This window comes from Camellia sinensis, chromosome 11, assembly GCF_055761805.1.
Source record: "Camellia sinensis isolate YWXY chromosome 11, ASM5576180v1, whole genome shotgun sequence".
NCBI classification, from domain to species: Eukaryota; Viridiplantae; Streptophyta; class Magnoliopsida; order Ericales; family Theaceae; genus Camellia; species Camellia sinensis.
This window is the reverse complement of record NC_138971.1, coordinates 80,445,710-80,734,067: the sequence shown is the minus strand read 5'-3', so window position 1 is coordinate 80,734,067 and position 288,358 is coordinate 80,445,710. Positions and strand designations below refer to the sequence as shown.

General features: G+C 40.8%; 5 protein-coding genes across 5 annotated transcripts; 1 reads left to right on the top strand and 4 right to left on the bottom strand.

The window, feature by feature from the left end:
* Positions 1 to 32,680: 32,680 nt before the first annotated feature.
* On the bottom strand, positions 32,681 to 33,333 carry LOC114266354 (uncharacterized). The gene is made up of 2 exons (XM_028207235.2): positions 32,998 to 33,333; positions 32,681 to 32,914 (listed from the first exon to the last, which is right to left on the bottom strand). The coding sequence occupies exons 1-2, from the start codon at positions 33,331 to 33,333 to the stop codon at positions 32,681 to 32,683; spliced, it is 570 nt and encodes a 189-aa protein (XP_028063036.2).
* Positions 33,334 to 64,119: 30,786 nt separating this feature from the next.
* LOC145802440 (uncharacterized) lies at positions 64,120 to 65,862 on the bottom strand. Its single transcript, XM_082895154.1, has 3 exons — positions 65,684 to 65,862; positions 64,625 to 65,029; positions 64,120 to 64,513 (listed from the first exon to the last, which is right to left on the bottom strand). Exons 1-3 carry the CDS (start codon positions 65,860 to 65,862, stop codon positions 64,120 to 64,122), a joined length of 978 nt encoding a protein of 325 aa, XP_082751280.1.
* Positions 65,863 to 81,357: 15,495 nt separating this feature from the next.
* Positions 81,358 to 218,648, bottom strand: LOC145802438 (uncharacterized). Its single transcript, XM_082895153.1, has 5 exons — positions 218,449 to 218,648; positions 82,981 to 83,864; positions 82,358 to 82,883; positions 82,206 to 82,276; positions 81,358 to 82,076 (listed from the first exon to the last, which is right to left on the bottom strand). The coding sequence occupies exons 1-5, from the start codon at positions 218,646 to 218,648 to the stop codon at positions 81,358 to 81,360; spliced, it is 2,400 nt and encodes a 799-aa protein (XP_082751279.1).
* Positions 218,649 to 254,768: 36,120 nt separating this feature from the next.
* Positions 254,769 to 255,809, top strand: LOC145802437 (uncharacterized). Its single transcript, XM_082895152.1, has one exon. The coding sequence runs from the start codon at positions 254,769 to 254,771 to the stop codon at positions 255,807 to 255,809; it is 1,041 nt and encodes a 346-aa protein (XP_082751278.1).
* A 9,453-nt stretch (positions 255,810 to 265,262) lies between these two features.
* On the bottom strand, positions 265,263 to 266,303 carry LOC145802436 (uncharacterized). The gene has a single exon (XM_082895151.1). It carries the CDS (start codon positions 266,301 to 266,303, stop codon positions 265,263 to 265,265), a length of 1,041 nt encoding a protein of 346 aa, XP_082751277.1.
* Between the last annotated feature and the right edge of the window lie 22,055 nt (positions 266,304 to 288,358).

Genomic DNA, 288,358 nt, shown 5'->3' with positions numbered 1-288,358 from the left:
TTTTTGGACTTCATTTTTTTATATTAAAGCTATGTAAAGATGTATGCCATTCCAGTTAACTTATGCACTGCTCTTATGGACTAATTAGATTGGTGTATATTGCTTCCGCACATGTTAACCCCATATGTAATACTATGATTGTGTGTGAATTTGAAAGTTGGCCTTCGGTAATCTCGGATTACTGGCCATCACGGCACCATCCTACTAGGGGCGGAATGGGGTCGTGACAGCCTACTTACGGCAGGTGGCACCGGAGGATTGACCTGGAACCAATTCACTAAGGTTTTCAATGACAAGTACTTTCCAGCTACCTATCGGTATGAAAAAGAGATAGAGTTCCTTCGGCTAGAGCAAGTAGATTTAACTATAGCTCAGTATGAAGCTAAGTTCATTTCTTTATCTTGTTTTCCCCTTCGTTTGTGGATGATGAGGAGGTCAAATGTCGTCGTTTTACAGATGCGTTGGACTTGGACATCAAATCTCGTATCCGAGTATTGGGAATAACTAACTATTCGACCTTAGTTGATAAAGCCTTAACAGCTGAGAAAGATGTCATAGAAATGAAGTTAGCTGAACAACCGAATAAGCGCCACCTTAGTTCATCCTATCATGAGAACAGATCTAATAGACCGTCAAAGAGAGGTTGTCATGGTTATGGTTCAGTCAAGGGCTCTAGTGCATATCAAAAAAATAGAGAGCATCCCACCCCAACCCAAAGCATTTCTAATTAGCGTCATGGACAGTCTAGTGGGACATCATCTCAGTTTACTCGAAGTGTTTGCAAGCAATGTGGACGGGCACATACAGGTGTTTGTCATGCTGGTACTGACTTGTGTTTTCGTTATGGCCAGAAGGGTCATTTGGTGAAAGATTGGACAGTTCCAAAAATGACTAATTTGGGAGATACACGAGCTTGCTTCAATTGCGGACAACCCGGACATTTAGCTAGAGATTGCGCACAAACCACTTCATCTGCTAGTACTGGAGTTAGTAGTAATAAAATTTCAAGTGCCGGCCGAGGGGGAGGCCAAGTAAGAGGTCATGTTGGGACTAGGTTTGGCAAGCAGAATAAAGGGGGTGTTCAAACCGATAGACAAACCTCGCAGGGGAGAGTTTTTGCTTTGGCTCAGCGGGATGCTCATGCTAATCTGGAGGTGGTGACAGGTATTATTTATGTGTTCAGTAGGGAAGCACATGTACTTATTGATCCGGGTTCTACGCATTGTTTTGTATCTCTATCATTTTCTTTACATGCTGATAAACCTATTGAACCTCTAGGCTATTGTTTATCCATTATTACTCCTATTGCGGATTGTGTTATAATTGAGGAGGTATATCGTGGTTGCGTATTACAGTTGGCAGACAGGGAGATGGTAGCGGATTTATTGCCGTTAGAGATGCTTGATTTTGATTTGATTTTGGGAATGGATTGGTTAGCTTCTTACCATGCTTTTGTGGATTGTCATAGGAAAGCGGTAGTATTTTCCAATTTTGGGGAACCTGAATTTAGATTTTGTAGAGATCGATGTGCGTCCCCATCTTATGTTATTTCTCCTATTACCGCTAGAAAAATGCTTAAGAAGGGGTGCCAAGGATACTTAGACTATGTGGTTGACCCCGAATTGAGTGGTCCAACACTGGAGGATATAACAATTGTGTGTGACTTCGTAGATTTTTTTCCCGATGAACTACCTGGATTACCCCCAGATCGAGAAATTGAGTTTGCTATTGACTTAATTCCTAGAATTGCCCCAATTTCTAGTGCACCTTCCGTATGGCCCTAGCGGAACTTAAGGAGCTTAAGATGCAATTGCAAGAGTTATTGGATAAAGGCTTCATTAGGCCAAGTGTCTCTCCTTGGGGATCACCTGTGTTATTTGTGAAGAAAAAAGATGGCACCATGAGATTGTGCATTGACTACCAGCAGTTGAATAAGGTCACGGTGCGTAATAAATATCCTTTGCCTCGTAGAGATGATTTGTTTGATCAACTTTAGGGAGCATTTGTGTTCTCCAAAATCGATCTCAGATCAGGGTATCACCAACTTAAGATTAAGGAAGAAAACATACCAAAAATTGCTTTTCGAACTCGCTACGGCCATTATGAATTTCTTGTTATGCCTTTTGGTCTAACTAATGTCTCGCCGCATTTATGGACCTTTTGAATAGAGTGTTTTAACCATACTGTAGACACCCCATTTTTGACCATCCTCAAGACTTGGATGTCACCGTTTGAACACTCGGTGATCATCCATGTTTGTGTTCGCCTTGAGTTCCCGGAGGTCTCGGCCACGTGCCCTGCCTCAGGATCTCTCGACTAGACTATTTTGTGTTTTGTTTTCCACCAAACACTTGTGTTTTGCCTTTGAGGGGCAGGGAATGGCTTGTTGGCCATTCCCACACATCACCGGCCATGGCTTGAGGCCACCGGCTAGGTTTTGTTGCCATCGGCCAAATATTTGGTCGGTCGGCACTCTGGATGGTCGGTCGGCCATCTATTTTGGTCAAATTACATTTTTGGCTGGCCGACCACTGTGCATCTGCTTTTGGCAGATATTTTGTGCCAGCTGTGATAGCTGGCACCCACTTTGCTCCCCTCCATACACGTGTATGGAGGGATCTCCCTCTTGACTAGCTTACTTGAGAAGCTTTGCAACAGTGAGCTCTATAAGAGGGTGCCTCTTCTCCCTCCATTAGGGTTACACAAAAAAAATACAGAGGGAGCTCTGAGTTAGGGTTAGTTCATAGTTGTAGCTATTATATCTCTATATCTCTCTCTCTTTTGCCTTAAGGTGTTTTAGTCTTACTATTGCACACAAACACATAGAGTTGCACCTTCTCTTGGTTTCTGAGGGGCCAGAGAGCTGTTCTTGGTGTTCTTGAGTGGATTCAAGCTTGAAGAACCAACTGGAACATTGTTTGTGAAGAGGGTCATCAAGGGTAAGAACTTCACCCTTTGTTTCCCATTTTAACCAATCTTGCAACTATTTTTAGACTTTGTATATAACTAATAATATTTTTGATTTTGAGTGTTTAACATAGTTGTTTCAGGTTCCTTTGTCGTTTGGGGGTGTTTGACCCCTCTTAGGCCTTTTTTGGCCCTATTTTTGTGCTATTTTGGTGAGCTCCGTGACCACTTTGTTTGGGCCTCCTCACCACTAAAATCTTGAGGAATTTCAGTGGTGAGGATGGTGCCTTAAGGTCCTAAGAAGGAGAGGGCCACCGCCCCTCATTGTTGTCCTTGAAAAGGGCCATTTTTGCCTCATGTGTGAGCATCTTGTTTAAGTGTATGATGGCCATGCCTTAGCTATTTTTGTGTTTATATTGCCATGTATTACCTCTGTTTTTGCTTGGTTTAGACACACCATGCTTGCCTTGCATACATGTCTTGTAATGCCATATTTTTGCCTTAACATGCTTTTGGTTTTAACCCTTGTTCTAGCATGATTTCGGCCTAGCTATGTGAAGCTTTTATGCTTGTTTTAGTATGCTAAGGGACTTTTTTTTGTCATTTGAGTCATCCATGCTTTGCTTTGTATAGCTACCATGCAAACTCTCTTGTATGCCTTGAGCAGTGACCCTTCTAGCATGCCATCCTTGCATCATTTCAATGGTTTGGCACTACTTATAGCATCATTCCAGTCCTCATGGTATGCTTGTATGCTTGCATTTGATGTCCCTTTAATGCTTTACAAGGTTGTCATCTTACGCTCCATGTGTGGCCTCTCTTGTATGCTTGAATGCTTAGACCACTTAGATGCCATCTAGGTGTGTCCTTAGCTTTGTTTAGGTCTGCCTTGGACCTGTTTTAAGTCCTTTTAGCCTTGTGAGGCTTGTTTGACTTAGCCATGGTTTAAGCCCTCTTAGGCTTTCCTTGAATCTTGGACCGTTGTTGCATGTTTAGCTTGTCTCGTTTACTTGGTTTGGCATCTTTATAACATGATTTTCAGAGCGTTCTATGCATGCTATGTGTCCATGTTTATCTTCTTTTAAGTGTGCTTAAAAGTTGTCTCTTTGATGCTTAAGTGTTGGTCCATTTGCATGCATGCTTGTATGTGCATTTGGCCCTATCCTCGTAGCTTTTGGCCACTGTTTTGGGCCTAGTCTAGAGCTGCCTAAATTAGTCTAAGTCCACTCTTTACATGTTGTTACATGTCTTACACTCCGCATGCTTTGATTGCATCATATCTTGCATGTCCATTAGCCTTGCATGTTGTGGCATACCTAGCCTATCACATGCTTGTTTGCATGCTTGAACATCCACATTACACCTTGCATACTTATCATTAGCCTGATTGTCACATGCCTAGTATGCTTGTTTGCATTGCCATGTTGCATACTTAGTTCGCATGTCTAGGTTGCATTGCATTGGCATGCATGCCTTGCCTCTCGATCAAGTGATAGAGGTTGGGGCCTCATTTGTTTGTTTTTGCATTTCATTTGATATCAAAATGCACACTTGGTTACTTGGGCCATCACGTATCGAAATGCGCGATTGGTGGTCCGGGAATCAAGGACCATACCCCTTTGAGTCATGAACATGATAAGGGATGTGTTGGTGCACACATTTGCTTGAAATGCATTGCCATGCCTTGTTTTTCCCTCTACTGCCGTCAAAATAGGTTCCGTAGGAAGATTTGGCCAGTCGGCTAGATGGAGTGCCGATCGACCAAATATATTTGGCCGAGAGCTCAACCAATGGTCGATGACCATCTGGACATGGTCGGTTGTGTTTCCACTTGGTCGGTGGTGATCCACAGTGTCCATGGAGCACACCTTGGAACTTGTGCAATTTTCAAAGGAGCAGAGCAGGGAAAACAGAGGCAGCATGTGCATGGCGACGGATTTCCGAGCACGCATGCATCGGACCCTCTTCCCGAGGCTGTTTATTGCTTTCTACTAGTAAAGTGATATGTAATAATTAATTAGTTTGTAGGTTAGTTAATTTGTATATTCTTTTGGTCCCTCCGAGCGAGGGCAAATTTGTAATAAGTGTGGGTGCGTGTGTACATGTCTTCCAATCCCCACTTCTTTCTCCCTTTTACTTACCTACTTTTGATGGTTAGTATTAAGGCATATTTACTTTAGCATACCTTACGCTATGCATGCGTGCATCATTCATCAGTATTGCATGCACCGGGCTCTGCGCGTCATGCTAATTGCATAAGTATTTCAAATCTAACTTGAATACATGCCATCTGTCACATTTCACATGCCATCCATAGATTAGCCGAGCCTATTCTAGTGACATTCTGTATGCGATCCATTAGCCATTTTAACATGAACTAGGATCATGCATGATTACTAGCTAGTTCATTGTGTTGGCACGGAGTACGATGTAAGTATTTATGCTTTAGCATCTCGCATGAGTGTGAATGTTAACATGACAGCATGCTTACCATGCGGCTATATGCTTACTTGATATTACTGCCTGAATGCCTGTGGGTGAAGGTTGGATTGCTTGAGTTGGAACAACTCATTGAAATCCGTGTTTTAGCCCACTCATGACTAGCAAATTTCCAACCATTTTCCAAACAAACGGATATGCAATGCTCTGTTCCAAATTAGGCGATGTAGTGTATACTTGTTTTGCTGCGCGCATCACATTGTAATTCTAGGCTAATTAACCAGAATAAGAATGCATAACGTTTTCAAAATTAGATATCATGGTTAGTAGAGGCCGATCTTCGGATCAGGCGAGAGGGGGTGCTCATAGCTAACCTTCCCCGATTGTACCCAAGTTCCCGAGCCGAGGCAACTTTTGTGATGATGGACACGTGGCCTTAGGCCAACGACTCAGGGTTTTCTAAATTCCCCCATAAAAAATATTAAGGTGGCGACTCTGTATCTGGCAAAGCAGTCCATGTTTGGCACTTCTTTACAAAAATCTGTTTCCCAAAACGATTTGCCGAATTTGGACTCTTTCGTGATTTATCAATCTCGCATTGCACATTGTGAGATCAGATTAAGAACCGACACAAATCGAGTCCGAACTGTAGCCTGAGGCCCAAGGGCGCGTCTACACATACCTTGACCAATTTGTGATTGTATTTATTGATGACATACTTGTTTATTCCAAGAGTCAAGAAGATCATCGACAACACTTACGGGTGGTATTGCAGACTTTACGACAAAGGAAGTTGTATGCGAAGTTTAGCAAAGGTGAGTTTTGGTTAGATCGTGTCGTATTTTTGGGGCATATGATTTCGGGTGAAGGTATTTTTGTGGATCCAAAGAAAATAGAGGCTGTGGTGAACTGGGATCGTCCTACTAACGTGACCGAGGTGAGGAGCTTTTTAGGGTTAGCAGGCTACTATCATAGATTTGTAGAGGAGTTATCATTGATTGCGGCACCATTAACACATTTGACCCGTAAGAATACCAAATTTGAGTGGACGGAGAATTGTGAAAAGAGTTTTCAAGAATTAAAGAAGCGATTAACTTCTGCGCCAGTGCTTACTATTCCATTAAGTGGTGAAGGATTTATTGTTTACAGTGACGCCTCTCATCAAGGGCTCGGTTGTGTGTTGATGCAACATGGAAAGGTAGTGGCCTATGCATCTAGACAATTGAAGAACCATGAACGCAATTATCCCACCCATGATTTAGAGCTCGCAACAGTTGTTTTTGCTTTAAAGTTGTGGAGACATTACTTATATGGGGAAAAATGTGAGATATATACCGATCATAAGAGTTTGAAATATTTATTCACACAAAGGGATTTAAATTTGAGACAAAGGAGATGGGTTGAACTGATTAAGGACTATGACTGCACCATTAATTATCATCCAGGAAAAGCTAATTTGGTGGCCGATGCTCTTAGCCGGAAATTTTAAGGGAGATTAACTCACATTCAGGGCATTCAATTTAGTCTCTTTCATGAAATAAAATCCATCGGAGTTGATCTAGCAGTTGGGAAGTTAGGATCCTTGTTAGCTACAATTAAAGTGAGACCTTTATTGGTGGATCGCATTCGAGAAGCCGAAGGGAAAGACTCAAGTTTGGAGAAGACACGAGCTCGAGTGAAAGATGGTACTCTGTTAGACTTTATTATTAAAGAAGATGGTGTGTTGATGTTTAAAAATCAATTATGTGTTCCAAATGAGCCCGAGATAAAAAGGGAGATATTAGATAAGGCCCATAATTCACCTTATGCAATGCATCCTGGGAGTACAAAAATGTATCAAAATTTAAGAGAAAGTTATTGGTGGCCAAATATAAAGAGAGAGATAGCAGAATTTGTGTCAAGGTGTTTGGTATGTCAGCAGATTAAAACAGAGCATCAACGCCCAGCTGGTTTACTTCAACCTCTTTCTATACCTGAATGGAAATGGGAGCATATGGCCATGGATTTTGTTTAGGGCCTGCCTCACACACAGAAGGGGCATGACTCTATTTGGGTTGTTGTAGATAGGTTGACCAAATCTGCACACTTTTTGGCTACTAAGAAAAACTTTTCACTTGATCGATTAGCAAAAATTTATGTGGATGAAATTGTGAGATTGCATGGAGTGCCGGTAACTATTGTTTCAGACAGAGACTCACACTTCATATCCCACTTTTGCCCTAGTCTTTAAAATGCCTTGGGTACTAAATTTAGATTCAGTACAGCCTTTCACCCCCAAACCGACGGGCAATCTGAGAGGACAATCCAAACTTTAGAAGACATGTTAAGAGCATGTGTCCTAGATTTTCGAGGTAGTTGGGATGAACACTTGACCTTAATTGAATTTGCATATAATAATAGTTATCAATCAAGTATTAGAATGGCTCCCTATGAAGCTTTATATGGGTGAAGATGTAGAACTCCAGTATGTTGGGATGAGGTTGGAGAGAGAAAATTGTTAGGGCCAAAGATTGTTCAAATTACTACCGATAAAGTGCATATTATTCGAGAAAGGTTGAAGGCGGCTCAAAGTAGACAAAAGTGCTATGCAAATAATCGGAGGAGGGATTTGGAATTTCAAGTGTGAGATCATGTATTTTTACGAATCTAGCCATGGAAGGGAGTGATGCGATTTGGTAAGAAAGGCAAACAAAGTCCAAGGTATATTGGGCCATTTGAGATACTAGAGCGCATCGGCAAGACTGCTTGTCGTTTGGCCTTACCACCTAGTCTGTCTCGCATTCACAATGTGTTTTATGTATCCACGTTGAAGAAGTACATGCTTGACCCATCACACGTGTTAGATTTCCAACCAATCCAACTCAAGGATGATTTGTCTTATGAAGAGGAAGCCATAGAGATTGTGGACATGAAGGATCAAGTACTACGTTCCAAGACTATACCACTAGTAAAGGTATTGTGGAAAAATCATGCTTTGGAGGAAGCTACTTGGAAGCGGGAGGATGATATGAAAATTCGATATCCACATCTTTTTCAAGGTATGAACTAGACTAAACAAATAAATAAATTTCGTGGACGAAATTTCCTTTAGGGGGGTAGAATTATAATATTCCCAACAATCATCTAGAGCCAAACACACTCCTATGTCAAACTCCATTTAGGATATCTATACCCAACTCCAAACTTGATAGTAGGTGTGACCAAACACCCCATTTCAACACAAAAAAAAAAAAAAAAAAAAAAGTGCAGATTCTTTTGTTTTTGTTTACATCGTTGTCTTCATGCTTTCCTCTCTAACTTCTCTCTCATTTTCCTTTACTTTCTTGGTGGCCAAACACCACACCCTTGCTCCACCCTTACACCACCACCTTAACCCACCATCTCCACCACCGCCGGCCACCTTATCTTGCAGGAAAAAGGGTCCGGTCGGCCACTCCTTAAATCCATCCAAAAATAGCACAATAGAAGTACCAACTCTAGATTTTTCTTAATCTTTTCAAGAATCAAAGCATGGAGTTTATTTTCTTGATGGATTAGAGGCTTGTAATTGGTAAGAATCTTTCTCTAAAAGTTTAGTTTACGGTTTTACATATTTTGAGTTAGAGATGATGAAATTTTTGTATTTTAGATCTATTATGATTTGGGGTTTGATTGTTGAATTTTATATTCTCAATTAGTTTCTATGAATGTTTTACATGTTGAAAAATGATCAATTTGATGGTTGTTTTGGGGATTAAGATTTTGGGTTAATCTAGGGTTTGAATGTGATGTAAAAATTGGGGATTTTGGTGTTAGGAAATTTATATGTTAAAATTGATTTGATAAATGGTGGATTGGGTATCTCTATGTTCTATTTATGAATTTTATAAATGATTGAAGAGATTTTACTTAAGTTGTTGAGTTTATAAAAAATGTTGAATTTTGACTTTTGTAGTTAATTGATGGTGGTATTATGCATATAAATTGATTGGATATTTAAAAAGTTACTAACTCAAAGATGTACAAAGGATGGGTGTTGTGGAGATTGGATAAGTTATTTGTTTGGGTGACTTGAAGTTGGAGGAGTTCTTTAGCTTGTCTTTCCTTAGCATAATTTATTTAGGATCATTTTTGTAGATGTTGTAATTTTCATTGAAAGCTTTTTTCCTAATTTTAGGTCCTATTTATTAATTGTTAGGATTGGAGGAAGGCGTCTCTACACCTCTTCGGAATTAATTTGTAGAGTCTCAATCTACGCTATTGCTATTTTTGGAGGTGAGTATACTTACCATGGAAATTACCTTACCTCTATCTTTATTACAAAGTTTGAAGATAATTTTGAATTAAAGTGAATGATACATTTCATCATGATATATGTATAAAAAGAAAAATCTATGAATCTATAAATCTATTGAGGCCAATGGTTGAGTTTAAATAAATATATTATTTCATTTGCATAATGAAGCACTAATTTTTTTATGAGAATTTATTTAAGTTAAGTCCTTCAAATTTTATGATGATGATGATTGCATGGCAATGAAACGTTGTAGAAGGGTATTTTTTGTTTTGATCATATAACCAAATATAGCCTTTGGAGCCACAAGGGCCAAAATGCTTTGGGGTCCTGGGGACCGAAATGTTTTAGGGACCATAAGGGTCATTGTATATATAAGGGGTCCCGGGAACTGAAACATTGAAATGAGAATTGAAGTGCTACGTTGACATGAGTTATGTTCCTATGTTTATGTCTTGGGTAACGGTACCGTCACCACCTAAGTCGCGAGGTAACGCGACCCTAAGGCTATGTATTGGTTCGTATGATGGACATGAAATCTTAACATATTGAAAAGTTATATTTTTGTTTACTTTCATTATTTTTATTTTTATTTTGTATAAATTTCAGTCCAATTAAGCTCTTATGTTTATTATCTTTATTTTGAACCCAATTGGAAGGAGCAAGTTTTATAGCTCCATGGTATTGGTATACTCATTGGGCTTTAGCTCATTCTTTTAAATAAATTTTTTTTTCATATTCATAGACTTTTGTGTGGCTCGCCTCAACTTGGAAGACTAGAATTTTTTTGAAGGATCAAAGGTGGGCATCTTGTAGTTGAGGTTTTGCTTAGGGTCATTCTAGGATGTAAGTTTACCATTTTTTTTTTTATATGAAGGAGGTTGATTGTAAATAATTGCTTATGAAGTTGGATGTATTGATGGATTCGTGAATAGTATGTATTATTTTTGGGGAGGAAATGCTTGGGAACTATCTTGTGGCATGATAATACTTTTTGTCTTTGAATAGATCACCTCATATATGTTGGGCAATTGAAAGGTCTTATGCACTTTTGGTGATGTGGTGATGTGATGTAAGAATTATACAGGAATTGTGGTGTAAAGGTGCTATAGCGTTTGAGGTGCACCCTCTTGGCAGGGTTTTGCCTTGCTAAGATTGGGTCGTTACCTTTCATTTTCACCCTAATTTTCGTTCTTTTTCTGACTTTCTCTTCTACCACTCAAGAAGAAACTTTCTCTCTAACTCTCTCCGTCCTTCTCCAACCTTCACTCTTTTGTTCTAGGAACTAATTAGGTTAGGCAACTATTCATTTCAATAGGTTAAGCGGCCAAGTTTAACTAAAACTAATCTTTCTTAGCCTCCAAGAAGGAGAATATATGGAGTAATTGTAGCATAACGACATTACTTTTACTTAAGCAACTCATTTAATGTTTTCTATATCACCTAAGTGTTCAATTCTAATGTCCAAAAGGTTGAATTTGAATTCCCTCTAATTTTCGTCCTAGTTTCCTTTCTTTTCACTGACTTTCTCTTCTAGTTCCCAGAAAGAAAGTTTCCCTCTAACACTATCCGTCCTTTTCCAACCTTCTCCCTTTTTTCTTTCAGGAACTAATTAGGTTAGGCAACAAACAGTTTCATTAGCGTAAGTGGCTAAGTTTAACTCAAACTAATCTTGCTAAGCCTCCAACAAAGAGATTTTACTTAGTAATTGCACCATAACGATATTAGTTTAACTTAAGCATCTCATCAAAAGTTTTCTAAATCATCTAAGTGTTCAATTCTAAAGTCCAACCAGATGAATTTGAATTCCAATTAATTTTGATCCTAATTCCCTTTCGTTTCTCAAATGTTCTCTTCTACCACTCCAGATGAAAGTTTTTCTCTAACTCTCTCCATCCTTCTCCAACCTTCTCTCTTTTGTTCTAGGAACTAATTAGCATAGGAAACTATTAGTATCATTTGCTTAAGTGGCCAAGTTTAGCTTAAACTAACCTTTCCAAGCCTCCAAGAGAGAGAATATACGAAGTAATGGTAGCTTACCGATATTACTTTTACTTAAGCAACTCATTTAATGTTTTCTAAATTACCTAAGTGCTCAATTCTCAAGTCCAAAAAGTTGAATTTCAATTCACATTAATTTTTATCCTATTTCCCCCTCTTTTGCCAAACTTACTCTTCCACCACAAAGGAAGAAAGATTTTCCCTAACTCTCTCCCTTCTTGTAGAACCTTCTCTTCTTTATTGTAGGAACTAATTAGCTTAGGAAACTGTGGAGAAGTGGTTTGGAAATACTCTTCAGATCCTGGGAGACGCTAGTGATCCTCAGCTAGTCACCTAAAAAGACACAGGACAAGTCAGTTCAGACACTCAGGATAGCTAGTTTACTAAGTTAAGTGAAGTGATTCTTACATACCTTTCTAAATCTGTGGTTCTTGTATTTATACTTGCTTTTGGGCCACGGGGCCTAAGCCTACTTTTATCCCATTCCCCTTTTATTTATTCGGAGCTACTGATCTCCGGCTATTCGGCCTTCCTAACGTATTCGGCATCCTAGTCACGCAATATAGAGCCGAATAATATCTAATTTATGGGGTACGCACCTTCTGACTCTTCTATTTATTCGGCTCCCACAATTGCCCCCCAAGCACTTTACCAATGATAGTTGGCTGGGGTGCTTGGTTCCGAATTTCGAAAAATCAGTGCGAAAATTCGGCGGTTGGCCTCATCCTCATACGGATATGTAAGCGCACCCCTTTCGGTTGTCGTGTCGACTTCCCGCCCCCTCGTACGTGTCTACTTATTGCGATTTAAAATTTTGACGTCCTTTCGAGTATGTATTTTATGATGCTCGTCATTGGATTACCTTTTGAATCGTCCCTGCAACTCTCTTCTCCGATATCCTCTTCGTCCTTTGTAAGTTATCTCCTTCCTTGCTTCGAAGACTCTTTCTGGTTTATTCCTTCCTTGGCATATTCTTATAAACTGTAGGGTATGGTAAAACATTTAAAAGGCCTTCTCTCATCAGATCGAATTGCTGGCTTTAAACGCCATTTGTCCATTCCTGATGATGTCCGTCCGTCGTTTGTGGCAGACAACACTCTTGATATAGAGAGGGAGGACAAAACCACGATTGCCTTTCCTCTTTCGTCAATCGCAGAGGGTGGAGTCCGTTTTCCTCTTCACCCGTTTCTTAGGGCTGTGCTTCGCCATTGGGGTTTAATCCCTTCCCAATTCAATGTGAATTCCTTTAGAATTATAATGGGGGTTATAGCGCTCAACCGTCGCCTTCGAATTAACCTTGGCATTCTAGCCATCCGGCATTGCTATGCCTTGGCTAAGTCTTCTGATCGGTACGGGCGTTTCTTCCTTAAGGCCAAGGATATCAACCATCAACTAATTACTATGCTTTCCAGTTCTGGGAAACGAGTTGATGATGTTATGGCCGTTGTCCAGGGTAACTGGGAATTTGGCGAAGGGGAGGATCACGTCAACCCTATTCCTAGACGGAGGGGCAAGCCAGGTGGCCGATTGCCTTCTCGCTTTTATTATTTGTTCATTTTTGTTGTAAAGCCTCTTCTTTGAAATGTTACGGCTTGGCTTGTGCAAGGAACGATTTGAAAAAAGTCCTGTCTTCGACTGACGACGCCGTTCTTTCAGATATCAAAGTCGCGCTCAAGTATTTCAGCCGTCGAAGTCTTTAGAAACAAGGGAGGGCGGCCCACATTCTGCTTCGTTACGAGCCGACATATACGACCTTCTCGGGGGCAGAAAATATCCCGGTTCCGGATGGTGAAGATTCTCTTATCGCTCTTATTTTGTCCGACTTCAAAAACTTGAGGCAGGTTGGTTTTGAACGGTCTGATTCGGAGCGAGATGTCGCTAATGTTACCGAATCAGATTAGTACGAAACCGAGTCTGACGAGGTATTGAATTCGGCCGATCCTCCATCCACTTCGGGCCGAGGGGATCTTTCACTTGACGGTGTTTTTCACGGCTTAGAGGATCTTCCCGCTGCAGGCCTTGAAGACATGGCCGGGTTAAGCCTGACAAAACTTGCCTGGAAGGCGAATGTAGAAAAGTTGACTGCACGGCGAAGAGAGAGGCCCTTCCGTCTGAAGTACCACCCGCCACCGAATCTCCACTGTCCCTGCCTGTTAGCGAATCAGAGTCCTTGCGCGTTATTGAGGTGGAGACGGCAAAAAATTGGAATGCCGAATCTACTTTGATCGTGCAGGCCGGCAAAGAAGTTAAGGAAGAGGCAGAGAAATGCCCTTCCGAGTTCGAGGTCGGCTCAGAAGAACAAGGCGGCAAACATCCTCGATTAGAGGGATCGAATGTGATCGTTCCTTTTGTCATTCAGCCGATGATAAAAAACATGTCGGTTTCTTCTGATGCTTCGGCGCTTAAAGATCTAGAAGTCGCATTCAGCTTGGCTACGTTCGTGTCGTTGCCGTCTGACAGGGAGGCTTTCCAGGTGGAACCAGATCTGAATGCGACAACACTAGCCGCCCAATCGGCACTTTTGGTACATATTCGAACTTTGCTTCACTTAAATCAAATACTGTTAAAGTTATGGTTTTAAATTTTTGTTTTGCAGACCGTCGGAAGGATAGCCGATATGGGCTGTCGCCATCACGATGCCGTTAAACAGATTGGTCGTTTACGAAAGAAAGTTGAGGGCCAGAGTAGAAGGGCCGAGGTCGAAGCTTTGAGGGCGAACAAGGAAGCCTCAAGGGCCGAGGCCGAGGTGGAGAGGGCTCGTAGCACAGATCAATTGAGATCAGATGCCGAGAAGGAGGCGGACGCGAGCGAAGATGCGCTCAAATTAGCCTAGAAGACGGTCTCCAAACTGGAGGCTGAGTTAGCTGAAATGAAGGCGGCGAAGGAAACAGCCGACTTGGAGGCTTCCAAAGTATTCGAGGCCGGAAAACATGCTGGACTCACCGAGTGTTTGGACCAACTCCCCCAGTTTGAAAATCGGGGATTCAAACATGGCTGGCACAAACCCCTTGCTGCTGCTAAAGTTTCATTGATTATGCCAATACCATATGAGCAAGTGGATGTTAAGCCATTGGAGTCTGATTCCGATGACTGATCTGGGTGACTAACAAAGTTTTTAGGATGTCGAATGTATTTTTACTGTTTTTAATTTGGTATTTTTCATGTGTTGCTACAGTCATAGTTTTTTGCAAGGCATTTTCATGCTGGTTTGTAGCTTTTTGTTTAGTAATTTGCGTATATAAAATTTCATGAGTTGTGCTCAACTTGCTAAGGAAAATGTTGTTCATGAATGATATTGCTTTCGGTTATGGTTAAATCGGCTGCTTAGCTTAGGTATTTGGCCGACCAGATTAGTAAGTCTGCCCTTGCCTTAGCCAGGGCGCGAGCTTGGAAAGCCGAATGGGCCTAACTCGTGGCCTGGCTGAGGCACAGATTGATCGACGCTTGCGCTTGAAAACATGGCAGACCAGATTAGCAAATCTGCCCTTGCCTTAGCCAGGGCGCGAGCTTGCAAAGCCGAATGGGCCTAACTCCTGGGCTGGACAATTGTCATCCGTCTTTTGACGTTTGGGATTACTGACGTTGCCTCGGGAGAGCTGCATACATTGAAGGATAAATGGGGCGGGTGCACGCCAGAGGCCCTACTTATTTCCATTCAGGCAACTTCAAAGGGACAAAGATTGGCTGAAATAGATGCCGCAATGAGTCACAGTAGCGAGCCTATGCGTACGGGAAGAAGAACGTCCAAGGATCAGGAAACACAGCAGCCCCTTAGTTGTCGAAGCAGATCGCCTCGATAGGACAGGCAACAACGGGGAAATTCTCCGCGCCCGCGACCGAGAATCGAGCCCGATGCGACGCCACGACCGTTGAGTTTTGCAGTTTTTGTGAGGAATAGACCAATGACGGAGGCGGATTCTATCGTTAAAGACCCAGGTGTGGCAGTCGAGTTCGCTCGACAGATCTTCTCGCCGGAAGTCCAACAATCGATGGTCGGACGTCAAGATTTCGAAGTATTTCGAGACGGCATACATGGGGCCGTGAAAGGACTATATACTGCTTATGAAGTCGGCATGCGTCTGCGGGAAGCGTGACGTGAGAGTGAGAAAAAGGACGAAAGGAATCGCAGTCTGGAGATTCGCGCGAAAAAGGCTGAGCGTGAGCATCTGGAGCTGAAGAATGTTCAAACGAGCGTGTCAGTGGCGGCCGGTCAATCTAAATTGGTCATTGAGGAGAGAGTGACCCAACGGACCTCAGGTTATGAAAAGGGGTTTCAGGACGGCTTGAAGGTCGGGATAGAGAAGACCAAACGAGACCTTGCCGAGGAGGTCTGCCGATGTGAAAATCGTGGATTCAAGCACGGCTGGATCAAGGCCCTTCAAACCGAGAAATCTCTCGAAGCCGTGGGCATTGTTTCGGCTTCGCCCCTGTATCATTGTCACTACTTACCCTATTCTGATTTCGAAATTGAGAAGAGCGACGATGTGGGTGCCGAATAAATAGACTTTGGAACGCGAGAACAGACTTTACGCCAAACAAATAGAATTTCTTTTATTTTCAACATTCGTATTTGGTCTTGAAATGTTATGTGCTTAATTAAACGCATTATTTCAACTTACTGGCAAGTTTTGTGTTGTGTGGTGCAAATGTTTAAACATGTATTGACCGACTCGAATTAAGAACAATTCTCAGTCAATATTTATTCGGCCAGTGAAGTGGTCCGAATGCATCTCTCACAAAGGCTCCGAATTCAGAGTCTTAATCAGCCTTAAGAGGCTTAATCGGCCCTAAGATGTCATTCGCCAAAGGGGCTCCAAATCCAGAGACTTTATTTTGGCCAATCGTGATATCTACGAAGGGCACTCCGAATCCGGAGACTTAATCGGCCCTAAGGTGTCATGCACCAAAACGGGCTCCGAATCTGGAGACTTTAATTTGGCCAAACGTGATATCAACGAAGGGCGTTCCGAATCGGGAATCTTAATCGGCCCGAAGGTGTCATTCGCCAAAAGGGGCTCCGAATCCGGAGACTTTATTTTGCCCAATCGTGATATCCACGAATGGCGCTCCGAATCGGGAGTCTTAATCGGCCCTAAGGTGTCATGCACCAAAAGGGGGCTCTGAATCTGGAGACTTTAATTTGGCCAATCGTGATATCCACGAAGGGCGCTCCGAATCCGGGGACTTCATCAGCCCTAAGGTGTCATGCACCAAAAGGGGCTCTGAATCCGGAGACTTTATTTTGGTCAATCGTGATATCAACGAAGGCGCTCCGAATTCGGAGTCTTAATCGGCCCTAAGGTTTCATGCACCGAAAGGGGGCTCCGAATCCGGAGACTTTATTTTGGCCAATCGTGATATCCAAGAAGGGCGGTCCGAATCCGGAGTCTTAATCGGCCCTAAGGTGTCATGCACCAAAAGGGGGATCCGAATCCGGAGACTTTAATTTGGCCAATCGTGATATCCACGAAGGCCCTAAGGTGTCATGCACCAAAGGGGGCTCCGAATCCGGAGACTTTAATTTGGCCAACCGTGATATCCACGAAGGGCAGTCCGAATCCGGAGACTTAATCGGCCCTGAGGTGTCATGCACCAAAGGGGGCTCCGAATCTAGAGACTTTAATTTGGCCAATCATAATATCCACAAAGGGCGCTCCAAATCCGAAGACTTAATCGGCCCTAAGGTGTCATGCACCAAAAGGGGCTCTGAATCCGGAGACTTTAATTTGGCCAATCGTGATATCCACGAAGGGCGCTCCGAATCCAGAGTCTTAATCGGCCCTAAGGTGTCATGCACCAAAAAGGGGGCTCCGAATCCGGAGACTTTATTTTGGCCTTAGAAGGTTTAATCGGTCCTTAAAGGCTTGGGAGCGAGCTTGAGAAAATGAGAAGCTTTGTATTGCAACGGTGGAATATGTACAAGTATCAAGCCCATAAGTCGGGTCAGTGATTGAATTTACGTAAATGTGTTGAATTCCAAGGTTGTGGTAGGCTTCTTCCTGACATGTCTGAGAGCCGGTATGCCCCTGTTCCTGTGATGGATTCTATCCGATAGGGGCTGTCCCAGTTTGGACCCAATTTTCCATCGGCCAGTGTCCGGTCAGCTGGAAGTACCTTTTTAGGGCCAACTCTCCTGGCGTGTATTGGCACAACTGAACTCGCCGATTATACGACTTGGTGAGCTACTGTTGATACCGTGCCATGGATGCCAGGGCGCGGTCTCTTCGTTCTTCGATTAGAATCAGATCCAGGGCAAGCATCATGTCGTTTCGGCCCGTATCAAAAACTTGCGATTTCAGAGTTGGGAGGCCGATTTCCAGGGGTAAGATTGCCTGGGTTCCAAAGCATAGAGCAAATGGCATTTCTCCAGTGGATCTCCTCGGCGTAGTACGATGAGCGCACAATACACTCAGCAATTCTTCGACCCATTTGCCTTTAGCTTTTTCTAGCCTCTTTTTGATGCCGTCCAAGATGGATTTGTTAGAGGCTTCGGCTTGACCATTGCTTTGGGGGTAGGCTGGTGTAGAGAAGTAAGGCCGAATGCCATATTTGCTGCATAACTCTCGATATACGCCACAATTGAACTGGGTGCCATTGTCTGAGATGAGAGCTCACAGAATGGCGAATCGTGTTATGATGTTTCTCCATACAAAGTGTTTAATGTCGGCATCTCGTATATGTGTTAAAGCCTCCGCTTCGACCCATTTTGTGAAGTAATCTGTCGCGACGATTAAGAATCGCTTGTTCCCTAGGGCCCTCGGCAATGTTCCTACGATATCAAGTGCCCACTGAGCAAGCGGCCAGGGGCTGGTGATAGAGTTCAACCCTTCGGCAGGCAGATGGGTTAATGGGGAGAACTTTTGGCACTGTTCGTATTTTTTTACATAACTCTCCGCGTCAGCTCTCATTGTCGGCCAATAATACCCCTGTGTTATAGCTAGATGGGCCAGGGAGCCTCCGCCAGAATGGGCACCACAACTGCCCTCATGTATCTCTGTCAAAAGCTCCTCCACTTTGTCGAGGTGCACGCATTCCAAATATGGACTAGAGAGGGACTTTTTATAAAGCCCTCATTACGGATCCAGATAGTATCGCAGGGCTTTATTTCGCAGCTTGTGTGCTTCTTTTTTGTCCTTTGGGAGTTGTTCAGAAGAGAGGAATGCAGCAATAGGGTCCATCCAGCTTGGTGCAGATTCTATAACGTTGACATGGATTTCCTTCGAAGGGCCAATACTCGGCTCCGGGATGAAACCTACTTCGATGGTCCATTTGATCTCAGAATTGATGGCGGAGGCTAGGCACACCAAGGCATCCGCGTGTGTGTTCTGGTCGCGTGTTATTTGGTTCAGTTCGTGATGGTCAAATTTTGCCAGCAACGAATTGGCCGTTTTCATGTAGGCCACCATACGGTCGTTTCTTGCCGCGTACTCCCCCTTTAGCTGACTGATTACCAATTTTGAATCACAAAACACAAGCAAACGCCGAGCGCAGAGAGGGTGCGCATTCCGCAGACCGGATAGAAGGGCTTCGTATTCGGCTTCGTTATTTGATGCTTCGAAGCCAAGCTTGACAGCCTGCTCAATTACTGCGCCGTCTGGAGACATGATTACAACTCCAGCGCCGCTGCCCCTTTGGTCAGACGATCCATCACAGCATAATTGCCAAATATCCCCAACATAAATTCTTCAGTTAGGCTTTGGTCGAACTTCAGCCATTGGTCGAACTTTGTCAGGTTTGAGGTTGGCAAGCTCGCCGGTGAATTCGGCAACAAAGTCGGCCAACACCTGCCCCTTGATTGCGATTTTAGGTAAAAACTGAATGTCGTATTGGCCGAGTTCAAGAGCCCATTTTGAAGCATGTTCTGATGCTTCTGCACTCCGTAGTACTAATCGGTGGAGATAATCTGTTAGCACCCCAATGCTATGTCCCTGGAAGTACTGCATCAGTTTTCTTGCCGCCATGACTAGGGCTAAGATGAGTTTTTCCAGCAGAAGGTAGCGTGTTTCGGTGTCAACCATTGCCTTGCTCACATAATACACTGGTCGTTGCTCCCCATCCTCCTCTTTTAACAGTACGACGCTGACGACCCTATCAGAAATTGCCAGATATAGAATGAGCGGGTCACCAACAGCGGGTTTTGTCAAGAGAGGTACTGAGCAGAGGTAGGTCTTGAGTCTGCTGAAAGTTGTTTTGCATTCGGCGGACCATTCAAAAGCCTTACCCTGCTGTAGTGTTTGAAAGAATTGTCGGCAGCAATCTGTAGGCTGGCTGATGAACCTGTTGAGTGCAGCAGCCATCCCCATCAAATTTTGGACTTCATTTACTGAACGGGGGGAGCCGAGTTCCAAGATTACTGTGACTTGCCTCGGGTTGGCTTCGATTCTCGGTGAATGACGATGTAACCTAGGAATGTGCCAGAGCCGATTCCGAACGCACACTTGGAAGCGTTCAGTTTCATTCTGTATTTGCGTAAGATGCTGAATGTCTTTTCTAGATCGGCTATGTGATTCTGTTCTTCTTTGGACTTGACCACCATATTTTTGATGTATACTTTCATAGTGTGGCCGAGTTACTCTTTGAACATGGCGGTGACCAGTCTTTGGTAGGTTGCCCCTGCATTCTTCAGCCCAAAAGGCATAACTTTGTTGCAGTAGGTTCCTCTTGGGGTGAGGAATGCAGTTTTGTCCTGGTCATCTGGATGCATGGCGACTTGATGGTAGCCTCTGTAAGCATCGAGAAAGCTCATGCGTTGATGGCGTGCCGTCGTATCAACAAGCTGGTCGATTCTGGGTAGAGGAAAACAGTCTTTGGGGCAAGCTTTGTTCAGATCCGTGAAATCGACGAACACTCACCAAGTCCCACTTTTCTTCTTCACCATCACTGTATTGGAGACCCACGTAGGGTAAGTGACTTCTCTAATTGCCCCGGCGTCAAGCAGTCTGTCTACCTCCTCAACAACGGCGGCAATGTGCTCCGCGGCTGACCGTCGGCCTTTCTGAATGATCGGCTTACATTTTGGATCAACATTCAGATGGTCCTGTGAAACTGATGGGTCTATTCCTGGCATTTCATACAGAGTCCACGCAAAGACGTCGAGGTTGTTGAGTAAGAAAGAGATCAGCTGCTGCCTGTCGGCCAGATTCAGAGAAGCGCCGATCATGAAGAACTTTTCTGGGCTTTCGTCGATGTCAACTCGGTCTAAACCTTCCGTGGCCTTCTCATTTGGATGCCGCCCAACGTCATCAAGGATCTCCCAATTCGGCAGCTCAATGGAGTTTACTTGCAGTTCCTTTGGCATTTTGGCGGCAAGGAGATAACATGCTTGTGTCGATTTCTGAGAGCCGCGAATTTGCTCAATGTCGTGTTCTGTTGGGAAACGTAGCAGTTGATGATAGGTGCTTGGGACGGCTTGCAAGGTATGCAACCACGATCGCCCCATGATGAGATTGTACGGCGATGGCAACCTGACGACCAAGAATTCCACATGCACTGTTCTGGAACCTGCTCGAACGGGTAAGTTGATCTTTCCCAATGGGTACTCTGGATTGGCAGTGAAGCCGAATAGTGGGTAAGGAGCCAGAGTCAGGTCTGACTCGTTGAATCTGAGTTTGATGAAGGTTTTATAATACATAACCTCTGAAGTACTGCCCTAGTCGATAAGAATGCGTTCGACGGTGAACCGGTTTACGCGTAGCTCAACAACCAATGGATCGATGTGAGAGAGTGTTAAGCCGATCAAATCAGAGTTGTCAAAGGTGATACTTGGTGTTTCTCAGAGCCGCTTTGCTGGCGTGAGTTGCTGTTAGGGGCCAGGGTGTGATTGGATCGCATGCACGGCTGGGGCTGCTAGCAGGCTGTATATCATGTGGACAGTGTCAAGTGGAAATGCATCCTTCGTAAGGGCAGGTGTTTTGATCGCACTCCTCCGGATGCATTGTTGGAGACGTTCGTCCTTTGCCAACTTCTCAAGATGATCTGTTGAGGCATAGCAGCCGCCATTTTCTTGCTGTCGGGCTCAAGATCGTCGATCATCTGCTCTCGGGGGTCGCTCAGAAGCCTGGCGCACTGTTTGTTTGGATTTTGCCATTTCCGAGGCCAGATTACGATGAAGTCGTTCGTTCTCAGCGATGATGTTGTCGAACCTCTGTTTGGTTTGCATAACTTATGCCATCGTCGCTTGTGTGGTCTTTTGCGTTGGGTTTGAAGATGAGCAGAGGTCCAAGGCAAGTCTACCTGCAATGGTTTTTAGTCGAAGCGAGTTTGCTGGAGTGAGGTCATCTCTCTGCGTGGTCTCGTCAGTGGCTATCAGAGGATCTTCAGTCACGCCTGCCATGGATGTATTTGAGTATTCCCACAGATGGCACCAATTGTGGAGAAGTGGTTTGGAAATACTCTTCAGATCCTGGAAGACCCTAGTGATCCTCAGCTAGTCACCTGAAAAGATACAAATACTCCGGTCGGGGGTGCCGGAATTAGCACTCCAACGGACAAGTCATTTCAGACACTCAGGATAGCTTGTTTACTAAGTTAAGTGAAGTGATTCTTACATACCTTTCTAAATCTGTGGTACTTGTATTTATACTTGTTTTTTGGGCCTCGGGGCCTGAGCCTACTTTCATCCCATTCCCCTTTTATTTATTCGGAGCTACTGATCTCCGGCTATTTGGCCTTCCTAATGTATTCGGCATCCTAGTCACGCAATATGGAGACGAATAATATCTGATTTCTAGGGTACGCACCTTCTGACTCTTCTATTTATTTGGCCCCCACAGAAACTGTTAGTTTCATTGGCTTAAGAGGCCAGGTTTCACTCAAACTAATCTTTTTTAGCCTTAAATAAAGAGAATTTACGGAATAATCGTAGCTTAACGATACTATTTTAATCTAAGCAACCCATTTCGTGTTTTCTAAATCACCTATGTGTTCAATTCTCAACTTCAAAAGGATGAATTTGAATTCCCTGTAAGTTTCATCCTATTTACCTTTCCTTTCTCTAACCATGTCTTCTAGTTCTTAGGAAGACAGTTTCTTTCTAACTCTCTCTGTCCATCTCTCTCTTTTTTCTTGGAACTAATTAGCTTAGGCAACGAATAGTTTCATTAGCTTAAATGTCCAAGTTTAACTCAAACTAATCTTGCTTATCCTCCAAAAAAGAGATTTTTTTCAGTAATTGTACAATGACCATATTAGTTTAACTTAAGCATCTCATTTAAAGTTTTCTAAATCACCTAAGTGTTCAATTCTCAAGTCCAAGAGGATGACTTTGAATTCCCTTTCATTTTCATCCTAATTTTCGTTCTTTTTTCTAACTTTCTCTTCTACCACTCAAGAAGAAACTTTCTCTCTAACTCTCTCCGTCCTTCTCTAACCTTCTCTCTTTTGTTCTAGCAACCAACTAGCTTAGGCAACTATTCGTTTCAATAGCTTAAGTGGCCAAGTTTAACTCAAACTAATCTTTCTTAGCCTCCAAGAAAGAGAACATATGGTGTAATTGTAGCTTAACAATATTACTTTTACTCAAGCAACTCATTTCATGTTTTCTATATCACCTAAGTCTTCAATTCTAATGTCCAAAAGGTTGAATTTGAATTCCCTATAATATTCATCATATTTTCCTTTCTTTTCTCTAACTTTCTCTTCATGTTCCCAGGAAGAAAGTTCCCCTCCGACACTCTCCGTTCTTTTCCATCCTTCTCCCTATTTTTTTTTTCTAGGAACTAATTAGCTTAGGCAACAAACTATTTCATTATTGTAAGTGGCCAAGTTTAACTCAAACTAATCTTGCTAAGCCTCCAAGAAAGACATTTTACTTAGTAATTGTACCATAACGATATTAGTTTAACTTAAGCATCTCATTGAAAGTTTTCAAAATCATCCAAGTGTTCAATTCTAAAGTCCAATAGGATGAATTTGAATTCCATTTAATTTTCATCCTACTTCCCTTTCGTTTTTCTAACGTTCTCTTCTACCACTCCAGACGAAAGTTTTTCTTTAAGTCTCTCCGTCCTTCTCCAACCTTCTCTCTTTTGTTCTAGGAACTAATTAGCATAGGCAACTATTAGTATCATTTGCTTAAGTGGCCAAGTTTAGCTCAAACTAATCTTTCCAAGCCTCCAAGAAAGAGAATATACGGAGTAATGGTAGCTTACCGATATTACTTTTACTTAAGAAACTCATTTAATGTTTTATAAATTACCTAAGTGCTTAATTCTCAAGTCCAAAAATTTGAATTTGAATTCGCATTAATTTTCATCATATTTCCCCCTCTTTTGCCAAACTTAATCGTCCACCAGAAAGGAAGAAAGATTTTCTCTAACTCTCTCCGTCCTTGTAGAACCTTCTCTCCTTCATTGTATGAACTAATTAGCTTAGGCAACTATTACTTTCATTAGCTTAAGAGGCTAGGTTTCACTCAAACTAATCTTTCTTAGCCTCCAATAAAGAGAATTTATGGAATAATCGTAGCTTAATGATAATAGTTTAACCTTAGCAACCGATTCCTTGTTTTCTAAATCACCTGAGTGTTCAATTCTCAATTCCAAATGGATGAATTGGAATTCCCTGTAAGTTTCATCCTATTTACCATTCCTTTGTCCAACTATCTCTTCTAGTTCTCAGGAAGACAGTTTCTTTCTAACTCTCTCCGCTCTTCTCTCTTTTTTGCTACGAACTAATTAGTTTAGGCAACGAACAGTTTTCTTAGCTTAAGTGTCAAAATTTAACTCAAACAAATCTTGCTTATCTTCCAAAAACGAGATTTTACTTAGTAATTGTACAATAACCATTTTACTTTAACTTAAGCATCTCATTTAAAGTTTTCTAAATCACCTAAGTGTTCAATTCTCAAGTCCAAGAGGATGAATTTGAATTCCCTTTCATTTGCATCCTAATTTCCATTCTCTTTTCTAACTTTCTCTTCTACCACTCAAGAAGAAAGTTTCTCTCTAACTCTCTCCGTCCTTCTCCAACCTTCACTCTTTTGTTCTAGGAACTAATTAGCCTAGGCAACTATTTGTTTCAATAGGTTAAGCGGCCAAGTTTAACTGAAACTAATCTTTCTTAGCCACCAAGAAGGAGAATATATGGAGTAATTGTAGCTTAACGATATTGCTTTTACTTAAGCCACTCATTCAATGTTTTCTATATCACCTAAGTGTTCAATTCTATTGTCCAAAAGGTTGAATTTGAAATCCCTTTAATTTTCATCCTATTTTCCTTTCTTTTCTCTAACTTTCTCTTCTAGTTCCCAGGAAAAAGTTTCCCTCTAACACTCTCTATCCTTTTCCATCCTTCTCCCTTTTTTCTTTTAGGAACTAATTAGCTTAGGCAACAAACAGTTTCATTAGCATAAGTGGCCAAGTTTAACTCAAACTATCTTGCTTAGCCTCCAAAAAGAGATTTTACTTAGTAATTGTACCATAACGATATTAGTTTAACTTAAGCATCTCTGTTAAAGTTTTCTAAATCATCTAAGTGTTCAATTCTCAAGTCCAACAGGATGAATTTGAATTTCATTTAATTTTCATCCTAATTCCGTTTCGTTTCCCTAACTTTCTCGTCTACCGCTCAAGATGAAAGTTTTTCAGTAACTCTCTCCGTCCTTCTCCAACCTTCTCTCTTTTGTTCAAGGAACTAATTAGCATAGGCAACTATTACTATCATTTGCTTAAGTGGCCAAGTTTAGGTCAAACTAATCTTTCTTAGCCTCCAAGAAAGAAAATATACGGAGTAATGGCAGCTTAACGATATTACTTTTAGTTAAGCAACTCATTTAATGTTTTCCAAATTACCAAGTGCTCAATTCTCAAGTCCAAAAAGTTGAATTTGAATTCGCATTAATTTTCATCCTATTTCCGTTTCTTTTGCCAAACTTTCTCTTCCACCACCAAGGAACAAAGATTTTCTCTAAGTCTCTCCGTCCATGTAGAACCTTCTCTCCTTTATTGTAGGAACTAATTAGCTTAGGCAACTATTAGTTTCATTGGCTTAAGAGGCCAGGTCAATAAAGAGAATTTACGGAATAATCATACCTTAACGATACTAGTTTAACCTAATCAACCCATTTCATGTTTTCCAAATCACATAAGTGTTCAATTCTCAATTCCAAAAGGATGAATTTGAATTCCCTGTAAGTTTCATCTCATTTACCTTTCGTTTCTCTAACTATCTCTTCTAGTTCTCAAGAAGATAGTCTCTCTAACTCTCTCCGTCCTTCTTTCTTTTTTTCTAGGAACTAATTAGCTTAGGCAACGAACAGTTTCATTAGCTTAAGTGGCCAAGTTTAACTGAAATTAATCTTGCTTATCCTCCAAAAAAGGGATTTTTTTTTTGGGTGAGTAAAAAATAAAAAAAAATTAAAAAAAATTAAAAGAAAAGAAAAGAAAAAGGGATTTTACTTTGTAATTGTACAATAACCATATTAGTTTAACTTTAGCATCTCATTTAAAGTTTTCTAAATCACCTAAGTGTTCAATTCTCACGTCTAAGAAGATGAATTTGAATTCCCTTTGATTTTCATCCTAATTTCCGTTCTTTTTACTAACTTTCTCTTCTACCACTCAAGAAGAAAGTTTCTCTCTAACTCTCTCCGTCCTTCTCCAACATTCTCTTTTTTGTTCTAGGAACTAATTAGCTTCATTTCAATTGCTTAAGTGGCCAAGTTTAACTCAAACTAATCTTTCTTAGCCTCCAAGAAAGAGAATATATGGAGTAATTGTAGCTTAACAATATTGCTTTTACTTAAGCAACTCATTTAATGTTTTCTAAATGACCTAAGGGTTCAATTCTGATATCCAAAAGGTTGAATTTGAATTCCCTATAATTTTCATCCTATTTTCCTTTCTTTTCTCTAACTTTCTCTTCTAGTTCCCAGGAAGAAAGTTTCCCTCCAACACTCTCCGTCATTTTCCATCCTTCCCCCTTTTCTTTTTTTTCTAGGAACTAATTAGCTTAGGCAACAAACAGTTTCATTAGCATATGTGGCCAAGTTTAACTCAAACTAATCTTGCTTAGCCTCCAAGAAAGAGATTTTATTTAGTAATTGTACCATAACGATATTAGTTTAAACTGAATCTGTCACGCCCCAAACCCGTCCCTAGAAGTTTGGGCATGACCACTTCAAAAACAGACACTTAACCTGTTATATATATATATATATATATATGGGGCCTGAACGGAAGCACTAAATATCAAAATTTGACAATGGAAACAAACTCCATCAAGCTACTACTATCATGCCAGGATCACAAACTTTTAACAGAAAAATAAAATCTAAAACCTACACCTGAACATCGGTTATATAGATACATATATACAGACCCAGCCCTATCATTGGGTATATACAAAAACATGAAAGCTCTATACATCAATCTTAGATAGACATTCAAAAAGCAAGCCAACATCTTATCAGTTTAACAAAATCAATGGTTGTGTATAGTGCCTGGACACACGAAGGTTGACAAAAGAAAGTGGCGTCATGGCTAGAACTGACCACCTGATTGGTGACCTACAGAAACAAACAAAACAGAGAGTGAGCCGGGCTCAGTGAATAGTAATACATAAATAAAACGATGCTTAACTTGAAACATAACACATAGCAATGCATATAAAGATGTAAAGTTCACATAGTTAGTCTGATTCTGTGCTAAGTACAAAACGGCTTTAGGTTCAATCTTGCAACATAAACATGGTGGTTATAAGCCCTTGAAACATGGTGGCACAAGGCCCTTGAAGCATGTGGCATTAAAGCCCTTGAAACATGTGGGATAAAAGCCCTTGAAGCATCTGGCATGAAAGCCCTTGAAGCATATGGCATAAAAGCCCTTGAAACATGTGGCATGAAAGCCCTTGAAACATATGGCATAAAAGCCCTTGAACATAGTTTGGTGTTAAGCCCTTGAACATAGTTTGGCATTAAGCCCTTGAAACATGCATGTATGAACCCAAGAGGTGTCTCACACGGATTCTAGAGGTGACTCACATTGTAGCAGTTAGGTCCGTGTAGCACTTTGTTTCATTTCATAACAACTTATATAGATGGCCATAAGCCTCATAACTTTCATGGAATGGCTTTCAGCCTCATAATTTTCACATATGTATGGACTCAAGAGGTGGCTCATACAGATTCTAGAGGTAACTCGCACTGCAGCACTTAATTCCGTATAGCACTTTGCTCCATAGCAAAAATTAGTAGGTTTTCCAGCCCAAACCGTACATATCATGTCATCTTATAAACGGAATCAAATCATACATATTTTTTTTATACTTAAATCATAAGCAGAAATCAAAAGTCATATTCGTAACATACTTGAATTTGTAACATACATGAACTTGTACCATGCGTAAACTTATAACATACTTGAACTTGTACCATACTTAAACTTAGAACATACGTAAACTTGTAACATACCTATACTAGTAACATGCTTAAATCTGTAACATACATAAACTTGTAACGTACATAAACTTGTAACTTAATTACTTAAACCACGGTATTATTACCCCCGAGTAAGGGCCGTGTGTTACCGATGTCATGAATACTTTACATTTACTGTCAACTATTCATTAAGTCAAAACGTAACATATCAGAACATAGAGCATGCTTAGCAAGGACAGAACAGTTTACATTCTAACGTGGGTTACATAATGATGTTAAACCTTTGTTTTCATATCATAGATTCTAAACGACCTCGAGTCCATACGTAACACAACAAAATAATCTTGGACTCATATAGGTATCATTATTAATGGATGAACATAAGCTCCATTTGTTCTTAAGAAGTACATAATACACTGCTAAATAACAGAGGTTTAATACTTGTTATTGACAGAACAAAAGGGTTCCAAAGTCATACCGACGTACGTAAATCTTTCCATATTCATAGAAATTCATATTGATTTCCACTTGTCATAAACGTTGATAACACTTACAAAGAACAAAGTGTTAGTGACAATAATTATCAACGATAAATAAGATGTACATTTTTGTACTACTACTCACAGCGTTCAGGTGCTTGATCTGCCCCTGTAGCTGACCCTACACAATTCACGTAATTCAAACATAATTCATCATAGTACAACACCATTCAATTCACTATGAGTCAACACAACATAATCCAACAAAGTCAATATCACTTAGTTCATCAACACCATTTGTAATTTAACATAATTCAAAATAAATCCTTGAATTCCATTTCAACATTCCAAAACCGAGTTCATATCATCCATATCATTAATAGATTATTTCCTCAATTTTCCCTTCACATTACAGCATGAATTACAATGTTCATAACATAGTTCATTCGCAAATTTTAAACATAATTTTCATACATTTCCAAATTCCAATTAAACTTGAACACATATAATTCAATACCTCAATTTCATTACTCTACTTTCAATTTGGGCCAATTCATTGGTTATCATCATTAATCAACCTAGGGTTTCAAGAAAATATTGAAATTTCAAGAAAAATTCAAACTTATTAACCCATTACTTTTTATTCCAGTTTTCCCAATAATTATACATCTAGGATTCGCCATCCATCATTTTAACCCACCAATTTAACTTCCAACATCTCCAATTCTAAACCCCCAATTCTCATAATAAACACTACACTAGATGTTCAAAAAAAAATTCGGGTTTTACATTTATATACTCCAAAGTATCACAAATCTATCTATCAATGAAAGCATGAAGGAGAACTAGGACCCTACCTCAAGAAACAAGCAAAGGGACGAAGCTTTAATGAGAATCCTTCGCAAATCCAAGTTCCAATCGGTTAAAAATGTTGATCCTTTCTTGTTCTCCATCCTTGATGCAAGAACCATGGTGGATTGTTGATCAAAGTAGAGGAAATCAAGGTTTTGGGGGCTAGGGTTTCGGACCTAGAAGGAGAGAAAGGACGAAGGAGATGAAAAATGCCAAGAATGATCCAGAAATGCGATTTAAACTTGCTCAATTCGGGTCCCCCACTCGAGCGTCGATTCCCACGCTCGAGCGTACCTGCTTTCAGCACAGATTCCAAAACTTTGAACAGGCGTAACTCTCTCATCCGGACTCCGTTTTAGGTAATTCTTGTGGTCAAATTGAAGCCCAGGAGATAAGCTTCCCAATGGTTCTAACCTCACATCGAAATTCAAAGTGTGAAAAAAGAAAAAGGCAAATGAATGACGGCTGATCGTAGATTAACTATCCGAATTATATTCGTTGGTCCACTCTTACTTTACCATCATACCACCACCTCAAACAATACCCCAAAATAAGGTAAGAAAAATCCAAATACACTATTAAGAATGTCAAAAATGAGCCCACGCTCGAGCGGAGGGAAAAAAAATTTAAAGCCGATACAATAAAGGTCGCCATAACTCAGCAGATAATTCTTTAATTCCGATAGATATAGTTGAATTAAAATACATTAACCCCTAATTAAATAAGGATGACTTTTGGGGTCATTAAAGAAGCATCTCATTTAAAGTTTTCTATCAGTTTTATTGGCTTAAGGGGCCTGGTTTCACTCAAACTAATCTTTCTTAGCCTCCAAGAAAGAGAATTTACGGAATAATCGTTGTTTAACGATTCTAGTTTAACCTAAGCAACCCATTTCATGTTTTCTAAATCACCTATGTGTTCAATTTTCAATTCCAAAAGGATGAATTTGAATTCCCTGTAAGTTTTATCCTATTCACCTTTCTTTTCTCTATCTCTTTTGGTTCTCAGGAGGATAGTTTCTCTCTGACTCTCTCCGTCCTTCTCTCTTTTTTTCTAGGAAGTAATTAGCTTAGGCAACAAACAGTTTCATTAGCTTAAGTGGCCAAGTTTAACTCAAATTTTTTTTTTTGGGTGAATAAGAAATAAAATCAAAGAAAAGATTTACCAGAATACAAGGGGCATACCCCAGGCCGTACCTCATAAAAAAAAAGAGGCAAAAGCCTCGGCCAAAAAATAACCGAAACCCAGCCCACAACAACAAAAGCTAAAACAACACAAAACTAACAAAATAGACAGATCAGTCCTAAAACTTCATCACTGACTGATAGAAACTAAGGCGAACCAAGTCAGAGATTGTACAAAAACCATGTCCTGCAAAGGATAGGGGTCTGGTACAGCATGATCACACAACAGCTAAAAACTATGTCCTGCATTTTGCACACAGCAACACAGATTGTACAAAAACCATGTCCTTCATTTTGCACACAGCAACACTTTATAGCTATTGGAAGAGTAGCATAACAGATTCAGCAGATCTCTTTTCCCCGAGGTCATATCCAGCAGCACCATTAAAATAAAGAGAAAATAAGACCAAACCAAGAACTTCCTACACAACTCGTAGGAGTAGGCGCCTTTACCATTAACTAGGAGAGTAAAACCATCAAAGAGTTTTATATACAAACAAAAATTAAGACAACTGATAAAAACACACATATAGCTTGACAAGGCGCTGGAAGCAGCCATCCCCAAGGTACATGTCCAAACAGTTTGATGCCTTCTAGAAGGGCGCAAAATGCAGCCACCGCCACTCCACCATACCATGATCAGATATACCTACCCAATATAGAGTAATAGATGAGTGTCGGGACTGTATAGACAATCATAGAGAAGCAAAAAAGCATACACTCAATTTGGGACCTCCCATCACTCAACCCACATTTTAAGAAATCTTTCCACTCAATCTAGTGTCTCACTTCACTTGACCCACTACTCACATCCTCACACAGAACCCACAGAGAGAATGAGTACGTGATAGCTTCCTTAACCTGCATAAAAAAATATATAATATATAATAATGATTAGAACTTCATATATGTGCAATCTCACTTCCCTCAACCCACATTTGATATACAGAATATCTAGGCTCACATCACTCAACCCACCACAAGACCGATCCGAACTTGCTAATGGATAGGAAACCATCATTGAATGGAATTGATTAGTTCACATGCCAACCTGCAAAAGAACACCCAGATTAAATAAACACTCACTTTCTGCTTACCCTCACTCAACCCTCAATATGGGTGATCTCACACCACTCAAACTCCTTCCAGCAACATACAGCTGAGATAGCTTCATGATCTTAGGTGGAAGATTCCATTGCCTTAGAAACCAGCTATCACCTGCAAATTTTGTCACATTTTCCCTAGAAAGAACTCTGCCTCTAACCATTTGGATAATAGAGTTAGTAACAATCTCTTCAAGTTTGGATACCTTACGAAAGATTCTACTATTTCTCTCCTTCCAAATATGGTACGCAGTGCAAAGGGAGGACAATTTCATGATTACAGATTGCAAGGTTTCGCCTTTTAGTGTCTTGGTAGCATAATCAACAGTCTCCACCCAAGACAAATTAGGACAGCTAGTGTTACACTTAGTCTGGACAGCAGCCCAAATCCTAGAAGAATAAGCACACCTAAAAAAGAGATGGGTGTGGTTCTACTCAGGAGCTTGACAGAAATGGCAACTAGGATTAGGAACAAGACCAAACATTTGTAATCTATCACCAGTATTCAGCCTCTCATTAATGGCCAACCACACAACAAAACTAACCCTAGGAATTAATGGAGGTCCCCAGATCAGTTTAGACCAAGGAACCTTGGGACCCTTATGCCTCCAATAGTCCCAAGTAGAATGAATAGAGAACACACCATCAGCATTCAAGCTCTAGAAGGGAGTATCCAGAGAGTTGGAGGGATTGAGGGTAGGAGGAGTAGAGGAAATCCATTCATTTATTTCCCAAGTATTAGGGATCGGCCACTTCCAAGAGCCATTAGAAATAATGGAACTGACTTTGGAACTATCAGGAAAGTTAGTATCATACAAGATCCTCTGCCCATACCTATGCCAAAGAGAGCCAAGAGGGTGCCAGTTATCAAACCAAAGAAACACATTTTCCCCATTACCAATTTTGAATTTGATAAGAGGGAAAATTAAATTCCTAAGAGATAGAAGTTTCCTCCAAACCCAAGCAGGATCACTAGGCATTTTAGTACCCCAGAAACTCTTACCTTTGAGCAAGTAAGACTTAACTCATTGACACCACATAGAACACTCCCCACCGGAAAACAGAAACTAGACATGTTTGGCTATAGCAGCCTTGTTCCAAACCTCAATATCCTTAAAGCCAAGACCACCTTCATTCTTATGTTTACATATATTCTTCCAAGCAATCTTAGCACTATGCTTCTTCAACTCAGTCCCAGACCACAGAAAAGATCTAAGAAGACTTTCAATGTCACGAATAACCTTCTTAGGAAGAATAAAAAGCGAGGACCAATAGGCTTGCATCGAAAAAAGAGTTGAGCTCTACCATCATAAGATAGAAGTTTATTAGTCCAACTTTTAATCCTATTAGTTATTCTATCAATCAGAATTTGGCAATCAGATGCCTTAAGCTTAGTTGTGATCAAAGGCACACCTAGATGCTTCGCAGGGAGTGAGCCCTCAGTAAAATTAGCAATATGAAGAATGGCTTCTTTAACCTCCATACTACAACCCGAGAAGGAAATGTTACTCTTGCTAGGACTAGGTGTGAGGCCCGACAAACTCCTAAACTCCTCCAAACCCTGCATAATGAGGATGATAGTATGAGGATCCCCTTTACTGAAGATCATCAGATCATCAGCAAAGCACAGATTGACGATTTTGGTTTTCTCACATCTCCAATGAAACTTGAACAAAGGGCTACTAGCCTTTTCAGCCAGAATTCTGGCTAAGATCTCCATAGCCAACACAAACAAGTAGGGGGACATAAGATCCCCCTACCTAAGCCCTCTAGCCCCTTTGAAGTACCTACAAAGGCTGCCATCAATAAAGATGGAGAAAGAATGACTAGTCACACAAGCCTTTATCCAAGTTATCATACAAGGAGGAAAAGCCATCGCAGTGAGAATATCAAGAATAAATTCCCACCTCACATTATCATAAGCTTTCATAATGTCAACTTTCATAACATACTTCGGGGTTTTAGAATTCCTATGACAGCCTCTCAAAATCTCTTGGGATAAAAAGATATTGTCAGAGATTCTTCTGCCTTGGACAAAGGCAGATTACACTGGGTCTATAAGATCAGGGAGCACCATCTTAACTCTGTTAGCCATGATCTTAGCAATGCATTTATAAATGGTGTTACAACATGAGTGGGTCTGTAATCACCAACTTTCATGGGATTAGGAATTTTAGGAATAAGGGCTATGATGGTACTATTGATTTCCGTAAAAAGCTTACCAAAATCAATAAACGATTTTATTGCTAGGGTAACCTCCTTACCAACAATATCCCACGAACTTTTGAAGAACCCAGCAGAGTAACCATCAGGACTAGGAGCTTTATTAGCCTTGAGAGACCAAAAAACCTCCTTAATTTCAGCATCAGAAACGGGCCTAACAAGATTGGCTGATTGGGATATAGAAACTTTAGTTTTCACCAAAGAATGTATCCTCTCAAGGCCATTATACTGATCCTTGAAGGGGGAGCCAAACAAGTTAGTATAAAACTGAACAAAAGTGTTATGAATGTCAGCACTTTCAGTGGATCTAATACCATCCCCCAGATCAACACTTAAAATTTTCCCCCTATTGATATTGCTTTTCACTAACCTAAAGAAAAAACTACTATTTTTGTCCCAAAGACCTAACCATTGAACTCTGGATTTTTGAAGAGCAAGGCACTCTTACACTTCGCTAAGGTCAAGGTATTTTTTAAATTCCTTTCTCTCCTGAACTTGAAGCTCTAAATTCACAGGATCCCTATCCAACTTGAACTAGACAAGATCCAAACTACCCTTGGAAGGTTGGACACGAATTGAGATATCACTAAAATCCTTCTTGTTCAAAATTTTGAGACTAGACTTCAGCTGTCTTAGTTTCTAACACACCTTAAACATAGGGGCACCTCTGATATACTGATCCCAAGTGTTAGACACAGTACTGAGAAATTCAGGATGTTGGGACCAGAAATCAAAGCATTTGAAAGGTTTTTTAAAGGAACTCTTAGTGACACTGATATTGACCATAGCAGGAGAGTGGTCAGATATACCAGATGGGAGAAAAGATACAGTTGACTCAGGAAATTTGTCAAGCCAGGACTCACTGACAAGAACTCTATCAATTTTAGTGGCTATATAGGCCCCATCAACCCTTTTATTAGCCCAAGTGAATTGGCAGCCCCCATAAGATAAATCGGCCAACTCAGAAGCATTAACATAGGTGTTAAATTCCTCTTGGTCACTAGTCCACCCTGAAGATCCCCCAACTTTTTCCTGCGGATATCTGATAGCATTAAAGTCACCCAAAAAGATGCATGGAGATTTGGATTTAGTACGGGAGATGTGATACATAGTTTCAAAAATATTCTTCCTCAAAATGTGCTTATTTTCAGCGTAAACAAAAGTTGCAAAAAATTCCTCATTAGCAGCCAAATCATTGATTTTATAAAAAATATGCTGATTGGACATAGAAATCATTTGGACAGCACAAAATTCATTATTCCAGCACACCCAAACCCTACCAGGTTCAGTTGGTTGTAAATTAGATAAAATAGACCAATTGCCAAAACATTGAGCACATATTTTACTCTCATTAATCAGTTTTATTTTGGTCTCCAAAACACCAATGACATGAATATTTTAATTTAGTACCAAATTTTTAATTTCCTTATGTTTAGATGGATCATTCAATCCTCTAACATTCCAAGCAGCAATTTTAACAGTCATTGGGAAACAAAAATAATAAGACAAACCCACAACCAACTAAAACTAGCAGTTACCTCTTCTTTTTCCTCTGGCTACTGCTTTCTTTGCCAGAGGATTTGATCTTTGTTGTCTGGGTAGCCTGATGAGGGGGCACAACCGGTTTGGATATCTCTTTTTTGGTGGTGGTATCACTAGTCACTGCCTCAAGAAACTCTACAGCCTGAAGAATTACCAGTTTTGTAATCTCCAGGACACTTTCTTGGAATCTATCCACTCCACTACTTTCGGAGCTCTGTTCTTCCACAGATGAGCAATTTTCAGCCAATGTCTCATGAATCTCCACAGGTTGGACTGTTGTTGGTATTGTCATTCGGTTTGGTTCGGGTACTTCCACAGCTTCTGGAATAACCTCTAGCTCAGGTTCCCCTACCTTCCTTTTCCCCTTTGCTTTAATGGTTGTCCATCATTCTTCATGATCGGAAACATTTTCCTCAGTTGTCTTTTGAAGAGAGACTAATTGGGCAACTTGCTTTGGCACACACTTATCAGTGTTATGTCCAAAAATTTGACAATGTTGGCATATAGATGGCAAACCCTGATATTCAACTCTAATTAGCACAGCTTCATCCTCACATCTTATTTGGAAGTAAGATGGAAATTTTGAAGTCGCCTCAATTTCAACACAAAACCTTGCAAATGCCACCCTACTGCCCCTAGCCGTGAGCTGGTCCATGAAAAGGGGGTTCCCTATTACACTAGCAACGCGACTTAGACCATCCGGATCCCAATACTCCAGCGGAATATTAAAGAATTTCACCCAGAATGGAATTTTTGTAGATTTTTCCTTGGCTAACTTCATCATTCTTTTCCATTGTTTCAGAATGAGAAGATACCCTCCTATGTACCACGGGCCTCTTTCAAGGACTTCTCTACAACTGTCAGGGGTATCAAAGATGAGGAACATGAAGCCATCTCCATTTGTAAGTACTTCCTTCAGACCTTTAGTTTTCCACACCCCAAAAGCACTATTTCGTAGATAATTATAACCTACTCCCTTATCAACAAAATATCCAACAAGACATGTATCCCATTTCTCCAAAGGGTCCGATCTAGTCGGCATCTTTACCACAATACTATCATCAACAGCAGTTGGAGGAGCATACCTTAGCTTGATATTGGATCGTGTGGACGCAGCCGTTACGTTGGCCCACGATCTCTGCTGATTAGGCCCTTGGCCTACGTCCTAACTGGATCTGCTCCCTCCAACACCTCCACCACCTCCTCTCTCCCCACGATAGCTACCACCACCCCTACCTGGTCCTTCTTGAGGAAAGGGGCTAGGACCAATGAATGTCTCCTGAACTTCAGTATTGGTACCAAGAACTGGATCACACTGATCGGATCGATTCTTGTTTTCCCCTCTATTTCGTGCTACCTCAAGGCTATCTGGAAGATTTAGAAAACTGTTGTTCTCATCCTCCACGATTTCGGACCATCTAGGGTTAATAGCCTGTCCAATCGGGGTCGATGGTTCTTGACAACTACCAGTAACCTCCAATGGACCAGATACGGGAAGCATAGGGGCTTTCGGCTCCTCCAACCGTTGTACAGAACTCTTGATATTTTCATCACTAGGAACAAGAGACGACAATTTTTCCCTAATGTCAAATGCTATAACACTCTCATCCACAGTTCGGCTCTCGTTAACCCTAACTGAGATTTCTTGGTGTCGATCGCCTAAACTGGACGGCTGATCAATCTGTGGTTCCAAAAGTCGATCTACCTCTTGAACTACAACTTCACATTGAAGGACTTGTGGGATTTCAGAAGGCTCCATCAAATTCTCACTCAAGATTGCAAAGTTGTTGTTTACAAACCCTAATTTTTCACTTGTCACTAAGAAGCCTAATCTACCCTCGTCATTACCCAAAACCAACTTATTAACTCTGGACATTGTATTCAATGAGATGTTGAAACCCTAGAAACAAAAGTTTCTAGAGACATGCATGAGCTTCTCACACTAACCCATGACCTCGATTTGGTTATGCTAGTTTAACTCAAATTAATCTTGCTTATTCTTCAAAAAAGAGATTTTACTTATTAATTGTGCAATAACCATATTAGTTTAACTTAAGCATCTCATTTAAAGTTTTCTAATTGACCTAAGTGTTCAATTCTCAAGTCCAAGAGGATGAATTTGAATTCTCTTTCATTTTCATCCTAATTTCCGTTCTTTTTTCTAACTTTCTCTTCCACCACTCACGAAGAAAGCTTTTCTCTAACTCTCTCCATCCTTCTCCAACCTTCTCTCTTTTGTTCTAGGAACTACTTAGCATAGGCAACTATTAGTATCATTTGCTTAAGTTTCCATGTTTAGTCCAAACTAATCTCTCTTAGCCTCCAAGAAAGGGAATATACGGAGTAATGTTAGCTAAATGATATTACTTTTACTTAAGCCACTCATTTAATGTTTTCTAAATTACCTAAGTGCTCAATTCTCAAGTCCAAAAAGTTGAATTTGAATTCTCATTAATTTTCATCATATTTCCCTTTCTTTTGCCAAACTTTCTTTTCTACCACCAAGGAAAAAAGATTTTCTCTAACTCTCTCCGTCCTTGTAGAACCTTCTCTCCTTTATTGTAAGAACTAATTAGCTTGGGCAACTATTAGTTTCATTGGCTTAAGAGGCTAGGTTTCACTCAAACTAATCTTTCTTAGCCTCCAGGAAAGTGAATTTACAAAGTAATTACTGAGTTAATTATTCAGTAAATTCCAAGTAAATTCTCTGTAAATTATTAAGTATATTCCTAGTAAACTCTCAGTAAATTACTCAGTAACGTACTCAGCAAATCCTCAGTAAAGTACTTAGTAAACTCCTAGTAAATTCTCAGTAATTTTGTAAGTAAATTCTCAGTAAATTCCAAGTAAATTTTTCATAAATTCTCAGTAAATTACACAATAAATTCCAAGTAAATTCTCAGTAAATAATTTTGTAAATAATTCATTAAATTACTTAGTAAGTTTCTACTAAATTCTCAGTAAATTACTCAATAAATTTCAAAGTAAATTCTCAGTAAATTCGTAGTAAACTCTCAATAAATTACTCAGTAAATTCTCAGTATAATCCCTGCAAATTACTTTGTATATTACTCAATAAATTCTCAATACATTAACTAGTAAATTACTCATTAAATTCCCAGTAAATTCTCAGTAAATTACTGAGCAAATTACTTAGTAAATTCTCAGTACATTACGCAGTAAATTACTTTATAGATTTCTAGTAAATTCTCAGAACATTACTCAATAAATTGCTCAGTAAATTCTCAGCAAATTACTCTGTAAATTCCCAGTAAATTACTTAGTAAATTACAGGTAAACTCTTAGTAAATTACTCAGTAAACTCTTAGTAAATTACTCTGTAAATTCCCAGTGCATTCTTAATAAATTACTCAGTAAATTCTCATTAAATTACTCAGTAAATTCTCTTTAAATTACCCAGTAAAATCTCTATAAATTCTTAGTAAATTACTCTGTAAATTCCCAGTAAATTATTCAGTAAATTCTCAGTAAATTACCCAGTAAATTCTCAGTAAATTCCCCGTAAATTCCTCTGTAAATTCTCCGTAAATTACGTAAATTCTCCATAAATTACTCCCTAAATTCTCAGTAAATTCCCAGTAAATCCTTAGTAAATTACTCAGTAAATTCTTAGTAAATTCCTAGTAAATTCTTATTATATTACTCAACAAATTCTCATTAAATTACTTAGTAAATTCCCAATAAATTCTCTGTAAATTACTCTATAAATTCACAATAAATTTTCAGTAATTTACTAAGTAAATAGCTCAGTGAATTCTCAATACATTACTTAGTGAATTCCCTGTAAATGCTTAGTAAATTCTCAGTAAATTACTCAGTAAATTCCTAGTAAATTCTCCATAAAAAAAGTCAAAATAGTTGCCAAAAAAAAAAGAGTAAAAAAAGTTGCAAAAAAAAATAGAATAAATAAAAATTTAAAAATATATGATTTAAGTTTGACACTTTGGTGGTGTAACGTAATCACATTGATGTTGTTATTAATTGTATTTAATTTTATAATTACTTTTTGAAAAATAATATCTTTGATTAATTTTCTAAGCACTCATTTGGCATTTAAGTTTTTCGGACTATCAAGTTAAAACAGTTCCCAAAAAAAAAAAAAAAAAAAAAAGAGTAAAAAAAGTTGCAAAAAAATAGAATAAATAAAAATTAAAAAATGTATGATTTAAGTTTGACACTTGTGTGGTGTAACGTAATCGCATTGATGTTGTTATTAATTGTATTTAATTTTATAATTATTTTTTGAAAAATAATATCTTTGATTCATTTTCTAAGCACTCATTTGGCATTTAAGTTTTTTGGACTGCCAAGTTAAAACAGTTGCCAAAAAAAAAAACACTAAAAAAAATTGCAAAAAAATAGAATAAATAAAAATTTAAAAATATATGATTTAAGTTTGACACTTGTGTGTAACGTAATCACATTGATGTTGTTATTAATTGTATTTAATTTTATAATTACTTTTTGAAAAATAATATCTTTGATTCATTTTCTAAGAACTCATTTGGCATTTAAGTTGTTGGGACTATCAAGTTAAAACAGTTGCCCAAAAAAAAAAAAAAACAAACAAAAAAACAAAAAGACTAAAAAAAGCTGCAAAAAAATAGAGTAAATAAAAATTTAAAAATATATGATTTAAGTTTGACACTTGTGTGGTGTAAAATGCCCAAGTAGGGTCAAAGGCTTGAATGCTAGCTAGACAAGTCCTATATGGACGTATTTATACTTTTGTAAAAATGGGTATAAATCCTATATGTGGAGGAGATACATAATCTCATCATTATTTTGTATGGGAGCAGCATGCTCAAATGTTTTGATTATCTTTCTACTGGTAAAGTCAAAAGTTCTTATCTTATAGATAGTATCTGGTTTGACTTTTGGGATAGCCCATTTATCTAGGGCTTCCCTAACATCCTGGTAGGCAACTAACTCTGCTGCTTTTGATGTAGAAGCTACTGTATTAGCTACTGTAGTGATAGGTTCCTTTGTAGGTGCAGTACTCATATGGATGTATTGGGACCATATATGTATAATTTAATTAAAATATAATTATAATACAAACAATAATAAACTTGGCTTTGATATCAGTATCCAATGCACCCTTTGAGATGGTAGATGTCTTGATTGAAAAGCATCTCTAATGGGAGCCATAGAAACCAGTCTATCCCATGGTCCAGTATATTTTAACATATATCCAAACCTCAGCATAACACTTATTGATCCTAATCTATCAAAAGTTTTAGAGCTTAGGATTCTTTTTCATGGATATAAGTATCTTCCAGGAACATCACCTTTTACAGTTATCTCTCGAATTCTTTTAAAGGTTTTAACCACCTTGAATCCTTACATCAAGGAGCAGAGTGAATTAGGACATACAGTTCTAATTGATACTAATCTTTTCAGTAGCCAGGTTGTTGTTCCAAGAATGATACCTTGGCAAAACATAACCTTTCCAGAAAAATAGCATATTCCTAATCTTGTTCCGGTCAGACCCATTGTCTGACAATCTATAAATGATGTTATACAGACGCAAGGAGGTAATGTATATCTCACCTTCAATAGGCCAAGCAGGCCATTGTCCAGAAGCATGTCTAGTGCTAGCTTTAGAACTGTTTGATCTTATAGAGTAGATCTACCTGAGTCTTCAAGATAGTCAACTTCAGAACCTATAGAATCAATGTTACAAGGAATGTCTTCCGGACCTCCTAGTGAGAGTAATCTTGACAATACTACAGACCTCGTAGTGTAAGTAGTCCAATTTTCAAAAAACCAAATACCACATGGTGTGTATGAATCCAGAAGGCCTTATAGCCCTACAGCCAGCGATATGAATTTTGAAGTCTAAGGAATTTGTAGTGTGTCATACGGAATATGTTGGACATTTTTTTTTGGTTTGTTTACAGGTCCCCTTTTCTTTTGGGTTGGATATGCATGGTTGCTGTCCGTTTTTCTTTGGATTTCTTGTATAGTTTTAGGTAGGGCCTGGCTCATGCCCCTTGCATTCTTGTGTTAGTTTTTTGTTTTTATTTTATGACTTATTTACCCCCCCCCCCCACAAAAAAAAAAGAAGCCTAATGGATTTTACACCAAAAAGTGAAAATCATGAAATCCTAAACCTGGATTTTTACCAAATTAAATACCAGGAGTTTAGGACATGGTATTTTAAGATTCATAGTCCTACCCAACTTCTCCAGCTTAAACAACAGTATTACTGTAGACACCCCATTTTTTACCACCATTAAGACTTGGGCACCACTGATTGCTTACTTGGTGATGAAAGCTGTGTAGTGCAAAGGTTTGATTTCTTCGGCAAGAGGAGCTTCAAATCCCAACCTTACACCCCATTTCTGGACCAAAACTATTTTTTGACCAAAATGATTTTAGACCTTAAAACCCTCTCTTTCAAAATATTTTTGAAAAAAAAACAAGTTTCTACGATGTTCCGGGGCTCGCATTTCATTAAAAATTGTACTTTTCGGTAAACTGAGGAAGGACAAAGTGGAAATAAATGAAAGAGAGGTGAACTCTTTGAAAAGTCTTTCAAAACACCTTGTTTACAAGTTTGAAGTTGAAGAAAATAAGAGTGGAGGGAAGAAACCTAGTTGGGAAAGAAGTTGGGCATGAACCGTTAAGAGATAATCAGGCAGCCTTCACTAAATCAGGCCTATCCTTTTGTATACTTCGAATTAAGCTATAAGGCTACCACCATTGGAAAGAGGACTTCTGGGGCTTCATTTTACACTCAAGAATCTCCTAAACCCTAGTCTGGATGAGGGAGATGTGGCTAGTTGGAGTTAGGCATCCATTCGTTTAAGCCAAAATTGAGCAGTCTTCACAAAAATGAGCATATCTTTCCTCACACTTAGAATTTTGATGTGAGGCTACCACCATTGGAAATAAGACTTTTGGGGCTTCAGTTTAGACTCAAGAATGACTTACAAAGGAGTCCGAAGAAAGGTGATATGCCCATTTGAAGTCGGGCCCAAAAAGTAGATTTTTTGTCCAGCCACTGAATGAGGCTTGCCGGCCATGTTCTGGCCATGTGCCGGCCATTGATGGTCCTTGCCGGCCACAAATGAACCTTTCCAGCCATCAATGATGCCTTACCGGCCATTGGTGTTAAAAATCAATTTTTGTGCAGATATTTCCCCTCCAGCTGTTCCACACTGCTCCAGCTATTTCTGAATTGATATTTTCGACCTGAGCTCTTATATTTCTGTATATAGAGGGGCTTCTCTATTGTTTTGAATGTTGATGAAATTTTGGGAGCCTCTCTCTCTACAATCCTCCCCCTCTAGATTTCTCTCTCCCTTGAACTTTTGTGCATACAAGTAGAGAGACACTTCTCCTTTGCCTATAGATCCTTGACCAAAGTTGGTTATCTTTGAGCTGAGGTTCTAGGAGGTCTTCTTGGAGCTGTTGAAAGTGATTTTGCTTGGTTTTGTCGCCTAAAATTGTGTTGTGCTTCAAGAGGTACAAGACTCACCTATTAAACTTGTTTTGCGTAACTTGTTTTACCACCTTTTTGTACTATTTTTGGTCTGGCTTTCAACTACAAAAACCTCTATTTTTATGACCTAAAAATGGTGGTTTGAAGTTACTTTGTGCTGAGGGGTATTCCACCCTTCTTGTCTCTTTGTTTGTTAAGATTTTGTGCCATTTCTTATCACTTTTAAACCAACCTTTTTGGGCTTTTAATCACTGATTTTCAGAGGTATTTTAGTGGTAAAAACCTTGTTTTGAAGTCCAAAATTGGAGGGGTTAGCCTCCCTTCCTTGTATTTTGCTTTCATGCCTAGTTAGCTTCGTGTGTTAGCATGTTTTTCTTGCTTAATTTAGCTTAAGACCAGCTTGTTTTTACCTCTGTTTTGACTTGTTTAGTTGAGGCTTGTATTGCATAGTTGTAGGGTTAATTCCTTCAGTAGCTTGGTGTTTTCATGCTTTAATCACCATTGTTTTAAGTTCGAAGCATGTTTTAGTGTTGTTTTGCACTCCATTTCAGGACGGAAATCTCTGCAACCTCCCTCAATTCTTCAGTTTTTTATTTGCTTTTGAGAGTTGTTTCAAACTTGGGGTCTCTTAAGCTTAAAATTGAGGTTATGCTTAATGGTTTAATCCTCTTTGAGGATTCATTACCAGCGTCATGATCTCTCTCATGCCTTAGATTACCCCCTGGTTGACACTTCTTTCACTTTAGAAGACACTCATTTTTGGACTTAATCGATTAAAGAATGAATCGGTAATGTAAAATGAGTAAACAAGAATTAGACAAGCAAAAGAGGCAAGATAATCATCTTTTGTGTTACATTATTGGACATTTCATACTCAAAAGTGATGAAATGTGCCATTTCCCTTGGTCTCCATCACCCTTGATCATGCATGATAGGGCGGTGGTCATTTGAGTCATATTTGTGCATTTATCGAAATTGTACAATTTGGATCTTTGGCCATCATGCAATGAAATTACTTGATTGGTGGTTTTGGATCCAAGTGTGCCACTCCTTTGAGGTTTTGAGATGATAAGGACGGGTACAGTACAAACATACCCTTGGAAAAACCTTCATTTTGCTCTGTTTCTGTTTTGTTGCAGTATGGTGATCCAGAGCATCGGTGGCCGGCATGGCCCCATCCATGGCCGGCAAGGCTTCATTTCTAGTCGGTAGAGGGTCAGCAGCTGCCATCTATCGCCGGCATGCCACTGATGCAATCCTCAGCAGAGATTTGGTAAGTTTTAAGCAGAAAGATTCTGAAGTGTGCTCAACCCTGCAAACAGAGCCTCTCGAGAGCATAATGAAGGGATTTTCAAGGCGAAAACCGAGTGCATGCATATTCCACTTCCCGAGGCGGAGCAGTGGCAACGTAGTTTAATATGTTAATTGCTTAGTTAATTTGCCTTGGTGTTGTAATTTAATTAATTAGTTTGCTAATTAGTTAAGTGTTGCAATAATTAGTAATTGGTTTGCTAGTTATTCATTTGGTTTGTAATAATTAGTCTAATTAGTTTAATTAGCTTAGCTCTTATTCATTTAGACCCTCCTTCGCGAGGGTATAATGTTATAACAAGTGTGCAAGCGTGTGTGTATGTCTTCCAACCCCACGTCTTTCTCCTTTTTATTTAATCTCTTCTGATGGTTAGATTAGGGACATTTTCAATTAGCATATCTTACGCTTGCATCCATTCATTCGTCTTGCATGCACCGAGGCTCAGCGCATCATTCAAGCTGCATTACAATTTCAATACTTCTTTGAATACGTGTTTCAAAGCATGCTATCAAAGTGTTGCAAATACCATGATTAGGTAGCCGAGCCAATTTAGTTGCATTATCGCATGCATTGCATTAGTCATTTAACATAGTTAGGATCATGCATCTTTCTAACTAGTTTTTGTTTTGGCATGGAGTACTCTGTAAGTTTTATGCTTTAGCGTACATTCATGAGTGTGGTTGCCATATTGCCATGTTTCGCATGCTTGCCATGAGGCTGTGTGCTTACTTGCTAAACTGCTTGAATGCCTGTGGATGAAGGCTTGTTGTTTGAATTGGAATAGTTCAACGAATGTAAGTTTTAAGCCCACTTTGTTGTGGCAAATCATGTTTTAAGTCCACTTGGTGGCAAATCCGCATCTTTAAGCCCACTTGAGGGTGGCAAACACAAACCGTTCTCACAAAGCAAACATGACTTGAAATGTTCCAGTTCTTGCGACTTAGTCTACACTTGCTTGTGTGTGTCGCATAGTAAATCTAGTTTATAACTGGAATAAGAACACATAATCTTTATAAAAACCCATATCATGATTAGTAGAGGCCGATCTTTGATCGGGCGAGCAAGGGGTGCTTGTTTCAGGATCTTCCCTTCTCGTATCTAAGTTCCCGAGCCGAGGCGACTTTGGTGATGATGGACACGTGGCCTTTGGCACGAGTCAGGGTTTCCTAAATTTTTCCAAAAATAAAATATTTAGGTGGTGACTCTGTATCAGGCAAAGTAGTCCAATTTTGGCATTATTTGATTTAAAATCAATTTTCCAAAAAGATTTGTCGGATTTGGACTCTTTGGTGATTATCAGTTTCATATTCCACTTGTGAGACTAGATTCAGAACCAGAGGTAGAGTCCGAACTGTGAGGCCTTCTTTTCAAAGCCTTTTCGAAAGGCGGGGCGTAGAAAAAAGCGAGTCCACAGTTTCTGGTGACTCTGCTGGGGATTTAGAGAACTTGACTCAAACTTATGATATGTTATTTTATCTACACTTATGTGTTTCTTTGCATTTGCATTTGCATTGGTGCGCTCAAGTTGCAGTGTTTGCCATATGCTATTAATGAACGGTTTTGCCGGAGGCTTGCTTGGAAAAGCTTGCCAAAAGGTTGACCGGTTGCGGGCTCTGCCACGATGGGAACACAACCCTTGGATCTAGACTACCGCTGTACCGTTTGATCCTCTTTTCACTTCTCGGTGTTAGGTGTGAGAGGTATATTAGGTGGTTTTGCTGAGGTACCGTTTTTGACCAATCGGCCTAGTTGCATATCGGAAGCCATAGAGACTGTTCTAAACTAAGACAGGTTGCTCACCCGAATGCAGGGATTGTATGAAACCGCTTGTTTTGTGTAGTGAATCCCTAGCTCCTGGCGAAACTAGGACAGGGTAACCCTACCCTATCATAGGGGTGTTTTGGCTCTCTTTAACTGGTATGTGCTTTGCAGTGAAACTGTACAGGGTTGTGCATACCAGTTGCCAAGTTGGTATCTGTTTTGGGGCAGAATTCAGTAGAGAGCACAATCATTCAGCTGTGATCACATCCATTCTAGTGAAATTGGGCTGAGATGCTGTTTGTTTTCTCTTTTGCAAGGTAGCCTTCTAACCATAGCTTCAGAAGGCTCCAATATCCCCCAGGTACTCTGGACTTGTGTCGATAGACTTTGTCAGGTCAGAGACTGAGTTCAAAGGCAACCAATGTTTCCTTCGCCGGTGGCAAGACAAAGAAGGGCCAGACAGGGCTCATTGGTTCTATTGATTCGATAGTCACCAGTTTTAAACTCAACAGACCCGTGATGGCACAGAGTCCGGAAGAAGTTGTGGCCATAGTAGCGGCATTAAACCAGGGAATCACCATGTAGCATGAGACCAATGCTGAAATAGAACGCCCATTTGGGGCACCCACCAGATATCCAGTCTCGGGACCCCAGCCGAACTTTGACCCACTTCCGCCAGTTGAAGATTCGTATGGTCCGGATCCCCGAGAAGGGTTGGCTCAAGCTTAAGTTTTCAAACCCCTAGTGCAGCCTAATGGGAGGCTTTATCCCCTTGATACTAATGATCTCGATCTGACCTCGGTGAAAATTACGAACCTTGATAAGCAATTCAAAAGGGCACAGGGCCTTAGCTCCATTCCTGACATTGAGGATGGGTACACCAAGGCTGCCGTAAGGCTCCCAAACAGATTCAAAATGCCACACATTGACCGTTTCGACGGGTCTAGAGATCCTATGGTACATATCCGACTTTTCTTGGATGTCCTGAAACCGATGAGTGTAACTAAGCTTCAAAAAATCTCTCTGTATAGAAGAACCCCGTCGGGTATAGTAGCCACTTGGTACACCAAGTTGGAGGATATAGTGAAGCAGAACTAGGAAGAGTTGGCTGAGGCCTTTGTCAATCAGTACTCTTACAATACCCAACTTGAAATAACCACTCAGGAGCTCGAAGCAGCCCACCAGAATCCTAAAGAGCCTTTTGTGGAATGTGTTGCAAGGTGGAGAGCAAAGGCAGCACCGATGATAGATCGACCTTCTGAAAGGGACCAAGTGTGGTTAGTGGTGCAAAACCTTGAGCCTGATATGTTGGAAAAGTTAATAGTGGCTCCACTGTTCACTTTCAAAAGTTTGCATAAATTGGGGGCTCAGATTGAGAGTGCGTTCAACAAAGGGATTATTCCCAGAACAAGTGAATTGATAAGGAGGGTGATTTTTGGGAGTACCAATCCTAGTGGTAGAACTATTCCCAAACCCACTGAAATCAATACAGTCGCCACAGCCGACCCTTTTACCAAATCAAGCCTACAAACTGCCAGCCCAATCCGAGCTCAAGGCAGAACTTTAACCCTCCCTATATGAGCCTAACTAGCGCACTAAAAGTCATGATGGAAAGAGGGTATCTCAAACCCCTTGAGCCTTAACCTCTGCCCGACTCACTCCCTGCTAGACATAACGCCACCAAATACTGTGTGTATTATTAGCAGTGCGGTCATGGCACCGATCGTTGCTACCGCCTTCGTCATGAGGTCTAGAATCTTATTGACAACCAGACGATAGCTCCACTCTAGACCGCAATGACCAAGTACCTCATCCACACCTCAATCTAATCCATACACTGCCATCTACCTACAACCCGAGCATATACATCACCCCGACCCATTTACCCAAGCCCGAGCTGTTCATTTCAAAAAGCACGGACTTTGGCATGATTGATGCACTCGGACCCCAATCATCTCAAACCCATGAACCCACTACATCTAAGCTGATGAGCATTATTGAAGATTTGCAAAAAAACTGCGGCAAATTTAGCCTTTGGAATTTTGGCTTCATCATCGACCACATCACATGCGAGAAATTTCATGCCAAAAGGCTCCCCAATCTTGGGGTGAGCTATAATTGAAAAGGGCCAACCTAAAGGTATCTCAGGTTTGGGTGGTGGCATGTCAGTAACAACTGGGCTCCGCTCTGATGTAGCGACCCAATCCCTTGGCAAAATGGAGGCAAGTTGTAAGAACAAGGTAGGGGCAGGCATTGGTCCCTTTGAACATCTTCAGTGGGCTGTTGAGGCTTTGAAGGCTGAAGGACTGAGCAAATAGCAAGTGCTCGCAGTTGTTGCAAAGATTGTGGGTGACACTTTTTCCACTTAGGATGAGAGCATTTTGAATCAAGGGGCAAGCTGGGAAAAGAGATGTCGTACCAGAAATGCTCCTTTCAGCTCCAATCCTACACTCGGAAGAGATCATAAAACCCAGTCAGCACCTGCCAACCCCTTTGCTAGCATTTGCAACACAACTCCACAAACCTCAAGCCATCAAGCCCGAGGCCAAAGGGTCTTCACCCCTCTTTACATGTCCTTATCCAAAGCCATGGGCATGTTGATCAAAAAGGGTCATCTCAAGTCCCTAGAGCCTCGACTTTCCGGCCAAGCACAATACTGCCACATATTGTGCCTTCCATCAACAAATTAGCCATGACACTAACAGCTGTTTTCGTCTTTGCCATGAAATATAAGATCAGATCGATAAAGAGGTCATCGTTGCACCAGGTCCTGCAAAAGTCGACCGGTACTAGATCGATAAACTTGGGGGATAATATAATTATGTGATCGGGGGATGAACCACCTGCTGATGGCGCTCATTTTACTCCAGATGTGGTAGATGGGACGCACTATTTTGAACAATTTGAAAATGTTGTTTATTGTACTTTCTGACTTGGGTATTGAGTCTGTCTTGTTATATTGAGTCAGTCCTGCTGTGTTAGAGTCGGGTGATTTCGGGGGTATTACCTCGACATGGTTATCTTGTTTCGTGTTTGTCTTTTACACTCTTTCTTTTGCATATGTTTCTGCCTTTGAGCTAGTTGTACCAGAAGATCTGAATGAAACAGTAGTGCATTTTCACTTACTTTTCTGTGCCTTTAAGTCATTGCATTGACCTAAGTTTTTCAAAGCTTTTCTAACACTGCGATGAAAACAAAGAGGAAGGAATTCCTTAGGATTTGCAAAAATTTGATCAATTGAGAGAGAGAGGCATGCGCTTATGAGATCATGTTCATTAATGTGAGTACTGAGAAGGATCCTGGCTTAATCCAGATTGGTTCTACATTGTCTTCGACACGAGTGACTAGTGGCTTTATTAAAAGATTTCAAAAAATATTTTGCGTGGTTCTGCGAAGACATGCTTGGAATTGATCTTGAGATTGTACAACATAGGATCACTCTCGGCCTCGAGACTCAACTCCTTTGCTTTTAAACCTTGAACTTTGATTCAGAATGTTCAACAATCAATCAGAACATAAGGCTTGTATGGTTGGATCAGAAACAACCCTTGAACTAGGGGAAAGAAGGTCAAATGTCGTCAAAGGAAGCGTGCAAAGCTGGATCAGAAGTAGCCCTTGAACTAGGGGCAAAAATGTTAGATATGCTCGAAGATTCAAAGATGAGTCATTTCGCAAACCAATGAAGATTGGCAAGAAATCCAAATACAAGAAATGGAGAGAAGAAATTATTGCGGAAGGACAATCAAGTTCCTATCCACAACACTAGGGGCAAATGCAGACCCGATTGGATGGACTCCTACATCATCAGCGAACAATAGTCGTTCTCCTAGATTCAGATGGCTTCGAGATCTCAAAATCGATCAACATGGACAAGTTAAACTTTTCTATCCTTGAGAGGCTCGCTGGGCCAAAAACCCGGAAGGGCGACCCAGACAAAAGTTAGAGTAGAGAAAAGAAAAAGAACAAAAATGAAAAAAATGAAAACAAAGAAAAGAAGAAAAGAAAAGAAAAATAAAAAGAAATGAAATGAAAAGAAAAGAAAAAAAAAGAGCTCGCAAGGTCGAAAACCTGAAAGGACGGCTGTGGCAAAAGTCAGAGCGCAAAAGGAAAGTGTTAACACCCGAGTGAACCTCGACCCAAAACTACGTACGGCCTGATTCCCATCTTTGAGATACGTAGGCAACTTCTTCCTGAAGTTCTACCCCAATCATTTTTGGCTTGCTTGTCTCATCCATGTTGATTGGCTGATCCTTGTTCAACTCGACTATCTTATCCATGTGCAAATTGGCTTGTCTTCATTCAAATTCGATTGTTCTATTCCGTTGGAAGATTCAGCTGCAAGACAATTCAAGTTTAGATCTGAAGTTACGTATCTCAGGAGTTAATTCCTCGTTGGTCGGGTAGTGGCCATTTGCGAACCGTTTTGAGGATTTTTAATGAAGTTGGCTAATTTTTTTGAAAATATTCTATTTTTCCAAAACTGGACCATATCTTGGACCAAAAAAAAAGGAAAATTTTCAGTGCTCACAACCTGACTGGCATGATTTCAAATCAGAAAATTGAACAAGTATGTTAATATGACCCTCAAGTTGGTCAAAATTGTTTTAACAGAAAGCAAAAACAAAAATGGTCAAAATATTGAACTAGGGGCACAGTTGAGTCAGGTTTTTGTCTTTTGCCCGTTATCAATGTACTCGCCAGAATGGGCACAATTGAAGCTAATAGTAGAGGGCCGAAAGCTTTCTCATCGTCCAAACTGTGAGGCATCAAGTCAAGTGCGAAGCACGAACTAGAAATGGAGCTGGATATTTGACCCCCTTATCTAGGCAGGTTTGACCGTGCTCAAGTTGTCATCTGACCATAATAGGGATGTAGAAAGCGCAATGTCTGAGACCAATCAATTGTATGCTTGGCCGGTGGGACATGTTGTAATTCATCTCGCTCAAGCTAAGCCAAGGGCATCATCAATCGATGTCAACCGATGTCAGTTACAGTGCTACGCATCCACTCGCACCACAACCCCCTCTATGGGAAAGCTCACTAGCTGTGAGCGAAAGAAGGAGAATCTAGCAGAATACCTGGGGCAAGAGCCAACAACTTCCTATTTATCCATCAACCTCCTGTTTATCCATCAACCACCTAGGGGAGGGATAACAAAAATAAGAGAGATTAAAGAATAGAGAGATGTGCGTTAAGAGGAAAAGTGAGAAAAGGGCTTTTCAGAGAAAAAGAGATTGAGTGCCAAAGTGATGTGAGAATCACAAATAAGAAAGGGTGGGAAACAATACCAGAGAACCAAGCTCCTCGTAAACTGAGAAGTCTCTCGCCATTGGAACACATTCAAGTGTTGTGTTGGTTATTTTTGTTTGTCTCGATTCTTGTTTTGAGTTGTTTCGAGTGTCAATAGATGTGTTTAGGTTTTTTTTTTACTTTATTTTCCTTTGTTGAGTCGTGGTGTACTGTAGTCGGTCGTAGGTTCAATACTCGGTTAAGAACTCATGTCTAAATTTCAAAAATAAATCGTTTTGTGCTCAGAGTGCTGTGCCATTCTCAACATTTCTACAAAACAAGATTCTTTCTTTCATAAACTGCAGGGTTCAACCCAGGTGATGTGAGAACAATAGAACAAGGACCTATCTGAAGCTACATGGGTTTCAGACTACAAAGAAAAAAGAAATGAAGGAAAATTTGGAGCATTTGAATTTGTTTCACCTTCAATCATTTCTGAGATTGCATTCCGGATGTACCTCCTCAGGCCTTGTCAATGCTCCGAAGTATGAGTGTACCTCTACCTCAAGCTCAAGATAAAGCCTGCTTCAAGCCAGAATGGCAATCAAAGTGCTATCTCTGAATATCATTCCCTGCCAGAGGCATCTTCGCTGCGTTTGCAATGAGTTCCTAGGAGACCAATTGCGACAGTGGAAACTAGAGTTCGAATGGCGATGCCCAGAACACAAAGGTTTGGAATTTTCGAGACTAAAGTCTGGTTTAAATACCCAGGGGTGTATCCTCGACTTGAAATCTATATGGCAACCCCATAGGTTGAGATAGCATGTGTGCGCCTCAATTCTGGATACTGAACCAACCTAGTCTGTCACCCCATTGGAGAATAGGGAAAATTGTGAATATGATCAAGAAGAAAAGTAGCATCCGTGGCTTGTACATGAAGAGGTTACCCCTTGTCAACATTTGAGGACCTTTGAACTGAGAATTGAAGGTAAGAGTTCGAAGAACAGAAGGGGGAGATCCCCGTCAGACTAGAGCGGTTCATTGCCACTTACCCCATAAGGTGTTTTTTAAAGCGCCGCTTTGTTTGTTTATTGCATTCCCTAACATCATGCACTACATTGCTTGTAACATGTATCATATCATCGCACTTATTACATTTATTTGCATCTTGTGTTATATTGTATCATTTATCCTTTCACGCTGAGCAGCGTTTAGGATCATTGTCCCCTGGGACTTATCTCAGGATGCATGGAACGCGCCCCTGAGTGGTTGTTTTTGAACCTCTTCTCACGATTTTAGCATGGTTAGAGTGCTCCTTTCCTCACACGATTCCAGCGTGTTTATAATTTATCTCAGGACACGTGGAACGCGCCCCTGAGTGGTTTTCTCAGGACCTCTTCTCACGATTTCAGCATGGTTAGAGTGTCCCTTTCCTCACACGATTTCAGTGTGTTTGGCGTTTATCTCAGGTTGCGTGGAACGCACTCCTAACGGTTTTTCTTTGAACCTCTTCTCATGATTTCAGCGTGGTTAGAGTGTTCTTTTCCTTACACAATTTCAACGTGATTGGAATTTATCTCAGGTTACGTGGAACGCGCCCTTGAGTGGTTGTTTTCGAACCACTTCAGCGTGGTTAGAATGTTCTTTTCCTCACACGATTTCAACGTGTTTAGAATTTATCTCAGGTTGCATGGAATGCGCTCCTAATTGGTTTGTTTTCGGACCTCTTCTCACGATTTCAGCGTGGTTAGAGTGTTCCTTTCCTCACACGATTTCAGCGTGTTTGGAATTTATCTCAGGTTGAGTGGAATGCGCTCTTGATTGGTTTGTTTTTGGACCTCTTCTCACGATTTCAGCGTGGTTAGAGTGCTCCTTTCCTCACACGATTTCAGCGGGTGTGGAATTTATCTCAAGACGCGTGGAGCACACGCGCCCCTGATTGGTTTTCTTTGGACCTCTTCTCATGATTTCAGTGCGGTTTGAGTGTTCCCTTCCTCACACGATTTCAGCGTGTTTGGGATTTGTTCTTCCTCCTCTCATGATTCCAGCGTGGTTGGAGTATGTCATCCTTTGCATTTACTGCATTATCTATTTTATCGCTTGCAACTTATCCATGTTAAGCTTAGTTTGGCATGTGCCCATACTTTTCACGTTGAAACATAGCTCTGCATGTGTACACGCCTATTCCACTAAGAGAATTGTGGTTTGAGGGTTTTGGCACCTTTCCTGTGTTAGACGTGGTCTAGTTTGTGTCCATGACTTTTCTAGGTAAGATGTGGTTTGGCCGCGCGCCCTATTCACTACATCCATTGCATCCACTGCATTGTATTTTGTTTTGTTGCATTTAACATTTAGGATCACGATCTTTCCTCAACAGATCATTCCTCACTAATATCATCCCACCCAATTACTTGTATTCTTTCTATGACACACATAGTTCTGCATGTGCACAGGCCTATTCCACTAAGAGAATTGTGGTTAGAGCACTCTGGCACCTTTTCTGTGTTAAACGTAGTTTGATGTTGCATCTCCATCCCTTTATGATATTTATGTGGTTTTGCACTGCTTATGGTTTGATTATCTCATTTGAACTGCATATCATTTGCATTGTTTCATTATATTGTGTATCATTTGCATTCTGCCCCTGAACTAGGCTAGTTTTTTTCTTGTAAAGAGATATGTAGGCAACCCTCGGGTTCAACCAACTGCATTTGCATTTTGTTTGTTTGCCCAAGTCTTACGACCTTGTCAAAATGGGTCGTCTTTGGGCTTCGACATTCACTCACTTCATTTCATGAATTCTGAGTTCTGTCAAAGAGGGGCAACTGTAGACACCTCATTTTTGACCGCGCTTAAGACTTTGGCGCCACTGATTGCTTACTTGGTAGTGAACGTTGTGCAGTGCAAAGGTTTGATTTCTTCGGCAAAAGGAGCTTCAAATCCCAACCTTACACCCCATTTTTGGACCAAAACTATTTTTTGACCAAAATGATTTTAGACCTTAAAACCCTCTCTTTCAAAACATTTTTGAAAAAAACAAGTTTCTACGATGTTTTGAGGCTCGTATTTCATTAAAAATTTCACTTTTCGATAAACCGAGCAAGGACAAAGTGGAAATACATGAAAGAGAGATGAAATCATTGAAAAATATTTCAAAACATCTTGTTTAGAGGTTTGGAGTTGAAGAAAATAAGAGTGGAGGGAAGAAACCTAGTTGGGGAAGAAGTTGGGCCTGAACTGTTAAAACATAATCAGGCATCCTTCACTAAATCAGGCCTATCCTTTTGTATACTTGGAATTAAGTTATGAGGCCACCACCATTGGAAAGAGGACTTCAAGGGCTTCATTTTACACTCAAGAATCTCCTAAATCCGAGTCCGAATGAGGGAGATATGGCTGGTTGGAGTTAGGCATCTATCCGTTTAAGCCAAAATTGAGCAGTCTTCACAAAAATGCGCATATCTTTTTGCACACTTGGTATTTTGATTTGAGGCTGCCACCATTTGAAATAAGACTTTTGGGGCTTCAGTTTAGACTCAAGAATGACCTGCAAAGGAGTCCGGATAAAGGAGATATGCCCATTTGAAGTCGGGCCCAAAAAGCAGATTTTTTGTCCAACCATTGAATGAGACTTGCCAGCCATGTGCGCATTGATGGTCCTTTCCGGCCACAAATGAACCTTGTTGGCCATCAATGATGCTTGCCAGCCATTGGTGTTAAAAGTCAGTTTTTGTGCAGATATTTCCCCTCCAGCTGTTCCATACTGCTCCAACTATTTCTGAATTGATATTTTCGACCTGAGCTCTTATATTTCTATATATAGAAGACCTTCTCTACTGTTTTCAAGGTTGAAGAAATTTTGGGAGCCTCTCTTTACAATCCTCTCTGTCTAGATTTCTCTCTCTCTCTTGAACTTTTGTGCGTACAAGTAGAGATACACTTCTCTTTTGCCTATAGATCCTTGACAAAAGTTGGTTATCTTTGAGCTGAGGTTCTAGGAGGTCTTCTTGGAGTTGTTGAAAGTGATTTTCCTTGGTTTTGTTGCCTAAAATTGTGTTGTGCTTCAAGAGGTATAAGACTCACCTTTTAAACTTGTTTTGCATAACTTGTTTTACCATCATTTTGTATTGTTTTTGGCCTAATTTTCAACTACAAAAACCTCTATTTTTATGACCTAAAAATGGTGGTTTGAGGTTACTTTGTGTTAAGGGGTGGTCCACTCTTCTTGTCTCTTTGTTTGTTAAGCTTTTGTGCCATTTCTTATGACTTTAAACCAACTTTTTTGGGCCTTTTAATCACTGATTTTCAGAGATATTTTAGTGGTAGAAACCTTGTTTTGAAGTCCAAAATTGGAGGGGTTAGCCTCCCCTCCTTGTATCTTGCTTGCATACCTAGTTAGCTTGATGTGTTAGTATGTTTTTCTAGCTTAATTTAGCTTAAGTCTATCATGTTTTTGCCCTCGTTTTAACCTGTTTTGGCTCTGTTTTTGGGCTGGTTAATTTAGTTTGGGCTTGTATTGCATAGTTGTACGGTTAATTCCTTCACTAGCTTGGTGTTTTCGTTCTTTAATAACCATTGTTTTAAGTTCAAAGCATGTTTTAGTATTGTTTTGCACTCCATTTTAGCACTGAAATCTCTGCAACCTCCCTCAATTATTCACTCTTTTATTTGCTTTTGAGAGTTGTTTCAAACTTGGGGTCTTTTAAGCTTAAAATGGAGGTTATGCTTAATGGTTTAATCCACTTTGAGGGTTCATTACCAATGGCATGACCTCTCTCATGCCTTAAATTACCCCTTGGTTGAGACTTCTTTCACTTTAGAAGACACTCACTTTTGGACTTAATCGATTAAAGAATGAATCGGTAATGTAAAATGAGTAAAGAAGAATTAGACAAGTGCCTCCAAGAAAGAGATTTTACTAAGTAATTGTTTCTTAACGATATTAGTTTAACTCAAGCATCTCATTTAAGGTTTTGTAAATTACCTATGTATTTAATTTTCAAGTCCAAAAGGATGACTTTGAATTCCCTTTAATTTTTATCCTATTTCCCATTCTTTTCTCTAACTTTTTCTTCTACCACTGAAGAAGTAAATTTTTCCCTAACTCTCTCTGTCCTTCTCCAACCTTCTCTCTTTTTGTTCTACGAGCTAATTAGCTTAGGCAACTATTAGTTTCATTTGTTTAAGAGGCCAAGTTTCATCCAAACTAATCTTGTTTAGCCTCCAAGAAAGAGAATTTACGGAGTAGTTTTTTTTTTTTTTGGTGAATAAGAAATAAATAAAACAAAGGATTTATAGAATTAGAAGGGGCATGCCCCAGGTCGTAACATAGATACAAAAGAAAAAGCCTCAGCAAGACAGTACCGAAGCTCAGTCCACAACACCAACCAAAGAGAAAACAAAACATAAAACAATTAACAATCCAACCCAAAAGCTAGAACGCTGACTAAAAGAAACAGAATATAGAACCTAGCCAGTGAATTGTACAAAAACCATGTCCTGCAATGGATAGGGGTCTTGTACAACATGAATAACCAGTAGCCAAAAGTGGGCATCAATCTATAGAGAGCACCGAGGAGCACTGGAAGTGACCAAAAGAGTAACATAACAGCTTCAACAAGTCTTTTTTATTCGAAGTCAAATTCAGCAACACAGTTAAAGTAAGAAGAAAACAAGCCCAAACAAAAGCCCTCCTACACAACCCGTAGGAGTAGGCGCCTTTACCATTAACATTAAGAGACAAAAACTAAAAATAACTTTGTACAAACAAGAATTAAGACAACTGATTAACACTCTCATGTAGCTAGACAAGGCACTGAAAGCAGCCATCACCAAGGTACATGTCCAAACTGTTTGTTGCCTCTTGGAAGGGCGCATCATGCAGCCACCACCACTTCACCGGACCATGAGGAAGTATACATGTCCAATATATAGTAACAGATAAGTACCGAGACTTTATAGATAATCATAGAGAAGTAGAAAAAGCAGACACACTATTTGGGACCTCCCATCACTGAACCCACAATTTTAGAACTCTCTCCACTCCATATAATATCTCCCAACACTTGGCCCACAACTCGCATGCACTCTTAGAATCCACAAAGGGACTATGTACATGATAGCTTCCTTAACGTGCATAAAAAATATATAATATATAATGATTGTTAGAACATCATGTATGTACAACCTCTCCTCACTCAACCCACATTTGATAAAATGAATATCTTGGCTCAAATCACTCAACCCTCCATAAGGCTTGTCCATTCTTGGTTATAAATAGGGAACCATCATTAAATGTATAAATGAGAATACTTCATTCAAATGCCCACCTGCAAAAGAACACCCAAATTAGATAATCCCTCACTATATGCTTACCCTCACTCAACCCTCAATATAGGTGATCTCACACCACTCAATCTCCTACTAGCGTCATTAGCATGGGACAGCTTCACGATTTTAGGTGGAAGGTTCCATTGCATCAAAAACTAGCTATCACCTGCAGATGTAGTCAAATTTTCCATAGAAAGAATTCTGCCTCTAACCGTTTGGACAATAGAGTTAGTAAGAATCTCTTCGGGTTTGAACACCTTACTAAAAATTCTACTATTTCTCTCCATCCAAATATGGTAGACAGTGCAAAGAAAGGACAGTTTCATAATTACGGATTGTAATGTTTTACCCTTGGTGGATTTAGTAATAAAATCAACAGTCTCCAACCAAGACATATCAGGTCAGCTAGTACTGCACTTAGTCTAGATAGCAGCCCAAATCCTAGAAGAATAAGCACACCTAAAAAGGAGGTAGGAGTGGTTCTCCTCAAGAACATGACAGAAGGGCAACTAGGATTAGGGACAAGGCCAAACATCTATAATCTATCACCAGTGTTCAGCCTCTCATTAATAGCCAGCCACACAACAAAGCTAACCCTAGGAATTAAAGGAATCCGCCAGATAAGTTTGGACCAAAAGACTTTGGGGCCCTTATCCCTCCAATAGTCCCAAGTAGAATGGATGGCGAACATACCATCAGCAGTCAAGCTCTAGAAGGGGGTATCCAGAGAATCTTTGGAGGGCTTAACGGAAGGGGGGGTGGAAGAAATCCACTCCTTTATCTCCCATGAATTAGAGATAGGCCACTTCCAAGAATCATTGGAAACAATGGAACTGACTTTGGTAATATCAGGTAGGTTCGTATCATAGAAGATCCTCTGCCCATACCCATGCCATAGCGAACCTAGAGGGTGCCAGTTATCAAACCAAAGAAACAAATTTTCCCCATTACCAATTTTGAATTTGATAAGAGGGAAAACTAAGTGCCTAAGAGGCATAAGTTTCCTCCAAACCCATGAAGGATCACTAGGCATTTTTATACCCCAAAAACTCTTACCTTTGAGCAAGTAGGACTTGACCCATTGGCACCACATAGAACACTCCCCACCAGAGAACCGAAACTAGACATGTTTGGTTGTAGCAGCCTTGTTCCAAACCTCCATATCCTTAAAGCCAAGCCCTCCTTCATTCTTATATTTGCAAATTTTCTTCCAAACAATCTTAGCACTATGCTTCTTCAATTCAACCAGAGACCAAAGACAGGATCTAAGAAGGCTCTCAATATCACGAACAACCCTTTTAGGGAGAACAAAAATGAAGGACCAATAAACTTCCATCGAAAATAGAATGGTCTGGATGAGTTTTTTTTACGGTAAGTCATAAAATAAAGACAATGAAATTTATAAGTTTACAAGGGGCATACCCCAGGCACGCCCTACAACAAATAAAAACAATTACCTAACCAACATAACCACCACTGCATGTGTTGGGCTCTACCCGTATACGACAAAAGTTTATTAGTCCAGCTTTTAATCCTCTTAGTTATCCTATTTATCAGAATTTGGCAATCAGTGCCTTTAAGCTTAGTTGTGATCAAAGGCACCCCCAGATATTTCACAGGGAGGGTACCCTCAGTAAAGTTGGCAATATGAAGAATGTTCTCTTTAAGCTCCTTACTACACCCCGAGAAATAGATGTTACTCTTGCTAGGGCTAGGTGTTAGGCCCGACAAACTCCTAAATTCCTACAAACCCTGCATAATGAGGCTGACAGTACCAGGATCCCCTTTACTAAAGATCATCAAGTCATCAGCAAAGCACAAATTGACGATTTTGGTTTTCTCACATCTCCAATGAAGCTTGAACATAGGGCTACTAGCTTTTTTAGCAAGAATTCTAGCTAAAATCTCCATAGACAACACAAATAAATAGGAGGGCATAGGATCCCCCTACCGAAGCCCTCTAGCCCCTTTAAAGTACCCGTGAAGGCTACCATTAATACAAATAGAGAACGAGGGACTAGTCATACAAGCCTTTATCCAATTTATCATACAAGGAGGAAAGGCCATCGCAGTGAGAATATCTAGAATAAAATCCCACCTCACATTGTCATAAGCTTTCATGATGTCCACTTTCATGGCACACTTAGGGGTTTTAGAACTCCTATGATAGCCTCTTATAATCTCTTGGGACAGAAAGATGTTGTCCGAGATTCTTCTACCTTGGACAAAGGCAAACTGCACAGGGTCAATAAGATCAGGGAGCACCATCTTAACTCTGTTAGCTATGATCTTGGCAATGCACTTGTAGATGGTGCTACAACAGGAGATGGGTCTGTAATCACCAACTTGCATAGTGTAGACGTCCCCGAACGTCCCAAGAAAATCCTGTTTTGTCCATTGGGCTTACTACAGTTTGGACTCAAATGTCACGGTTCTTAATCTGATCTCGCAAAGTGCAATGCGAGATTGATAAATCACCAAAGAGTCCAAATCCGACAAATCGTTTTGAAAAATTGATTCTTAGAAAGAAGTGTCAAACATGGACTACTTTTCCAGATACAGAGTCACCCCCTAAATATTTTATTTTTGGGGGATTTAGGAAACCCTGACTCGTACCTAAGGCCATGTGTCCGTCGTCACCAAAGTTGCCTCGGCTCGGGATCTTGGGTATGATTAGGGAAGGTCATGTAATGAGCACCCCCGCTCGCCCGATCAAAGATCGGCCACTACTAAACATGATATCGAGTTTTTGAAAACACATGCGTTCTTATTCCAGTTTATTAGCCTAGAATTGCTACGTGATGCGCACAACATACAAGTATAGACTGGATCGTCTAAGTTGGAACGAAACATCTCATGTTTATTTTTGAAAGCGGTTTGCTACTCGCAAGTAGGCTAAAATACGGATTTTGCCACCCTCAAGTGGGCTTAGAAAACATGGTGTTTTGCCACTCTCAATTGGGCTTAAAACTCGCAATCAATGAATTCTTCCAATTCAAGTAATCCAACCTTCACCCACAGGCATTCAGGCAGGTATATCACATAAGCAGTTAGGCTCATGGCAAGCATCCTATCATGGCAATCACTCACACACAGTCAGGGATGCTAAAGCATAAACACTCACCGAGTACTCCAAGCCAAAACAGAAACTAGTTAGTAATCAATGCATGATCTTAGTTCATGTTAAGATGGCTAATGCAACACATGCAAAATGCAACTAAGATAGGCTCGACTATTCTAAAATGGCATATGAGATGTTACAGATAACATGTATTCAACTTGGAATTGAAATACAATGCAGTTAGTATGATGCGCCGAGCCCGGTGCATGCAAGACAGATGAGTGGGTGCAATCATGTGAGCATAAGGATGCTAATTGAAACATGCCCTAAAACTCACCATCATAAGCTAGTAAATAAAAGGGAGAAAGACGTGGGGTTGGAAGACATACATCACACACACGCACACTTATTACAACAGTTGGCCCTCTTGACGGAGGGTCCGAATAAATAATACAACACCAACTAGCTAATCTAAGCTAATCTAATTAAGCTAGTTATTACACAACCAAAAATGAATAATAAACTATAGCTAATTATTACACAACTCTAATTAATTAACAAACTAACTAAATAAGCAATTATACTAGCATGCAAACTACATGAATGTGGACTGCCTTAGCTCTGCCTTGAATGATAAAGGATGCATGCATGCTCGAGTCGCCTTGTCGGGAAATCCATCGCGATGCCCGACTTGCCTTTGTTTGCAATTGATTTCAAAAATTTGCACAAAGCTCCAAAGAGATAAAACTCCACCCCGGGAAACTATGGGAAGGCTGCCAAATAGCTTATAGGCATGGGAGACCAACTACCGACCACCTTTTATGGTGGAAACCAAAGAAGGTAGTCGGCCTGCTAGAAAACCTGGTCGGCCGACTAGTTTCTTCTCCTGGATTCTGTTTTTCTGCAACAAAGGGAAAGGGAAGGGCACGGCAAAGTATTTTTAACATATGTGTGCACGACTACTCTCCCCCATCATTGCATAAGCTCTAGGGAGTGTAGTCCTCGATCCTTGGGCCACCAATCATGCATCCCGATGCATGATGGCCGAGGAGTCGAATTGCACGACTCAATGTGAAATGAATGCACATACAAGCACCTAAAGCCAACAACTCCGTCATGGGTAATCAAGAGTGTCGGCGACCGAGAATCGAGGCACGTTTCGTCATTTTGAGTACGAAACGTCCCTTGTTTCACGTGTTCGGACTAACTCCTATTTCGAACACAATACAACAAACAATGGCATGCACAATGCGACTCTAAGCATGCAACAACATGCAAAGGATGACATAATAGCAAGCACAATGCCAATATAAAATGCAACATGGACAACCTAACAAGGCTAATGGCGTGCACAATGCACAATGCTAATGTTCACATACTCAATGCAAGACAACATACGCAACAATATGGCAAGATGCAATTAGCATACACGATGCGAATATCAAATAGCATACTCAATGCGACGAACTACATGGCATGCACAATGCTATGAACTACAATGGCATACTCGATGCAAAATGGACTCAAACCAAAATGAGTGGGCCTCGGCCACACTCAAATCAATGGCCAAAACTCAATAAAACCTAGGCACAAAGAGCATGAAATGCACATTCCACTCATGGCTCGAAAGTAAAGCATAAAGGCACAACTCTTAAGCGCGATTAGAGAGTGACATGCACGAGAGTATGACACGCTACATGCTCTGAAATGGAGTATTAAATGATGCCCAAATCAATCAAACAATACAAATGAGGCATGCTAGAAAGCCTAGAGCATAGGGCTAGTCAAGAGCGATACACAAGGAGCATACAATACCAAGCTTAGACCACTAAACCAGCTCTGGACAGAGCTTAATCATGCCAAACTAAGAGTCAAGAACATGCTGAAATGGAGCTCATGAGCTTAGGCAAACATGCATACATGATGGCTAACTCTTAAGGCTCAAAGCATAAGCCTTCCAATGCATGGAACAAGTGACAAATGTGAGTGCATGTCCATGGAATATGCACTGAAATCATGGTAGAAATGATGCTAAATCATGCCAAAAGCCCAAGTAACGCATGCTAGTGGACCCGATGTACAAAGCTAGTAAGCTAGATTGAACCATGACCATACACAACAATGCATGCATGACCCAAAAAACCTCAAATAGAGCTAAGGCAGCCCAAAATATGAACACCATGCTAAATAGAGCATGCAAGAGGGTAGATGACCCCCAACACCAAAAGAGCATTAGACAAACATGAAAATAACTTAAATATGAACCTTTTTTCAGTTGACAACAAGGCTCAAATAAGCATCCAAATGAGGCTAAGAGGAGGATCAAAATAATGCTTCAAAGAGGGAAAAATGATTACCCTTGAAGCTCAGCAAAACCAGCGCACTTTGGGACCAAAAACCAACTCCTTAACCTCTGAAAACAACCTCCAAGGACCTCAAATCAATGGTGAAAGTTTATGGTTATGAGGTGTAAAGTAAAAGGGCCAAGAACAATACACTTTTGGAGCTAAAATGTAGAGACATAGAGTGAGATATATTTTTCGCCTTAAAGAGAAGTCTCAACCAGTGCCAAGGAAGAGGAGGGCCTCTCTTATAGAGATACAAGGCCAAAGCTTCTTCAAGAAGCTAAAAACTAAGGCTCAAGCAAACACACACGTGTATGGAGGATACAGTCTGTGCCTTCCAGCTGGCACAGCTGGCACACACTCAAACAAACAAAACAGGAGGGAGCTGGCCGACCAGACAGGGTGGTCGGTCGACTACTTTCCCTGGTCGGCCGACCAGGGTAAGTGGTCTCCCAAAACAAAGGGTGGTTGGTGGCCCCAATTGGTGGTCTCCACTTTGAAAGCAAGCTAGTGGTTAGGTGGAAGACTAGTAAATATGGCCCAAAGATGAAGGAGACCAGTTTCCTGACAAGAAAACTGGCTGGCGGGGAGAAAGTGGTCTCCAAGGTGAAAAGTTGGTCTCCCACCCTTGCACCACCTCCCAAACAAGGAAAGCAAGGTTCATGCCAAAAATGAACCAACACAAATGCAAAACGAGATTTCGAGGGGCAAAGCGCACAGCCGGGTGCCCCGAAAACTAGCTGTTGAGCCCGAAAAGTGGCGTACGACCACAAAAGTGGTCTCCTAGACCACAGTGTCCCTCTAGATAGAGGAAACAAGGTGTGCTCCAAAAACTGGGGTAAACCGAGAATGTTAGGCGGTCCCGAGCCGAGGCGCACGACCGACGGCTCTGAAAATCGGAAGCAAGTCTCCAAACGGGAATAGTGGCCTATGATCACGAAAAGTAGCCTGTCTCCCTCCCTTCGGGAAGAGAAAACAAGACGTGGTCCGCAGACCGAGTCAAAGCACAAAAAGTTCCGAGGCTTGGAGGCAAGGCTCTCAGCCAAACTCCGAAACTTCAGAACGAGCACAACATGCGCAATCACCGAGCACTCAATCGATGAAGTCTGAGTCTTAAGGTCAGTCAAAAATGGGTTGTCTACACATAGGATTAGGAATTTTGGGAATAAGGGCTATGATGGTACTATTGATCTTAGTAAGAAGCTTACTAGAATCAAAGAATGATTTAATAGCTAAAGTGACCTCCTTCCCAACAATATCCCAAGAGCTTTTGAAAAACCCAGCAAAGTAACATCAGGACCGGGAGCTTTATTGTCCTTAAGAAACCAAAAAACCTCCTTGATTTCAGCATCAGAAATAGGTCTAGCAAGCATGACCAATTGAGATGTAGAAACTTTAGTTTTCACCAAAGATTGTATCCTCTCAAAGCCATTATACTGATCCATGAAGGGGGAACCAAACAAATTGGTATAAAATTGAACAAAGGTGTTATGAATATCAGTACTGTCAGTAGATCTTGTACCATCCCCCAAATCAACACTCAGAATCTTTCCTCTATTGATATTACCTTTCACATACCTAAAGAAGAAACTACTATTTCTATCCCCAAGACCTAGCCATTGAACTCTGGATTTTTGAAGAGCAAGGCACTCTTCCACTTTGCTAAGCTCGAGGTATTTTTAAAATTCCTCTCTCTCTTCAACTTGAAGCACTAGATTCACAGGATCCTTATCCAACTTTAGTTGGACAAAATCCAAACTAGCCTTGGAAGCTTGGACACGAGTGGAGATATCACTAAAATCCTTCTTACTCAAGAGTTTAAGCCTAACCTTAAGCTGTCTCAGCTTTTGACAAACCCTAAACATAGGGACACCTCTGATGTACTGATCCCAGGTATTAGACACAGCATTGAGGAACTCAGGATGTTGGGACCAAAAATCAAAGTATTTGAAAGGTTTTTTAAAGGAACACCTAGTGACACTGATATTGATCACAGTAGGAGAATGGTCAGAAATACCAGAAGGAAGAAATGAGCCAGTAGACTCAGGAAATTGATCAAGCCAGGACTCATTAACAAGCAGTCTATCAATTTTAGTGGCAATATAAACCCCATCACCCCTTTTGTTAGCCCAAGTGAATTGGCTGCCCCCATAGGATAAATTAGGCAATTCAGATGCATTAACATAGGTGTTAAATTCCTCATGATCATTAGTCTAGTTAGAAGATCCCCAACTTTTTCTTGCTGATATCTGATAGCATTAAAGTCACCTAAGAAAATACATGGAAATTTGGATTTGGTTCGGGAGATGTGATACGTAGTTTCAAAAAGAATTTTCCTCAAAGTGTGCTTATTTTCAGCATAAACAAAAGTTGCAAAAAAATCTTCATTAGTGGCCAAATCATTGATCTTACAAAAAATATGTTGACTGGACATAGAAATCATTTGGACATCACAAAAATCATTATTCCAGCACACCCAGACTCTCCCAGTTACAGTTGGTTGTGAATTAGAGAGAATAGGCCAATTACCAAAACATTGAGCACAAATTTTACTCTCACTAATCTGTTTTATTTTTGTCTCCAAAACCCCAATGACATGAATATTTTCTTTAAGCACTAAATTTTAATTTCCTTATGTTTAGATGGATCATTCAATCCTCTAACATTCCATGAAGCAATTTTAACAGTCATTGGGAAACAAAAAGAATAATGAGACAAAACCCACAACTAACTAAAACTAACAGTTTCCTCTTCTTTTTCCTCTAGTTGCTGCTTCCCTTGCCAGAGGATTTGTACCTTGTTGGCTGGCTTGCCTGATGTGAGGGTGCATCAGGTTTGGATAGCTCTTTTGTAGAAGTGGTATCATTAACCACTGCCTCCAGCAGTTCAACAGCATTAGGAATTACCAATTTTGTAATCTCCAAGACACTTTCTTGGAATCTATCCACTCTACTTTCGGAGCTCTGTTCTTCCATAGATGTGCTTTTTCCAGCCGATGTCTCCTAAGTCTCCAGAGATTGAACTATGGTTGAATTTGGCACTGGGTTTGGTTCAGGTACCTCCACAGATTCTCGAATAGCCTCTAGATCAGGTTCACCCACCTTCCTCTTCCCTTTGGCTTTAATGGTTGTCCATTCTTCTTCATGTTCGAAAGCATTGTCCTCGGATGTCTTTTGAAGGGAAATCAGTTGGGCCACTTGTTTGGACACACACTTATCAGTGTTATGCCCAAATATTTGACAATGTTTGCAAATTGAGGAGAGACCCTGATATTCAACTCTGACTAACACAGCGTCTTCCTCACATCTTATTTGGAAATGCGAAGGCAGCTTTGAAGTGGCCTCAATCTCCACACAAACTCTAGCAAATGCCACCCTACTATCCCTAGCCGTGAGCTAATCCATGAAAAGTGGGTTCCCTATTGCACTAGCAATTCAACTTAGACCATTAGGGTCCCAATACTCCAAAGGAATGTTGAAGAATTTCACCTAGACTTGGAATCTTAGTAGATTTTTCCTTGGCTAGCTTCATCATTCTCTTCCATTGTTTCAGAATGAGAAGATAACCACCTATGTACCACGGGCCTCCTTCGAGGACTTCTCTGCAACTGCCAGGGGTATCAAATATGAAAAACATGAAGCCATCTCCATTTGTAAGCACTTCCTTAAGACCATTAGCCTTCCACAACCCAAAAGCACTATTCCGTAGATAATTATAGCCAACAAGACATGAATCCCATTTCTCCAAGGGATCAGATCTAGTGGGCATTTCTACCACAATACTATCATCAACAGTCGTTGGAGGGACATACTTGAGTTTGATGTTGGACCGAGTAGATGCAACAGTTATATTGGCCCACGATCGTTGCTGGTTAGGCACATGGCCAACATCCTCACTAGATATTACTTTTACGGAGTAGTTGTAACTTAACGATATTGCTTTTACTTAAGCAACTTATTTAATGTTTTTCTAAATCACCTAAGTTGTCAATTCTCAAGTTCAAAATGATGAATTTGAATTCGCATTAGTTTTCATCCTATTTCCCTTTATTTTCTCTGACTTTCTCTTTTAGTTATGAGGAAGAAAGTTTCTGTCTAACTATCTTAGTCCTTCTCCATCCTTCTCTCTTTTATTCTAAGAACTAATTAGCTTAGGCAACTAACAGTTTCATTAGCTTAAGTGGCCAATTTGAAATCAAACTAATCTTCTTTGGTCTCCAAGAAAGAGATTTTACTTAGTAATTGTTCCTTCATGATATTAGTTTAACTTAAGCATCTAATTTAAGGTTTTCTAAATCACCTATGTGTTTAATTCTCAAGTCCAAAAGGTTGAATTTGAATTCCCTTTAATTTTTTATCCTATTTCCCAATCTTTTCTGTAACTTTCTCTTCTAGCAGTCAAGAAGAAAGTATTTCTCTAACTTTCTCTATCCTTCTCCAACCTTCTCTCTTTTGTTCTAGGAACTAATTAGCTTAGGCAACTATTAGTTTCATTAGATTAAGTACGTTTAACTCAAAACAATCTTTCCTAGTCTCTAAGGAAGAGAATTTACGGAGCAATTGTAGTATAACGATATTACTTTCACTTAAGCTACTCATTTAATGTTTTCTAAATCACCAAAGTGCTCAATTCTCAAGTAAAAAAAGGTAAATTTGAATTCACATTAATTTTCATCCCATTTACCTTTCTTTTCTCTAACTTTCTCTTTTACCACTCAGGGAGAAAGATTCTCTCGAACCATCTCCGTTCTTCTAGAACCTTCACTCTTTTTTTTTTCTAGGAACTAATTTGCTTTTTTTTGGGGGGTGAATAAGACATAAATACAACAGGAAAATAAACAAGATTACAAGGGGCAAACCCCAGGCCCTATCAAGAAACTATATAAGGAAACCAAAAAGCAAAGCAAGGAAAACAAACAAAGGGACAAGCCCCAGGACCAACCACAGCTAAACACGGACAAAAAAAAAATAAAAAAGGAAAAGAACAAACCAAAACAAATGTAGAATGTTCATAACCTATTTTAATAAAATAGGAAATGAATAAAAGCAAGATAGACAGAAAGGCCATCAAAAATAAACCAATACAGTAGCCAGAAACCTGCAATCTGGAAACCCTTAGTCAAAATCAGCATATTCTGAGGCAGCAAAGTCTTGAAATAGAACCCAAAAAGTCACATACCCATGCTCCATATGCTTCCTCACGAAATTAGTCTGAACCAGCACAAAGATTCTAGCTAAAAAGTAATAACCATAATCCCTAGTACATCCCACTAGGGTAGGCAAAATAACTATGTATATATAGTAATTACATATAGGAAACGTAAGAAAGACAGCTTTTGAACATTTTGATAAACCCAGAAGGCGCATGTTGCAGTCATTCTTCTAGACCAGATAACCACACATGTCAGCAAAAATTTCACCAACGACACCAACAATTCGGAAAAGCAATCCCTAGTAGAACACTATTGACATGCTGCTCCTAGACAATGTAAAAAGTCCTGCCAAGAGAACACAGAGATAACAATACCCAATTTTAGTGTTAAGACATAAAACCGAAGAGAAAGGGTGATGCACACATTGTTTGAGCTCACATCACTCAACCCATAATATAAGACCTCACCATACTCGGGAATTGCTTCCTTAACCTGCACATAGAAATTTACTATATATATACTGATTAGCACAAAAAGCATATAGGTACTAGTTTCACTCAACCCACAAGACCAACGCATAAAAGATATGTTGGTAATTTTGTAGCTCACCACACTCAACCCACAAATAGAATAAAGCTTCATGGGTGCACACCTACACAAGCAGTAGCTAATTAGGTAAACACACAATTTCTGCTCACTATCACTCAACTCATTCATATAGAAACTTACATCACTCAGCAGCCCTCCCATTTCAATGAAAATGGGGCTTCATTATGTAGTTGGGAAGGTTCCACTGAGAAAGCAACCAGTTATCACCTGTAGCATTCGAGATGTTGCTAACAAACAGCAATCTACCCCTCACCATGAGCATAATAGATTTGTTAATCACCTCTACAGGTTTACATTCCTTGCTAAAAATTCTATTGTTTCTCTCAATCCACACATGGTACACAGTATAGAGAAAAGAAAGTCTAGTAATGATTGATTTAAGAGATTTACCTTTACTCTCTTTGGTTGACATGTGCAAGATTCTCAGGCCAAGGCATATCATTCCATTGAATATGACATTTACATTGCATAGCATGCCAAATTCTATGGGTGAAGGTACAGCCAGAGAAGAGGTGAGAGTGACTTTCATTCGGATCTAAACAGAAAGGGAAGGTTGTACAAGAAGAGATGCCAAACAGATGGAGTCTGTCACTAGTATTCAACCTACCAAAGATAGCCAACCAAACAATGAAACTAACTTTGGGAATAGTGTAAGGCCCCCAGACCGGTTTGTACCAAGGGACAATGTTTAGCTTATACCTCCACAAATCCCACACAGATTTGACAGAGAAATCCCCATCAGAATTAAGAGTCCAAACCACTTTATCCATTACCAATGGATTAGGTTGACAACTGTTGGGATAAGATACAGGATCCCTAAGCTCCCAAGAATTAGGAAAAGGCCAATTCCATGAACTCCCTTCAATAATTTGACTGACTTTAGTTTCGCTATTTAAACCAGAATCATACAAAATTCTATCACCATATCTAACCCACAATGAACCCAAAGGGTGCCAATTATCATGCCAAAGGAAAGTATTTTGACCATTACCAATTCTATGACAAATAGAATGGTAAATAACAGGCCTAAGAGAGAGGATTTTCCTCCAAACCCAGGAAGGGTCACTAGGGGTTTTGACTTTCCAAAAACACTTCCGCTTAAGAATATAGGATTTAACCCATTGACACCACATAGAATTGGCCCCTCCAGAGAAAAGGAACCACACATGTTTGGCTATGGCAGCCTTATTCCAAACCTCAAGAGATTTGAAACCAAGACCACCCTCCTTCTTAGGAGTGCAAACTTTGTCCCAAGCAATTTTAGCACAGTGCTTCCTAAGGTCAACACCAGACCAAAGAAAGGCTCTAAGAAGACTCTCAATCTCCTTAATAACCTTCTTAGGCAAAATAAACAATGACGACCAATAAACTTGCATAGAAAATAAAATGGTTTGGATCAGTTATGTGATACCCCTATCCCGAAATATTCTAATTGGTCCTTAATTTGAGTATGATTATGTGTTTACCATGATTTTGTGTGCCATTATGTGATTTTGAAGTTTTATCTGTTCACCGTAGGAATATCTGTTTGAATAATTAGCTTTGGAAACTTAATTGAGGGCCTTATCGGCCACAGAACCCGAAATTGATTACGCCATTGTGATTGGCATAATTTTTAGAGCCTACGGTGAAATTTAATTGAAAGACTGATTCAGGCCAGATTAAATTGATTAATTAAAGAATTGGTGCTCCAATATGTGATATTAACTTAATGGGGCTTAGTGGGGTTATATGGGACCCTTATGCATTCAACTCCCTCCTTTTATTACATTTTTGGGGCTGATTAAACTCTCTAGAGGAGGAGAGACCCGAACTAGAGAGAGAGAGGGGAGGAAATCAATGTTTTGCTCTTAAATCTTGGAAGTCTTGAAAGCAACTCTAGACTTGACCATAAATTGGAAGAATTGAGCCTCTAGGTAAGCATTGATTCTTGAATCCATGAGTTAATGTGTAATCTTGTGTGTTCAAGAGTTGTGGTGATCAATTGCATGATTTGAGCTGGTTTTATTGAAATGGAGGCTTGATATGTGCATGCATGTAGAGAATTCCTATGGAATCACAAAATCTAGCATGTAATTTGCGTAATTGTGAAAGATTGGTAGTGTAATCCCACATGCAAGCATGTCTTTGTTGAATCTTATAGCAATGAGCACTAATTGCATTATTTGAAATGAATGTGAAGTCAAAATGGGCATGCATGTACAAAACATGGGGGTATAAGTCTTGAATGTTTGAATTTGAGCATGTTGGTGATGGGTTTGAGATATTTTGGGACATGCATGTAGATAAATCATGAAATTGAGCTTCCTGATGTTGTAATCTTGTATTAGTAGCATGTTAGCATGTGTAAATGTGTAATTTGGGCCATAACATGCATGAATTGTTGGTTGCAAGTCGAAATGAAGCTCAGGAACACAGTTCTAGGTTTTCCAGAATTTTGAGGTCCGCTCGAGCGGGGAACCTGACGCTCGAGCGAGAAATGCGGGCTCCCAGTACCTTTTTGCAGACTTGATGTCCGCTCGAGCGGGGTAATTAACGCTCGAGCGTGGGAGCTGTTTTAACAGGACTTCCGCTCGAGCGCCCTATTTAACGCTCGAGCGTATTTTTCATGCAACCAGAACTTTTGCAGGCCTTAAGGGTCCGCTCGAGCGGGTAAGTTGACGCTCGAGCGGGGACCTTGTTCTCTGAAATTTCGTTCATGCATTCTGTGTTCTGTTTTCCGTTCTCTTTCACTTGTAAGCACTCTTAGGCATATGTTAAGCATTATAAATGAGCAAATGAAATGTGAATTAAGCCTAAAGAGAGATATGTGAATTAAAGAACGAATTGAACTGTTAGTGACCCTTTGTGCTCATGAAATGTGTAGGGTCAAGTTCCAGGGCAAATCCACAAGCCGATCACTGTGAGTAATATCAATACTTGAAAGCTTATCAATGTCCAATTGTGTATTCCCTTATAAGCTTTATGAGTTGCTAATTGGGATTATGGACAAAGGTCTGACATGAATGAATAACTGGACCAAAGGTCGTTTTGATATAAATGAATGGGCCAAAGGCCGTTTTGATACAAATGAATGGGCCAAAGGCCGTTTTGATACAAATGAATGGGCCAAAGGCCGTTTTGATACAAATGAATGGGCCAAAGGCCGTTTTGATATAAATGAATGGGCCAAAGGCCGTTTTGATATAAATGAATGGGCCGAAGGCCGTTTTGACACAGATGAATGGGCCAAAGGCCGTTTTGACATGAATGAATGGGCTGAAGGCCGTTTTGACATGAATGAATGGGCCAAAGGCCGTTTTGACGTAGATGGAAATCAGAATGTGCCAAAGGCCAATATGTTTAGAACTACAGTCACTTGATCTGAACCTTGTATAAATGTACATATGTTAAGTAGGAATATGAATTGGGCCCAAGGCCGTTTGGAGTATATCGTTCTACATATTGTTTATATGACTTTTGTATTTGATATTATTCACTAGGCTATCGCTCACGCTCATTCATGTGTTTGTAGGTGAGCCAAGAGAAGTTCAAACCCAGCCCCAGTGAAGTCTGCTAGGAAAAATCCAAGTTTTTGGGGAAGTCAGCCTTGCGTCTCACTCTAGAGACCTATCCTTGCCTCTTTGCCATGTATTTTATATTTGGTCTTGTCGGCAAGGACTTTATGTATATCTGTATATAGTCTGTCATAGGTTGACTCGTTTTGGATGATCCTGTCTGTATTGAATTTTGTGAAACTGTACTTTTGATGTGGGTTATTAACGTATCTGAGTATGGTCTGTTGATGTGCATATAAGCACAGCTCTATGGGCAAAGTTTTCATTTTTGCTTCCGTTTGGCCCCTTTACTCTGACAAGTCATCTTATTTCGGTCTGAGGTCGTAGGTAATCACAGGATTACTGGCCGGTCATGTCCTTAACCCATAGGGGCGGGTTCGGGTCGTGACAGAGTGGTATCAGAGCACGAGTTAATAACTCACACACTTGTCCAAAAGAGCAATAAGCGTCTAGATAAGATCTAGGTTGCATTATAAATATGAGTTTGGAAGCATTGATTATATGCTTAAATGTTTTGTTAGGAATAATTATATGTGTAAGTTGTGAACTACTTGCATTGCAAATTATCTGGAAATGTGTGCTTCTTAGTGTATGCATACTCGTGTATCTTTTGTGTAAAATATAATGCAAGTTTAATCAGATGGTGAGAACCAGAGGTGATGAGTTAGAGGAATCTTCTACTGCCAGACTGGACAGAATGGAAAGACTGATCCAAGAAATGGCAGAAGCTTTGAGGCAGCAACAGGAGTGGCAACAACAGTGGCAGCAACCACACCCGTCACCTCCACCTCCGGCACCACCTGTGCCAGATCATCAGAATGATGACCGGATTATAGCTCTCACTAAGGAATTCAAGAAAATGAAACCACCACAATTTCACGGGGGATTAGATCCGTTGAAAGCCGAAGCGTGGGTCCTCGGCATTGAGAAATTATTCGAAGTGTTCCCCTGTTCAGAGACTCAGAAAGTGCTTCTAGCCACTTTTATGCTAGAAGATGAAGCGAGAAGATGGTGGATGTTGATGAGAGAGAACCACAAAGATGTTGATTGGGTGAAATTTTTAGAAATCTTCTATGACAAGTACTTCCCGCAATGTGTCTGGCATAGGAAAGTGGCGGAGTTCATGGAACTCAAGCAAGACAGCATGACTGTAGCGGAGTATGAGGCCAAATTCACTGAGTTGGCCAGGTTTTCCCCACACGTGATTGACACTGATTATAAGAAGGCAAGACATTTTGAAGGTGGGCTCCGCAATGACATCCTAGAGAGGGTGAATGTCCTGAAATTGGAAACCTACATTGGGGTGCTTGACAGAGCCATCATATCAGAGGCTAATATAGCCAGACAAGCTAAGCCAGTAACAGAATGGAAAGGCAACAAAAGACAAGGCTTCTTTTCGAGGAAGAAATTTTCGAAAAAGCAAAATACGGGCTCCTCAAATACTTCGAGTTCTTCCCGAGACACAGCTCCCATGTGCAATAATTGTGGCAAAAGGCACCATGGAGTCTGTTACCGTGCATCAGGAGCCTGTTTTAAATGTGGAAAGCAAGGGCACATAGCCCGAGAATGTAATCAGAACAGTGGGAAACTTGCAGCTAGTTCAACTGCATCAGCTCCAAAGCCGGGAAATACTTTGAGATCTGTTGCTACTAGGGACACAGTGAGACAGGGGAGAGTCTTTGCACTCATTCCGGGCGATACACGGAATGCCAATGCCGTTGTTTCAGGTACTATTTCAATATGTAAACAAGATGCCTTTGTATTAATTGATTCTGGATCAACGCACTCATTTGTGACATATACGTTTGCATCTAGACTGAATAGACCCCTAGAGCTATTGCCATATTTGTTGTGTGTGTCTGCTCCATCGGGGGAATCTATGTTATGTGATTATATATATCGATTTTGTGACATGCATATTGAGGATGCTACCCTATATGTAGATTTGTTACCTTTGAACTTTAGACATTTCGATGTAATTTTGGGCATGGATTGGTTGACCAAGTATTGTGCCACCATAGACTGCATGACGAAAAGGGTTGTATTTAACTTACCGGAACGGAAAGAGATTGTGTTTGTGGGTAATGGGGTAGTGCCTCCACCATATTTGATATCCGCAATGAAAGCGTGTAAACTAATTAGGAAAGGGTGCCAGGGTTATTTGTGCTATGTGTTGTCTGAACAATCTGAGAATGTTGAATTGAATAATATTCCTATTGTTAGAGAATTTCCGGATGTGTTTCCAAATGAATTACCAGGGGAATTGGTATCGAGTTTACCATTGAAACTATGCCAGGCACCCAGCCTATTTCTAAGGCTCCCTACAGAATGGCTACTGCTGAAATGAAAGAATTAAAGGAACAGTTGCAAGACCTTCTTGATAAAGGGTTTATCCGGCCTAGCACTTCGCCTTGGGGTGCACCAGTGTTATTTGTAAAGAAAAAGGATGGTACCTTGCGCCTGTGCATTGATTACCGGGAGTTGAACATGGTAACGATAAAGAACAAATATCCCTTACCCCGTATTGACGACTTATTTGACCAGTTGCAGGGATCCCAAGTGTTTTCTAAGATCGATTTGAGATCCGGGTATCATCAGCTGAAAGTTAAGGCAGAGGATGTCGAGAAAACCGCATTCAGAACGAGGTATGGTAATTTTGAGTTTCTTGTTATGCCGTTTGGAGTGACTAATGCTCCGGCAGCATTTATGGACTTAATGAACAGAATTTTTAAAACCTACCTTGATGAGTTTGTTGTAGTCTTCATCGATGATATTTTGATATACTCTAAAGATAGACTTGAACATGAACATCATTTGAAGACTGTTTTACAAATACTTCGGGAAAGAAAACTATTTGCTAAATTAAAGAAATGTGAGTTTTGGTTGGATGAGGTTATTTTCTTAGGGCACGTGATCAATAAGAAAGGAATTTCAATGGACCCGCAGAAGATAGAGGCAATTGTGAATTGGCCTACACCGACCAATGTGACAGAAGTTCGCAGTTTCATGGGCTTAGCTGGGTACTACAGGAGGTTTGTGAAGGACTTTTCGAAATTAGCAGTACCTCTTACCCAATTGACACGTAAAGGACAACCATTTGAGTGGAATAGTGAAAGAGAATCAGCCTTTCAGGAATTGAAGACAAGATTGACCACTACACCAATTTTGACACTACCTTCAAGTACGGAAAATTTTGTAATTTTCAATGATGCATCTTATAAGGGTTTGGGTTGTGTGTTAATGCAGAACGGAAAGGTTATTGCTTACGCCTCTCGACAGTTCAGGCCACACGAGAAGAACTATCCAACGCACGACCTAGAACTGGCCGCAGTTGTTTTTGCCTTGAAAATTTGGCGGCATTATCTGTATGGAGCAAAATGTGAAGTTTACACGGATCATAAGAGCCTGAAATACTTCTTCACGCAGAAAGAGTTGAATATGCGTCAAAGAAGATGGCTAGAACTGATAAAGGACTACGATCTAGAGATTCAGTATCATCCCGGGAAAGCTAATACAGTGGCGGATGCCTTTAGCAGAAAATCAACAGGGAGTATGGCTTGGTTGCTTACTGAACAAAGGGAGATTTTGCAAGACTTTGAAAAGTCTGAAATTGAAGTGGTAGTGTGTGAACAGGGCGGATTGATAGCCGCTATTACAGCCGAGCCGGCAATTGTTGATGAGATCAAGCAAAAACAGAAAGAGGATGAGTTCCTCAAAAAGGTGATTAACGAATTTGAAGCAAGCCCGAAAGCAGAATTCAGTATTGAGAACGAAATGTTGAGATTTCGGAACCGAATATGTGTCCCAGACATTCCGGAACTAAAGAAGAGGATTTTGGATGAAGCCCACAGATCCGTATTTGTTATGCATCCGGGTAACAATAAAATGTATCGGGATTTGAAACAAACCTATTGGTGGCCTAAAATGAAGAAAGAAATTGCAGAATATGTGTCCAAGTGCCTACCGTGTCAGCAAGTTAAGGCTGAACATCAGAAACCAGGCGGTCTACTTCAACCTCTCCCTATTCCTGAATGGAAGTGGGAACATGTGACTATGGATTTCGTTGTTGGCCTACCTCGGACTTCCCGAGGTATGGATTCTGTTCGGGTTGTAGTTGATAGACTGACAAAATCTGCACATTTTCTGCCTGTCAAAACTACATTTACTGCTTACAGGTTGGCTACTATTTATGTTGATGAAATTGTCCGTTTACACGGAGTTCCAGTGTCCATTGTGTCGGATAGGGATCCGAAATTTGTATCTAGATTGTGGAAGAGTTTGCAGGAAGCTATGGGAACAGAACTAAGGTTCAGCACTGCATTCCACCCACAGACAGATGGGCAGTCAGAACGAACGATACAGACTTTGGAAGATATGCTTCGCATGTGTGCTTTGGATTTTCAGGGGAGTTGGGAAGATTACTTGCCACTTGTAGAATTTGCTTATAATAATAGCTTCCACTCCAGCATCGGTATGGCACCGTATGAGGCTTTGTATGGTAGGAGGTGTAGATCACCTATTTGTTGGACAGAGGTCGGGGACAGAGCTTTGCTTGGGCCTGAAATTGTACAAGACACCTCTGAAAAGATCAAAACTGTTCGGCAAAGACTCAAACCAACTCAAGACCGACAGAAGAATTATGCAGACGTTCGGAGAAGACTTCTTGAGTATGAGGTCAGCGACCATGTGTTCATCCGTGTTTCTCCGATGAAAGGCCAAGTCAGGTTTGGGAAAAAGGGCAAGCTGTCGCCCCGTTACATTGGGCCGTTTCAGATTTTGGAAAGGCTTGGTCCAGTTGCCTACAGAGTTGCTTTGCCACCGGGATTCGAGCAAATCCATAGTGTGTTTCATGTGTCGATGTTGAGGGGTTACCTCCGAGACCCGTTACATGTGATTGATTATCACCGGGTTGCTATTGATGAAAATATGGAATATGCTGAATGGCCGGAAAGAATTGTTGACCGACAAGTGAAAGAATTGAGAAACAAATCCATTCGAATGGTGAAAGTGGAATGGAAAGAACACTATGGGACAGATGCTACATGGGAAAAAGAGGAGGAAATGCGTCTACGCTATCCACATTTGTTTCCCGACGAAGGTAAATTAAGTTTGGAGGACAAAACTTCCTAAAGGGGGGAAGACTGTGATACCCCTATCCCGAAATATTCTAATTGTCCTTAATTTGAGTATGATTATGTGTTTACCATGATTTTGTGTGCCATTATGTGATTTTGAAGTTTTATCTGTTCACCGTAGGAATATCTGTTTGAATAATTAGCTTTGGAAACTTAATTGAGGGCCTTATCGGCCACAGAACCCGAAATTGATTACGCCATTGTGATTTGCATAATTTTTAGAGCCTACGGTGAAATTTAATTGAAAGACTGATTCGGGCCAGATTAAATTGATTAATTAACGAATTGGTGCTCCAATATGTGATATTAACTTAATGGGGCTTAGTGGGGTTATATGGGACCCTTACGCATTCAACTCCCTCCTTTTATTACATTTTTGGGGCTGATTAAACTCTCTAGAGGAGGAGAGACCCGAACTAGAGAGAGAGAGAGGGGAGGAAATTAAAGTTTTGCTCTTAAATCTTGGAAGTCTTGAAAGCAACTCTAGACTTGACCATAAATTGGAAGAATTGAGCCTCTAGGTAAGCATTGATTCTTGAATCCATGAGTTAATGTGTAATCTTGTGTGTTGAAGAGTTGTGGTGATCAATTGCATGATTTGAGCTGGTTTTATTGAAATGGAGGCTTGATATGTGCATGCATGTAGAGAATTCCTATGGAATCACAAAATCTAGCATGTAATTTGCGTAATTGTGAAAGATTGGTAGTGTAATCCTACATGCAAGCATGTCTTTGTTGAATCTTATAGCAATGAGCACTAATTGCATTATTTGAAATGAATGTGAAGTCAAAATGGGCATGCATGTACAAAACATGGGGGTATAAGTCTTGAATGTTTGAATTTGAGCATGTTGGTGATGGGTTTGAGATATTTTGGGACATGCATGTAGATAAATCATGAAATTGAGCTTCCTGATGTTGTAATCTTGTATTAGTAGCATGTCAGCATGTGTAAATGTGTAATTTGGGCCATAACATGCATGAATTGTTGGTTGAAAGTCGAAATGAAGCTCAGGAACACAGTTCTGGGTTTTCCAGAATTTTGAGGTCCGCTCGAGCGGGGAACCTGACGCTCGAGCGAGAAATGCGGGCTCCCAGTACCTTTTTGCAGACTTGATGTCCGCTCGAGCGGGGTAATTAACGCTCGAGCGTGGGAGCTGTTTTAACAGGACTTGCGCTCGAGCGCCCTATTTAACGCTCGAGCGTATTTTTCATGCAACCAGAACTTTTACAGGCCTTAAGGGTCCGCTCGAGCGGGTAAGTTGACGCTCGAGCGGGGACCCTGTTCTCTGAAATTTCGTTCATGCATTCTGTGTTCTGTTTTCCGTTCTCTTTCACTTGTAAGCACTCTTAGGCATATGTTAAGCATTGTAAATGAGCAAATGAAATGTGAATTAAGCCTAAAGAGAGATATGTGAATTAAAGAACGGATTGAACTGTTAGTGACCCTTTGTGCTCATGAAATGTGTAGGGTCAAGTTCCAGGGCAAATCCACAAGCCGATCACTGTGAGTAATATCAATACTTGAAAGCTTATTAATGTCCAATTGTGTATTCCCTTATAAGCTTTATGAGTTGCTAATTGGGATTATGGACAAAGGTCTGACATGAATGAATAACTGGACCAAAGGTCGTTTTGATATAAATGAATGGGCCAAAGGCCGTTTTGATACAAATGAATGGGCCAAAGGCCATTTTGATACAAATGAATGGGCCAAAGGCCGTTTTGATACAAATGAATGGGCCAAAGGCCGTTTTGATACAAATGAATGGGCCAAAGGCCGTTTTGATATAAATGAATGGGCCGAAGGCCGTTTTGACACAGATGAACGGGCCAAAGGCCGTTTTGACATGAATGAATGGGCCGAAGTCCGTTTTAACATGAATGAATGGGCCAAAGGCCGTTTTGACGTAGATGGAAATCAGAATGGGCCAAAGGCCAATATGTTTAGAACTACAGTCACTTGATCTGAACCTTGTATAAATGTACATATGTTAAGTAGGAATAGGAATTGGGCCCAAGGCCGTTTGGAGTATATCGTTCTACATATTGTTTATATGACTTTTGTATTTGATATTATTCACTGGGCTATCGCTCACGCTCATTCATGTGTTTGTAGGTGAGCCAAGGGAAGTTCAAACCCAGCCCCAGTGAAGTCTGCTAGGAAAAATCCATGTTTTTGGGGAAGTCAGCCTTGCGTCTCACTCTTGAGACCTATCCTTGCCTCTTTGCCATGTATTTTATGTTTGGTCTTGTCGGCAAGGACTTTATGTATATCTGTATATAGTCTGTCATAGGTTGACTCGTTTTGGATGATCCTATCTGTATTGAATTTTGTGAAACTGTACTTTTGATGTGGGTTATTAACGTATCTGAGTATGGTCTGTTGATGTGCATATAAGCACGGCTCTATGGGCAAAGTTTTAATTTTTGCTTCCCTTTGGCCCCTTTACTCTGACAAGTCATCTTATTTCGGTCTGAGGCCGTAGGTAATCACAGGATTACTGGCCAGTCATGTCCTTAACCCATAGGGGCGGGTTCGGGTCGTGACAACTTAGGTCCTACCAGCATAAGAATGAAGTTTATTGGTCCAAGTACTAATCCTTTTAGTGATCCTATCAACAAGTTGCTTGCAATCAGTAGCTTTCAACTTAGTTGTGATAAGAGGGACACCAAGGTATTTGACCGGAAAATTCCCCTCAGAGAAAGATGCAATTTGAAGAATGTCATCCCTTAATTTCTTATTACAACCAGAGAAAAAACATTGCTTTTACTAGGATTAGGGGTGAGGCCAGATAGTGATCTGAACTCCTCTAAACCATCCATAATAATTTGCACAGTGTTAACATCCCCTTTACTAAAAATCATCAGATCATCAGCGAAACAAAGATTAACAATCTTGGTTTTCTCACATCTCCAATGGAATTTAAAAAGAGGATGTTTAGACTTTTCATCTAGAATCCTAGCAAGGACTTCCATAGCCGAAACAAAAAGGTAAGGGGACATAGGGTCACCCTACCTAAGACCTCTAGTCCCTTTGAAATAGCCATGAAGACTTCCATTGACACAAATGGAGAAAGAAGGGCTAGTCATACAGGCTTTAATCCAGGAGATCATGTTATAGGGAAAACCCATAGCAGTGAGGATATCAATAATGAATTCCCATCTAACAGTATCATGCGCTTTCATAATGTCAACTTTCATGGCACACTTTGGAACATTTGAATTTTTATGATAACCTCTCATAATCTCTTGAGACAAAAAGATGTTGTTAAAGATTCTCCTCCCATGCACAAAAGCAGATTGAACAGGGTCAACAAGATCAGGGAGGATGATTTTAATTCTGTTAGCCCTAATCTTAGCAATGCACTTATAGATAGTATTACAACAAGAAATGGGTCTATAATTCCCCACTTTAACCAGATTAGGAACCTTGGGAATAAGAGCAATGGTAGTATTCTTAACTTCAGTAAGAAGCTTCCCAGACTCAAAAAAGGATCTAATGGCCTAGGTAACTTCTTTACCAACAATACTCCAAGCACTCTTAAAGAAACTAGCTGAAAAGCCGTCAGGGCCAGGGGCCTTGTTAGCTTTTAAAGACCAAAAAACATCATTGATCTCTTGATCAGATACAGGTCTGGCAAGTTGAAAAGCTTGATCATTAGAGACTTTAGAACAAATAAGGGAATTGATTCTATCAAGCCCTCTATACTGATCCTGAGACGGAATGCCAAAAAGCTTCGAGAAATATTTGATAAAAGCATCATGTATATTTTCGAGATTAGTTGATAAACTACTATCCTCCATCTCCCCTTTAAGAATCTTACCCCTGTTAATGTTACCTTTGACAGACCTAAAGAAAAAACTGCTGTTACGGTCACCTAGACCAAGCCATTAGACCCTAGACTTTTGGTGAGCTAAACTTTCCTCAACAGCATTGAGATCCACATACTTTTTGTGAAGATTTCTTTCAAGATTTTAAAGAGATTGAATACTAGGGTCCTTATCCAATTTCCATTAGATGGTATCCAAATCAGCTTTGGTTACCAAGACTCTAGTGGAAATATCACTAAACTCCTTTGTATTCAAAGTTTTAAGAATAGGTTTCAGACTCCGAAGTTTTTGGCAAACTCTGTACATAGGAACACCATGGATGTTCTGACTCCAGTCCTGGGCAACTTTAGGAAGGAATTCCTCATGTTTAGCCCAAAAATCAAAAAAATTTAAAGGCTTTTTAAAAGAGGGGGCCTTAACAGAAACACTGACAACAACAGGAGAATGGTCAGAAATCCCAGATGGTAGAAACATAGCAGTGGAGGCAGGGAAATGGTCAAGCCAAGATTCATTGACCAAAACTCTGTCAATTTTTGTGGCTATGTAGTCACCCCTAGTTCTCTCATTAGCCCAAGTGAACTGACAACCACCATATGATAAATCAACATGTTCAGCATTAAGGATATAAGAATTGAACATCTCTTTATCATTATTCATGTTCAATGTCCCCCCAAACTTCTTAAAACTATATCTGATGGCATTGAAGTCCCCTAGAAAAATAAGGGGGGTAGCTGAGTTAAGGAGAGAAAGCCTCAGCATAAAGTCAAAAATGTCTTTTCTCAGAGCATGGCTATTCTCAGCATAGACAAAACACATATTGAAAACCTTGGCTTGAGCTCTGTCAGTAACCTCACAGAAGATAAACTGATCAGAGGAATTAACCAAATTTACAGAACAAAAATCTGGATCCCAAAAAACAAAAATCCTACCAGTTTTATTTGGTTGAGAGTTTGTTAAAAAAGACCAATTACTCATGCAAGATGAGAAAACTTAATTTTCATTAAGAGCTTTTATTTTAGTCTCCAAAATACCCATGACTTTAATGTCCTCTTTCACCAAAAATTTGCTCATTTCTTTTTGTCTAGAGGGGTCATTGAAGCGCCTAATATTCCATGCAACAATTTTAAAAGACATTGGGAAACAAAAGAAAAAAACTCTCAACCCAAAAAGAACTAGGAGTTACCTGGTTTTCTTCCTCTCGCCTTTACCCTTGCCAGAGGATTTTCTGGTGGTGGAACTTGCAGGAAGAGTGCCAGGAGTGTCTGGTGTGCTCTCCACAGAAGTAGACAAATTCTTCACTTTCTCCAAAATTTCTGAGTTCCCAGGGAGGGCTAGCATTGCAATATCTAGAAGCACATTCTGGATATTTGCTAGACCATCTGAGTTGGGGGGCATGGTTTTTCCCGAGCTAACAGCAACTACACCTGAAGCATTTTGAGTGCCCGCACTTGTTCCAGTGTTCCTGAGCTCAAATTTGTTAGACTTTGCTGAGACCTGAACATTATTCACATCCTCTAAAACTTGGACATCCCCATTCGAGGCATCTCTAGCCACTCCCCTTACCATATCTTCCTCTCTTGATTCTGGTACACCCATTTCTTCCTCTATAGGGTCTGCGTCTCCCACTTTCCTTTTTCCTTTTGCTTTTACAGTGCTCCACCCAGGGTCTGGATTGTTCTCAGTTTCTTTCTGGAGGTTGACCAACTTAGCTACTTGGGTAGTAACAGATTTAGTTGTGTCATGACCAAAAACAGAACAGCGCTCACACTTTACTGGGAGACCCTGATACTCCACTTTAATAATCACTTGTTCTTCCCCCATAGTAGATTGGAAAAGAAGGAGGTTGTTTAGCTCTAGCATCCAACTCCACACCGATTCTAGCAAATGAGACTCTAGTCACCTTATCAGTAAGATGATCCATGAATAATGGGACGCCCACTGCACTTGCAATCCTACTTAATCCATCACTATCCCAGTATTCCATCGGGACATTGAAAAATTTTACCCAAACAGGCACCTTTTGGATTTTGTCTTTGGTTAACCTCATCATCCGAGTCCATTTCTTGAGAAATAAATGGAATCCCCCAATGTACCATGGTCCCCCTTCAAGGACCTCACGACAACAGGTAGGGCTTTCGAAGATGAAGAAAATGAAACCCTCCCCATTTGCAAGAACTTCCTTAAGGCCTTTGTTCTTCCATAAGCTGAAGGCACTATTCCTCATGTAGTTGAACGGGACGCCCTTATCAATAAAGTACCCAACTAAACATGCATCCCATTTTTCCAGCGGGTTCGGCCTAGGCGGGAGGATAACACTAACAAAGTCATCATTTATTTTGGGAGGGACATACCTTAAAGGAATACATGAACGATTTGTAGTTGCAGCAACCTCAGCCCAAGTCTTCTTTGGTTCAGCAACCCTATCATGGCTTCTGCCTCCTCCTTGACCCCTACCTCCTCTACCACCTCTGGTATTGTTCCCCCCTCCTCGGTTAGGAGATACATCACAATCACCCACTCCAAAGTTTTCTGAATCACTGTCTGAGTTCTGGCCTTCAAGATTGAGAGATGGGTCCGATTGAAGGGTTTCTACATCATGCTTCTTCCCATCGGCCCTAATTTTTGAAACATCCAGGCTGTCAGGGATGTTCCTAAACAATAGCTCTTCAGTCACCACAACTACGGTCCATCTAGGGTTAGGAAGAGATATTGTAACAAGCCAGCGTGGGACCTCGCTACAGTTCGGACTCTCGATTTGTGTGTCGCGGTTCTTAATCTTGAACCAAAGAGTCCAAATCCGGCAAATCGTTTTGAGAAACAAATTGTCACGCCTCAAACCCGCCCCTAGAAGTTTGGGCATGACCACCACAGAAACGGACACTTAACCTGTTTTATATCTATATATATATGGGGCCTAAACGGAAGCACTAAATATCATTGAGCTACTACTATCATGCCAGGATCACAACTTTTAACAAACAAATAAAATCTAAAACATACACCTAAACATCAGTTATATACTTACATATATACAGACCCAGCCCTATCATTGGGCACATACAAAAGCCATTGAAGTTTTATACATTCAACCTTGGGTAGACGATCAAAAGTAAGCCAACATCTTGACAGATTTTACAAAATAAATGTTCTTATGCCGTGCCTGGACCCACGGAGGTTGACAAAAGAAAGCGGCGTCACGGCTGGGACTGACCACCTAATTGGTGACCTACAGAAACAGACATAACAGAGAGTGAGCCGGGCTCAGTGAATAGTAATATATAAATAAAGAGATGCTTAACTTGAAACATAACACATAGTAATGCATATAAGGATGTAGAATTCACATAGTTAGTCTGATTCTGTGCTAAGTACATAACGGCCTTAGGTTCAATCTTGCGGCATGAACATGGTGGCTATAAGCCCTTGAAACATGTTGGCACGAGGCCCTTGAAACATGTGGCATAAAGCCCTTATAACATATGGCACTAAGGCCCTTGAACATATTTGTATGAATTCAAGAGGTGTCTCACACGGATTCTAGAGGTGACTCACATCGTAGCACTTAGTTCCGTGTAACACTTTGTTTCATTTCATAATAACTTGTACGGAGTGGCCATAGGCCGCGTAGCTTGCACATAATGGCAATCAGCCTCATAACTTTCACGTATGTATGGACTCAAGAGGTGGCTCGTACGAATTCTAGAGGTAACTCGCATTGCAGCACTTAGCTCCGTACAGCACTTTGCTCCATACCAGAAATACAGAATGGCCTTTGCCTAATAGATCATACAGAATGGCCATAGGCCCATATTGGCTTTAAGCCTAGTTCATATATATATGGACTCAAGAGGTGTCTCACATGGATTCTAGAGGTGGCTCACAATGTAGCACTTAGTTCCAAGTAGCACTTTGTTCCATACCAATAATTAGCAGGTCTTACAGACCTAACCAGACATAAATGTCTTGCCATAAACGGAAATAAATTCATACATATGCATTATACTTGAATCATTAATAGAAATCAGAATTTATACTTACTCATACTTAGCCTTTTAATAGCGCTGGCAAATCAATAAAAAGCATTCTTGTGGGTTCCATAAAGGAATCTCTCAACATTCTGAACTTATAGTACACTTAAACTTGTACACATATAAGCTTGTAACGTAGCTTGTAGCATACTTAAGCTTGTATCGTGCTTAAACTTCTAACATACTTGAGCTTATAACATGCACATACTTGTAACATACTTGAATTTATAACATATATGAACTTGTAACATGCGTCTACTTGTAATATACTTGAACTTATAACATACATGGACTCATAACATACTTGGTCTTGTAACATACATGAGCTTATAACGTGCTTAAACTTGAAAACTTGTAACATTCTTGACTTATAACATACTTAAACTTATAACAGACTTGAACTTAGAACATACGTAAGCTGTAACTCAATTATTTAAACCACGGTATCCTTACCCCTGGGTAAGGGCCTTGTGCTAAAGATGATGTGACTACTTCTACATATCTAAATAATCATTCATTAAGTTTAATAGAAACAGAGCATTTCTTGTTATATCATGTCATTATCATGCACTTAACAAAATAGAATAATTCATATTCTTATGTGGGTTGCATACTGATAGTAAACCTTTGCATTCATATCATAGATTCTAAGCGATCTTGGGTCTCTTCATAACATAATCGTAGATTCACACAAATATCATTCTTCAAGGATGAACATAGGTTCCACTTGTTCTCTAAGAACTAACATAGTATGCTAATAAATAACAAATGGCTAATGTTTGTCATTAACAGACCATAAGGACATAAGGATTCCAAAATCCTACCGACGTACGCGAATCTTTCATCGTTCATATAAGCTCACATTGCTTTCCAATTGTCATAAATGTTCGTATAACACTTACAAGGAACAGAGCATTATTGTCAACATTAGATAAAATGTACATTTTTGTACTACTCACAGTGCTATAGCGGAGTGCTTGTCCCTCATGGACTGTACCCTGTACACATACAGAACTTAGACATTAGTTCTTTTTCTTTCTTAATTCATTTCCTGCATCATTTCACTTCGAACGAATTTATAGGCATCTTAGAAACATCAAACACGAATTTCAAAAATACCAGAGGGTTAAGCACGCAAAACAGAGCAAACGAATTTTTGCAGTTTGGGCCGCACGTGCGGCTGTGAGCCCCGCACGTGCGGCAGTGCTTCCCGCACGTGCGGCAAGAAGCCCCGCACGTGCGGCGATTCTGGCATAAAGCAGTCCGAAAATGCAGAAAACCCAAATTTTTGCTACATCTTTCAAGGCTCAAAATAGGTTCTTGTAATTGATGAAACATGGCTCAAAATCATGTACATAGAAGCTATAACATAGATCAATCTTCATACAATTGGACCTTTGATCTTAACTCACAAACACAACTTAACTTCATAACATTTCTATCTTCTCATATATAGACCTATATACACACACATGATCATTTAGCTACATAATCAAACTTAAAAACATAATTCTAATTAATCATTCACCACATATTTGTTCCACAACATATTTGTTCCCTAACTTGTATAACATAAAGAACTTTTTACTTAATTATCTAAGAGAGGAATCAAGAAGAATGAATTACACATACCTTACATTAAAATCTTTATAACCCCTCTAATTCCTCAATCTTCTTCCTTGATGAACTCCCTCACAAACCCTCCTCCTCTCTAATTCTCTCTCTCTCAGGAAATATTGATATAAGGGTCCCAAGTCAAAGAGCTAGCATATATACACATATATATTTTATAAAAGAAAAAGTTGAATAGGACGAAAATCAATCGTTTAAGCATCCCAAATTGAAATTTCACAGAAACATTTAATATTACTTAAAAAATATGCTGATCACATATATAAAATCAATTTCAGAAAATTAAGCCCCTAAGGCTTCCAATTTCTGCTTCAAGCATTCTACATGTAACAGATACTTTTCGTGTTCAACAGATAGACATCCTTAAACATGGGATTCACTTACTTAACGGTAATTCCACATGGAATTTCACAATGCGCATATAAATATACAGAATAAGGGAACTGAAAGTATATCAGAATCATAGCTGAGGCTCGGGTTATTACACAGATTTTGAAAAGTAGTGCCAAACAAGGACTGCTTTGCCAGATTACAGAGTCGCCACCTAAATATTTTTTAAAATGGGGAAATTTAGGAAACCCTGACTCGGTGCCGAAGGCCACATGTCCGTCATCACCGGAGTTGTCTCGGCTCGGGAGCTTGGGTACGATCGGGGAAGGTCAACTATGAGCACCCCCTTTCGCCCGGTCCGAAGACCGGCCTCTACTAACCATGATATCAGATTTTGAAAACGTCATGTGTTCTTATTCCATTTATTAGCCTAGAATTACTATGTTATGCGCGCAGCAAACAAGTATAGACTAGATTGCCTAATTTGGAAACAAGCATTGCACATCCGTTTGTTTTGGAAAGCACTTTGGAATTTGCTACTTGCAAGTAGACTAAAACACGAATTTCAATGAGTTTTTCCAACTCAAACAATCTAACCTTCACCCACAGGCATTCAAACAGTTTTATCATATAAGCGTTTAGCCGCATGGCAAGCATACTGTCATGGCAACACTCACACGCATGCGGGATGCTAAAACATAAATACTCACATCGTACTCCGTGCCAAAACAGTAAACTAGTTAGCAAACATGCATGCCCTAGTTCATGTTAAGAATGGCTAATGCATCTCATGCAAAAATGCAATCTAGATAGGCTCGGCTACCCTAAACATGGCATGTGAAATGCGATCAACTATCACATATTCAATTTGTGAATTGAAGTACAAATGCAGTTAGCGTGATGTACCGAGCCTAATGCATGCAGTACAAATGCATGAATGCACACATGCATAGCATAAGGTATGCTAAATTAAACGTGCCCTAATCTACCATCATAAGCGGGTAAATAAAAGGGAAGAAAGACGTGAGGTTGGAAGACATACACACACTCACGCACACTTATTACATAATTGGCCTCGCTCGGAGGAACCAAATAAATATTACAGTCCGAATAATAAGCAAATAAAATTATTACAGAATTTTTTAATTTAATTAAGAAGAGAGAATGCAAAAGAAAGAAAAAAGAGGGGGCTGCAGCCTCTGCCTTGGGATGCGCGAATGATGCGTGCTCGGACACCGGCCTGCCTGGAAAACCCGCACCGTACCTCTGCCACCTCTGTTTATACTGCCCTGTCTCTCTGAAAATTGCCAAAGCCCTAGGACAGGTTCCTTGCATGCTGCAGAGCACCACCGGCTAGACAGAATTCCCATTGGCAGTGTAGAATTTCCATCGGCAGTGTTTGGATTTACCAGCCATTCAAAGATTGCCGACCGGCACTGAATTCTGCCGGTTGGCAGAAGCTTCCTGCAGAAGACAGTTTTGACAGCAAACAAAGAACAGACAGTGCATGGCATGGGGTTTCAGGCACATGTGAGCATGGTCATGCTTCCTATCATGTTTTGAACTCGAGGAAGCGTGACACTCGATCCTCGAGCCATCAATGGTGCATGATAGCTCAAGGGATCAAGTTTGCCACTTGATATAAATATGCATGCGACACACAAATGAGAGCCAAGGCCTTATCATGTCGAAGGCAAAGGCCCCGGTGACCGAGAGTTAAGCCGTGTTTCATCACTTGTAGTATGAACACCCCTCGACACTCACACTTGGTTTGACACCCCGAACCAAGTAATGCAATGCATGTTATGCAAACATTACTCAAATGCAACATGACACCAATCATGCAAAACATACCAAGTGTCATGCAACTAATATGGCAAGCATACAATGCTAAGCATGCAAAGTGCAAATGTGATACAAATATGGACCAATTTGCCATAAAGTTAGCATAGAACAACACATTTAATGAACCAAACATGCAACAAACATGAAACAATCATGCAATGGGGCCTTAAAATGGTAAAGGGACAGTCCCTGATCCACCTTAAAACAGCACCCAAAAGTGTCCAAAAGGTGGACCCATGCTCATGCCAACAAGCAAATCAAATGTCCTAAAGTTAAGGCACAAGAGGAGGCATTTCACTCCCACCAACATGACCACTCATGACATGACTAAGACAAGTAAAGACGGAATTTTTACATGCAAAATGGGACTCCAAACCCTCCTAATATGGCAACTAAAGTGACTCCCATGAAATGCTCCCACCAAGACTCATTTCTAGGCATGAAAGGGTACACCCTAAGAGCATAGAAGAGGTCACAAATGCAGGCATACAAGCATGATTTATGGGCTGAAATAGAGTCCTAAATGATGCCAAATCATGAGAATGGTCCTAGTTATGCATGCTATAGGTCAAAATGCTCATAGCTCACAAGCCAAAACATAAAGGGATGACATAAAACGAGGCAAGTATGGCTGAAACAAATGACCAACAGACCTTAAGCACAGTAAAACAATGTCAAAATCTTCATGGAACTAAGCCAACACATGCAAGAATTAAGGCCTAAACAAAAGATACGATTCTAGGCCAAATGGGGGGAGTATGAAGCAAGTATACTAAGCATGCAAAGGGCCATTGATTCGGCCAAAAACAGAGATCCCATATGACCCAAAAACACCCAAAAAGTTCTGAAATAAGGCAAAAACCAAGCAAGCATGCATGTTACCCTTTTGGGCCAAAACTCAAGGAAACAAGACAATGAAGGGAGAGGGGTGTCCCTCCCCTATGCAAGACTTCAAACCAACCTTTTCAACACTAAAAAATACACTGATTTTCAGTGGTGAGGAGATCAAAACACAAGAGTGACCAAAGCTTAACAAAAATGGTACAAAAAGGGGCCAAACAAGGCCTAATAAGGTGAGTTTGTACTCAAACCACAAAACAACCTTAATGAAAGTTCTAAAGCATGAAAATGTAAGCCTTTTTAATGTTATGCACAAAAGCTAAATCAGCAAGCAAGATAGGTAAATAACTATTGCATGTTTGGGGAATCTAAAGTAAAATGCTCACTGTACACACCCCATTTTTGACCGTCCTCAAGACTTGGACGTCACCGTTTGAACACCCGGTGATCATCCATGTTTGTGTTCGTTTGGAGTTCCCGGAGGTCTCGGCTCGCGTGCCCTGCCTCAGAATCTCCGAACTCAACCGTTTAGTGTCTGGTTTTGCACCAAACACTTGCATCTTGCCTTTGAGAGGCAGGGAATGCCATGTAAGGCATCCCCACACACCACCGGCAGTGGCTGGAGGCCACCGGCTGGTCTTTTTCTGCCATCGGCACTTTTGTTTGCCGGTCGGCACATTTTAACGCCGGTCGGCATAGTTTGTTGCCGGTCGGCACTGTTTTTTGCCGAAATAGCATTTTTGGGCAGCCGACCACTGTTCATCCACTTTATGGAGATATTTTGTGCCAGCTATGATAGCTGGCACCAACTCTTCTCCCCTCCATACACGTGTATGGAGGGATTTCCCTCTAGCCAAGCTTGTTGTATAAGCTTTGCAAGAGGGAGTCCTATAAGAGAGGGGCTTTCCTCTTGGTTCTAGGTTAGAAAGTCAGAAGCAAAAACCAGCCCTTAGCAATATAGATACATATTATCTCTATACCTCCCCCTCTCTCCTCCTTTGTGTGTGTTTTTTAGCTCAAAAGGTGTGTTTTACCTTACTTTTGCACCATTACACACACCATTACACCTTACTCCGAGATTGAGGGACTTGGAGGAGTTGTTTCTTCAGTTTTGGACTGGTTTTGATCCAAAGAAGAAGACTAGACCATTTGTTCTTCAAGGGTTCTTCAAGGGTGAGCATCTTTCTTTTTATTCCCCAAACTTGCATTGGTTTTCTACCTATTTTGTTTACTGTTTTAGCTCTTGTGTATAACATGAAAAAGGCTTAAATTTTCCTGCTCTAGCACTTTCATTCAGGTCATTTTGTGGTTTGAGTGCAAACTCACCCTCATAGGCCTTGTTTGGTCTATTTTGGTGCCTCTTTGATAAGGTTTTGTTCACTTCAGCATTTTGATCTTTTCATCACTAAAAACCAGTTCATTTTTGGTGTTTAAAAAGTTGGTTTGAAGTCTTGCATAGGGGAGGGACACCCCTCTCCCTTTATGGTTTTGTTTCCTTGCTTTTTGGGCTCAAAAGGATAGCATGTGTGCTTGTTGTTTCTTGACCTCATTTCAGAATTTCTTTAGGCATTTTACATCATATGAAACCCCTGTTTTTGGTCAAACTTGTGTCTCCTTGTATGCTTGTAATACTTGCTTTGTATTACTCTATTTTGCTTAGAAGTCCATCTCATGATTAGGCCATGATTCTTGTGAGAGTTGGTTTAGTTCCATGAAGTTCTTAGTGATGTTTTTCCATGCTTAAGGTTTATTGGTTATCCATTTAGTCATACTTGACATGTGTGTTAAGGTTGCTTTGTATTTTGGCTTAAAAGCTTTGAGCATGTTGACCTCTAGCATGTATGTTTGCGATTACCCTCATGATTCAACATCATCTAAGGACCACATTTTAGTCCAAGAATCATGCTTGTATGTGTGCATGCATGGCCTCTTTAATGCCTTGAGGGTGTGTCCTCTTATGCCTAAGAATGAGCCTTAGTGCATATGCTTCATGGGAGATATTTTAGCTGCCATATTAGGAGTTTTTGGGGTCCTATTTTGCATGCACAAATTCTGTTTTTGCTTTGCTTTAATCATGCCATGAGTGGTCATGTTAATGAGGGTGAAATGTTTCCTTTTTGTGCCTTAACTTTGGGACCATAAGTTTGCTTGTTAACATGAGTTGATTGTCCATCATTTTGAGCACTTTTGGCCACTGTTTTGAGAAGGGTGAGGGCCTGCCCCTTTGCCATTTTAAGCCCTCTTGCATGCTTGCTCCATGTTTGTTGCATGGTTGCTCCATTAAGCCTTGTAGCACATCAATCCCATGGTCAATTTGGTCCATGTTTGCATCATGTTTGTATCTTGTATGCTTGGTATTATACATTTGTCATGTTGGTTGCATAATGCTTGTTGTGCTTTACATCTTGGTGGCATGATACATTTGGGCCTTGTTGAGCATTACATGCATTGCATTTACTTGGTTTGGGGTGTCAAACTAAGTGTGGGAATCAAGGACCATTCATACTTCAAGTGATGCAATGTGCCTCGATTCCCGGTCATCGGGACCTTTGACTCCAACTTGATAAGGCCTCGGTTTTCATGTTGTTTGTTGCATACATCCTTACATTAAGTGGCAAATTTGATCCCTCGAGTCATCATGCACCATTGATGGCTCAAAGGTCGAAGGTCATGCTTCTTTGAGTTCAACATATGATAAGAAGTAGGACCATGCTTACATGTGTCCAAGAACTCCATACCATGCACTGTCTGTTCTCTGTTTGCTGTCAAATTGTCTTCTGCAGGAAGTTTCTGCCGACCGGCAGAATTTAGTGCCGACCGGCACTATCTGGAGTGCCGATGAATCCAATAAAGTGCCGATGGGAACTGTGAAGTGCCGGTGGTAATTCTGTCCGGCCGGTTGTGCTCTGCAGGACACAAGGAACTTGATCCAGTACTTTGGCAATTTTCAGAAAGACAAGGCAGTACAAACAGAGGCGACAGGAGTACAGTACGGGTTTTCCGGACGAGGCGGATTCGAGCATGCATCACTCGCGCATCCCGAGGCAGAGGCTACGGCTACCCTTTTCCTTCCTTCGCCACCTTTCCTTTAAATTAAATTAGAATATTTTTTTTTGTAATAATTTTATTTGTTTATTATTTGGGACTGTAATATTAATTCGGACCCTCCGAGCGAGGGCAAATTTGTAATAAGTGTGCGTGCGTGTGATGTATGCCTTTCAACCCCACTTCTTTCTTCCCTTTTATTTACCTGCTTATGATGGTAGATTAGGGCACATTTATTTTAGCATACCTTATGCTATGCATGCGTGCATTCATGCATTTGTTGACATGCACCGGGCTCGGTACATCATACAAACTACATTGTACTTTTCAATTCCAAATTGAATACATGTTACTTGTAGCATTTCATATGCCATTTTAGGGTTAGCCGAGCCTGTTTAGATTGCATCTTTGCATGTGTTGCATTAGCCATTTTTAACATGAACTAGGATCATGCATATGATTACTGACTAGTTTCTGTTTTGGCTCGGAGTACTAGGTAAGCTTTTATGTTTTAGCATATCGCATGCGTGTGAGTGTTGCCATGACAGTATGATTACCATGAGGCTAGTTGCTTATGTGATATAACTGCTTGAATGCCTGTGGATGGAGGTTGAATTACCTAAATTGGAATAATGCATTAAAACTGTGTGTTTTAAGCCCACTAGATAGTGGCAAAATCATCTTTTCTAAAAGCCCACTTGAGGGTGGCAAAATCTGCATTTTAGCCTACTTGCGAGTAGCAAACCATTTTCAAAACAAACATGAAATGTTTTGTTCCAATTTGGACGATTTGGTCTATACTTGTTTGCTGCGCGCATAACATAGTAACGCTAGGCTAATAAATGGAATAAGAACACATAAAGTTTTCAAAAACGGATATCACGGTTAGTAGAGGCCGGTCTTCTGACCGGGCGAAAGGGGGTGCTCATAGCTGACCTTCCCCGATCGTACCCAAGCTCCCGAGCCGAGACAACTCCGGTGATGACGGACATGTGGCCTTCGGCACCGAGTCAGGGTTTCCTAAATTGTCCCATAAAAAATATTTAGGTGGCGACTCTGTATCTGGCAAAGCAGTCCATGTTTGGCACTACTTTTTCAAAAATCTGTTTCTCAAAACGATTTGCCAGATTTGGACTCTTTGGTTCAGATTAAGAACCATGACACAAATCGAGTCCGAACTGTAGCACGAGGCCCCTTCCGCGGGCGCGTCTACAGTTTCTGGCGACTCTGCTGGGGAATTTAGAGAGCTTGACTCGAACTCGTGATATCCTATTTTGATTTCACTTATGTGTCTCTTTGCATTGCATGTGCATTGGTGCGCCTAGGAACACAGTGTTTGCCATCTGCCATTCCTGAACGGTTTGCCGGAGGCGTGCCTTGTCAAGGCATGTCCATAAGGCTGACCGGCTATGGGCTCTGACAGCATGGGAACACAAACCCCGGTTTACCGGGGCACCCTTTTGACCATTCGACCTAGTGCATATTCGGAATCCATAGTGACCATTCCAAACTAGGACATGTTGCTTACCCGATTATAGGTTGTTTGAAACCACTGCGTGCGTAGTGAAACCCTAGCTCCTGACAAAATAGGATAGGGAAACCCTACCCCAACATAGGGGTGTTTTTGACTCTCACTTACTTGTTATCTGCTTTTGGGGTGCGTCTCCATATGAATGCATATATCAGTTTACAGGGTTTGGGCATCAGGCCTGTGGGCATCAGCATCAGTATTTGGGGAATCAGTTTTACCCGAGGGTATCAGTTTACAGGCTATTGCCGACACAGATATACCGGTTTCTCAGTTAGATTAGAACAATATGTCGAGTCTGGAAGAGATGGTGCGCCAACTCCAGGATAGTATGAAAGCCATGCACCAAGACACTGTCCGTCAAGCAGAATTCGCCAAGCAACAGGCTGTGGTCATAGCCCAACAGGCAGAGACAATTGCCAGATTGGAGCAGCAAACTGGAGTATCTACTTCGCACCAGGCTCCTCCCCCACCAAGAGTTCCCATACTCGCGGAGGCAACCCATGTCCAAGATGATACGGACATTCCAGTCGGGCCAGCTCCACCCCCGATTCTGCCTCAACTCTCCAAGGCACCCACTCCTATCAACCAATCAGATTCTCCCTTCGAGCCCGAGGTGGAGCCCGTGGCATTAAAAATGCACAAGCTTGAAAAGCTGTTCAAGAAATCTCAAGGTGTGAAGTCCATTCCGGACATTGGGGACGGATACACTGACGCAGCCGTGACGCTGCCAGATCGGTTTAAGATGGCACAAATTGATCGTTTTAATGGATCTGGGGATCCTATGGTGCACCTACGACTGTTTTCAGACATCCTAAGGCCAATGGGCCTCACTAGACTACAGAAGCTGTCTTTATTTGGCCGGACCATGTCGGGTGTAGCGGCCGCATGGTATGCAAAATTGGAGGATGACGTCAAGAGAAGTTGGGATGAGATGGCTGAGGCCTTTGTCGCACAATATTCATACAATACACAAATCGAGATTACGACCCGTGATCTTGAGACGACGAGGCAGGAGCCTAAGGAGAGCTTCTCAGAATTCGTGGCCCGCTGGAGAGCCAAGGCCTCAATGATGACCATTAGGCCAACAGATAAGGATCAAATACGGATGATTGTGCGCAATCTCCAGCCTAAGCTAATGCAGAGAATGATTGTAATCCCCTTTCCCACTTTCTCAGATTGACACGATATGGGGGTACAAATCGAAGATGCAATGAGGCAAGGTCTGTTTGACCAGGATAAGGAGCAGCCCGGGAGGGCATTTTCCCGCAATTCGAATGCGACCACCAGCGGTGACGCAGCTGCAAGGTCTTCTGAAGTGGGCATGGTCACCACCACTGCATCAAAAACAGCCACCCCATTCACCGGTGCGTCCGGAAGTAGCTCACAAAAAACCAAATATCCACCTCGAGTCAAGAGGGTTTTCACCCCACTCCATATGCCTTTGTCAAAGGCTCTGGAGGTCTTACTTCGGAAAGGACATCTGAAACCGTTGGAACAACGGCCCCTACCCGATCCTATCCCCGCAAAGCATGACCAGACTAAGTACTGTGCGTACCACCAACAAACCGGTCATGAGACCGATAGCTGCTTTCGTCTGCGCCATGATGTATAGGATTTGTTTGACAACAAGGTCATTGCCGCACCAGCTCAGTAAAGTCTATCACCACTGGATCAGTGAACTCGGGGGATAGTACGAATATGTGATCAGGGGATGAACCACCTGTGGGCGGCACTCAGTTTACTCCAGATGTGGCGTTTGGCACGCACTATTTCGAGCATTTTACGAATGCTAGTTTTTGTGTTTTCTGACTTGGGTATTGGGTCAGTCTTCTCAATTTGTATTGAGTCAGTCTTTTCATACTGAGTCAGTCGGGTCTGTCTTGTTGTATCGAGTCAGTCCTGTTTTGTTAAAGTCAGGTGATTCCGGGGGTGTTACTTCGGATATCACTATTTTGCTTTGTGTTTGTCCTTTTGAGTCTGTTTCTGCCTTGTAGCCAGTTATGCCAACAGATTTGAATGGAACAGCAGTGATTTTCACACTCTTGTGTTTGCTTCTGCCGTGTGCTAGTTGTGCCAGAAGTATTGAATGGAATGACAGTGCTCTTCGCTTGCCTTTTCTATGCCTTGAAATCATTGTATCGACCTAAGTTTTTTTCAAAACTTTTTTTGAAAACTGCGGTGAAAACGAAGAGGAAGGAATTCATCGGGATTTGCAAAATTTTGATCATTTGAGAGAAAGAGAGGCGTGCTAAGCCGTTAATGAATGAGATCATGTTTGTTAATGTGAGTACTGAGAAGGATCCTGGCTTGATCCAGATTGGTCCCACACTGTCTTCAGCGCGAGCGATTTGTCGCTTTCTTAAAAACTTTCGAAAAATGTTTTGCGCAGTCCTGTGAAGACTTGTGTGGAATCGCTCTTGAGATTGTGCAGCCTAGGATCGCTCTCAGCCTCAAGATTCTGTCCATTTGTTTTCAAACCTCGGACTTAAATTCAGAATGTTCAATGGTCAACCGCCATATGAGGCCTGTGTGGCCAGATTCGAAGCAGCCCTCAAACAAGAGGCAAGAAAGTCAGATCAAGAAGATCAGATCAAAGGAAGCTTGTAAAGCTAGATCAGAAGTACCCTTCAAACTAGGGGCAAAGAGGTCAGACGTGCTCGAAGAGCCGAAGATGAGTCCTCTTGCAAATCAATAGCCACTCTCCTGGATACAGATGGCTTCAAAACCCTAAAACCATTTGGCATGGACTTGTTACGCTTTTACCCTTTGAGAGGCTCGCTGGGCCGAAAACCCGGAAGGGCGACCCAGGCAAAAGTTAGAGCAAGAGAAAAATACAAAAAAGAAAAAAAAATGCATAGAAAAGAACAAAAAAGAAAATCAAAAAAAAAAGAAATTAAATGAAAAGAAATGAAAAGAATTGAAAAGAAAAGAAAAACAAAGCTCGCAAGGTCGAAAACCCGCATCGGGCGCCCTGGCAAAAGTTAGAGACTAAAAAGGAGAGGTTAAATACCCGAGTGTACCTTAACCCCGAACTACGTAAGGCTTGATTCCCATGTTTGGGATACGTAGGCAACTTCATCTTGAAGTCCAGCCACAAACACTTTGAATTCGATCATGTCCATGTAATAGTTCTGATAATCTTTGCCTTCTCTGTATCCGAGAGTTCGGTTGCAATCATCGCTTCGAGGACTGATTATAATGCGCCGCGGAGCCATTCACACAAGGGGCAACTTTCCGTTGCCATTCAATGCACTGCGGTGCCGTTCAAACAAGGGGCGACTTTCCGTTGCCATGCAGCTCTCTTCGAGCAAGAGGGCAATTTTGTCCAGATCCGAGGTTGTATGTCTCAAGAGTAAGTTCCGCGCTTGTTAAGCATCGGCCGTTTGCAAAAATAGTTTTTGAGAATTTTTACTGAGGTTGGCTAATTTTCTCGAAAATTGTTCCATCTTTTCCAAAAACTGGACCATTTCTTGGACCCAAAAAAGGAAAATTTTCAGTGCTCATAGCCTGACTTGCATGATTTTCAAATCAAAAATCGAACAAGTATGTTAATCTAACTCTCATATTGGTCAAAATTGTTTTAGTAGAAAACCAAAACAAAAAATGGTCAAAATGATGAACTAGGGGCACAGTTGAGTCAGGCTTCCTGTCTTTTCCCCATTTTCAACATACTTGCCAAGAAGGGCACTCTACCTGCCAGAAAAGGGCACCTCTGAAGCTGACCGCAAAAGGGCAGAAGGCTCTCACATCCTCCACGCAACGAGGTATCAAGCCAAGTGCGAAGCACGGACGGGAACGGATCGAGATGTTCCACTCCCTCATCTGGACAGATCTAACCACGTCCAAACTCCCCAGCAGGGCATCATCAACCGATGTTAGCTACATATTTGCTACACACCCAGTTGTAGCACAACCCCTCTATGGGAGAAACTTACTGTTGTGAACAAGAGTCTGGTAAAATACCAGGGGCAAGAGCCCACAATTTTCAGCTTATCCATCAACCACCCAGGGGAGGGATGAAAAACGAGAGATTAAAGAATAGAGAGATGTGCGCTGAGAGAAAAAGCGAGAAAAGGGTTTTGAGAGAAAAACCGAGCTTGAGAGCCGAGTGATGTTAGAATCACAAATAAGAAAGGGTGGGAATAATACCCGGTGAAACAGGCTCCCTGTGCACGTCTGTGTGTCGTGTCTTTTGTTTTGTTTGTCTCGATTCTTGCTTTGAGTCGTCCCGAGCATGTCTCGACGTGTTTAGGTTGTTTACCTTTTGTTTTCCGTTGTTGAGTCTTTCTCGCTGTGTTCAGTCGTAGGCTCAATACCTGTTCGAAAACTCATCTCTCGATTTCAAAAATAAATCGTTTTGTGCTCAGAGTGCTGTGCCATCCTTCACGTTTGTGCAAAACAAGATTCTTTTTTTTTTCATAAAACTGTAGGGTCCACCCCCGATAAGTGTGAACGGTGAAACCAGGACCTATCTGAAGCTATGATGGTTCCAGACTGCAAAAAAGCAAAAGAGCGAAAATCGAAGTATCTGAGTTTGTGTCAACTTCAGAAAATTCCGTGATTGTACTCCGGACGTACCTCTTCAGGGCCTTGTCAATGCTCCGAAATATGAGTGTACCTCTACCTCAGGCGCAAGATCAATCCTGCTTCAAGGTTATGCACTCTTCTACTTGCATTGTTATGCACCCACTTCACTTGCATTGTAATGCATTATACCTATCAAGTTTCCTCCTCAGTCATGCACGATATTGTATGCACGGTTCATTCGAAGAAGTTCCGTTTTATGGTCATTCACTTTTGTGTATCAATCACACACACTCACTTTAATGTATCAATCACACTTCATTCGCTTAGTGTATCAATCACGCTTCGGTTATGCTCTCATTCATATAGTGTATCAATCACACTTCATTTGCCTTAGTGTATCAATCACACTTCACTCGCTTTGAGTATCTATCACCCACATTCTCATTTAGTGTATCAATCACACTCTCTTCACTTTTGTGTATCAATCACACACACTCACTTTAGTGTATCAATCACACTTCATTCGCTTAGTGTATCAATCACACTCTGTTCACATAGTGCATCTATCACACTTTGTGTTCATTATCAGTATATCAATCATACTTTGTTCACACTGTGCATCTATCACACTTTGTGTTCGCTTTTAGTGTATCAATCACACTCTGTTCACATAGTGCATCTATCACACTTTGTGTTCATTTTCAGTATATCTATCATACTTGCTCACTAAGTGCATCTATCACACTTCGTGTTTGCTTTCAGTATATCTATCATACTTTGTTCACTTAGTGCATCTATCACACTTTGTGTTCACCTTTAGCATATCCATCACACTTGTTCACTTAGTGCATCTATCACGCTTTGTGTTCACCCTTTGTGTATCTATCACACTATGCTCACCACACTCGCTTAGTGTATCTATCACACGCTCACACTTTGCTTCATATAGTGTATCCATCACACTCGCTTCACCTTTTATGTATCTATCACACTATGCTCACTTTGTGTATCTATCACACGTTCACTTTGTGTATCCATCACACGCTCCCTTTGTGCATCCACCACACACGGTTGCTTAGTGTATCTATCACATATTTGCTCAGTGTATCCATCACACTTGTTTCGCTTTGTGTATCTATCACACTTTGCTTTGCTTAGTGTATCAATCACACTTTATTCATGTAAGCATGTCCATCACACTCTCTTCACTTTTGTGTATCTATCACGCATGTTTGTCCACTTAGTGTATCTATCACACTTCGTTCACTTTTGTGTATCTAACGCACATGTTCGTGAGAATTGCATAATTCTCTTACATCCTTTCTGCACGAGGTGTAGTTTGGCTCGAGCTTACTTGCTTGCCTAGCATTCGCTTAAAATGTTGCATTTAGTTCACATAATTGCTTCATTACAGCTTTCTTTGCATGATCATAAGTTATGCTCGGCTTCGTGCATTGTCTTGCATCTTGCCCCTGCCTCCGGGCGCGTATCTTATTTGTCTTGTATGTTTGTCTAAGTCTTCGGCCTTGTCAAAAATGGGTCGTCTCTGGGCTTTGACATTCACTCCCGTCATTGTTATGACTTTCGAGTTCTGTCAAAGAGGGGCAACTGTAGACACCCCATTTTTGACCGTCCTCAAGACTTGGACGTCACCGTTTGAACACCCGGTGATCATCCATGTTTGTGTTCGTTTGGAGTTCCCGGAGGTCTCGGCTCGCGTGCCCTGCCTCAGAATCTCTGAACTCAACCGTTTAGTGTCTGGTTTTGCACCAAACACTTGCATCTTGCCTTTGAGAGGCAGGGAATGCCATGTAAGGCATCCCCACACACCACCGACAGTGGCTGGAGGCCACCGGCTGGTCTTTTTCTGCCATCGGCACTTTTGTTTGCCGGTCGGCACATTTTAATGCCGGTCGGCATAGTTTGTTGCCGGTCGGCACTGTTTTTTGCCGAAATAGCATTTTTGGGCAGCCGACCACTGTTCATCCACTTTATGGAGATATTTTGTGCCAGCTATGATAGCTGGCACCAACTCTTCTCCCCTCCATACACGTGTATGGAGGGATTTCCCTCTAGCCAAGCTTGTTGTATAAGCTTTGCAAGAGGGAGTCCTATAAGAGAGGGGCTTTCCTCTTGGTTCTAGGTTAGAAAGTCAGAAGCAAAAACCAGCCCTTAGCAATATAGATACATATTATCTCTATACCTCCCCCTCTCTCCTCCTTTGTGTGTGTTTTTTAGCTCAAAAGGTGTGTTTTACCTTACTTTTGCACCATTACACACACCATTACACCTTACTCCGAGATTGAGGGACTTGGAGGAGTTGTTTCTTGAGTTTTGGACTGGTTTTGATCCAAAGAAGGAGGCTAGACCATTTGTTCTTCAAGGGTTCTTCAAGGGTGAGCATCTTCCTTTTTATTCCCCAAACTTGCATTGGTTTTCTACCTATTTTGTTTACTGTTTTAGCTCTTGTGTATAACATTAAAAAGGCTTAAATTTTCCTGCTCTAGCACTTTCATTAAGGTCATTTTCTGGTTTGAGTGCAAACTCACCCTCATAGGCCTTGTTTGGTCTATTTTGGTGCCTCTTTGATAAGGTTTTGTTCACTTCAGCATTTTGATCTTTTCATCACTAAAAACCAGTTCATTTTTGGTGTTTAAAAAGTTGGTTTGAAGTCTTGCATAGGGGAGGGACACCCCTCTCCCTTTATGGTTTTGTTTCCTTGCTTTTTGGGCTCAAAAGGATAGCATGTGTGCTTGTTGTTTCTTGACCTCATTTCAGAATTTCTTTGGGCATTTTACATCATATGTAACCCCTGTTTTTGGTCAAACTTGTGTCTCCTTGTATGCTTGTAATACTTGCTTTGTATTACTCTATTTTGCTTAGAAGTCCATCTCATGATTAGGCCATGATTCTTGTGAGAGTTGGTTTAGTTCCATGAAGTTCTTAGTGATGTTTTTCCATGCTTAAGGTTTATTGGTTATCCATTTAGTCATACTTGACATGTGTGTTAAGGTTGCTTTGTATTTTGGCTTAAAAGCTTTGAGCATGTTGACCTCTAGCATGTATGTTTGCGATTACCCTCACGATTCAACATCATCTAAGGACCACATTTTAGTCCAAGAATCATGCTTGTATGTGTGCATGCATGGCCTCTTTAATGCCTTGAGGGTGTGTCCTCTTATGCGTAAGAATGAGCCTTAGTGCATATGCTTCATGGGAGATATTTTAGCTGCGTTTTTGGGGTCCTATTTTGCATGCACAAATTCTGTTTTTGCTTTGCTTTAATCATGCCATGAGTGGTCATGTTAATGAGGGTGAAATGTTTCCTTTTTGTGCCTTAACTTTGGGACCATAAGTTTGCTTGTTAACATGAGTTGATTGTCCATCATTTTGAGCACTTTTGGCCACTGTTTTGAGAAGGGTGAGGGCCTGCCCCTTTGCCATTTTAAGCCCTCTTGCGTGCATGCTCCATGTTTGTTGCATGGTTTCTCCATTAAGCCTTGTAGCACATCAATCCCATGGTCAATTTGGTCCATGTTTGCATCACGTTTGTATCTTGTATGCTTGGTATTATACATTTGTCATGTTGGTTGCATAATGCTTGTTGTGCTTTACATCTTGGTGGCATGATACATTTGGGCCTTGTTGAGCATTACATGCATTGCATTTACTTGGTTTGGGGTGTCAAACTAAGTGTGGGAATCAAGGACCATTCATACTTCAAGTGATGCAATGTGCCTCGATTCCCGGTCATCGGGACCTTTGACTCCAACTTGATAAGGCCTCGGTTTTCATGTTGTTTGTTGCATACATCCTTACATTAAGTGGCAAATTTGATCCCTCGAGTCATCATGCACCATTGATGGCTCAAAGGTCGAAGGTCATGCTTCTTTGAGTTCAACATATGATAAGAAGTAGGACCATGCTTACATGTGTACAAGAGCTCCATACCATGCACTGTCTGTTCTCTGTTTGCTGTCAAATTGTCTTCTGCAGGAAGTTTCTGCCGACCGGCAGAATTTAGTGCCGACCGGCACTATCTGGAGTGCCGATGAATCCAATAAAGTGCCGATGGGAACTGTGAAGTGCCGGTGGTAATTCTGTCCGGCCGGTGGTGTTCTGCAGGACGCAAGGAACTTGCTCCAGTACTTTGGCAATTTTCAGAAAGACAAGGCAGTACAAACAGAGGCGACAGGAGTACAGTACGGGTTTTCCGGACGAGGCGGATTCGAGCATGCATCACTCGCGCATCCCGAGGCAGTGGCTGCGGCTACCCTTTTCCTTCCTTCGCCACCTTTCCTTTAAATTAAATTAGAATATTTTTTTTTTTGTAATAATTTTATTTGTTTATTATTTGGGACTGTAATATTAATTCAGACCCTCCGAGCGAGGGCATATTTGTAATAAGTGTGCGTGCGTGTGATGTATGCCTTCCAACCCCACTTCTTTCTTCCCTTTTATTTACCTACTTATGATGGTAGATTAGGGCACATTTATTTTAGCATACCTTATGCTATGCATGCGTGCATTCATGCATTTGTTGACATGCACCGGGCTCGGTACATCATACAAACTACATTGTACTTTTCAATTCCAAATTGAATACATGTTACTTGTAGCATTTCATATGCCATTTTAGGGTTAGCCGAGCCTATTTAGATTGCATCTTTGCATGTGTTGCATTAGCGATTTTTAACATGAACTAGGATTATGCATATGATTACTGACTAGTTTCTGTTTTGGCTCGGAGTACTAGGTAAGCTTTTATGCTTTAGCATATCGCATGCATGTGAGTGTTGCCATGACAGTATGATTACCATGAGGCTAGCTGCTTATGTGATATAACTGCTTGAATGCCTGTGGATGGAGGTTGAATTACCTAAATTGGAATAATGCATTAAAACTGTGTGTTTTAAGCCCACTAGATAGTGGCAAAATCATCTTTTCTAAAAGCCCACTTGAGGGTGGCAAAATCTGCATTTTAGCTTACTTGCGAGTAGCAAACCATTTTCAAAACAAACATGAAATGTTTTGTTCCAATTTGGGCGATTTGGTCTATAATTGTTTACTGCGCGCATAACATAGTAACGCTAGGCTAATAAATGGAATAAGAACACATAAAGTTTTCAAAAACGGATATCACGGTTAGTAGAGGCCAGTCTTCGGACCGGGCGAAAGGGGGTGCTCATAGCTGACCTTCCCCGATCGTACCCAAGCTCCCGAGCCGAGACAACTCCGGTGATGACGGACATGTGGCCTTCGGCACCGAGTCAGGGTTTCCTAAATTCTCCCATAAAAAATATTTAGGTGGCGACTCTGTATCTGGCAAAGCAGTCCATGTTTGGCACTACTTTTTCAAAAATCTGTTTCTCAGAACGATTTGCCAGATTTGGACTCTTTGGTTCAGATTAAGAACCGTGACACAAATCGAGTCCGAACTGTAGCACGAGGCCCCTTCCGCGGGCGCGTCTACACTCACCCTTGAAGATCCTTTGAAGAACAAAAGGTCCAGCCCTCTTCTATTGATCAAAATCAGTGCAAAAACTCAAGAATCAAACCCCCAAGTCCCTCAATCTCGGAGCAAGGTGTATTAGTGTGTGTAATGGTGCAAAAGTAAGGTAAAACCACACTTTTAGGCCAAGAAACACACACAAAGGAGGAGAGAGAGGGAGATATAGAGGTAGGATGTATCTATATGTGGAACCTCTGGTTTTTGCTTCCAAAATTTCTAACCTAGAGCCAAGAGGAGAGCCTTCCTCTTATAGAGGTCCCTCTTGCAAGGCTTATACAACAAGCTTGCTTAGAGGGACATCCCTCCATACACGTGTATGGAGGGAGGCAGAGTTGGTGCCAGCTATCACAGCTGGCACAAAATATCTCCATAAAGTGAATGAACAGTGGTCGGCTGCCCAAAAATGTTATTTCGACAAAATTTAGTGTCGACCGGCAACACATAATGCCGACCGGCAATAAGAAGTGCCGATGGAAACAAAAAACCAGCCGGTGGCCTCTAGCCACTGCCGGTGGTGTGTGGGGATGCCTCACAAGGCATTCCCTGCCCCTCCAAGGCAAGATGCAGGTGTTTGGTGCAAAACCAGACACTAAACGGTCGAGTTCGGAGATCCTGAGGCAAGACCCGCAGCTGAGACCTCCGGGAACTCCAAACGAACACAAACATGGATGATCACCGAGTGTTCAAACGGTGACGTCCAAGTCTTGAGGACAGTCAAAAATAGGGTGTCTATAGTTGCCCCTCTTTGACAGAACTCGAAAGTCATAACAATGACGGGAGTGAATGTCAAAGCCCAGAGACGACCCATTTTTGACAAGGCCGAAGACTTAGACAAACATGAAAGACAAACAAGGTATGCGCCCGAAGGCGGGGGCAAAATGCGAGACAATGCACGAAGCCGAGCATAACTTATGATCATGCAAAGAAAGCTGTAATGAAGCATACAAGCGACAATTTTAAGCTAGCATACACCAAACTACACTACAATGCAGAAAGGATGTAAGAGAATTATGCAATTCTCGATACTTCTCACCCGGAGGAGACAATACCTGTGCGGCTCGTCTGGTTGCACCAGTCTCAAACGAACCGTACATACAATATCGTGCCTGCAAAGAAAACAAACTTGACAGGTACAATGTTGTTAACAACATACATAGTAGTGTACTCAAAATGCGTGACAACGCAAAGCAAGTGGGAGCATAACAATGCTGTGGAAATACAGCCATGTAAGTGGAGCATGCGGTCTATGCAGGCAACGAAATTGATCACAAGCATGCGGTCTACACAAGCAAAGCACGCGGTCTACGCAAGTAATGGAATTGAATAATAATGCGGTCTACGCAAACAAAACATGCGGTCTACGCAAGTAATGAAATTGAACAATTATGCGGTCTACGCAAACAAAACATGCGGTCTACGCAAGTAATGAAATTGAACAACAATGCGGTCTACGCAAACAAAACATGCGGTCTACGCAGGTAATGAAATTGAACAATTATGCGGTCTACGCAAGCAATACATGCGGTCTACGCAGGTAAAGAAATTGAACAACAATGCGGTCTACGCAAGCAAAACATGCGGTCTACGCAGGTAATGAAATTGAACAATTATGCGGTCTACGCAAGCAAAACATGCGGTCTACGCAGGTAATGAAATTGAACAATTATGCGGTCTACGCAAGCAATACCTGCGGTCTACGCAGGTAAAGAAATTGAACAATTATGCGGTCTACGCAAGCAAAACATGCGGTCTACGCAGGTAATGAAATTGAACAATTATGCGGTCTATGCAAGCAATACATACGGTCTACGCAGGTAATGAAATGATTACAAACATGCGGTCTACGCAGGTAATGTAATTAACATGTGGTCTACGCAAGTAATGAAATGATTACAAACATGCGGTCTACGCAGGTAATGTAATTAACATGCGGTCTACGCAAGTAAGGAAATGATTACAAGCATGCGGTCTACGCAGGTAATGTAATTAACATGCGGTCTACGCAAGTAATGAAATGATTACAAACATGCGGTCTACGCAGGTAATGTAATTAACATGCGGTCTACGCAAGTAAGGAAATGATTACAAACATGCGGTCTACGCAGGTAATGTAATTAACATGTGGTCTACGCAAGTAAGGAAATGATTACGAACATGCGGTCTATGCAGGTAATGTAATTAATATGCAGTCTACGCAAGTAAGGAAATGATTACGAACATGCGGTCTACGCAGGTAATGTAATTAACATGCGGTCTACGCAAGTAATGATATGTACTGTTACACAGCATAATTGAAACAACTTGTGGAACCCACAAGGCATGAAAAGGATACGGGACGGGACATTCTTCACACGCATCGAGCACTGCTCGCAAAAGTGATGGCCTAAGGTCAACTCGAAGGTCCATGTTTCAAAAGCGTACTCCCCCGTGGGGCCTCAAGTAATGAAGGTGCCAAATGATGTCGTTGACCCGAATCAAAGGCATAGAGGGCGCGTTGTCCGCAGAGGGAGCTTTGCTGGTATCCATTTCGACACTTGGCTACCCTGTCATTCTATGTTTTACTTTCCTTTTTACTGGTAGTTTAAGCACATTGCACTGCCTCGGACAGGTTTCATTTTTTTCTCAAAATTACACGTTTTTGCAAAACACGTGATGGGAATGAAACAACCATTTTGTTCAAATGACGTTGCATTTGTAAACTCTCTATGCATCGCATCGCAAGGTATCACACCACAATGTGAACGAATTTGATCTTATTCTGAACACTGAAGATTCGCGTCGTAATAATCAGGTAGTGAACCGACTTACAACTCAATAAGCAAAACAACGACATGATATAACCAAACAAGTGTGAGTACAACTCGATGAACAAATCAAGAGTTCAAAGAGAGTGAAATACAACTCGATAAGCAAATGCACAATAACTTGTCAACCGGACAGGCGTGCCCCCGCAAGAATCGATCACCGGGGGGGATGGGAGTTGTTGAAGTTCTCCAATGCCTAGCAAAACAGCTAAAGAAACCAGGTGGAAGCCCACCGGCTAGGGGTAGAGACCACCGGCCGAGAGGAATTGCCACCGGCCAAAAGTGTGTTCGGTCGGCAAAATATAATGGTCGGTCGACAAAGAGTTTGGCCGGTCGGCACTTAATAGGGGGATCAGCAAAATGTTGACACCTGTCCTCCACTCAACCTTATCTCCTACAAAAAGGTCCTAGCTTCGTAGTTTTTCTCATTTTCACACTGATTTGCTCCAATGGAAGAGTTTCTTGCTCAAAATCTCACAGCTTAGATTGTTAGCTTGGATGGCTCGAAAAAAGTGAATTTTCGGGGCTTCGGCATAAATGCACTATTCACTCTGGGTCGTACCCCATTGCACCTCCCGTTTCTCCATGCCGCGGCAAGGTTTTGGAATCCGGTGACACATGTCTTTAGCTTCGTTGGGCAAGAGATATGTCCTACTTTTGAGGATTTCCGAGCCTTAATGGAGTTCGAGCGCGACGAGGAGCTCCTACCCCAACTCAATTTTGGCCATGCCCAATCCTTAGGGCGAATGTGTGGGCTCAGTATGCGTGACGCTCGGTCTTTGATTTGTGACGGAATGCTGGATATTCCGAGTTTAATCGATCGGTTTTCTGACGCCGGCGATCGCAACAACCATCACTGGCAGGGCTTCTGGCGACACGCCCTCTGTTTGTGCATGCTATCTCATTTTCTATTTATCTCAGGCTCCGGAGGATCCAGCGTCCGACTGACCGAGGTCGCCCAAGGTTTGAAGGAGGGCAAGAGCTGTATTGCCATGACTCTGGCTGAGACGTTAATGGGCTTAGACGCCTTCCATCGTCATGAGACGACCAGATTAGCAGGGAGTCCACTACTACTACAGGTAATGTTTCCCACCCAATCTCACATATATGCATTGCTCACATCACTCGGCCCTCAAGCTCGGTCTTTTCTCACAAGACCCTATTCTCACTTTTCTCTCCTCGCACATCTCTCTATTCTTTGTTCTCTCATTCTTTTTATCCTTTCCCAGGTATGGTTAATGGACAAACTGCAGGTTGTGGACTCTTGCCCAGCATATTCAGCTCGCGGCTACTTCTTCCGGCACCGTCTAGTCAATGCCCTGGACGAAGAATGGTGGTTCGCTTGGATGTGCCACTTGTCTACAGACCGTATTGCTTGGCGGTGCCCTTGGTTGAGCCTTCCGACAATGAGTTACAATATGCCCCGACAGACTGGGATTTAATTGATTGGTCTTACTCACTGTGTATTCTACTTCCCATTCCGGATTCGACGTCAATTCGGCCATGATCAGACCTGCCCGCCGGAGGGGATAGAGTATCATGCTTCATTCCCAGCCCGAGGCGTACAGCTTGCTTGGCAGGCCACCGCGTGGAGGATGAGAGAACTCCTGGCCCCCGCTCCTACTTTCAGTTGCACTTTGTCTGATGAGTGCTTAGATTGGCTTAATGAGGAGGCACAGGTCGGGCCCACCATGGCATCAGAGGCTTCGACCAGCTCTAGGAGGGGACGTAGGTGCACCTGACTTGGCTATGCCCCAGATTTATTGCTTTATTAGTACTTTCAAGTTTTCTTTATGAATGTAATAAAAAGCAACTTCGATTGTATGCAAGAGCAGGAGAACTCTGTTTTGAAATCAATGAAATTGAAAGTTGTGGTATTGAAAATTTTCCGCTTTGGTCCAAAAATGGTCTTAGTTGTAAAAAGATTAATTTGAACAAAGTTAATTTTTATTAAAACTTTTCAAAGACATTTTCAATGTGAATCAGAACTGGACACGCCTGAAATCTGTCGCTGAGATGCACAACCCCGGATCCCGGCAACTGGAAAGTTGCTCCTAGTCTCAGTAGTACCGCAGCACTGCATGGCAACGGAAAGTTGCCCCTAGTCTGAAAAGCACTGCACCGGAGATCATAACCGAACTCTTGAATGCTGAATAAACAAAGATGGCCAAGACGATCAAATGGACAAAGTTGATCGGGGAAAAAAGTTATGGCTGAACTCCAAGATAAAGTTGCCTACGTATCCCGAAGATGGGAATCAAGCCTTATGTAGTTCAGGCTTAGGTTCGCTTGAGTATTTTCACTCTCCTTTTGCGCTCTAACTTTTGCCAAAGCCGCCCTTTGCGGGTTTTCAGCCTTGCGAGCTCAGTTTTTATATTTTCTAATTTTTTATGCTCTAACTTTTGTCTAGGTCGCCCTTTCGGGTTTTCGGCCTAGCGAGCCTCTCAAGGGTAATATTTCTTCAACTTGTCCATATTGATCGGTTGGGAGAACTCCAGACCATCTAGGTCCATCAGAACCACAGCTCCACCTGACCAGATAGTTTTGATAATGTAGGGACCAGTCCAATTGGGTCTGAACTTGCCGCTTGGGTCGTGGATGGGGGCTCGGTTGTCTTTGAGCACCAAATCTCCTTCCCTTAAATTCCTAGACTTAACCTTCTTGTTGAAAGCCCAGGCAATTCTGCGCTGATAACTTTAGACATGGTACAGTGCTTTCAGTCGTCTCTCATCAAAGAGCATGAGTTCCTCGAACCTGCTCTGCTGCCAATCTGCTTCGGCTATTTGACACTCAGCCAACACTCGCAATGACGGAACCTCAATTTCAATAGGTAGAACGGCCTCTATCCCATAAACCAATGAATACGGAGTCACTCCGGTAGAAGTTCTGATTGAAGTTCTGTAGCCCCACAGAGCAAATGGCAACTTATCTGGCCAGTCCCGGTAGGTTTCCACCATTTTCCGTAGTATATGCTTGATGTTCTTGTTGGCGGACTCAACTGCTCCGTTGGTTTGCAGCCGGTATGTGGATGACTTATGAAAAGCCACGTTATACTTCTCCAACAAGTCAATTACTTCCTTCTTGAAGTGGGAACCGTTATCTGAAATAATCTCGTTTGGGACCCCGTAACGGCAGATGATGTTGTTTCTGATAAACTTTGCAACGTGCGATGCTTTCAACACGGCATATGATTGGGCCTCAACCCACTTTGTAAAGTAGTCTATCGCGACCAATATGAACTCATGACCATTTGATCCCTTCGGAGTAACAGCCCCGATCACATCAATTCCCCAAACCGAAAATGGCCATGGCGAAGTCATGTTATACAGCTTTGACGGCGGGATGTTCATGCGGTTTGCATGGATCTGGCATTTGTGGCATCGCCGAACAAAACCGATACAATCCTCTTCCATTGTAGACCAGTAATAGGCCTGTCTGAGGATCTTTCTAGCTAACATTACTCCATTCATGTGCGCACCGCACTCTCCTCCATGGATGGCCTCCATCAGGCACTTCGATTCTTCGGCTTCTACACAGAGCTTATGCATTCCCAGATGCCCCCTCTTGTACAGCTTACCCCCGCAGATGATGAACTGAACAGCCATTCTTCTGATTGCCCTTTTATCCTTGGCATTTGTCCCTGGTGGATACGCCCCCTTTTCCAGGAAGTTCCAAATGTCGTAATAGCAGGGGTTGTCATCCTGAGCTTCATCTATGACGGAAATTGACTCGTATGCTGGCGCAAACTTCTGATCAATAATGACTGGACGCATCCGGACTCCAGACGGGATGTCTATCATGGAAGATAGAGTTGCTAGTGAATCCGCGAACCTGTTGGTCTCTCTTACTAGGTGGGTGAAATTTAGCTTCTCAAACCAAGGAATTAACAAATCCAGGGTTTGGTGGTAAATTATCATCCTTTCCTCCTTGACTTTCCAGTCTCCTTTTGCATGAGATACAACAAGGTTCGAGTCCCCAATAACGTCCAACTGCCTTGCCCCTAGTTCTAGGGCTGCTTCTAGGCCACCAATACATGCCTCGTATTCTGCTTCATTGTTCGAGACTTTGAACCGGAGCTTGAATGCTAAAGGGATACGGGAATCGTCAGGCGCTATTAGCAACCCTCCTATCCCATACCCATATTGGTTTGACGCCCCGTCAAAGTACATCGTCCAAGTTTCATCTTCGGTGTACAGAATGGCTTCATCTGGGAACAGGTACTCAACCGCTTCCTCTCCTTCAACCGGGTGGTCGGCAAGGAACTCCGCTACCGCTCTTCCTTTTACTGACTTGCGCGTCACATACTTTAAATCAAATTCGGAAAGCAACAGCAACCAACGAGCTAGCCTACCCGTAAGTGCCGGTTTCTCGAAAAGATATTTGATGGGATCTAAGCGTGAAACCAGCATTACAGAGTGAGCTAACAGGTAGTGCCGCAGCTTCCTGGTAGCCCATACCAAGGCCAAACAAGCCTTCTCTAGTGGGGTGTACTGGGTCTCGTAATCCAGCATCTTCTTGCTTAGATAGTAGATGGCCCTCTCCACTTTGTCCTCTGACTCTTGTGCAAGCATGCAACCCATCGTTGTTTCGGTCACTGAAAGATACAATATCAATGGCCTCCCCGGCTCTGGTGGTGACAACACGGGTGGGTTCTGTAAATATTCTTTGATCTGTTCAAAAGCTGCTTGACATCGGCCGTCCCATTGGAACTTCTTTCCTTTCTTCAGGAGACCAAAAAGTGGTTCACAAGTCAAGGTTAATTTTGAGATAAACCGTCTTATGAATTGCACTTTACCTAGAAAGCCTCGCACCTCCTTTTCAGTCATTGGTGGTGGCATTTCCAAGATGGCCTTGATTTTGGAAGGGTCGACCTCGATACCCCTTTGTGTAATCAGAAACCCTAGCATTTTCCCGGCTGTGACACCGAATGTACACTTTTGAGGATTCAACCGTAGCCGAAACTCTCTGATCCTTTGGAAAAACTTTTGTAAGGCGGTGTAGTGGCCCTCTCTTTCTTTGGACTTGACAATCATGTCGTCCACGTACACCTCGACCTCTTTATGGATCATGTCATGCAAGATCGTGGTTGCTGCCCGTTGATAAGTGGCTCCAGCGTTCTTCAACCCAAATGGCATCACTCTGTAGCAATATGTACCCCACGGGGTAGTGAATGCAGTCTTCTCCCGGTCTTCGGGTGCCATTACTATCTGATTATAGCCGGAGAAGCCATCCATAAATGAAAGCAAGGCGTGTCCTGCCGTGAAATCTGCCAACTCATCAATATGCGGCAGGGGGAAGTCGTCCTTCGGACTGGCTCTATTCAAATCCCTGAAGTCCACACATACTCGGATCTTGCCATCCTTCTTCGACACTGGAACAATGTTGGCCAACCAAGTCGGGTATTCGGATACCAGCAGGAAGCCTGCATCGATTTGCTTGGTGACCTCTTCCTTGATCTTAATGGCCCAATCAGGACGGATCCTTCTGAGTTTCTGTTTGACAGGTCGGGCCTCGGGATCAAGAGGGATCCGGTGCTGTACAATCTCAGGATCGATCCCAGGCATGTCTTCGTAGGACCACGCGAAAACATCTTTGAAATCTTTTAATAAAGCGACTAGGCGCTCGAAGACAACGTGGACCCGATCTGGACCAGTCGCGGGTCCTTCTCAGTACCCACATTCACGGTAGTGATTTCATCCATCGAGGGTTTGACAAATCTCTCCTACTCTTGATCAATTAATCGTTGCAAAACCAGAGGAATTTCTTCCTCGTCGTTTTCATCAAAATTTTGAAAATCCTAATTTAAGCAATAAATCAAAGGCACAGAAAAATACTCAGAAACCACATCCACATCATTCTCATTAAATACTTCCAAGCCGTCGGATTGCTCTATTACAACAGACTCAAAAGAAAATGAAGATGACAACCTGGACAGGACTGTGGCATCCGGGCTATCACCCCCAAGAATACCGGACTCAGACTCAGTTGAGCTGGAACCTGATTCCGACGCACAAGATTCAGTAGAATCAGATTCCGGCTCACTACCTGACCCGGTGCTGCTAGATAAAAAGCCTTCTTCATATTGCCAGACGAGAGAGGGTGCGATGGATGCATCCAAAATAGCTGATGGTAGGCCCGCCAGCCGCTTCATTCCCAATCATGCATACCAAGGAGTTATCCCCCAAGCACTTCTGTTGGATCGGAGGATCTGAAAGTAGACATGCCAGTGCTACCCCCATTTCATTTTCAACGTCCTCAGACTGCACTTCCTTACTTTGCTCAGCCTCGGCCAATGGGTCTGTCTGCTCTTCGGCGATGTCATTCTCAGGTAGCTGTAGATCAAAGAAAATGTCAAACCCCGGTACGCGCTTCCTCTCTACATTCAGCCGCGGCTCGGGGAAGCCACAGAATGGAAAGTCCTCCCCCTCCCGGACGAAGGGTCCGTTCAGGGTACCCTGAATGGGCCGGTGTATCAAGTCAAAGGGCTTCCCCATCTGTTTTGCTCTGGCTCTTCCGGCCATCTCCTTTCCTTTCCTTATCCAGTCCTCTTTGGTGGGTAGGTAACCCAATCCAAAGGTATGAGGGTTGTGTGGCACTTCGGCCAATACCGCGACGCCTTTCCAGCCGCTTTTCCCTAATCCCATCCCGGGGATGTGTTGGAGTTTGGTCATGAGATAGACTGATTGGGCACTGACATATACCCCTTCATTAGCTGCCATGATGTCCTGTACAACCCGAGCCTCAGCCAAGGTAAAACCCGATATGAACACATCTTCCATACCGTGCTCGATTTCTAAAACAGGCGTAGATACCTCCGGTGGCGGATGAATTGATGAGTTTCCGAAAACAATGGCTACTCCCTTCCCATAGGGGTATTTCACCACTTGATGTAGGGTAGAGGAGACCGCCATTACCTGATGCAGCCACGGCCGCCCCAAAAGCAGGTTGAACGTTGCAGGAACCTCCAAGACATGGAAATCTATCTCGTGCTGTCCTGGCCCAACCTTTGTTTGAATCTTAACTGTCCCCATTACTTCCCGACTTGTGTTGTCATACGCCCGAATCACCTGGGCCGTCGGCACAAAATCCGCGACTTTCAAACCGATCGCGTAAGCTGTTCTTGCCGGACAGATGTTGATGGCGGACCCCGTGTCGACAAGCACCACGGGTATCCATTTATTTCTGCACTCCACGGAGATATAGAGTGGCTTGTTATGGTTCGCACCCTCAGGTGGCAGTTCCTTATCAGAAAAAGTCAACATTGGGGCAGCCCCTCCCGAAATGAGTAGGCCCACCAGCTGTTCGGGCGTGGTGTCTATGGAAAGCTTGGCTTTGTCCATGGCTGAGAGGACGGCCTGCCCATGTACTCGAGACGCCATAAGCAGCCCCCAAATGGAGATGTCTGCTTGTATCTTTTTTAATTGTCTTAATACGGCCTCGTCCTCGAGTTGCTTCTCCTTTTGCTTCTCCGCTTCCCTATCTTTTCCAGACGCCTCCAGTAGATCTAGGTGTTGAGGCTTGAAATACCGTCCACTCCTTGTCATGTGATCGACTTCGCCGACATACCAGGTATTATCTGGTTGGCTGCTCCCCCAATCTTCGTCGGTGTGGGCAAGACACAGATCGTCATCCTCCCACTACATTCCATCTGCGATCGACAGTCACCTGTCTGGTTCCGGCATGACTGTTCCAATACTTGCAGTACCTTCCATTCTTATGCTCGCGGCATTCTCCATTTCTGTACTTGCGGCGGTCTCAACCCCCACATGGGCTTTTGCCTTCCTGATTCTCTCGGAATCTTCAAATCTTTCCCTTTCTGACTGCGTTAGTGTAGTAGATTGTTCAATAATCCCTGTACTCAAAATGCTCCATTCCCGAGCGAAACTCTCGACACCGGTGCTCTCCGACGATGCACTCTGTTCTTCGACCCTCTCGGCTGTTATTGACATTCCTGCCCCTGCCGGGCCTTATTTTGATTGAAACTCCCCTATCACATCTGGCTGATCGTCCAACCATCCTGTGGCCTCTGCCGATTCCTCATAATCGAACCAGTTGATGGCTGAGTTTTCTAGATCTTGGTTATCGTAAAATTGGAACTCGGCAAGATCCTCTTCCACAACTGTCGAATCATCCGTTCCTTGTCTTGGACTGTCCCCTTGGATTGCACACAGCTCTCCTTCTGCTGGAAATTCCACATCTGGTCTATTATGGCCCATTGGTGAAATGTAGTCACTCGGACTATAAGCATTCCCAACATCACTCCCAGACTCCGCAGACTCTGGCTTGACAACCCCATTTTCCTTTGGAGTCTTCTCTCTCCTGCTCTTAATGGTCACCACCACAGGCTTGGGTTGGGTTATGGAGACGTCCATCATGCACAAATCGGTGCAATCAGGAAGGAAAACCTCCGGCTTAGGTAGGTAGGAGGGCGTGATGTAGATACTAGGATCGTAGGATGCGACCCCAGTGTGGATGAAGTTGATTCTTTTGGGTGGTGGAGCTTGGTTATGTGTGGGGAGAGGATTTGTAGTAACATTGGGTTTCTTCGGAGGTAAAATCACCCCATTATCAATGAGATCTTGAATCTCATGACGCAATCGAAAGCACAGGTCGGTGTCGTGACCGTGCTGCTGGTGGAACGCACAATACTTGGCTGGATTGTGGGCAGCAGGGAGTCTTTCCGGTAAGGGCCGCGGCTCTAGGGGCTTCAGATGCCCTTTTTTGATCAAAACCCCCAAAGCTTTGGACAGGGGCATATAAAGCGGAGTGAAGGTTCTGGTATTTCTGGGAGGGTATTTGGCTGTTTGTGGGTTGCTTCCGGACGCACCGGAGAATGGTGTGGCTGCCATAGTTCGTGGGGAAGGGTTGGTGGTGACCATACTAACTTCGGAGGTCCTGGTAGTTGTAGCGCCACTCGGGCCGGCAGTAGTATTTCGATTGAAAGTTCTGCAGGGGCTGGTCCCGGTCGTTATCAATTAGGCCTTGTTTTAAGGCATCCTCGATCTGCACCCCCATTTCATGTAGATCGGCAAAGGTAGGGAAGGGGATTACAATCATCTTTTGCATTAGCTTCGGCTGAAGATTGCGCACAATCATCCGAATCTGGTCTTTGTCCGTGGGTCTTAAGGTCATCATCGAAGCCTTAGCCCGCCATCTGGTTACAAATTCTGAGAAGCTCTCCTTGGTTTCTTGCCTCGTTGTCTCGAGATCACAGGTCGTGATCTCGATTTGTGTGTTATAAGAGTACTGCAGGATGAAGGCCTCAGCCATCTCGTCCCAACTTCTCTTGACGTCATCCTCTAACTTGGCATACCATGCGGCCGCTACACCCGACAGGGTCCGGCCAAATAAAGTCATCTTCTGCAATCTAGTGAGGCCCATTGGCCTTAGGACATCTGAAAACAATCGCAGGTGTACCATGGGATCCTTAGATCCATCAAAATGATCAATTTGTGGCATCTTAAACCGATCCGGCAGCCTCACGGCAGCGTCAGTGTACCCATCTCCAATGTCCGGAATGGACTTCACACCTTGAGATCTCTTGAATAGCTTTTCAAGCTTACGCATTTTCAATGCCACGGGGTCTACCTCGGACTCGAAGGGAGAATCCGATTGATTGATAGGGGTGGGTGCCTTGGATAGTTGAGGTAAAATCGGGGGTGGAGCCGGCCCCGTTGGGATGTCTGTATCTTCTTGGACATTCCGAGCATTTGGCGTCTCTTCGGGTATCGGAACCCTTAGTGGGGGAGGGACTTGCTGTGAAGCTGATGCACCAGTTTGCTGCTGCAATCTCCCGATTAACTCCGCTTGCTCATTCATAACTGTGGCTTGTTGTTTGGCAAATTCTGCCTGTCGGACAGCATCTTGCTGCAACATTTTCATGCTTTCCTGGAGTTGGCGCACCATCTCCTCTAAGCTAGCCATACTATTCTGCTCTGGTTGAATTACTGGTATGCGTTCCCTCTCTGTGGGTGAAACAGGACCCTGATCCCTACTGAACTCAGGTGGGGTAGATAAGGCCCTCTGAACTGACTGTTGAACTGATACTCTCTGCCTGGCTGTCCTCCGTTTAGTAACCGAGGGTAGAGAGTGGTACACTGGTTGTCCGTCTACCAGATCCTCAGATCGATGGAGTCGACGACCTCTAATCCAGAGTGCTTGGGGAATATCTGCCGGGTTGGAAGCAATGGTGCTAAACTACCTAGCAAAAAGATAAATAAAGCAGTGAATAAACAAACAATTGGACGGCATAACGGCATAAAATAAACACATACAACGCGCAGTTGGGCATTTCATAATACACGGTTGGTAAGCCGAACACACTGTTCCCCGATACTGATCACTGTTCCCCAAATTTCTGTTTCCAACAGACTGAACCTGATACCCGTGGATATAACTGATTCCCGAATCCTGATACCAATGCCCTTAGGCCTAATGCCCCGGACTTGCAAACTGGTATGTACGTTCCTGTAGAGCAACACTCTAAAAGCACATAGCAAGTAAAGAGAGCCAAAACACCCCTATGTTGGGGTAGGGTTTCCCTGTCCTACTTTGTCAGGAGCTAGGGTTTTACTATGCACACAGCAGTTTTCAAACAACCTAACATCGGGTAAGCAACCTGTCCTAGTTTGGAATGGTCACTATGGATTTCGATATGCGCTAGGTCGAATGGTCGAAAAGGGTGCCCCGGTAAAAACCGGGGTTTGTGCTCCCATACTGTTAGAGCCCATAACCGATCAGCCTTATGGTCATGGCTTGACAAGACAAGCCTCCGGCAAACCGTTCAGGAATGGCAGATGGCAAACACTGTGTTCCTAGGCGCACCAATGCACATGCAATGCAAAGAAACACATAAATGAAATCAAAACAGGATATCACGAGTTTTGAGTCAAGCTCTCTAAATTTCCCCAGCAGAGTCGCCAGAAACTGTAACAAGCCCGCATGGGACCTCGCTACAGTTCGGACTCTCGATTTGTGTGTCGCGGTTCTTAATCTTGAACCAAAGAGTCCAAATCCGGCAAATCGTTTTGAGAAACAGATTTTGAAAAGTAGTGCCAAACATGGACTGCTTTGCCAGATTACAGAATCGCCACCTAAATATTTTTTAAAATGGGGAAATTTAGGAAACCCTGACTGGGTGCCGAAGGCCACATGTCCGTCATCACCGGAGTTGTCTCGGCTCAGGACCTTGGCTACGATCGGGGAAGGTCAAGTATGAGCACCCCCTTTCGCCCGGTTCGAAGACCGGCCTCTACTAACCATGATATCCGATTTTGAAAACGTTATGTGTTCTTATTCCATTTATTAGCCTAGAATTACTATGTTATGCGTGCAGCAAACAAGTATAGACTAGATTGCCTAATTTGGAAACAAGCATTGCATATCCATTTGTTTTGGAAAGCACTTTGGAATTTGCTACTTGCAAGTAGACTAAAACACGGATTTCAATGAGTTTTTCCAACTCAACCAATCCAACCTTCACCCACAGGCATTCAAACAGTTTTATCATATAAGCATTTAGCCGCATGGCAAGCATACTGTCATGGCAACACTCACACGCATGCGGGATGCTAAAACATAAATACTCACATCGTACTGCGTGCCAAAATAGTAAACTAGTTAGCAAACATGCATGCCCTAGTTCATGTTAAGAATGGCTAATGCATCTCATGCAAAAATGCAATCTAGATAGGCTCGACTACCCTAAACATGGCATGTGAAATGCGATCAACTATCACATATTCAAATTGTGAATTGAAGTACAAATGCAGTTAGCATGATGTACCGAGCCTAATGCATGCAGCACAAATGCATGAATGCACACATGCATAGCATAAGGTATGCTCAATTAAACGTGCCCTAATCTACCATCATAAGCGGGTAAATAAAAGGGAAGAAAGACGTGAGGTTGGAAGACATACACACACTCACGCACACTTACTACATAATTGCCCTCGCTCGGAGGAACCAAATAAATATTACAGTCCGAATAATAAGCAAATAAAATTATTACAGAATTTTTTAATTTAATTAAGAAGAGAGAATGCAAAAGAAAGAAAAAAGGGGGGGCCGCAGCCTCTGCCTTGGGATGCGTGAATGATGCGTGCTCGGACACCGGCCCGCCTGGAAAACCTGCACCGTACCTCTGCTACCTCTGTTTATAATGCCCTGTCTCTCTGAAAATTGCCAAAGCCCTAGGACAGGTTCCTTGCATGCTGCAGAGCACCACCAGCTAGACAGAATTCCCACCGGCAGTGTAGAATTTCCATCGGCAATGTTTGGATTTACCGGCCATTCAAAGATTGCCGGCCGGCACTGAATTCTGCCGGTCGGCAGAAGCTTCCTGCAGAAGACAGTTTTGACAGCAAACAGAGAACAGACAGTGCATGGCATGGGGTTTCAAGCACATGTGAGCATGGTCATGCTTCCTATCATGTTTTGAACTCGAGGAAGCGTGACCCTCGATCCTCGAGCCATCAATGGTGCATGATAGCCCAAGGGATCAAGTTCGCCACTTGATATAAATATGCATGCGACACACAAATGAGAGCCAAGGCCTTATCATGTCGAAGTCAAAGGCCCCGGCGACCGAGAGTTAAGGCGTCTTTCATCACTTGTAGTATGAACACCCCTCGACACTCACACTTGGTTTGACACCCCAAACCAAGTAATGCAATGCATGTTATGCAAACATTACTCAAATGCAACATGACACCAATCATGCAAAACATACCAAGTGTCATGCAACTAATATGGCAAGCATACAATGCTAAGCATGCAAAGTGCAAATGTGATACAAATATGGACCAATTTGCCATAAAGTTAGCATAGAACAACACATTTAATGAACCAAACATGCAACAAACATGAAACAATCATGCAATGGGGCCTTAAAATGGTAAAGGGACAGACCCTAATCCACCTTAAAACAGCACCCAAAAGTGTCCAAAAGGTGGACCCATGCTCATGCCAACAAGCAAATCACAGGTCCTAAAGTTAAGGCAGAAGAGGAGGCATTTCACTCCCACCAACATGACCACTCATGACATGACTAAGACAAGTAAAGACAGAATTTTTACATGCAAAATGGGACTCCAAACCCTCCTAATATGGCAACTAAAGTGACTCCCATGAAATGCTCCCACCAAGACTCATTTCTAGGCATGAAAGGGTACACCCTAAGAGCATAGAAGAGGTCACAAATGCAGGCATACAAGCATGATTTATGGGCTGAAATAGAGTCCTAAATGATGCCAAATCATGAGGATGGTCCTAGTTATGCATGCTATAGGTCAAAATGCTCATAGCTCACAAGCCAAAACATAAAGGGATGACATAAAACGAGGCAAGTATGGCTGAAACAAATGACCAACAGACCTTAAGCACAGTAAAACAATGTCAAAATCTTCATGGAACTAAGCCAACACATGCAAGAATTAAGGCCTAAACACAAGATACGATTCTAGGCCAAATGGGGGAGTATGAAGCAAGTATACTAAGCATGCAAAGGGCCATTGATCCGGCCAAAAACAGAGATCCCATATGACCCAAAAACACCCAAAAAGTTCTGAAATAAGGCAAAAACCAAGCAAGCATGCATGTTACCCTTTTGGGCCAAAACTCAAGAAAACAAGACAATGAAGGGAGAGGGGTGTCCCTCCCCTATGCAAGACTTCAAACCAACCTTTTCAACACTAAAAAATACACTGATTTTCAGTGGTGAGGAGATCAAAACACAAGAGTGACCAAAGCTTAACAAAAATGGTACAAAAAGGGGCCAAACAAGGCCTAATAAGGTGAGTTTGTACTCAAACCACAAACCAACCTTAATGAAAGTTCTAAAGCATGAAAATGTAAGCCTTTTTAATGTTATGCACAAAAGCTAAATCAGCAAGCAAGATAGGTAAATAATTATTGCAAGTTTGGGGAATCTAAAGTAAAATGCTCACCCTTGAAGATCCTTTGAAGAACAAAAGGTCCAGCCCTCTTCTATTGATCAAAATCAGTGCAAAAACTCAAGAATCAAACCCCCAAGTCCCTCAATCTCGGAGCAAGGTGTAATAGTGTGTGTAATGGTGCAAAAGTAAGGTAAAACCACACTTTTAGGCCAAGAAACACACACAAAGGAGGAGAGAGAGGGAGATATAAAGATAGGATGTATCTATATGTGGAACCTTTGGTTTTTGCTTCCAAAATTTCTAACCTAGAGCCAAGAGGAGAGCCTTCCTCTTATAGAGGTCCCTCTTGCAAGGCTTATACAACAAGCTTGCTTAGAGGGACATCCCTCCATACACGTGTATGGAGGGAGGCAGAGTTGGTGCCAGCTATCACAGCTGGCACAAAATATCTCCATAAAGTGAATGAACAGTGGTCGGCTGCCCAAAAATGTTATTTCAACAAAATTTAGTGCCAACCGGCAACACATAATGCCGACCGGCAATAAGAAGTGCAGATGGAAACAAAAAACCAGCCGGTGGCCTCTAGCCACTGCCAGTGGTGTGTGGGGATGCCTCACAAGGCATTCCCTGCCCCTCCCAGGAAAGATGCAAGTGTTTGGTGCAAAACCAGACACTAAACGGTCGAGTTCGGAGATCCTGAGGCAAGGCACGCAGCTGAGACCTCCGGGAACTCCAAACGAACACAAACATGGATGATCACCGAGTGTTCAAACGGTGACGTCCAAGTCTTGAGGACGGTCAAAAATAGGGTGTCTACGGATATGACTGGCGATGTAGGACATGATCAGTCGAAACTGGATCTCTTATCCTCTGAAAACGATCTACGATACGTTGGAGATGCATCGGTTGTTTGTCAGATTCACACTGACTAACGGCGTTTTTACCCGTTGAAGGGTTAGGGTTTGTATTTTTACCAGTGTTTCCCGAATCACTCATGGTTACCTCACTATTTGTTTTACAGTCTTGATGGTCAAACCCTAATCGTGACTCAACGATTTGGGGATATTTGATTTCCACACTACTAACCTTGGTTACAACATCGGTTTCTCTCACTTCATTTAAGTTCATCGCTATATCTGATTTGGTAACTGCCATAAAGATCAACGCCGTTCAATGAAGTATTGAAAGCAAAACCCTAGAAACGAAAGTATCTAGAGAGAAGAAGGAGCTTCTCACTCTAACCCATAGAGAAACCTTTTTTTAGGAACTAATTTTCTGAGGCAACTATTAGTTTCATTAGCTTAAGAGGCCATGTTTCACTCAAACTAATCTTGCTTAGCCTACAAGAAAGAGAATTTACAGAGTAATTGTACCTTAACGATATTATTTTAACTTATGTAACTCATTTCATGTTTTCCAAATTACCTAACTGTTCAATTCTCAAGTCCAAAAGGAGGAAATTGAATTCCCTACAATTTTCTTCCTATTTCCCTTTCTTTTCTCTAACTTTATCTTCTAGTTCTCATGAATAAAGTTTCTCTCTAACTCTCTCTGTCCTTCTCCATCCTTCTCTCTTTTTTCTATGAACTAATTAGCTTAGGTGACAAACAGTTTCATTAGCTTAAGTGGCGAAGTTTAACTTGAACATTAACCTCCAAGAAAGAGATTTTACTTAGTAATTGTACCTTAACGATATTGGTTTAACTTAAGCATCTCATTTAAGGTTTTCTAAATCACCTGAGTGTTCAATTCTCAAGTCCAAAAGGATGAATTTGAATTCGCATTAATTTTCATCCCATTTTCCTTTCTTTTCTCTAACTTTCTCTTCTATCACTCAGGAAGAAAGATTCTCTCAAACCCTCTCCGTTCTTCTAGAACCTTCGCTCTTTAATTGTAGGAACTAAATAACTTAGGCAACTATTAGTTTCATTAGCTTAAGAGACCAAGTTTCACTCAAACAAATCCTGCTTAGCCTTCAAGAACGAGAATTCACGGAGTAATTGTAGCTTAACGATATTAGTTTAACTTAAGCAACTCATTTCATGTTTTGTAAATTACCCAAGTATTCAATTCTCAAGTCCAAAAGGATGAATTTCAATTCCCTATAGATTTCATCCTATTTCACTTTCTTTTCTCTTTCTCTTCTAGTTCTTAGGAAGAAAGTTTCCCTCTAACACTCTTTGTCCTTCTCCATCCTTCTCTCCTTTTTTCTAGGAACTAATTAGCTTAGGCAACAAACAGTTTCATTAGCTTTAGTGGCCAAGTTTAACTCAAACTAATCTTGCCTAGCCTCTAAGAAAGAGATTTTACTTAGTAATTGTACCATAACCATACTAGTTTAACTTAAGAATGTCATTTAAAGTTTTCTAAATCACCTAAGTGTTCAATTCCCAAGTCCAAGATGATGAATTTGAATTCCCTTTAATTTTCATCCTAATTCCCTTTCTTTTCTCTAACTTTCTGTTCTACCACTCAAGAAGAATGTTTTTCGCTAACTCTCTCCATCCTCCAACCTTCTCTCTTTTGTTCTAGGAACTAATTTTTTTTTTTTTTTTTTGGGTAGGTAAGTCATAAATTAAAGGCAAAAGTTTACACATTTACAAAGGGCATACCCTAGGTAATACAACAAATCTCACTTCACCCTCGAAAGGAGTGGGACGACTACTATAGAAATTACAAAAATAACTAAGTAAACAATCCCTGCAATTGTTGGGTACCCAACAAAGGAACACATAAAAAAAACTCAAAATTGCCCATATATCCTTTTTTGTCCCCAAGTAACCCCTACCATCAAAGATAGTAGAAGGAAACTTGGGGAAGATATATGGGCAATTATACAAAGACAGGCCACATAACTGCGTGAAACAAAAACAAGCAAAACAAACAGAACACCAATAGCCACTAGTAGCAAAACAACCTTAGGTCCAACACATCATATCCATATATGCAAAACAACCTCAGGTCCAATTCTTATATAAAACAATACGACCTCTGGTCCATCTATACGAAACAACCTTTGGTCCAACCAACTCTCTATCCAAAACGACCTTTGGTCCAATTCGAACATATCGAGCGGCCTCGGGCCCAATTCAAACATATTAGGAGTATCAAACGGCCTCGGGCCCATTCTCTTTATATTCATATCCATGCGTATTTCATGTTCATAATCATGATCCCTTTCATTCGAACGACCTTTGGCCCATCACGATATTCCAACATATTAAATGACATATTCAAACGGCCTTTGGCCCATCTTTGCATTCATGTCTAACGGCCTTTGGCCCAATCATTCATATCCGATGGCCTTTGGCCCAATCGTTCATGTCCAACGGCCTTTGGCCCAATCATTCATGTCCGACGGCTTTAGGCCCAATCATTCATGTCCGACGGCGTTAGACCCAATCGTTCATGTCCGACGGCCTTAGGCCCAATCATTCATGTCCGACGGCCTTAGGCCCAATAATTCATATCCGATGGCCTTTGGCCCAATCATTCATGTCCTACGGCCTTAGGCCCAATTCAGGTATGCCAAACATGTCAACGGCAAACGGTCTTATACAAAATTAGGTATATAGAATACTCATTCATATTTTAAATCAACAAATCCATGAAACTTATACAGAAGTAGCATTCGGAAAGTAACATACTTGAAAATATCTTTACTAAGATATTACTCACAGTGATCCGCCGGTGGATTTGCCCTTGCACTTGACCCTACATAATTCATAACACAATGGGTCGCAAACAATCCAATCTGTTCTTAATTCATATATCCCTCTCAGGCTTCTTTCTTATTCTTTAACTCATTTACAATGCTTAACACATGCCTAAGAGTACTTAGAAATGAAGGAGAATGGAAAATGAAACACAAAACATCTTTACAAAGTTTCTGAAACAAGGCTCCCCGCTCAAGCACAGGTTTCCCCGCTCGAGCGGACCCCTTTGGTTTGCAAAAGTGCTGGTTACTTCATATTCATGCTCGAGCGCTAATTCGGAAACTCGAGCTGTGGGTCAAACATATATGACTGATGCTCGAGCGGACATCAAAGTCTGCAAAAGTTCTGGGAACTCACATTTCACGCTCGAACAACACTTTCCCCGCTCGAGCGGACACGCCAAATTCTGGAATTTCCAAAACTGTTCTTGATGCTCAAACTTGTGTTCAAATTAGTGTAACTTGCATAATATGATCCATAACTCACTTGTATATGCTCTAACATGATGAAAATACCAAATTTACAACATCAGGAAGTTCAATTCCCGTGGATCATTTACATGCATACATGATTCATATCAAACCCATCTCCAACACTTCAATTTCAAGCAACTAAAGCTTCTACCTTCATGAATTGTCTTGCATGTGAAATATAATTTCCATTCTTAACTTTGATGATATCAAAGATAATCAAAAGCATGAACTTTAGTCAAAACACAACATGGATCATGTTTTTCATGCTCAAATATGCAAATTCATGGCAATTTCTTACATGCATGCATTCATTGACCTGAAATTCACCCAAATCAACTTCATTCATGTTCTTGATTACCATTTAACCTTAAATTCACAAAATTACAACTTACACTCATAAATTATTGCTCAATCACTCACCTAGGAGATTCAATCTTCCAAATTCTAGTTAGTTCCTTGAGTTTAGCTTCAAATCCTCAAGCTTTGAGCCAAAATTCGTAATTTGAGCCCCTCTCTCTCTCTAGAGCCGTCTCTGCCTCTCTCTCTAGAGTCCATTCCGATTTTGAGTTCAACAAAAATGAGGGACCTGAGTGCATATTAGCCTATTTATATGGTTATCTAATTAGATTTGGTTAAGGCTAATTAATTGTATCCAATTCAATCAGTTTAATCTATTTTTTTTTTGGGTAAGCAAGTCATAAAATAAAGACAATGAAAATTTACAAGTCTATAAGGGGCATACTCTAGGCACGCCCAACAACAAATACAAAAACAAATATAACCAACATAAACTACCACTGCATCCCCCTAAAAAGGAGGATAAACAAGAATAGCAGAAAACACAAAAACCCAACTCTTCCCATATATCCTTTTTGTCCTCAAGTAATCCCTACCATCAGAGATAATAGATGGGAACTTGAGGTCAGTTTAATCTAATTATTTTGATCCAAATCAATTTCTAATTAAATTTCACCGTAGGCTCTAAAAAAATTACGCTAATCATAATGGCCTAATCAATTTCGGGTTCTGTGGCCGATAGGGCCTCCAATTTAAATTCTAAAGCAGATAATCAAACAAATTTTCCTACGGTGAACAGATAGAAATTCAAAACCACATATATTCATATAAATGGCACTCAAAATCATATCAAGCACATAATCACAATCATAATCAAGGTTAATTAGCATAACACGGACCAGGGTTCTCACACATAGTCAAGGCCTATCACCATCATAAAAGCAATCACCACATCCCCCAGTCCCATCCTTAATTGATCACAAAATCTCAAACCCCACGGCAGTGTTGTCAACACTCTGTGTCTGGAGCAGCTTGAAGACCAGTCAGGATAGATCACATGAAAACAAGGGGCAACAGGAATAAACCGATAACCACCCATCACCCAGTCCCAAAATCAGCCAATCGTCGCACCACAACTCCCCAACGCAGTGACTCCTCAATCACCCTTGGTGGAAATGGCACAAGACCAATGTCATATAGAGTCACGTGAGGATCACGCAATCAACCATCATGAAAATAGACAATAACAATGTATACTGCTCAGTGGCTCAACAAGTAAAAATCTCAAAAAACCTCATTAGTGGGCCCGCTTAAAAATATATTTATGAAGTCCAAAATTCGGCCACTACTGCAACTACCACACAACAACACAAGTGGGACAAAAAGCCCACATAAGTCAGATACCCATGGTTTAAAATTTTAAACGAAACCATTAGTGGTTCACCCCAAAAAGCATATCGTGGGCACACTAAAAACAGTCCACATTATAGACCCTTGATTAGAATGGCCCAATGAAACCATTACTAAAAAAAGGCCTTCCACCAATAAAATAAACCAGCCCATGACTGGCCCGTTCAAACCCGCTGTCAATAACCCAAAAAGTTGAATTTCCCTCCAGATGAACCTGCACATGATGAACCTGTAGCAACGACAGGAACAACTCTATATGTTTACATCACTCAAAGACCTATATGTCTATCTGCAGGCAGTAGCAACATACTTTACCCAGACCCACGTCATATACACACAATCCAACATGGGTTATATCAACCACGCGCAGACCTGTGCGTGAGCTATGCACACCGTCTACACAGCGATGGTAAAACCACCAAGATCCACAGCGCTGGATAGCCAAGACCAGCAACAACACTGGCGATAAACCAGCGTCGAAAATGAGTCAGCTCCTCCACACTTTGGCACTATGTGCAGACTACCTCGCCATCCTCATCATTCCAGAACTACATCGACAACGGAGAAACTTCGGCCTAAACCAGCAAATCAAATACGCCATAGATACGTATTCCATTTGCCTCCCACTTACCCGATCATGACTTTGGCATGGTTATTTTTCTCTATAACCAGATTGAGACACCGTTGCCAGAGAAAACCAGACCAACGATACATTCACCATCAGATTGATACCTTCTCTATAACCAGATTGATACCTTCACCATCGACCAGCTCACAGTTAGAGCGTAGACGCTAGCCGAAGTAAACAACATCACACCGATAATCAGAAACGCTACTGAACTCTAAAAAAGCAGCGGCGTCGGTAGACCAGAACCAAACCAGCACCGGAAAACCCTGTATCATTCTTATCAGTACCTGGACTTCCACAACCAGAGCACCTGCCAGATCCATTGCATCAACTACATCATACACAATAGCCGACGACACAAGACCACCAACGGCGCAAAACATACCAAATCTTCAAAGCAAAGCAGCCATGGCGCCACCCACAACCGGAGCTCATCAAACCCAGATTACACACCAAAAAATCATCCATCTCTCTCTCTCTCTCAAGACTATAGAAAGACCTAGAGAGAGAGGTTAACAACAACTAGAGCTCAAAGAAGAGACCACACCCTTGCTCGAGAACAATCCAGTGCACACAATAGCCGAACCACCACTGCAAGTCAATAATACCAACAGTGACCACCATTACATGCAATTCTTTCTCTCCTACGAAACCAGAGAAGCAAAGAACCATGAACCCAATTCTTGGACACTAAACCATGAACCCAGCACATGGACAGGGATATGGAATCTGCAAGGAACCATAGACAGCTGGCGTGAACAGCACCATAAACATCAAGAAAAAACCATATAGCCACATTAAAATCACACAGAACACTTTCACCCTCAAGGGTGAGGGAGACCACCAGAACAGTGCTTCATTTTCACTACGGGGGGAGCTTTCTCTTTCTAGAATCTAGAGAGATACGCTTTGCTTTCTTCCCCCTAGGAACTAATTAGCTTAGGAAACTATTAGTTTCATTTGTTTAAGTGGCCAAGTTTAAACTCAAACAAATGTTTTTTAACCTCCAAGAAAGAGAATATACAGAGTAATTGTAGCTTAACGATATTACTTTTACTTAAGAAACTCATTGAATGTTTTCTAAATCACCTAAGTGCTCAATTCTCAAGTCTAAAAAGATGAATTTGAATTCGCATTAATTTTCATCCCATTTTCTTTTCTCTAAATTTCTTTTCTACCACTTAGGATGAAAGATTCTCTCTAACTCTCTATGTACTTCTAGAACCTTCTCTCTTTTATTGTAGGAACTAATTAGCTTAGGCAACTATTAGTTTCATTAGCTTAAGAGGCCAAGTTTCACTCAAACTAATCTTGCTTAGCCTCCAAGAAAGAGAATTTATTGAATAATTATAGCTTAATGATATTAGTTTAACTTAAGCAAATCATTTCATCTTTTCTAAATCACGTAAATGTTCAATTCTCAAGTCCAAAAGGATGAATTTGAATTCGCATTTGTGTGCAGAATATTATAGGGACACTCCGGCAAACATCGTCGTTCACCATTCTAAAATCATAATGTCAGGGGAGATCAACCCAGTCGGACTTACAGATGCTCTTAATGAGAATGAAGAAGGTGAATTGGAAACCGACATCGTAGAAGAGAAAATTAGAGAAATGAATGGAAAATAGGACAAAAATTAAAGGGAATTCAAATTCATGCTTTTGGACTTGAGTATTGAACACATAGATGATTTAGAAAACCTTAAATGAGATGTTTAAGTGAAAATAATTTCATTAAGGAACAATTACTTAGTAAAATCATTTTCTTGGATGCTAAGCTCAACATGGCCACCTAAGCTCAACATGGCCACCTAAGCTAATGAAACTGTTAGTTGCCTAAGCTAAATTAGTTCTTTGAAGAAAGGAGAGAATGATGGAGAAGAGCGGAGAGAGTTAGAGAGAAACTTTCTTCCTAACAACAAAAAGATAATGTTGGAGAAAAGAAAGGGAAAGAGGTTGAAAATTATAGCAAATTCACATTCATCCTTTTGGACTTGAGGACTGAACAATTAGGTGATCTAGAAAGCATGAAATGGGTTCCTTAAGTTAAACTAATATCGTTAAGATACAATTACTGCGAAAATTCTCTTTGTTGGAAGCTAAGCAAGATTAGTTTGACTTAAACACGACCTCTTAAGAAAATGAAACTAACTGTGGCCTAAGCTAATTTGTTCCTGTAATAAAAGAGAGACGGTTTGAGAAGAACAGAAAGAGTTAGAGATAAACATTCTTCCTGAGTGGTAGAAGAGAAAGTTAGAGAAAACGAAGGAAAATAGGATGAAAATTAATTCGAATTCAAATTCATCATGTTGGAGTTGAGAATTGAGCACTTAGGTGATTTAGAAAACATTAAATTAGTTGCTTAAGTAAAAGTATTATCGTTAAACTACAATTACTCAGTAAATTCTCTTTCTTCGAGGTTAATAAAGATTAGTATGAGTTAAACATGGCCACCTAAGCTAATGAAACTAATAGTTGCCTAAGGAAATTAGTTCCTAGAACAAAAGAGAGAAGGTTGGAGAAGGACGAAGAGAGTTAGTGAAAAACTTTCTTCTGGAGGGGTAGAAGAGAAAGTTAGAGAAAAGAAAGGGAAATAAGATGAAATTTAAAGGGAATTCAAATTCATCTATAAAAACCCGACCCTTGTATGTGTTTCTGGCATAATTTAGTCCCTTGTTCTATGCATTTAAATGTTTAATGTGAAATCTCTCGAGAAATTTAGTTTAAGCACATGGCTCTTATAAATTAACACCTCTATCTGTGTGGTAAGGAAAGCATCTGTCACAATTATAATGATTGAATCAGAAATTGGAAGCCTTAGAGGCTTGAACACCTGAAATTGATTTTACATCTGAGATCAGCATAATTTTTAAGTAATAATAAGCATTTTTGTAGAAATTTGATTAGGGATGATTAAACTGATTAAATTTTGTCTTTACTCACTTTTAGATATATATGTCTATATTCTTCATTTTTTTTGACTTAAGAGCCATACAAAAAAATCTCCTGAGAGAGAGAGGAAAGAAAAGATTTGATGGGAAGAGGAAGTTCCCCAAGGATGGAATTGAAGAAACTTAGAGGGTTGGTAGAGAATTTAACTCAAGGTAAGTATAATCCTTGTTGATTAAGCCTCCTCTTTGAATTGAGAAAGAATCCCCTTATATTATTGTGTTAAATGGTTAATTGAATTGTTGTTTCTTGTGTTGAAATGAGTTGGAATTGTATTGAATGATCTAGTGAGGAATTTCATCTTATTCCTTCAATTATTAAGCTTGAGTTACATGAATAAGGGTTGCATGTGTGTTTGTGTGTGTGGGTGTGTGTGAAAGATGGAAATATTTTGAAATTGAGTATGTTAATGCGTTTAAGATTATTGATCTAACTCATACTTAGATCGAAGTATGTTTGCAATTCCTATTGATATGATTTTTGAACCATAATCTAGTAATCAAGAACCTATTTTGTGCCTTGTACAAGCTTACTCAAAATGGGGTTCTGTTTGGAAAATTTCGGACTGTACTGCTAGAATCGCCGCACGTGCGGGGATCACTGCCGCATGTGCGGGAAGTCTTGCCGTTGGTGCGGGGCTCACAGCCGCACGTGCGGGGCTCATAGCCGCACGTGCGGCCCATGTTGCAAATTTTTATCTGCTCCATTTTACGTGCTTAACCCTCCGGTATTTTTGAAATTTGTGTTTGATGTTCTGAAGATGCCTGTAAATTCGTTCGAAGTAAAATGAAGCAGGAAATGAATTAAGAAAGAAAGGGAACTAATGTATAAGTTGTGCATGTATGTAGGTCATAACCCGAGAGGGACAAGCACTCCGTTACAGCACAGTGAGTAGTAGTACTGTAATCGAACATTTACTTATCGTTAATAATTCTTATTATTATTAATGTTCTGTTCCTTGCAAGTGATTATGTTAACATTTATGTTGATGGGAAATCGGTACAAACTTGTGTGAATATTGAAAGAGTTGGGTACATTGGTATGACTCTGGAACTACTCTGTATTCTGGTTACATTTAAAGATTATCTGTAACGTGCTATAATCTGTAAATTACTTGTGATTCCGCATAAGAATTGCGTACAAACTATTAATGCTGTGAAGTTGGTTAACAGGAAGAAATCGTGAATGTAAGCCCGTGTACCGGGAACATGACATTGAATGGGAACATGACTTTATACGATACTTTATACATGTTGCTTTATATGTTAGTAACCGTTGAGAAATTATGCTAAATATCAGATTAACCTATGAATAACTCAATCCAAGGAAAGAATTGAATATTAATAACATTATTATGTGACCCACACTATGATGTGAATTATTCTGTTCAGTTTATCGGTTCTGTTATGCTATGATATGAGATGAGTTGTTCGGTATAATCCGTTAGACCTATTAATTTCTGGTATGGAACAAAGTGTTGTACGGAACTAAGTGTTGTACGGAACTAAGTGCTGCAATGCGAGCCACCTCTAGAATCCGTACGAGCCACCTCTTGAGTCCATACATATGTGAACTGGGCTAAAAGCCGATGTGAAAGTTATGAGGCCTATGGTTGTTCTGTGAAAGTTATGAAGCCTATGGCCATTCTGTGAAAGTTATGAGGCTTATAGCCGATCTATAACATCTGTGAGGCCTATGGCCAATTTGTGACATCTGGGCCTATGGGCATTCTGTATGATCTGGTAGTATGAAACAAAGTGCTGCACGGAACTAAGTGCTGCCATGCGAGTCACCTCTAGAATCCGTGCGAGCCACCTCTTGAGTTCAAACATACATGAAAAGCGCTTAATGTCGTCTGTTTAAGGGCTTAATGTCGTTCTGTTTAAGGGCTGAAAACCATTTTGTTTAAGTTTAGGCCTAAGGCCATTCTATAAATAATTACAGGATAAAGCTAACTATATGTCCTCCGGCCTTCTACATGTACATTGTAATTCAAGTTAATTGTTAAATTGTTACGTACTACTATTCACTGAGTTTGGCTCACTTTATGTTATGTCTATTTCTGTAGGCACTCCACCTACAGGTCAGTCTCAACCCATGGAATTCGTTCCTCTTATGTCAACCTCAGGGTGTCCAGGCACTTAAATGAAGGCAACTCATTTTATGGAGTTTTGTTAAACTTTTGATTTTGTACCCTGATTGTCTATCTAAAGAGGAAGTGTATATAATCCTTTTACCATTCAATGCTTTTGTTATACGCCCAATCTTGAGGGCCGGGTCTGTATATGTATGTGTATAAGCATATAGCTAAATTCTCAGATGCACGTCACTGTATGTTTATCTGCCTTATGTTCCGTTAGTGATCCTGGCATGGTAATTATAGCTCAATGGAGACGGTTTTCTGTTATTTTAAAATATTAATGCTTCCGTTCAGGCCCCATATCTCATATATATATATATATATATCAAGTTAGATGTCTGCATCTAAGGTGGTCACGCCAAAATTTTTAGGGGCGGGTTTGGGGTGTGACATCATCCTTTTGGACTTGAGAATTGAGCACTTAGATGATTTAGAAAACCTGAAAAGCGATGTTTAAGTTAAACTAATATTGTTAAGGATCAATTACTAAGTAAAATCTCTTTCTTGGAGGCTAAGCATGGCTAGTTTAAGTTCAACTCAGCCACTTAAACTAATGACACTTTTAGCTGCATAAGCAAATTAGTTCCTAGAAGAAAAAAGAGAAGGATGAGAAGGGCAAAGATAGTTAGTGAGAAACTTTCTTCTTGAGAACTCGGAGAGAAAGTTGGAGAAAAGAATGGAAAATGGGGTGAAAATAAAAGGGAATTGAAATTCATCCGTTTGTACTTGTGAATTGAACACTTAGGTGATTTAGGAAACATGAAATGAGTTGCTTAAGTTAAACTAATATCGTTAAACTACATTTACTTCGTAAATTCTCTTTCTTAGAGGCTAAGCAAGAATAGTTTCAGTGAAACTTGGCCTATTAAGCTAATGAAACTAATAGTTGCCTAAGCTAATTAGTTCCTACAATAAACGAGCGAAGGTTCTAGAAGGACGGAGAGAGTTAGAGAGGATCTTTCTTCCTGAGTGGTAGAAGACAAAGTTAGAAAAAAAAAAGGAAAATAGGATGAAAATTAATGCGAATTTAAATTCATCTTTTTGAACTTAAGAATTGAACTGTTAGGTGATTTAGAAAACATTAAATGAGTTTCTTTAGTAAAGTAATATCGTTAATCTACAATTACTCCGTAAATTCTCTTTCTTGGAGGCTAAGAAAGATTAGTTTGAGTTAAACTTGGCCAGTTAGGCTAATGAAACTAATAGTTGCCTAAGCTAATTATTCCTAGAACAAAAGAGAGAAGGTTGCAGAAGGACGGAGGGAGTTCGAGAAAAACTTTCTTCTTGAGTGGTAGAAAAGAAAGTTAGAGAAAAGAAAGGGAAATAGGTTAAAAATTAAATGGAATTCAAATTCATCCTTTTGGACTTGAGGATTGAACACATAGGTGATTTAGAAATCCTTAAATAAGACGCTTAAGTTAACCTAATATCATTAAGCAAGAATTACTATATAAAATCTCTTTCCTGGAAGCTAAGCAAGATTAGTTTGAGTTCAACTTGGCCACTTAAGCTAATGAAACAATTAGTTTCCTAAGTAATTACTTCTTAGAAAAAAAATAGAGACGGGTGGAGAAAGACGGAGAGAGTTTGAGAGAAACTTCTTCTTGAGAACTAGAAGAGAAAGTTAGAGAAAATAAAGGGAAATAAGATGAAAATTAATAGGAATTCAAATTCATCCTTTTGTACTTGAGAATTGAAAACTTAGGTGATTTAGAAAACATGAAATGAGTTGCTTAAGTTAAACTAATATCGTTAAGTTGCGCTTATTTCGTAAGTTCTCTTCCTTGGAGACAAAACAAGATTAGTTTGAGTGAAATTTGGCTTATTAAGCTAATGAAACTAATAGTTGCCTAAGCTAATTAGTTCCTGCAATAAATGAGAGAAGGTTCTAGAAGGACAGAGAGAGTTAGAGAGAATCTTTCATCCTAAGAGGTAGAAGAGAAAGTTAGAGAAAAGAAAGGGAAATAGGATGAAAATTAATGCGAATTCAATTCTTCCTTTTGGACTTGAGAATTGAACACGTAGGTGATTTAGAAAAACATTAAAATAGTTGCTTAAGTAAAAGTGATATCATTAATCTACAATTACTCTGTAAACTCCGAATGAAACTAATAGTTGCCTAAGCAAATTAGTTCCTAGAATATAAGAGAGAAGGTTCGACAAGGACGGAGAGAATTAGAGAGAAACTTTTTTCCTGAGTGGTATAAGAGAAAATTAGAGAAAAGATAGAAATAGGATGAAATTTAAATGGAATTCAAATTCATCCTTTTGGACTTGATAATTGAACACTTAGATGATTTACAAAACCATAAATGACATACTTAAGTTAAACTAATATTGAAAACATTCAACGAGTTGCTTAAGTAAAAGTAATATCGTTAAGCTATAGTTACTCCGTATATTCTCATTCTTAGAGGCGAAGAAAGATTAGTTTGAGTTAAACTTGGCCACTTAAGAAAATGAAACTAATAGTTGCCAATGCTAATTAGTTCGAAGGTCGGAGAGAGTTAGAGAAAAACTTTCTTCTTGAGTGGTAGATGAGAAAGTTAGAGGAAAGAAAGGGAATTAGGATGAAAATTAAAGGGAATTCAAATCCATCCTTTTTGGAGTTAAGAATTGAACACTTAGGTGATTTACAAAACTTTAAATGAGATGCTTAAATTAAACTAATATTATTATGGTACAATTACTAAGTAAAATCGCTTTCTTGCAGGCTAAGCAAGATTAGTTTGAGTTCTACTTGGCCACTTAACCTAATGAAACTGTTAGTTGCCTAAGCTAATTGGTTGGTAGAAGAAAAGAGAGAAGGACACAGAGAGTTAGCGAGAAATTTTGATCTTGAGAACTTGAAGAGAAAGTTAGAGAAAAGAAAGGGAAATTGGATGAAAATTAAAGGGAATTCAAATTCACACTTTTGGACTTGAGAATTGAATACTTGGGTGATTTAGAAAACATGAATTGAGTTGCAAAAGTTAAACAAATTTCGTTAAGCTACAATTACTGCGAAAATTCTCTTTCTTTGAGGCTAAACAAGATTTGTTTGAGTTAAAGTTGGCCTCTTAAGTAAATGAAACGAATCGTGGCCTAAGCTAATAAGTTCATGGAACAAAAGAGAGAAGGGTCGAGAAAGACGGAGAGAGTTAGAGAGAAACTTTTTCCTGAGTAGTAGAAGATAAAGTTAGAGAAAAGAAAGGGAAATAGGTTGAAAATTAATGTGAATTCAAATTCATCCTTTTTGACTTGATAATTGAGCACTTAGGTGATTTAGAAAACATTAAATGAGTTGCTTAAGTAAAAGTATTATTATTGAGCTACAATTACTCAGTAAATTCTCGTTTTTGGAGTCTAAGAAAGATTAGTTCATGTTAAACTTGGCCTCTCAAGCTAATGAAACTAATAGTTACCTAAGCTAATTAGTTCCTAGAACAAAAGAGAGAAGGTTGGAGAAGGAGGGAGAGAGTTAGTGAAAATCTTTCTTCTTGAGTGGTAGAAGAGAAATTTTGAGAAAAGAAATGCCCTTAGGATGAATATGAAAGGGAATTCAAATTCAACCTTTTGGACTTGGGAATTGAACACTTAGGTGATTTTGAAAACCTTAAATGAGACGGTTACGTTAAACTAATAACATTAAGGTACAATTACTATAGCACTTGTACCCTTTTAAAACTTTTGGGAAGTGTATTTGAATCTTTTATTTTGTTTTGGAAATCTTTGGTGTTGTTGTATCTTGGTTTTGGAGGAGTACAAATTAATTTAAACTTGTTGGGATTGTTCGTTCACGCTTGTTTACGTTGTAAAGTTGTTTGGGAACTTAGAAATTCTATTCTAGGGTTGACACCAGCCTTCCTAAGGGTCGACCCTTACCTGTTGGTGAAGTTTCTGGAAGTGTTGCTGGAAAATAGGGTAGACACCAGACTAGGGAGGGTCGACCCTCTTATGTCTATGTGTTAGTTGCAGGAAAATAGGGTCGACCCCCTCATGTCTAAGGGTTGACCCCCTTACATGCTCCCAAACGTTAGTTTCTTCATAGGGTCGACCCTGCGTTGCAAGGGTCGACTCCTACTGATTTTTTTTCCAGATTTCAGTCCGGTTTTTGGCCCTACTTTTTGGGGATTTTGACTTGATCTTTTGGATTGACTTTGGGACTTCATTTTACTTTGACCTAGCACTATAAATAGGTCCCTAACTTAACCTTTTCTTTACTTTTTATTCTCTTTTTCCCTTTCCAAGCTGTGAGTCACTCTCTCTCTCTCCAAAATCACTTTTTGCTCAAAGATCTATAGATCTACTCACTTAGGAGAATCGCTTTGCCTTGCTCCTTTGATAAAGTGTAGAGCTTGTCAAGAGCTTCGTATTGATCCAAGTAGTTCGTGGTTTCATTGCCGGTGGTTTTTGGGTTGTTTTCTCCTCTTCTGTCTTGAGGTAGGGATTTCTTTGATCTTTTTCAATATCTCTCTTATAGATAGACATGTGGTATATTCTATTGCATAAAAACCATGTTGTTATGGGTCTTTTTGGAAATTTATATATGGGGATCTAAGAGTTGATGTGCAAGGTTGAGATTTGGGAAATAGCTTGTTGTTGAGTTAATTTGGGGGGGAAAATTGATTAACATGTTATGGGTAGAGAGAAGTAATGCCCTAATTGTTTTTGTAGTAATGCTTGGTAGGTGAAAATGGTTGAAATGGTGAGATAATCATGTTGTGAATTAAAGAATTTGATTAATGGCTTGGTAATTTATTTGTGATTAAATCGGGCCTTATGATTTTTAACATATACTTTGTGTTGGGTTGATTATAGTTGAATAAAATGAAGTGAAAATTTGTTAATTGTTAAAAAGAAGATTTAACCATGAGATTAGGAATTTTGGGTAGTACCCTTGTTGAGTTGAAGTTGACTCTTTTACAATTAAGAAAAAACCTTGGTAAAAGTTGAAAACCTTGGTACATCATAAATGTTGTTGGACCTAATGCCTCTTAAGAATTGAATGATTGTATTTCGTGCATTTATTACATTTTGCATAGAGGTTTTTTCCTTGGTCATCAGTGGAGGATGACATTGTGAATGTTGAAATGGTTATTTGTCTATAGTACACTCAAATGGTCTATGAATGTTATATAATGTGATGGTCGGAAAATGTGTAATGCCCTGAGAATCAGAGGTACCATTCCCTTCCAGCTAGCGCCTAGTAAATTGGCAGAGGTACCATTCTCTTCCAGCTGGTGTCTGGTAAGTTGGCATTTCATTGTGAGAAAATGTATTATTGGCTTACCGTGCTTGAGGCAGGTAGAGTGGAATTGATTTAACACTATTACTTTGGTATATTGAGTGTGTTAAATGTTATGGTGATTATGATTCAGCAAGGTTGAGTTGTCTCATATGTTGAGTAGATGTGTTCATGTATGTGTGTGGACGTGCTAGAGGGTGTTACGGGAATTTCCTACCTCGAGTTATTTTATTGAAAGTATTTTTTTTAAGTTTTGAGTCTAAGATTGAGAATGTGATGAGTGTGTGGAGTCAGACTTGGGTTGTGTTTTGGGTATGAACAATGTGAAGAAATCGGATTTGGTGAACGCGCTTTCAAAAGAAGGAAAAACAAAGAGAAATAAAATGGATATTATGTGTTATTTTGTCACCAATGGAAAATACGGTTATTGTGTAATGATTGTTTAATTGGGAAATGGGTAGTAAAAGTGAACCTTGGTGTGGTTGAATAAACTGAATGTTTTCGAGAAAAGTAATTACGTATGTATACTTTGGTTATAAAATGCCACATTATTTATACAATATGAGACCCAACATTCATGATCATATCTATCGATAACCTGCTATTGTTTAGGATCATGTTGAGATCCCTACTAGACTTTATGTTCATCCTATGTTGCTAATCCTTTTTCAGGTGAACATCGAGAAGTGTTTCAAGGTCATGGATCTTCTTTACCTGTTGGCCACGGGGCCTCTTATGTGTAGGCGAAATGCCATTGATGTAAAAGGGTTAAACCCTTCCTATTGATTTAAATGATGTAAACCTATGGGCAATTTATTTGATAGTACTTTCATGTTGCATTCATTTTTATCTGGATCAGAGAATTTTTACTGATGTATTTCTTGTAAATATAATAAGCTTTTGGATGCCATCTCTAAGAAGGAATTTATAATTATGGCTGTGGTAATGGAAATCCGAGTAAAAGTAAAACTAATATTGAACACTTAGGTGATTTACAAAACCTTAAATGATATACTTAAGTTAAACTAATATTGAAAACATTCAATGAGTTGCTTAAGTAAAAGTAATATTGTTGAGCTACAGTTACTTCGTATATTCTCTTTCATGAAGGCTAAGAAAGATTAGGTTGAGTTAAACTTGGCCACTTAAGCAAATGAAACTAATAGTTGCCAATGCTAATTAGTTCGAAGGTCGGAGAGAGTTACAGAAAAACTTTCTTCTTGAGTGGTAGACGAGAAAGTTAGAGCAAAGAAAGGGAATTAGGATGAAAATTAAAGGGTATTCAAATCCATCCTTTTAGACTTAAGAATTGAACACTTAGGTGATTTACAAAACATTAAATGAGATGCTTAAGTTAAACTAATATCGCTATGGTACAATTACTAAGTAAAATCTCTTTCTTGCAAGCTAAGCAAGATTAGTTTGAGTTCTACTTGGCCACTGAAGCTAATGAAACTGTTAGTTGCCTAAGCTAATTGATTGGTAGAAGAAAAGAGAGAAGGACGGAGAGAGTTAGTGAGAAATTTTGATCTTGAGAACTTGAAGAGAAAGTTAGAAAAAAGAAAGGGAAATTGGATGAAAATTAAAGGGAATGAAAAATTCACACTATTGGACTTGAGAATTGAATACTTGGGTGATTTAGAAAACATGAATTAAGTTATTAAAGTTAAAATAATTTCGTTAAGCTACAATTGCTGTGAAAATTCTCTTTCTTTGAGGCTAAACAAGATTTGTTTGTGTTAAAGTTGGCCTCTTAAGTAAATGAAACGAATCGTGGCCTAAGCCAATAAATTCCTGGAATAAAAGAGAGAAGGTTCAAGAAGGACGGAGAGAGTTAGAGAGAAACTTTTTCCTGAGTGGTAGAAGATAAAGTTAAAGAATAGAAAGGGAAATAGGTTGAAAATTAATGCGAATTGAAATCATCCTTTTTGACTTGAGAATTGAGCACTTAGGTGATTTAGAAAACATTAAATGAGTTGCTTAAGTAAAAGTATTATCGTTAAGCTATAATTACTAAGTAAATTCGCTTTTTTGAGGCTAAGAAAGATTAGTTCGTGTTAAACTTGGCCTCTCAAGTTAATGAAACAAATTGTTGCCTAAGCCAATTAGTTCTTAAAACAAAAGAGAGAAGGTTGGAGAAGGAAGGAGAGAGTTACTGAAAAACTTTCTTCTTGAGTGGTAGAAGAGAAATTTCGAGAAAAGAAATGGCATTAGGATGAAAATTAAAGGGAGTTCAAATTCAACCTTTTGGACTTGGGAATTGAACACTTAGGTGATTTTGAAAACCTTAAATGAGATGGTTACGTTAAACCAATAAGATTAAGGTTCAATTACTAAGTAAAATCTTATCCACCCAAAAAAAAGTAAGATCTCTTTCTTGGAGGCTAAGCAAGATTAGTTTGAGTTCAACTTGGCCACTTAAGTTAATGAAACTGTTTGTTGCCAAAGCCAATTAGTTTTTAGAAAAAAAGAGAGAAGGATGAAGAAGGACGGAGAGTGTTAGAGGGAAACTTTATTCCTGAGAACTAGAAGAGAAAGTTAGAGAAAAGAAAGGGAAATAGGATGGAAATTATAGGGAATTCGAATTCATCCACTTGGACTTGAGAATTGAACACTTAGGTGATTTAGAAAACATGAAATTTGCTGCTTAAGCTAAACTAATATCGTTAAGCTACAATTACTCTGTAAATTCTCTTTCTTGGAGGCTAAGCAAGATTAGTTTGAGTGAAACTTAGCCTCTTAAGCTAATGAAACTAATAGTTGCCTAAGCTAATTGGTTCTTACAATAAAAGAAAGAAGGTTCTAGAAGGACGAAGATAGTTACAGAGAATCTTTCTTCCTAACTGGTAGAAGAGAAAGTTTGAGAAAAAGAAAGGGAAATAAGATGAAAATTAACGCGAATTCAAATTCATCTTTTTGGACTTGAGAATTGAGAACTTAAGTGATTTAGAAAACATTCAACTAGTTGTTTAAGTAAAAGTAATATCGTCAAGCTTGAATTACACCGTATATTCTCTTTCTTGAATGCTAAGAAAGATTAGTTTGAGTTAAACTTGGCCACTTAAGCTAATGATACTAATATTTACCAAAGCTAATTAGTTCATAGAAGAAAAGAGAGAAGGTTGAAGAAGGACGAAGAGAGTTGGAGAAAAACATTCTTCTTCAGTGGTAAAAGAGAAAGTTAGAGAAAAGAAAGGGAATTAGGATGAAAATTAAAGGGAATTCAAATTCATCCTTTTGGACTAGAGAATTGAACACTTAGGTGATTTACAAAAATTTAAATGAGATGCTTAAGTTAAACTAATATCGTTATGGTACAGTTACTAAGTAAAATCTCTTTTTTCAAGTTCGAGCAAGATTAGATTGAGTTAAACTTGGCCACTTAAGATAATGAAACTGTTTGTTGCCTAAGCTATTTAGTTCCTAGAAAAAAACGTGAGAAGGATGGAGATGGACGGAGAGTGTTAGTGGGAAACTTTCTTCATGAGAACTAGAAGAAAAAGTAAGAGAAATGAAAGGGAAATAGGATGAAATTTATGGGGAATTCAAATTTATCCTTTTGGATCTGAGAATTGAACACTTTGGTGAATTAGAAAACATGAAATGTGTTGCCTAAGTTAAACTAATATTGTTAAGCTACAATTACTCCGTAAATTCTCTTTTTTGGGGGATAATCAGGATTAGTTTTAGTGAAACTTGGCCACTTAAGCTAATAAAACTAATAGTTGCCTAAGCTAATTAGTTCCTACAATAAAAGAGAGAAGGTTCTTGACAGACGGAAAGAGTTAGAGAGAATCTTTCATCCTGAGTGGTAGAAGAGAAAGTTATAGAAAAAAAGGGAAATAGGAAGAAAATCAATCCGAATTCAAATTCATCCATTTGGACTTGAGAATTGAGCACTTAGTTGATTTAGGAAACATTCAATGAGTTGGTTAAGTAAGATTAATATCGTTAAGCTACAATTATGCCATATATTCTCTTTCTTGGAGGCTAAGAAGGATTAGTTTGAGTTAAACTTGGCCAGTTAGGCTAATGAAACTAATAATTGCCTAAGCTAATTAGTTCCTAAAGCAAAAGAGAGATGGTTGGACAAGAACGGAGGGAGTTAGAGAAAAACTTTCTTCCTGTGTTGTAGAATAGAAAAGTTATAGAAAAGAAAGGGAAATAGGATAAAAATTAAAGGGAATTCAAATTCATCCTTTTGGACTTGAGAATTGAAGACATAGGTGATTTAGAAAACTTTGAATGAGATGCTTAAGTTAATCTAATATCATGAAGAAATAATTACTATATGAAATCTATTTCTTGGAAGCTAAACAAGATTAGTTTGAGTTCAACTTGGCTACCTAAGCTAATGAAACTGTTAGTTGCCAGAGCTAATTAGTTCTTGGAAGAAAAGAGAGAAGGATGGAGAAGGACAAAGAGAGTTAGAGAGAAACTTTCTTCCTGAGAACCAGAAGAGAAAGTTAGGGAAAAGAAAGGGAAAGAGGTTGAAAACTAAAGGGAATTCAAATTCATCCATTTGGACTTGAGATTGAACACTTAGGTGATTTTAAAAAAATGAAATGAGTTGCTTAAATTAAACTAATATTTTTACGCTGCACTTCATAAATTCTCTTTCTTGGGGGCTAAGCAAGATTAGTTTGAGTGATACTACGCAAATGAAACTAATAGTTGCCTAAGCTAATTTGTTCCAAGAATAAAAGAGAGAAGGTTCAAGAAGGACAGAGAGAGTTAGAGAGAATTGAACTCTTAGGTGATTCAGAAAACATGAAATGAGTTGCTTAAGTTAAACTAATATCGTTAAGCTACAATTACTCCAAAAATTTTCATTCTTGAAGTCTAAGCAAGATTAGTTTGAGTGAAACTTCGCCTCTTAAGCTAAATAAACTAATAGTTACCTAAGCTAATTAGTTCCTACAATAATAGCGAGAGGGTTCTAGAAGGACGGAGAGAGTTAAAGAGAAACTTTCTTCCTGAGTAGTAGAAGGGAAAGTTAGAGAAAAGAAAGGGAACTAGGATGAAAATTAATGCCACTTCAAATTCATCCTTTTGGACTTGAGAATTGAACACTTAGGTGATTTTGAAAACCTTAAATGAGATGCTTAAGTTAAAAAGAAACAAAAAATAAATAAAAAAATCGTTAAGGTACAATTACTAAGTAATATCTCTTTCTTGGAGGCTAATGTTTAAGTTAAACTTGGCCACTTAAGCTAATGAAACTGTTTGCTGCCTAAGCTAATTAGTTTCTAGAAAAAAAAAAAAAAAGAGAGAAAGATGGAGAAGTAGGGAGAATGCTACAGGGAAACTTTCTTCCTACGAACTAAAAGAGAAAGTTAGAGAAAAGAAAGGGAAATAGGATGAAAACTATAGCGAATTCAAATTTATCCATTTAGACTTGATAATTGAACACTTATGTGATTTTGAAAACATCAAATTAGTTGCTTAAGTTAAACAAATATCGTTAAGCTACAATTACACCTTAAATTCTCCTTGGAGGCGAAGCAAGATTAGTTTGAGTGAAAACTTGGCCTCCTAAGTGAAATAAACTAATAGTTCCTACAATAAATGAGAGAGGGTTCTAGAAGGACAGAGAGAGTTGGAGAAAAACTTTCTTCCTGTGTGGTAAAAGAGAAAGTTAGGGAAAAGAAAGTGAAATATGATCAAAATTAATGTGAATTCAAATTCAACTTTTTGGACTTGAGAATTGAGCAGTTAGATGATTTAAAAAACATTAAAAGAGTTGCATGTGTAAAAGTAATATCGTTAATGTCACGACCCGAACCCGCCCCTATGGGTTAAGGGGATAACTGACCAGTAATCATGAGATTACCTATGGCCTCAAGCCGAATAAGACAAAACTCATCAGAGTAAAGGGCCAAACGGAAGCAAATTTAAAACTTTGTCCATAGAGCCGTGCTTATATGCACATCATAACATTCCATACATACATATGTTAATAACTCACAGCAGAAACTATAGTAACATAAAGTTTTGTACAGACAAGATCATTCAAAACTAAGTCAGCGAAGCAAAACTATACACAGACGTAAACCAAAGTCCTCGCCAACATGACAAAATGGTATAGAATGGCAAAAGGTTGAAGACGTGTCTCATGCGTGAGACGCAAGGGCTGACTCTTCAAAACCTTAGTTGTTCCACACAGACTTCACTGAGATTGGGTCTGGACCTCTCTAGGCTCACCCACAAACACATGAATGAGCGTGAGCGAAAGCCCAGTGAATAATATCAAATAAAGAATATACATTGGAACGATATACATCAAACTACCTTGGGCCCAATTTAAATTTCTAACTAATGCATACATACATAGACGTATGTAAGTTAAGTAACTGCGATTCCAAACACATCATACGACCTTGGGCCCAATTCATTAGTATCATTCAGGTCAAACTGGCCTTTGGCCCATTCGTTTATTCATGTCAAAACGGCCTCTGGCCCATTCATTCATGTCAAAACGGCCTCCGTCCCTTTCATTCACGTCAAACTGTTATTCATGTTAAACTATCATTCACGTCAAACTGTTATTCATGTTAAACTATCATTCGTGTCAAATAGTTATTCGTGTTAAACTATCATTTATTAATGTCGAAACGGCCTCTGGCCCATTCATTCATGTCAAAATGGCCTCTGGCCCATCTATTCATTCTTGTCAGAATGGCCACTGGCCCATCCATTCATTCTTGTCAAAACGGCCTCTGGCCCATCCAATCGTTCTTGTCAAAACGGCCTCTGGCCCATTCATTCATTCTTGTCAAAATGGCCTCTGGCCCATTCATACTATCATGTGAAACTGGCCTTCGGCCCATTCAAACTTTCATGTCAAATTGGTCTCCGGCCCATTTAAACTTTCATTTGTGTCAAAACAGCCTTTAGCCCATTCAGATGAGAAACAGGCCTTTGGTCCATTCAATCGTTCATGTCGAAACAGCCTCTGGCCCATCCATTCATGTCAAAACGGCCTCCGGCCCATTCATTCATGTCAAAACGGCCTCTGGCCCATTCATTCGTGTCAAAACGCCCTCTGGCCCATTTATTCCATTATTCAGATCAAACTGGCCTCTGGCCCAGTCATTTGGCATAGCAAACATTGTCCACCAATCGAATCAACGAACTTAGAAAACTTACATAGAGGTAAGCAATTGGACAACAACACATTTCAGATATCTTTGTTAAGATATTACTCACAGTGATCGGCTGGTTGATTTGGCCTGGAGCTTGACCCTACACATCACATAACACATATGGGTCACAACCGATTCAATCCGTTCTTAATTCACATATTCCTCTTTAGGCTTAATTCTTATTCTTCTAACTCATTTACAATGCTCAATGCATGCCTAAGAGTACTTAGAAGTGAAAAGGAACAGAAACGGAACACAGAATGCATTTTCAAAATTTCAGAAAATAGGGTCCCCGCTCGAGCGTGGACTTCCCCGCTCCAGTGGACCCATGAGGTCTGCAAAAGTACTGGATGCATCAAAATTACGCTTGAGCGTGAAGTCTGGCGCTCGAGCTGAAGGTCTGCCTACATAGCTCCCCGCTCGAGCGTACATCATGTCCGCAAAAAGTTCTAGGAGCATGTATTTCCCGCTCGAGCGGCGGTTTCCACGCTCGAGCGGACACCAAAAATTTTCGGTTTTCCAGCAATGCTCTTGAGCCGAAATTTGACATTCAAAGGTTCCAAAACACATGATTTTAGTTCAAAAACATGCAAGCACATTACATTACACGATAGTATAAAAGTATGACACCAAATTGTTCAAAGTCATCATTTAATTCCCAAATAGATTGACATTCTTTCGTATGATCAAAATCCAAACATTCAAACTTCATACCAATTCCATAACTTCTTCAATCATGCATGCATGTCAAACTTTGACTTCATTTCTGTTACAAATGGTACAAATGATGCTCCAAATCATGAAGCTACACAAAACTACTCATGCATGTAAGGTTTGATGCTCCATTCTTCATATTTAACATGCTACATGCTAGAACACCCAAAATTGTAACAATTATGCACATGCATGTTCATTTTAACTTCAAGTTCATTTCAATTCTTGCTCTTGATTACCCAACTAGCTTGAATACACAATTTACAAACTCATACTCATAAGTTTAGGCTCAAATGCTCACCTAGAGGTTCAATCTTCCAAATAGAAGCAAGTTCTTGAGCCTAGCCCTTCAAAGCTTGAGCTCCTTAGCAAAATCTTCAAAACTGAACCCTCTCTCTCTCTAAATCTGGTTCTCTCTCTCTCTCTAGAGAGGAATTTCAGTTGATGAGCTCAAAAAGGAACAAAGTGAGGGTGTATAATGGCCTCTAAAAGCCCCTCTCAAATACATTATTCTAATGTAAATAATTTAGCACGAACCCATTAATTTAATCTAATTAATTTGATCTGAAATAGTTTTCATTAAATTTCACCGTAGGCTCTAAAAATTACGCCAAACACAATGGCGCAGTCAATTTCGGGTTCTGTGGCCGATAAGGCCTTCAATTTAATTTCCAAAGCAGATAATCAAACAGATATTCCTACGGTGAACAGATAGAAATTCAAAACCACATATGTTCACATAATTGGCACACAAAATCATATCAGACACATAATCAAATTCATAATAAGGACCAATTAGCATAATACGGAACAGGGTTATCACAGTCTTCCCCCCTTTGGGAAGTTTGGTCCTCCAAACTTATTTCACCTTTAGTCGAACACAACTCGGAACACTTTTCATTCAACGGTTCCAATCCCCCCCTTCTTTTTTTGATAGCCATTATTTAGTCTCAAAATCACGCAACACTCTATTCTCAATCAGTCCGAGACTTACCTTTTTCCTCCATACAAGGTTTTACACAGTGCCACACCAGTACCAGAGTGCAAGCTGTTGTTGTAAGCAGAGCCTGCCAACACGAATAGACTTTCCAAATCCCCTGAAAGATCTACTAAATATATTTGGAGCATTTCTCCCAAAAGTTCTTTCTAATTACACATGGATTTTCGGACGGCAAGCAACGCCGAATCACAATTCAGTCCCCATTGCCTCTGAAGGCTTATCAAAATTCGGGCACATTTTAGGATTCCTGTCTAAAACAATAGATACTGGGACGCATGCAAACAAACAATTTTATCGATGTAACTAGCGGTGGGTCTATAAGCATTAAATGTAGTTTTGACAAGCAGAAAATGTACAGATTTAGTCAGTCTATAAACTACAACCCTAATAGATTCCATACCTCGAGAAGTCCGTGGTAGACCAACAACAAACTCCAGAGTCACATGCTCCCACTTCCATTCAAGAATAGGGAGAGGTTGCGGTAGACCGCCTGGTTTCTGATGTTCAGCTTTAACTTGCTGACACTGAAGACATTTGGACACAAATTCAACAATTTCCTTTTTTTTTAACAGTAGGTAACCACATACTTATTTCAGATATCAGCTAACTTTACCATAGAAGTTCGGTCTATTCCCTTGTCACAAAAGTTCAATTCATTCTTCAATAACTCCGCAATTCACAATCTAATTCGGTATTTAGTTCAGTGACTCATCACAGTTACCCAAGGTCAATCAAAAGTCTACAGGAATTTAAAGCGGATCCAGGCACTGATTCCCGAGTCAACAAAGATAACAACGAAGAAATCAACCACACGATATACGTAACTCATATATCCCCATTGTACCAATTGTAAAGCACAATAACATCGAGGCAATCGACTTCTAATAGAATACACGTGTCCTCAATTCATTCAACAGTTTACAGTTTACAATTCGGTTCAACATTCAATTCCCTGTTCCTTCGAGTCTTTCCATACTATCTCATAGTCGCCAAAGGCAGAAGGCAATTCGTATATTAATCCCCATGATGTCAAAGATGATATCAAAACAGTCAATCACGTGCTAAACACAATTTACACATCCCGAGAGCCCCAATTTCATAATATAATGGCACTGAGCAGTTATTTACACAAGGCACATTGAATTCACACACTTTCGGACAATCAGGGTTTTTAGAAGCTTCTTGGATGTTAATAACATCTACATAATACCAAAGGATGACACTCCAGACAAAACAAATGAATAATCGTCTCGGAATCAAAGCACACCCGTTCACCCGACCCGAGATCGATTAGACAAACTCACCCGTACAAACCGTCAGTGGAAAAAGAGATATCACAACAAAGGTGTTGCATAGGCTTAATGTCCCCTAGCCCGAAAGGATGTCTCAAGAATGTCATCCAACAAACACAATACCACTCACATAATCTGATTTCCCAAAATCCGATAACACTGAAGCAGACATATGAAACATATTCTGATTTGTCGAGGATAAATATTCATTACTGTCTACAGTCAAATCAATCTGTTGTCATCGGCTTCCATAACGTCAAGTAAGCAAGAGTATGACAATACACAAACACTGTTCCTTAAGACACCCGATCACTGGATTTGCACAATTCAGTTCATTTCTAACATATATGTCCTCAACAGTGTTCATGGTTAGATCAATCTGTTGATAGCCCACAAAAGGTCTTTCAAGTAAGTCAAGTACTCCAAACGAATTCAAGTTTTGGGTCTATCAATTTTCCTGCCAAGAATAATTTGGCTATTTATTCATACGTAATCCGTACTTCCCCTGAACAAGGTCAAATCAGATAGAGGGTCTCATCAAATTAATCTCGTCAAAGGTCTTGCCAAATCAAATCGAGCAAAGGTCCCATCAAATTATATCAAGTGAGGGTTCTAACAGGCCCCATCAAACAAAGGTTCTATCAGATTGAATCAGATACAAGTTTTCTCCATGGGGTATTCTTGGTTCTGTATGGCACACTTCGTTGCTTAGGTACATAGTTGATAGTTTCACAACTATTCTAAGTTCATCAGTTCTCAAAGTCATATCGGAGTCATTTATCACAACTGTTCATGTCAAAGTATTTCAAATCATGTACAATATGGCATTGTTCACATAAATTCAGGTGTAGTTGCATATGCAGGTGTTCATATCAGTACAGAAATTCTCAAATAGGTCTTATATGCAAGCACATGGTACACAGTAACACATTAAATAAAGTTCTTCAGTTACACATAATATAGGATTGTCACGTAGAGGTTCCAAATTAGTCACGAAAACATAGGTTTACGAGTCAAGCTTAACATAATCACATAGTTCAGTCAATTTTCCACCAATCCAAATACATGATCTCGCAATTTATAGAGTTTGTTATTTGGGGTGCTCGACCCAGTCACACAATCACAGGGTCATAGTTCCAGTGGTTTAGTCATTGAAGACAGCAATATAACAAATCACCCTGAGCATAGGTTTAGATGTATATGTGCATGTGCAGAGTTAATCGATATCCTAACACATATTTCACAAATTTCCCAAGTGGAATATATACATTTAATAAATACGGTCTCGATCTTGCAGGTCTAACCAATCCAGATACACATGTAGCAGACACGAAAGAAGATGCCAATCCGAATCAAATAATATTCCAAGCAAGGATGTACACATGTACTAATTCAGAATCAATCAACACATAAGCATCCATTTACAGATAGTATAAATACCTGGAATAACGGTCACAATATTCTGAGTGCTTTCTCGGATGAGTGTGATTACTCTATCCTGATTAGCAATTCTTACCATTGGTATGAATCTAACTGAGGCGGAAGATTCATTCACATTTTGTTCAGTTCGGGGATTGTTCCTTACCACACAGTCCATTTTACCACTTCTATAACATGACCCAGAAATTTGATAACAAACTCCTCGGCATTTTCTACACTGGTGGTGGCAAAGGTTCTTGCTGTAGCGGCAACTGACGTTGTTGTCTTAAGATCCTTGCCATTTCTTGCACTATTCTTTCCAGTCCATCAAGTCGGGCTGTGTAAGAGTCTGCCAACTCGTATGTCCTTACTTTATCCACAATCTACACAAACTCTTATTAAGCCTTGCCAAGTACTGGAATGCTCAATACATAAATAATCACAAATACACATAGGTACATTTGCACATAGGCATGTCGTTATATTCTCATTTCACGTATCATCAAGGCACAATTAATCACATACGTAACAGATGATTGCATAATTATCAGACATCGCATGTTGAACATTTACTCAGTAATTATATACTTAAATCATGTTCATATTTCACATAGTTACCCATTTGCAGAATCAAATGCACATAAGCAACTTTTCATGACTCATGTGTTCATGTATGTGCATTATAACAAAACAAACTTATTGTACATATTAGTGTAACAATTCGTATCTCATATAATCATATGTTCTCACCATCTGATTAAACTTGCATCATACTTTATACAAAAGATTCACAGGTATGCATATACTAAAGAGCGTACGTATTCAAATAATTTCCAATGCAAGCGAATTACAAACTTATAATACATAATCGTTCACATTAAACATTTAAGCGTATTCTTGATGCTTTCAGATTCATACTTATCACATGAATGCATCCTAGATCTTCTCTAGACGCTCACTACTCTTTTGGACAAGTGTGTGAGTTATTAAAACCTGGCTCTGATACCACTCTGTCACAACCCGAACCCGCCCCTATAGGTTAAGACCATAACCGCCTAGTAATCACGAGATTACCAATGACCTCAAACCAAATAAGACAAAACTTATCAGAGTAAAGGGGCCAAACGAAAGCAAATTTAAAACTTTATCCATAGAGCCATGCATATATGCACACCATAACATTCCATACATACATATGTTAATAACTCACAGCAGAAAGTATAGTAACATAAATTTCTGTACAGACAGGATCATTCAAATCTAAGTCAGCCAAGCAAAACTATACACAGACGTAAACCAAAGTCCTCACCAACATGACAAAATAGTAGAGAATGGAAAAAGGGCGAAGACGTGTCTCGTGCGTGAGACGCAAGGCCTGACTCTTCAAAACCTTAGTTGTTCCACACAGACTTCACTGAGGTTGGGTCTGGACCTCTCTTGGCTCACCTACAAACATATGAATGAGCGTGAACGACAGCCCAGTGAATAATATCAAATAAAGAATATACATTGGAATGATATATATCAAACGACCTTGGGCCCAATTTATATTTCTAACTAATGCATACATATATAGACGTATGTAAGTTAAGTAACTGTGATTCCAAACACATCATACGGCCTCGGGCCCAATTCATTAGTGTCATTCAGGTCAAACTGGCCTTTGGCCCATTCGTTTATTCATATCAAAACGGCCTCTGGCCCATTCATTCATGTCAAAACGGCCTTCGGCCCATTCATTCACGTCAAACTGTTATTCATGTTAAACTATCATTCGTGTCAAACTGTTATTCATATTAAACTATCATTTATTCATGTCGAAACGGCCTCTGGCCTATCCATTCATTCATGTCAAAACGGCCTCTGGCCCATCCATTCGTTCTTGTCAAAACGGCCTCTGGCCCATTCATACTATCATGTCAAACTGGCCTTTGGCCCATTCAAACTTTCATGTCAAACTGGCATTCGGCCCATTTAAACTTTCATTTGTGTCAAAACGGCCTTTGGCTCATTCAGATGACAAACTGGCCTGTGGCCCATTCAATCGTTCATGTCGAAACGGCCTCCGGCCCATCCATTTATGTCAAAACGGCCTCTGGCCCATTCATTCGTGTCAAAATGGCTTTCAGCCCATTCATTCGGGTCAAAACGGCCTACGGCTCATTCATTCGTGTCAAAACGGCCTTTGGCCCATTTATTCTATTATTCAGATCAAACTGGCCTTTGGCCCACTCATTTGGTATAGCAAATATTGTCCACCAATCGAATCAACAAACTTATAAAACTTATATAGAGGTAAGCAATTGGACGACAACACATTTCAGATATCTTTGTTAAGATATTACACACAGTGATCGGCTGGTTGATTTGGCCTGGAGCTTGACCCTACATATCATATAACACATATGGGTCACAATCCGTTCTTAATTCACATATTCCTCCTTAGGCTTAATTCTTATTCTTCTAACTCATTTACAATGCTCAATGTATGCCTAAGAGTACTTAGAAGTGAAAAGGAACAGAAAACGGAACACAGAATGCATTTTCAAAATTTCAGAAAACAAGGTCCCCGCTCGAGCGTGGACTTCCACGCTCGAACGAACCCATGAGGTCTGCAAAAGTACTGGATGCATCAAAATTACGCTCGAGCGTGAAGTCTGGCGCGCGAGTTGAAGGCCTGCCTACATAGCTCCCCGCTCGAGCGTGAACTTCCCCGCTCGAGCGTACTTCATGTCTGCAAAAAGTTCTGGGAGCACGTATTTCCCGCTCGAGCGGCGGTTTCCACGCTCGAGCGGACACCAAAAATTTTGGGTTTCCCAGCAATGTTCTTGAGCCGAAATTTGACATTCAAAGGTTCCAAAACACATGATTTCAGTTCAAAAACATGCAAACACATTACATTACACGATAGTATAAAAGTATGACACCAAATTGTTCAAAGTCATCATTTAATTCCCAAATAGATTGACATTCTTTCGTATGATCAAAATCCAAACATTCAAACTTCATACCAATTCTATAACTTCTTCAATCATGCATGCATGTCAAACTTTGACTTCATTTCTGTTACAAATGGTACAAATGATGCTCCAAATCATGAAGCTACACAAAACTACTCATGCATGTAAGGTTTGATGCTCCATTCTTCATATTTAACATGCTACATGCTAGAACACCCAAAATTGTAACAATTATGCACATGCATGTTCATTTTAACTTCAAGTTCATTTCAATTCTTGCTCTTGATTACCCAACTAGCTTGAATACACAATTTACAAACTCATACTCATAAGTTTAGGCTCAAATGCTCACCTAGAGGTTCAATCTTCCAAATAGAAGCAAGTTCTTGAGCCTAGCCCTTCAAAGCTTGAGCTCCTTAGCAAAATCTTCAAAATTGAACCCTCTCTCTCTCTAAATCCGGTTCTTTCTCTCTCTAGAGAGGAATTTCGGTTGTTGAGCTCAAAAAGGAACAAAGTGAGGGTGTATAGTGGCCTCTAAAAGCCCCCTCTCAAATACATTATCCTAATGTAAATAATTGAGCACTAACCCATTAATTTAATCTAATTAATTCGATCTAAAACAGTTTTCAATTAAATTTCACCGTAGGCTCTAAAAATTATGCCAAACACAATGGCGCAGTCAATTTCGGGTTCTGTGGCCGATAAGGCATTCAATTTAATTTCCAAAGTAGATAATCAAACAGATATTCCTACGGTGAATAGATAGAAATTCAAAACCACATATATTCACATAATTGGCTCACAAAATCATATCAGACACATAATCAAGTTCATAATAAGGACCAATTAGCATAATACGGAACAGGTTTATCATAGTTAAGCTATAGTTTCTCCATATATATTTATTTCTTGGAGGCTAAGAACGATTAGTTTGAGTTAAACTTGGCCTTTTAAGCTAATAAAACTAATTGTTGCCTAGGCTAATTAGTTCCTGGAACAAATGAGAGAAGGTTGGAGAAGGATGAAGAGAGTTATAGAAAAAGTTTCTTCATGAGTGGTAGAAGAGAAAGTCAAAGAAATGAAAGGGAATTAGGATGAAAATTAAAGGGAATTTATATTCATCCTTTTTGTCTTGAGAATTCAACGCTTAGGTGCATTAGAAAAATTTAAATGAGATGCTTAAGTTAAACTAATATCGTTTTGGTACAATTACTAAGTAAAATCTCTTTCTTGGGGGCTAAGCAAGATTAGTTTGAGTTAAACTTGGCCATAAAACTGTTTGTTGCCTAAGCGAATTTTTTCCTAGAAAAAAGAGGGAATGATGGAGAACGACGGAGGGTGTTTGAGGGAAACTTTCTTCCTGAGAACTAGAAGAGAAAGTTATAGAAAGAAAGGGAAATCGGATGACATTTATCGGGAAATCAAATTCAACCTTTCGGACTTGATAATTGAACACTTAGGTGATTTAGAAATCATGAAATGAGTTGCTTAAATTAAATTAATATCGTTAGGCTACAATTACTCCGTAAATTTTCTTTCATGGAGGCTACGCCGGATTTGTTTGAGTGGAACTTCGCCTCCAAAGCTAATGAAGCTAATAGTTGCCTAAGCTAATTAGTTCGTACAACAAAAGACAGAAGGTTCTAGAAAGAAGGAGAGAGTTATATAGAATCTTTCTTCCTGAGTGGTAGAAGAGAAAGTTAGAGAAAAAGAAAGGGTAATAGGATGAATGTTAATGCGAATTCAAATTCTTCTCTTTGGACTTTAGAATTGAGCACTTAAGTGATTTAGAAAACATTGAATGAGTTGCTTAAGCAAAAATAGCATCGTTAAGCTACAATTACTCCGTATATTCTCTTTCTTGGAGGGTAAGAAAGATTAGTTTTAGTTAAACTTGGCCAATTAAGCTAATGAAACTAATATTTGCCTAAGCTAATTAGTTCGTAGAAGAAAATAGAAAAGGTTGGCGAAGGACGGAGAGAGTTAGAGAAAAACTTTCTTCTTCAATGGTGAAAGAGAAAGTTAGAGAAAAGAAGCGGAATTAGTATGAAAATTAAAGGGAATTCAAATTCATCCTTTTGGACTGGAGAATTGAACATTTAGGTGATTTAGAAAAATTTAAATGAGATGCTTTAGTTAAACTAATGTCGGTATGGTATAATTACTAAGTAAAATCTCCTTTTTCAAGGCTAAGCAAGATTAGTTTGAGTTAAACTTGGCCACTTAAGCTAATGAAACTGTTTGTTGCCTAAGCTCAATAATTCCTAGAAAAAAAAAAGATGGATAAGATCGGAGAGAGTTAGAGAGAAACTTTCTTCCAGAGAACTAGAAGAAAAAGTTAGAGAAATGAAAGGGAAATAGGATGAAAATTATAGGGAATTCAAATTCATCCTTTTGGACTTGAAAACTGAACACTTAGGTTATAAAGAGAGCATGAAATGAGTTGCTTAAGTTAGACTAACACTGTTAAGCTATAGCACTCCGTAAATTGCCTTTGTTTGAGGCTAAGCAAGATTGGTTGGAGTTAAACTTTGCCTCTTAAGGTAATTAAACTAATAGTTGCCTGAGCTAATTAGTTCCTACAATAAAAGAGAGTAGGTTCTAGAAGGATGGATAGAGTTAGAGAGAATCTTTCTTCCAGAGTGGTAGAAGAGAAATTTAGAGAAAAGAAAGTGAAATAGGATGAAAATTAATACGAATTCAAATTCATCCTTTTGGACATGAGAATTGAACACTTAGGTGATTTAGAAAACCTTAAATGAGATGCTTAAGTTAAACTAAATTCGTTAAGGCACAATTACTAAGTAAAATCTCTAATGTTTCAGTTAAACTTGCCCACTTAAGCTAATGACACTGTTTGCTGCCTAAGCTAATTAGTTCCAAGAAGAAAGAGAGAGAAGGATAGAGAATGACGGAGAGTGTTATAGGGAAACTTTCTTCCTAAGAACTACAAGAGAAAGTTAGAGAAAAGAAAGGGAAATAGGATGAAAATTATAGAGAAAATTCATCGTTTTGGACTTGAGAATTGAACACTTAGGTGTTTTAGAAAACATGGAATGAGTTGGTTAAGTTAAGAGTTAAATTTGGCAACTTAAGCTAATGAAACTAATAGTTGCCTAAGCTAATTAGTTCCTAGAACAAAAGAGATATGGTTGGAGAAGGACAGAGAGAGTTATAGAAAATCTTTCTTCTTGAGTGGTAGAACAGGAAGTTAGCGAAAAGAAAGGGAATTAGGATGAAAATTAAAGGGAATTCAAATTCATCCTCTTGAACTTGAGAATTGAGCACTTAGGTGATTTAGAAAACTAATGAGATGCTTAAGTTAAACTAACATCTTTATGGTAGAATTACTAAGTATAATCTCTTTCTTAGAGGCTAAGCCAGGTTAGTTTGAGTTAAACTTGGCCACTTAAGCTAATGAAACTGTTTGTTGCCTAAGTTAATTAGTTCCTAGAAGAAAAGAAAAAAAAAAAGAAAAGAAAAAGGTAAGGATATAGAAGTACGGAGTGACTGAGAGAGATACTTTCTTCCCGAGAACGAGAAGTGATAGTTAGAGAAAAGAAAGTGCTTTCTTACGGGGGGTGCAGTGGTGGTTATGTTGGTTAGGTAATTGTTTTTATTTGTTTTTGGCCATCACTGGGGTGTGCCCCTTGTAAACTTGTAAATTTCATTGTCTTTATTTTATGACTTACTTACCCCCCCCCCAAAAAAAAAGAGAAAAGAAATAAAAATAGGATCAAAATTATAGGGAATTCAAATTTATCCTTTTGGACTTGAGAAAAGAATACTTAGGTGATTTAGAAAACAAGAAATGATTTGCTTAAGTTAAACTAGTATCGTTAAGCTACAATTACTCCGTAAATTCTCTTTCTTGTAGGCTAAGCAAGATTAGTTTGAGTGAAACTTGGCCTCTTAAGCAAATGAAACTAATAGTTGCCAAGCAAATTAGTTCTAACAATAAAAGAGAGAAGGTTCTAGAAGGACGGAGACAGTAAGAGAGAATCTTTCTTCTTGGGTGGTAAAAGAGAAAGTAAGAGAAAAGAAAGGGAAATAGGATAAAAATTAGTGCAAATTCAAATTGGGCGATTTAGAAAACAAGAAATGAGTTGCTTAAATTAAACTAATGTCGTTAAGATACAATTACTCCATAAATCCTCCTTCTTGGAGGCTAAGCAAGATTAGTTTGAGTGAAACTTGGCCTCTTATGCTAAATATACTAATAGTTACCCAAGCTAATAAGTTCCGACAATAAAAGAGAGAAGGTTCTAGAAGGACGCATAAAGTTGGAGAGAAACCTTCTTCCTGAATGATAGAAGAGAAACTTGGTGAAAAGAAAGGGAAATAGGATGAAAATTAATGCGAATTCTAATTTAACATTTTGGACTTGAGAATTGAGTACTTAGGTGATTTAGAAAACATAAAATGAGTTGCATAAGTAAAAGTAATATCGTTAAGCTATAATTACTCCGTATTCTTCTTCTTGGAGGCTAAGAAAGATTAGTTTGTGTTAAACTTGGCCACTTAAGCTAATGAAACTAATTTTTTCTTATGCTAATTAGGTCCTAGAACAAAAGAGAGAATGTTGGAGAAGGACGGAGAGAGTTATAGAAAAAGTTTCTTCTCAAGTGGTAGAACAGAAAGTTTGAGAAACGAAAAGGAATTAGGATGAAAATTAAATGGAATTCAAATTCAACCTTTTGGACTTGAGAATTGAACACTTAAGTGATTTAGAAAAATTTAAATGAGATGCTTAAGTTAAACTAATATGGTAATGGTACAATTACAAAGTAAAATCTTTTTCTTGGAGGCTAAGCAAGATTGTTTGAGTTAAACTTGGCCACTTAAGCTAATGAAATTGTTTGTTGCCTAAGCTCAATAGTTCCTAGAAAAAAAAAAAAGAGAAGGAAGGAGAACAACGGAGAGTGTTAGAGGGAAACTTTCTTCCTGAGAACTAGAAGAGAAAGTTGGAGAAAAGAAAGGGAAATGGGATGAAATTTATTGGGAATTCAAATTCATCGTTTTGGACTTGAGAATTGAACACTTAGGTGATTTAGAAAACATGAAATGATTTGCTAAAGTTAAACTAATATCGCTAAGCTACAATTACTTCATAAATTCTCTTTCTTGGAGGCTAAGTAGGATTTGTTTGATTGAAACTTGGCCTCTTAAGCGAATAAAACAAATAGTTGCCCAAGCTTATTAGTTCCTACAGTAAAAGAGAGAAGGTACTAGAAGGACAGAGAAAGTTAGAGAGAATCTTTCTTCGTGACTGGTAGAAGAGAAAGTTAGAGAAAATAAAACGAAATAGGATGAAAATCAATGCGAATTCAAATTCATCTTTTTGGACTTGAAAATTGAGCACTTAGATGATTTAGAAAATATTGAATGAGTAGCTTAAGTAAAAGTAATATCGTTAAACTACAATTACATCGTATATTCTTTTCCTTGGAGGCTGAGAAATATTAGTTTGAGCTAAACTTGGCCACTTAAGGTAATCAAACTAATATTTGCCTAAGCTAATTAGTTCGTAGAAGAAGAAAGAAGGTTGGAGAAGGACGGAGAGAGTTATAGAAAACCTTTCGTCTTTAGCGGTAGAAGAGAAAGTTTGAGAAAAAAAAAACAAACGGAAATAGGATGAAAATTAAAGGGAATTCAAGCTAATCCTTTTGGACTGGAGAATTGAACACTTAGGTGATTTGGAAAAATTTAAATGAGATGCTTAGCTTAAACTAATATCGTTATGCTACAATTACTAAGTAAAATCTCTTTCATAGAGGCTAAGCAAGATTAGTTTGAGTTAAACTTGGCCACTTAAGCTAATGAAACTGTTTGTTGCCTAAGCTAATTAGTTCCTAGAAAGAAAAAAAAAAAGAGAAGGATGGAGAAGGACGGAGAGTGTTATAGAACTTTCTTCTGGAGAACTAGAAGAGAAAGACAGAGAAAAGAAGGGGAAATAGGATGAAATTTATCGGGGATTCAAATTCATCCATTTGGAGTTAAGAATTGAACACTTCGATGATTTAGAAAACATGAATATTGTAGCTTTTGTTAAACTAATATCGTTAAGCTACAATTTCTCCGTAAATTCTCTTGGAGGATAAGCAGGATTAGTTTGAGTGAAACTTGGCCTCTTAAGAAAATGAAACTAATACTAGCCTAAGCTTAGTAGTTCCTACAATAAGAGAGAGATGGTTCTAGAAGGACGGGGAGAGTTAGAGAGAATCTTTCTTCCTGAGTGGTATAAGAGAAAGCTAGAGACAAGAATGGGAAATAGGATGAAAATTAATGCGAATTCAAATTCATCTATTTGGACTTGACAATTGAGCACTTAGATGATTTAGAAAACATTCAATGAGTTGCTTAAGTAAAAGTAATATTGTTAAGCTACAATTAATCCGTATATTCTCTTTCTTGGAGGCTAAGAAAGATTAGTCTGAGTTAAACTTGGCCGCTTAAGCTAATGAAACTAATATTTGCCTAAGCTAATTAGTACCTAGAAGAAAAGACAGAAGGTGGGAGATGGACGAAGCGAGTTTGAGAAATATTTTATTCTTCAATGCTAGAAGAGAAAGTTATAGAAAAGAAAGGGAATTACGGTTAAAATTAAATGGTATTCAAATTCATCCTTTTGGACTGGAGAATTGAACACTTAGGAGATTTGGAAAAATTGAAATGAGATGCTTAAGTTAAACTAATAACATTATGGCACAATTACTAAGTAAAATCTCTTTCTTGGAGGCTAAGCAAGTTTAGTTTGAGTTAAACTTTAACACTTAAGCTAATAAAACTGTTTGTTGCCTAAGCTAATTAGTTCCGTGAAAAAAAAGAAGAAAGAGAGAGAATGATTGTCAAGGACGAAGAGTGTTTGAGGGAAACTTTCTTCCTAAGAACTAGATGAGAAAGTTAGAGAAAAGAAAGGAAATAGGATGAAAATTATAGAGAATTGAAATTCGTCCTTTTGGACTTGGGAATTGAACACTTGGGTTATTTGGAAAACCTGAAATGAGTTGCTTAAGTTAAACGAATATCGTTAAGCTGCAATTACTCTGTAAATTCTCTTTCTTGAAGGCTAAGCAGGATTATTTATTGTGAAACTTGCCCTCTTAAGCTAATGAAACTAATAGTTGCCAAAGCTAATTAGTTCCAACAATAAAAGAGAAAAGGTTCTAGAAGGACGAAGAGAGTCAAAGAGAATATTTCTTCCTGAGTGGTAGAAGAGAAAGAGAAAAGAAAGGGAAATAGGATGAAAATTAATGCGAATTCAAATTCATCTTTTTGAACTTGAGAATTGAGCACTTAGGTGATGTAGGAAACATTAATTGGGTTGTATAAGTAAAAGTAATATCATTATGCTACAATTACTCCATCTATTCTCTTTGTTGGAGACTAAGAAAGATTATTTTGCGTAAACTTTGGCCACTTAAGCTAATGAAACTAATATTCGCCTAAGCTAATTAGTCCGTAGAAAGGGGAGAAGGTTGGGGAAGGACGGAGAGAGTTAGAGAAAAACTGTCTTCTTCAGTGATAGAAAAGAAAGTTAGAGACAAGAAACGAAATTAGGATGAAAATTAAAGAGAATTCAATTTCACTCTTTTGGACTGGAGAATTGAACACTTAGGTGATATAGAAAAATTTAAATGAGATGCTCAACTTAAACTAATATCGTTATGCTACAATTACAAAGAAAAATCTTTTTCTTTGAGGCTAAGCAAGATTAGTTTTAGTAAAATTTGGCCACTTTAGCTAATGAAATAGTTTGTTGCCAAACCTAATTAGTTCCTAGAAAAAATGAGAGAGAATGATGGTGAAGGATGCGGAGTGTTTGAGGGAAACTTTCTTCCTTAGAACTAGATGAGAAAGTTGGATAAAAGAAAGGGAAATAGGATAAAAATTATAGGGAATTGAAATTCGTCCTTTTCGACTTGATAATTAAACACTTGGGTTATTTGGAAAACCTGAAATGAGTTGCTTTAGTTAAACTAATATCGTTAAGCTATAATTACTCCGTAAATTCTCTTTCTTTGAGGATAAGCAGGATTAGTTTTTGTGAAACTTGGCCTCTTAAGTTAATGAAACTAATAGTTGCCAAAGCTAATTAGTTCCTACACTAAAAGAGAAAAAGGTTCTAGAAGGACGGAGAGAGTTAGAGAGAATGTTTCTTCCTTAGTGGCAGAAGAGAAAGAGAAAAGAAAGGGAAATAGGATGAAAATTAATGCGAATTCAAATTCATCTTTTTGGACTTGAGAATTGATCACTTAAGTGATATGGAAAATATTAATTGGGTTCTTTAAGTAAAAGTAATATCATTAAGCAACAATTACTCCATATATTCTCTTTTTAAGAGACTAAGAAAGATTATTTTGGGTAAAATTTGGCCACTTAAGCTAATGAAACTATTATTTGCTTAAGCTAATTAGTTCGTAGAAGAAAGGAGAGAAGGTTGGAGAAGGACGGAAAGAGTTAGCGAAAAACTGTCTTTTTCAATGATAGAAGAGAAAGTTGGAGAAAAGAAAGGGAATTAGGATGAAAATTAAAGGGAATTCAAATTCATCCTTTTTGGATAGGAGAATTGAACACTTAGGTGATTTAGAAAAATTTAAATGAGATGCTTAACTTAAAATAATATCATTATGCTACAATTACTAAGTGAAATCTTTTTCTTGGAGGCTAAGCAAGATTAGTTTGAGTAAAACATGCCCACGTAAGCTAATGAAACAGTTTGTTGCCAAAGCTAATTAGTTCCTAGAGAAAGAAAAAGGGATAGAATGATGGTACTGGACGAAGAGTGTTTCAGGGAAACTTTCTTCCTAAGAACTAGATGGGAAAGTTGGAGAAAAGAAAGGGCAATCAGATGAAAATTATAGGGAATTGAAATTCGTCTATTTGGACTTGAGAATTGAAGACTTGGGTTATTTGGAAAACCTGAAATGAGTTTCTTAAGTTAAACTAATATTGTTAAGGTACAATTACTCTGTAAATTCCTTTTCTTGGAGGCTAAGGAGGATTAGTTCTTGTGAAACTTGGCCTCTTAAGCTAATGAAACTAATAGTTGCCAACGATAATTAGTTCCTACAACAAAAGAGGAAAGGTTCTAGAAGGACGGAGAGAATCAGAGTGAATATTTCTTCCTGAGTAGTAGAAGCAAAAGAGAAAAGAAAGGGAGATAGGATGAACATTAATGCGAATTCAAATTCATCTTTTTGGACTTGAGAATCGCTCACTTAGGTGATTTAGAAAACATTAATTGAGTTGTATAAGTAAAAGTAATATCGTTAAACTACAATTACTCTATATATTCTTTTTGTTGGAGACTAAGAAAGATTATTTTGAGTAAAATTTGGCCGCCTAAGCTAATGAAACTAATATTTGCCTAGGCTAATTAGTTCGTAGAAGAAAGGAGAGAAGGTTGGACAAGGACGGAGAGAGCTAGAGAAAAACTATCTTCTTCAGTGATAGATGAAAAAGTTGGAGAAAAGAAAGGGAATTAGGATGAAAATTAAAGGGAATTCAAATTCATCATTTTGGACTAGAGAATTGAACACTTAGGTGATTTAGAAAAATTTAAATGAGATGCTTAACTTAAACTAATATAGTTATGCTACAATTACTAAGTAAAATCTTTTTCATTGAAGCTAAGCAAGATTAGTTTGAGTAAAACTTGCCACTTAAGCTAATGAAATAGTTTGTCGCCAAAGCTAATTAGTTCCTAGTAAAAAAGAGAGAGAATGATGGTGAACGACGAAGAGTGTTTGAGGGAAACTTTCTTCTAGAGAACTGGATGAGAAAGTTAGAGAAAAAAAGGGAAATAAGATGAAAATTATAGGGAATTGAAATTCGTCCTTTTGGACTTGAGAATTGAACACTTGGATTATTTGGAAAAACAGAAATGAGTTGCTTAAGTTAAACTAATATCGTTAAGTTATAATTACTCCGTAAATTCTCTTTCTTGGAGGCAAGGCGGGATTTGTTTTTCTAAAACTTGGCCTCTTAAGCTAATGTAACTAATAATTGCCAAAGCTAATTTTTTTTTTGGGTCAGTAAGTCATAAATTAAAGACAAAGTTTACACGTTTACAAGGGGCATACCCCAGGTAATACAACAAATCTGCATCCCCCCCAAAAAAGGGGGGGTCGAATACAAATAAATGATTAAAAACAAAATAAAACCGAAATAAAACTAAAATTGTCCATTTATCAGTTTTTATCCCCAAGTACTTACTATCATCTAGAAGATAATAGACGAATACTTGGGGAAGATATATGGACAATTTATACAAAAAGAAATTCTGTAAACAACTAGACACGACACAGCACACCATGACTAAAACAATCAAACTAACAACAAAAATTAACCACGGTTGATTCAAAAAACGCAACAGTGGCAAAATAAACCCACGTGGCCTTACAAGCAATAACACAAACTTTACATATACAAACTGTACATGTACACCAAGCTGACCAGCCACCTAAAATCAGAAGCTGACCTACCACCTGTATCCGTCTCCCTCATACCCACGTGTTATCCTTGATCAGAACGACATCATTGGGACGGGTGATTGCACATTGAAACACGCGATGAACCACATGTACAACCACGCTCCGTCTCACAGGTACAAGCCAAACAGCACGAACGCCCGGTGGACAAATAACCATGACGGTGGTAAACAACCCAGGCCAATTCCGGGCAAACCCCCGGTGTCGGAGTAGCGAAAACTAGCACCGGAGACTAGACCTGAAGCCAAACCAGCACCTGAGCAGCAATCCAGATTCATGAAGTCCATCGGACTGACTTATGTCTCGCCCAGCTCACAACTCATCCTCGACGAAGGCGGCTGAACAGTCCAACAAACTGAAACTGGATAACAGTCGGAACAAAAAAATAACAGTAAACCAGACCTGTAGCATCACCTCCTCAATTAGTGCCAGAGAAGAAAACACACCACAGGTCCACCGAAAACAGTCGCCCGGTGAAGAACAACCAGACCAGCTCTGAAACAAATCTAGCACGTCGAGATAGAAACCCAGGACTGGTGACACCCCACCGTCGACCAAAACAACCTAGAACCCATCCCACCACGCATGGACGCCAGAGCGAACTCGCAAGGGCATAACCGCCGCCTGCGATACAACCCAGAAATAGACCTCTGGGAGTAACCCAAAACATCACCAGCATCATAATAAAAATCTGGCAAGAAACCATAGTTTGAACTAGGTGCTTACCGACCTGTGTGACGCCAAGCTCACAAAACAGGACCCAAGACGACAGTGTAGGCCCCACTTACAAGCACACCAATCCACGGAGAGACATCTAGCAATTTCCTGAGGCATTTCCAGACCCTTCCTTTCAGCTACCAGGTTACACAAGCACAGAAAACCACCGTCTCATTAAATAACCCACCAAACAGTGACCAAACATCGAATCAGGCTCTAACCCACGGATGATTTGACTAACAGGGGTGACAAATGATGGCCATGGCTCACCGTACCTCATGAAACAATGGATACCAAAGTCAGCTGGGACATGAAAACCTCCCAAGAACTACCAGAGAACTCCAAACAAATATGAAAATTACAAACAAAAGGTCAGCATAACACCTAACTGGGGTTTCCAGACTTGAAACATACTCACTCACCCTCAGAAACATGGGTAGAGGAGCTAAACATGTTGGCCGAAATAGCACCAGTCCTTCTCCACCATGAAACACCTCCGGGGGGAGCTTTCTCTCTCTAGAATCTAGAGAGAGAGGCTCTTCTTTCTTCCCCTTTAACTGGCCAAGTTTTGCCAAAGCTAATTAATTCCTACAATAAAAGAGAAAAGGTTCCAGAAGGATGGAGAGAGTTAGAGAGAATATTTCTTCCGGAGTGGTAGAAGAAAAAGAGAAAAAAAGGGGAAATATGATGAAAATTAATGCGAATTCAAATTCATCTTTTTGGACTTCAGAATTAGCACTTGGGTTATTTAGAAAACATTAATTGGGTTGTATAAGTAAAAGTAATATCGTTAAGCTACAATTACTCCATATATTCTCTTTGTTGGAGACTAAGAAAGATTATTTTGGGTAAAATTTGGCTACTTAAGCTAATGAAACTAGTATTTGCCTAAGCTAATTAGTTCGTAGAAGAAAGGAGAGAAGGTTGGAGTAGGACGGAGAGAGTTAGAGAAAAACTGGCTTCTTCAGTGATAGAAGAGAAAGTTGGAGAAAAGAAAGGGAATTGAGTTGAAAATTAAAGGGAATTCAAATTCATCCTTTTGGACTGGAGAATTGAACACTAAGGTGATTTAGAAAAATTTAAATGAGATGCTTAACTTCAACTAATATCGTTATGCTACAATTATCTTTTTTTCGAGACTAAACAAGATTAGTTTGAGTAAAACTTGGCCACTTAAGCTAATGATACTGTTTGCTGCCATTAAAAAAGAGAAGGAATGATGGTGAAAGACAAAGAGTGTTTGAGGGAAACTTTCTTCCCAAGAACTAGATGAGAAAGTTAGAGAAAAGAAAGGGAAATATGATGAAAATTATAGGGAATTGAAATTCGTCCTTTCGGACTTGAGAATTGAACACTTGGGTTATTTGGAAAACCTGAAATGAGTTGCTTAAGTTAAACTAGTATCATTAAGGTACAATTACTTTTTAAATTCTCTTTCTTGGAGGCCATGCAGGATTAGTTCTTCTGAAACTTGGCCTCTTAAGCTAATGAAACTAATAATTGCCAACGATAATTAGTTCCTACAACAAAAGAGGAAAGGTTCTAGAACGATGGAGAGAGTCAGAGAGAATATTTCTTTCTGAGTGGTAGAAGCGAAAGAGAAAAGAAAGGAAGATAGGATGAAAATTAATACGACTTCAAATTCATCTTTTGCACTTGAGAATTGAGCACTTAGGTGATTTAGAAAACATTAATTGGGTTGTATAAGTAAAAGTAATGTCGTTAAGCTGCAATTACTCCATATATTCTTGTTGTTGGAGACTAAGAAAGGGAATTAGGAAGAAAATTAAAGGGAATTCAAATTCATCCTTTTGGACTGGAGAATTGAACACTTAGGTGATTTAGAAAAAATTTAAACGACATGCTTCACTTAAACTAATATCGTTATGCTACAATTACTAAGTAAAATCTTTTTTTTTTGTGGGCTAACCAAGATTAGTTTGAGTAAAACTTGGCCACTTAAGCTAATGAAACAGCTTGTCGCCAAAGCTAATTAGTTCCTTGTAAAAAAGAGAGAGACAGATGGTGAACGACGAAGAGTCTTTGAGTGAAACTTTCTTCCTAAGAACTAGATGAGAAAGTTAGAGAAAAGAAAGGGAAATAGGATGTAGGGAATTGAAATTCGTCCTTTTGGACTTGAGAATTGAACACTTGGGTTATTTGGAATACCTGAAATGAGTTGCTTAAGTTGAATTAATATCGTTAAGTTGCAATTACTCGTTAAATTTTCTTTCTTGGAGACTAAGCAAGATTAGTTTTTGTTACAATTACTCCGTAAATTCTCTTTCTTGGAGGCAAGGCAGGATTAGTTTTTGTGAAACTTGGCCTCTTAAACTAATGAAACTAATAGTTGCCAATGCTAATTAGTTCCTACAGTAAAAGAGAAAAGGTTCTAGAAGGACAGAGAGAGTTAGAGAAAATATTTCTTCCTGAGTGGTAGAAGAGAAAGCGAAAAGAAAGGGAAATAGGATGAAAATTAATGCAAATTCAAATTCATCTTTTTGGACTTGAGAATTGAGCACTTAGGTGATTTAGAAAACATTAATTGGGTTGTATAAGTAAAAGTAATATCGTTAAGCTACAATTACTCCATGTATTCTCTTTGTTGCAGAATAAGAAAGATTATTTTTTGTAAAATTTGGCCACTTAAACTAATGAAACCAATATTTGCCTAAGCTAATTAGTTCGTAGAAGAAAGGGGAGAGGGTTGGAGAAGGACAAAGAGAGTTAGAGAAAAACTGTCTTCTTCGGTGATAGAAGAGAAAGTTGGAGAAAAGAAAGGGAATTACGATGAAAATTAAAGGGAATTCAAATTTATCCTTTTGGAATGGAGACTTGGACACTTAGGTGATTTGGAAAAATTTGGATGGGATGCTTAACTTAAACTAATATCGTTATGCTACAATTACTAAGTAAAATCTTTTTCTTCAAGGCGAAGCAAGATTATTTGAGTAAAACTTGACCACTTAAGCTAATGAAACAGTAGTTTGCCAAAGCTAATTAGTTCCTAGAAAAAAAAAGAGAGAGAAAGACGGTGAAGGACGAAGAGTGTTTGTGGGAAACTTTCATCCTAAGAACTAGATGAGAAAGTTAGAGAAAAGAAAGGGAAATAGGATGAAAATTATGGGGAATTGAAATTCGTCCTTTTGGATTTGAGGATTGAACTCTTGGGCTATTTGAAAACCTGAAATGTGTTGCTTAAGTTAAACTAATATCGTTAAGCTACAATTGCTCTGTTAATTCTCTTTCTTGGAGCCTAAGCAGATTAGTTTTTGTGAAACTTGGCCTCTTAAGCTAATGAAACTAATAGTTTCCAAAGCTAATTAGTTCCTACCATAAAAGAGAAAAGGTTCTAGAAGGACAGAGAGGGTCAGAGAGAATATTTCTTCCTGAGTGGTAGAAGAGAAAGAGAAAAGGAAAGGGAAACAGGATGAAAATTAATGCGAATTCAAATTCATCTTTTTGGACTTGAGCATTGAGCACTTAGGTAATTTAGAAAGCATTAATTGGGTTTTATAAGTAAAAGTAATATCGTATCGTAATGACTTATTCACCCAAAAGAAAAAAGTAATATCGTTAAGCTATAATTACTCCATATATTCTCTTTGTTTTAGACTAAGCAAGATTATTTTGGTTAAAATTTGGCCACTTAAGCTAATGAAACTAATATTTGTCTAAGCTAATTAGTTCATAGAAGAAAGGAGAGAGGGTTGGAGAAGGACAGAGAGAGTCAGAGAAAAACTGTCTTCTTCGGTGATAGAAGAGAAAGTTGGAGAAAAGAAAGGGAATTACGATGAAAATTAAAGGAATTCAAATTCATCCTTTTGGAATGGAGACTTGGACACTTAGGTGATTTGGAAAAATTTGGATGGGATGCTTAACTTAAACTAATATCGTTATGCTACAATTACTAAGTAAAATCTTTTTCTTCAAGGCGAAGCAAGATTATTTGAGTAAAACTTGACCACTTAAGCTAATGAAACAGTAGTTTGCCAAAGCTAATTAGTTCCTAGAAAAAAAAGAGAGAGAAAGACGGTGAAGGACGAAGAGTGTTTGTGGGAAACTTTCATCCTAAGAACTAGATGAGAAAGTTAGAGAAAAGAAAGGGAAATAGGATGAAAATTATGGGGAATTGAAATTCGTCCTTTTGGATTTGAGGATTGAACTCTTGGGCTATTTGAAAACCTGAAATGTGTTGCTTAAGTTAAACTAATATCGTTAAGCTACAATTGCTCTGTTAATTCTCTTTCTTGGAGCCTAAGCAGATTAGTTTTTGTGAAACTTGGCCTCTTAAGCTAATGAAACTAATAGTTGCCAAAGCTAATTAGTTCCTACTATAAAAGAGAAAAGGTTCTAGAAGGACAGAGAGGGTCAGAGAGAATATTTCTTCCTGAGTGGTAGAAGAGAAAGAGAAAAGGAAAGGGAAACAGGATGAAAATTAATGCGAATTCAAATTCATCTTTTTGGACTTGAGCATTGAGCACTTAGGTAATTTAGAAAACATTAATTGGGTTTTATAAGTAAAAGTAATATCGTATCGTAATGACTTATTCACCCAAAAGAAAAAAGTAATATCGTTAAGCTATAATTACTCCATATATTCTCTTTGTTTTAGACTAAGCAAGATTATTTTGGTTAAAATTTGGCCACTTAAGCTAATGAAACTAATATTTGTCTAAGCTAATTAGTTCATAGAAGAAAGGAGAGAGGGTTGGAGAAGGACAGAGAGAGTCAGAGAAAAACTGTCTTCTTCGGTGATAGATGAGAAAGTTGGAGAAAAGAAAGGGAATTACGATGAAAATTAAAGGGAATTCAAATTCATCCTTTTGGAATGGAGAATTGAACACTTAGGGGATTTAGAAAAATTTAAATGAGATTCTTAACTTAAACTAATATCGTTATGCTACAATTACTAAGTAAAATCTTTTCCTTTGAGGCTAAGCAAGATTAGTTTGAGTAAAACTTGGCCACTTAAGCTAATGAAACAGTTTGTTACCAAAGCTAATTAGTTCCTAGAAAAAAAGAGAGAAAATGATGGTGAAGGACAAAGAGTGTTTGAGGGAAACTTTCTTCCTGAGAACTAGACGAGAAAGTCAGAGAAAAGAAAGGGAAATAAGATGAAAATTATAGGGAATTGAAATTCGCCATTTTGGACTTGAGAATTGAACACTTGGGTTGTTTGGAAAACGGGAAATGAGTTGCTTTTGTTAAACTAATATCATTAAGCTACAATTACTCCGTAAATTCTCTTTTTGGAAGCTAAGTAGGATTAGTTTTTGTGAAAGTCGGCTTCTTAAGCTAATGAAACTAATAGTTGCTAAAGCTAATTTGTTCCAACAATAAAAGAGCAATAGTTCTAGAAGCACAGAGAGAGTCAAAGAGAATATTTTGCCCTGAGTGGTTGAAGAGAAAGATAAAAGAGAGGGAAATAGGATGAAAATTAATGCGAATTTCAATTCACCTTTTTGGACTTGAGAATTGAGCACTTAGGTGATTTAGAAAACATTAATTGTGTTGTATAAGTAAAAGTAATATCGTTATGCTACAATTACTCCGTATATTCTCTTTGTTGTAGACTAAGAAAGATTATTTTCGTAAAATTTGGCAACTTAAGCTAATGAAACTAATATTTGCCTATGCTAATTAGTTCGTAGAAGAAATGAGAGAAGGTTGGACAAGGATGGAGAGAGTTAGAGAAAAACTACATTCTTCAGTGATAGAAGAGAAAGTGGGAGAAAAGAAAGGGAATTAGGATGAAAATTAAACGGAATTCAAATTTATCCTTTTGGACTGGAGAATTGAACACTTTGGTGATTTAGAAAAATTTAAATGAGATGTTTAACTTAAACTAATATTGTTATGCTACAATTACTAAGTAAAATCTTTTTCTTCAAGGCTAAGCAAGATTAATTTGAGTAAAACTTGGCCACTTAAGCTAATGAAACAGTTTGTCGACAAATCTAATTAGTTCCTAGAAAAAAATAGAGGGAATGATGGTGAAGGACGAAGAGTGTTTATGGGAAACATTTTCCTGAGAACTAGATGAGAAAGTTAGAGAAAAGAATGGGAAATAGGATGAAAATTATAAGGAATTGAAATTCGTCCTTTTGGCCTTGAGAATTGAATACTTGGGTTATTTGGAAAACCTGAAATGAGTTGTTTAAGTTCAACTAATGTCATTAAACTACAATTACTTCGTAAATTCTCTTTCTTGGAGGCTAAGCATTATTAGTTTTTGTGAAACTTTGCCTCTTAGGCAAATGAAACTAATAGTTGTCAATGCTAATTAGTTCCTACAATAAAAGAGAAAAGATTCTAGAAGGACAGAGAGAGTTAAAGAGAATTTTTCTTCCGAAAGGGTAGAAGAGAAAGAGAAAAGAAAGAGAAATAGGATGAAAATTAATGCAAATTCAAATTCATCTTTTTGGAATTGAGAATTGAGCACTTAGGTGATTTAGAAAACATTAATTGGGTTGTATAAGTAAAAGTAATATCGTTAAGCTACAATTACTCCACATATTCTATTTGTTGGAGACTAAGAAAGATTATTTCTAGTAAAATTTGGCAACTTAAGCTAATTCAAATTCATCCTTTTGGACTGGTGAATTGAACACTTAGGTGCTTTAGAAAAATTTAAATGAGATGCTTAACTTAAACTAATATCGTTATGCTACAATTACTAAGTAAAATCTTTTTCTTGGAGGCTAAGCAAGATTAGTTTGAGTAAAACTTGGCCACTTAAGCTAATAAAACAGTTTGTCACCAAAGCAAATTAGTTCCTAGAAAAAAAGAGAGAGAATGATGGTAAAGGATGAAGAGTGTTTGAGGGAAACTTTCTTCCAGAGAACTAGATGAGAAAGTTAGAGAAATTGTAACGCCCTCAAAATGAACCCGTAATCATACATTCGTGATACAAAAAGAGATATCATACTACCAACATTAGAGTATTTTTACAAGAGATACTGCTTGTTGACAACAAAAGAAAATGCCTTATAGGCTTACAACTTTCCAAGTCAACACCTGGGTTCAACAAAAGTAGAGTCCTAACTCTCTTTACACAAAAATAAGCCCTTGGCTTGATATACATGTAATACAGAAAGGAAATCACCAAAAAGATATATCAACCTCTAAACCTCCCAAGCTACATCCTTGGAGGTGGCATGACACCTGAACTTGAAAATGATGTCCCATATAGGTTAAGCCAACGCCCAGTAGAGATATGCTAAACATAATATGAACAATAACTAAAACCTTAGCATCTGATATATGGTTGACACTTATAAACCAACTTACGACACTTTTCAATTCAATATCAAATTCATCCACTTTTCATTTCAGTTTCCTTCACATATACAGTTTTGATTCATGATTTTGGCTCAGAACCTGGCCAAATAATTGAACGAGGCTATACCACATATTAAAACACTTCCATACTTCACAATTCACATGAGAATATAACTCATATTAGAACACATCAATACTTCAACACTTCCTTAATTCAAATGATACACAGATTTGCTGTATCAGTGGAGTCCATCCCCTATCTCCTCCCAAATAGGTTTGAGAGTCCATCCCCTATATCCTCTCAAACCATGGAGTACATCCCCTATCTCCTCCCAAACAATATACATATACAATGTATTTAAACACTTATCATATACCATGATCAATCAATACACACATTTGCTGTATTATTCCAACCGTCATATTCAATGACATATTCAATGAGATTAGTTTCAGTTTTCCCTAATCATCATACAAAGTCTACAACAATCAAAGACTATTCTCCACCGATAGCCCAAAGCAATTATTTCTAAACAAATAATAATTACATCCAATAGATAAATTATTAATATTTTTCAGAGGTGAGTGATTAATAAATCTAACTCCACCATTCAATCTCATTATAAGCCAATTTCATTATTTCCACCCGAATTCCATATTTCCATAATTTTCCCAAATTAATTATATAAATTAATTCATAATAATAATAAACTAGGGCTTGTCTCTCCCGTTCCCAAAGGTTCAAATATTAACAATAAACAACAGTAACCTCCTTTAAGGCCGAAAACACACATGTATAGGTCAAAAGAACAAAACCCCTCTTTTCAATATTTCGAATCTCAAACCCTAACCTTCCCAAATCAAACCATGCATACAAAGTGCCCAACATCTATATTAAAGCTCATAAAAATGAGTAGTTATCCCTACCTCAAATGGAGAAGATGATGAAATTCGAAATGCTCCCAACCCAAAGACTTTCGGATTGAAATGTAGCCCACACCAAGCTCTACACTTTATGCAAAGGAACTATGGTAGAAGATCACTCAAACTAGATGATTTCTTCGAGAGAAGTTGTAGTCTAGAGCGAGAAGCTCTCAAGTTTGGGTTTTGAAAAGTTAGAGAGAGAGAATAGCCCGAAAAGTGATCCAAAAAGCTGTTTTTCGGACTGATATACAAAGAGGTCCGCTCGAGCGTGGAACTCCCCACTCGAGCGTCAGACACAGACTCACGCTCGAGCGTGAAAAACACCGCTCGAGCGTCCAATGCACACTTCTAGAAGTTCTGCAGACGATGGTCCCCGCACGAGCATCCGATGACCTGCAGAACAAAATACTGAGAGATGAATAATCCCACTCGAGCGTCAGAATGCTCGCTCGAGCGGAGGAACAAAAGCAAAGGGCCCGCTAGAGCGTCAAAAGCCCCGCTCGAGCGTGAAGGCCAAAATCTGGGCATCAACTCTTGGTTTCCAAGCACAACCAACCTATTTCAAACTTGCCCAACACAACCCAAGACTCAAATATAAAGAATAAAGGATGGAAATGGGAATAAGACAACAACACATCCACGGAACTGAGTCCGGAATACAATAAACAAGGAAGGGAAAACCGGAATCGCTATAACCTCCCCCCGTAAAGAATTTTGTCCCCGAAATTAGATAAGTAAGTTTCAAAAATATGATTTCTCAATTCTCAACAATATTACAATTCACTACTCATCGACTTGACTCATTACCGGTTATTCCATCTCTTTTCAAGTGGCAAATCACAACATATGTTACAACATTCATCATCAACATGCATTCCCTTGAAATTCACAAATTTCAATACAAGTTTTCCACAGTTCAATTACATATTCAATGCCAACAATGTATTTGCATTTCTAAGATAGAATTAACATATGTAATATTAAAATAAACATCCATTTTCAAACCATATTCAATGGCTATAACATTTTCAGAATCCATTCACCAACAAAATTCCTAATACAAGGTTAAACATTAACAAACAAGTCCGGGTATTTCCCACGGACCTCTAACTCACGTTCCCAAGTGGCTTCTTCCACCCTGTGATGCTTCCACAAAACCTTCACCAAAGGTATCGTCTTGCCTCGCAAGACCTGATCTTGCCTATCCAAGACCCGTACCGGTCTCTCCTCATACGAGGCATTCTTATCTACCTCTAAGTCAATCTAATCCAATACATGCGACGGATCCGGCTCGTACTTCCGAAGCATACTAACATGAAACCCGTCATGCACCCCGGACAACTGTGGCAGTAAAGCTAAATGGCATGCAGCCTCTCCAATCCTCTCAAGGATCTCAAAGGGGCCAATAAACCGAGGGGATAACTTCCCACTCTTCCCAAACCTCATCAAACCCCGCCTAGGTGATATTTTCAGAAAGACGTGATCAGCCACCCCAAACACCAAAGGCCTCCTCCTACGGTCGGCATAACACTTTTGACGACTCTGGGCTGTAACAAGTCTCTTACGGATAAGCTCAACTTTCTCCGTCGTTTCCCGCACTAACTCCAGGCTCAACAAAGGTGCAGCACCCACCTCAGCCCAACAAACTGGAGACCTACACAGTCGGCCATACAAGGCCTCAAACGGTGCCATACCAATACTCGATTGGAAACTATTGTTGTAGGCAAACTCCACTAAAGGAAAATGCCTCTCCCACGACCCACTAAAGTCAAGGACACAACCCCGGAGCATATCTGCAAGGATCTGAATAGTACGCTCGGACTGCCCGTCCGTCTGAGCATGATAAGCCGTGCTAAAGGTCAATCTAGTGCCCAAGGCACTCTGCAAACTCTGCCACAGTCCGTCCGTCTGAGGATGATAAGCCGTGCTAATGGTCAATCTAGTGCCCAAGGCACTCTGCAAACTCAGCCACGGCCTGGCAGTAAAGTGTAGATCTCTATCTGAGACGATCGACACTAGGACCTCGTGCAACCTCACTATGTCCCAAAACATACAAGTCAGCAAGGTGATCTACCGAATCTCTCTCGCGCATAGAGATAAAGTGCGCCGACTTAGTCAACCGGTCTACAACCACCAAAATAGCATCACTACCCCACTGAGTCCTCGGAAGACCTACAACGAAGTCCATAGTGACATGCTCCCACTTCCACTCGGCAATAGGCAAGGGTTGCAACAAACCCGCTGGCCTTTGATGTTCGGCCTTCACTTGCTGACAAGCAAGGCACTTAGACACGAAAACTGCCACATCTTTCTTCATATCCCGCCACCAGAACTGGCGCCCCAAATCAGGATATATCTTAGTGCCTCCCGGATGCACTGCAAGGCATGAATGGTGAAACTCTCGGAGTACTTCCTCTCGGCAAGACTCCGGCACAAACAAACGGTCTCGGTATCTCACACTCAGGTCGGGATACACAGTCAAACCCTTCTCAGCCTTCCCACTGGAGATTTTTTCCCAGAGGGATTCTACCTTAAAGTCACCTCTTTGTGCCTCTAACACTCGATTCACAAGTGTTGGCTACGCAACTACAAAAAACAAGGCCGCTGCCTTAACAGATTCACCCAAAAGTAAATCAAACTCGCCAAGTGCACCCAACATCTCCCACTCCCGGATGGCTATACAAGCTACATCACTAATGGATTTCCTACTAAGGGCATCGGCCCCAGCATTGGCCTTCCCCAGATGATAATGCAACTCGAAGTCATAATCTTCAATAAATTCCATCCACCTCCTCTGCCTCAAGTTCAAGTCTGTCTGTGTAAAAAGATATTCCAGACTCTTATGATCAGAGAACACCTCGAATCTCTCACCATACAGGTAGTGCCTCCAAATCTTCAAGGCAAAGATCACTGCTGCTAACTCTAGATCATGTGTAGGGTAATTTCTCTCGTGTATTTTCAACCGCCGCGAGCCATAGGCTACCACTTTCCCCTCTTGCATCTACACACAACCCAAATCCTCTCGTGAGGCATCACAATAAACTGTATAACCCAAACGTCTCTCTGGGATGACGAACACTGGAGCGGTAGTAAGTCTAACCTTAAGTTCTTGAAACGACTTTTCACAAGTCTCACTCCACACACACTTGACCCATTTTCGCATCAATCTAGTCAACGGCGAAGCTAGCCTGGAGAAATCCTTCACAAACCGGCGGTAATACCCAGCTAATCCCAGAAAATTGCAGATCTCAAAAACACTCTTAGGCTATGCCCAGTCCTACACTACCTCTATCTTGGATGTATCAACAGACACGCCTTCCCCGGAGACCACATGGCCTAGGAACTTAACCTCTCTTAGCCAGAACTCACACTTCCCGAACTTAGCATACAGCTTATGGGCTCTAAGCAACTCAAGCACCACTCTCAAGTGTTCCTCCTGGTTTTCGTCAGAAGGTGACTAAATCAGAATGTCGTCCACGAAAATGACCATAAAACGATCTAGGAATTCTTGGAAAATCCGGTTCATCAAGTCCATAAACACTGCCGGTGCATTGGTGAGCCGAAAAGGCATCACCAGAAACTCATAATGGCCATACTGCATACGGAATGCCGTCTTCGGGATATCCTCCTCCCTGACCCTCAACTGGTGGTAACCCGATCTCAAGTCTATCTTAGAGAAACAACGGGACCCCTTCAACTGGTCAAACAGATCATCAATACGAGACATAGGGTATTTATTCTTAACAGTTGCCCGATTCAATTTCCGGTAGTCAATACAAAGTCTCAAAGGCCCGTCTTTCTTTTTAGGAAAGAGGGCCGGTGCTCCCCATGGCGAAGTACTAGGGCGAATGAAGCCCTTATGTAGCAACTCTTGGAGTTTAATCTTCAACTCACTCAACTCGGCTGGGGCAAAACGATAAGGTGCCATGGAAATCGGCGCCGTACCGGACACTAAATCAATAGAAAACTCCACCTCTCGGTGTGGTGGCAAACTAACAAGGTCCTTGGGAAAGACGTTCGAGTACTCACAAACCACTCTGGGCAACTCAATCTGGATCTCATCACACTCACTACTCATAAAGCTAGCGAGAAGACCATTAAGCTCACTCCACCCTCGCGGATCATACACTAATGGCAACACACTACCAACCCGATCCCCCAAGAAATGGAAACAACCCCCGCTTAAGGTACATACAGTGACCCTCTGGCGGTAACAATCAATAACAACCCGGTAAGATAACAACTAGTCCATACCCAAAATCACATCAAAACCTAACATAGCCATTACTACAAAAGACAATGGAAGTCGGCGGTTAGCGACCTCTATATCACAACCTCTACACCCATGATTTAAAATCAACTCACCCTCAACAGGTGATACAACACAAATAGGAGAAGCTAACTGTGCCAACTCCAATCCCAAAACAGATGCAAATGCAGTAGATATAAAGGAATGGGACGCACCCGTATCCATCAACATATTAGCAACCGAGTTGCAAAACAAAAAGGTACCTCTCACAACAAATGGAGTTGGCACAAGATCCTACGCGACAACAGCATACACGCGCCCTGAAGGTCTCTGATCTATCTGCTCACCTCTCGGAGCAAAATACTGTTGTACAGACTGAGACGATGAGGCCCCCTGATTGGCCCTCGAGGCCTGAACAGACTGAGTTGGCTGATAGCTCTGAGTCTGCCTCGTACCAGATGCAGCAGATGTGCCACTCAACTGTGGAAAAAACCTCTTCAGGTGCCCCGCCTGACCACACTGGTAACAAGAGAGTGGCTGGCCTCTACCCTGACTCTGGCTCTGAGGTCGAGCTGAAGATGAAGCTGCTCTCTGCCCTCCTCCCCTCTGTAAGCAAGCTAGAGACTTGTGGCCCAACTGACCACATTTGTAACAAGTAACGTCTCCCTGACTGCCTCTCCCAGAACCTGAACTCGGCACTTCAAAGGTGGATCTCGCAAAAGCACCCTGGGATTGCTGAGGGTTAAAACCCCTCTGCCTCCTACCATCCCCCTAGCCATCCTAACTTCTCTTGGAGCCCCTCATCCTCTCCTCCTCCTCGTGCATGATAATTTCCATATGGGCCGCAGCATCCACAAGGCATCCATACATCCGAGTCATGGACCCTGCAACTCTAGTCTTAAGCCTGTGCCTCAACTTCTTCTCGAACTCAAGACAACGGCGTTCCTCAGACGCCACCAACTCTGGGGCAAACCTCGACAAGCTAGTAAATGCGACCTCAAACTCGGCCACTGGTGTATTCAGCTGCTGGAGCTGACAGAATTGATCCCTCAACTTCTCCTTAACAGCAGGAGGCAAAAACTTCTCCTGGAAAACATCAACAAAAGCCTCCCAAGTCCCACCAACACGGCCCCGAACAAACTTCCACCACTGACCCTTGTCTCCCTTCAACTGGAAGGACGCCAAGGTCACCCTCAAGGCTCTGTCTTCGATGCCAAGCATCTCAAACGTCTTCATCATCTGCTCAAGCCACTCATCAGCCTTAAGTGGCTCTTTCGGATCCCCTAGAAACTCATCCGGATTAGACCGGAAAAACTCCCTCTTCAGAAAGGAAGGCCCTGCCTCAACCACATAGGCCTGGGCTTGATTCTCAGCCCTGAGAATGCCCACAGATTCCCTCAAAGCTCCTACCATCTCGCAGGCTAAGGCGCCCATGGCCTGTTGACGTACTGGCTCGGCCACATTGGCCTGACCAACACCCTCCTGCTGTGCCGAAATCTCATCCGGTATAGGCATCTCCTGCCTACCACGCCTACCTCTGCGTACTCATCCTGACATCCTAATAAAGGTAACGGGAACATTAACACATTCACAAATGTACCGAAGCTATAACACTCATGTCCTAATGCAATGGACAATTGTAATTCATTCCACATAAGCACATAATCACAGAAACCCAAGGATCCAACCAACATACTAGAAACTAAATTCCATACCCATATGGTCACATAAACATGTTACCAAATAAACATATAACATCATGCATAAGTCTCTAACAAGCAAGACAAACCCATTGTCGCACTAGCCACTTCCCGCGTACCCAAAGTATTCGAATCCTGTACGCTCTGATACCAAGTTGTAATGCCCTCAAAATAAACCCGTAATCATACATTCATGATACAAAAAGAGATATCATATTACCAACATCAGAGTATTCTTACAAGAGATATTACATGTTGACAACAAAAGGAAATGCCCTATAGGCTTACAACTTTCCAAGTCAACACCTGGGTTCAACAAAAGAAGAGTCCTAACTCTCTTTACACAAAAATAAGCCATTGGCTTGATATACATGTAATACAGAAAGGAAATCACCAAAAAGATCTATCAACCTATAAACCTCCCAAGCTACATCCTTGGAGGTGGCATGACACCTGAACTTGAAAATGATGTCCCACATAGGGTAAGCCAACGCCCAGTAGAGATATGCTCAACATAATATGAACAATAACTAAAACCTTAGCATCTGATATATGGTTGACACTTATAAACCAACTTACGACACTTTTCAATTCAATATCAAATACATCCACTTTTCATTTCAGTTTCCTTCACATATATAGTTTTGATTCATGATTTTGGCTCAGAACCTGGCCAAATAATTGAATTAGGCTATACCACATATTAAAACACTTCCATACTTCACAATTCACATGAGAATATAACTCATATTAGAACACTTCCATACTTCAACACTTCCATAATTCAAATGATACACAGATTTGCTGTATCAGTGGAGTCCATCCCCTATCTCCTCCCAAACAGGTTTGAGAGTCCATCCCCTATCTCCTCTCAAACCATGGAGTACATCCCCTATCTCCTCCCAAACAATATATATATATATAGAATGTATTTAAACACTTATCATATACCACGATCAATCAATACACACATTTGCTGTATTATTCCAACCGTCATATTTAATGGGATTAGTTTCAGTTTTCCCTAATCATCATACAATATCTACAGCAGTCAAGACTATCCTCTACCGATAGCCCAAAGCAATTATTTCTAAACAAATAATAATTACATCCAACAGATAAATTATCAATATTTTTTAGAGGCTAGTGATTAATAAATCTAACTCCACCATTCAATCTCATTATAAGCCAATTTCATTATCTCCACCCCAATTCCAGATTTCCATAATTTTCCCAAATTAATTATATAAATTAATTCATAATAATAATAAACTAGGGCTTTTCTCTCCATTTCTTAACATTGACCCCAAAGGTTCAAATATTAACAATAAACAAGAATAACCACCTTTAAGACCCAAAACACACGTGTAGATCAAAAGAACAAAACCCCTCTTTTCAATATTTTGAATCTCAAACCCTAACCTCCCCAAATCAAACCATGCATACAAAGTGCCCAACATCTATATTAAAGCTCATAAAAAATGAGTAGTTATCCCTACCTCAAATGGAGAGACCAAATGGAGAAGATGAAGAAATCCGAAATGCTCCAAACCCAAAGATTTTCGGATTGAAATGTAGCCCACACCAAGCTCTACACTTTATGCAAAGGAACTATGGTAGAAGATCACTCAAACTAGATGATTTCTTAGAGAGAAGTTGTAGTCTTGAGTGAGAAGCTCTCAAGTTTAGGTTTTGAAAAGTTAGAGAGAGAGAATAGCCTGAAAAGTGATCCAAAAACTATTTTTCCGACTGATATACAAACAGGTCTGCTCGAGCGTGGAACTCCCCACTCGAGCATCAGACACAGACTCATGCTCGAGCGTGAAAAGTGCCGCTTGAGCGTCGAATGCATACTTCCAGAAGTTCTGCAGATGATGGTCCTCGCTTGAGCGTGAAAGTGGACGCTCGAGAGTTCGATGACCTACAGAACAAAATACTGAGAGATGAATAATCCCGCTCGAGCATCAAAATGCTCGCTCGAGCGGAGGAACAAAAGCAAAGGGCCCGCTCGAGCGTCAAAAGCCCCGCTCGAGCAGGAAGGCCGAAATCTGGGCATCAACTCTTGGTTTCCAAACACAATCAACCTATTTCAAACCGGCCCAACACAACCCAAGACTAAAATATAAAGAATAAAGGACAGAAACAGGAACAAGACAATAACACATCCACGGAACCGAGTCCGGAATATAGTAAACAAGTAACGAAAAACCGAGATCGCTATAGAAAAGAAAGGGAAATAGGATGACAATTATGGGGAATTGAAATTCGTCCTTTTGGACATGAGAATTGAACACTTGGGTTATTTGGAAAACCTGAAATGAGTTCTTTAAGTTGAACTAATATCGTTAAGCTACAATTACTACGTAAATTCTCTTCCTTGTAGGCTAAGCAGGATTAGTTTTTGTGAAACTTGGCCTCTTAAGCTAATGAAACTAATAGTTGCCAAAGCTAATTAGTTCTAACAATAAAAGAGAAAAGGTGCCAGAAGGACGGAGAGAGTCGGAGAGAATATTTCTTCCTGAGTGGTAGAACAGAAAGAGAAAAGAAAGGGAAATAAAAGGAAAATTAATGCGACTTCAAATTTGTCTTTTTCAACTTGAGAATTGAGCACTTAGGTGATTTAGAAAACATTAATTGGGTTGTCTAAGTAAGAGTAATATCGTTAAGCTACAATTACTACATATATTCTCTTTGTTGGAGACTAAGAAAGATTATCTTAGGTAAAATTTGGCCACTTAAGCAAATGAAACTAATATTTGCCTAAGCTAATTAGTTCATAGAAGAAAGGAGAGAAGGTTGGAGAAGGACGGAGAGAGTTAGAGAAAAACTGTCTTCTTTAGTGATAGACGAGAAAGTTAGAGAAAACAAAGGGAATTAGGATGAAAATCAAAGGGAATTCAAATCATCCTTTTGGAATGGAGAATTGAACACTTAGGTGATTTAGAAAAGTTTAAATGAGATGCTTAACTTAAACTAAAATCGTTATGCTACAATTACTAAGTAAAATCTTTTTTTTGGAGGCTAAGTAAGATTAGTTTCAGTAAAAGTTGGCCACTTAAGCTAATGAAACAGTTTGTTGCCAAAGCTAATTAGTTCCTAGAAAAAAAGAGAGAGAATGAGGGTGAAGGACGAAGAGTGTTTGAGGGAAACTTTCTTCCGGAGAACTAGTTGAGAAAGTTAGAGAAAATAAAGGAAAATAGGATGAAAATTACAGGGAATTTAAATTCGTCTTTTTGGACTTGAGAATTGAACACTTGGGATATTTGGAAAACCTGAAATGAGTTGTTATAGTTAAACTAATATCGTTAACCTACAATGACTCGGTAAATTCTCTTTCTTGGAGGCTAAGCAGGACTACTTTTTGTGAAACTTGGTCTCTTAAGCTAATGAAACTAATAGTTGCCAGAGCTAATTAGTTCCTACAATAAAAGAGAAAATGTTCTAGAAGGAGAGAGAGAGTCAGAGAGAGTATTTCTTCTTGAGTGGTAAGGGAAATAGGATGAAAATTATTGCGAATTGAAATTCATCTTTTTGGACTCGAGAATTGAGCACTTAGGTGATTTAGAAAACATTAATTGGGTTGTATAAGTAAAAGTAATATCGTTAAGCTACAATTACTCCATATACTGTGTTTGTTGTAGAATAAGAAAGATTATTTTGGGTAAAATTTGGCCACTTAAGCTAATGAAATTAATATTTTTACTAAGCTAATTAGTTCGTAGAAGAAAGGAGAGAAGGTTGGAGAAGGACAGAGGGAGTTAGAGAAAAACTGTTTTCTTTGGTGATAGAAGAGAAAGTCGGAGAAAGAAAGGCAATTACGATGAAAATTAAGGGGAATTCAAATTCATCCGTTTCGAATGGAGAATTGAACACTTAGTCGATTTAGAAAAATTTAAATGAGATGCTTAACTTAAACTAATATCCTTATGCTACAATTACTAAATAAAATCTTTTTCTTGGAGGCTAAGCAAGATTATTTGAATAAAACTTGACCACTTAAGCTAATGAAATAGTTTGTTGCCAAAGCTAATTAGTTCCTAGAAAAAAAAAAGAGAGAGAATGATGGTGAAGGACGAAGAGTGTTTGAGGGAAACTTTCTTCCTAAGAACTAGATGAGAAAGTTAGAGAAAAGAAAGGGAAATAGGATGAAAATTAAGGGGAATTGAAATTCGTCCTTTTGGACTTGAGAATTGAACACTTGGGTTATTTGGAATACCTGAAATGAGTTGTTTAAGTGAAACTAATATCGTTAAGCTACAATCACTCCGTAAATGCTCTTTCTTGGAGGCTAAGCAGGATTAGTTTTTGTGAAACTTGACCTCTTAAGCTAATGAAACTAATAGTTGCCAAAGCTAATTAGTTCCTACAATAAAAGAGTAAAGGTTCTAGAAGGACGGAGAGAGTCAGAGATAATATTTCTTCCTGAGTGGTAGAAGAGGAAGTGAAAAGAAAGGGAAATAATAGGAAAATTAATGCGAATTCAAATTCGTCTTGTTTTACTTGAGAGTTGAGCACTTAGGTGATTTGGAAAACATTAATTGGGTGGTAGAAGTAAAAGTAATATCATTAAGCTACAATTACTCCATATATTCTCTTTGTTGGAGACTAAGAAAGATTATTTTGGGTAAAATTTCGCCACTTAAGCAAATGAAACTAATAGTTGCCTAAGCTAATTAGTTCATAGAAGAAAGGAGAGAAGGTTGGAGAAGGACGGAGAGAGTTAGAGAAAAACTGTCTTCTTCATTGATAGATAAGAAAGTTAGAGAAAAGAAAGGGAATTAGGATGAAAATTAAAGGGAATTCAAATTCATCCTTTTGGAATGGAGAATTGAACAATTAGGTGATTTAGAAAAATTTAAATGAGATGTTAACCTAAACTAAAATCGTTATGCTACAATTTCTAAGTAAAATTCCTTTCTGGGAGGCTAAACAAGATTAGTTTCAGTAAAACTTGGCCACTTATGCAAATCAAACAATTTGTTGCCAAAGCTAATTAGTTCCTAGATGAAAAGAGAGAGAATGATGGTGACGGACGAAGAGTGTTTGAGGGAAACTTTCTTCTGGGGAACTAGTTGAGAAAGTTAGAGAAAATAAAGGAAAATAGGATGAAAATTACAGGGAATTGAAATTCGTCCTTTTGGACTTGAGAATTGAACACTTGGGTTATTTGTAAAACCTGAAATGAGTTGCTAAAGTTAAACTAATATCGTTCACCTACAATGACTCCGTAAATTCTCTTTCTTGGAGGCTAAGCAGGTCTACTTTTTGTGAAACTTGGTCTCTTAAGCTAATGAAACTTATAGTTGCCAGAGCTAATTAGTTCCTACAATAAAAGAGAAAAGGTTCTAGAAGGAGGGAGAGAGTCAGAGAGAGTATTTCTTCTTGAGTGCTAAGGGAAATAGGATGAAAATTATTGCGAATTGAAATTCATCTTTTTGGACTTGAGAATTGAGCACTTAGGTGATTTAGAAAACATTAATTGGGTTGTATAAGTAAAAGTAATATCGTTAAGCTACAATTACTCCATATATGGTGTTTGTTGTAGAATAAGAAAGATTATTCTGGGTAAAATTTGGCCACTTAAGCTAATGAAAATAAAATTTTACTAAGCTAATTAGTTCGTAGAAGAAAGGAGAGAAGGTTGGAGAAGGACAGAGGGAGTTAGAGAAAAACTGTTTTCTATGGTGATAGAAGAGAAAGTCGGAGAAGAGAAAGGCAATTATGATGAAAATTAAAGGGAATTCAAATTTATCCTTTTGGAATGGAGAATTGAACAGTTAGTTGATTTAGAAAAATTTACATGAGATGCTTAACTTAAACTAATATCCTTATGCTACAATTACTAAGTAAAATCTTTTTCCTGGAGGCTAAGCAAGATTATTTGAGTCAAACTTGACCACTTAAGCTAAAGAAATAGTTTGTTGCCAAAGCTAATTAGTTCCTATAAAAAAGAGAGAGAGAACAATGGTAAAGGACGAAGAGTGTTTGAGGGGAACTTTCTTCCTAAGAACTAGATGAGAAAGTTAGAGAAAAGAAAGGGAAATAGGATGAAAATTATGGGGAATTGAAATTCGTCCTTTTGGACTTGAGAATTGAACACGTGGGTTATTTGGAAAACCTGAAATGAGTTGTTTAGGTGAAACTAATATCGTTAAGGTACAATTACTCCGTAAATTCTCTCTGTTGGAGGCTAAGCAGGATTAGTTTTTGTGAAACTTGGCTTCTTAAGCTAATGAAACTAATAGTTGCCAAAGCTAATTAGTTCCTACAATAAAAGAGAAAAGGTTCTAGAAGGACGGAGAGAGTTAGAGAGAATATTTCTTCCTAAGTGGTAGAAGAGTAAGAGAAAAGAAAGGGAAATAAAAGGAAAATTAATGCGAATTCAAATTCGTCTTTTTTGACTTGAGAATTGAGCCCTTAGGTGATTTAGAAAACATTAATTGGGTGGTACAAGTAAAAGTAATATCGCTAAGCTACAATTACGCCGTATATTCTCTTTGTTAGAGACTAAGAAAGATTATTTTGGGTAAAATTTGGCCACATATGCAAATGAAACTAATAGTTGCCTAAGCTAATTAGTTCATAGAAGAAAGGAGAGAAGGTTGGAGAAGGACAGAGAGAGTTAGAGAAAAAATGTCTTCTTCATTGATAGAAGAGAAAGTTAGAGAAAAGAAACGGAATTAGGATGAAAATTAAAGGGAATTCAATTTCATCATTTTGGAATGGAGAATTGAACACTTAGGTGATTTAGAAAAATTTAAATGATATGCTTAACTTAAACTAAAATTCTTATGCAACAATTACTAAGTAAAATCGTTTTCTTGGAGGCTAAGCAAGATTAGTTTCAGTAAAACATGGCCACTTCAACTAATGAATCAGTTTGTTGCCAAAGCTAATTAGTTCCTCGAAAAAAAGAGAGAGAATGATGGTGAAGTACGAAGAGTGTTTGAGGGAAACTTTCTTCTAGAGAACTAGTTGAGAATGTTAGAGAAAATAAAGGAAAATAGGATGAAAATTACCGGGAGTTGAAATTCGTCCTTTTGGACTTGAGAAATGAACACTTGGGTTATTTGGAAAATCGGAAATGAGTTGTTAAAGTTAAACTAATATCGTTATCCTACAATGACTCCGTAAATTCTCTTTCTTGGAGGCTAAGCAGGACTACTTTTTGTGAAACTTGGTCTCTTAAGCCAATGAAACTAATAGTTGCCAGAGCTAATTAGTTCCTACAATAACAGAGAAAAGGTTCTAGAAGGAGAGAGAGAGTCAGAGAGAGTATTTCTTCTTGAGTGGTAAGGGAAATAGGATGAAAATTATTGCGAATTGAAATTCATCTTTTTGGACTCGAGAATTGAGCACTTAGGTGATTTAGAAAACATTAATTGGGTTGTATAAGTAAAAGTAATATCGTTAAGCTACAATTACTCCATATACTGTGTTTGTTATAGAATAAGAAAGATTATTCTGGGTAAAATTTGGCCACTTAAGCTAATGAAATTAATATTTTTACTAAGCTAATTAGTTCGTAGAAGAAAGGAGAGAAGGTTGGAGAAGGACAGAGGGAGTTAGAGAAAAACTGTTTCTTTGGTGATAGAAGAGAAAGTCGGAGAAGAGAAAGGCAATTACGATGAAAATTAAGGGGAATTCAAATTCATCCTTTTGGAATGGAGAATTGAACACTTAGTTGATTTAGAAAAATTTACATGAGATGCTTAACTTAAACTAATATCCTTATGCAACAATTACTAAGTAAAATCTTTTTCACGGAGGCTAAGCAAGATTATTTGAGTCAAACTTGACCACTTAAGCTAATGAAATAGTTTGTTGCCAAAGCTAATTAGTTCCTAGAAAAAAGAGAGAGATAATGATGGTGAAGGACGAAGAGTGTTTAAGGGAAACTTTCTTCCTAAGAACTAGATGAGAAAGTTAGAGAAAAGAAAGGGAAATAGGATGAAAATTATGGGGAATTGAAATTCGTCCTTTTGGACTTGAGAACTGAACAGTAGGGTTATTTCGAAAACCTGAAATGAGTTGTTTAAGTGTAAGTAATATCGTTAAGCTACAATTACTCCGTAAATTCTCTTTCTTGGAAGCTAAGCAGGATTAGTTTTTGTGAAACTTGGCCTCTTAAGCTAATGAAACCAATAGTTGTCAAAGCTAATTAGTTCCTACAATAAAAGAGAAAAGGTTCTAGAAGGATGGAGAGAGTGAGAGAGAATATTTCTTCCTGAGTGGTAGAAGAGAAATAGAAAAGAAAGGGAAATAAAAGGAAAATTAATGCGAATTCAAATTCGTCTTTTTGGACTTGAGAATTGAGCAGTTTGGTGATTTAGAAAACATTAATTGGGTGCTATAAGTAAAAGTAATATCGTTAAACTACAATTACTCCATATATTCTCTTTGTTGGAGACTAAGAAAGATTATTTTGTGTAAAATTTGGCCACTTAAACAAATGAAACTAATAGTTGCCTAAGCTAATTAGTTCATAGAAGAAAGGAGAGAAGGTTGGAGAAGGACGGAGAGAGTTAGACAAAAACTGTCTTCTTCAGTGATAGAAGAGAAAGTTAGAGAAAAGAAAGTGAATTGGGATGAAAATGAAAGGGAATTCAAATTCATCCTTTTGGAATGGACAATTGAACACTTAGGTGATTTAGAAAAATTTAAATGAGATGCTTAACTTAAACGAAAATCGTTATGCTACAATTACTAATTAAAATATTTTTCTTGGAGGCTAAGCAAGATTAGTTTCAGTAAAACTTGGCCAGTTAAGCTAATGAAGCAGTTTGTTGCCAAAGCTAATTAGTTCCTAGAAAAAAAGAGAGAGAATGATGGTGAAGGATGAAGAGTGTTTGAAGGAAACTTTCTTTTTGAGAACTAGTTGAGAAAGTTAGAGAAAATAAAGGAAAATAGGATGAAAATTACAAGGAATTGAAATTCGTCCTTTTGGACTTGAGAAATGAACACTTGGGTTATTTGGAAAACCAGAAATGAGTTGTTAAAGTTAAACTAATATCATTAACCTACAATGACTTCGTGAATTCTCTTTCTTGGAGGCTAAGCAGGATTACTTTTTGTGAAACTTGGCCTCTTAACCTAATGAAACTAATGGTTGCCAGAGCTACTTAGTTCCTACAATAAAAGAGAAAAGGTAGGACGGATAGAGTGAGAGAGAATATTTCTTCTTGAGTGGTAAGAGAAATAGGATGAAAATTATTGTAAATTCAAATTCAGCTTTTTGAACTTGAGAATTGAGCACTTAGGTGATTTAGAAATCATTAATTGGGTTGTATAAGTAAAAGTAATATCGTTAAGCTACAATTACTCCATATACTGTGTTTGTTGTAGAAAGATTATTCTGGGTAAAATTTGGCCACTTAAGCTAATGAAATTAATATTTTTACTAAGCTAATTAGTTCGTAGAAGAAAGGAGAGAAGGTTGGAGAAGGACAGAGGGAGTTAGAGAAAAACTGTTTTCTTTGGTGATAGAAGAGAAAGTCGGAGAAAAGAAAGGCAATTACGATGAAAATTAAGGGGAATTCAAATTCATCTGTTTCGAATGGAGAATTGAACACTTAGTCGATTTAGAAAAATTTAAATGAGATGCTTAACTTAAACTAATATCGTTATGCTACAATTACTAAATAAAATCTTTTTCTTGGAGGCTAAGCAAGATTATTTGAGTAAAACTTGACCACTTAAGCTAATGAAATAGTTTGTTGCCAAAGCTAATTAGTTCCTAGAAAAAAAAAAGAGAGAGAATGATGGTGAAGGACGAAGAGTGTTTGAGGGAAACTTTCTTCCTAAGAACTAGATGAGAAAGTTAGAGAAAAGAAAGGGAAATAGGATGAAAATTAAGGGGAATTGAAATTCGTCCTTTTGGACTTGAGAATTGAACACTTGGGTTATTTGCAAAACCTGAAATGAGTTGTTTAAGTGAAACTAATATCGTTATCCTACAATTACTCCATAAATTCTCTTTCTTGGAGGCTAAGCAGGATTATTTTTTGTGAAACTTGGCCTCTTAAGCTAATGAAACTAATTGTTTCCAAAGCTAATTAGTTCCTACAATAAAAGAGAAAAGGTTCTAGAAGGATGGAGAGAGTCAGAGAGAATATTTCTTCCTGAGTAGTAGAAGAGAAAGGGAAATAAGAGGAAAATTAATGCGAATTCAAATTCGTCTTTTTGGACTTGTGAATTGAGCACTTAGGTGATTTAGAAAACATTAATTGGGTTGTATAAGTAAAAATAATATCGTTAAGCTACAATTACTCCATATATTCTCTTTGTTAGAGACTAAGAAAGATTATTTTTGGTAAAATTTGGCCACTTAAGCAAATGAAACTAATATTTGCCTAAGCTAATTAGTTCATAGAAGAAAGGGGAGAAGGTTGGAAAAGGAGGGAGAGAGTTGGAGAAAAACTGTCTTCTTCAGTGACAGAAGAGAAAGTTAGAGAAAAGAAAGGGAATTAGGATGAAAATTAAAGGGAATTCAAATTCATCCTTTTGGAATGGAGAAAAGAACACTTAGGTGATTTAGAAAATTTTAAATGAGATGCTTAACTTAAACTAAAATTGTTATGCAACAATTACTAAGTAAAATCTTTTTCTTGGAGGCTAAGAAAGATTAGTTTCAGTAAAACTTGGCCACTTAAGCTAATGAAACAGTTTGTTGCCTAAGCTAATTAGTTCCTAGAAAAAAAGGGAGAGAATGATGGTGAAGGACGAAGAGTGTTTGAGGGAAACTTTCTGCTTGAGAAATAGTTGAGAAAGTTAGAGAAAATAAAGGAAAATAGGATGAAAATTACTGGGAATTGAATTTCATCCTTTTGGACTTGAGAATTGAACACTTGGGTTATTTGGAAAACCTAAAATGAGTTGTTAAAGTTAAACTAATATTGTTAACCTACAATTACTCTAATTCTCTTTCTTGGAGGCTAAGAAAGATTAATTTGAGTGAAACTTGGCTTTTTAAGCTAATGAAACTAATAGTAGCCTGAGCTAATTGGTTCGTAGAAGAAAAATGAGAAGGTTGGAGAAGGATGGAGGGAGTTATAGAAAAACTTTCTTCTTGAGTTGTAGAAGAGAAAGTTAGAGAAAACAAAGGGAATTAGGATGAAAATTAAATGGAATTTATAGCTATCCCGATTTTGACCCTACCTTTGTTGTATTTCCGGACTCGAATTCCATTGTTTAATATTGTTATCCATGTTTTATTTTCCCTCTTGTGTCTTTGAGTTTGAGTTTGAGTTATAGAATGTGTTGGGCGTGTTTGGAGCTGGTTGGTTGTTAGTTGGCCTAGATTGATGTTGCCCAGATTTTGACTTTTTCACTCTAGCGAAGCTTCTTGCGTGCTCGAGTGAGCTTTGTAATCTCCCAATATTTCCTTTAGACCTGAGTCTGTAAAACTTCTAAAGATATATATTCTGTGCTCAAGGGACGCTTGAGCAAGGTCTCTTATTGTGTCTGGTCGCTCGAGCGACAACTCCTTCGCTCAAGCGAGCCTCGCATATATCAGTTCGCAGCAGAGCAGTTTATATCGCTTTTTGATTTCCTTTTTATTCAAAACCCTAAATCAGCTCCTCCTCTCTCTACAAATACACCTAGATTTAGGGATCTCTCAACCCTAGTTCCTTTGTTAAAAAGATAGAGCATCTTGTGGGCTTCCATTTGATACGAACAAAGTGGACTTTGGGCATTCTTGAAGTTCTTCCTTTTCACCTTTGAGCTTCTACTCTTGAGATAGGGATACTCTACACCTTGATATGGGTTTTAACCTACATATTTGTTGTTATGTACAAATGATAAGATTTGGGAGTGATTTTGGGTAAACTATGGTTTGGCCTCAAATTAAAAGAGGGGTTTTCCATGTTGGGTTACAAAATGAATATGGGGCTTTGATTATGAAGCTCACTTGTGATTAAATGGTGAAATTTAGCCTTTGGGTTGATATTTGGAAAAAGGGGGAAATCTGCCCTAATTTGTGTTGAATAATTATTTTTGTGTAAACAATTGAATTGGTATGAAAAATGTGAAATTGGGAGGATGTATGAATGAATGGTGTCGTTGGATTTATTAAATCACTCACCTATGGAAATTTGATAATTTGTTTGTTATAAAGATTGTATATCTGCTTAGAAATAACTGTACTAGGCTATCGGTGGAGGATAGTTATGAGTGTTGTAGAAATTGTATGATGATTAGGTGAATTAAAACTACTCATTTAATTGTGTCATTGAATATAACGGTATCTTTAAATACATTGTATATGTATAATGTTTGGGAGGAGAAAGGGGATGGACTCCATTGAAAATTAAGTTGGCCGGAGTGTCTAAGGTGAAAGTCCCGAAATCTTATGTATGCATGGGTGCCGATCGTGCGGGCGAAATTTTCGTAACGTGGCAAGATTGAAGTATTTATATGATAGTTATGTTGATTGAAAACCACTGAGTTGTACTCTCAGTTGGGTTATTTGAAAAATTATAAACGTGGTCTTTGAGTTGAAATGAAATAAACTACCTTGAAATTGATAGATGGAAATGGATTGAGATATGAATATCAATACTGAATGATCATGGGATGAATGTAAGTTAGTCATGAATATTGAACATTTATCGGACACTAATATTTTAGTTAAATCTCATATATTATGTTAGTCTATCTCTACTGGGCTTTGGCTCACCCTGCTTGGGAAACCATTTTCTGGTACCGGTGACATGCTTCCTCCAAGGACGTAGATTCGAAGGATTTAGGAGCTGGAGGCTCTCTTTTGTTATTTTGTGTTTAACTATTTATTCAAGTCGAGGGCTTTATATGTATAGAGCTTATGACTCTCTTTTCAAGTAATGTCTTGGAAAGATGTAAGCCTATAGGGCATAAATTTTGTTGCTATTAACTAGTGGTACATCTGTTGTTTCAGAATGAATGTTTATGGAAGTATAATGCATGTTATATCTTTCGTAATACGAACCCTGATGAATGGAAACACATTAATTCTATTACATTCATTTCTCTTATGAGTTGGGTAAACTATTTTTGGGGGTGTTACAGGATTTAAATTCATCCTTTCGGACTGGAGAATTGAACACTTAGGTGATTTATAAAAATTTAAATGAGATGCGTAAGTTAAACTAATATCGTTATGGTACAATGACTAAGTAAAATCTGTTTCTTGGAGGCTAAGAAAATTTAGTTTGAGTTAAACTTGGCCACTTTAGCTAACGAAATTGTTTGTTTCCTAGGCTAATTAGTTCTTAGAAGGGAAAAAAAAAAAAAAAGGACGGTGAGTGTTAGAGGGAAACTTTTTCCTGAAAACTAGAAAAGAAAGTTAGAGAAAAGAAAGGGAAATAGGATGGAATTTATAGGGAATCCAAATTGATACCTTTGGACTTGAGAATTGAACACTTAGGTGATTTGGAAAACATGAAATGAGTTGCTTAAGTTAAACAAATATCGTTAAACTACAATTACTCCGTAAATTCTCTTTCTTGGAGGCTAAGCAGGATTAGTTTGAGTGAAACTTGGCCTCTTAAGCTAACGAAACTAATAGTTACCTAAGCTAATTCGTTCCTCCAATAGGAGAGAGAAGGTTCTAGAAGGACGGAGAGAGTTAGAGAGAATCTTTCTTCCTGAGTGGTAGAAGAGAAAGTTGGAGAAATGAAAGAGAAATAGGTTGAAAATTAATGCAGATTCAAATTCAACCTTTTGGACTTGAGAATTGAGCACTTCGATCATTTAGAAAACATTCAAAGAGTTGCTTACGTAAAAGTAATATCGTTAAGATACAATTACTACGTATATTCTCTTTCTTGGAGGCTAAGAAAGATTATTTTGAGTAAAACGTGGCCACTTCAGCTAATGAAACTAATATTTCCCTAAGCTAATTAGTTCATAGAAGAAAAGAGAGAAGGTTAGAGAAGGACGGAGTGAGTTACAAAAAAACTTCCTTCTTTAGTGATAAAAGAGAAAGTTAGAAATAAGAAAGCGAATTAGGATGAAAATTAAAAGGAATTCAAATTCAACCTTTTGGACTGGAGAATTGAACACTTAGGTGATTTAAAAAAATTTAATGAGATGCTTAAGTTAAAGTAACATCATTATGCTACAATTACTAACTAAAATCTTTTTCTTGGAGGGTAAGCAAGATTAGTTTGAGTAAAACTTGGCCACTTAAACCAACGAAACAGTTTGTTGCCAAAGCTAATTAGTTCCTAGAAAAACATAGAGAAGGATGGAGAAGGACGGAGAGTGTTAGAGGGAGACTTTCTTCCTGAGAACTAGAAGAGAAAGGTAGAGAAAAGAAAGGAAATAGGATGAAAATCATGGGGAATTCAAATTCATCCTTTTGGACTTGAGAATTGAACATTTAGGTGATTTAGAAAACAAGAAATTAGTTGCTTAAGTTAAACTAATATCGTTAAGCTACAATTACGCCGTAAATTCTGTTTCTTGGAGGCTAAGAAAGATTAGTTTGAGTGAAACTTGGCCTCTTAAGCTAATGAAACTAGTAGTTGCCTAAGCTAAATAGTTCCTACCATAAAAGAGAGAAGGTTCTAGAAAGACGGAGAGAGTTAGAGAGAATCTTTCTTCCTGTGTGGTAGAAGAAAAAGTTAGAGAAAAGAAGGGGAAATAGGATGAAAATAAATACAAATTCAAATTAATCTTTTTGGACTTGAGAATTGAGCACTTAGGTGATTTAGAAAACATTGAATGAGTTGCTTAAGTAAAAGTATTACCGTTAAGCAACAATTACTCCGTAAATTCTCTTTCTTCGAGGCTAAGAAAGATATTTTGAGTTAAACATGGCCACTTAAGCTAATGAAACTAATAGTTGCCTAAGCTAATTAGTTCGTAGTACAAAAGAGAGAAGGTTGGAGAAGGACAAAGAGAGTTAGAGAAAAGCTTTCATCTTGAGTGGTAGAAGAGAAAGTTATAGAAAAGAAAGGGCACTAGCATGAAAATTAAAGGGAGTTCAAATTCATCATCTTCGACTTGAGAATTGAAAACTTAGGGGATTTTGAAAACTTTAAATGAGATGCGTAAGTTAAATTAATATCGTTATGGTACAATTAGTAAGTATAATCTCTTTCTTAAAGTCTAAGCAAGATTAGTTTGAGTTAAACTTGGCCACTAAAGCTAATGAAACTGTTTATTGCCTAAGCTAATTAGCTTCTGGAAAAAAAGAGAGAAGGATGGAGAAAGACAGAGAAGGATGAAGAGAGTTATAGCCCTCAAGAAGAATGTTCCTCTAGAAGGGAAGAAAGTAGAGCCTCTCTCTCTAGAATCTAGAGAGAGAAAGCTCCCCCCGACAGTTTTCATGATGGTCAGGCCCTGGTGCAGCTCCGGCCAAGTAGTTTAGCTTCCCTACATGTTAATTTGAGTGTGAGTGAGCATGTGTTCGGGCCTGTAATGCTCCGACTAATATCCATGGCGGATTTGGCATTTTTTTCTTGGTGACTCACAACTGGGTTTGCATTGTTTTAAGCTCAGGTGACCTATGTCCATGTTCTACGTTCATGGTTCTTTTAGTCCAAGTGCTTGATTCATGGTTCTTGGGGTGCTCTAAGTATGGAAGTGCATTGTAGGTGAGAGTGGTTAACGTCGGTAATGAAGATTGGTGGTGGTCATCATGGTCTGGCCGGTGGTGCTCTGGTTTATATGTACCAGGTTCTGCCGGTGCAGTGTTTGGTTGGGTTTCCCAAGCTTGTCGTCGGTGGTGGTTGGGTCGCCGTAGTTGACCTCGTGAAATGGGCTGGTGTGTTGGGGACTTACTGGTGCTAGTTTCACTGGTGAAGATTTGGGGAGTCCTCGGAACTGGTTGTACGCCGTTGGTACGTCGCCGTTTACTGTATTTTGCTGCGGTGAGTTGCCTTCTGTTTCTTCTCTGGCGCTGAGCTGGAATTTTAAAGAGGTTTTGTTTCAGTCGCTCTCTAGGTCTAGGGAGAGAAAGAGTCTGTAAATGGGTATGGAATCTGGGAGATGAACTCTGGCTGTCGGTGGCGCTATAGTCGTTGTTTGGGTGTTATTCCAGTTCTCTCTAGGGGCACGCTGCACTGCTCCTATTTTCCGTGGTTGGTGATAATCGCAGGCTAGTAGCGTATCGCTGGGGATATCGTGTGTTGTTGGTTTTTTTTGCTGTGGTGTGGACACCGCTGCGTCGCCGGTGGGGTGTCTTGGACACCTTGGGTGAGGCCGGTGTATCCTGGTTCCTTGGGTCTGGAGTTCCAAGCTAGTATACGTGAAGATTCTGGTTCCACTGGTTCAGGTTGGTAGTCTCGCCATCCATGGTAGTGGTCTAGCGATGCGGTTGATGTTTGTTCCAGCACGAGGTTGACGGGCACTGGATTTTTCGGTGCTGATTTCTCTGGCAGCTTCATTTTTGGCCTTTCCGTCACCAGCGTTTGGAAGATGGGAGCTGCATGTTGAGGTGAGTTACATACTCCACTTGGCGTGTGGTTCTATTCTGGGTAGCCTGAAATTGGTTGGTGTGCAGCGTGGGTCTATTCCCACCTATGCTAGCTGGTTGATGGTTTGGTACATGGGGAAGTGTATACAGGTGGGTGGTATATCAGCCCACGGTTTTTTGTAGCGTGTTTGGGACGGAAAGTTGTAGGTTGTGAATATATATATAATATTTATATATTATTATATATATAAATAATTGATGTGGAAATTTATATATATATATTTGGTAGTGGCCCACTGAGCCGGAAAACGTGCGAGAAGCTGTGGGCTGAAATTTCCTGCCCAATGTTGATTAACATGTAGGTTCAAATGGTTCAAGTGCGGCCTCCTTCCGTCAAGCTTCACATGGGGTTTGGGGTTTTTCTTTTTTGGTTACTGTAGACATCCCATTTTTGATCGACCTCAAGACTTGGACGTCATCGTTTGAACACTCGATGATCATCCATGCTTGTGTTCGTTTTCAATTTTTGAAGGTCTTGGCCGCGCGCCTTACCTTGGAACCGCTCAACTTGTCTGTTTTGTGCTTGGTTATGGACCAAGAGCTTGTGGTTTTGTTTTTGAGGGAAGGAGGTGGCTTGTTGGCCATACCTACAACCCATCAGCCAAGCCTTCTGCTTATCGGCCATGTTTTCTCTTTATCGGCCATCAGTGTTGGCCGGTCGGCAACTTTTTTGGCCGATCGACCATTTTTTTTGGCCGAGACCCCTTTTTTCTGCTTTTGCAGATATTTTTCTTCCAGCTGGTGCCAGCTGTTGGTCTCTTGGTGTATCCTCCATACACGTGTATGGATGGATTTGAACCAAGCTTTAGCTTGCTAAGGAAGCTTGGAACTTCATTTTCTATAAGAAGGGAGGCCCCTCTCCCTTTCCACAGGTTCTGGAAAATTGATATACAAGATATATCTCTCTCTTTATATTTCTTCCTCTCTCTCTATATTTGTGTGAGTTTGTGCTTTAAAGTGTGTTTTGTCTTCACTTTTGCACTACAACACCTAGTAGAGCACCTTTGCTTTGTTACTGAGGTACTAGAGAACCCTGTTTGGACTCTCAAAACTTGTTCTTTGGCTCAGAAGTTGCTGTTCTAAAGATGTTCTTCAAGGGTGAGTCCCTTACCTCTTTAAAACTATATTTTCATATCTTATTTAGCCAACTTTGCATGCTTCTTTTGGCTTAGCTTTCAACTAAAAAAGTCTTGTTCTGAAGTGCTTAACATGTTTGTTTAAGGCCTCTTTTGTGTCGGGGGTGGTCTACCCCCCCTTTGTGCCTTGTTTGGCCGTGTTTTGAGCCACCTCTTTAGGCCTTTGAGATCATCTCCTTTTGGCCTTTTAGCCACAGAAATCCAGGGGATTTTCAGTGGTAGAAAGTGTGTTTTGAGGCCTCAAATAGGAGGGCGCTGCCCCCCCTCCTCTTCTCTTGAGTGCTTCTGTTGATGGCTCACCAAGTTGGCATGTTTTTCTACCTCTTTGTGGCTCCATTTCAGCATGTCTTAGGCCTTGTTTTGCCATGATATAACACTGTTTTGGCTTGGTTTGATCATATCATGCATGCTCCTTGCACTTGTAGTGCAAATCCATTCACTAGCGTAAAATGTATCATGCTTTTGACCATCATTCTAGCATGTTTTTGGCTCAACTCCAACAAGCTTTTACTCATGTTTTAGCATGCTTAAGCTCTGTTTTATGTTGTTTTGGTCATGCATGCCATGCTTTGTATAGCCATAGTGCATTCTTGCTCATTAGCTTTAAGTTTCATGGTCTCTGGCATGGCTTACTTGAGTTGTTTGCATGCTTTGGTCTCATTTCTACCATGATTTCAGTATGTATAGTGTGGCCATACTCTCTCATGCTTCACTATTTCAATGCTTTTGGTGATTCATGCTTCATGCCTTAAGTATGAGTCTATATGCATGCCTTATTACCTAAGCTTTTGGGATGCCATATCAATGGATTTTTGGTCCTACTTTGCCATGATGTAACTTTGATTTTTATTGGTAAAGTCATCTCATGCTTAGTTTTGATGTGTGTAGTATAATCCTCTTTGTTGGCCTAGTATGCTCCATGCTTCATGCCTTTAATTCTAGCTTGTGTTGGCTATGTTCAAGCATGTTTTGGGTCTTGTTTTGACCTGCCTTAGGACTGTTTTGAGTCACCTTGGCCCTTTGGGGCTTGCTTGATATGGCAATGGTATAAGTCCCTTGGCTAGCTTTAAGCTTTGAGCCCACTAGCATGCTTTGTTTGTCATATGTGCATGATTTAGCATCCTTTTGAACATGATTTCAGAGTCTATTTCACTGCCAGACTCTCACATTTTCCACTCCTTCAATGTGCTTGAGAGTTGGTGTCTTCATGCCTTGCTTGTGAACCAATTGGCATGCATGCTTGTATGTACTTTTGGACTTCATTTTCAACATGCTTTAGCCATTGTCTTGGCATGCATGAGACTTGTTTGGGGTTGGTTTGGTCCATTGAATATTGCATTACATGGCCCTTACCATTGTATTGTTGTTTGCATGTTGTTGCATGACATTGTTATTTACATGGTGTTGCATGTTCATGATGTTTAGCATGTTGATTAGATTGCATGTTGTTATATGCTTGTGGCATTGCATGTTGTTGCATACTTGGTGCATTGCATGTTGTTGCATGCTTGTTGCATATTGCATTATGTTTGCATGTTTGTTGCATTGCATTGCATTGTGTTTGGATCGGATGTTGATCCAAACACAGGGAACGAGGGACGTTTCATACTTGAAGTGATGAAACACGCCTTATTCCTTAGGTCACTGTGGGAGCTGGATAAATGGTAGAATCAGAAGCGTACACTCTAGATGACAGATATTACTCGGCTCTATCCTGCACGATCAGGAGGCCGAATGCAATAGATAGGCCGAGTATCTATTGAACTATGTAGCCGAGTAAATAAGAGGATAATGAGTGAAAAGTGGGCCTGGCCCCGAGGCCCAGGAAACAAGTATAAATAAAGGAACAACAGACTAAGAAAGGTATGTGAGAATTAATATGCTTAACTCAAAATACAAGTAACCTAGAGAGAGTAGAAACTGACTTGTCCGTCGGAGTGCTAATTCCGGCACCCCAACTGGAGTGTTCATTTCCTTTCAGGTGTCTATTTGAGGATCAAGAGCGTCCCCCAAGACCAGAAGAGTATTTCCAAACCACTTCTCCACAATTGGCACCGTCTCTGGGAATACTCAAATATATCCATGGCAGGCGTAACAGAAGACCCTCCGATAGTCACTGATGAAACCACGCAAAGAGACGACCTCACTCCAACAAACATGCTTGGCCCGGAGACTATCGCCGCAAGACATACCTTGAACTTCGCCTCACTGTCGACTTCGGAGCATGAGACAATGCAGGTGATCATGGAAGAAGCAAAGCAAAACGAACTGAGGTTGGAGAACATGATCGCTAAGAACGAATGTCTCCGTCAAGATTTGGCCTTGGAAGTGGCGAAGTCCAAACAAGTTGTACGCCTAGATCTGAAACGACCTCCGAGGGCAGGTGGCCGACGACCTCGAGCCTGACAAGGTGACTCTGATAGCGACTCCGACTCATTATCCCCGGAGCCTAAGAAGAAGGGATGACCTGAAACTACCAGTTCTTCTGAAAAGAGTCCCCGTATAAGGCATAAGCGAAGAAGAAACATTTCAGATAAAGAAGACCAGCACGATCCCTTTGTACAACGGATTGCAAAGGCAGTGTGTAGACACCCCATTTTTGACCGTCCTCAAGACTTGGATGTCACCATTGGAACACTTGGTGATTACCCTTGTTTGTGTTCGTCTTGAGTTCCCGGAGGTCTCGGTTGCGCGCCTTGCCTCAGGATCTCTCGACTCGACCGTGTTGTGTCTGGTTTTGCACCAAACACTTGTGTTTTGCCTTGAAGGGGCAGGGAATGCCTTGTGAGGCATCCCCACACATCATCGGCCAGTGATTTTGTGCCATCGGCAATGTATATTGCCGGTCGGCACTCTTTGTTGCCGGTCCGCCATTTATTTTGCCAAAATGGCAATTTTGAATGGCCGATCACTGTTCATCTACTTTTGGTAGATATTTTGTGCCAGCTGTGATAGCTGGCACCCACATTTTCTCCCCTCTATACACGTGTATGGAGGGATTTCTCTCTTGACAAGCTTATTTGACAAGCTTTACAAGAGAGAGCGCTATAAGAGAGAGTCTCCTCTCTTGGATTTAGGGTTAGAGAACATTTTTAGAGAGCTTTGATATTAGGGTTAGGAATTTATATCTATCATATATCTCTCTCTCTCTCTTGAGCTTAGTGTGTGTGTTTTGTCTTACTTTTGCTCACAAGCACCCACCATTACACCATCCCTTGGAGTTGAGGCCTCTTGAGGGTTGTTTTGGAGGTTTTGAAGCTGGTTTCAACCTAAAGAAGCTGCTGGAGCTCCATTGTTGAAGAGGGTCTTCAAGGGTAAGAAGCTTGCTCCTTTTTACCCCTTTCTTGCATTGTATTTTTTCCTACCTTACAACTATTTTTGTGTTTAGTGTATAACATAAAAAAGTTCTACTTTTAGGCCCTCTAAATAGTTGTTTAATGTTTCTTCAAGCTTTGGGGTTGTTTGACCCCTCTGAAGCCTTGTAAGGCTCCATTTTGTGCCATTTTGAGTGAGCTCCGAGACCTGGGTGTTTGGACCTCCTCACCACTGAAATCTTGAGGGATTTTAGAGGTAGGGATGGTGCCTTGAGGTCCCAAGAAGGAGAGGGCCACCCCCTCTCCTTGTTGTCCTTGAAAAGGACCATTTTTGGCCTCTTGATGGAGCACCTAGCTTAGGCTCTTGTTGACCATGCCTTAGCTGATTTTTGTGCTTATTATGTCATAATATGCCTCTGTTTTTAGTTGGTTTTGGTACACCATGTTTGCTTAGTATACATGCCTTAGGTTGTAAACCATTGTTCTAGCATGCTTTAGGCTTAGCTTTGTGCAGCTTTCATGCTTCTCTTGCCATGTTTAAGGTCTGTCCTTAGCCATTTTGGTCGACCATGGCATGCATTATATAGCCCCTTTGCATTTTTGGTTTGTTGGCCTTAAGTGTATGAGTGTGTTGCATGCATCACTTGCTCCGATTTAGTGGGTTGGGATCATTTTCCATGTTATTTCAGTCCCTTTGATATGCTTGTATGCTTGCCTTGGACACCTCTTTAATGCTTTGAAAGCTTATGTTGTATGCTCCATGTTTTGGCCTTTGTGCATGCTTTTGAATTTGAGCCACTTAGATGCCATCTAGGGGTCCCTTTGCATGGTCTAGGTTTGCCTTGGACCTGTTTTAAGCCTTCTTGGCCTTGTGAGGCTTGGTTGGCTTAGCCATGGTTTAAGTCCCCTTTGACTCGCTTTAAATGCTTGGACCATTTGCATGCTAATGTTTGTCTTGTATAAGTTGGTTTGGCACCTCTTATAGCATGATTTTCAAGGCTTATAATGCATGCCATGTGTCCATGATTATTCCCTTTTAAGTGTGCTTAAAAGTTGTCTTTTGATGCTTAAGCGTTAGGCCTTAACATGTGCATGTGTGTATGTGTGTTTGGTCCCATTTTCTTAAGCTTTTGGCCACTGTTTTGGACCTAACTTAGAGCTGTCCAATTAGTGTAAGTCCATCCCTTGCATGCCATTCAAGTGTTGTTACATCATCCCATGTTTGCATGCGTTGGTTGCACATGTTACATGCTTGAAATCACTTGCATTCACCTTGCATTCCATTGGTCAAGTTGCTAGCATGTTGCATGATTGGATTACATCTTGCATGTTCCAGTGGTTTGCATAATTGTGGCATGCTTGTTTGCTTTGTTGCTTAGGTTGTGCACCTAATGTGCATTGCATGTTTGTATGCTCTCTTTTATGCCATGTTGCATATTAGCTAACATGCTTAGGTTGCATCGCATTGAACATACATACCTTGCCTCTTGAAGTCAAGTGATAGAGGTTGGGCCTTTATGTGCTTGTTTGGTTTGCATTTCATTTGACATGAAAATGCACAACTTAGTCTCTTGGGCCATCATGCATTGAAATGCGCGATTGATGGTCCGAGAACCAAGGACCATGTCCCTTTGAGTCATACACATGATAAGGGATAGGATTGGTGCATACATTGCTTGAATTGCATTGCCATGCTATGTCTCGCCCTCTGCTGCTGTCAATTGTAGGTTCTGCAGACATTCTTTTCCGACCGGCAGTGTTTAGTGCCGACCGGCAATCCATTAGTGGCCGATAGCTTCATTTGTGGCCGACGACCACCAAATCACTGCCGGTGGCTATTCTACTCAGTCGGTGGTGCCTCGCAATGTCTAGGGAAGCAATTCTGAGACTTTGGCAGTCTTCAAAGAGGCAGAGTAGGGAAAACAGAGGCCGCCTATGCATGGCAGTGCACTTCCGAGCGAGACCCGAGCACGCGCGCGTTGAACCCTCTTCCCGAGGCACCTTTTATTGCTTTTCTTATGCTTAGTTAATTTGTTAATTAATTAGGTGATTTGTAATGATTAATTAGCTTGCGAGTTAGTTAATTTGTATTATTCTTTCGGTCCCTCCGAACGAGGGCGAATTTGTAATAACTGTCGGTGAGTGTGTACATGCCTTCCAACCCCCACTTCTTTCTCCCTTTTACTTACCTACTTTGATGGTTAGTAATAGGACATGTTTAATTTAGCTTACCTTGTGCTATGCATGCGTGCATCATTCATCAGTATTGCATGCACCAGGCTCGGCGCATCATGCTAACTGCATTAGTACTTCAAATCTAACTTGAATACATTCTACTCGTGCATTTTCACATGTCATTCATAGACTTGCCGAGCCTACTCTAGTGACATTCCGTATGCATTGCATTAGGCATTTGAACATGGACTTGGATCATGCTTTGAATGCTAACGAGTTCCCAGTTTCAGCTTGGAGTACTATGTAAGTATTTATGCTTTAGCATCTCACATGCGTGTGAGTGTTGCCATGATAGCATGATTACCATGAGGCTAGCTGCTTATGTGATATAACTACTTGAATGCCTATGGGTGAAGGTTGGATTGTCTGAGTTGGAATGGCTCATTGAAATTCGTGTTTTAGCTTACTTGCGAGTAGCAAATTCCAAAATATTTTTCCAAAACAATCGGATATGCAATGCTTATTCCCAAATTAAGCAATCTAGTCTATACTTGTTTGCTGAGCGCATGACATAGTAAATCTAGGCTAATAACTGGAATAAGAACACATAACGTTTTCAAAATCGGATATCATGGTTAGTAGAGGCCGATCTTAGGATCGGGCGAGAGGGGGTGCTCGTAGCTGACCTTCCCCAATCGTACCCAAGTTCCCGAGCCGAGGAAACTTTGGTGATGACGGACACGTGGCCTTTGGCACCGAGTCAGGGTTTCCTAAATTCTCCAAAAAAAAATATTTAGATGGCGACTCTGTATCTGGCAAAGCAGTCCATGTTTGGCACTTCTTTTCAAAAAATCTGTTTCTCAAAACAATTTGTCGGATTTGGACTCTTTGGTTCAGATTAAGAACCATGACACAAATCGAGTTCGAACTGTAGCGAGGGTCCCTCGCGGGCGCTTGCTACAGTTTCTGGCGACTCTGCTGGGGATTTAGAGAGCTTGACTCGAACTCGTGATATCCTGTTTTGATTACACTTATGTGTTTCTTTGCATTGCATGTGCATTGGTGCACCTAGGACACCGTGTTTGCCATCTGCCATTCCTGAATGGTTTGCCCAAGGCTTGACTTTGTCAAAGCACGCCATAAGGCTGACCGGTTGTGGGCTCTGACAGTATGGAAACACAAACCCCAATTTTTCTGGGGCACCCTTTTTCGACCATTCGACCTAGTGCATATTCGGATCCATAGTGACCATTCCAAGTTAGGACATGTTGCTTACCCGATTATAGGTTGTTTGAAACCGCTGCGTGCATAGTAAAACCCTAGCTCCTGACAAAATAGGACAGGGAAACCCTACCCCTCTATAGGGGTGTTTTGGCTCTCACTTATCTGCTATGTGCTTTAGAGTGTATCTCTATAGGAACGTACATATCAGTTTGCAAGTTTGAGTATCAGGCCCGAGGGCACCAGTATCAGTGTTGCTGAGAAATCAGTTATCTGCGGGTATCAAGTTCAGTTTTGGGAACAGTGATTCTGGGGAACAGTGATTAGTAATAGAGTGCAGTTGTTCGGCTACACCTGTGATTGATCTGTTTGGGCTGAAATGCTGGATTCTTCTGCAAATCATTGCAACAACCGTTCTCATAGACACAGAGAGGCTTCAACTTCAAAAACCATTTGGCATGGACTTGTTACACTTTTACCCTTTGAGAGGCTCGCTGGGCCGAAAATCCGGAAGGGCGACCCAGGCAAAAGTTAGAGCAAGAGAAAAATAAAAAAAGCAAAAGCAAAAAGTAATAATGCAAAAGAAAAGAAAAAAAGAAAGAAAAAAAGAGAATGAAAAGATACAAAAAAAATTCAAAGAAAAAAGGAAAAAAAAAAAAAAGAAAATGAAAAGAAGCTCGCAAGGTCAAAAACCCGCATCGGGCGCCTTGGCAAAAGTTAGAGCCTAAAAAGTGAAGGTTAAAATACCCGAGTGTACCTTAACCGGAACTACGTAAGGCTTGATTCCCATGTTTGGGATACGTAGGCAACTTTGTCCTGAAATCTAGCCCCCAACGCTCTCATAGCGACTAAGTCCATGCAATGGTTTTTTAATCATCCTTGATTCCCATGTTTGGAGTATCTAGGCAGCTTCGCCCTGAAGTCCAGTCTTACGCACTTTCAAAGTGATTGTGTCCATATATTGGTTTTGACCATCTCCGTCTTCTCAGCATCCGAGAGTTCGTTTGCAATCATCACTGAAGAAGACTGTTTGCGGACTGCTGCGGCATCATCCAAACAAGGGGCAACTTTCCGTTGCCATGATGTCGCCGTTCAAACCAGGGGCAACTTTCCGTTGCCATCCACCCCTTCCAAGCCAGGGGCAATTTTTCATTGCCTCCGATCCGAGGTTGTGCATCTCGAGAATGAGTTTCGCGCTCGTTGGGCGGCGGCCGTTTACAAAAATAGTTTTTGAGAATTTTTACTGAGGTTGACCATTTTCTCGAAAATTATTCCATTTTCCAAAAACTGGACCATTTTCTTGTACCCAAAAAGGAAAATTTTCAGTGCTTATAGTTAGACTTGCATGGTTTTCAAATCAAAAATCGAACAAGTGTGTTAATCCGACTCTCATTCTGGTCAAAATTGTTTTAGTAGAAAACCAAAACAAAAAATGGTCAAAATGATGAACTATGGGCACGGTTGAGTCAGGCTTACTGTCTTTCCCCCATTGCCAGCATACTTGCCAAGAAGGGCACAACTTAAGCTGTCATTAAAGGGCTGAAAGCTCTCTCAACCTTCGAGCAACGAGGTATCGAACCAAGTGCAAAGCACGGATCCAAAGGGATCAAGGTACTCTATTCCCTTACCTGGGGCATCTACCAAGCGCCACCGGAAGAAATAGCGGTGAGCTAACCATGTCGAGCGTGAACCCGCAACTTCCTATTCATTCATCAATCACCTTGGGGAGGGACGAAAAATGAGAGAATAAAGAATAGAGAGGTATAAGTTGAGAGAAAAGTAAGAAAAGGGGTTTTGAGAGAAAAAAACGAGCCTAAGGGCTGAGTGATGTGAGAATCACAAATCAGAAAGGGTGGGAAATATACCCGGAGGAACTGGCTCCTCGAGATTTGAGGTCTTTCGTTGAACATGTCCGCGTGTCGTGTCTTTCATTTTGTTCACCTCAACTTTTGTTTTGGGTCTTTTCCAAGTGTGTCTCGTTGTGTTTAGGTCGTGTACCCTTTTGTTTGAGTCCTTCCCGTTGTGTTCAGTTGTAGGCTCGATACCCCGGTTGAAAACCCTTTTTCTCAAATCGTTTTGTGCTCAGAGTGCTGTGCCATTCTCCACATTTCTGTAAAACAGGTTTGGTTCTTTTGTAAAACCGCAGGGGTTCAACCCGGGTCACTTGGAAACAGTGAACATGTGGGTTCCAGATTGCATCTGAGTGTGCTTCAACTTCAGCCGATCCCACCTTTGTATTCCATCTTTTCAGATTTGAACTGTTTTCGCCGCGTGTAGAATGAACTAAGAATACTGTGTTATGGGCTATGAAGTTCAGAATGAGCAGAGTTCAGAATGAGCAGTGTTCAGAATTAGTTGTGAGCTGTGTGGACTGTATGCAGATTAAACCAAGCACTGTGTTACGAGCTAAGTGTTCAAAATGGGCGGTGGTTTGTTTGAGTTGTTTTGCTGTTGGCCGGTCGGCCAAATATTTGGCCAGTGGACTATTTTTGTGGTCGATGGATGGCCGGTGATGCATTATGATGGCCGGTTGACATCCGGTGGTCTCCTACAGTGGTTTTGGAGCCTCCTACATCTTTTTTTTTGGGTTATATGTGTGGTTTAGGGCCTTCGTTGCTTAAGACGATGCAAGAAACGTGTATCTCCGATGCTCAACCAGCCTCCATTTTGACCCCGGACCGTGTCTTCTGTGCGTGGCACTCGAATTCGTGCAAGGTGTATCCTTTCCGTATCCTTTTGGCTTTTACAAAACTCAAAAGTTGCCCCATGTGTATCACATGTCAATCACACTGTCTTGTGCACTCACGTTGTCTAAACGCATCGCGCTATCTTGCGCATCTCTTTGCATTTTGCATGCAACCAATCGCGCGGTTTTGCGCAACTCATTGCATTTTGCATGCATTCAATCTCGCTAGCTTGTGTAGACCGCATGTTTATAATTAATTACGTTACTTGCGTAGACCGCATGTTTGTAATCAATTTCATTACTTGCGTAGACCGCATGTTTTCCTTGCGTAGACCACATGTTTATAATTAATTACGTTGCTTGCGTAGACCGCATGTTCATAATCAATTTCATTACTTGCGTAGACCGCATGTTCTGCTTGCGTGGACAGCATTTCCTCTTTTCAAATTCATTACTTGCGTAGACCGCATGTTTTGCTTGCGTAGACCGCATGTTTGTAATCAATTTCATTACTTGCGTAGACCGCATGTTTTGCTTGCGTAGACCGCATGTTTATAATCAATTCCATTACTTGCGTAGACCGCATGTTTTGCTTGCGTAGACCGCATATTTTGCTTGCGTAGACCGCATGTTTATAATCAATTCCATTACTTGCGTAGACCGCATGTTTTGCTTGCGTAGACCGCATATTTTGCTTGCGTAGACCGCATGTTTATAATCAATTCCATTACTTGTGTAGACCGCATGTTTTCTTTGCGTAGGCCGCATGTTTTACCTACGTAGACCGCATGTTTGTAATCAATTTCATTACTTGCGTAGACCGCATGTTTTGCTTGCGTAGACCGCATATTTTGCTTGCGTAGACCGCACGCTTGAAACCAATTTTTCTGCTTGCGTAGACCGCATGCTTATGTTCAATTTCATTGCTTGCGTAGACCGCATGCTTATGATCAATTTCGTTGCCTGCGTAGATCGCGTGCTCCACTTACATGTCTGTGCCTTCACAGCATTGTTATGATTTCCACTTGCTTTGCGTTGTCACGCATTTTCAAGTACATTAATATGCATGTTGTTAATCAAATTGTACGTGTTAAGTTTGTTTTCTTTGCAGGCACGATATTGTATGTACGATTCATTTGAGGCTAGGGCAACTAGACGAACCGGACGGGTGTGGTAATCTCCGAGTGAGCCATATCGAGAATCGCCACAGTCTAGGAGACCTTAAATCCTCGGAAGGTGCAAGACCTTTAGTGCATTGATGTGCACAGTCCATTTATATTGTCATGTATCTTAAAAGCCGCGCGTTGTTGCGCACTTCGAAATCATGCATCATCATGCATTTGCATTTCAAAAACAAAAACAAAACAAAAAATATAGTTGCATTGTCATGCATCATCGTAAATAGTTGCATTGTCATGCATCATTGCATATTTGTAGATATTGCATTGTAGCTTGCATGCATTCACTGCATCACCTTCCGTCTATGGCTCGTGCCTTTCCATGATTCAGCTTGGTCTGGTACGTGCCCATACTTTTCACGTCGAAACATAGTTCAGTAGACCGTTCTATGTTAGACACGGCTTGTATGTGTACATGCCTTTCCTAGGCAAGATTTGGTTTGGCCCGCAGGCCATGTCCATTATATTGCAATTCCATTCCATTGCATATTTGTATATTGCATTGTAGCTTGCATGCATTCATTGCATCACCCTTCGTCTATGGCTCGCGCCTTTCCATGATTGAGCTTGGTCTGGTATGTGCCCATACTTTTCACGTCGAAACATAGTTCAGTAGACCGTTCTATGTTAGACACGGCTTGTATGTGTACATGCATTTCCTAGGCAAGATTTGGTTTGGCCCGCAGGCCATATCCATTATATTGCAATTCCAATCCATTGCATATTTGTAGATATTGCATTGTAATTTGCATGCATTCATTGCATCACCTTCCATTTATGGCATGCGCCTTTCCATGTTGAGCTTGGTCCGGTATGTGCCCATACTTCTCGTGTCAAAGCATAGTTCAGTGCACCGTTCTATGTTAGACGTGGCTTGTACGCGTACATGCCTTTGCCTAGGCAAGATTTGGTTTGGCCAGCGTGCCATATCCGTTGCCATTTCCCAAGCATTTTCATTATATATTACATTGTAGTGTAATTGTTGCATCCAGCATTAGGATCGTAGTCCTTTCCCCAGCGGGTCGTTTCCCCACCTTTGTCATTCCCCCCAATACTTGTTCTTGTGTCTGTCTACATTACTCATAGTTCTGTTGACCGTTCTATGGTAGACGGGCTTGTTACCTCCATCAATCTATTTGACATAGGTGTGGTTTCGAACCGCTCATGATTGGATCATGATTCAATTGCATTGCATTTTCATTTGCATTGCATTTTCATTTGCATTGCATTTTCATTTGCATTGTTTGTACATAGTTTTGTATATGTTGCATATCATTTTGCAATCATTTTTGCATTATCATGCATGTTGCTAACGATATGGTACCTGTTAAGTTTGCTTTCTTTGCAGGCACGATATTGTATGTACGGTTCATTTGGGGCTGGTGCAACCAGACGAGCCGCACAGGTATTGTATTCTCCGAGTGAGACGTATCGAGAATTGCATAATTCTCTTACATCCTTTCTGCATTGTACTGTAGTTTGGTGTATGCTAGCTTAAAATTGTCGCATGTATGCTTCATTACAGCTTTCTTTGCATGATCATAAGTTATGTTTGGCTCTTTGCATTGTCTTGCATTTTGCCCCTGCCTTTGGGCGCATATCTTGTTTGTCTTGCATGTTTGTCTGAGTCTTCGGCCTTGTCAAAAATGGGTCGTCTCTGGGCTTTGACATTCACTCCCGTCATTGTTATGACTTTTGAGTTCTGTCAAAGAGGGGCAACTGTAGACACCCCATTTTTGACCGTCCTCAAGACTTGGACGTCACCATTGGAACACTTGGTGATTACCCTTGTTTGTGTTCGTCTTGAGTTCCCGGAGGTCTCGGTTGCGCGCCTTGCCTCAGGATCTCTCGACTCGACCGTGTTGTGTCTGGTTTTGCACCAAACACTTGTGTTTTGCCTTGAAGGGGCAGGGAATGCCTTGTGAGGCATCCCCACACATCAGCGGCCATGGCTTGAGGCCATCGGCCAGTGATTTTGTGCCATCGGCAATGTATATTGCCAGTCGGCACTCTTTGTTGCCGGTCGGCCATTTATTTTGCCAAAATGGCAATTTTGAATGGCCGATCACTGTTCATCTACTTTTGGTAGATATTTTGTGCCAGCTGTGATAGCTGGCACCCACCTTTTCTCCCCTCTATACACGTGTATGGAGGGATTTCTCTCTTGACAAGCTTATTTGTCAAGCTTTACAAGAGAGAGCTCTATAAGAGAGAGTCTCCTCTCTTGGATTTAGGGTTAGAGAACATTTTTATAGAGCTTTGATATTAGGGTTAGGAATTTGTATCTATCCTATATATCTCTCTCTCTCTCTTGAGCTTAGTGTGTGTGTTTTGTCTTACTTTTGCTCACAAGCACCCACCATTACACCATCCCTTGGAGCTGAGGCCTCTTGAGGGTTGTTTTGGAGGTTTTGAAGCTGGTTTCAACCTAAAGAAGCTGCTGGAGCTCCATTGTTGAAGAGGGTCTTCAAGGGTAAGAAGCTTGCTCCTTTTTACCCCTTTGTTGCATTGTATTTTTTCCTACCTTACATCTATTTTTGTGTTTAGTGTATAACATAAAAAAAGTTCTGTTTTTAGGCCCTCTAAATAGTTGTTTAAGGTTGCTTCAAGCTTTGGGGTTGTTTGACCTCTCTTAAGCCTTGTAAGGCTCCATTTTGTGCCATTTTGAGTGAGCTCCGAGACCTGGGTGTTTGGGCCTCCTTACCACTGAAATCTTGAGGGATTTTAGAGGTGGGGATGGTGCCTTGAGGTCCCAAGAAGGAGAGGGAAACGCCCTCTCCTTGTGGTCCTTGAAAAGGACCATTTCTGGCCTCTTGAGGGAGCACCTAGCTTAGGCTCTTGTTGACCATGCCTTAGCTGATTTTTGTGCTTATTATGTCATAATATGCCTCTGTTTTTAGTTGGTTTTGGTACACCATGCTTGCTTAGCATACATGCCTTGTAATGCCATTTTGTTGCCTTAACATGCCTTTGGTTGTAAACCAATGTTCTAGCATGCTTTAGACTTATCTTTGTGAAGCTTTCATGCTTATTTTGCCATGCTTAAGGTCTGTCCTTAGCCATTTTGGTCGACCATGGCATGCATTATATAGCCCCTTTGCATTTTTGGTTTGTTGGCCTTAAGTGTATGAGTGTGTTGCATGCATCACTTGCTCCGATTTAGTGGGTTGGGATCATTTTCCATGTTATTTCAGTCCCTTTGATATGCTTGTATGCTTGCCTCGGACACCTCTTTAATGCTTTCAAAGCTTATGTTGTATGCTCCATGTTTTGGCCTTTGTGCATGCTTTTGAATTTGAGCCACTTAGATGCCATCTAGGGGGTCCCTTTGCATGGTCTAGGTTTGCCTTGGACCTGTTTTAAGCCTTCTTGGCCTTGTGAGGCTTGGTTGGCTTAGCCATGGTTTAAGTCCCCTTTGACTCGCTTTAAATGCTTGGACCATTTGCATGCTAATGTTTGTCATGTTTAAGTTGGTTTGGCACCTCTTATAGCATGATTTTCATGGCTTATAATGCATGCCATGTGTCCATGATTATTCCTTTTTAAGTGTGCTTAAAAGTTGTCCTTTGATGCTTAAGTGTTAGGCCTTAATATGTGCATGTGTGTATGTGTGTTTGGTCCCATTTTCTTAAGCTTTTGGCCACTGTCTGGACCTAACTTAGAGGTGTCCAATTAGTGTAAGTCCATCCCTTGCATGCCATTCAAGTGTTGTTACATCATCCCATGTTTGCATGCTTTGGTTGCACATGTTACATGCTTGAAATCACTTGCATTCGCCTTGCATTCCATTGGTCAAGTTGCTAGCATGTTGCGTGATTGGATTACATCTTGCATGTTCCAGTGGTTTGCATAATTGTGGCATGCTTGTTTGCTTTGTTGCTTAGGTTGTGCACCTAATGTGCATTGCATGTTTGTATGCTATCTTTTATGCCATGTTGCATATTAGCTAACATGCTTAGGTTGCATCGCATTGAACATATATACCTTGCCTCTTCAAGTCAAGTGATAGAGGTTGGGCCTTTATGTGCTTATTTGGTTTGCATTTCATTTGACATGAAAATGCACAACTTGGTCTCTTGGGCCATCACGCATTGAAATGCGCGATTGATGGTCCGAGAACCAAGGACCATGTCCCTTTGAGTCATACACATGATAAGGGATAGGATTGGTGCATACATTGCTTGAATTGCATTGCCATGCTATGCCTTGCCCTCTGCTGCTGTGAATTGCAGGTTCTGCAGACATTCTTTGCCGACCGGCAGTGTTTAGTGTCGACCGGCAATCCATTAGTGGCCGATAGATTCATTTGTGGCCGATGACCACCAAATCACTGCCGGTGGCTGTTCTACTCAGCCGGTGGTGTCTCCCAATGTCTAGGGATGCAATTCTGAGAGTTTGGCAGTCTTCGAAGAGGCAGAGCAGGGAAAACAGAGGCAGCCTATGCATGGCAGTGCACTTCCGAGCATGACCCGAGCACGCGCGCGTCGAACCCTCTTCCTGAGGCCCCTTTTATTGCTTTTCTTTTGCTTAGTTAATTTGTTAATTAACTAGGTGATTTGTAATGATTAATTAGCTTGCGAGTTAGTTTATTTGTATTATTCTTTCGGTCCCTCCGAACGAGGGCGAATTTGTAATAAGTGTGGGTGAGTGTGTGCATGCCTTCCAACCCCCACTTCTTTCTCCCTTTTACTTACCTACTTGGATGGTTAGTAATTGGACATGTTTTATTTAGCATACCTTATGCTATGCATGCGTGCATCATTCATCAGTATTGCATGCACCAGGCTCGGCGCATCATGCTAACTGCATTAGTACTTCAAATCTAACTTGAATACATGCTACTCGTGCATTTTCACATGTCATTCATAGACTAGCCGAGCCTACTCTAGTGACATTCCGTATGCGTTGCATTAGGCATTTGAACATGGACTTGGATCATGCTTTGAATGCTAACGAGTTCCCTGTTTTAGCTTGGAGTACTATGTAAGTATTTATGCTTTAGCATCTCGCATGCGTGTGAATGTTGCCATGATAGCATGATTACCATGAGGCTAGCGGCTTATGTGATATAACTGCTTGAATGCCTGTGGGTGAAGGTTGGATTGTCTGAGTTGGAATGGCTCATTGAAATCCGTGTTTTAGCTTACTTGCGAGTAGCAAATTCCAAAACATTTTTCCAAAACAATCGGATATGCAATGCTTATTCCCAAATTAAGCAATCTAGTCTATACTTGTTTACTAAGCGCATGACATAGGAATTCTAGGCTAATAATAGGAATAAGAACACATAACGTTTTCAAAATCGGATATCATGGTTAGTAGAGGCCGATCTTAGGAACGGGCGAGAGGGGATGCTCGTAGCTGACCTTCCCCAATCGTACCCAAGTTCCCGAGCCAGGGCAACTTTGGTGATGACGGACACGTGGCCTTTGGCACCGAGTCAGGGTTGCCTAAATTCCCCAAAATAAAATATTTAGGTGGGGACTCTGTATCGGGCAAAGCAGTCCATGTTTGGCACTTCTTTTCAAAAAATCTGTTTTTCAAAACGATTTGCCGGATTTGGACTCTTCGGTTCAGATTAAGAACCGTGACACAAATCGAGTCCGAACTGTAGCGAGGGTCTCTCGCGGGCGCATGCTACACAGTGCTGCCCAAGAAATTCAAAGTACCGTCATTCACCTTGTACGACGCTAAATCAGACCCCATCGATCACATCCGCCAATACAAGCAAGCCATGACGCTGCATGCAGACGACAAGGCTCTCATGTGCAGAATATTTCCGAGCAGTTTAGGACCACTAGCTGTCAAGTGGTATTATAAACTGGAGCCGGCTTCGATTAAAAGCTTCCACCAACTCCAAAAATCATTTAGGGCAAGGTTTATCACTAATGAGGTCCAGCCAAAGCAGGCTGATTCCCTCTGGGCGATGCAGATTCAACCGGGGGAAACCCTTCGTGCATATTCGGCGCGGTATTGGGAATGTTTCAATTTGGTTGACGATGCTTGCAATGACTCCATGGCCATCACTGCCTTTAAGATGGGGCTGCATCCCAACAATGCCCTCCGCAATTCTTTGACCAGACGGCCCCCCAAAACAGTTTGGTCGTTGATGAAGAAAGTTGAAGAATACTGTAAAGTGAAAGATGATGCCTTGCGGGTTAAAGCTGGAAATGTGACCAACAAGATGGCTCCTGCTGAAATTGCTCAGCCGTTAAATTCTGTTGCACCACAGAGCCCTGAACCACGGCATCAGGCAAAATGAGATAAGAGATGGGATTCTCGCCGATCAAGTGACCAATGCTCCCATCGAGCGAATGAACAGCTGCAAGCCGACAGCATGCACACAAGGCGAGCTGACAAGAAATATACTGAGTTGTCAGAGCCGATCATCACGGTCATCTGCAAAATCCAACATCATTCGTTCTTCAAGTGGCCGTAAAAAATGGTGGGACCTCCCGATACTCGAAGACAGGATAGGCGTTGCGAGTATCACAAGGATCATGGCCATGAAATTGAGAGTTGTTATGCATTGAAGGATCACCTGGAGGAATTGCTGCAAGATGGTCGGCTACAACAGTATGTCCGAAAAGGCAACTCAACCAAAGCAATAGCCCTAAGATAGGATTCCCCTCCACTCGGCATGATCCACATGATATATACAGCCTGCCAATTTCATCCTCGGTGCATACAATTCAGTCGAATCCCGATCCTCAAAATCAACTCACTCCGGCTAAACGGCCCCATGAAGTTGCAAGCATTTCTTTTGATGATTCAAATTTGGCCGGTGTGACACTTCCCCACATCGATCCCTTGGTAATTGAGTTATGCGTAAACCGATTCACAGTTAAGTGTGTACTCATTGACCTAAGGAGCACATCAGAGGTTATGTACTACAAAACATTAATCAAACTCAACTTCTCTGAATTGGATCTCTCCCCAGCCCCTTATCCATTATTCGGCTTCAACGCTAATCCAAAGTACCCGTAGGGGAAAATCACACTACCCGTTCGAGCGGGCTCCCGAACAGTGGATGTGGAGTTCTTGGTCGTGAAGCTGCCATTGCCGTATAATCTCATCATGGGGCGGACTTGGTTGCATACTATGCAGGCTGTGCCAAGCACCTATCATCAGCTTCTTCGCTTCCCGACAGCACGCGGCATTGAGCAAATCCGTGGTTCACAGAAGTCGGCACGAGCATGCTATGTCCTTGTTGGAAAGACACCGAAGGAGTTGCAAGTGAATTCCATTGAGGTACCGGATCGGGAGAGCTTCGATGATGTTGGGCGGCTCTCGAGTGAAAAGCCCACAGAAGACCTAGATCAAGTTGAAATCAACGGCAACCCAGACAGGTTCTTCATGGTCGGTGCCTCCCTCAATCAAGCCGACAGACAGTAGCTAATTTCCTTCCTGCTCGACAACCATGATGTATTTGCGTGGACTCCATATGAGATGCCAGGTGTAGATCTATCTATTTCGTAACACCGTTTAAATGTTGACCATAAATGCAAGCCGATCATTCAGAAAAGTCGGCGATCAGCCGCAGAGCACACTGTCGCAGCTGTTGAAGAGGTTGACTGGTTGCTTGATGCCAGGGCAATCAAGGAAGTGACCTACCCTACATGGCTCTCTAATACTGTGGTTGTGAAGAAGAAGAATGGGACCTGGCGAGTCTGCGTTGATTTCATGGACCTAAACAAAGCCTTCCCCAAAGATTGTTTTCCTCTCCCAAGGATAGACCATCTGGTAGATGCTACAGCACGTCATCAACGCATGAGCTTCCTCGATGCCTATAGAGGCTACCATCAAATTGCCATGCATCCAGAGGACCAAGACAAAACTGCATTCCTCACTCCAAGAGGAACCTATTGCTATAAGGTTATGCCTTTTGGGCTGAAGAATACAGGGGCAACTTACCAGAGACTAGTCACCACCATGTTCAAAGAGCAACTCGGCCATACTATGGAAGTATACATCAATGACATGATGGTCAAATCCAAGGAAGAGCAGAATCATATAGCCGATCTGGAGGAGACATTCGGCATTCTACGTAAATACAAAATGAAGCTGAATCCTTCCAAATGTGCGTTTGGGATCGGCTCTAGCAAGCTCTTGGGTTACATTGTCAACCACCGAGGAATAGAGGCCAACCCAAGGCAAATCATAACAACCTTGGAACTCGGCTTCCCTCGTTCAGTAAAAGAGGTACAAAAGTTGATGGGGATGGCCGCCGCACTCAACAGGTTCACCAGTCGGTCTACAGATCACTGCCGACAATTCTTCCATACACTGCGGCAGGGCAAGGCTTTCGAATGGTCTGCCGAGTGCGAAGCCGCTTTCAACGGTCTCAAAACCTACTTCCGATCAGTTCCACCCTTGACAACACCTTCGGCAGGTGACCCGCTCATCTTGTATCTGGCAGTTTCTGACCGGGCTGTCAGCACCGTACTAATTAAGGAAGAGTTGGGCGAGCAGCGGCCAGTGTATTATGTGAGCAAGGCAATGGTCGACGCCGAAACAGGCTACCTATCACTGGAGAAACTCATCCTAGCCCTAGTCATGGCGGCGGGAAAACTGATGCATTACTTCCAGGGGCACAGCATCGGGGTGCAAACAGATTACCCCCTCCGATCAGTACTACGCAGTGTGGAAGCATCAGGATGCATTTCAAAGTGTGCTCTTGAACTTGGCCAGTACGATATTCAGTTTCTACCTAGAACCTCCATCAAGGGACAGGTGCTTGCTGACTTCGTGGTCGAATTCACGGTGTCTTACCGAGTTCAAGTCTGATGAAGTTCAACCAAAGCCGAACTAGAGAATTTATGTTGGGGACATTTGGCAGTTGTACTGTGATGGATCATCCAATCAACGGGGCAGTGGGGCAGGAGTAGTAATCATGGCTCCCGACGGCGCAATAATTGAGCAGGCCGTCAAGCTCGGCTTCGAAGCATCAAATAACGAAGCCAAATACGAAGTCTTTCTAACTGGTTTGCATAACGCACATCTTCTGGGTGCTCGACGCTTGATTGTATTTTGCGATTCAAAACTGGTGATCAACCAGCTAAAGGGGGAGTACGCGGCAAGAAACGACCGTATGGCGGCATACATGAAAACGGCTAACTCCTTGCTGGCAAAATTTGACCATCATGAATTGCATTAGATAACACGTGATCAAAACACACATGCAGATACCTTGGCTTGCCTTGCCTCCGCCATTAAGTCAGAGATTAAACTAACCATCGAAGTAGGATTCATCACAGAGCCAAGCATCGACCCTTCAGAGGAAGTCCAGTTCAATGTCACAGAATCTAGACCAAGTTTGATGGATCCCATCGCTGCATTCTTATCTTCCGAAGAGCCCCTAGTGGACAAGAAAGAAGTGCACAAACTGCGAAACAAAGCCCTGCGATACTACTTGGATCCGCAAGGAAAGCTTTATAAAAAATCCCTTTCTGGTGCATACTTGGAATGTGTACACCCGGAAAAAGTTGAAGAGCTTCTGACTGAAACACATGAAGGCAGTTGTGGTGCCCATTCCGGCGGCCGCTCTTTGGCCCATCGAGCTATAACACAGGGGTATTATTGGCTGACAATGAGAGCTGATGCCGAATGCTATGTAAAGAAATGTGAGCAGTACCAGAAGTTCTCCCCGCTAACCCACCTGCCTGCTGAAAAGTTAAGCTCCATCACCAGTCCCTGGTCGTTCGCCTAGTGGGGTCTTGATATCGTAGGACCATTGCTGCGGGCCCCAGGGAACAAGCGATACTTGATCGTCGCAACAGGTTACTTCACAAAATGGCCCGAAGCGGAGGCATTAAAGCACATTCAAGATCCCAATGTTAAGCGCTTTGTATGGAGAAATATCATAACATGATTTAGCATTCCAAGAGCTCTTATCTCAGACAATGACACCCACTTTGATTGTGGCGTCTACCGAGAGCTGTGCAGCAAGTATAGTATCTGGCCTTATTTTTCTACGCCGGCTTACCCACAAAGCAATGGTCAAGCCAAAGCCTCTAACAAATCCATCTTGGACGGCATCAAGAAGAGGTTGGAGAAAGATAAAGGCAAATGGGTCGAAGAATTGCCGAGTGTATTGTGGGCTCATCGAACTACGCCGAGACGATCCACTAGAGAAACGTCGTTTGCTTTATGCTTTGGAACCCAGGTGATCATACCCCTGGAGATCGGCCACCCAACCCTAAAATCGCAAGTTTTTGATATGGGGCGAAACGACATGATGCTGGCTTTGGATTTGATTCTGATCGAAGAACGAAGAGACCGTACCCTTGTGTCCATGGCACGGTACCAGTAGCAGCTTGCTAAATCATATAATGAATGTGTTCAGCTGCGCCGGTACACACCAGGAGAGTTGGTCCTGAAGAAGGTACTTCCAGCTGCCAAGAAATCGACTGATGAAAAATTGGGTCCAAACGGGGACGGCCCCTATCAGATTAATTCGATCACAAGAGTAAGGGCATATCGGCTCAAAGACATGTCAGGAAGGAGTCTACCATGGCCTTGGAATTCCACGCATTTACACAAATTTTATCATTGACCCGACTTATAGGGAATGATAATAATTTAGAACGGTTTATCGTGTACACATTCCACTTTTGTAATACAAAGATTCCTTTTTATTCATTAAGCAATCCAGTTCAAAAGTGCTTCGATAAAAGACGAGACTCCGGATTCGGAGCGCCCTTCGTGGATGTCACGATTGGCCAAGACAAGTCTCCGGATTCGGAGCCCCTTTGATGCATGACACCTTTGGGCCGACTAAGACTTTGGATTCGGAGCGCCCTTCGTGGATGTCACGATTGGCCAAGACAAGTCTCCGGATTCGGAGCCCCTTTGATGCACGACACCTTTGGGCCGACTAAGACTCTAGATTCGGAGCGCCCTTCGTGGATGTCACGATTGGCCAAGATAAGTCTCCAGATTCGGAGCGCCATTGGTGCATAACACCTTTGGGCCGACTAAGACTCCGAATTCGGAGCGCCCTTTGTGGATTTCACGATTGGCCAAGATAAGTCTCTGGATTTGGAGCCCCTTTAGTGCATGATACCTTTGGTCCGACTAAGACTCCGGATTCGGAGCGCCCTTCGTGGATGTCACGATTGGCCAAGACAAGTCTCCGAATTCGAATCCACTTTGGTGAATGACACCTTTGGGATGACTATGACTCCGGATTCGAAGCGCCCTTCATGGATTTCACAATTGGCCAAGATAAGTCTCCGGATTCGGAGCCCCTTTGGTGCATGATACCTTTGAGCCGACTTAGACTCCGGGTTCGGAGCGCCCTTCGTGGATGTCACGACTGGCCAAGACAAGTCCCCAGATTCGGAGCCCCTTTGGTGCATGACACCTTTGGGCCGACTAAGACTCCGAATTCGGAGCGCCCTTCGTGGATTTCACGATTGGCCAAGATAAGTCTTCGAATTCACCTTTGGGGCGACTAAGACTCCGGATTCGGAGCGCTCTTCGTGGATATCACGATTGGCCAAGAGAAGTCTCCGGATTCGGAGCCCCTTTGGTGCATGACACCTTTGGGCCAACTAAGACTCCAGATTCGGAGCGCCCTTCGTGGATGTCACGATTGGCCTAGTCTCTAGATTCGAAGCCCCAGTGGTGCATGACACCTTTGGGCTGACTAAGGCTCCGGATTCGGAGCACAAGTCTTCAGATTCGGAGCCCCATTAGTGCATGACACCGTCGAGCCTGGGCCATATGAGGTTCCGAATTTCAAAAGCCGTATCCATGTGTTTGGGCCAAATTTGCGGCACCTTGGGCAATTTACTTTTCGGCCAACTATGTATATTTTCATGGTCATTGTCATTTTATCGACAAGTATAATTTCATACTATCATAGTTTGAATAAGAAGATCATGATATAATAATTAAATCCACTCATGAAATAGTTAGTACATTCTAAAAAATATGTCCTCATTAAACTTCTTTCGAATACATTATCAATGAAACAATAAATAAATACATTTTACATAAAAGCTTATTCGGCGCCACCTTCATCGTCACTCTTCTCTATCTCATATGCGTCAAAGGGGAGATTGTGGCAATTATATAATGGTGAACCCGACTGAACACCTGCTGCACGGAGGGCATTCGCGACCTTCAGTTCCTCGATCCACCCATGCCGAAACCTCGATTTTCACATTAGCAGACCTCCTCGGCGAGTTTTTCCCTGGTTTTTTCTATTCTGACTTTTCGGCCTTCATGGAAGCCTTTTTTGTAAGCCCTAGTCTTGGCGGACTCAATCGCAAACATGCTATCCATATCCCGATCGGCGATCGCATGACTTATTAGCCATTGTGTCACCCTTTCCTCCACAATCGGGTTAGACTTTCCGGCCGACTACTCCCCACCAGCCTTGACCTTTCTCAGCTCACGGTTGGCGTTCTCGACGCAAGCTTCTAGGCTTCGTATGCGTTCATCCCTCTGCTCTATCTCCCGTCGAGCAGCACGAAGACGCATACCGATTTCGTAGGAGGTGTACAGCACCTTCACCGCCCCATGAATGCCCTCTCGGAACACTTCGAAGTCTCGTCGATCAACCATCGACTGCTGAACTTCTGGCAAAAAAATCTGTCACACAAATTCTACTGCCACATTTGGATCTCGGATGATTGAATTCGCCTCTATCATCGATTTGTTATCGACAAAAACTGCAAAGCTCAACGGACGTGGTGGCCCACTGGCTTTCCTGGGTGGACGAGGGGAACTGCTCCATTGGCGCTTCTCCCTTCTGGGTGACCTGCTTCGTCGATTAGAAGAATGACGCCTCTCATGCTCAGCAGATGCTCTAGCCCCCGTTCGGGGAAGTTTGCCACCTCGATTCATCGAGTCCAGCTCCGCCAGTGTCTTGCCTTCCCCTTTGCTATTGAAGAATAATTAGCTAGACATTCACTCTTCACTGCAGGGTTGAGTTTTGTTTAGATTCTCATATAGGGTTGAGTTTTGTTTGGACACAACCCCCTCTTTAAATACTTCATGGGCGCACTGCGTTCCCGAGGCGACCTCATTAATGCACGTCTTCCGTAAGCCTCCAACTTTCGGTTTTCCGGCTTCACCCCGACCAGGGCAAACTCCCTAATACAAACAGTCAATGGCTCTCCACTCGAGTCGGCCAAATCCTTTGGCCTTAAGCCGAAAGGATCGTGCCTCAGCCATTTCACGAACCCGACTCATTCGGAGGTCCAGTTCATATCTGAGGCAAGTGCAAGTTCCTTTATTTAAATGGAATGCTGATCGATTTATGCCGCAACCATTCCATGAAGCTCATGCACTGCCTGGGGTAAGGGCTGATTTATTAATCTAGTCGGCCAAGTATTTAAACCCAATGCCGATCAATTTATGCCACTGCCATTCCATGAATGAGTCCTACTCGGCTTATGAAGCTCATGCACTGGCTGGGGCAAGGGCATATTTATTAATCTAATCGACCAAGTATTTAAACCCAATGCTAATCGATTTATGCCACAGCCATTCCATGAACGAGTCCTATTCGGCTTATGAAGCTCATGCGCTGGCTGGGCAAGGGCAGATTTATGCCACAGTCGTTCCATGAACGAGTCCTATTTAGCTTATGAAGCTCATGCACTGGCTGGGCAAGGGCAGATTTATGCTGAAAGGATTGTACCTTAGCCATTTCATGAACCAGACTCATTCGGCTGTCCAGTTTATATCTAAGGCAAGGGTAGATTCCTTAAATCTGAATCATGAATATCCCCTAACTTTTGTATCATCCATCTTTTTAATAGAATAATTGTCTATTCATTCAATTAAGTATAGGAATAACACAAAACAAGGGAAAATTTCATTGATAAATTGAATACAGACAGAGTATCACTTTATACATGAAGATCACCCTGAGTAAAAATAAAATAAAATAAAATACATTGAAAATCCTAGGCAAAAACAACCAGTGTGGCGTCCTAAATCAATCCTCACGGTCCTCGGGGTTAGACTCCAGTGGCTCGATGTCCACTTACTTATGGAATTGGCATTGCCAATGTCACATTTGAAGCAGCAAGGGCTTTGAGCCAGCCGTGCTTGAATCCCTGATTTTCAAATTTAGTAGCTTCCTCCGCGTAGCTTTCAAGGGCGGCGTCTTGCTTGGCCTTGTACGCCTTGGAAGTCTCGGAGTCATCTTTTTCTTTTGCCTTCTTCAATTCTTCCAATTCGTTTTCCAGCCTGGCAATCACCTCTTGGGCGGACTTCAGCGCTTCATCACTCACGCTTGCCCTCTGATCAGCGACCAATCTCTGCTCTTCAGGATTTTTCACTCTCTCCATTTCGGCCTCCGCCCTTGAACTCTCCATCGCCGCCCTTGCCGCCTCAAAGTTGGCCCTACTCCTTTCGCCCTCCACCTCCGATCTTAAACGGCCTATTTCTTAGACGGCGTCGTGCTGACACCGCCCTATCTCCGCTATCCTGCCGAGTGTCTGTAAAACAAAATGTTAAAACCAAAACAAATATACGCAGAAATGTAAAAGATAAGATCAAGATATATACCAGAAGAGCTGTCTGAGTGGCCAATGCAATTGCTAACACGTCTGGATCCGAGCCGGCAATGAGACCGACGAAGCCAGGCTCAACGCCACGGCTGGGTCTTTCACAGCCGATGCGTCAGAGGAGATCGGTACATTTTTTTATCTTCGGCTGAACCACAAAAGGAACAACCACGTCCGACTCCTCTAAGCGCGACCATTTTTCGACTGGGATTTCTTCAGAGACGGCCTCAAAATCGGCGGGTCGCTTTTCCCTACCCTTATCAGCCTCTGGAGTCAAACATTTAACTGACTGTTCCATCTCAACAGAAACAATTCGTCCCATTTCAACAACGACAACTGGCTCGGATGATTCAGGGAGTGCAGTTTTGGAAGTAATGGCCTCAGCCTTCTGACGGGCGGCCAAACGCTCAGCATTCTTTTTTCGTGCCAGTTGAGAAATAGATTCCTTCGCCATACCCTCGGAATAGGAGCTGGGCAGATCTTCTAAACTAGTAAAAATATCACCAAAGGAAAACTCCCCTCGACTCGAAGTGGACGGTGAGTTAGGCTGGTTAAGACCGACTGCTTCAAACGCTGAGTTTAGAGCCTCGTCGACCTCTTCGGCCTCCGCAACAAACTCTCTCGTTGGTTCGGCAATTACCTCGACCACCGGCTCTATGTCTCGCTCCGAATTAGATGCTTCGAAAACCAATTTGCCTAATGGTCTTGCAGCTGTGAAGACAAGAGCCGTAAGATGCTGTTCGCTGGTTGGGATCGGAATGTCGTCCGCGGCCGAGAACGTAGTATAAGTAGGCTCCTACTGCAGGAGTATGTTGGCGGCTCTCCCTTGCTTCTGTACATTTGGACGGCCAAAATACTTGAGTGCAGTCTTAATTTCCACAAGGACTGCCTCGTCGGCCGAAGTCAAAATCTTCTTCAACTTATTACCTGCATAAACAAAGGATTAGACTAGGAGAAAAAGCCGAGTAAAAGAAAGATCAATAAACACGAGGAGCTACTCGGCAACCTGGTTCACCCCTCCGTCTGGGTATAGGGTCTAGGTGATCTTCGCCTTTGCCAAATTCCCAGTTGCCTCGAACATTGACCATCACATCATCAACTCGTTTGCAAGAGCTGGCAAGCATGGTTACTGTCACGTCCTCAAACCCACCCCTACAAGTTTGGGCATGACCCGTCCAAAAATGAACATTTAACCTGTTGTATATAACATACGGGGCCTTATCGGAAGCATATAATAAGAAAATAACGATACATATAATCTCCATTTAGCTACATTTACATGCCAGGACCTCACATGCATCCTAAGCACCATAGAAAATAGGAAAAGTTCCAAACTATATCTCGTAGTATCGGTTATATACAAACCTACATACAGTCCCAGCCCCATCATGGGCTTATACGAAAATCGTTGAAGTTCTATAAATTCAACCTTAAATGGGTAATCAAAGGTAAGCCGCTATCTTAACAAACTTTACAAAAATAAATGGCTTCGTGCAGTGCCTGGACCCACAGAGGTTGACAAAAGAAAATAGTGGCATGGCTAGGATTGACCACCTGGTTGGTTACCTGTAGAAACAGACATAACACAGAGTGAGCCAAGCTCAGTGAATAGTAATACATAAAAAAAACAATGCTCGACTTGAAATATATACATCAAAGCATAAAAAGATACACACATAGTTGATCTGAATCCGTATTAATTCCATGACGGCCTTGGCCCATTCTTGAAACATGGTAGCTTGCAACATGATATCCTGAAACATGATGGCTATAACCCCTTCGACGTAATGGCACAAGGCCCTTAAACATGGTGGCATTAAGCTCTTGAACATAGTGGCACGAGGCCCTTACATAAGTTGTCATTAAGCCCTTGGCATTAAGCCCATGAGTAAATCTGCATTAAGCCCTTGAATCATGTGGCATTAAGCCCTTGAGTAAATTGGCATTAAGCCCTTGAATCATGCTTGTATGAACTCAAGAGGTGTCTCACACGAACTCTGGAGGTGACTCACATCATAGCACTTAGTTCCGTGTAGCACTTTGTTCCGTGTAGCACTTTGTTTCATATTATAATAATAGAATAACTTGGCTTCAGAGTCTTACTGAATGAACGTTTCTCATCTTTCCCATTTCTTTATTTACATACATTGAAACATAGCATACTTTCATTTCAGGCATAAACATAATACTTATGACAATCACTATCTACATTTGAAGCATTTAATGGTACTACTACTCACAGTGTTGTGATGACGTGCTTGTTCCTCCCGTAGTGTGCCCTGCGCACATTCAAACTTACAAATTAGTTCACTTCTCTTCGTTAAATCCTCTCTTGTTCAATTCACTTCGAACGAATTTTACACATGTTAATAGGCATAAAATGCAAATTCTAAAAATATCCGAGGGTTCAGCATGCAAAACGGCGAAACTCGTATTTTCCCACATGTGCCGCATGTGCGGTTGGGATCGCCGCACGTGCGGCAGCTGGTCCCGCACGTGCCTTTTTGGCAGAATCAAAACCCCAAATTTGTTCTTCTCCCGCACGTGCGGCCACAACCCCCGCACGTGCGGCGATTGGCTCCCGCATGTGCTGCCATGAATCCCGCACGTGCGGCGATTCTGCAATTTCAGTCCAAATTTTGCTTCAAAATCACACTCTTTTGGGACACTTCCACAAGGCTCAAATTAACATGTTTAATCAATAAAACATAACCTAAAACTCATGTTAATAGGATCTCCAAATACATACATATCAATCTAGACATAAACTAGATTCTTGATTCTCAAACATAGCTAAACTTTCTTATGCATTCAACATCACATATATATGCATGGTGAATTCTTCATAATTCTCATGAGAAACAAAAGATAATTTCTCCACATATATGCATAGACAACATAGTTCAAAATCATCCAATTTAAAAGCATGTTCCAAGTCCAGGTTGTACAATTATGATGGAATCACACTCAAATTCAGGATAGGAGTTAGAGAAGCTAAAGAACTTACTTCTGAGCTTAGATCTTTCCAATTCTCTCTAGATTATTCAATCTCTAATCTTGTTGAGGTTTCCCCTCCAAGTCTTCTCTCACTCAATCCTTCCTCGTTCCACTCTTCCCTTCACTTGTCTCCCAAGGGGGTTTTATGAGAAATTCCTAACTCTTCTTCAAAGAGGCTTCTCATAGACATATATATATACATATATTGAATAAAGACAAAAATCAATCGTTCAAACATCTGAAATTGAAATTTCCCAAGCATGCTTAATATTACATAAAAATTATGCTGATCATATATATATAATCAATTTCAGTTAATTAAGCCCCCAAGGCTTCCAATTTCTGCTTCTAACTTAGAGATGTAACATATATTTTCCCTTGTTGAACAGATGGATATCCTTAAACATGGGGTTTACTTACTTAGCCTCAATTTCTCATGGAATTTCACAACAAGCATTCAAAAACACAGAATAGGGTCTGAAAATATATTAGAAAACATGCACGAGGGTCGGGTTATTACACTCTTGCCCCCTTAAATAAGTTTGGTCCCTCAAACTTGTTTTACCTTAGGATAGAAACAAATGCGGATACTGATGTTGCATTTCCTCCTCTCTTTCCCAGGTTGCGTCAGTTCCGTAATGTTCTTGCCGCTCTACTTTTACCATTGGAATTTCTCGATGTCGTAGTTGTTTCACTTGTCGGTCCAAAATGCGGATCGATTTTTCCTCATATATGAGCTTGTCATCCCACTCAATTTAATGGTAGTCAATGACATGTGACGGATCTGGAAGATATCCGCGAAGTGTGGAGACATGAAACACGTTATGCATTTGACTCATATTTGGCGGGAGAGCAACTCGGTAAGCTACTGGACCTACTCTTTCCAGAATTTGGAAGGGACCAACATAACGGGGTGTCAACTTACCTCTTTTTCCAAACCTTGGGTGGCCTTTCATCGGAGTGACCTTTATAAACACATGATCATCTGCTTTAAATTCTAAGTCCCTCCATCGGTTGTCTGCATAACTTTTTCTGTCTACTTTGAGCAGTTTTCAATCTTTCCCGAATAATTTTACCCTTTTCAGTGGTCAATTGAACAATTTCAGGTCCGAGTAAGGATTTATCTCCAACTTCAGCCCAACATACGGGGGAACGACATGGTCTTCCATACAGAGCTTCATAGGGTGCCATTTCAATACTTGAGTGGTAACTATTGTTGTATGCGAACTCTATCAACGGTAGGTGGGTTTCCCAACTTTCTTGAAAATCTAACACACACATTCGGAGCATATCCTCTAGAGTCTGTATCGTTCTCTCAAATTGCCCGTCAGTCTGAGGATGAAAAGCTATGCTGAACTTTAACTCGGTACCCATGGCTTCTTGTAAACTCTACCAGAATCAGGAAACAAACTTCGGATCTCTATCTGACACAATTGATACCGGTACACCATGCAGCCTTACAATTTTGTTCACATAAATTACTGCCAAATTGTCTGCATTATACTGAGTCTTCACAGGTAAGAAATGGGCGGACTTAGTTAATCGGTCCACAATGACCCATATTGAATTCATGCCTCGAGGAGTCCGTGGTAACCCCACGACGAAATCCATGGTCAAATGTTCCCACTTCCATTCTGGGATTGGAAGGGGCTGTAGTAACCCTGCTGGCCTCTGATGCTCCGCTTTCACTTGCTGACATTGCAAACATTTAGAGACGAACTCCGGGATCTCTTTCTTCATACTTGGCCACCAAAAATTTTGTTTCAAATCTCGGTACATTTTGGTACTCCTTGGATGTATTGCAAATCTTGAAGTGTGTGCTTCTTCCGTCAGTTTCCGTTTAAGCTCCAACACATTGGGGACACATACTCGATTTTGGAATTTGAGGACTGAATCCACTAAACTAAACCCCGGTTTTGGTTTTGTCTCTAACTCATCACATACCTTCTTTAGAGTATCATCCTCCATTTGATGTAACTTGATCTCTTCAAGCAAAGTCGGTTAAGCCATTACTGTTGCTAATACTACCTCCTGTCCGTGTATCACAAGCTCCACATTCATTTTATCCAATTCACTTATCAATTCCTTTTGTTCCGTAACCAGGTTAGCCAAATCTCCCATATTTTTCCGACTAAGAGCATCCGCAACCGTGTTGGCTTTACTAGGGTGATAATGGATCTGTAAATCGTAGTCTTTAATCAACTCTAACCATTGACGCTGCCGCATATTCAATTCCTTCTGGGTAAAAAGGTATTTGAGACTTTTGTGGTCGGTGTACACTTCACAAGTAGTGCCATACAAATAGTGCCGCCATATCTATAAAGCAAGAACTACCGCCACGAGCTCAAGATCCTACATGGGATAATCCTTTTCATGAGGTTTAAGTTGTCACGAAGCATAGGCGATAACCCTTCCACCTTGCATAAGCACACAGCCTAATCCTTTATGGGACGCATCACTGTAAATTACAAACCCTTCGGTACCAGACAGTAAAGCCAGAACTGGAGCTGTGGTTAACTTCGTCTTTAATTCTTGGAAAGCAGATTCCCGCTCTCCTGACCATTCAAATACAACCCCCTTTCGAGTCAATTGTGTAAGCGGCACAGCAATTTTGGAAAAATCTTGAACAAACCGTCTGTAATAACCGGCTAACCCCATAAAGCTACGCACTTCAGTCACATTAGTGGGAGTTGGCCAATTCACGATCGCCTCAATCTTATGTGGATCAACAGAAACTCCTTCTTTTGTGATAACATGCCCCAGAAATACCACTTCTTGTAGCCAAAATTCACATTTCTTCAGCTTTGCATACAATTTCTTTTCCCGAAGGGTTTGAAGGATCGACCGAAGATGATTCTCGTGAGCTTCTGCATTCTTCGAATAAATGAGAATATCATCAATAAAGACTACTACAAATTCATCCAAATAGGGCTTAAAGACGCGGTTCATCAAATCCATAAAAGTTGCTAGGGCATTCGTAACTCCAAAGGGCATAACCAGAAACTCATAATGACCGTACCGGGTTCGAAAAGCTGTCCTCTCCACATCATCAGCTTTAACCTTTAATTGATGGTATCCAAACCGTAAATCGATCTTCGAAAAGACTTGAGCCCCTTGTAGTTGATCAAACAAGTCATCAATCCTTGGCAACGGGTATTCATTCTTGATTGTTACTTTATTAAGTTCCCTGTAATCGATACAAAGCTGGAGTGTCCCATCCTTCTTTTTTACAAACAAAACTGGTGCACCCCACGGAGACACACTTGCACAGATAAATCCCTTGTCCAATAAATCTTGCAATTGGATTTTTAATTCCTTCATCTCAGTTGGTGACATTCTATAAGGAGTCTTAGATATGGGTTGAGTTCCCGGGGTTACGTCGATTGTAAACTCAATCTCCCGGTCTATTAACTGCCCAGGTAACTCCTCTGGAAAGACATCCAGAAATTCACAAACGACTGGGATCATGTCGGTATTCCCATTCACCACTTGCCCCTCTAACACACTACATAAATACCCCTGACACCCTTTCTGAATTAATTTACAAGCCCTTGCTGCGAAAATCAAGTAAGGTGGAGAAGTCACTCCATGTCCCTGAAAGGTAGACTCTGATTGTCCCGGAGGGTGGAAACTAATTTGTTTAGTCGAACAATCTATAGTTGCGCTATATTCACCCAAGCAGTCCATTCCCAGAATAATATCAAAAGAGGCCATATCAAGAGGTAACAAATTGGCATATACCCGGATATCCCCAAGTTGGAGTTCACAAGCAACATATACAGAAGCACAATTTATAGGGTCTCCCAAAGGTGAAGACACACACAACATATAAGACAGTTTTTCTTCAGTTTTATCTAAATTAGGAGCAAATAGTTTCGACACAAAAGAGTGGGTGGAGCCAAAATCAAACAATACATGAGCGAAATGACCATGAACAATAAATGTACCTGACACCACTGTTGCCACATTTTGTACATCTCCTGGAACCAATGAGAATACCCTGCCTTGTCTCGCAGTGTCTTTATTGTTAGTAGGTTTAGCAGTGGTCTTGGTGTTGGAAGTTGGTGCAGACCCCGCTGAACTTGTAGCGGCCTTATTATTACTCTGTTGATTTCCTTTAGGGCAATACTTGATCAAATGACCCTTCTTACCACACTGAAAACAGGCTCCAGACTTCCGGTAGCACGTTCCACGATGCTTCTTCCCACATTCCGGACAAGTCGGCATTGATTCCTGACTAGGGGTGGAAGTATTTGAACTCCCTAAAGTCTGCTTCTTGTTTGGTAGAGTAGGTGACCCCTTCGACCATTGAGTATTTTGCCTCTTCCCTTTCCATTCTGAAATTTGACTCTGAGTAGCGAGATTCCCTTCCGCTATAACAGCCCTCTCCAACACATCAAAGTAAGTTGGTAACTTCAACATGTTAACCTTATCCAGGATAGCGCTCCGCAATCCCCCTTCAAATTTACGCGCCTTCTTATAATCCATGTCCACCATATGAGGTGTAAACCGAGCTAATTCTGCAAATTGGGCTTCGTATTCGGCGACGGTTTTGGTCCCTTGTTTGAGAGTTTCCAATTCTGTTACCTTGTTATCCCGCATGCTTTGAGGGAAGTACTTATCATAAAACAATTCCAAGAATCTATCCCACGTCAATCCTTGGTGTATAGTTCTCATAAGCGTCCACCATCTGCGTGCCTCATCCTCAAGAGTGAAGGCAGCCAGTTGCACTTTTTGAGCTTCTGTGCAGGGAAAGACTTCGAATAACTTCTCTATTCCGAACACCCACGCCTCAGCTTTCATTGGTTCTATTCCTCCTTTGAAGGATGGCGGTTTCATCTTTTTAAACTCCTTAGTAAGAGTGATAGTCCGGTCTTCAGCATGAAAATCTTGTACTGCCGGAGGAGGTACCGGTGGTGGTGGCGGCGGTTGTTGTTGTGGCTGTTGCTGTTGTTGCCGTAGGGTCTCCGCCATTTCCATAATCATTCTCTCCATTCTATCTAGCTGTGCAGAAGTAGCATCTTCTGCATCTTTTGTCCTTGTTCTCACCATTGACTACACAATAATCATTTATATACAATAGACATATTTCAAAAGTGTTAGCATCATCAGAGTGTAGTTAACGTTGCTATCGCTCTTTCATATACTTTCAAAATGTCATGCAAGATGCCTAAAGATTTTCTAGACACCCTAAAGCTCAATGGATCCGTGTGTGAGATAGCAACTCGTGCTCTGATACCACTTGCCACGTCCTCAAACCCGCCCCTGCAAGTTTGGGCATGACCCGTTCGAAAACGAACATTTAACCTGTTGTATATAACATACGGGGCCTTATCGGAAGCATATAATAAGAAAATAACGATACATATAATCTCCATTGAGCTGCATTTACATGTCAGGACCTCACATGCATCCTAAGCACCATAGAAAATAGGTAAAGTTCCAAACTATATCTCGTAGTATCAGTTATATACAAACATACATACAGTCCCAGCCCCATCATGGGCTTATACGGAAATCATTGAAGTTCTATACATTCAACCTTAAATTGGTAATCAAAGGTACGCCACTATCTTAACAAACTTTACAAAAATAAATGGCTTCGTGCAGTGCCTGGACCCATAGAGGTTAACAAAAGAAAACAGTGGCATGGCTAGGATTGACCACCTGGTTGGTTACCTACAGAAACAGATATAACACAGAGTGAGCCAAGCTCAGTTAATAGTAATACATAAATAAAACAATGCTCGACTTGAAATATAATACATCAAAGCATAAAAAGATACACACATAGTTAGTCTGAATCCGTACTAATTCCATGACGGCCTTGGCCCATTCTTGAAACATGGTAGCGTGCAACATGATATCATGAAACATGACGGCTATAAGCCCTTCGACGTAATGGCACAAGGCCCTTAAACATGGTGGCGTTAAGCCCTTGAACATAGTGGCACGAGGCCCTTACATAAGTTGGCATTAAGCCCTTGAATAAGTTGGCATTAAGCCCTTGAGTAAATTAGCATTAAGCCCTTGAATCATGTGGCATTAAGCCCTTTAGTAAATTGGCATTAAGCCCTTGAATCATGCTTGTATGAACTCAAGAGGTGTCTCACACGGACTCTAGAGGTGACTCACATCGTAGCACTTAGTTCCGTGTAGCACTTTGTTTCATATTATAATAATAGAATAACTTGGCTTCAGAGTCTTACTGAATGAACGTTTCTCATCTTTCCCATTTCTTTCTTTACATACATTGAAACATAGCATACTTGCATTTCAGGCATAAACATAATACTTATGACAATCACTATCTACATTTGAAGCATTTCATGGTACTACTACTCACAGTGTTGTGATGACGTGCTTGTTCCTCCCGTAGTGTGCCCTGCGCACATTCAAACTTACAAATTAGTTCACTTCTCTTTGTTAAATCCTCTCTTGGTTCAATTCACTTCGAATGAATTTTACACATGTTAATAGGCATAAAATGCAAATTCTAAAAATATCTGAGGGTTCAGCACGCAAAACGGCGAAACCCGTATTTTCCCACATGTGCCGCACGTGCGGCTGGGATCCCTGCACGTGCGGCGGCTAGTCCCGCACGTGCGGTCCGCACGTGCCTTTTTGGCAGAATCACAACCCCAAATTTGTTCTTCTCCCGCACGTGCGGCCACAACCCCCGCACGTGCGGCGATTGGCTCCCGCACGTGCGGCCATGAATCCCGCACGTGCGGCGATTCTACATTTTCAGTCCAAATTTTGCTTCAAAATCACACTCTTTTGGGACACTTCCACAAGGCTCAAATTAACATGTTTAATCAATAAAACATAACCTAAAACTCATGTTAATAGGATCTCCAAATACATACATATCAATCTAGACATAAACTAGATTCTTGATTCTCAAACATTACTAAACTTTCTTATGCATTCAAGATCACATATATATGCATGGTGAATTCTTCATAATTCTCATGAGAAACAAAAGATAATTTCTCCACATATATGCATAGACAACATAGTTCAAAATCATCCAATTTAAAAGCATGTTCCAAGTCCAGGTTGTACAATTATGATGGAATCACACTCAAATTCAAGAGAGGAGTTAGAGAAGCTAAATAACTTACTTCTGAGCTTAGATCTTTCCAATTCTCTTTAGATTATTCAATCTCCAATCTTGTTGAAGTTTCCCCTCTAGGTCTTCTCTCACTCAATCCTTCCTTGTTCCACTCTTCCCTTCACTTGTCTCCTAAGGGGGTTTTATGAGAAATTCCTAAGTCTTTTCAAAGTGGCTTCTCATAGACATATATATATACATATATTGAATAAAGACAAAAATCAATCGTTCAAACATCCGAAATTGAAATTTCCCAAACATGCTTAATATTACATAAAAATTATGCTGATCATATATATATAATCAATTTCAGTTAATTAAGCCCCTATGGCTTCCAATTTCTGCTTCTAACTTAGAGATGTAACAGATATTTTCCCTTGTTAAACAGATGGATATCCATAAACATGGGGTTTACTTACTTAGCCTCAATTTCTCATGGAATTTCACAACAAGCATTCAAAAACACAGAATAGGGTCTGAAAATATATTAGAAAACTTGCACGAGGGTCGGGTTATTACAGTTACCAAGTGATGGTCAGTGTCCTTGGCCCTGAGAGAGTAGCGCCCGAGCCGACCGGAGGATTTGGCTAAAACATAGCAGTGCCGAATGGCTGGAATGCCAAGCTTCATCCTATGGCGCCGGTTCAACTCTACGATTTCCATGATGATTCCAAAAAAATTCACATTGGGTTGGAAAGGAATCAGACCCCCATGGTGGAGGACGGCCCAAAGGAATGGGTGTAGGGTAAAACGGACTCCGCCCTCCGCAATGGATAAGAGAGGAAAGACGATTTTATTTTGATCCTCCCTCTCCATATCAAGAGTATTGTCCGTCACTAGAGATAGGTGGACATTATCAGGGATAGAAAAATGTCGTCGGAACCTCAAAATACGACCCTCGGAAAGGTCTTTCAAGTGCTTAGCCATTCTAGCGAGGACTCCAGGGTATGCCAAATCTAAAATAAACATGGAAAATAGGATTACAAAGAGAAGAGAAGAAAACTTATGAGAGGCAAAGGAGACAAGGAGAGACGTATAGGAGTTGTAGAAAACGCGAGTCAGAAAAGGGATACCGACTGGCAATCCTGGAGGCTCAAATATTCGAAAAAGCATGCATTCGAAGGGACTGGAGTTTTAAATCATAATAAATGCGAGAGATGCACGAATAAGGCGGCAAAAGTATAATGATGACCGAAAGGCGTATGCGTTCTGACATTCACATTGGGATAAGTGAAGCCGCCTAACTTATGTCTCTCTTGACTTTTCAAATTCGAAACCAAACACACCAATTAACTACCGTCAATGGGGAGTTTGGGGGATAATTGTGGGAGCCGGATAAATGGTAGAATCAGAAGCGTACACTCTAGAAAACAGATATTACTCGGCTCTATCCTGTACGATCAGGAGGCTGAATATAATAGATAGGCCGAGTATCTATTGAACTATGGAGCCAAGTAAATAAGAGGATAATGAGTGAAAAGTGGGCCTGGCCCCGAGGCCCGGGAAACAAGTATAAATAAAGGAACAACAGACTAAGAAAGGTATGTGAGAATTAATATGCTTAACTTAAAATACAAGGAACCCAGAGAGAGTATAAACTGACTTGTCCGTCGGAGTGTTAATTACGGCACCCCCGACCGGAGTGTTCATTTCCTTTCAGGTGTATATTTGAGGATCAAGAGCGTCCCCCAGCACCAGAAGAGTATTTCCAAACCACTCCTCTATAGTCACCGACACCTTGGATCATGTATGATAAGGTGGAGGTTCATCGAGTCTTATGTGGTATTTGAGTGCATTCATTAACATTGATTTGTGGAACTTGGCCTCTTTGGCCATCATGCAATGAGATGCGTGATTGGTGGCTCGAGAGCCAAGCACTATCCTCCTTTGAGCTTAAGACATGATAAGGGGTGTAGTTGCACACATATTTTCTTGTAAATACACTACCATGCCTCTGTTAGTGCTCTGTTGCAACAAAGGGAGAATTTTGAGGAAGAAGTGGCCGATTGACCACTTAGTCTGCCGATCGGCTATCAAAATTGGTCGATAGACATAAATTCTGGCCAATGGCCACTCCTCTTGGCCGATCACCTCTTAGCATGTCCATAAGGTGGATCAGAAGTATCTTGGAGGTTGGCACAATTTTTAGAAGTCCAAAACAATGCAAATAGAGGCATCACGAGGCACGGTGGTGGATTTCTGGGAGGATACGACCGAGCATGCATCATTCATCATTCCGAGGCTGAGCTGTGGTAGCCTATTTAGTTTCTTACTTAGTTGGTTTTGTAATTTAATTAATTTGATTAATTAGTTAAAGTTTTGTAATAATTAGTTTAATTAGTGTAGCTAGTTAGCTAAATTCATTCGGACCCTTCTCTGAGAGGGCGATGCTGTAAATAAGTGTGTGTGTATGTGTGATGGATGTCTTCCAATCCCATTTCTTTCTCCCTTTTACTTTTCCGCTTTCAGTGGTTAGTTTTAGGGAATATTTCAATTAGCATCCTTATGTTAGCATGTTTGCATGCATTCATTCATTTGTTTTGCATGCACCGGGCTCGGCGCATCATACAAATTGCATTGTATCTCAATTCCTATTTGAATACATGTATCAATGATTGCATTTCATATGACATCCTAGAATAGCTGAGCCTATCTTAACTGCATTTTTGCATGTGTAACATTAGGCTTTCTTGACATAGCTAGGATCATGTATTGATTACTAACTAGCTTCTTTTTTGGCCCGGAGTGCACTGTGAGTGTTTACGCTGTAGCATCCTTGCATGTATGTAAGTGATTCCCATGATATCATGCTTGCCATGAGGCTAACTGCTTAAGTGATTAACTGCTTGAATGCTTGTGAGTGAAGGCTTGATTGCTTGGATTGGAACAACTCGATGATTGTGAGTCTTAAGCCCACTTGAAGTGGAAAAATCATGTTTTCCTAAGTCCACTTGAGGGTGGCAAATCCACGACTTAGCCTACTTGCGAGTAGCATTTTCAAACCATTTTCACAAACAAACATGAGTTATTTTGTTCCAATCCGCGTGATTGAGTCAATACTTGTATGTTGTGCGCATCACGTAGTAATGATAGATTAATAATCAGAATAAGAACACATGTGTTTTCAAAAACAACATATCATGTTAGTAAAGGCCGATCTTTGATCGGGCGAGCGGGGGTGCTCATTTCATGACCTTCCCCCCTCGTACCCAAGTTCCCGAGCCGAGGCAACTTTGGTGATGACAGACACGTGGCCTTAGGCATGAGTCAGGGTTTCCTAAATTTTCCAAAATAAAATATTTAGGTGGCGACTCTAAAATCTGGCAAAGCAGTCCATGTTTGGCACTTCTTGATTAAAATCAATTTTCCAAAACGATTTGCCGGATTTGGACTCTTTGGTGATTTATCAGTCTTACATTGCACTTTGTGAGACTAGATTCAAAACCGTGACACGAGTCCAAACTATAATAGCTAAGAACAACGATTCGTGCCCTCGTGTGCGGAGCGAAGTTCCGGGTGGTCTACAGTTTCTGGCAACTCTACTGGAGATTTAGAGAACTTGACTCAAACTCATGATATCTTATTTTGACTGTACTTATGTGTTTCTTTGCATTGCATTTGCATTGGTGCGCCTAGGACACCGTGTTTGCCATCTGTTATTCCTGAACGGTGTGTCGGAGGCTGCATGCCATAAGGCAGATCGGTTACGGGCTTTGCTACGATGAGAACACAAACCTCAGTTTTTACCGAGGCACCCTTTTTGACCATTCGACCTAGTGCATATCGGAATCCATAGTGACCATTCCAAGTTAGGACAGGTTGCTTACCCGATTGTAAGTTGTTTGAAACCGTTGCGTGCGTAGTGAAACCCTAGCTCCTGACAAGATAGGACAGGGAAACCCTACCCCTCCATAGGGGTGTTTTGGCTCGTACTGGCGTGCTATGTGCTTTTAGAGTGTGCCTCTACAGGAATGCACGTATAAGTTTGCAAGTCTGGGTATGAGGCCTGCGGGCATCAGTATTTGAAAGGATCAGTTTTACCTAAGGGTATCAGATCTGGGGCACTGATTTGGGAACAGTGATCAGAGTTGAGAACAATGTATTCAGCTTACAAATGCCAACTATGTGTTGTCTTTATTTAAGTCGTTATGCAGACCATTTTTTTTTTCTGGTTGTTTGTTTCCTTATTATGCTTTATTTTATCTTTTTGTAAGGTTGTTTAGCACAATTACTTCTGACCAGGCAGATATTCCCCAAGCACTTTGGGTTAGAGGTCGAAGACTTCACCGATCCAAGGATCTGATAGACAGACAACCGGTGTTTCTTTCATTACCCCCGGTTATCAGACGGAGGTCAGTTAGGCGCAGTGCATCAGTACAGCGGTTGCCGGATCAGTGGTCCTTATCCACCCCACCATTGAGTAGTCAGGCTGAGGTTTCAGTTTCTACCGAAGAAAGAGATATACTTGTTGTTCAGTTAGACTAGCACCTTATGGAAAGTATGGAGGACATGATGCGTCAGCTCCAAGAGACTATGCAAGCCATGCAGCGGGATGTTGCCCGCAAGGAAGAGTTTGCCACGCGATAGGCAGAGGTTGTGGCTCAACAGATAGAACTGATTGCCAGACTTTAGCAACAGTAACAACCACAACCACAGCAAGCCGGAGCATCTGCTTCGCACCCACCTCCTCCCCTACCTAGGGTTCCAACAGCTGGGGAGACTACAAACGTCCAGGAAAATACGGACGTCCTAACAGGGCCAGTTCGATCCCCAATCCTACCTCAGCTGTCCAAAGCACCGACTAACCTATTGGACACACCATTTGAGTTCGAGGTGGATCCGACAGCGCTAAAAGTGAGCAAACTTCAAAAGCTGTTCAAGAAGGCTCAAGGCCTTAACTCCATACCGGACATAGAGGATGGATACACCGATTCGGCGGTGACTCTGCTGGACCGGTTCAAGATGCCAGATATAGACCGATTTGACGATTCTAGGGATCCCATGGTACACCTGCGGCTGTTCTCAAATATCCTAAGGCCGATGGGCCTCTCTAGATTGTAAAAGCTTTCCCTCTTCGACCGGACCCTGTCGGGTGTTGCGACTATTTGTTATGCAAAGCTGGAGGACTCCATTAAGAGAATTTGGAAAGAAATGGCTGAGGCCTTTGTAGGTCGATACTTCTACAACACGCAAATCGAGATCACAACTCGTGATCTCGAGACAACTAGATAGGAGCCGAAAGAGAGCTTCTTTGAATTTGTAACCCGTTGGAGAGCCAAAGCTTCCATGATGACCATCAGGTCGGTCGACAAGGATTAGATACGGATGGTTGTGCGCAACCTCCAACCTAAGTTGATGCAAAAGATGATCGTCTTACCCCTTTCCACCTTTGTGGATTTACACGAGATTGGGGTACAGATCGACGACGCCATGAAGCAGGATCTGATTGACCACGAGAAAAAGCAGCCTAAGAAGGCATTTTCCCGCAGTACAAATGCAGGCACGAATAATGTTGCAGCTGCCAGAACTTCAGATGTGGGCATGGTCACCACCACCCCTCCAAAAATACTTACAGCCACACCATTCACCGATGCATCCGGTACCAGCTCACAGACAGCTAGATGTCCACCCCGAGGCCAGAGAACCTTCACTCCACTATACATGCCCCTGTCCAAAGCTCTGGGGGTTCTGATCAAGAAAGGGCATTTTAAGCCGCTGGAGCCGCAGCCATTACCAGACAAACTTCCTGCTTCCCATAACCCAGCCAAATACTGTGCCTTTCACCAACAACATGGTCACGACACCGACTAGTGCTTCAGACTGTGTCACGAGATCCAGGATCTCCTTGACAATAGGGTGATCGCACCTCCAAAAAAACCAAATGTCACAACCAACCCTCTCCCACCACATAACCAAGCTCCACTACCTAAACGCATCAACGTGATCCAAACTGGGATTGTTTCATACGACCCTAGCATATATATCACACCCTCGCACCTACCCAAGCCCGAGGTGTTCATTCCGGACAGCACGGACTTGTGCGTGTTGAGTACCTCCCAAACCCAACCTGAACCGGTGTTGATGACTATTGAAGATAGAATTGGCTTGACTTTGGAGGAAGATAGGAATGATGATTCAGAGCCTGAGGGGTCTGAGAGCTTTACGTACAACCCGAGTTGCTATATCACATCAACAAATCAGTTTAAGCTGAGGGTAGAGTTACCAGTTGAGGTAGAGATCTGTGTGGTTCGAGATGATGGACCTAGTCAGGGGCTAGATGACCTAGCAGAGCTGGAAGAGGACATTGCAAATCTGCAGTTCTTTGAAGAGCAGGACTCAAGGGATGTGGACATCAACTGGTTCGAGTTGGATGGATCCACAGAGAATACTAGGTGGCTCAGTGACCACCCGGATGTTGTTTAAGAACTTCAACCAGAACAGGGGCAATCAGAAGCTGGGATAGCAATAGTGGCCGGAATGGCCGAGAATCAGAAGAAATCGCGGGAGGGCACTAGTGTCAAGAATTTTGCTCGGGATCCGGGCAGTTTGAGTACAGAAGATACTGACCAACAGGCTGCACTGAAGCAGTTTGAGTAGGAAAAGATCAAAGATCTTGAGAGGGCTAGGAAGGCCAAAGCCCCTGCAGGGACGAAACGTGTTGTGCACACAGAAACAGTTGCAACGGAACCGGACAGTTGTCAGTCAGTTGTCGACGGGATGTGGTGGGAAGACGACGACTTACGTCTTGCCCACACCGACGAATATTGGGGACGGAACCAACCGGATGATACCTGATATGTTGAGGAGGTTGACCATATGACCAAGAGTGGGCGGTATTTCAAGCCCCCACACTTGGATCAACCAGAGGCGTTCGGAAAGGACAAAGAAGGACAGAAGGAAAAACTACTCGAGGAGGAGGTTGTGCTGAAACAGCGTTAGAAAATCCAAGCAGACATCTCCATCTGGGGACTGCTTATGGCCTCAATAGTTCATAGGCAGGCCGTCCTTACAGCCATGGACCGGGCCAAGCTTTCAATCGATACCAGCAGTAGGTAGGGGTGGTTTTTCCGGGAGGGGTTTCCCTGACGTTGACCTTCACTAACAAGGAACTGCCGCCTAAGGAATCAAACCATAACAAACCACTCTACATCTCTGTCAAATGTAGAGAGAAATGGATACCGGTGGTCCTTGTTGACACAAGATCTGTTATCAACGTGTGTCCATCAAGGACGGCATATGCTATCGGGTTGAAGCTAGCGGATTTTGTGCCTAGTGCCCGGGTGATACGGGCCTACGATAATACCAGCCAAGAGGTTATGGGGGCTGTACAGATTTGGACTCAGGTTGGTCCAGGGCAACAGGATATAGGCTTTCATGTCTTGGGTGTCCCGGTAACCATCAACCTACTCCTGGGGCGACTGTGGCTACACTAGGTGAAGGCTGTCTCTTCCACCCTCCACCAAATGTTGAAGTACCCCCACGGGAAGGGGGTGGCAATCATTTTGGGGAATTCTTGAATCCATCCTCCACCAGAGGTTTCTATGCCAGTTTTAGAGATTGAGCATGGCGCGGAGGATGTGTTTTTGTCACTGTAATGAAAACGAAGAGAAAAGAATTCCTCGGGATTTGCAAAATTTGATCAATTGAGAGAAAGAGAGGCATGCTAAGCCCTTAATGAATGAAATCATGTTTGTTAATGAGAGTACTGAGAAGGATCCTGGCTTGATCCAGATTGGTTCTACATTGTCTTCCGCGCGAGCGATTAGTCGCTTCCTTAAAAGATTTCAAAAAATATTTTGTGCAATCTTGCGAAGACCTGTGTGGAATCGCTCTTGAGATTGTGCGGCTTAGGATCACTCTCATCCTCGAGACTCGACCCCCCTTTGCTTTCAGACCTTGAACCTTAACTCAGAATGTTCAACGGTCAACCGCAATGCGAGGCCTGTGTGGCCAGATTCAATGCAGCCCTCGACCTAGGGGCAGAAAAATGTCAGATGTCCTCGAAGAGCCGAAGATGGATCATCTTGCAAATCAATGAAGACTGGCAAGAATGCCAAATCCCAGAAGGGAGGAAAGCAGAAAGTTTGTGCTGAAGGACAACTGAGTTCCTATCCACAATACTAGGGGCAATTTCGGCCCCATTAGATGGACTCTTACATCATCAGCGAACAATAGCCATTCTCCTGGATTCAGATGACTTCAGGATCTCAAAACCATTTGACATGGACAAAGCTTCACTTTTACCCTTGAGAGGCTCGCTGGGCCGAAAGCCCAGAAGGGCGACCCAGGAAAAAGTTAGAGCAAAGAAAAGAATGAAAAAAAAAAAAGAGAAGAAAGAAAAGAAAGAAAAAATGCAAAGAATGAAAAGAAAAAAAAGAAAAGAAGAAAAAAGAAGAAGAAAATAAATGAATAGAATTGAAAAGAAAAGAAGAACAAAGCTCGCAAGGTTGAAAACCCAGAAAGGGAGGCCTTGGCAAAAGTTAGAGCGCAAAAGGAGTGGTTAATACCCGAGTGTACCTTAACCCCGAACTACGCAAGGCTTGATTCCCATCTTTGGGATACGTAGGCAACTTCATTTTGAAGTCCAGCCGTAAAACACTTCAAATTCGATTGTGTCCATGTGATGGTTTTGGTCATCTTTGTCTTCTCTGTATCCGAGAGTTCGGTTGTGATCGTCACTCTGAAGACTGATTACGATGCGTTGCGGTGCCATTCAAACAAGGGGCAACTTTCCGTTGCCGTACAATGTGCTGCGGTGCTATTCAGAGTAGGGGCAAATTTCAGTTGCCATGCAATGCCGTTCAAACAAGGGGCAATTTTCCATTGTTTATGGGTCCAAGGTCGTGCATCTCAAGAGTAGGTTCTGTGCTCGTTGAACAGTGGCCGTTTGCAAAAATAGTTTTTGAAAATTTTTACTGAGGTTGACTAATTCTCTCGAAAATTATTCCATTTTTTTCTAAAAGCTAGACCATGATAAATTAGGGGCATAGTTGAGTCAGGCTTCCTGTCTTTCCCCTATTGCCAACATACTTGCCAGAAAAGGGCACTCTACTTGCCGAAAAGGACACTCTACTTGCCAGAAAGGGCACTCTACCTAATAGAAAAGGGCACAACTGAAGCTAACAACAAAGGGTTGAAAGCTCTCTCATCCTCCAAGCAACGAGGTATCAGGCCATGTACAAAGCATGAATTGAAATGGACCAAGATTTTCCAGTCCCTCATCTGGACAGATCTAACCACGTCCAAACTCCCTGGCAGAGCATCGACAGCCGATGTCAGCTGCAGATTCGCTACATGCTCAGTTGCAGCACAACCCCTATGCGGGAGGAACTCACTAGCTGTGCGCAGAAAAAGAAGAATCTAGTTGAGTGCTAGGGGCAAGACCCCGCTACCTTTTGTTTATCCATCAACCACTCAGGGGAGGGATAAAAAATGAGAGATTAAAGAATAGAGAGATGTGTGCTGAGAGAAAAAGTGAGAAAAAAGGTTTTGTGAGAAAAGCCGAGCCTGAGGGCCGAGTGATGTGAGAATCACAAATAATAAATGGTTGGAAACAATACCCGGAGAAATTGGCTCCTCGTGCACCGAGAGGTCTCTTGCCTTTGTAACACAGCTGAGTGTTGTGTTTATGCGTTTTTGTTTGTCTCGATTCTTGTTTTGAGTCATTTGAGTGTCAACAGATGTTTAAGTCATTTTATCCTGTTTTTCCTTTGTTGAGTTGTGTTTAGGTTGTTCTACCTTTGTTTTCCATTGTTGAGTCGTTTTGGCTGTGGTCAGTTGTAGGCTCAATACCCGGTTGAGAACCCTTTTCTCATTTCAATTTCAAAAATCGTTTTGTGCTCAGAGTGCCGTGTCATTCTCCACATTTGTGCAAAACAGGATTGGTTCTTTCATAAAGCCGCAGGGTTCAACCCAAAATATGTCAGAATAGTAAAACAAGGACCTATCTGAAGCTATTTAGGGTCTGGACTGCAAAGCAAAAGACAAGAGGGAAAATTTGGAGCATCTTAGCATGTTTCACCTTCAGAAAATTCCGAGATTGCATTCCATATGCACCTTCTCATGCCTCGCCGTTTCTCTGGAGTATGAGTGTATCTCTACCCCAAGTGTAAGCCTGTCAAGTCAAAATGGCAGTCCAAGCAGCACCTGAGGGTTTCACATGCAGATGTTATCTCTCGCCAATATGAACAGGGTGTGCCCTTTTTGAGCTGAGTGTGTTGCGAAGTCCTCTAAGAGGCAAATCGGAGCACCAGAGCACATATTTGATCCTCCTCTATTGCATAGAATGTGAACTTTCATATACACCGTTGTTGCATGCGTGCCGCGCATCGTTATGATTCATGCATAGAATATGCTTGCTTTCGATTCCACATAGAATATGCTTTGCTTGTCTCATACATAGAATATGCTTTCAATATTGCATAGAATGTGCTTCCATACTTGCATAGAAAATGCTCATATCTGTTGCGTAGAAAATGCCCCCATACTTGCATAGAGATGCATTTTATCGCACTGTCTTGTGCACTTGCACTTTGTATCTCACTAGCACTGTCTTGTGCATCTTATGGTTGTATCTCACTCACACTATCTTGTGCATTGCATATCACTCGCACTGTTTAGCATATTGCACTGCTTAGTGCATTTCAAATCACTCGCGCTGTTTAGCGTATCGCACTGTTTAGTGCATTTCAAATCACTCGCGCTGCTTAGCATATCGCATTGTTTAGTGCATTTCAAATCACTCGCGTTGTTTAGCGTATTGCACTGCTAGTGCATTTCAAATCACTCGCGCTATTTAGCGTATCGCACAGTTTTGTGCAGTTTACATTCTCGTTATTTTGCGCATTGCACTGTTTTGTGCAATTTACATTTGCGCTATTTTACGTATCGCACTATTTTGTGCAGTTTACCATTCGCTCTATTTTGTGCACCTCAATCGCACTGTTTTGTGCAGTTTACATTCGCGCTATTTTGCGCATCGCACTGTCCTGTGCATTACATTCATTCGTGCTATTTTGCACACCTCAATCGCACTGTCTTGTGCACTTGCGTTGTCTAACGCATCGTGCTGTTTAGCGCATCGCACTATCTTGTGCATTCGCACTGTCTTGTGCACTCGCATTGTCTAACGCATCGCGCTGTTTAGCGCATCGCACTATCTTGTGCATTCGCACTGTCTTGTGCACTCGCGCTTCTTGCGCATCGCACTATCTTGTGCACTTGCGCTTTCATGTGCATCGCATTATCCTGTGCATTTCATTACATACTCTCATCTTGAAAAAAAAATAAAAAATGCTTGTATCTTTTGCTTTGAACTTGCATTGCGCTTTCTTGCGCACCTTACCTGCTCTTAATTTATTTTTTTCATTGAGGTTAAGATACAAACACCTTCAACAACCCCAGTTTTTATATCGTCCACCTCCATTGACCTGAACATTAAAAATAAAAATACATCAAATTACAATTCTAAACAGTTTTAAAGTACATTTGACTCCTTAAAGTAATTTTGCATTGCTTTCCACTAACAGTAGCAACCACTAAATATATGGCACCCTTTTGAATGCTTCCAACATTTCCCAACAGTGTATCTTTGTAGTCCGTGCAAACATCAACTGGGATGAACCGGTCTACAACTTCTATCCCGTGATGAACGTACTCATTGTCCTTGCCACCAACGAGCTTGAATCTCATTTTCTTTAGCATCTGAAAACGGTCGGACTGGTCGGGATCAACAATCCAGACTCAGGATTACCCTAGCCAACTCCAATAAATATCTTGTCAGGTGTAAGGACGGAATCTGACGGACTATTATCACTGATGACAAAAAACAACACGTGGTGGACCACAGCTTTGTCCTTAGCATCCTGTCCCAATTGAACATTACCAATGAATTTCATACCGTTAACCACGATCTTGTCTGATTGACGGTCAGATCTCTTATTACCCAACTCAATACCATTAAGTAATCTCGCCACTCCTTTATTATCAAACTTAACGTCCCTTAATTGTTCATCGTATAGCTGTAATTTCCTTACTCCCCTCTTAGTCTTCTTAATAAATCGGGGAATATTCTGAACGTACCATCTGCGAACATACTGGGTCTTAAAAGGTGCATGACTACGGTAACTACGCCTATATCCACTGGCCGCCAGTGTCCTTGACCTCCGGTACGCAAGGGGGGTCCGGTAATGGCTGCTTCCTATTCTTTCCATTTTTTATAAAAAACTCCAAATCTTTTATACGAACACTTCTACAGGATTTGTTACCTTTGCTAACCCTTCTGTTCAGACACCTTAGCTTTGATATTTTTGCCCTCTGATCTTCGTACACCGGAACAAACTTCACCGGAGCTCTCCGCCGGCTCTCTTCCCACAGTCCTAGTTGCCACGTCAAAAAGCGATCTACACACTCTAGAGTTGTTCTTGCCATGTTGAATGTCTATTATGCATGTGTAGAGTAATCCTCTTCAAGACCTTCCAAAGGGGCCTTTACTTGCATGCTTCCTAGACTCATTTCAGGCCCTTTTCAGTGAGTTTTAGGGCCCTTACAACCTCTGTCTAGAGGTAGTTTTGCCATTTTGTGTGTCCATCATACATGTGTAGAACAACCCTCTCATTGGCCTTTCAAAGGAACACTTCATTCTAACATGTGTTGACTGAGTTTCAGTGGGTTTTAGGTCATATTTTAGCATGTCATACTTTAGTTTTTGGCTGGTTTGGTGAGCTCTCATGTGCTTCATATAGTTGTAGTGCAAATCATGGTTCACTAGCTTATTTTGCATGCTTTGTTGACCCTTGATTTTAGCACTTTTTGGCCTTGCCTTAAACTGATTTTGTGCTTATTTTGGACTGTCCTAGCTCTATTTTTTGGGTCTCATGGTCGAATGACGCCTGTTTTGCATGCTTGTAGTTCAATACACTTGCCTAGCTTTGAGATTTGAGGTCTATTGCATGCATATACTGAGGTGTTTTCATGCTTTGGGGTCATTTTGCATCATATTTTAGAGCCTACGTGAATGCCATATCCTCATGTTTTCTCCTCTTTAAGTCTGCTTGGGAGTTGAGCATGAATGCCTAGTTTTCGGACCATTGAATGAGCTTCATTTCCATGCACTTTGAACCATCATTTTGGGCCATTTTCCCACTCTTTCAGACCTGCCTAGGGTCTATTTGGGGCTGGTTTTTCCATTTATACATTGCTTTGTGTACCTCTAGTGTAACCTGCTTCACTAGTTTCTATATTCGAGCCATCTTGCATACATTGTGTGACATATTTGCATGATTCAGGACCATTGTACATTATGTTTCAGAGCTGGAAAATGTGTGTTTGCATGCCATACTTCATCCTTTTCCATGCTTAGTTAGAGTTGCATGTTGTGCCTTAGGATCGGTCCTTTGCATCCGTGCATGTTTGCATGTATTTCGGTCATCTCATTTCCATCAAATGGCCACTGATGTGAGTGTGGCTGAGGTCCACTCATATTGGTGTAAGTCCATCTTGCATTTGTATACGCCATTTCGTTCATGTGCGCATGATAGTCTTCGTAAGTGCATTGTGTATGCCATGTTATGTCACGTGCATTGTGTATGCCATTTTAGCCCAAAGCATTGCGTATGGTAGGTTGCATGTTAGTCGCATTGTGTATTCCATCTCATTGCTTTGTGTTTGGAGTAGGGTTTAGTCTGAACACCGGAAACGAGGGACGTTTCGTACTCCAAGTGACGAAACGCGCCTCGATTCTCGGTGGCTGACACTCTTCACTGTCCATGATAAAGTTGTTGGCTTTACTTGCTTATATGTGCATTCATTTCACAACGAGCCGTGCAATTTGACTTCTCGACCATCATGCATCGAGATGCGTGATTGGTGGCACGAGGATCGAGAACTACACTCCCTAGAGCATGTGCAATGATAGGGAGAGTGGTCATGCACACATTTGTTGAAAATACATTACCTTTTCTCTCTCTTGCCTTTGTTGCAAAAAAACTAGAAACCAGAGGTGGAAACTGGTTGGCCGACCAGATTTTCTGGCAGGCCGACCACCCTTTTTAGTCTCCACCACAAAGGGTGGTCGACAGGTGGTCTCCCATGCTAATAACTGGTCGGTGGCCTTCCCAAGGTGGAGTTTAAGCCTTCTGGAGATTTGTGCAAGTTTTTGAAATCAATTGGAAACAAAGGCGAGGCGAGGCGTCGCGATGCAATTTCCCGACAAGGCGACCCGCGTATGCATGCATCCTTCATCATGTTTGCATTCATTGCACGTAGCATAGCATGCTAGTTTACTTTGCTTACCTAATTCATTTGTTAAGTAATTAGTATTGTGCAATAATTCGTTATCTATTTTGATTGTGTAATATTCTTTCAGACCCTCCAAGAGAGGGCCAATGTTGTAATAAGTGAGCATGTGTGTGATGTATGTCTTCCAACCCCACGTCTTTCTCCCTTTTATTTACCAGCTTATGATGGTTAGTTTAGGGCATGTTTCAATTAGCATACTTATGATAGCATGTTTGCATTCATTCATCTGTCTTGCATGCACCGGGCTCGGCGCATTATACTAACTGCATTGTATTTCAATTCCGAGTTGAATACTTGTTAGTTGTAGCATTTCACATGCCATCTTTAGAATAGCCAAGCCTATTGTAGTTGCATTCCTGCATGTGTTGCATTGGGCATTTCAACATAGTTAGGATCATGCATGGATTTCTAACATAGCTTATGTTTTGGCTTGGAGTACTCGGTAAGTGTTTATGCTTTAGCATCCTAGCATGTGTGTGAGTGACTGCCATGATAGCATGCTTACCATGAGGCTATGTGCTTATGTGATATACCTGCCTGAATGCCTGTGGGTGAAGGTTGGATTATCTGAATTGGAATAATGCATTGACTGTGAGTTTTAAGCCCACTTGAGAGTGGCAAACCATCACGTTTTCTAAGCCCACCCAAGGGTGGCAAATCCACGTCTTAGCCTACTTGTGGGTAGCACCATCAAACCATTTTCAAAATAAACAAACATGAGATATGTTGTTCCAATTCAGGCGATCCAGCCTATACTTGTATGCAGTGCGCATCACGTAGTAAATCTAAGCTAATAACAGGAATAAGAATGCTTAATGTTTTCAAAACTCGATATCATGGTTAGTAGAGGCCGATCTTTGATCGGGCGAGCGAGGGTGCTCATGAAGTGACCTTCCCCAATCGTACCCAAGTTCCCGAGCCGAGGCAACTTTGGTGATGACAGACATGTGGCCTTCGGCACGAGTCAGGGTTTCCTAAATTCCCCCAAAATAAAATATTTAGGTGGTGACTCTGTATCTGGCAAAGCATTCCATGTTTGGCACTTCTTTCTAAAAATTAGTTTTCCAAAACGATTTGCCAGATTTGGACTCTTTGATGATTCATCAGTCTTCCATTGCACTCTGCGAGATTAGATGCAGGACCGTGACTTTTGAGTCCGAACTGTAGTGAGCCCAACGAACAAAACGGGATTTCCCTCCCGGGACGTTCGGGGACGTCTACAGACGGCAAAATTCGAGTTTGTGTGGACTTCAGGGATTCAAACAAAGCCAGTCCGAAGGACGACTTTCCTCTGCTGCATATCGATGAATTAGTGGACTTTACTGCTGGGCATGCGCTGCTTTCGTTCATGGATGGGTTTTCAGGCTACAATCAGATCTTGATGGCACCCGAAGATCGGGAGAAGACTGGTTTCACTACCCCGTGGGGAACCTATTGTTATAGGGTGACACCGTTTGGGCTGACGAATGATGGGGCTACGTATCAATGGGCTGCGACCACAATTTTGCACGACATGATCCATAAAGAGGTTGAGGTGTACGTGGACGACATGATTGTCAAGTCCAAGGAAAGAGAGGGCTACTACACCGGCTTGCAGAAATTCTTCCAACAGATCAGAGAGTATCGGTTGCGGCTAAATCCTCAGAAATGTACATTTGGTGTTACAGCAGGGAAAAAGTTGGGGTTCTTGATCACGCAAAGAGGTATCGATGTCAATCCTTCTAAAATCAAGGCAATCTTAGAAATGCGACCACCGAGGACTGAAAAGGAAGTGCGAGGCTTTCTGGGTAAAGTGCAATTCATAAGACAATTTATTGCAAAATTAACCTTGACTTGTGAACCACTCTTTGGTCTCCTAAAGAAAGGAAAGAGGTTCCAATGGGACGACCGATGCCAAGTTGCTTTCGAGCAAATCAAGCAATATTTACAGAACCCACCTGTGTTGTCACCGCCTGAGGGAAACCATTGATTATGTACCTTTCAGTAACTGAAACGACAATGGGCTGCATGCTTGCACAGGAGTCTGAGGACAAAGTGGAGAAAGCTATCTACCCCTGAGCAAGAAAATGTTGGATTACGGGACCCGCTACACTCCGCTGGAGAAGGCTTGTTTGGCCTTGGTATGGGTTACTAGGAAGCTGAGGCACTACCTGTTAGCTCACTGTAGACACCCCATTTTTGACCGTCCTCAAGACTTGGACGTCATCGTCTGAACACTCGATGATCATCCATGCCCGTGTTCGTTTTGAGTTCCCGAAGGTCTCGGTTGCGCGCCTTGCCTTAAGATCTCTTAAATTGTCTGTTTTATGTTTGGTTGTGGACCAAGGACTTGTGGTTTTGCTTCTCAGGGAAGAGGGAGGCTTGTTGCCCATCCCTATAACCCATCGGCTAAAGCCCTGTGCTTATCGGCCTTGTATTATTGCCATCGGCCATTTGTTGTGGCCGACCAGCACTCTTTTTGGTCGATTGGCTCTACTTTTCGTCGATCGGCCATATCTTTTGGCCAAGACCTTTCCACCAACTTTTGTAGATATTTTTGTGCCAGCTATGACAGCAGGTGAGCACAGATCTCATCCTCCATACACGTGTATGGAGGGATGGAATCAAGACTCAAGCTCGCTCAACAAGCTTAAGATTTGATTTTCTATAAGAAGGGAGGCCCCTCTCCCTTTCCACAGGTTCTGAAAAATTGAGATACAAGTTATACATATCTCTCTCTATATATTTTACCTCTCTCTCTATATTTGCACTTGTTTGTGCTCAAAAGTGTAATTTCTTCACACTTTTGCACTAAAGGACCTACTAGAACACCATCCTTTTGTTGCTGAGGCTTCTGGAGGTTTGTTTTGGAGTTTTTGGACAGGTTTTGGTTAGAAAGAGTTGCTGGAGTTGTAGCTTCAAAGGTTTTCTTCAAGAGTGAGTCAACTATCCCTAAAACCCTTGTTTTGGTTTAAGCTTTTAGACCTATTTGCATGCTTATTTTGGCTTGGCTTTAAACTATAAAAAGCTCTGATTTTGCATGCTTGTAATGTTTGTTTAAGGTCACTTTTGTGTTGGGGGTAGTCTACCCCCTCTTAGGCCTTGTTTGGTCTTGTTCTTGTTCCTTCATTTTAAGCTATTGGCACCACCTTGTTTTGGCCTTCTCACCACTAAAATCCAGAGGATTTTCAGTGGTCAAAAGGTGGTTTTGAGGCCTTAAATAGGAGAGGGTCATCCCCTCTCCTTGTGTCTTGTATGCTTGTATAGATGGATCATCAAAGTGGCATATTTGTCTAGCATGTATTGGTTCTATTTCAGCAAGTTTTTGGTGTTGTTTTAGCATGCCTCAACTCTATTTTAGGTTGGTTTGATAGCATCTTGCATGCTTCACACACTTGTAGTGCAATCTTGCATAATAGCCTAACATGCATCATGTGTTTGACCATCATTCTAGCATGATTTTGGCTTAACTTCTGCAAGCTTTTCATCATGGTTTAGCATGCTCTAGCTCTGATTTGTGTTGTTTTGGTCATGCATGCATTGCTTTGCATAGCCATGGTTCAGTCTAGTTCATTAGCTTTGTGTATTGAGGCCACTAGCATGCATTACTTGGACAACTTTCATGATTTGGCATCATTTGTTATGAGATTTCAGTGCATGCAGTGTGGTCATACACTTGCATTTGTCACTCTTTCAATGCTTTGAAGAGTTGGTAGGTGTAGTGTAACCCTCTTTATTGGCCTTACATGGATCATGCCTTATGCCCTTCGTGTTGGCTTGTTTTAGCTTTGGTCCATGCATGTTTTAGACTCATTTTGGCATGATCTATGACTGTTTTGGTTGTCCTTGGCCCTTTGGGTTTGATTCATGTGGCCTTGGTACAAGTTCCTTGGCTAGCCTTAAGCTTTGAACCTCTTAGCATGCTATGCTTGTATTATGTGCATGATTTGGCATCATTCCTCACATGATTTCTGTGATATCCCTGTTCCGCTATATGTTAATTACTTCTTAATATGAGCATGATTATGTGTTTAATATGATCTTGTGTGCCATTATGTGAAAATACATGGTTTTGAATTTCTATTTATTTACCGTAGGAATATTTGTTTGATTATCTGCTTTGGAAATTAAATTGAAGGCCTTATCGGCCACAGAACCCGAAATCGATTGCGCCATTGTGATTAGCGTAATCTTTAGAGCCTACGGTGAAATTTAATTGAAAATTGATTCAAATCGGATTAAATTGATTTAATTAGTAGTGTTATGCTCAATTTATTTAATATTAAAAAATTGGGAGTAGTGAAGACTTATGTAGAAAGGGCTATGCACTTAATCCTTATGCTTGAGTTCAAAAAATCTGATATTGTGCTCGAAAGAGAGGGGGGAGGCGAACCTAGAGAAGGAAGGAGCTCAAATTAGAGATTTTGCTACGAAACTTGGTGATCTTGGAGCTACACTCAAGAATCAACCATAATTTGTGAGAATTAAGGCTCCTAGGTGTGTAACCCACCCTTGATTCATGGATTTTGTTTGCAAATTGTAAATTCAAAGTTGAATGATGAGAAAGAGCATGGATTGAGTTAGTCTTGGTGAATTTAAAGTCAATAGATGCATGCATGTATGTAATTACTTTGAAATTGCATGTTCGAGCACCAAATGCATGATCCATGTTAGTTTTTAGTTGAAATCCATGTTTTTAACCATCCCTTCATCACATGAGTTGAGAATGAGGGTTATGTGTCACATGCATGTGCAATCCATGGGAGTAGAAGTTTGAATGTTTGAATGTATCATGTTGGACATGAGTTTGATGTAAGATTGGAACATGCATGTGATTAATTTGTGAAATTGGGCTTCTTGATGTTGCAATCTAATGTTTGTACCATGTTAGTACACATATACATGAAGTTTGAGTCAAAATCATGCATTTGGAGCCTTTGAATTTGAAGTTGAAGCACAAAAACATGTTCTGCATGTCCGCTCGAGCATGAATTTCGTACTCCCAGTATTTTTGCAACTTGGATGTCCACTCGAGCGGGGAAAGTCCACGCTCGAGCAGGGAGCTATGTAGATAAACTTTCAGCTCGAGCGTCCGAGTTCACGCTTGAGCGTAAAAATGATGCATCCAGTACTTTTTGCAGACATGGCGTCCGCTCGAGCGGGGTAATTTCACGCTCGAGCGGGGAGCCACGAAGATAGACCTTCCGCTCGAGTGGTAGACTTCAACCTCGAGCGTAATTTTGATGCTCCCAGTACTTTTGCAGGCCTCAAGGGTCCGCTCGAACGGGGAAGTCCACGCTCGAGCAAGGACCCTGTTTACTGAAAATTTGTTTATGCATTCTGAGTTCCGTTTTTTGTTCTCTTTTACTTCTAAGTACTCTTAGGCATTCATTGGGCCTTGTAATTGAATTAAAGAGATAAGAATAAAGCCTAAAGAGGAAAACGTGAATTTAAGAACGGATCAAATTATTTGTGACCCATATGTGTTATGTGATGTGTAGGATCAAGCTCCAGGGCAAATCCATAAGCCGATCACTGTGAGTAATAACTCAACAAGATATTTGAAATATACTGTTGTCCAATTGTTTACTTATATGTGAGTTTTATAAGTTCATTAATCTGAATGGGAGACAACGATTGATATGAATGATTGGGCCGAAGGCTGATTGATATGAATGATTGGGCCGAAGGCCAATTGACATGAATCATGGGGCCAAAGGCCGATTGATACGAATGATTGGCCAAAGGCCGATTGACATGAATGGTTGGGCCGAAGGCCGATTGACACGAATAATTGGGCTGAAGGCCGATTGACATGAGATATAAATGATTGGGCCAAAGGCCGATAGATATAAATGATTGGGCCAAAGACCGTTTGCTGTAACTGTTTCAATGATTGCTTATGTATCTTCCTCATTTGATATTATTCACTGGGCATTCGCTCACGCTCATTCATGTACATGTAGGTGAGCCAAGGGACGTCCAAAACCAGCCCTGGTGAAATTGTGAGAAACAGTCGAAGTTTTGAGGAGTCAACCGAAACGTCTCACGCACGAGACTGTCTTGGGTTCGACTGACTTAAACCTGTATGATCCTGTATGCACAATGTTCTATGTTAGTGTATAAGCACAGCTCTATGGATAAAGTTTTAAATTTGCTTCCATTTGGCCTCTTTACTCTGATGAGTTTTGTTGTAAGTGGTTTGAGGCCGTAGGCAATCTCGCGATTACTAGCCGATTATGGCCTTAACCAATAGGGCGGGTTCTGGTCATGACAGAGTGGTATCAAAGCACGAGTTAATAACTCACACACTCGTCCAAAAGAGCATTAAGCGTCTTGAAAAGACCTAGGATGCATTCATGTGATAAGTATGACTTTGATAGTATCGAGAATGCATTTGAATGTTTCAATGTGAACGACTATGTGTTATAAATTTGTGAATTGCTGCTTTGCAAATTATTTGAATATGTATGCTCTGTAATATATGCATACCTGTGAATCTTTTGTACAAAGTATAATGTAAGTTTAATCAGATGGTGAGAACAAGAGGTGATGAGATAGAGGAATCTTCTACTACCAGACTAGATAGAATGGAAAGACTGATTCAGAAAATGGCAGAGGCATTGAGGCAACAACAGGAATGGCAACAACAGTGGCAGCAACCACATCCTCCACCTCCACCTCTGGCACCTCCTGTGCTAGATAATTAGAATGATGACCGAATCATAGCCCTCACCAAAGAGTTCAAGAAAATGAAACCACAACAGTTCCATGGTGGATTAGATCCTTTGAAAGCTGAAGCTTGGGTCCTCGGCATCGAAAAATTGTTTGAAGTGTTCCCGTGTTCGGATACACAGAAAATGCTTCTAGCCACCTTTATGCTAGAAGACGAAGCAAGAAGATGGTGGATGTTAATGCATGAGAATTACAAAGATGCTGATTGGGCAAAATGTTTGGAAATTTTCTATGACAAGTACTTCTCGTAGTGTGTCCGGGATAGGAAAGTAGCAGAGTTCATGGAACTTAAGCAAGACAGTGTGACTGTAGCTGAGTATGAGGCCAAATTTACTGAGTTGGCCAGGTTTGCAGCACACGTGATTGATACGGACTATAAGAAGGCGAGGCATTTTGAAGGTGGGCTTCAAAGCGACATTTTAGAAAGAGTGAATGTTTTGAAGCTAGAAACCTACATTGGGGTGCTAGACAGGGCCATCATATCGGAGGGTAACATAGCTAGATAGGCTAAGCCGATGACAGGATGGAAAGGCAACAAAAGGCAGGGCTTCTTTTCAAAGAAGAAGTTTTCAAAGAAGCAAAATATTGGCTCCTCGAATACTTCTAATTCTTCCCGAGATACAACCCCGTTGTGTACCACTTGTGGTAATCCTCGAATACTTCTAATTCTTCGCGAGATACAACCCCGTTGTGTACCACTTGTGGTAATAGGCATCGTGGGGTTTGTTACCGTGTGACAGGAGCTTGTTTTAATTGTGGTAAACAGGGGCATATGGCCAGAGATTGCAAACAGAGCAGAGGAAAATTTGCTGCTAGTTCGACAGCATCAGTCCCAAAACCAAGAAATGCTACGAGATCTACTCCCGTCGAAGATACCGTGAGACAGGGGAGAGTTTTTGCGCTTGTTCCGGGCGATACCCGGAATGCCAACACAGTTGTCTCAGGTACCATTTCTATATGTAATCAAGATGCCTTTGTGTTAATTGACTCTGGATCAACACACTCATTTGTAACATGTGCATTTGCATCTAGACTGGGTAGACCTCTAGAATTATTGCCATATCTACTATGTGTGTCTGCTCCATCTGGGGAATCTGTAGTGTGTGAAACTGTCTATCGTTTTTGTGACATGCGAATTGGAAATGCCATTCTATATGTGGACTTGTTACCCTTGAACTTTAGGCACTTTGACATAATTTTGGGCATGGACTGGTTAACTAAATATTGTGCCACCATTGACTATGTGACCAAACGAGTTGTGTTTAGGCCACCAGAACAAGAGGAAACTGTGTTTGTGGGTAACGGGGTAGTGCCTCCACCTTATTTGATATCTGCAATGAAAGCATGTAAATTGATCAAGAAAGGGTGCCAGGGTTATTTGTACTGTGTTGTCTGAACAATCTTTGAATGCTGAATTGAATGATATCCCTATTGTTAGAGAATTTCCAGATGTGTTTCCAAACGAATTACTAGGGGAATTGGTAGATAGGGAGATAGAGTTTACTATTGAAACTGTGCCAGGCACCCAGCCCATTTCTAAAACTCCTTACAGAATGGTCACTGCCGAAATGAAAGAATTGAAAGAACAGTTGCAAGACCTGCTTGACAAGGGGTTTATTCGATCTAGCACTTCGCCTTGGAGTGCACCAGTATTGTTTGTGAAAAAGAAGGATGGAACTTTGCGTTTGTGCATCGATTATCGGGAATTGAACAAGGTAGCAATAAAGAACAAATATCCCCTACCCCGTATTGATGACTTATTTGACCAATTGCAGGGATCAAAGCTATTTTCTAAGATTGATTTGAGATCCGGGTATCATCAGCAGAAAGTTAAGGCAGAGGATGTTGAGAAAACCGCATGCAGAACGAGGTATGGACATTTTGAGTTTCTTGTTAAGCCATTTGGAGTGACTAATGCTCCGGCAGCATTTATGGACTTAATGAACAGAATTTTTAAAACCTACCTTGACGAATTCGTTGTGGTTTTTATTGATGACATTTTAATATATTTCAAAGATAGACTTGAACATGAACATCATTTGAGAACTGTCCTACAAATACTTCGGGAAAGAAAATTATTTGCTAAACTAAAGAAATGTGAGTTTTGGTTGGATGAAGTTGTTTTCTTAGGGCATGTGATCAACAAGGAAGGAATTTCAGTGGACCCTCAGAAAATAGAGGCAATTTTGAATTGGCCTATACCGACCAATGTAACAGAAGTCCGCAGTTTTATGGGTTTAACTGGGTACTACAGGAGGTTAGCGAAAGATTTTTCAAAAATAGTTGTGCCTCTTACCTAGTTGACATGCAAGGCGCAATCATTTGAATGAAACGACGAAAGAGAATCTGCCTTTCATGAACTAAAAACAAGGCTGACCACAGCACCAATTTTGACACTACCTTCAGGTACGAAGAATTTTGTAATTTTCAGTGATGCGTCTTATAGCAGACATCAGCGACGGAATATATGTCTGACGTCGCTTGGGTTTCTAGTTCGGAAACCGCTTTCATACCGGCGAATAGAGCATCTTCCTGCCGCTGTAAGGCGTTGATGAGCCGGATTAAACTTTCGGCGTTGTTTTCGCCGACGACCAGCAAGGACCAGTGCAGCAACAATAGATCCGGCTCGTATTTTAAAATCAACCGCCGAAATTGTCCTAGATCTCCGCGATCCATTTGCAAAATAATTCAAACTCCCCCAACTATTTTGGCTTATATAATTTCCCGCCTGCGCTTGCCTTTGTCGACTTTTAATCCTGGCCGCAGATCGGGGAGCGGCGCTTGCCTTTTTAGATTTTTAATCCTGGCCGCAGATCTGGGCGCGGAGCGGAGACACTAGCCGACAACACGCCTCAAAATGCGGAAGGGAGCACCAATCGGGGGACGACACGTGGCGCGGGGGGAGCGTCCCAGGTAATATTAGTGGGACGCTCCCGGGCACCTATATAACTCACTCCCTAACTCTCTTCCACCAGTAAAGTTTTTGAGAGAGTGACTTGCGTCATCCGAGAGAGTAAGTGACGTCATCGAGAGTGAGTTATGGCATCAATGCGACGTCGTTTTAGAATCCAAAACAAGAACATTTTCCTCACGTATGCCCAGTGTTCTATTCTTAAAGAGAGATTGTTAGAGAAAATTAGAGCGCTGTTCAACACCAGGGGTCCAAATTATGTGAGGGTTGCACATGAATTACATGAGGATGGGCAACCACATCTCCATGCTCTTGTCCAGTTCCCATACCGTTTTCAGACGCAGGATCAACGGTTCTTCGACGTTACACACGATCGAAATAGTCGCCATTTCCATCCAAATGTACAGGGAGCATACAACCATCAGAATGTGCTGGAATACATCTCCAAACACGGGGATTACACGAAATGGGGCGAATTCCGTGAGAGGAGCCGCTGCGCTAACCAGAATAACAAAGACAATATATACCGGGATGCACTTGCAGTCGGCACTAAGGACGAAGCACTAGCAGTGGTACGAAATGGCGACCCAAAATGTTTCTGGTTAAATTATGACAAATTGTCATCAAATTATGACCGGATTTCATTTAATCCACCATTGCCGTATGTTCATCCATTTACAGACACAGTATGGGTCGTTCCAGCAGCAATACAGCAATGGGTTGCAGACAATATAACAGACGAAGCCCAAAGACCGCATAGGCCCAAAAGCATTATAATTGAAGGCCCATCTAGAATTGGGAAAACATGTTGGGCCCGGTCTTTGGGACCACATAATTATTATTCAGGCCACATCGACCTGAGGGACCACAAGAACGACGCTTTCTACAACATAATTGATGATGTGGCCCCACAATATTTGAAACATTGGCGCGAGTTTATTGGAGCGCAACGGGACTTTTTTTCAAATTGTAAATATGCCCGCCCAAAGAAAATAACGGGCGGGATTCCAAGTATTATATTATGCAACCCCGGAGAAGACTCCAGCTACAAAGAGTATTTGGAAAAACATGAACACGCCGGGCTCAAAGCGTGGACGATCCGAAACGCAGAATTCTACACACTCAACGAGCCCCTGTTCGCCAGAGCCAATCAAGAAGAGACATCGTAATGCAAAGAAGAAGGCCCAACGCAGGAAGATATTCCACTTCCAATGCGGGTGTTCATTATTCCATGTCAACGGATGTATCGAACCACATACATTGGAGAGAGAGGACGCTGTCAGGGGTCTTTTACGACACTTTGATGAACCCGATGTGGTTCAAAGCAATAGATGCCACATCAAACGTACCAGTATCCAATATACCAATTTACAATCCAAAGATAGGCGATACAATGTGGCAAAAACTAACGTTTAAGTCTATGATGATTGACAAATGCAAGCTGAGCTACAGGCCACAGTGTCCGTTTAATTCCACCGGCCGTGTCGAAGTCGAAATACGAGACACACGGCTACGAGCGGATGATCAATTACAGGCCCGATTCACGTTTCCAGTTACATGCCCAGTAGACATTACATATTTTGGAAACGCCTATGCTGTCGCAGATAAGAAAGGATGTCCATGGACAGGGTCCTACAAATTGCTTCAAACAAACATCAACGATGATGTGAAATATTGCAAAATGAAAGCCACATTGGCTTTCCAAAAATCATCGTTCCCAGAGGAAATTACGTATCGGCCGCCATTAATAACTGTTTTGTCCAAGGTATTCAACAATAGCCACGTGGATATTTGGCACGTGGAGCGTAAGGTGACGAAGGCAAGACTAACTCGCAGCAATTCCGAATCACATTTTCGATCAACGAAGACATTATCAGCACCGATGGGCCAATACGGTTCATCGGCCCAAAGAATAATGGCGGCACGAATGTCAGCAAGTTCAATTCGAGATGGGCCTGAATCATTCAGTCGGCGCGACATAATTTTGCCGACCCACGGCCCATCAGTATTCAACACTGGCCCAAATAATCAGCCTAGCGGCCCAGCTGACATAGGCCCATCTGTAAGCGAGGCCGGATCCAATAACTCAGAATCATCAAGACTCACTACAGACGAGGTGTCCAAATTAATAGGCGAAGCTGTAAAAGCCGCAGTAGAAGGATCCACATCAGCCCAGAAAACAAATGTACAACGAAGGCCATTGTAAAATAATTTGTAACCAATATTTGTAATAAGAAGAAATTATTTTACTAGTAACAATATTTTAATCTACAGTTCAGATGCGCCCTTACAATCGAGTTTGTGCGACATTCCCACACAAAATAACAAATAATTGCGTTTTTTACAATATTATTGTAGGCGCCATTAAATTGACCTAAACTATCGCGGAATTCGGATACAACATTTTTTCCGATGTTGATAAATGTTTTAACGCCTTGACGGCTAACAACTGGAGTTTCATCATTTGATTGCGGCGGCATCAGAACGGGGACACGCCGTAATACAACAAAACGGTCTATTTCCGTGCCCCTGACCATACAACCAGTTCGTGGGTCACCATTGGACCACAGGAAAACATCTTCAAACTTTGGCGTATACGCAGGATTAGGAAACCGGTCCAACACAACGACAAATTCACATTGGCCATTGTCGAGTATAGCAGATGGATCAATGCCCGCAGTTTGTTCCGCAGCCTGAGTAGGGGCGTCACGCATATCGCTTTCGAGGCCAGGCGTATCAGCAGCAACTTGGGAAAGACCACCAGTTTGACGTAAAACTACACCCTGGATGTAGAGTCCTAACAACTTCAATTTTCGGGATAGCCGTTCATCCCTTTCAGTACCAACCTCCGGCAAATCAAAATGGAAAAAATGAGGCTCATCATACGGGAGAAAATCGTCAATCCTCCAGATGGAATCACACAACGATTTAGACGTGAATCGTTTTTTTTTTGTAATAACTTTGTTTCCGTAGTTTAAAATAACTTCGACCGGAAACACCAGATCTGCTGGAGGTTGTCCAACGGCGACTAAAATTTAATTTAGTTCTAGCTGTATATGGACGCCGTTGCGAAAATCGGAAAGTAGTCGCCATAATCGATGATCAGGAACCCACCATTAAATGCATCACATCGATTATATTTTATAGGCGTAATATGTTGACCGTGACATGGGTCAACATGAACAGTTAACCTTGTTTAAATCAGGTTCCTGTATAACGTATGGCACAGAATAATAACAGATCACCCATGATGCAGAAAAATCAACGCGTGGGCCATACGGCGGTTAACTGTTTTCACAATCAGCTAGCGCTTGCCTTTAAATTCAAATTTCTCGCTTGCGCTTTCCTTTTTCGATTTTTAATCCTGGCCGCAGATCTGGGCGCGGAGCGGAGACACTAGCCGACAACACGCCTCAAAATGCGGAAGGGAGCACCAATCGGGGGACGACACGTGGCGCGGGGGGGAGCGTCCCAGGTAATATTAGTGGGACGCTCCTGGGCACCTATATAACTCACTCCCTAACTCTCTTCCACCAGTAAAGTTTTCAGAGAGTGACTTGCGTCATCCGAGAGAGTAAGTGACGTCATCGAGAGTGAGTTATGGAATCAATGCGACGTCGTTTTAGAGAACGCGTTTTAAATTAATTATTCTCCCAACTCCATGAAATAGGATATATAAGAACATACATTAGCCATTGATGCCCCATCCGAGAATTGTGTGCCTGACAATTCTAACAGATCGCTGCGCTATCATAATGTCTGAAGAAATCCAACAAGCCGATCTTACAGATAATCTCCAAGAAAATGAAGAGGGCGATTTGGAAACCCAAATCATAGATGCCACATCAAACGTACCAGTATCCAATATACCAATTTACAATCCAAAGATAGGCGATACAATGTGGCAAAAACTAACGTTTAAGTCTATGATGATTGACAAATGCAAGCTGAGCTACAGGCCACAGTGTCCGTTTAATTCCACCGGCCGTGTCGAAGTCAAAATACGAGACACACGGCTACGAGCGGATGATCAATTACAGGCCCGATTCACGTTTCCAGTTACATGCCCAGTAGACATTACATATTTTGGAAACGCCTATGCTGCCGCAGATAAGAAAGGATGTCCATGGACAGGGTCCTACGAATTGCCTCAAACAAACATCAATGATGATGTGAAATATTGCAAAATGAAAGCCACATTGGCTTTCCAAACATCATCGTTCCCAGAGGAAATTACGTATCGGCCGCCATTAATAACTGTTTTGTCCAAGGTATTCAACAATAGCCACGTGGATATTTGGCACGTGGAGCGCAAGGTGACGAAGGCAAGACTAACTCACAGCAATTCCGAATCACATTTTCGATCCACGAAGACATTATCAGCACCGATGGGCCAATACGGTTCATCGGCCCAAAGAATAATGGCGGCACGAATGTCAGCAAGTTCAATTCGAGATGGGCCTGAATCATTCAGTCGACGCGACATAATTTTGCCGACCCACGGCCCATCAGTATTCAACACTGGCCCAAATAATCAGCCTAGCGGCCCAGCTGACATAGGCCCATCTGTAAGCGAGGCCGGATCCAATAACTCAGAATCATCAAGACTCACTACAGACGAGGTGTCCAAATTAATAGGCGAAGCTGTAAAAGCCGCAGTAGAAGGATCCACATCAGCCCAGAAAACAAATGTACAACGAAGGCCATTGTAAAATAATTTGTAACCAATATTTGTAATAAGAAGAAATTATTTTACTAGTAACAATATTTTAATCTACAGTTCAGATGCGCCCTTACAATCGAGTTTGTGCGACATTCCCACACAAAATAATATCCCTAACTACCAATTCTCAACAAGGAAGGAATTTCAGTGGACCCTCAGAAAATTACAAATAATTTTCAGAGGATGTTGAGAAAACCGCATGCAGAACGAGGTATGGACATTTTGAGTTTCTTGTTATGCCATTTGGAATGACTAATGCTCCGGCAGCATTTATGGACTTAATGAACAGAATTTTTAAAACCTACCTTGACGAATTCGTTGTGGTTTTTATTGATGACATTTTAATATATTTCAAAGATAGACTTGAACATGAACATCATTTGAGAACTGTCCTACAAATACTTCGGGAAAGAAAATTATTTGCTAAACTAAAGAAATGTGAGTTTTGGTTGGATGAAGTTGTTTTCTTAGGGCATGTGATCAACAAGGAAGGAATTTCAGTGGACCCTCAGAAAATTACAAATAATTTTCCGAGGATGTTGAGAAAACCGCATGCAGAACGAGGTATGGACATTTTGAGTTTCTTGTTATGCCATTTGGAGTGACTAATGCTCCGGCAGCATTTATGGACTTAATGAACAGAATTTTTAAAACCTACCTTGACGAATTCGTTGTGGTTTTTATTGATGACATTTTAATATATTTCAAAGATAGACTTGAACATGAACATCATTTGAGAACTGTCCTACAAATACTTCGGGAAAGAAAATTATTTGCTAAACTAAAGAAATGTGAGTTTTGGTTGGATGAAGTTGTTTTCTTAGGGCATGTGATCAACAAGGAAGGAATTTCAGTGGACCCTCAGAAAATAGACGCAATTTTGAATTGGCCTATACCGACCAATGTAACAGAAGTCCGCAGTTTTATGGGTTTAACTGGGTACTACAGGAGGTTAGCGAAAGATTTTTCAAAAATAGTTGTGCCTCTTACCCAGTTGACATGCAAGGCGCAATCATTTGAATGAAACGACGAAAGAGAATCTGCCTTTCATGAACTAAAAACAAGGCTGACAATGAAGAAATCCAACAAGCCGATCTTACAGATAATCTCCAAGAAAATGAAGAGGGCGATTTGGAAACCCAAATCATAGATGCCACATCAAACGTACCAGTATCCAATATACCAATTTACAATCCAAAGATAGGCGATACAATGTGGCAAAAACTAACGTTTAAGTCTATGATGATTGACAAATGCAAGCTGAGCTACAGGCCACAGTGTCCGTTTAATTCCACCGGCCGTGTCGAAGTCGAAATACGAGACACACGGCTACGATCGGATGATCAATTACAGGCCCGATTCACGTTTCCAGTTACATGCCCAGTAGACATTACATATTTTGGAAACGCCAATGCTGCCGCAGATAAGAAAGGATGTCCATGGACAGGGTCCTACAAATTGCTTCAAACAAACATCAACGATGATGTGAAATATTGCAAAATGAAAGCCACATTGGCTTTCCAAACATCATCGTTCCCAGAGGAAATTACGTATCGGCCGCCATTAATAATTGTTTTGTCCAAGGTATTCAACAATAGCCACGTGGATATTTGGCACGTGGAGCGCAAGGTGACGAAGGCAAGACTAACTCGCAGCAATTCCGAATCACATTTTCGATCCACGAAGACATTATCAGCACCGATGGGCCAATACGGTTCATCGGCCCAAAGAATAATGGCGGCACGAATGTCAGCAAGTTAAATTCGAGATGGGCCTGAATCATTCAGTCGGCGCGACATAATTTTGCCGACCCACGGCCCATCAGTATTCAACACTGGCCCAAATAATCAGCCTAGCGGCCCAGCTGACATAGGCCCATCTGTAAGCGAGGCCGGATCCAATAACTCAGAATCATCAAGACTCACTACAGACGAGGTGTCCAAATTAATAGGCGAAGCTGTAAAAGCCGCAGTAGAAGGATCCACATCAGCCCAGAAAACAAATGTACAACGAAGGCCATTGTAAAATAATTTGTAACCAATATTTGTAATAAGAAGAAATTATTTTACTAGTAACAATATTTTAATCTACAGTTCAGATGCGCCCTTACAATCGAGTTTGTGCGACATTCCCACACAAAATAACAAATAATTGCGTTTTTTACAATATTATTGTAGGCGCCATTAAATTGACCTAAACTATCGCGAAATTCGGATACAACATTTTTTCCGATGTTGAGAAATGTTTTAACGCCTTGACGGCTAACAACTGGAGTTTCATCATTTGATTGCGGCGGCATCAGAACGGGGACACGCCGCAATACAACAAAATGGTCTATTTTCGTGCCCCTGACCATACAACCAGTTCGTGGGTCACCATTGGACCACAAGAAAACATCTTCAAACTTTGGCATATACGCAGGATTAGGAAACCGGTCCAACACAACGACAAATTCACATTGGCCATTGTCGAGTATAGCAGATGGATCAATGCCCGCAGTTTGTTCCGCAGCCTGAGTAGGGGCGTCACGCATATCGCTTTCGAGGCCAGGCGTATCAGCAGCAACTTGGGAAAGACCACCAGTTTGACGTAAAACTACACCCTGGATGTAGAGTCCTAACAACTTCAATTTTCGGGATAGCCGTTCATCCCTTTCAGTACCAACCTCCGGCAAATCAAAATGGAAAAAATGAGGCTCATCATACGGGAGAAAATCGTCAATCCTCCAGATGGAATCACACAACGATTTAGACGTGAATCGTTTTTTTTTGTAATAACTTTGTTTCCGTAGTTTAAAATAACTTCGACCGGAAACACCAGATCTGCTGGAGGTTGTCCAACGGCGACTAAAATTTAATTTAGTTCTAGCTGTATATGGACGCCGTTGCGAAAATCGGAAAGTAGTCGCCATAATCGATGATCAGGAACCCACCATTAAATGCATCACATCGATTATATTTTATAGGCGTAATATGTTGACCGTGACATGGGTCAACATGAACAGTTAACCATGTTTAAATCAGGTTCCTGTATAACGTATGGCACAGAATAATAACAGATCACCCATGATGCAGAAAAATCAACGCGTGGGCCATACGGCGGTTAACTGTTTTCACAATCAGCTAGCGCTTGCCTTTAAATTCAAATTTCCCGCTTGCGCTTGCCTTTTTCGATTTTTAATCCTGGCCGCAGATCTGGGCGCGGAGCGGAGACACTAGCCGACAACACACCTCAAAATGCGGAAGGGAGCACCAATCGGGGGACGACACGTGGCGCGGGGGGAGCGTCCCAGGTAATATTAGTGGGACGCTCCTGGGCACCTATATAACTCACTCCCTAACTCTCTTCCACCAGTAAAGTTTTCAGAGAGTGACTTGCGTCATCCGAGAGAGTAAGTGACGTCATCGAGAGTGAGTTATGGCATCAATGCGACGTCGTTTTAGAGAACGCGTTTTAAATTAATTATTCTCCCAACTCCATGAAATAGGATATATAAGAACATACATTAGCCATTGATGCCCCATACGAGAATTGTGTGCCTGACAATTCTAACAGATCGCTGCGCTATCATAATGTCTGAAGAAATCCAACAAGCCGATCTTACAGATAATCTCCAAGAAAATGAAGAGGGCGATTTGGAAACCCAAATCATAGATGCCACATCAAACGTACCAGTATCCAATATACCAATTTACAATCCAAAGATAGGCGATACAATGTGGCAAAAACTAACGTTTAAGTCTATGATGATTGACAAATGCAAGCTGAGCTACAGGCCACAGTGTCCGTTTAATTCCACCGGCCGTGTCGAAGTCGAAATACGAGACACACGGCTACGAGCGGATGATCAATTACAGGCCCGATTCACGTTTCCAGTTACATGCCCAGTAGACATTACATATTTTGGAAACGCCTATGCTGCCGCAGATAAGAAAGGATGTCCATGGACAGGGTCCTACAAATTGCTTCAAACAAACATCAACGATGATGTGAAATATTGCAAAATGAAAGCCACATTGGCTTTCCAAACATCATCGTTCCCAGAGGAAATTACGTATCGGCCGCCATTAATAACTGTTTTGTCCAAGGTATTCAACAATAGCCACGTGGATATTTGGCACGTGGAGCGCAAGGTGACGAAGGCAAGACTAACTCGCAGCAATTCCGAATCACATTTTCGATCCACGAAGACATTATCAGCACCGATGAGCCAATACGGTTCATCGGCCCAAAGAATAATGGCGGCACGAATGTCAGCAAGTTCAATTCGAGATGGGCATGAATCATTCAGTCGGCGCGACATAATTTTGCCGACCCACGGCCCATCAGTATTCAACACTGGCCCAAATAATCAGCCTAGCGGCCCAGCTGACATAGGCCCATCTGTAAGCGAGGCCGGATCCAATAACTCAGAATCATCAAGACTCACTACAGACGAGGTGTCCAAATTAATAGGCGAAGCTGTAAAAGCCGCAGTAGAAGGATCCACATCAGCCCAGAAAACAAATGTACAACGAAGGCCATTGTAAAATAATTTGTAACCAATATTTGTAATAAGAAGAAATTATTTTACTAGTAACAATATTTTAATCTACAGTTCAGATGCGCCCTTACAATCGAGTTTGTGCGACATTCCCACACAAAATAACAAATAATTGCGTTTTTTACAATATTATTGTAGGCGCCATTAAATTGACCTAAACTATCGCGGAATTCGGATACAACATTTTTTCCGATGTTGATAAATGTTTTAACGCCTTGACGGCTAACAACTGGAGTTTCATCATTTGATTGCGGCGGCATCAGAACGGGGACACGCCGTAATACAACAAAACGGTCTATTTCCGTGCCCCTGACCATACAACCAGTTCGTGGGTCACCATTGGACCACAGGAAAACATCTTCAAACTTTGGCGTATACGCAGGATTAGGAAACCGGTCCAACACAACGACAAATTCACATTGGCCATTGTCGAGTATAGCAGATGGATCAATGCCCGCAGTTTGTTCCGCAGCCTGAGTAGGGGCGTCACGCATATCGCTTTCGAGGCCAGGCGTATCAGCAGCAACTTGGGAAAGACCACCAGTTTGACGTAAAACTACACCCTGGATGTAGAGTCCTAACAACTTCAATTTTCGGGATAGCCGTTCATCCCTTTCAGTACCAACCTCCGGCAAATCAAAATGGAAAAAATGAGGCTCATCATACGGGAGAAAATCGTCAATCCTCACGTTTTTTTTTGTAATAACTTTGTTTCCGTAGTTTAAAATAACTTCGACCGGAAACACCAGATCTGCTGGAGGTTGTCCAACGGCGACTAAAATTTAATTTAGTTCTAGCTGTATATGGACGCCGTTGCGAAAATCGAAAAGTAGTCGCCATAATCGATGATCAGGAACCCACCATTAAATGCATCACATCGATTATATTTTATAGGCGTAATATGTTGACCGTGACATGGGTCAACATGAACAGTTAACCATGTTTAAATCAGGTTCCTGTATAACGTATGGCACAGAATAATAACAGATCACCCATGATGCAGAAAAATCAACGCGTGGGCCATACGGCGGTTAAGCTGGGCAAATACAGTCTCCGACAGGCTTCTGCGACCAGGGGCTGTCAGCCACATATACATTGTCGCTGTAAACGTCCAGATTCCCAATGCTTTCCGGAGGTTGTAGTTGAATAGGCATCGTATCTTGTAGACCCCCTCGTTGCCCGGTCTGGAGAGGTCTATTGCTTTGAACCACATCGGGTTCATCAAAGTGTCGTAAAAGACCCCTGACAGCGTCCTCTCTCTCCAATGTATGTGGTTCGATACATCCGTTGACGTGGAATAACGAACACCCGCATTGGAAGTGGAATATCTTCCTGCGTTGGGCCTTCTTCTTTGCATTACGATGTCTCTTCTTGATTGGCTCTGGCGAACAGGGGCTCGTTGAGTGTGTAGAATTCTGCGTTTCGGATCGTCCACGCTTTGAGCCCGGCGTGTTCATGTTTTTCCAAATACTCTTTGTAGCTGGACTCCTCTCCGGGGTTGCATAATATAATACTTGGAATCCCGCCCGTTATTTTCTTTGGGCGGGCATATTTACAATTTGAAAAAAAGTCCCGTTGCGCTCCAATAAACTCGCGCCAATGTTTCAAATATTGTGGGGCCACATCATCAATTATGTTGTAGAAAGCGTCGTTCTCGTGGTCCCTCAGGTCGATGTGGCCTGAATAATAATTATGTGGTCCCAAAGACCGGGCCCAACATGTTTTCCCAATTCTAGATGGGCCTTCAATTATAATGCTTTTGGGCCTATGCGGTCTTTGGGCTTCGTCTGTTATATTGTCTGCAACCCATTGCTGTATTGCTGCTGGAACGACCCATACTGTGTCTGTAAATGGATGAACATACGGCAATGGTGGATTAAATGAAATCCGGTCATAATTTGATGACAATTTGTCATAATTTAACCAGAAACATTTTGGGTTGCCATTTCGTACCACTGCTAGTGCTTCGTCCTTAGTGCCGGCTGCAAGTGCATCCCGGTATATATTGTCTTTGTTATTCTGGTTAGCGCAGCGGCTCCTCTCACAGAATTCGCCCCATTCCGTGTAATCCCCGTGTTTGGAGATGTATTCCAGCAAATTCTGATGGTTGTATGCTCCCTGTACATTTGGATGGAAATGGCGACTATTTCGATCGTGTGTAACGTCGAAGAACCGTTGATCCTGCGTCTGAAAACGGTATGGGAACTGGACAAGAGCATGGAGATGTGGTTGCCCATCCTCATGTAATTCATGTGCAACCCTCACATAATTTGGACCCCTGGTGGTGAACAGCGCTCTAATTTTCTCTAACAATCTCTCTTTAGGAATAAAACACTGGGCATACGTGAGGAAAATGTTCTTGTTTTGGATTCTAAAACGACGTCGCATTGATGCCATAACTCACTCTCGATGACGTCACTTACTCTCTCGGATGACGCAAGTCACTCTCTCAAAACCTTTACTGGTGGAAGAGAGTTAGGGAGTGAGTTATATAGGTGCCCGGGAGCGTCCTACTAATATTACCTGGGACGCTCCCCCCCGCGCCACGTGTCGTCCCCCGATTGGTGCTCCCTTCCGCATTTTGAGGCGTGTTGTCGGCTAGTGTCTCCGCTCCGCGCCCAGATCTGCGGCCAGGATTAAAAATCTAAAAAGGCAAGCGCCGCTCCCCGATCTGCGGCCAGGATTAAAAGTCGACAAAGGCAAGCGCAGGCGGGAAATTATATAAGCCAAAACAATTGGGGGAGTTTGAATTATTTTGCAAATGGATCGCGGAGATCTAGGACAATTTCGGCGGTTGATTTTAAAATACGAGCCGGATCTATTGTTGCTGCACTGGTCCTTGCTGGTCGTCGGCGAAAACAACGCCGAAAGTTTAATCCGGCTCATCAACGCCTTACAGCGGCAAGAAGATGCTCTATTCGCCGGTATGAAAGCGGTTTCCGAACTAGAAACCCAAGCGACGTCAGACATATATTCCGTCGCTGATGTCTGCTACATCACCGCGCCTTCACAAAATCAGCCTGTGCGTTCTGGTTCTGGATGTGTAGATAATAAAAAATAATTGTAAATTATTATTCTGTAACTGTTTTATGCGTAATAAAATTTGGGCCTTATCTTTAGTGTCCACTTCTTTCATAGTCTGCATGGGCCGCTTACGGATGGGCCTATGTGTATTGGGCCGCGTTGCTTACTGATGGGCCTATCTCTAGTGGGCTGATGTATCATAGGTCTGGGCCTATTTTAAAATAACTAATAAACATTAAATGTGCCTCATTGTTGTAATTGGGCCGTTAGGTTGTTTACCAATTACAACCCATTTACCCAGCTTAAACCTGCTCAGAAATGGAATTTATTAAGACGCATAAATTCAATAAAACTGCATTTTTATTTAATCATAAAAATTTACATAAATATTGTCCCATCGCCAATTTTTTACATAATATGAAAGCTCGTCGAGTACAATGGTCAGTGCGAGACAATAGTTTACAGGGCTAATAATCCCAAAGCTGGATAATTTGGTCCTCATCCTGCGTGTAATAAGCTGGGTAAATACAGTCTCCGACAGGCTTCTGCGACCAGGGGCTGTCAGCCACGTATACATTGTCGCTGTAAACGTCCGGATTCCCAATGCTTTCCGGAGGTTGTAGTTGAATAGGCATCGTATCTTGTAGACCCCCTCGTTGCCCGGTCTGGAGAGGTCTATTGCTTTGAACCACATCGGGTTCATCAATGATATCCCTATTGTTAGAGAATTTCCAGATGTGTTTCCAAACGAATTACTAGGGGAATTGGTAGATAGGGAGATAGAGTTTACTATTGAAACTGTGCCAGGCACCCAGCCCATTTCTAAAACTCCTTACAGAATGGTCACTGCCGAAATGAAAGAATTGAAAGAACAGTTGCAAGACCTGCTTGACAAGGGGTTTATTCGATCTAGCACTTCGCCTTGGAGTGCACCAGTATTGTTTGTGAAAAAGAAGGATGGAACTTTGCGTTTGTGCATCGATTATCGGGAATTGAACAAGGTAGCAATAAAGAACAAATATCCCCTACCCCGTATTGATGACTTATTTGACCAATTGCAGGGATCAAAGCTATTTTCTAAGATTGATTTGAGATCCGGGTATCATCAGCAGAAAGTTAAGGCAGAGGATGTTGAGAAAACCGCATGCAGAACGAGGTATGGACATTTTGAGTTTCTTGTTATGCCATTTGGAGTGACTAATGCTCCGGCAGCATTTATGGACTTAATGAACAGAATTTTTAAAACCTACCTTGACGAATTCGTTGTGGTTTTTATTGATGACATTTTAATATATTTCAAAGATAGACTTGAACATGAACATCATTTGAGAACTGTCCTACAAATACTTCGGGAAAGAAAATTATTTGCTAAACTAAAGAAATGTGAGTTTTGGTTGGATGAAGTTATTTTCTTAGGGCATGTGATCAACAAGGAAGGAATTTCAGTGGACCCTCAGAAAATAGAGGCAATTTTGAATTGGCCTATACCGACCAATGTAACAGAAGTCCGCAGTTTTATGGGTTTAACTGGGTACTACAGGAGGTTAGCGAAAGATTTTTCAAAAATAGTTGTGCCTCTTACCCAGTTGACATGCAAGGCATAATCATTTGAATGAAACGACGAAAGAGAATCTGCCTTTCATGAACTAAAAACAAGGCTGACCACAGCACCAATTTTGACACTACCTTCAGGTATGGAGAATTTTGTAATTTTCAGTGATGCGTCTTATAAAGGTTTGGGTTGTGTGCTAATGCAGAATGGAAAGGTTGTTGCTTATGCCTCCCGACAGTTGAGACCGCATGAGAAGAACTACCCAACACATGATTTAGAATTGGCCGCAGTTGCTTTTGCTTTGAAAATCTGGCAGCATTATTTGTACGGGGCAAAGTGTGAAGTCTACACGGTTCACAAAAGTCTAAAATACTTCTTCACACAGAAGGAGTTGAATATGCAACAGAGGAGATAACTGGAACTGATAAAGGATTATGATTGAGAGAATCAGTATCACCTCGGAAAGCTAATACAGTTGCTGATGCCTTGAGCAGAAAATCAACGGGGAGTATGGCTTATTTGCTTACTGAACAGAGAGAGATCTTGCAAGATTTTGAGAAGTCTGAAATTGAAGTGGTAATGTGTGAACATGGTGGATTGATAGCCACTATTACGGCTGAGCCGACAATCATTGAAGAAGTCAAGCAGAAACAGAAAGAGGATGAATTCCTCAAGAAAGTGATTGATGAATTTGAGACAAGTCCGAAAGCGGAGTTTAGCATTGAGAATGAAGTGTTGAGGTTTCGGAGCAGAATGTGTGTCCCAGATATTCCGGAACTAAAGAAGAGGGTTTTAGATGAAGCCCACAGATCCGTATTTGCTATGCATACGGGCAATAATAAAATGTATCAGGATTTGAAACAAACCTATTGGTGGCCCAAGATGAAGAAAGAGATTGCAGAATATGTGTCTACAGTGTCTGCAGTGTCAGCAAGTTAAAGCTGAACATCAGAAACCAGGCGATCTACTTCAACCTCTCCCTATTCCTGAATGGAAGTGGGAGCATGTGATTATGGATTTTCTTGTTGGCCTACCTCGGACTTCTCGAGGTATGGATTCTACTTCGGTTGTAGTTGATAGACTGACTAAATCTGCACATTTTCTGCCTGTCAAAACTATATTTACTGCTTATAGATTGGCTACTATTTATGTTGATGAGATTGTTCATTTACATGGAGTTATGGTATCTATTGTGTCGGTTAGAGTCCCAAAATTTGTATCTAGATTGTGGAAGAGTTTACAGGAAGCCATGGGGACAGAACTAAGATTCAGTACTGCATTCCACCCACAGACAGATGGGCAATCAGAACGAACAATACAAACTTTGGAAGATATTCTTCGAATGTGTGCTTTAGATTTTCAGGGGAGTTGGGAAGACTATTTGCCACTTGTTAAATTTGCATACAATAACAGCTTCCACTCCAGTATCGGTATGGCACCATAGGAGGCTTTGTATGGTAGAAGGTGTAGATCACCTATTTGTTGGACAAAAGTCGAGGATAAAGCTTTACTTGGGCCTAGAATTGTGCAAGACACTTTTGAGAAAATCAAGATCATTCAGCAAAGGCTCATGTGTTCATCCGTGTTTCTCCAATGACCGACAAAAGAATTATGCAGATATTCGGCGAAGACCTCTTGAGTATGAGGTTGGTGACCATGTGTTCATCTGTGTTTCTCCAATGAAAGGCCAAGTCAGGTTTGGAAAGAAAGGCAAGTTGTCGCCCCGTTACATTGGGCCGTTTTAGATTCAAGAAAGGCTTGGCCCGGTGGCCTATAGAGTTGCTTTGCCACCGGGATTTGAACAAATCCACAATATGTTTCACGTGTCGATGTTGAGGGGTTACCTCCGGGACCCGCTTCATGTGATTGACTATCACCGGGTAGCTTTGGATGAAAATATGGAATACGTTGAATGGCCGGAACGAATTGTTGATCGGCAAGTGAAGCAATTGAGAAGCAAGTCCATCCCAATGGTGAAAGTGGAATGGAAAGAACACTATGGGACGGATGCTACATGGGAAGGAGGAAATGCGACTACGCTATCCATATTTGTTTCCCGACGAAGGCAAAATAAGTTTGGATGACCAAACTTCCTAAAGGAGGGAAGACTGTGATATCCCTGTTCCGCTATATGTTAATTAGTACTTAATATGAGCATGATTATGTGTTTAATATGATCTTGTGTGCCATTATATGAAAATATGTGGTTTTGAATTTCTATCTGTTCACCGTAGTAATATCTATTTGATTATCTGCTTTGGAAATTAAATTAAAGGCCTTATCGGCCACAGAACCCGAAATCGATCACGCCATTGTGATTAGCGTAATCTTTAGAGCCTACGGTGAAATTTAATTGAAAATTCATTCAGATCAGATTAAATTGATTTAATTAGTAGTGTTATGCTCAATTTATTTAATATTAAAAAATTGGGACTAGTGGAGACTTATGTAGAAAGGGCTATGCACTTAATCCACAAGCTTGAGTCCAAAAAAATCTGATATTTTGCTCTAAAGAGAGGGGGGAGCCGAACCTAGAGAGGGAAGGAGCTCAAATTAGAGATTTTGCTACGAAACTTGGTGATCTTGGAGCTACACTCAAGAATCAACCATAATTTGTGAGAATTAAGGCTCCTAGGTGAGTAACCCACCCTTGATTCATGGATTTTGTTTGCAAATTGTAAATTCAAAGTTGAATGATACGAAAGACCATGGATTGAGTTAGTCTTGGTGAATTTAAAGTCAATAGATGCATGCATGTATGTAATTACTTTGAAATTGCATGTTGAGCACCAAATGTATGATCCATGTTAGTTTTTAGTTGAAATCCATGTTTTTAACCATGTCTTCATCATATGAGTTGAGAATGAGGGTTATGTGTCACATGCATGTACAATCCATGGGAGTAGAAGTTTGAATGTTTGAATTTATCATGTTGGACATGAGTTTGATGTAAGATTGGAACATGCATGTGATTAATTTTTGAAATTGGGTTTCTTGATGCTGTAATCTAGTGTTTGTACCATGTTAGTACATATATACATGAAGTTTGAGTCAAAATCCTGAATTTGGAGCCTTTGAATTTGAAGTTGAAGCTCAAGAACATGTTCTGGATTTTCCAGAAATTTGAAGTCCGCTAGAGCGGGGAAATCGCCGCTTAAGCGTGAATTTCGTGCTCCCAGTATTTTTCCAACTTGGATGTCTGCTCGAGCAGAGAAAGTCCACGCTCGAGCGGGGAGCTATGTAGACAGACTTTCAGCTCAAGCGTCCGAGTTCACGCTCGAGCGTAAAAATGATGCATCCAACACTTTTTGCAGACATGGCGTCCGCTCGAGCGGGGTTAGTTCACGCTCAGGCGGGGAGCCACAAAGAGAGACCTTCCACTCGAGCATAATTTTTATGCTCCCAGTACTTTTGCAGGCCTCAAGGGTCCGCTCGAATGGGAAGTCCATGCTCGAGCGGGGACCCTGTTTTCTGAAATTTTGTTTTTGCATTCTGAGTTTCGTTTTCTGTTCTCTTTCACTTCTAAGTACTCTTAGGCATACATTGAGCATTGTAATTGAATTAAAGAGATTAGAATAAAGCCTAAAGAGGAAAATGTGAATTTAAGAACAGATCGAATTATTTGTGACCCATATGTGTTATATGATGTGTAGGGTCAAGCTCCAGGGCAAATCCACAAGCCGATCATTGTGAGTAATATCTTAACAAGATATTTGAAATATACTGTTGTCCAACTGTTTACTTATATGTAAGTTTTGTAAGTTCATTAATCTGAATGGGGGACAACGATTGATATGAATGATTGGGCTGAAGGCTGATTTATATGAATGATTGGGCCGAAGGCCGATTGATACGAATGATTAGGTCGAAGGCCGATTGACATGAATGATTGGGCCGAAGGCCGATTGATACGAATGATTGGGCCAAAGGCCGATTGACATGAATGGTTGGGCCGAAGGCCGATTGACAGGAATAATTGGGCCGAAGGCTGATTGACATGAGATATAAATGATTGGGCCAAAGGCCGATAGATATAAATGATTGGGCCAAAGGTCGTTTGCTGTAACTGTTTCAATGATTGCTTATGTATCTTCCTCATTTGATATTATTCACTGGGCATTCGCTCACGCTCATTCATGTACATGTAGGTGAGCCAAGGGACGTCCAAAACTAGCCCCAGTGTCACACACTAAACCCGCCCCTAAAAGTTTGGGCATGACCACCTCAAAAAAATGGACATAGAACCTGATAAATATAACCTATGGGGCCTGAACGGAAGCACCTGATAAACAAAAATCTATTCCATTGAGCTACCACTATCATGCCAGGATCATAACATCATAAAAGTAAATAATATACAGAAAACATACATACACATACATTGACTCCGCCCATAATTGGGCATATAACAAAGCATATTAATGAAAGACAACCGAAGCATAACCCCAAAAACTCAATAACAAATACACGGGCTTCGGTTAGTGCCTGGACACATCGAGGTTGACAAGAGAGAGACGAGCGTTAAGGGTTGGGACTGGCTTCCCAGTTGATCACCTACAGAAATAGACAAAATATAGAATGAGTGAAACTCAATGAATAATAGTACATAAATAATGTAAAGTGTAACCTGAATAGTAAGGCATAAGCCTGCAGAGACATATGATTAACTTCATTCCATAATCACTTCAAAACAGCCATGAATTCAGTTTTCTTAACAGAGTAGTTTTAAACCCAGTATGTACAGAACTTCCATAGGTCTGCAGATACAAAATGGCCATAGGCCTAGAAATGCATATATATATATATATATATATATATATGTAACAGAACAGCCTTTTGGCCTAGAAGTATATATACAGAACAGCCTTAAGTTCAATCTTGCAACATAAACATGGCGGCTATAAGCTCTTGAAACTTGTGGCACTAAGGCCCTTGAAACATATGGCATAAAGCCCTTGTAATGTATGGCACTAAGGCCCTTGAAACATATGGCATAAAGCCCTTGTGACATATGGCACTAAGGCCCTTGAAACATGGTGGCTATAATCCCTTGAAACATGGTGGCACGAGGCCCTTGAAACATGGTGGCTATAAGCCCTTGAAACTTGTGGCACTAAGGCCCTTGAAACATATGGCATAAAGCCCTTGTAACGTATGGCACTAAGGCCCTTGAAACATGGTGGCTGTAAGCCCTTGAAACTTGTGGCACTAAGGCCCTTGAAACATATGGCATAAAGCCCTTGAAAGATTGGCATTAAGCCCTTGAAAAGTTGGCATGAAAGCCCTTAAAACAAAGAACTTGTAACATACATAAACTTGTAACAACATAAACTTGTAACAGACTTAAACTTGTAACCTATACTTGAAACATACCTGAACATACTTGAACTTGTAACATACTGGAAACATGCCTGAAACATACTTCAACATCATTCATTAATTCAAACGGAACATATCATAACTAGAGCATTTCTTGTTGTGTCGTGTCATTATCGTACGCTTAACAATGAGAGACTAATTCACATTCTCATGAGGGTCACATAATGATGCTAAACTTTGCACTTATATCGTAGATTCTGGATCACTTCCAATTCGTAAGCAACACGACAAATTAACTTCAATTCATCTGGATACATGTAGCTACTCTTATATTTACTCAGAATCCATTCTTCAAGAATGAACATAAACTCTTTTGGGTAAATGACTTACTTTACGTGCTCTCTTATCAATAGCATACACCTTTGTTTAATCATTCTTATATGTTAACATAGTTGCCTTGCCTTGTAATTAACATAGTCCTAATGATAACTGTTACATCATTCCCATGAGTTGACATAATTAACGTAAGGTTAACAGGACATTCCTGATAATTAGTAACGAAAAGTAAGTACATTTTCGTTAGATTATAGATGACTTTATTGGTTTCACAATTTCACAGTTCGGCCCTTGGCCTGAGGGGTTCACACATTCACAAGTTCCTTTGATGTTTTCATAATTCCATAATGTTTCTCACATAACATACATAACTTCATAAACTCTTTTGAAGTTTCCCTAATATCACAGTGTTTCTTACATAGCATTTATAACATTTATGTCTACATAATTCTTACGACGAAGATTTAACATCAATAACGATAAATGGTTAAAGGTACATCAAAGTACTATTACTCACAGTATGCAGGTGCGTGGTCCGCCCATGAAGCTAACCCTACACAAATCACGTAACCCAAACATAATCCATCATAGTACAACATCATTTAGTTCATTCGCAAATTTTAAACATAATTTCCAAACATTTCCAAATTCCAATTAAACTTGAACACATCTAATTCAATATCTCAATTTCATTACTCTACTTTCAATTTGGACCAATTCATTGGTTTTCATCATTAATCAACCTAGGGTTTCAAGGAAAATGATGATTTTTAGCAAAAATTCAAACTTCTTAAATCACCAATTTAATTCCAATTTTCCCAATAATTCTACACCTAGGATTCACAATCCATCATTTAAACCCAACAATTAACTCCCAACATCACAAACCATAAAACCCCAAATCTCAAGTTGACACAAAATGCTCAAAATCATAGATTTTGTATTTATATAATCAAAATACCACAAATCCATCCATGAATGCAAATATTGTAAGAAAACAAGGACCCCTACCTCAAGAACCAAGCAAGGAGCAAAGCTTTGAGAAAAATACACCAAAATCTCGAAATTCCAATCGGTTGAAAATGTTCATCTTCTTGCTTTCTTCACTTCGTGGTGGAAGATCTTGCTCAAACCTAAGGGAAATGGAGGTATTTGGGGATCAAAACCCTAGGGTTTTCGGACTTAGGGCAAGAGGGATCAAGAGAGGAAAGGAAAACATAAGAAATGATCTCAAAATCCCGATTTTAAGCTGCTGTACCCGCTATTTCCGCTCGAGCGTTCCTATTCCCGCTCGAGCGGACCTGCTCCCAGCACAGATTCTGAAACTTTAAACATGCGTAACTCTCCCATCCGGACTCCGTTTTAGGTCGTTCTTGTGTCCAAATTGAAGCCCCAGAAATAAGCTTTCCAATGGTTCTAACCTCACATCTAAATTCAAAGTGTGGAAAAATAAAAAGGCAAATGAGTGAAGGTTGGTCGTAAACGAATTATTCAAATTAAAGTTTTTGGTCCAATCTTACTTTACCATCATATTATCATCTCAATCAATGCCCCAAAATAAGGTAAAAACATTCCAAATACACGAAGAAGAACATCAAAAACGAGCCCACATGCCTCAGAAGCAAACTTAACCAGACGACCCGCTCGAGCGCCCAACCTTGCGCTCGAGCGTGCAGACCAACAAAGCAATCCGCTCGAGCGTCTACTCCCCCGCTCGAGCGGGAAATCACAACTCCCAGAATCTCAAGCCGTCTGCACAATTACTGGGAACCCCAAATGTCCGCTCGAGCGGAGGGAAAAATTCTGGGTCGTCACACCCATTGAAATTGTGAGAAACAGTCGAAGTTTTGAGGAGTCAACCCAAATGTCTCACGCACGAGACTGTCTCCGCTTTTGTCCTTGTTCATAGTTTTTGTTATGTTGGCAAAAGCATTGGACTACTATTGTATATAAGTCTTGGGTTCGACTGACTTAAACTTGTATGATCCTGTATGCACATTGTTCTGTGTTAGTGTATATTTTGATGTGAGTTATTAACACGTAAATGTTTAGAATGTGATGGTGTGTATATAAGCACTGCTCTATGGACAAAGTTTTAAATTTGCTTCCGTTTGGCCCCTTTACTCTGATGAGTTTTGTTTTAAGTGGTTTAAGGTCGTAGGTAATCTCACGATTACTAGCCGGTTATGGCCTTAACCCATAGGGGCGGGTTCGGGTTATGAGAATTTCAGACCTTACTTCATTGCCATACTCTCATACTTGTCACTCTTTGAGCACCTTTGAGAGTTGTGTTCTTAGGCTTAATTGATAGACCAATGCATGTGCATGCATTTTCTTACATTTCATGCCATTGTTTCATCATTTTGGCCACTGATTAGGGCATGATTGAGGTCTATCCATTTTAGTATAAGTCCATTTTGCATGCTTATTGCATTGCTTGGTACATTGCATGTTGTTGCATGCTTGGTACATTGCATGTTGTTGCATGCTAGTTGTATTGCATGACATTATAATTTGCATGTTGTTGCATGTTCATGATGTTTAGCATGTTTGATTAGATAGCATGTTGTTGCATGCTTCGTATATAGCATGTTGTTGCATGCTTGTTCCATTGTATTGTTGTTGCATGCTTGAGTTGCATTGCATGGTGCTTGCATGCTCATGTTGCATTACGTTGTTTGCATACCATTAGCTTTGTTAAGTTGTGCATGCATTGCATTGTGTTTGGTATGGGTGTTAAGCCAAACACGAGAAGCGAGGGACGTTTCATACTTGAAGTGATGAAACGTGCCTCAATTCTCGGTTGCCAACCCTCTTGATCATGCATGATAGAGGTTAAGGCATTTATGTGTTTTTGTGCATTCATTTGGCATTGATTTGTGCAACTCGGCCTCTTTGGCCATTATGCATCGAGATGCGTGATTGATAGCTCGAGAGCCGAGCACTACACTCCTTTGAGCTTTTAAACATGATAAGGGGTGTAGTTGCACACACATTTTGTGGCAAATACATTGTCGTGCCTCTATTTGTGCTCTGTTGCAGCAAAAGGAGAAGTTTGTAGGAAGAAGTGGTCGATCGTCTATACAGTGTGCCGATCGGCTATTAATAATTGGCTGATAGCCTCAAAATTGGTCGATGACCATTATCCATTGGCCGATGACCTCTCGGCATGTCTATGAGGTAAGTCAGAAGCATCGCAGAAGTTGGCATAATTTTCAGAGGTGCAGAAGTGTGCAAACAGAGGCAACATGCAGCATGGTAACGGATTTCCGAGTGAAGTCGATCGAGCATGCATATGCCCCTCTTCTCGAGGCCGTTTTAACTGCTTTGTATAGTTAGTTAATTTGTAATTAATTAGTTAATGTGTTAGCTAGTTTAATTCATCGTTATAAATTCTTAATTAGCTTAGCATAGCTAATTTTCAATTTGATTATGTAATAATTAGTCTAATTAGATTATTATATTAGTTAGATTAGCTTAGCGTAGCTAGCTTAGTTCTCATTTGGACCCGCCGTCAAGAGGGCAAATTTTGTAATAAGCGTGCGTGTGTGCGATGCATGTCTTCCAACCCCCATTTCTTTCTCCCTTTTACTTATCTGCTTTCAGTGGTTAGTTTTAGGGCATGTTTCAATAAGCATCCTTATGCTTGCATGCGTGCATTCATTCATTTGTCTTGCATGCACCGGGCTCGGCGCACCGTACAAACTTCATTGTATTTCAATACCAATTTGAATGCATGTATCAATTGTTGCATGTCATAGGCCATTTTAGAATAGCCGAGCCTATCTTAGTTGCATTTTGCATGTATTGCATTAGGCATTGATTGACATAGCTAGGATCTTGCATTGATTACTAACTAGCTTCTTTTTTGGCTTGGAGTACTAGGTAAGCTTTTACGCTTTAGCATATTGCATGAGATGTGTATGTAGCCATGTTAGCATGCTTGCCATGAGGCTAACTGCTTAAGTGATTAACTGCATGAATGCATGTGGGTGAAGGTTGGATTGCTTGAATTGGAACAATTCATCAAAATGCGAGTTTTAAGCCTACTTGAGAGTGGCAAAATCTTGTTTTCTAAGCCCACTTGAGTGTGGCAAAATCTATGTAAGAACCCGACCCTCGCACATGATTTCTGATATATTCTCAGTCCTTGATTGGTACTTTTAAATGCTTACTGTAAACTTCCATGAAAAATTACGGTTAAGTAAGTAAAATCCATGTTTATGAATGCCTATCTGTTGCACAAGAAAACTATCTGTTACCATTAACACGTTTGAATTAGAAATTGGAAGCCTTAACGGCTTAATTATTTGCAATTGATTATATATCTGTGATTAGCATAATTTTTACGTAATATTAAGCATGTTTACGAAATTTCAATTTCGGAATGATTAAACGATGAAATTTTGTCTTATATGCCATTATATATATCAGAAACCAAGTTCTCTTAAGCTTGATCAAAAACAATTTGACATATCTACTGGAGAGGAAAAAACGAAAGAAGAGGAAAAAAAAAAGAGAACAAGGGCAAGGTTCCACAAGGAAGGGGATTGAGATTAAATTACGAGATCCTTGCCATTTTTAAAGCTTAAGGTATGTTAAATTTAGTGTATGTGAGAATTCTCCTTTTAATTATGAAGAAGGATTTGTTTATGATTTATGTTTGATGATTTAGGGTTGTAATGGAGAATTGTTCATAATTTATGTTTGATTGAAGAGGGTACTCATCAATTGGTTGCTTTGACATGAAATTTATACCTCAATCTTTGCTTCTCATGTTAAACCCATGAAACTATATTTAAGTAATGTATGATGTTTTGATAAACATGAGGAACTTGAATTAAAGATTGAATTTAGAAGGTTTGTAACTTGAATAAGCTTCTATTCATGTGTATTTTATGATGCTCAAGTTCTAGTACATGCTATGGTGCACTTTATACTTCAATCCTTGGTTTTTATGCCATATTATAATGTGTTATGTTTTATGAACAAAAGGAAGCTAACTTAAGGATGAAATTTGGAAGAATAGTGACTTGATCAAGCTTTTAATCATGTTACCTTGTGATATTTCAATGATAAATTATGTTATAGTGAAGTTGGGTTCAAGTATTGCCTTAATTTCATCTTGGGTTGCATGAGAAATGAAGTGATGATACTTAAAATTGAGTTGAAACCGAGCTGCCCCAAAACAGGGCCATGGCCGCTTGAGCGGAGGCCTTGGGTGCTCGAGCGGAGAAAAAAGAAAAACCTGGAAATGCCTATTGTCTACGGCCGCTTGAGCGGAGGGGAATGACCGCACGTGCGGTGCTTGGCCGCTCAAGCGGAGGGTCCGGCTGCACGTGCGGCCCGGGTTGGAAAAGTGGTTCGCTTAGTTTTGCGTGCTTGACTCACTGGTATTTTTTTTAAGAACATTTTCTGATGATTTTAAGAGGGTTGCAAATACATGCAAAGTGTAATGATTCAAGAAATGATTTAAGAAAGAAAAGAGAACTAGTGTGCAAGTTTTGCGTGTGTGCAGGACAAACTCCGGGAGGAAGTAACACGTCATCGCAACACTGTAAGTAGTAGTACGCTTTACTACAGATAATGATTGCCCTTAGCATTTTGTTGATGATAATTATGCACTTGTACTTAATGTAAATTTATGATGATAAGAAGGTGAACGTTTTGCCTACTCACATGTTTCAAGGGCCTCGTGCCATAAGTTTCAAGTAGGTTTCAAGGGCCTCGTGCCATATGTTTCAAGGGCCTCGTGCCACATGTATCAAGGGTCTCCTGCCATCACGTTTCAAGGGCTTATAGCTATATGTTTATGTTGCAGGATTGGGCCTAAGGCCGTTATGTACTTAGCACAGAATTAGACTAACCATGTGAACTCTACATCTTTATATGTATTGATGTGTTTTATGTTTGAAGTTAAACATCGTTTATTCTGTATTACTATTCACTGAGCCCGGTTCACTCTCTATTATGTCTGTTTCTGTAGGTCATCAATCAGGAGGTCAGTCCTAGCCTTGACGCGGCTTTCTTTTGTCAACCTTTACGTGTCCAGGCACTATACAAGGCCATTCATTTTGTGAAGTTGTTATGATGTTGGCATGCTATTTAAGTGTCCACCTAAGGTTGATGTACATAACTTTTATGTTTTTTTTTTGTCTACGCCCTATCACGGGGCTGGGACTGTAAAGGTATGTGTATGTAATCGTTGTCCAGGGATATAGTTTTAAACTTTATCTGACTTTGATGATGTATATGATGTTGGGATCCTGGCATATTAGAAATAGCTCAATGGAGTATGTTTGTATCTATGTTATGTTAGTATTTTAAGCCTCCGATAAGGCCTCGTAGATTATGTATACCAGGTTACATGTCCATTTCTGAATAGGTCATGCCCAAACTTTTAGGGGCAGGTTTGGGGTGTGACAAGTGGTATCAGAGCACGAGTTGCTATCTCACACACGTATCCATTGAGCTGTAGGGTGTCTAGAAAAGATTTAGGCATCATGCATGACATCCTAAAAGTATAAGACAAGTTTGATGGCAACATTAAGTGTACTCTAATGATGTTAACAATTTTGAACTATGTCTATTGTTTATAATTGATTGTTGTGTAGATCATGGTGAGAACAAGGGCGGAGGAGCAGGAAGATGCTACTGTCGCACGGTTGGACAGGATGGAGAGAATGATTATGGAGATGGCGGAGACCTTACGGCAACTACAACAACAGCCACAACAGCAGCAACAGCCACAAGAACAACCGCCACCGCCACCGGTACCTCCACCGATAGTACCAGAGTTCCATGCTGAAGACCGAACTATCACTCTCACTGAGGAGTTTAAAAAGATGAAACCACCATCTTTCAAAGGAGGGATAGAACCGATGAAAGCTGAGGCCTGGGTGTTGGGTATAGAGAAGTTATTCTAAGTCTTTCCCTGCATCGAAGCTCAAAAGGTGCAACTAGCTGCATTCACTCTTGAGGACGAGGCACGGAGGTGGTGGATGCTTGCGAGAACAATCCATCCAGGGTTAACCTGGGACAGATTTCTGGAGCTGTTTTATGATAAATACTTCCCTCAAAGCATGCGGGATAAAAAGGTGACTGAATTTGAAGCTCTCAGACAAGGGAACAAGACTATTGCTGAATATGAGGCCCAATTTGCAGAGCTAGCCCGGTTTGCACCGCACATGGTGGACACGAACTATAAGAAGGCACGAAAATTTGCAAGGGGCTTACGGGGTGCTATCCTGGACTGAGTTAATATGTTAAAGTTGCCTTCTTATGTAGATGTGCTGGAGAGGGCTGTTATAGCTGAGGGAAACCTTGCTGCTCTGAACCGAATTTCCGAGTGGAAAGGAAAGAGGCAAAATAATCAATGGTCAAAGGGAGCGACTACTCCACCAAACAAGAAACAAAACTTAGGGACTTCAAATACTTCTGCCCCTAGTCAGGGTACGATTCCTGTTTGTTCAGAATGTGGAAGGAGGCATCGTGGGACGTGCCATTGGAAGTCTGGAGCCTGTTATCAATGTGGCAAAACGGGTCATTTGATAAGGGATTGCCCTCAGAGGAATCAACGAAATGGCAATAGGGCTGCTACTACTTCTGCGGGATCTACACCAACTACTAACACCAAGACACCGGTCAAACCTAATAACAATAAAGACACTGCGAGGCAAGGCAGGGTGTTTGCATTGGTTCTGGGAGATGTGCAAAATGTAGCAATAGTGGTGTCAGGTACATTTATGGTTCACGGTCATTCTGCTTCCGTCTTATTTGATTCTGGTTCTACCCATTCTTTTGTGTCAAAACTATTTGCTCCTAATTTAGATAAACCAGAAGAAGTATTATCTTATATATTGTGTGTGTCCTCACCCTTGGGGGATTCTATGATCTGTGCCTCTGTATATGTTGCTTGTGAACTCCACCTTGGGGATATTCGGGTATATGCCAATCTGTTACCTCTCGACATGATGTATTTTGATATTGTACTGGAAATGGACTGGCTGAGTGAACATGGTGCAACTATAAATTGTTTGAGGAAGCAAGTTAATTTCCACTCTCCAGATCAAGCAGAATCTATATTTCAAGGACAGGAGGTGACTTCCCCACCATATTTGATTTCTGCAGCCAGGGCTTGTAGGTTAATTCAGAAAGGGTGCCAAGGGTTTTTGTGTAGTGTTTTGGAAGAGCAAATAATGAATGAGGGTACTGACGTAATTCCAGTTGTTCGTGACTTTCTGGACGTTTTTCCAGAAGAGTTACTAGGGCAATTGATAGACCGGGAAATTGAATTTACAATTGAAGTGGCACCGGGAACTCAACCCATTTCAAAGACTCCGTATAGAATGTCACCAGTTGAGATGAAGAAATTGAAAATGCAGTTGCAAGAGTTACTGGACAAGGGATTTATCCGTCCGAGTGTGTCTCCGTGGGGTGCACCAGTTCTGTTTGTAAAGAAGAAGGATGGAACACTCTGGCTTTGTATCGATTATAGAGAACTTAATAAAGTTACAATCAAGAATAAGTATCCATTGCCAAGAATCGATGACCTATTTGATCAACTTCAGGGTGCACAAGTCTTTTCCAGGATTGATCTACGGTCTGGATACCATCAATTAAAGGTCAAGGCTGATGATGTTGGGAAGACAGCTTTTCGAACCCGGTACGGTCATTGTGAATTTTTGGTTATGCCTTTCGGAGTCACAAACGCACCAGCAGCTTTTATGGATTTGATGAACCGTGTTTTCAAGCCCTATTTGGATGAATTTGTGGTGGTCTTTATCGACGATATTCTCATTTATTCAAAGAATGTAGAAGCTCATGAGAACCATCTTCGCTTGATCCTTCAAACCCTCCGGGAGAAGAAACTGTATGCAAAGCTGAAGAAATGTGAATTCTGGCTACGAGAAGTGGCATTTTTGGGGCACGTTATTACAAAGGAAGGAGTTTCCGTCGACCCACACAAGATTTAGGCAATTGTGAAATGGCCAACCCCTACTAATGTGACTGTGGTACGTAGTTTTATGCGGTTAGCTGGCTATTACAGGAGATTTCTTCAAGATTTTTCTAAAATTGTTGTGCCACTTACACAACCGACTCGAAAGGGAGTTGCATTTGAATGGTCAGAAGAGAGGGAATCTACCTTCCAGGAATTGAAGACAAGGTTGACAACAGCACCAGTTTTGGCTTTGCCATCCGGTACAGAAGGATTTGTAATCTGCAGTGATGCTTCGCTTAAAGGCCTTGGTTGTGTACTTATGCAAAATGGAAGAGTCATCGCTAATGCTTCTCGGCAGCTGAAAGCCCATGAGAAGAATTATCCCACGCATGATCTGGACCTAGCTGTAGTAGTCTTTGCTTTAAAGATATGGAGACACTATTTGTATGGCACTACCTGAGAAGTATATACTGACCACAAGAGTCTCAAGTACCTTTTTACTCAAAAAGAGTTGAATATGCGGCAACGACGGTGGTTGGAACTTCTTAAAGATTATGATTTGCAGATTCATTACCATCCTGGTATAGCCAACACAGTTGCAGATGCGCTCAGTCGGAAAAGTATGGGGACTATGGCAAGTATGGTTACAGGGCAAAAGAAATTGGCAATTGAATTGGGTAAGATGGAATTAGACTTTGTGTTACATGGCCAAGAAGCTTTAATGGCAGCAGTGATGGCCCAACCAACCTTACTTGAGGAAATTAAATTGCATCAGATAGAGGATGAAGCTCTAAGGAAGATATATGGTGAGTTGGGAACTAAGCCGAAATTGGGATTCAGTTTAGTAGATGCGGTGCTCAAATTTCAAAGCCAAGTATGCGTCCCCAATGTGTTAAACCTTAAGCAAAAACTGATGGAAGATGCACATACCTCAAGGTTTTCAATGCATCCAGGGAGTACTAAAATGTACCGAGATTTGAAGCAAAATTTTTGGTGGCCAAGTATGAAGAGGGAGATCGCAGAGTTTGTCTCTAAGTGTTTGCAATGTCAGCAAGTAAAAGCAGGGCATCAAAGACCTGCCGGTTTGTTGCAACCGCTTCCCATCCCGGAATGGAAATGGGAACATTTAACCATGGATTTTGTTGTAGGGTTACCGCGGACTCCTCGGGGTATGAATTCGATATGGGTCATTATGGACCGATTAACTAAGTCCGCTCACTTCCTACCAGTAAAGACTCAGTATAATGCAGATAAATTGGCGGTAATTTATGTGAATGAAATTGTGAGACTTCATGGTGTTCCGGTCTCCATTGTGTCAGATAGGAATCCTAAGTTTGTTTCCAGATTCTGGCAGAGTTTACAAGAAGCAATGGGTACAGAATTAAAGTTCAGCATAGTTTTCCACCCTCAGACCGACGGTCAATCCGAGAGAACAATACAAACTCTTGAGGATATGCTCCGAATGTGTGTGCTAGAGTTTCGAGAAAGTTGGGAAACCCATCTACCGTTGGTAGAATTTGCGTACAATAATAGCTACCATTCAAGTATAGACATGGCACCCTATGAAGCTTTATATAAAAGACCATGTCGTTCTCCCGTGTGTTGGGCTGAAGTTGGAGATAAATCCTTGTTAGGGCCTGAAATTGTTCAGTTGACAACTGAAAAAGGTCAAGTTATTCGGGAAAGATTGAGAACTGCTCAAAGTAGACAGAAAAGTTATGCGGATAACCGATGGAGAGATTTGGAATATGAAGTGGATAGTCATGTCTTCGTGAAAGTTACTCCGATGAAAGGACACTCAAGATTCGGAAAGAGGGATACCTTCCGGATCCGTCACATGTCATTGATTACCACCAAATTGAGTTGGACGACAAGCTAATTTACGAGGAAAAACCAATCCGCATTTCCGACCGACAAGTGAAACACTTACGAAACCGAGAAATTCTAATGGTCAAAGTTGAGTGGCAAAAACATTACGGAACCGACGCAACTTGGGAAAAAGAAGAGGACATGCAACACCAATACCCACATTTGTTTTTGCCTTACGGTACAACAAGTTTGGAGGACCAAACTTATTTAAGGCGGGGAGAGTGTAAGAACCCGACCCATGCCCATGATTTCTAATATATTCTCAGTCCTTGATTGGTACTTTTAAATGCTTACTGTAAACATCCATGAAAATTACGGCTAAGTAAGTAAAATCCATGTTTATGAATGCCTATCTGTTGCACAAGAAAACTATCTGTTACCATTAACACGTTTGAATTAGAAATTGGAAGCCTTAACGGCTTAATTATCTGCAATTGATTATATATCTATGATTAGCATAATTTTTACGTAATATTAAGCGTGTTTACGAAATTTCAATTTCAGAATGATTAAACGATGGAATTTTGTCTTATATGCCATTATATATATATGAAAGTCCAAGTTCTCTTAATCTTGATCAAAAACAATTTGACATATCTCTTGGGGAGGAAAAAATAAAAGAAGAGGAAAAAAAAAAAAAGGAGAACAAGGGCAAGGTTCAACAAGGAAGAGAATCGAGATTAAATTAGGAGATCCTTGCCATTTTTGAAGCTTAAGGTATGTTAAATTTAGTGTATATGGGAATTCTCCTTTTAATTGTGAAGAAGGATTTGTTTATGATTTATGTTTGATGATTTAGGGTTGTAATGGAGAATTGTTCATAATTTATGTTTGATTAAAGAGGATACTCATCAATTGGTTGCTTTGACATGAATTTTATACCTCAATCTTTGCTTCTCATGTTAAACCCATGAAACTATATTTAAGTAATGTATGATGTTTTGATAAACATGAGGAACTTGAATTAAAGATAGAATTTAGAAGGTTTGTAACTTGAATAAGCTTCTATTCATGTGTATTTTATGACGCTCAAGTTCTAGTACATGCTATGGTGCACTTTATACTTTAATCCTTGGTTTTTATGCCATATTCTAATGTGTTATGTTTTATGAACAAAAGGAAGTTAACTTAAGGATGAAATTTGGAAGAATAGTGACTTGATCAAGCTTTTAATCATGTTACCTTGTGATATTTCAATGATAAATTATGTTATAGTGAAGTTGGGTTCAAGTATTGCCTTAATTTCATCTGGGGTTGCATGAGAAATGAAGTGATGATGCTTAAAATTGAGTTGAAATCGAGCTGCCCCAAAATAGGGCCATGGCCGCTCGAGCGGAGGGCTTGGGCGCTCGAGCGGAGAAAGAAGAAAAACCTGGAAATGCCTACTGTCTACGGCCGCTTGAGGGGAGGGGGATGACCGCACGTGTGGTGCTTGGCCGCTCGAGCGGAGGGTCTGGCCGCACGTGCGGCCCGGGCTTGGAAAAGTGGTTCGCTTAGCTTTGCGTGCTTGACTCACTGGTATATTTTTTTAGAATATTTTCTGATGATTTTAAGAGGGTTGTAAATACATGCAAAATGTAATGATTCAGGAAATGATTTAAGAAAGAAAAGAGAACTAATGTGCAAGTTTTGCGTGTGTGCAGGACACACTCCGGGAGAAAGTAACACTTCATCGCAACACTATGAGTAGTAGTACGCTTTACTACAGATAATGATTGCCCTTAGCATTTTGTTGATGATAATTATGCACCTGTAGTTAATGTAAATGTATGATGATAAGAAGGTGAACGTTTTTCCTACTCACATGTTTCAAGGGCCTCGTGCCATAAGTTTCAAGTAGGTTTCAAGGGCCTCGTGCCACATGTTTCAAGGACCTCGTGCCATATGTTTCAAGGGCCTCGTGCCACATGTATCAAGGGCCTCGTGCCATCACGTTTCAAGGGCTTATAGCCATATGTTTATGTTGCAGGATTGGGCCTAAGGCCATTATGTACTTAGCACAGAATCAGACTAACCATCTGAACTCTGCATCTTTATACGTATTGATGTGTTTTATGTTTGAAGTTAAACATCGTTTATTCTGTATTACTATTCACTAAGCCCGGCTCACTCTCTATTATGTCTGTTTCTGTAGGTCATCAATTAGGAGGTCAGTCCTAGCCTTGACGCCGCTTTCTTTTGTCAACCTTTACGTGTCCAGGCACTATACAAGGCCATCCATTTTGTGAAGTTGTTAAGATGTTGGCATGCTATTTTAAGTGTCCACCTAAGGTTGATGTACATAACTTTTATGTTTTTTTTTTTGTCTACACCCTATGATGGGGCTGGGACTGTAAAGGTATTTGTATGTAATCGTTGTCCAGGGATATAGTTTTAAACTTTATCTGACTTTGATGATGATGTTGGGATCCTGGCATATTAGAAATAGCTCAATGGAGTATGTTTGTATCTATGTTATGTTAGTATTTTAAGCTTCCGATAAGGCCCCGTAGATTATGTATACCAGGTTACATGTCCGTTTCTGAATAGGTCATGCCCAAACTTTTAGGGGCAGGTTTGGGGTGTGACAATCCACGTCTTGGCCAACTTACGAGTAGCACCTTCAAACCGTTTTCAAACAAACGAACATGAAATGTTTTTTTCCAACTTAGGTGATCTAGTCTATACCTGTGTGTTGTGCGCATCACGAAGTAAGCTAGCTAATAAATTGGAATAAGAACACATGTGTTTTCAAAAACAAAATATCATGTTAGTAAAGACCGATCTTTGATCAGGCGAGCGGGGGTGCTCATTGCATGACCTTTCCCTCTCGTGCCCAAGTTCCGGAGCCGAGGCAACTTTTGTGATGACGGACACGTGGCCTTAGGCACGAGTCAGGGTTTCTTAAATTTCCCCAAAATAAAATATTTAGGTGGCGACTCTGTATCTGGCAAAGCAGTCCATGTTTGGCATTTCTTTATTAAAATTAGTTTTCCAAAACGATTGGCCGGATTTGGACTATTTGCTGATTTATCAATCTTGCATTGCACTTTGCAAGATGAAATTCAAAACTGTGACATTGAGTCCAAACTGTAGTAGCCAATGAACAAAACGATTTCGCGCCCTTGCTCGCGGAGCAGGGACGTTCGGCCACGTCTACACTCACTCTGTAATACTGGTTTCGAGATTAGATCCTATCAAATATCTCTTCAAGAAATGGACGCTTACGGGTAGGCTAGCCCGTTGGTTGCTTCTTGTAGACGTCCCCGAACGTCCCGGGAGGGAATCTTGTTTTGTTCATTTAGGCTCACTACAGTTCGGACTCAAATTGTCATGGTTCTTAATCTGATCTCACAATGTGCGATGTGACATTGATAAATCACCAAAGAGTCCAAATCCGGCAATTCGTTTTGAAAAACAAATTTTTAGAAG

Coding starts and splice junctions, on each gene's coding strand:
- LOC114266354 (XM_028207235.2), bottom strand. CDS start 33,333: ATGGAGATCTTAGCCAGAATTCTGGCTGAAAAGGCTAGTAGCCCTTTG. Junction 32,915..32,997: donor TGATCACAACTAAGCTTAAG/GCATCTGATTGC, acceptor TTATGATGGTAG/AGCTCAACTCTTTTTTCGAT.
- LOC145802440 (XM_082895154.1), bottom strand. CDS start 65,862: ATGGAAGAACAGAGCTCCGAAAGTAGAGTGGATAGATTCCAAGAAAGT. Junction 65,030..65,683: donor CAGGCAAGCCAGCCAACAAG/GTACAAATCCTC, acceptor CTATGGGGGCAG/CCAATTCACTTGGGCTAACA. Junction 64,514..64,624: donor TTGGATTTTGTCCAACTAAA/GTTGGATAAGGA, acceptor TCAAAAATCCAG/AGTTCAATGGCTAGGTCTTG.
- LOC145802438 (XM_082895153.1), bottom strand. CDS start 218,648: ATGGTTGATCGACGAGACTTCGAAGTGTTCCGAGAGGGCATTCATGGG. Junction 83,865..218,448: donor AAGGTCAAGGCTGGTGGGGA/GTAGTCGGCCGG, acceptor TCCTAACCCTAG/ATGGACCGTAGTTGTGGTGA. Junction 82,277..82,357: donor GGCGAGAGGAAGAAAACCAG/GTAACTCCTAGT, acceptor ATGGAATATTAG/GCGCTTCAATGACCCCTCTA.
- LOC145802437 (XM_082895152.1), top strand. CDS start 254,769: ATGGCATCAATGCGACGTCGTTTTAGAATCCAAAACAAGAACATTTTC.
- LOC145802436 (XM_082895151.1), bottom strand. CDS start 266,303: ATGGCATCAATGCGACGTCGTTTTAGAATCCAAAACAAGAACATTTTC.